The 288,358-nt window shown below is 41.8% G+C and overlaps 5 protein-coding genes across 8 annotated transcripts; 3 read left to right on the forward strand and 2 right to left on the reverse strand.

The window, feature by feature from the left end:
• The first annotated feature begins 688 nt into the window (after positions 1-688).
• Positions 689-12,307, forward strand: ATP6AP2 (ATPase H+ transporting accessory protein 2). The gene is made up of 9 exons (XM_082279467.1): positions 689-796; positions 3,041-3,171; positions 5,454-5,576; positions 6,958-7,053; positions 7,247-7,384; positions 7,700-7,753; positions 9,132-9,281; positions 10,321-10,437; positions 11,250-12,307. Exons 1-9 carry the CDS (start codon positions 718-720, stop codon positions 11,442-11,444), a joined length of 1,083 nt encoding a protein of 360 aa, XP_082135593.1. The 5' UTR covers positions 689-717; the 3' UTR covers positions 11,445-12,307.
• Positions 12,308-26,146: 13,839 nt separating this feature from the next.
• Positions 26,147-61,782, reverse strand: MED14 (mediator complex subunit 14). Of its 2 annotated transcripts, XM_082278069.1 has the most exons (31): positions 61,441-61,782; positions 60,081-60,107; positions 54,972-55,077; positions 54,203-54,376; positions 53,650-53,779; positions 51,793-51,921; positions 51,317-51,424; positions 50,319-50,451; positions 49,627-49,777; positions 46,996-47,107; positions 46,248-46,373; positions 45,327-45,405; positions 43,587-43,746; positions 43,014-43,208; positions 42,316-42,450; positions 41,809-41,885; positions 40,121-40,281; positions 39,696-39,842; positions 39,519-39,610; positions 38,175-38,327; positions 37,694-37,963; positions 36,332-36,487; positions 35,690-35,801; positions 34,939-35,070; positions 33,701-33,883; positions 32,797-33,032; positions 31,958-32,137; positions 31,652-31,759; positions 31,090-31,215; positions 30,293-30,482; positions 26,147-26,728 (listed from the first exon to the last, which is right to left on the reverse strand). In XM_082278069.1, exons 1-31 carry the CDS (start codon positions 61,614-61,616, stop codon positions 26,655-26,657), a joined length of 4,338 nt encoding a protein of 1,445 aa, XP_082134195.1. In that variant the 5' UTR covers positions 61,617-61,782; the 3' UTR covers positions 26,147-26,654. The 2 variants fall into 2 exon arrangements, with proteins under 2 accessions (XP_082134195.1, XP_082134196.1); XM_082278070.1 differs by lacking the exon at positions 33,701-33,883.
• Positions 61,783-115,003: 53,221 nt separating this feature from the next.
• On the forward strand, positions 115,004-216,374 carry USP9X (ubiquitin specific peptidase 9 X-linked). Of its 3 annotated transcripts, none has more exons than XM_082277900.1 (45): positions 115,004-115,323; positions 137,065-137,318; positions 140,946-141,091; positions 141,392-141,471; positions 145,412-145,524; positions 145,839-146,057; positions 147,270-147,385; positions 147,627-147,878; positions 147,956-148,094; positions 149,658-149,810; positions 153,579-153,683; positions 155,203-155,409; positions 156,186-156,322; positions 161,471-161,604; positions 166,223-166,310; positions 167,909-168,251; positions 169,656-169,751; positions 171,688-171,899; positions 173,388-173,628; positions 173,838-173,987; positions 174,087-174,207; positions 174,673-174,803; positions 175,064-175,342; positions 178,361-178,486; positions 180,661-180,786; positions 183,479-183,645; positions 186,951-187,059; positions 187,654-187,800; positions 187,922-188,068; positions 188,852-189,074; positions 191,411-191,631; positions 192,032-192,222; positions 192,648-192,821; positions 194,732-194,873; positions 195,050-195,800; positions 196,319-196,442; positions 197,658-197,883; positions 198,977-199,106; positions 200,748-200,933; positions 202,595-202,815; positions 203,864-203,952; positions 206,295-206,451; positions 206,852-207,064; positions 207,507-207,602; positions 209,031-216,374. In XM_082277900.1, exons 2-45 carry the CDS (start codon positions 137,223-137,225, stop codon positions 209,163-209,165), a joined length of 7,659 nt encoding a protein of 2,552 aa, XP_082134026.1. In that variant the 5' UTR covers positions 115,004-115,323; positions 137,065-137,222; the 3' UTR covers positions 209,166-216,374. The 3 variants fall into 3 exon arrangements, with proteins under 3 accessions (XP_082134026.1, XP_082134027.1, XP_082134028.1); XM_082277901.1 differs by having other exon boundaries at positions 188,852-189,059; XM_082277902.1 differs by lacking the exon at positions 178,361-178,486.
• A 4,718-nt stretch (positions 216,375-221,092) lies between these two features.
• Positions 221,093-224,939, reverse strand: RPL8 (ribosomal protein L8). Its single transcript, XM_082277374.1, has 6 exons — positions 224,827-224,939; positions 224,519-224,662; positions 222,868-223,009; positions 222,466-222,684; positions 221,556-221,671; positions 221,093-221,292 (listed from the first exon to the last, which is right to left on the reverse strand). Exons 2-6 carry the CDS (start codon positions 224,654-224,656, stop codon positions 221,134-221,136), a joined length of 774 nt encoding a protein of 257 aa, XP_082133500.1. The 5' UTR covers positions 224,657-224,662; positions 224,827-224,939; the 3' UTR covers positions 221,093-221,133.
• Positions 224,940-251,218: 26,279 nt separating this feature from the next.
• On the forward strand, positions 251,219-266,344 carry DDX3X (DEAD-box helicase 3 X-linked). The gene is made up of 17 exons (XM_082278356.1): positions 251,219-251,371; positions 253,503-253,560; positions 254,552-254,602; positions 259,225-259,348; positions 260,517-260,657; positions 260,745-260,844; positions 261,379-261,514; positions 261,877-261,962; positions 262,605-262,703; positions 262,778-262,938; positions 263,116-263,260; positions 263,384-263,528; positions 263,849-264,030; positions 264,121-264,238; positions 264,658-264,814; positions 265,628-265,755; positions 266,082-266,344. Exons 1-17 carry the CDS (start codon positions 251,327-251,329, stop codon positions 266,162-266,164), a joined length of 1,959 nt encoding a protein of 652 aa, XP_082134482.1. The 5' UTR covers positions 251,219-251,326; the 3' UTR covers positions 266,165-266,344.
• The last annotated feature ends 22,014 nt before the right edge of the window (positions 266,345-288,358 follow it).

Genomic DNA, 288,358 nt, shown 5'->3' on the forward strand with positions numbered 1-288,358 from the left:
ACGTGCACCACCTGCCTGTTCCTGCCTGTTCCTATTACTGGCAGGGACAGCTGAAGTGAGATGAGCATGGCTGCGGCAGTCACTGCACGTGTTACTATGGATGTTCCCAACAAAATTTAAGGAGGAAACCACTGAAGGCAGAGGCAGGGGCAGGGGCATGGGCATGGTCAAGGAAGAAGACGAGGACGGGAACGATGAGAAGCACTGCTCCAGCCCCTCACGGCCCCACACCCACAGACGCACAGAGGCCCTCGCCACACGGGTGCCGAGGGGGTGGAGCCGGCGCCTCGTACTCTGAATGGTGCATCCAGCTGTCAATCAAAACTTCGCCCCGCCCATCAATGCCAAACTGACTAGCATGGGCGGGGCAAAGACCGACGCTTCGCGCTCCGATTGGCTGAATCAGCTGTCAGTTGGCTCCGCCTCCTCGCCGCTCCCCCCCGGGTTTACAGTGCGGGGAGGAAAATGGTGCAGCGGCCTCCGGAGATCTGATTGGCCAAACGGGAACACCACTCAAATAAAGACTCCGCCCCCGGCGGGACAGCTGACCGCTCAGCCCCGTGACAGGGACGGCCCTGCGCCGGCGATTGGTCAGCTCTGCCTAGTTCCGCCTACCTGGGCTGAATACCACCCGCCGATTGGCTGTGGCGGCTGTCCGTCAGCTGGTGGGCGGGGCGCTCAGGGTGCCTGTCCGGCGGCGCGGCCCGGCGGCGGCTCATGGCGGCCATGGCACGGCGCGGCGGGGCCTGCCGGGCCCTGGGGCTGGCGGCGCTGGTGGCAGCGGCCTGTGTCGCCGGTGAGTGAGCGGGGTCGGGCCGTCGCGGGGCAGCGCCGAGGGAACCGGGAAGAGCCGCCGGGCCGCTGCACGGGGAGATTGCGGGAGAGGGGCCGGGCCGCAGCGCTGGGGAGGGGGCCCGGTGAGGGGGGAAGGTGAGGGGAGCTGTCTTTGCCCCTGTGTGGCAGGTGCAGGACCGGCGGGGGGGGATTGGGGCCTGTCATTGTGCTGCAGCTCCCCGCCCCCACCTCCTCCCATCCACCCCCAGAGACGGTGCTCGAACCCTTTTATCCTGTCCCTTTCAATCCAAGGGCTGGTTTGTGTTAAATTACAAATTTCTGTAATTTTATTGTTTAAATTCGTTATCTAAAGTTATTTTTATAATTATATCATTAAACTATTATATAAATTTAGATAATATATTGTATATTTTCTATAATGCAGGGTAGGAATTTTTAAACTATTTCCTAGGCAATGAAGAGAATCTGCTGGTGTTCGCAACTTCAGATTCAGTTTTAATCATTGAAATCTTGAACAAGTGTAGTGAGGGAAATTTAATTGTAAGGGGTTAATTCTCTGATTTAACCCGCCTGAGCAATCTTGCCTTAAGTAAGCTAGTTTGACCTAAATGATGTGTGACTGTGTTACAGCCTTGTGGAGAGCAGCATGTGGAACCCTCTGGATTTGTAGCCATTTTGTAAATTCTTAAAGAAGTTGTTCTGGAAACATGTCCGCCCTTCAAAAATGTGGGTTGATCCACCATTAAAATTGGTAGCAGGCCACCCAAGGAACACATCAATTTAAATTAAAAAATGCTTGAATCTGCTCCATGTACCTTGGTTGGTTTGGCCTCTTTCCTTCCTTTTGTCCCCCCTCCCCAAGCTGCATCTCAGAACTTTGTCCTTTGGTGTGTTTATCATAACATAGCTCAGATTTACTGTCAACATTTGTATGCATGATCATGACCCAGGCTTTGAAACAGCATCTTCAAGGTCACATTAGTTAAAGTAATGTTAGGGAAGTTTTTAGCTGCCCAACACATCAGTTTACTGTTGCACTGTTTTTGTAAATAGCCTTTGGATTTGTAGATGCCCTGGAAAACTATTGTATATCACTGCTTGGATTGGTAACCAATTTTCAGTGATCATATGAATAATTGCTTTTATTTTCTTTAGACAGTTACTTTATTCATGTAATTTTGAAGTGTGCAGTCAGACTTGTATAATTAGAACTTGAACATAGAGGCCTGCAAATTTTTATTACTCTGATACTTGATTTTGTTGTATCAAATCAGTTTTCTAGTGGAAACCCACTCAGATTGCTCATTGGGGAGTATATGCCTGAAATTTTGCACTGTGCATGTTATTGTTTATATACACCAAAGAAGTTTTAAAATTTATTTATATAAATTTTGATGTACACAGTTTTGCAGCTGTGCCTAAGTGACTTATTTAAGATAGGAAGTCAGGTTGAAACAAGCCCTTCTCTCATTTCTGTGGAATCCTTTCTAACCTTATTACACAGTAAATTACTGTCATCATAAACCAGTTCAGAAATATGCATTTAGTCAACTTTGCTACTCAAGGTAATGGGGAAAAGAGTGAAGGGGGATCCCAGATGAGTGAAAACCTGGCATGAGAAGTGTTGCAGATTGTGGCTCCACACAATCAGCTCAGGTCCAGCGCTGCATCCAAGGAAGACAAACATCTCCCAGTGTCTTGAGGTGGAGGAGGCAGACCAGGGACACCAGAGCTGTTCTGCAGGAGCCAGGCTGTCCTGGCAGTGCCTGGTTTAAGCCAGCACTGACAAATTCCACTGGACTTCCTGGCTCTGGGCTCAGTGGCCCTGGCTGTTGCTTGCATGAACAGAGGTGTTGAGCCAAGCAGTCCTGGAAGCAGACAGAGCTGTGCTGGTGCATTGTGAGCTTAACAGGATTTTGGAGTCTGCCTGGCTCCACTGAGAGTTCATTTTACCTGGTCTGAACTGTAACACTACTTGCAGCTTGTTACACTGTGTTGTGCTGTTGTTTGAATAATTGTCCTGCTTTTGTTAATAAGGATCTGTTCATTCTTAGACATTGATGTATAGAAACCTTATTTTGTATTCCAGAGCATTAAAATGATCTGTTCTCACTCCTGGCTTTGCATAAACTGATATGCATGAGAGAGAGGAAGAAGGAATGAAGGCTCAAATATGCTCTTTTCCCATGTTATGTAAAGGAAAAGATTGCAGGAGCTCTGACAGCTTTCTATGTCTGTTTTTTAGGTGTATGTGGTGGTGAATTCAGTATCTTACGATCACCTCAGTCAGTTGTTTTCCGAGATGGAAGTTGGCCGATTCCTGGTGAGCGGATCCCAGATGTTGCTGCGTTGACCATGGGCTTTTCTGTTGAAGAAGTACGTTCCAGGTCTTGATTGTGAAACACCTCTAAAGCTACAGACTTGCTCACTCAACATGCAAATCTTCCTGTCATGTGCTGGAATATATAAAATATTGCCCTGTTTCTCTTGAGGAATGCATGACTTGTCAGAGGTGGTTTCCAAGATAGAGCCATGTGGGTCATATGAGTAGCCAGAGGCTGTGCTAGCTGGCTCATTTGAGTCACCAGCTGTAGAAGGAAGCCTGCAGAGACTTTCCAGTGCTGTTCCTCAGTTCTTCTGAGACCCAGCTGCATGCTGTATCCCCTCCATCCATGATCACAAACTGAGAATCTGTGGAACCACTGTCACTTCTTGCACACAAGCTCTCTGTAGGGCTCTGCTCCTGAGTACTCTGAAGATTGTGAGAAATGGCTTGGCAAGGCAGGCATTTTTTCAGGTCAGCAAGCCTGTCTGCTGAGCAGAGTTAGAACAAGTAGGTTGGTTACTTAGGAAGTAGTCCAAAACCTTGGAAACATGATTTGTCCTAGTGTGTCTCCACAGTAGGTATTTGAATACAACTTTAGCAATGTTTCAAGTGGGGCACGTGAGCAGGAGCCCTTGTATTGATTCCATCTTGCCCACTGAATTTTTTTGCTGGGCTTCAGCAGGGATGAGTGGCTGTTGAAGCAGTAGATTAAAGTCTAATAGCCAGATATCTTTGGCAGTGTCTGTGTGCAGCCAGATACTGAAATCTGCAGGCTGAGGCATTCTCACAGTGCTGGTGAGGGCAGCCAGTTCTCATTTCTTCCATACATCAGCTAGGGAAGAGATCTGATAAGGCTGGTTTGAATGCAAGGCTGTTTAGCCTTTGTTTTGGAATTTGAAAATACCATGCTGTCAACTAATTCTGCTTTTTTGTAATCAAACTAGTAACAAACTTGTATGAGTAGTACGACTAAGGAGTAAATTTTGGTCATTTTAGCAAGAAAATCCAATGTATTGAATGGTATTGTGTGTGTTGCATATAAAGACACCCAGAAAAATAGTGGGGTTTGACCTGATCTGTCCATTTGGCATCCTGGTCATCCTGAGATATATCAGTTATCATGGAAAAAAGTGTTTCAGTACTCACTCTGTGCCTTTGCCACAGCTTGGGATTCATTTGTTGTGATGGGTCTGTAGCATCCTTTAGAAATATTTCTCTATTAATATTAATTCAATCCTGGAAGCAGGCAGGGAAGGAAATGTTTGAATGATTATTCAGTTCAGCCCTGGAACTGAGAGTTACTGAAAGCTGTCCCTAAGGCAGAGATCAATGGCAGCTTCCAGCCCTGGTATGGAGAGTACTGCGGGGCCCAGGCACTCCTTTTGCAGCTCACCTCAAAGCTGTAGTCTAGGAACATAAACTAACATAAACTAACTAGTCCAGGAACATAAACAGTGCAGCAAGGCTGCTGTAGAGAATTTAGAATTCTTAATGCATTACATTGGGAATTCTCATAAAGCGTTATTCAATATTCCTCCCTTGGTAAAGGAAAACAAAACCAAACCCCATTTTTGTCCCTGATGATGCTTTAAAAGGTTTTTCCTTTGTTTCTGTGAGGTGATACAACTCATAATGTCAATGACATTTAATTCTAAAACGCAGTTAAATTGGCTTTCAAAAAAAAGGGGCAGTTACGTCATTTACACACATGGGGAAATCTGTTTGCCTCTATTCCAGACAGATGAATTTGTATTTTGTGCCTGAATAAACCTGTCAGGTAGCCACTGTGCTCTTACTCATTTGTAATTGTAGTAAGCTACTAAGAAATCTTTTTGTATTTCTGTGCAAATTTGTATATTTTAGTTTAGTTGCCCGTTGTTGTGATTGACACTTCCCTCTCTTCCCCTTCCTTTCCACCCCGTTTCTTTCTTGTACTGAGAATGTCAAGATGTTAGTGGGTTTTTTAAGTTCAGCTTTCACTTACTAAATACAGACTGAAGTATTTATAATTTAATTATGGGAAATAACTCTTTATGTGTCCGTTATATATAATGTTTTCTTAGTAGACTTTGCTATGAAGTTACTGGCAGATTTTAAACTTAACTGTTCCTTCATGGTTGACTTGAGGTACTACTCAAGATGAAAGCAGTCTAGTATTAACTTACTTCCCCATGAAATTTCCAATAGGCTGTCCTGCACAGAGGCATTAACAGGATAAGTTGTTTTGCTGTAATAACTAATATTTATTAAAAACAAACAATAAGTTTGTTTTGCTGGGAAGAACTCTTTTCTTTGCCTGTGAAGTACAACTTATTTTGCTATTTTGTACTAGGACCTCCCCTGGCCTGGGCTGGCAGTGGGTGATCTGTTTCACCGACCACGAGCCACTGTACTGGTGACAGTGAAGGGTGTGGACAAGTTGCCTGTGAAAGGGTTTTCCTACCCCATTGAGAATGTGAGTATCCACATTTGGAACTGTCCTGTGGTTCCTGGGGCTCCTGTGGTCTAATGGCAAGTACATGGTTCTCTGCTGTAGCCCCTAATGTTCACTTATTTCCTACTTCACCTGAAGTTTGCATATCTCCTAAAATGATGGATCAGGTTGTGTAGATCAAATACGTAGTCAGGGTTCTGTACAAGGTAGGAGGCTTTTGAGATCACCTAGGGCTTCCTGAGTTGAGTTCAGTAACTTGTTTGACCAAAGCATGTTCTCCTTGAAAGACAGCTAATTTTAATGTTTGTACCAATCCACTTCTTCTCATGTTAACTTAATATTTCAAAATCAGAATTGTTGTGTTTTTTGCTTCAGCTGAGTATGTGATAACATTTTATATGGTGTTGATTTTTGGATGTACTGTATTGCCCTCTAAGTGGTCTTTTGAGTTTTCCTCAAGTACTTGACTGAAATACACCACTTAGAGACAATGTTCCATTATACTGTATCAAGAAGAAATCAACAGATGTTACATTTACCTGTCTCTGTCTTTGCTAGGGCTTCTCAGGCTTGTTACAGCAACACAGAATCCTTTAGGTTGTAAGGGAGCTCTGGAAATCATCTCATCCAACACCCTGCTCAAGCAGGATCAGCCAGAGCAGGCTGACCAGCACTGTGTTCAGTCAGGATATGAGCATCTCCACAAATGGACCTCTGGGCAACCCCTCCATGACCTCTGGGCAACCCCTGCCACTGTTGGACTACCCTTGGAGCAAAAAACTTTGTTCTTGTGTTAAGTTAAAATTTCCTGGGTTTAAATTTTTGCCATTGCCTCTTCTGTCATAGGACACTTTAAGTAGAGAACGAAAATGTGCCATTCTGCTTCTTTTTCTGATAAAACCCACAAATAACTGCTTACAAACAGTTCTGTTAGCTTGCCAGTAATGGCACTATACTGTGCTAGCATTTCTTCTATTTTTAGTAGGTTTTTTTATGTGTCTTTTTTTCGTTTCAGCAGTTTGTCTTTCTGCTGGTATATTTTCACCCATCAGTTTTCTGTGGTTCATAACTTTCCATTTGCAGCGAGATTGCTTCCCCTTGTGCATAGCTTCTATATTTGTTGGTCTTGTTTTACTGATAAACAAGGCTATACTCAAAGCGTAAATAAGCCTCTTAATTCACAGTCATGGTCCCTTGGAGTTCTTAAGAATATGTTGTGTCTGCCACATACACAAATAAAATCTGTTCATAGATAACACAGGTGATGGGGGTTTTTGCACGTAGGTTCCTGTTATTTATTACCACTTTGGAAATGTGCATACCCTTTACTTTTCCAGACTTTTTTAGTTAAGATCAGTAGCCCCTGTTTAACCCAAAACTCAAACTAGACTTTGTCTTCCAGGCTGTTCCTTTCAGTCTGGACAGTGTTGCAAATGCCATCCATACTCTGTTCTCTGAGGAGACGCCGGTGGTGCTGCAGCTGGCCCCCAGTGAGGAAGTGAGTATTGCTTCACTCCCAGTTCCACGTGTTACAGAGAGTGAAACCTCTTTCCATTTGTGTGGCTGGAGCAAACCCAGTTGATCCCGTGAAATTCTGGATTGGAGATTGCAAGCATGAGTGGTTGTTAATGTGTGACTGGAGAAACTGAGCAGGAGCCTCTGCTGTCAGTGACCAGTGGCTGTTCCTGCAGAGGGTGTACATGGTGGGCAAGGCCAATGCCGTGTTTGAGGATCTCTCTGTCACGCTGCGCCAGCTGCGGAACCGTCTCTTCCAGGACAACTCCATCCTCAGCTCCCTCCCTCTCAACTCCCTCAGCAGGAACAACGAGGTAAAAAATCATCCATCAGTGGGAATGTCTACGGGGTTTTTTTCTAATATTCTTAGTTAGCTTGTGCTTTTCTCATTTTCTCACTCTTTCTTCCCTCTTTCTTTGCCTAAGAGAGCCCACTCCTAATTTTTTCTAACTGAATTAATAGAGTTCAAACTGTTTTTTCTAAGTAACTTTATTGAAAGAGTTCTTTTTTTCTAGCGTGTTCTGATGTTGTAGCAGACAACTGTTATAAAATACTGGCAACAAAACAAGGCTTCCCTAACTTGGGTTTCATCAAAGAAAATACCTGTCTCTTTCTGCCTCTTCCCCCAGGTTGACTTGCTTTTTCTGTCAGAACTTCAAGTCCTGCATGATATTGCAAGCCTGGTAAGGTTTTTTGAAACATTTTCCCCTGTCTTGTGTCACAAACTTCAGAGACCTTTAAAGGCAGAGAAGCCATAGCCAGGATGCTTGGCAACCAGTGATACATATTCTAGTGTGCCATCAGCTGGTTCCATCAGTTTAAATAATGCATTCTTTTTATATCAGCCCCATCACTGCAATTGTGAATGAGAACCTTAATAATTTATGGTTTTCTTTTGTATTGTGTTTGGTCAGAACGGGGAGATCTGAGCTGCTGTTTCTCCATAGCCAAAGACACGGGAAATACTCAGTGAAGAATTTGCTGGGGCTTTCTTTCTTGCCTTACTTGTGAAGTATAATAGTAGTTAAGAACATATTCTTTGCCCTGTCCACCATTTTACTTCAAAATACCATTTTATCTGAAAAGACTGGAGTGACTTTTGTACCATGAATAGTGATGGTGGTAGAAATGCTCCAATGGTAGGGCGAGCTTTTAATTCTGAGGATCTTTTTACAAAGAAGCTGCTGTCTTTTTCCTGTGGTTTAGGGTTTGTTTTAGTGGGTCAGTGGTGTGTGGATCTTTGTTTCGTTTTGGTTTGTTTTTTTCTGTGAGTCCTTTAAGCTGCAGCCCTTAACTACTGAAGTAGGAGTCGTGGAAAAACTGAAAAATTCACATTAGGTGAAGGGGTAGTGGAGAGAAATGGGGCTCTTGAGAAAATGGGGTAGAACAACTTGGTTTTGTCTTGCAGGCTAGAAAGGCTGCAGGTTAAGTAGTTGGGAAGATGGTATTAAATTCCTTGTGTTCAGAGACTGTTGTCTTGTGCAGGCAAATATCAGTGCTGCATCTTCTCACCTGTAGAAATGCAAGAATGTCACTACTCTCCTTTGAGATATTTTGCATTGTATTGGTTGGATTTTCTGACAATTGGATGATACTCCTCAAATAGATTACTTTTGTACATGGGCAACAGCAAGGTAGAAGTTGCAACCTACTGAGCTTTGCAAGGGCCAGCTTCTGACAAGGAAACGCTGCTATCTTAAGTCTTATAGTTACGTGTTTTTGTTGTCTCTGAGTTTTATTTTCATGGCAGTTACGGAAGAAGGATTCTGATGTCAATAAGTATGTTATTTCTTTTTAGTCCAGCTCTCTATTATGTGTATGTAACTTCATGTTAGGAACAGATGCTATGTACTGATCGTCTGCTTTCTTCTGTAGAATTAAAAAAAGAAACAGTTACAGACATCTTCTAAGTTGGCAAGAATTCCATTTCCTAATTAATATGGAACACGATGGTAGAAAGTGAGGCTGGATTAGTCCAAGTAAATTGATTTTTGTGCAATGTGTTTTTAAAGTAACCTGTGTATGAATTAATTTCTTCCTGCCCTCAATGGTGTGCCAAAGCTGTCTCGACACAAGCACTTAGCCAAAGATCACTCTCCAGACCTGTATTCCCTGGAGCTGTCTGGTTTGGAAGAGGTTGGAAAACGATATGGGGAAGACTCTCAGCAGTTCAAGGATGCCTCTCAAATTCTTGTAGACTCTTTGCAAAAGGTACATTTTCTACCTAATGAACAAAACTCACGGTACTACTAAGAAAATAATTTTTGTGTTAACTGCAAAGGAGTGCGATATCACTTCATTAGTGATCGCTTGTCTCATGCTTGTTTTTGTTGTTGTTTGGTTTTTAAAATGCAGTTGTTTAGTTATAAAATTGAATGTTAAAATTTGCCTCTCTGGAAAGTGTTGGCATGATTCTACAATGTGTTTAGATATTTTGCATGAAGGAGTAGAGGTGTATTGAAACCATATATCAACATGATTTGATACATTTGTTTTTCTTAAACAAACACCTTGCCTTTGAACCCACCAGAATGTCTCACAAAAAGAGGCTCTTAGAAATGCAGAAATATCTTTATCTCAGGGTGCAGTGGTTAGTTTACCCTTGCCCACAAAGCTATGTAAATTTAAATTTCTAAGACTTTAAAATAACTGCTGCTCATCCATCAGTGAGTGCAAGAAAGTAATTCTTCAGCAGGTCTTACATAATCATTATTTAAATTTTTATTAAGATCGGTCACTTTTGAGAGTTTCCAAAGCTTGATGAAAAAGTGCAAAAACATCAGTTTGTTAAGCCAAATACTTGTTTTCTCTAAGCACTGCTCTTTGGCCTCTTTGACCTTAAGTAAATATATTTAAATATTAGACATATTAGCATTTAGACCAGATTAAAACATTCAGATTCATAGATTCTTAGTGGAAGTTTGAGAACCTAAATATTTTGTTGGAGCTGACAGACATGCAATTAGGAAATGATGTGGGGATGTGCCTTTTGTAAAAGGGATAAAAGAGTAAGTTTCAGCCCAGAAAGCAGGCATAAGCTACAGTCTGCTGAACAGTGATTGGGGGTTTGAAAGACCAGGTGAAAGTTGGCACTTTCTTAGTGAAATTCTAAAATAGTGTTAACTTTTGTAGCTTCTCATAATTAGTCTTGAAGCTGCCGTCTTATGTTTTAGGACATCTTGCAAACAAAACTCTGCTTAATTCCTGGCTACAGTCTAGGCTTTTAATTAAACCACCTTTTCTTTTCCAGTTTGCAGATGAGATGTTTAATCTGTATAGTGGGAATGCAGTAGTAGAAGTGGTGGCTGTGAAGGAGTTTAACTCTCCCCTCTCAAGGAAGACTCGGTCCATTCTCCAGGCTTCACAGGTAGTAGAGCCACATTTTTCTACATCTCATTTATTAAACGTGATCCAAATTGTATCAGTTCACCTGAGTGTAGCTTTTTTTTAAGTACTAGCATACTGATTATGACTTAGATGTGGGTGCAGCTTACTTACTTGTCTTGATCTTCACTTAATCATCCAGTAACTTCACTTGAGGAGGGCTCTGGAGGTTATCCAGTCCAACCTACTGCTCAAAGCAGGACTAATGTAGGAGCTAGATCAGGTTGCTCCAGCCAAGTTCTTAAAAAGTCCATCCCTGGAAGTCCCACAGCCTCTCTTGCTCCAAATCATTAACCACTTTCATGGTAAAAACTTTACCCCTTATGCCTTGTTAGAATTTGCCTTTCTGTGTTACCTCCCAGAGCATGCAAAGCCTGCCTCCCAGCTGTGGGAATACATGTTTTCCTTGGCTTGCTGGCTGGACACCAGACACAGTCCAGGGTGCAGTTGCCCTGTGGCATTCCAGAGGCACACTGCTGGCTCCTATTCCCCTTGTCCACCAGGAGCTCCAGTCCCTCTCTGCAGCTGCCCAGCTGCTCAGTCCCCAGCCTGTGCTGTCACCAGGGTTGTTCTGCCCCAGGTTCAGCACTTTGAATTTCATTTTCCTGTCAACCTCTTCTTTTGGATTCCACTGATGCCACTCACATAATCACTTCTTTGCATTCTGTGCCCTTGCATCAGATTTGTCTAGACAAAAATGCATCTTTCCTATTTAGGTTGCTCACACTTTGGATGGACTCTAAATGTTTGGTGTGCAAGCTCACTTTAAAGTAATAAATATTTTCTTTATTGCAGCCTAAAAAAGAAAATCCATATAACCTTGCCTATCCATATAACTACGACTACTCTGTAATCTTCAACATTGTTCTGTGGATGATGATAGGGCTGGCTTTGGCTGTGATAGTTATCTCCTACAACCTCTGGAACATGGATCCTGGCTATGACAGCATTATTTATAGGATGACAAATCAGAAGATAAGAATGGATTGAACTGCACTGTATTTCAGCACAGGAAGATGATGAAGAGCAAGGTCTCCTTTAACCTGTGTGGAAAACAAATATTCTGACATGGTTAATTGTGGAAGTTTTTTAAAGGTGTATTTATTTCTAAGTATTTTTTCCCCCTCTCAAGACTATTTTAAATGTTAGTAGTAGCACCAGATGGGATTTAGAAGTTGAAATTTGCTTGCTTAAAAAAACCAAAGCAACACTCCCTAGAGTAATTGTTATTAAAGTGATATCATTCCATTTTTTTATCATGTAACATGAGTTTTTGAAATGCCCTGTACTGCCTGTGCCTGTGCAAACCAGATGAATTGAAATTACAATAGCAAGATGTTGTTTGAAACTTCTACACTGGAAGATTAAAAATTATAGCTAAATTGTTGTGTTGTATATTATGAACCAGCTGTATATGTTTGATGTAAATATTTATAATGGTTCTATGTAACTTCAGAGAGGATAGTAAATATTCTTCAGTAAAATACTAAATATAGAAATACTTCTATCAGCCTAGGACTCTAGTAGCACAAATGGCATTTTGATCTCATGTTGATGGCTCAGAAGGATCCTTTGCCCAGAACTTTATTGATTGGGAGGTGAATAACTGGTGTGGCTGATCTGTGCAGCGCAGTCTGTAAATCCTGAAGTGGCCCCAGTCTGGTCACGGTCTAACGTCACGTACAGTTGAAAGTTCCTATTATGATGCTTCATATTCCTTCCATTTGTGTTGATGTTATTAGAAAAAAAAATCAGTTCTTTTTGATGATAAGAGTGGACCAACAATTGATTTAAGTATACCTGGATTATAGTTCTGCTTCACCCATTCAATAAAACAAAGAACAGTTGTTCTGGAATCAGTTTATTCCTTTGTAGACGTAGCTACTTCTGTTTAGGATTTGTTCAGCTGACCAGGGCACGTGTGGCAGCATCTGATGTGTGACAGTGGCCCTAAGCCTGCAGCAGTTTAGTTTTCATTACCCTTCAAAAGAAAGATTGTCTTGTGTGGATTTTCCTAAACCAGATAGTGGGTGTAGTTAAAACAAGTGGTTGATCTCTGGCTTGGGTCTTTTTTAGAGCTACCTCCTTCTTAGAAACTCAATTGCTCTTGTGGTAAAAGATTTTCCAGACTACAGCAACATGAATGGAAACTACTTTTTTTATCATCTTGTCCTCTAATGTGCTTAACTTTCCCTACTGTTAAGAGATAATTGTTCCACTTCCAGAAAAGACGTTCTCCCTGAATTAGTCTAGTTTACTGGGAGTGTCTGAATTGGTGGCATTGAAGTTGTTCATGTCTTGGAGATCCTGGACAGTGATTCAGGCTGAATTGAGCAAATTGCATGTTTGCCTGAGTCCAAGAAATCCAGTTCAGTATATGTTACAATGACTTGAAATTACTTCTAATGGCATTTAAAGTTAATCTGGATGATTGATCTCAGTAGATAGAAAGGAAGAGTTGCACTGGCAGTTCCTCTGACAGGACTGTAATTATTGAACATTCTGTAACACACCATGACAGAGTAGTCAAGGGAGGGCTCTCAGCTAGGTGTGAGAAGTAGGACACAGTGATTATGTCAATGATTATGATTAGATTTATTGCTAATACAATGTGTAAATATTGCCAGTGCAGTATCTAAATAAGAATTCTGTCATCTGTAACAGTGGATTCAGAGGCTTGATCAGATTAGCAGTCCACTTCAGATACTGGTACAGTTTCACAGGAGCTAGTTGTTTAAAGGGACTGTGTAATTAATGGTAAGTATTTAACAGCTGTATTTTAGTCAGTCTGAAGTTGGCAGTGTAGAATTTGTTCAAATGCAGGACCTGCCATTGAGATAGTCTCTGCCTGTCAGCTCTCTCCCAGCTGCCTGTGTAGGCTCTAATTTTACTCTTTAAAGCTGGTCTTAGAGTACTTTGAAGGGCGAATTGCAATTCCCACTCCTCCTGTTAGTACCACATTTGTTCCTTCTCATGGCTGTACTGGTACTAAAGATGCTTTTGAGCACGGTCGTGTGTGCTGTGTCTTAAATACCAAATGCTTTGTGCAGCACAGACTGCATTCTGAACCACTCCAGAGCCCCTGTACTTTAGTTTGAGTTAGGAAAGCCAGACATACTTTATTATACAACAATATTGGTCCATAACTGCTAATCAAACAGGCAACTACAACTCTGATCACTGAGCCAGGAATAGCCTTTTTATACTTAGAATTAAGTTGATTAGAATGAAAGTGCCATCAACACCACCAGCTCTGCTCTTGATTGTTCTCTTAAAATCACCCCAAGAATATAAATTGTAAAAAGGTTTATGTGATATGGCAGAAATCACAGGTTTTGTGTACAGAGCTATGAGGAAAGCAGCAAAACTTTCAGGTGAAGTTCTGTGAAGGAAGACAACAGTGAGAAGCCAAGGCAGGAAGGGGATGCAAGGAAAATAACAGTTGGTATTGGTATCGTGTGTGCTCAAAGTGAGAAGGGCAGGAGGGTTGTGTTGCAATATTTGGTAGCAAGCAGCTTTCACTGGGCTGGAATAGGCTCCACAGAGGGCTTAGGATGCAACTGCTGCAGGAGTAGTGATCTGATCGCCAAAGAGAGTTTTCCCTTGGGGAACTTGGCTTCTGGCACAAAGGGTGAGGTGTATTTGATTGGGTCTTCTTCAGACCTTGGTCTTATATTGCCCAGATTTGGCTTGGGGAAGACCTTAAATGTCCTCAAGAGGTGCTGATATCTCTGAAGGAAGGAATTCTGAGTCAGAATTGAAGACTGAGCTTTGCTTTTGATACTTAGGTTGAAAAGAGAAAATAAGCCATAAATTAAAGGGTTCTTTTAAGAGTCAGAATACTGCTTTTCTCTAGGTAATGCTCTAAAGTCTAAAACTGGCAGAGGGAGGTATAATCAGCCTTCATGCCTGCCTCAACTTTCCAGACTTCTCTGTGGCAGGAATGGCAACTTTCAGAGTTCTTGCAGCTGTAGCAACACACAGGCAAGGGAAGCCTAAAGCAGATCTGAAATGTGTAAATGTTACATCTAAAAAAAGGAAGTGGAAATGAAGAAACCACATTGAAATGCAAATGTTGAGCAACCTGGCAAGTGATTGCTGGGATTTATAGGTCACCCTTCACGGATCTAAGAAGCACACTGCCAGAGTCTAGGTAAGGAGATAAGCATCTCTCTCAAAACAAAACAAAAACCCTCCAAAACAATGACATTTTGAATCCTATACTGACAATTTTTGGCTGTGGTTAAATTGGTGCTTTGAGCTAAAAGTCACAAATGTTCTCTAGAAATTTTTTCTTTTCTCTCGAGGGTTTGGGACTCTCCTGCATTTTTTATTTTCCCCTCTGCAGGCCCTGAACCATATTCTTAGGGATTTTCATCTTTGTAGAAGTGGAGAGAGCATTTCCACATAAGTATTGCAGGACAGAAAAGGAGCCAGGTCAAGGAAGACCGAAGTGAAACTGTTGGATTTCAAATCTGTCAGAACAGAAGAAACTGGAAAAAATGGGGAACCCAGAATTTATTTCCTGTCCTGTTGTGCCACTAATGCAGAGCATTGCTGTGCAGGAACTGAACTGTAAAGGGCTCCTACAGCTCATGGTGTGAAATCACCACCCTGGTGTTTCTGCCCAGACTTGTGCAATGTGTCCTGCCTGCCCAGGGCTGAGGGACAGGGGACAGAAAGCCCAGGTGGCCACGTTCCTTTCAGATAAACAGAAACTGATGGATGGCACAAAGCCAAGCATCTGAACATCTGCTCCAGTGTGCTCTCCGACCTGAACTGCTGGAAAAGCAGCTGCTACAGATGGTGTCTGTGTGTGGCAGGCAGGAGATGGGGCTGTCTAAAACCAGGAAATGCACGGGACTTCCAATGCTCTGGAAGTGTAGAGATTCTCCTGGATGTCGATAACAATTACCAGGAATTATTTCCTAGAATAGATCAAAAAGGCATGTACTGCATCTGTAGTCTGTAGTGGTCGAGGACAGCACCTAGAATATAAATCCCATCCTTAAACAGGGACTTGCCCTGCTAGTGTGCTTTCAGAGTTCAAAGAGATTCCTCTGTTGCTGAAGGATGGATTCACACTAAGGGACCCTGGCAATCAAATTTAGTATTGTTGATGTCACCCAACATCAACAAAAATACATAGCTCAGTTCTTGGCATGAATACACATCATAAAATGTTTAAAATGTTTCATAAGGGGAACAAAATTGATGGCTGCACAAAATTACAAAGGCAGTAGAATTCCACTTAATTAGGCTCCAGTGTGTGAATTTGTGATGGCAAATTTACATGTCCTTAATCTAGTGAGCATATGCTTTTCATTAGGCTGTGGGCATAGAAGCAGTGGCTGAGATAAATAAATTCACTGTATTTTAGCTGGTAGCTGATGGCCAGCACTGTGAAGTCATGGACTTCAGTGCTGTCAGTCTACTCACCTGATCAACTCCGTATTTTAAATACTTCTTTACAATGCCATGGTCCAAGTACCCATACAATTGATATGAAAAAAAGTCTGCTGCAGTACCTGAGCGATCAGGTTTGGAACCCTGGAGAGCTAAATGGGAGCTCCAACCACACCCTATGGCAGGTGTTTAATCAAAATCTTGACTGTGCTACAGCATCAGCTTGGAAAGAAAAAGCCAGCTCTCAACTATTTCTGTCCCTTTTAGTCTCTGCTGTAGCAAAAAAAAAAAAAAAAAAAAAAAAGAGAAAGAACTCCCGTAAAAACAGCTGTACCAATTATTTCACGTGGGCCCATCCCAACTTTTCTGCAGGCTGGCAGAGCCAAGAAGAGGCAGCTACATTCTGCTACATGGCAGAGCTGTGAAGCCCAGAGCAGCTCTGACTCCTTTGGAGCCAGGTGAGCCTGAACCACCTCTGCCCCACTGGTGAAGGTGCAGTTCTGCCCTCTGGAAACCTCCAGGGAGCTGTGCCCTAGGTTGTGATGGATTCCTTGGGAGCAGGGAGGCTCTGCCCTATGGCTGAATGGGGTCATTTTCCCCAGGGAAGCAGTTCACCCAATGGTAGCAGTTCTGGATAACCTGACAGGAAAACATGCTAGAAATAGGAAGTGCAATCAGCTGTCAATCATGAGGAGAAGCAGATGGGGTGAGGAGGCTTAACTGGAAAAAGCACAAACTAAGATAAGCTTTCTCTGTGTATGAAATAATTTTGATCTCCTTCCTGCCTGTTTGCATGCACACACACAGTGTTATGTTGGTCTTCACAAATGAAACCTTGGGAGTTGTTTTCTCCCCCAATTAAAAACAGTACTTTTAATAGAAAGTGAAATTATTTTTAAGTTCTTTCCATATTTTAAAGGGGATTTTTTAAAAAATGTATGCTAAATAACTTGCAAAAATGAGGATTTGTAAACTCAGAAGATGAGTAGGAACACATCCACCTAAAAAAAGATGTCCAGGAAAAACATCTTCAGGAGAACTGTGCCCATACCACTATCATCCCACAGGCAATGCTGACCCGAAGCTGTCTTTGACGTGTGTTACTTCTGGAGAAAAAACAAAATAAGCCATCAAAAATAAGCACAAGTGAATTAGGAAAATAAGCAGGACACAAATAGCACTGTCCATAATGGCCCCAGTGCCACCCTGCAGCACAGGGGTCACTTTCATTTTGCCTCTGTCCTTTAACTACCGTGTTTTATCCAAGGGAATGGAAGAGTCAGCAATAAAGGGGATACAGAGGGAGTCAGAGGGGCTGACTCCTCAAACTTTCCCAGGGCCCAAACAGCAGTGCAAAGCCTGAAACTTTAGGAAGTGGTTTCAGGGCAGTGCTCCCTCCAAGTCTGCCTCCCCAGCCATCCCAGGGCAGAGCTGGAGTCTCCTGTGCTACTGGCGAGGGGTAACTGCCAGGCAAACCATTCCATCCCGGGAACGTGCTCAGGAAAGCAGCCTCTTACATGTCACAACTGGAGTCATGATCTTGTCATGAGATCAGCTTCCTGCCCAGACTGGAGCAGCACAACCAACCAGTCTGCATTTTACTTCCTCCTCTGCTCCCTTTTTCCCTTTCTTTTTTTTTTTTTTTTTTAATTTTTTACTCTTTTTGTTTTGGTTTTGTTTCTTTGGTTTTTTTCCCATTAACCCAGAGGTTCCCAGGAATTCACCAGCACAGGAATCACATTTATTTCTTCTTTCCACCCTGTGTTTGGCCACTTTTATACCACAGACCTGGTTCTTTAAAAATTCTACAGCTGCTGAAATACTCAGATTGTTGGCAGTGGTGAAACAAGTCCTGCTTGCCACCATTTCCAGCACTGTGTAGGAATAATTGGTTACTGTAGCCTAAATTAACTATTTGGCAGAGGGGAAAAAAAATCCAAAGAGCAGAAGTCTTTAAATACTGACAAATTCCTTTACGCATTTCCCTGTAACATGCAACTTAATTTTAGCTGGAAAATAAACACATTTGAATTCTTAAGTCCTTTTTTTTTTTTCTCCTTAAGCTCTTCCTCTCTGGTCTTGAAATTCGGCTTTGGTCATGTTTCTGTTTTCAAAGCATTGTAGCCTCTGCATTCCAGTCCTTCAAAAAGTTCTCTATAATCTGCATCTCTTGCAAGCATTGGAGTAGCACAAATGGACAAGACTGTTCTGATGGAATTAAGTACGTAGGACATTACTCCTCAGGACATCCCTCCCTCAGGAGGACACGTGAATGAATTCTGCAGGGCTGGGCTGTTCCTGCACAGCTCAGGTGATCTTCATTTCACCAGCTTTAAGCTGCCCTCTGCCACTCCCTGAACCAGGCTGAGCCTGCATTGGCAACATGGGACACCCTGGCAAAGATTTGGGATGGGATGGAGACCGTTATATTTATTTGTTTGTTTGTTTGTTTGAATGCCTGTGCAATTCAGATGGGGAGGAAAATTTGGGAAAGCAAAGAGAATCAGAGTGAGATTTTGGTGTCTTTCCTTAAAAATGAAGGTATGGGAAGCACTGAAGGAAAACGATGATACAGGAAGGACCTTCTGGCTCCCTCTCGGTTGCAGGTAGGATGTCTCAGCACCAGGGTTGGGAGGGAGGCCGTGGGGAAAGAGGGAAGAAGCAGCCAGGGACTGTCCCTCTCTCCAGCCCTCTGAAGGACACTGGGCACCTCTGGGCCAGTCTCTGCTGCCCTCCTCCCTCTGCTCCCTCCACTCTTCCTTAACTGTAAGATCAATCTTTGAAAGAGCTGTGGCTGCGTGGATTCTGTTGTTGTTCTTTGTGCCAAAGAAAGAAGAAAAGTGCTTCTAAAATTACAACTTAAGAGCAACTGCCTGACTCTGGTCCTAAGTCTGCCCAAAGGGACTGAAACAAGATGGGAAAAGGGCAGTTTTTTCCTTGGATTCTTACAAATATCACCTCATGCTCACAGATTTCCATGGCTGTCTTAATCTTTGTAGTGCACCACAAAGCCCAGAGCAGTAAGGATCTCCCAGAGCCTCCCTCCCTGGGGATACTGGGAGGACTTGGGAGTTCAGGCAAGAGCACATAATTAAGACAGAGCCTGCCAAGTTTATAAGCAGCATTTTGCAGCAGATTTGCCTGTAATGGATCTGGGTTTGGAGACACAGGAGGGCACTGCCAGTCCCACATTTCTCATGGGATACCAAGCAGAACCCCTTGTTTTATTTTTCTTTTTATAGGTGCATGAGTGGTGGCACCTTCTGCAATGCACACAGTGAATCTTGTGTCTCCCTCCCAAATCCCTTTGGCCATGAGGAAGAAGAAACTCTCATTTCTGAGGAAGACAGCAGTTCACTGAGGTCTCCAATCCCCCAGGGAGAAGGGAAGAGCTGCAGCAGTGCCCATGCAGGGCCATGACTGTGCTGTGCTCAGCTCTGGCACTGCTGCCCACAAACACCCTTCACAGTGTGGGGCTGCACAGTGCTGGGTGATGTGAAAGCAAAGAGGACTCTTGGGAAATGCTCTGGTCAGGGTCACTCTATGACTTTCTGCTGATGTCAGTAGTCCTAAAAGTTAAAAGGATGAAGGAGAGCTGCTGTGCTCCACCAAACTGGCCCAAAAACTTTCACCTGCCCACAAGCCAAGTGAATCTGCACAACAAAACCCACATGGCTGATGGGTCACCTCGGGCCTCAGCAACTCTGCAGTCACCACCATGCATGCCACTGGGGTTAGAAATAAATGGAACAACCTGGAATAATCCTCTCCCAGGATGCCCAGGATGTGCTATTTGCATGCTGCAAACAACAGTGTGTTTGAATAAAAGGTTGATTCCTTCAGCATTATCCCTGAGAATCTTCAGAAATCTTTCCCTGTTTGAGCAGCTGACTCTTGGGTAAGAGTTGCACATGGATGGTACCATGCTGTGCCAAGCTGTGCAGCGAGCAAGAGGCAGGAGGTGTGTAGGCAAACTCTGGGCTTTTTAAGGCACCCATCTGCAACAAAACAAAGCAGAAAAACAAATGCAAAAGTGTGTAGAGAAAAGCAACTTACAAACCTGATTCCAGGGCTACCAAGTGTGTTTTCAAATCTAAGATAAATTCAAGTTGACTGTGACCAGCTATGGATGGATCTGGGCACCTAGAGCATAGAAAAGAATTAAGTTATTTCTAAAGATCCCTGGTCCCTGTCTGTGAGATACCATGAAAGGAAAGGCATTATCCAGCTCAACAGTTGCTCCCAAGGTAAATTCCAGCCCACAGAAATGAAAAGGCATCTATTGTTTCCAAACATCCAGAACTACCCTGAATGTGCATATTATACCTGTACATTCAGCATGGAGCTTTGTGAAAGGGAGGGACTGTGCCTGCACTGCAAAGTGAGAGGGACAGGACCCAGTCTGGGCCATTGGGACACACATCCCTGACTGACTCACAGCCAAACACTTCCACACCCACGCCGAGCCGGTTCAGCTTGCAGGGATCTCACTGGAGCAGTCCCACATAACCCACACAGAGCCAGGGATCTTGCTCTCCTGCAGCTTCTGCACAGCAAGCCTGAGTCCCCCACCTGGCCCACTTTAGCAGAGGAAAACACACTCAGAGCCCCCTTCAGAGACTCCTGCCAAGCAGAAAATTTAACAGTGGGACCAGTGCAGGTGCCAAGAGTCACCTGGCAAAAGCCAAGGTCTGAATTTGGGTTCCCAGCCGACTCCTGCCTGGCTGCTGGAGCTATGTGATGGAGGAGAACACAAGGGGTGTTTCTGCACGGCAGCAGCTGCTGGGAGGGTGCTGCTGGGAGAGCCACTCAGCAGCTTCTGGTGTGGTGTCCTGACACCTTAACCAAGAGCTGACCTGGAAAACTTGAACTCTGAGTGCAGAGCAGGTGGAAAGGGTAGAGCTGGGTTCAAACACAGGTTAGGTCTCAGCTTGGAGCTGGCAGCTCTCCTGTGGGCACTGAGGTGAAAGCCAAGCAGGATTGAGCTGGGCTCAACCAGCTGCTTCAGTGTGGGGGGAGGATGTCTCAGTAGTATTTGAAGTTACACTTCAGTTCTCACACAGTACTGTCATCAAAATAGCTATTTTCACATAAAATCCCTAGTTATCAGTCAGCTTTGCAGGTTGTCCAAGCAGTTAAGGCATGCATCCATTTTTCCTTGTTTTTTCCTCAAGATCATTGGTGGCACATGTAAGCAAACACCTCTTTTCTTTGCCTTGTCCTTGTCCTCCTTTTGATGGGAGGACAGAGCACAGATGTAAATAAACAAGATGTATCTGTCCTGCTGGGTGATGTTTACACAGATCAGCAAGTCAAAGTGTTGGCTCTCATTTCACAGCACCAGTGTGTGATGACCCCAGTGTCAGGTTGTGGAGTAGCTTCTGTGGGGGCACATTCCCGGTGTACAACGTGGCTTTCCCAGCTGTGTGTGGAAACCATGACAAGTTCCTACAACATCTCAGGACTTCACAAGCAGAGGCCTCATAAGTATAAGGGGGAGAGGAGAGGCTGGAGGCAGCCCTGCAGAAAGGGACTGGGGGGGAGTTGTGTTGCTCCAGCAGCCGGGAGGGCAGAGCCCATCCTGGGGTGCACCAGACACGGCACGGCCAGGTGTCAGCAGGGATTATCCCACTGCACTCTTCTGCTGGGCCCTTCCGTTTAACACGGATGTTGAAATCCTTGAATGTGTCCAGAGGAGGGCAACAAAGTTGGTGAAAAGGCTGGAAGGAGCGTCCTGCGAGGAGTGGTTGAGGACTCTGGGTTTGTCTCCTTTGGAGAAGAGGAGGCTGAGAGGTGACCTCATTGCTCCTTGCAGCTTCCTGAGGAGGGGAAGAGGAGAGGGAGGTGCTGAGCTCTTCTCCCTGGGATCCAGGGACAGGATGCATGGGAATGGTTCAAACCTGCTTTGTCAGGAGACATTTCGACTGGACATTAGGAAGCATTTCTTTACTGAGAGGATGGTCAAACACTGGAATAGGCTTGCTGGAGAGGTGGCCGATGGCCCAAGCCTGTCAGTGTTTAAGAGGCATTTGGACTATGCCCTTAACGTGATTTAAATTTTGGTCAGCCCTGAATTGCTCAGGCAGTTGAACTAAGTGATCCTTGTAGGTCCTCTCCAACTGAAATAGTCCTATCCTATCCTATCCTATCCTATCCTATCCTATCCTATCCTATCCTATCCTCTGTAACCTCGAGCAGCAAGGTGGGAGCTCACGTGCAGAGCAGCACCAGAGGCACCACCACAGCTCCCAGCCCTGTGCCAGGCTGGCTCTGTCCCTGCTTTTTGGGATCGACATTGCAGAGATCTGTGCCAAAAGCACAGCGGGGCCCAGGCTGGCCTGCAGCCCCTCAGCCGCCCCCTCCCTCCTTCTGCTGCAAAATCAGCTCCAAAGGACAGGAGTGCTTTTCTCTGTCTCTTTTAAATGCTGCTTTGCCAGCTTGCCAGCTGCTTTCAACACCGTACTCGTCACGGAGGAAGCCTCAAAAATAAAGATGCAGAAAGGAGGGTGTGCTGCTGAGGGAGCAGCATCCAGGGCAGCAGACAGGGCCAGCAGCACCAGGAGGGCTCTGGGCAGGCTGCTGGGGGCTGGTCCTGGCCTGCGGGTCACGGGGGGCTGCAGATGAGAGATGGGGGTTCCCTGCTCGCACACACCATGGCAATGTGGAGATTCGAGTGCTTCACGGCCGCGGGCAGATTTCCCGAGGGTAGGGTAGGACTGCTCGTTTGCTCTGGATCAGCTGCAGCGACGCTGAGAGGGATTAGACACCCATGAGGGAGGCACATCCCCAGGGGCGGCAGAGGAGAAGGAGGGGACCCCTTCTTGCCTGAACCCCCGGAGTCCTGGGAGCTGCCTGCCCTAACACAGGGCAGGGATGACAGCAAACCCCTTCCCACCCCGGAACATTCACACCCTCGTTTTTTGTAGTTTCTGACAAGCTCCCTCTTTAGCCGCTGCTCTCCAGGAGTCGCAGGTGAAACTCCCGGTGCTCCGGTAGCTGGAGCCTCAGTGACGGCCTCCCAAAGGCACGGGTGGAGGTGGGGCATCACCGGAGCAGTAAAACCAGTCCATGACAGGGCTGAACACGATGCTTCCCCCGCTGTGGGACCCTATCCCGCATAGCAGGGACACGTTTTCCCAGCACTTGCTGATGCCGGTCGCTCCTGGCTGTGTGCAGCAGCTCTCCAGCCAAGTGTGAGGGAACAGCCCTGCCCCAGGGGCTCTGCCTCCACCGCCTCCGGAGGCCCCTCCGAACCTTTTCTAGGGCAGGAACTGAAGCTGCTCAGGCTGGAGCTGCCGGAGCCTCCGGCATCCGTGCTGCTCCGCACAGCGACCACCCAGCCTGGGCGCAGCCCTTCCCCGCTCCGCATCCCTTATCTCCCGGAGCAGCGGCCGGACGCTTCCTGCCGCTCCCTCCATGCGGGGTCATTTCCCAAAGAATTAATTACTGCTCTGGAGGAACGTGAGGAGCTGGGAGTACGCGGGGGAGCGTCACGCAGTGAGGGGTCAGCTCAGCACCTGCTTCCCGGACGTGCGATGCTCCCGGAGCCAAAGTTCAGCCTTAAAAACATTCTCCAAAATAATGATCCACCCGCTGAGCAGCGAACCCCCGGCGGCTGCTGGAGCACCTCCCGAAAAGCGTCGCATATTTGAAGTCAGCGTGATTTAACCTAAATGTGAAAGTCTCAATTACATCGCTATTATGGGGTTACACAGAGTCACAGCTCTGTAATTACAGCCTCGATGCTACATATGGTTAATACATTTCAGTTACACGTTAATTTATTGAAATACATTCTTACCTTAAAAAACCTCTGAAATTCTGTGGTAGATGGAAAATTTGGGCCAGGGGAACAACTATTACCACCTGAGCTGAAATGGCCAGTGTAGCACAACTTCTGAAGTGACACCTTTGACAGACTAATCATAAATCTGATTAACATGACCCAGATACTCTCCTAGTAGTCTGTTTCTCACAAAGAAGATTTTGCTTTAGAATGCCTGCAAACCAGAGTAACTTTCTACTGACAGATGAAACTGAGCACATGCTTAAAGACAAACTGCAGCTCATAAAGAAAAACAGCTTCAGGTTTTATGGAGCTTTGTTTTGTCTCACCAGTTTATCATCAGAGCTTGTTTCCCTGCAGCCTTTGTAAACTCAGTTAAAACATCTGCAGACTCAAAGGCACCGGCAGAACACTCAAACGTGGAAAGATAACAAAGAATTAAAACTTAATTTCAAACCAACCCCCCCCCCCAGAACCTCACCTTGATTCTGCTCCTTGTCTGAATATTTGCAGGGCTTGAAAAAGCCTCTTCCCTGTTTTCTATCTTGAGGAAACCTTCAGCAGGATCAGCATTTGTTATCTGGAAAGCCACAGTCTATGGCTGCCATTGGGAACGGCTTTTTGGACACCTAAAACGTGTTCCCATTTGATGCTGGCTAACATTTCTAAGCCAGAGCTGTGCATCAGCTCAGAACAACTATTTTTCCTCTGTATAATTCAATTCCCTCATCCTTGTTCCACAGGTGGGTTGATCAGAAATTTAGAAAGCTCCAGAAAACCTGCAGGATGTGGAGTCACAGAAGCACTTTCAGCAAAATAAATGGACAAAGAAATCTGCCATAAGGAAGAAATCTACAAATAGTCCCAATGCAGCAGGTGCTCACATCATCTGGCTGCCAGAAAAAGGGACTGAACACATGGAAAATGAAACTTAAAACTGAAGTTGTAAATACACATGAAAAAGAAAACTTAAAACTGCAGTTGTAAAGTCACAGTCATTGCTTTGAAAGGAACAAGTGTCTCTGGTGAGTGGGAAATGCTTCTTTTTACTAGCAGTGTTTTCCTTAAGAATTTGATTATTTAGGAGAAATGTTTAGAATGTGGTGTATGTTATGAGTGCTGTGTATAATATAAAACAAAATTCAACCATCCCATCATCTGGGATTTGGAATGTCAGTCCATAACCATCTGTCAGTAGTTTCATATTTTCTCTGACCTGTGGGAGGCCTCTCCCCTTCCTTTCACTTCCAAGTGCTGAAGCTTGGCCCTCACCACACTCAACATCTCCTGCCCCTTCCCACAAAGGGCAGCAGGTACTTCTCACATATCAGGAAGCTGATTTTAGGCATGGGAATGCTCCCACCTTGAAACCAGAGCAGTGACCAGTGCAACAGCCAGTCTTTTTCAGACATCCTTGTATCACCTCTCAATTTTAAAACATCGGTTTAGTTGTAAAACAGCAGAAATGTGGGCTCTTTCCAACTGAGCAGCAGCAGCAGCAGCATTTAAAAACTGCAGGTTTTCACTCCAGGGGATGGGTTTAGTTTTTCAGAAGGAGAAGCTGTATAACCATCTGTTAGATACACGTGGGTGAGAGCCGCAGTGATACAGAACCCACACTCAAACCACAGGTTCAAGGCTGAAATCTGAGGTGGGCACCAACCAAAAGGTGATCTCTAATGGCAAGAGCTTCAGAGAAAAGCACTGTGACAGTCATAAGGGCAATGGGCAGCCTTGAAGACAGGCTGGAATACATTCACTAAAAGATATTTAAAATTAGTTCCAAATGTCCTTCAGCTGAGCAGGGAGCTGCCAGAGCTCTGCAAAGAGAAGGAGGAAGCATAGCTGAAAATCACTATTGTAGGAAGTCTGGAAACCAACTTGAACTCTATAGAAATTTGAGAATACTGATCCAGGAGGACAAATGGCTAAATGACAGATAACTCCTAAGGATGAACATTTTATTCAATTACAAGAGCCTTCAGTCATTCCTGACAAAGTTATCTACATACATCCAATTCAGGAAGTTAAATGTGAGGTTGTTTCTTTTTTGGATCAGCCTCTCCAATTTTGTGGTATGCAGGTCCAGCTCCTACCTTACCTGCCTCTACAACAAGACAAATCCGTAATAACAGACTCCATGACAGATGACAAAAAGTTCTTTCTTCCACTAAACTTTGCTTTTGGGACAGAAAAGATGTAGTTCCTGGTATAAGAAATGAAGAACCATTTTAAGTAAGTACTGGTTATGTTTACAACCAGGAAAATGAACAAACTCTGTTCTACTCTGACTTTGGACAAATTGAATCCACAGGATAAATAAACAAAGGTTTGTTTGGGTTTTTAAGTTAGCAGCACGTGTGTGCGTGTATAACCAAGATCACAAAAAGAGATAGTGCAGTAAGTGTGAACACAAGAGAGCTGACCAGTGGCTACAGGGGAGAGGAAAAACGTTTAAGATGATACAACATCCAGTACAAGATTTTTTAATCCAGTTTATTAAATATTGCTTTTTGGGGACATGTTTACAACAAGCCCAAATAAATTGTTTAAGGATTCAAAGCAGTCATATTAAAATACAGCTTCAATATAAAGTTTGTCACAGTTTTACAGTATTCAAAAATGACAGACCTGCCTTAAAAAAAGACTATTACACCAAAACATAAGAAAAACAGAAAAACAAACAAGTTTGGCATTTTCATAATCTTTATAGTATAAAACAGAATATTAAATCTATTACCAGCAAGCTGATACTTCAATCTATTACCTAGTCTGAAGTGTCTCCCATTAAAACACACTATACAACAGCACTATACAAAAGTCGTGGTGATACTCATGTGATGAAAGTGCATCCCTGAAAGTTTGCCAGTTTATAGTTAGCTCTTAGAAAAAAAGGTAAAATTAAAACGTCCTCTTTTAACCGAAGGCTTTATTTTAATTTTTTTTTTAATTTTTTTTTTTTTTTTTTTTGCTGTTTTGTCTCACTTTCAGCCTTCTTTTAAAAGTGTCTAGGGACGCCCCCCAGGGGGCAGCGTAAGATTAACCATCAAATCACGAACGGCTGCAAATATTGTGCATTCACCTGGAACAGGGAAAAGAGACAGGTTAGCACCGCGCCCCGGACAGCCCTTCCTCGCTCTGGAGCAGGGAAAAGAGACAGGTTAGCCCCACACCCCACAGCCCTTCCTCACTGTGCCCCCCTGAGCCCCCCAGGGCAGAGCCGAGGGTGCAGACACGCGGCGGCCGAGACTCCCAAAACCCAGCGACCTCCAGGGACGTTGGGATTTGTGGGAGTTACCAGCTGAAGCAGCTCCAGCTTTCCCAGCAGGACTGCTCTTGTTGGTGATGGAATTGCAAGTAGCTCTTAATTTTTAATTGCTTTTGAATGTCAGATTGAATCTATGCTAGAATTGATTGCCCATGGACTGTGGTCCGAATTTTTTCAGTATGTTATTAATTAAGAGCACTACATCTTACAAAGAAAATAACCCAACTTTTTCAAGTTTTATTTCTATCGATTACAAGCAGAAACTAAAGATTTTGAAAAACTCAAAATGACTTCAAGTCTGAAACAGCTGATAGATGTTTTCTGTCCTAAGCTTAGTCTTGGAAACATTTCTAATTCCAAGACTGAGCAACAGTCAGGAATCTGTTTCTTTCAACCAAATTGCTCTGGCTCTACCCTTGACATCTAAACTGCAAAATAAAATACAGAGCAGGTGGACTTCTGTTTCCAACAGCTGAGATTCAATACTGAGGAAAAACCAGCCACAGCTACCTCAAGTTTTAAATACCAGCACTTGTTGACAAAACCACATATATTCTGAATAGCTTAAAGAAGTTAAAACCAGCAGAAGTGAAAGGGTTAAATAAGAACAACAAAAGATGAAGTAACAGGCAGCTGTGATTTTCATCTACTGTTTCCTGGTAAAGAGAATACAATTAATAGCCACTGTTGTAACCTGGTCATTGTGGGCTGAATTTTTCCTGCATATTTCATGGAATGTCAATTAGAAGACATTGCATTTTGCTGCTGAAGGAGCAACAGTGTGACCAAAGAGATAAGCACAGAGCCTGTTGGGATGCATTAATCTTAACTGCCAGACTAGGGATTCCCAAGATTATTTTGGGCAAGTCATTATCATATCAAAGCTACCAATCTGGGCTAAATACCATCCACTGCATCACTGAAAATCAGACACTGAAAAATGTTTAGTTGTGAAGTGCTTTAAGAATCATCATGAGTCCCTTGAGCTCCTCCCTAAGGGTCACCTCCAGCATCCATAGGGACTTTAATTTCCTTACCAGATTTATGTCCACTACACACTGTAGGTTTTGGAATTACAGCTCAAGTTTAAACTTACTATTCCAGGGCATTGATTTCTTCTCAGTTCATACAAGTATTTCCCCAAAGTAAAGTATTTTCTCCCACTGAGGCATAGGTAAAGTGGTCTTAGAAAGACAATGTGTACTCACAATGAGTCAACATTTTACTGTTAAACACAGCAGAATGTGTTTGCCCACAGATCTGAAAAGAAAACTCTTTCAAAAGAACTTACTTTTCAGGCACTACCATTTTATTAAGAGGAAAATTAAGCTGAATACAAAATACTTTCTCACAAAGAGAGAAAGGTAAAAAAGATACAGCCAGAACGAGGCAACACTAATTCCAGGTTACAACGACAGTGCCAGTAACATCATCTGTGCACGATGGGAGGCCCTGGTCCTTCCTGACTCAAACAGTGAAAAATTCCCTTAACCAGGCAAATTGCAGTTAGTGCAGCAGAGAGCTAACAGGCAGGAAAATCAGGAAAATCCTGGGTACAGCACAGGAGCAGCAGAAGAGAAAGGAGCATCAAACGAGAAAGGACACACATCTGGGATCTCCCATGTACTGCTGTTATAGAGAAGTCTCCCAGCTATCTACTTTCATCTGTTGGCTCTCCTATCACCTTTCAATGGTGAAAAAAAGAAGGTATTCTTGTTCTCTTTGATCAGATATAATAATGTATGTTTTGACAATAAGAACAGAGGGAATTGCATTTCAAGTGTCTTCAGGAAGATCCTACTTTGGCTAGGTAGTGGTGGAAATAAATAAATTCATACAGACTCATTCTTTCTTTTGGAAATCAGAGGAAGGACTACTAGAAACTTCCTCTGCTCAGCCAGTTACATTCTCCTTTGCCTGGATAAAGTTCTGCTTGTGGCTCCAATGCTTTTCCTATGCTTTTTTTCTGCCTGTCTGTACTTTGCTCCCTGTATTGATTCGAAAACTGCTTCAAAACTTGCACGACAAACAAAAATTGTCTGTTCTGATCTATCTCGTGAACATCAGAAAACATCTCACCTGGCATCACCAGAGCAGCTTTGACAGTTACTTGCTCTGCTGTGGTATTTTGTGGAGGGTTTACTTTAAAACACAACTCAGTGCAATAACAAACAGCAAAGCAAGAACCTACCCTTCCCCACACCAGAGGAACTCTGTGGGGAAGCACCTTCCAAAAGCAACACCTGAAGTTTAGTTAATGTATTTTGAAACAGAAATGCTATACAAACAACAGCTCTCTGCCACATACAGAACTCCTACAGGGAACTCCACATGCCCTCAAGGCTATTTTCTCTCCTATTTACCTACACTATTACTACATGTTAAACAGAAAATGCATATTAATTTAAATCCCATCACAAGTTTCAGAAATGTATGCATACCCACACCAATTTAAGGTAAACACTGCTCATGTTCTAGCAATTGAAATAATCCATCAAGCATAGTTAAAATTACTGCATAACAACGAGATGAATAATTATACAAAAGAGAAGTAAGAGTCAACCTCTGGATTCACAACTTCAATCTATTCACTGGGTTACTGGAAAAATTTTGTTCTTCGTCAGAACTGAAAGTTATTGTTCTTCTGAGCCATCTGTGTATTAGGACCCCAAACCACTGCTTACAGACAACATGCTGCCCAAAGAACCTGCTACTGTTCTTCAATGTTTTAAATACTAAAAAAATAACAAAAAAGGCATGACAAACAAGAGGGAAAGCAAAGCACAACGCTGCTCACGGTGCACTACCTACAGGCCAATGAACACTCAGAACAACCTAGCTCAAACACTTCACAGCACGTCTGGTCGACAGAACTGTATGCACCTCTGCTAGTGGACACACTGACAAAGGAGTATACAACCACTGCAATTACTTTTTAATCATTCACAGCACGTGGACAAGTTCTGACAACTATTTTAACATCCCTTTATATTCTACTGCTAAGCTGAGTAACTTCATAATTAACCATGAAAACTGACACTTGGCGATAGTATATTTCTTGTGACTCATTCTGGGCCCATTTGTCAAAAAGTGTGACTCTTACTGAACAGCAAGAGCTGGGCCAACAAGAGGTGGGTGCATCCTATCACTCGGGCAGAACAGCAAAACCCAGCCTGAATCATCAGTGCAACCTTCTGCTGTGTTGCCAGTACTTCCTATTAAGTTATGTATTGCCTGTCACATCAGGAGTTTGTAATCACTAAAGAAGTAAGATAGAAACCAAGAAGAATTCAGACTTAAGAGAGGTTTAGTGTTACACTGGAGATTTGTCACAGATGTCTGGGTGAAGAGAATATATCTACTGGACATGTACAGTACCTGGTCGTGGTGAATTCAGTTCAGCAAACCTCTTTAGAATATTGCTAACCATCATTGGAGCAGCAACAGAAGAGTTCTGCTGCCTGGGAATGTCAGCCTGTTGCGTTGTACCCGAAGCCATATCATAAATAATTGGGACAATAATACTAACAGCTTCCTGTGGGACTGTTGTTTTCTGTGTTAGCTGGAGCTGTGGGAGAAAAACCCAAAAACTGTGTTAAATTAAAGGATCTTGTACTTCAGTGCAACCTCTGACACAGTTAAACACTCCAGGCCTACAGACAGCATGTACATCCACCCCCGTTTTCAGACATCAATTCTGTAACAGAGAAATTATCAATCAGGTGGAGACTGTTTTCTTCTCAAAAGCACCCCACAATAAGCACTGCCTCGGGCACAACACCAGTGTAGATTTGTTCTGAACATCTCATCCCTGCTCTCCTCTCCCAGCACCACTAATGTGCACGTCACTCAGTCTAGGTGGTTAGTGCCTCAAACAACAAAACACCCACAAGTTGAGCACTTGAAGATGCAGCCCAGAGGGAGCTGAACTTCAGATCTTGTCAACATCTCTCCAAGAACACAAAACACGAGGAGTTGCTGTGTTTTAGTAAGAAGGAGAGTAGGAATATGAAACAAACTTATTACAAGAGATCCATGCAAATCCAGGATTCCAAACAGTACAAAACTTTTAGCTATTACAGCTGTCAGGTACAGTGGCTTATGTTTTGCTACAAACCCGTGATGATCTCTGAGATATGCAGGGTTAGAATTTTAAAACAGATAGCTCTACTTACAAAAAACAACATTTTGGATTTCAGAACAACAGCAGGTGTTCCTGGAGGCGCAATTGGTGGAGCACTGGGAGGGATTGTTAAACAAAACTGCACGTTCCATTTCAGCTGACTTGCCTGGTCAGGGAACTGTTCAGAGAGAGCAGCACAGAGAACAGCACAGGTCTCATGTCAGTGACATACACAGCTATGAAACAGGGAAGCATCACAAAGTAGAATGTGTCTCTTTACCTAAACCTGCAGATGTTGCCAGGTTTAGAGAAATACGAGTAACTCCGAAAGAAATGAGCACAACAATACAGTCAGAAAGACTGCAGCCAGCCTATGCATGTGCCTGTTGTGCAGTAACATGTATGCAGTTCTTTAAAATCATCAGTTTAAATGAGAAATTTTGGGAGTTTCCAGGAGAGCTGGTAGTAAACCAAAAACTTCTCCAGTAACATTAAATAACTTATGTATAGATTTAGAGTAATTTGTGTGTTTGTAGATAAAGATACAACAGCTTTTTTTCAAAAATATAACAACCAAAGTTGGGTGAACTAAATAAATAGAACAGTGGACTTACCAGCTCCAGTTTCATGATGTGCACGCAGTCCCTGAGGATGTGCGTGGGAGCCCCTAGTAACTTTGTGAAGGCTATCAGGGTGTTTGCTTTAAAAGGTGGTCCTGCAACCTAAAGAAAGACACTATTTAGTAGTGCCTATTTAGATAATAAATATATCATTTAATACGCAACCAGCATGCACAGCTGTCAATTTTATATTTTGCAGCTCTTACACATGCCAATGAAAGCCAGCAGGACCACTCAAAACAACACCAGAGATTAAAAGCAATGCACAAAAATGTAAACATTCTTGATTTCAGTACATACCCTCGTTTCAAAGAACTTCTCCAAAACCTGTAACTCCTCTGATTTCCACTGTCCTGTATTTTCAGGTGTGACTTTCAGCTGCAAGGTCTGGTTGGTTTTGGGATTGAGAGCAACCCTGCATTTCAGTGCCTCTGTCTTAAACATAATGACACCTGGTTCATTGGAGTTTATTAACTGTAGCTGCATAAAAAGAAGATTCACAGTCAATTAGTCATTCATTAAATAGCATGAACACACAGATATACACACACACACACACACTCTCACTCCCTCCCCAAAGCATAGCAATCAACCTCTCTTTCCAGAAAGAAACACAAGATATTTTAATACAGGTGAAATTACATTGAGAATTAAGTTTATGCCAGATTTGGCTTCTTTCTCTGTCACTGAATCCATGCCACAGAAGTGAAGAGGCACATTTGTCTGTCCCAAGCCCTAAAGTAACATTCCTGACCTAGTAGTTACCATTAACTAGTAACTCACTTCTCTGGCAATCTTGCCAAGTACTGGCATCCACAGTAACCCCGTGGCTGTTCTAGTAAACTCCCAATGCACATGACAAACCCATGGAACCCACAGCATCTGAAAGTCTGGTCCTAGACTTACTATCTTAACAGTTACCAAATTTCACCTGACCAAACAGGTTTTCCACATCTAATTTGCATGGAAAGGAAGTGGAACTAAATGATTTCTCTAAATTTTGACACTTTAGGTGGCAAAAATCAGAAGTACAGCACAAGTCTAACAGCAAACAGTTATTTTATTTGAAGGATTTCAGTTTGTGCCTGACTTGAAAGACATGGAGCAGTCACATACCCACAGGCCCACTTAAATCATACCGTTTCCTGTTGTATGATCCTCTGAAGATGCCTCCTCATAATCACTGATCCGAGGAATCGCTCGAGAGGGGAGCACAGATAGCTGCCAGCTAGTCCTGGCACAAGCCCAGGGGTAGGAGAGGGCAAGAGCAGAATATTCAAGGCACTGTGGGTGAGGATTGTAGGAATGGATGCAGCCCAAGAGCGCTGAGGTAGTTTCCGAGGTGGAGGCATGCTTGTTGGCATGGCTTGGGAACCTGTGGGGACACAAGGACTTGCAGTAAGGGAGGATTTACACTGAAACAAGATACATGTTCACTTTGTCACTATTCATCAGTAAGTCCTCTGGGCCAAAGCTTAATCCTTCTTATTTAAGAATTTGCCTGCCTAGTGATAGGCATCAGACAGACAAAGAATTAGTTTTGACCCTGCACCCATGCAAAGAGTCTCAGTAACATTAAAACACCCCTCCCTTTTCCTCTTTCTGCAGCATGCCAGCAGACAGGAGGTTTGCACAACAAACTCAATGGGACGTAAAGATGGCTAAATCAGTCGTGCAAGAGCAGCATTACAAATCTATGATGTGAAAAGTTAGTATTTGGGTTGGCAAATGTGCCTATCATTGCTTTCACTCTGAAGACTTTTCTCTTAGTCACGGAGTTCAATAGTTTCAGACTGATTTCTGCACTGCAACAAGAGTTATCATCAATCCTGCTGACATTTATGCTGTATGCTTTAGCTCATTTATACCAATTTGTTACTGAAGATTTGAACTAGGACAGAATAAAGGCTTAATTTCCTTGGATATTTTACTGCACAAGGGCAGTAAGGACTGTTAGACCAACACAAGAACTACCAAAAGGAACACAACTGGAAATGTCAAACATGGGTGTTTCACAGTTATAACACTGATAAAGAAGCCTACTTGTTCCAGCTCGTGGGGAATGAGAGGCATCAGGGACAGGTGAATGAAGGGAAGGGTTGGCTGGTGACATTCCAGGCATCCGTGCTGCTGGTGATGGACCAGAGACCTGGGGAGATCCTGGCCAATTCCCTGCACGCTGACTGGGTGACATCATGGTGTATGGTGAGCTTGGGTCTATGGTACCTACAGATGTTACAAGACCATTATTATTTCTTTAAAAAGTAAAAGGCTTTCTAATAGAGAAATCTAAAAGAGGCTTACCAAAATCTGTAAAGCATGAAAGTGCCTGCAAGCTTTTAGACTACTTTTTACAACCATATAAAACACACCAAGTGGGGGCAGAGAGGAAAAATCAAAATACGGATTTCAAGGGTTTCCAGGTTGTATTTTTAAAAAAGTAAAATTGAATGTTCAGAAAAATTGTCATATTCAACAAGTAACAGGTTCTAAACTAAAAGGAGCTCTTGCCTACAGATTTGGACTTCTACTACTCCTTAGCAAATGGAAGCCTCAGCCAGACAGTTCTTTATCTATTCAGTATCTTAGTTTTCTCTGCAAAAGTATCTCTGCTGTACAGACTGATCAGAATGAGCTCCTTGAACCCTCTGTGGCACATCTCTCTCACTGCATTCATCTCAACAATCAAACTGATGTATGAAAATTACCATCTGAACTGTTCATTTGTTGTCATCTATACAACAGTTTCCAATACACTGTGATTACACAAAGGATTGTTTTGGCAGCTTTCCAAAAAAACCAACCGAATTAATAAAGGAAACAACCAAAAGGCATGTTGCTCACATACAGATATGTCAAACCAGGCAGACTTTGACAACATTTTCAAAGTGCAAGTATCTGAATTTCTAACCTGTACCTGCTATTTTTCCAGGAAATGTAAGCAGTGAAAATCCACTAACCAATCTAACAAAAGAAAATGCTCATTAAAAGCTGCAGCCACTGTTCTGCTACAAGACCACATTGAATTTCCCCACATTAGTAAGCAGAAAGGAGTGACTGAGAGTCAATTTTTAACACGTTAGGAACGCCTCAACATGCCATGCAGCTACTTTTGACTACTGTTAACAGTTAACACTCACATATATGAAAACAGCTACTTGAGCCAATTGCAAAACATGAATTTTTCTCAGTTAACTTAGGTCTGCTCTGGAAGACTTAATTTCAAGAAGCAAATCTGACCTCCCTGTCCCTACATATACACCTGCCAGTAAAGAACTCACCATGTGGGCTGGCAAAGTTAGCTGTTTGTCCCATTGTGATTCCAAGAGAGGAAGGTGAAGGAGTTGGACCAAAGGATGCTGGTGATGGTGCTCTTAAAGCCCCGCTAGGTGAGCTTGCAGCATGCAAATTTCCTGATCAAAGACATCACATCACTTGACATACACAATTCTGTTCTAACTTTTTGTATCAACTGCTCCCTTCAGGGAAACAGCAAACAAGATTCAAGAGAATTTGTTTTTGCACTCGAAGGCTTTATTTTGTACATGCATGACTGTTATATTTTTCAGGTTGATTTGCGACACAAACGAAAAACTTCCCATGATATTTGGCTTGAAGAATGGCATTTCTCCCCTGCTCAGCCCTTCCCAAATTTAAATATTTTCAGCTGTTGTTCTACAACAGCTGGGAGCAGAAAGCAGAGCTTTGGTGATGAAAAGCTTTTCTGAAGAAGCAAGTATTGAAAATTACCAGGTTTTTGTCTTAGCAAGTTATAAACTGTAAGAATGAAAACAGTCCCAAATATTACATAGCTAAAGATGGCAGTTTTACTTAATGTTTTGGGTTTTTTTATCTTCAAAATGTACTTTCCAAAACACACATGGTAGGACTTTCTTTTTTTCTCCACAATGTAAGGTGCATTCTCTTGGCTAACCTGGGGCTAAACACACCTCAAATAATAGAAAAAACATGCATGCACGAAGACCTATTTTTCTAGGACAGGATCAGCTCCCAGCTTCCCAGCCATCCTACCTGGTGACTGCGTGTGCATCATGGACGGGGAGGGTGTCACTGTGTTGTGGTAGGAGGTGGGTGGTGAGGTGAGAGGATATGCTCCCGAGGCTCCTGCCTGTTTTGCAAACGGCTGAAATTGTCAACACAGGACAATGAAAATTTTTGATCATTTTGTACTAAAATAGAAGTTAAGTATGTGCAGAATACTAATGAGGGTTTGCTCTTACAGGTTCATCCACACAGTTGTTTGGTTTTCTATATTATTTTGTTCAGTGCTCACTGTTTTTTTCAGTTTCTTCTAAAGACATAATACCTCTGTACCTCACACCTTTTATCTGCCACCCTGTAACAGCAACACCTCCTGACTCTCCCTCCCATCTTTTATCTTTAACAGTTGTTTTCCCTCCCTCAGTCCTTTGCTTCTAGGCAGCAAGTCTCATGTGACCTTCCAAAGCTGCTGTTCATACGCTATGGGCTATTTACACTGGAATGAGAAATGGCAAAATAAATTAATACGTTTTGCCCGAAGGGGAATTCTGCAGCAGAGTGGGTTTATAGCCTCCTTTTCCATTTTGCTACTGCTAATCCCTTTAGAACATGAAGTTCTTAGAAATCTACTGTTGTGGAAGACAATAAACATTTATTTTGCCTGAAGGGTACCTGTTGTTGTGGTTGCTGTGGCGGCTGCTGGGGTTGGAGCTGTGATATCAAAGAATCCATCATGTCTCCTCCAATAGGAGAAGGTGGGTTATCATCTTCATTTACAGATCGTCTCCGTGCATCCTGATTGCTGTCCACAAACATGTTCAGGAATGTCTGTGGAAAAAGCAGTTTTGTTAGCAATTGGCCCATTTAAATTTTACTACACAAAAGAAGGCAGTATTTGCTGAGCTGTAACACTACCTCTATCAGCTACAGCACACAGGTCTCGGGAACAAAATACTGGTGGGCATTCATTAATTACAGTATAATTAGTCTGCAAAATATATCAATTCATAAACAGAGATACCTGGCTCTATAACAAGAAGTATCTCCAGTAAATTGAAATACCAACATTTTTCTTGTCTCCTTAAAGATAAGGAAAAGTCTACGTTTGGAAATACCTGTTCCAGAACAACTTATCAGTATCCAGAACCTACAGGGCTGCTTGTACACCTACAACTGCCCTGTTTGGTTAAGAATATCTGGGTCACCTCCTCCACAGAACTCTCTTGTACCCAGAGGAGCCTGACAACTTTCTTGAATTAATTCCTCCTGTACCTTCCCATTTTCATTCTCTTCTACTACCTTACACTGGTATCTACAATCTCCTTCTTATTTCCATTAGTCTTTCATTCAGCATTTGTGAAAGAGGCAGATGTTCAGGATTAGTTAAATGCAATGCCAGAGGATCAATATCCAGCTGCAACTGTCAGAAAAAAAAAATTAGCAAATCAACTTGTTTCTCAAAGGATGCATTTTTCCAGTATTTCAGTGTAACTAGCACTGGTACAAGCTGCCCTCAGATATTCTGTCAATGTGCACAGATTCATTTTTCAGGAAGAGTGAACCAGCACTGCATTTAGAACCAAAGCCATAGGCTCCTGCCACACACTGATGAGAACTATTTTAAAGGGAAGTTTCTATCTAGAATCATCTGACATGGAGCATTGTCCCACCTGCAACTTGTGAGCACTGTACTGCCGCACAACACAGTTTTTGAGGAGCAGTTGCTGCTTATCCTGAAGCAGACATCTAGCCTAGTCACAAAGCTTCAAGCAAGTTTCAACAAAAGGATGCCTGAATACACAGATAAGAAAAAAACCCCTAGCACTTGATGTTACATCTTAAAAAGGAAATTTTTTAATTCAAACTAATTAACAGATCTACCGATAAATCAAAAACTTCCTTCTACGCTCAGAATTTTGGAAGGACCACAGCTCTCCACAAAGAAAACCTTCACCAAGCTCTTCACATCACATTCATACTCCCAGGTTAGAAGCTCATTTATTATCAGCCTGCCAGAAAACATGGGGTGGTCACCTTTAGCCCAGGCGCGGGGTAGAAGCCCTCCACGATCTTGCTGTTGTCGAAGAGGCTGTAGGCGCCGTCGCGAATGGCCACCACGCCGCGGCTGCGGCAGTAGATGTCGATGCAGTACATGTTCCTGAAGGCCAGCCTGATGTGCGTGGGGGACTGGGGCAGGATGGAGAAGCACTGGTAGGCAGTGTTGGTGCGTTGGGTCAGTCCCAGCATGGGCACGGTTGGGAGTTTGTTGATGGCGTTTAATGGAGCCTGAGTGTCAAACAAAACCTGGGAGAGGGCGGATATTGAGAGGTCAGGTAGCTTATCCAAACGGAAAGGTCAGGGAAAATGGGGAATAGCAGGGAAAATTAGATGCCTTCCGGCAATGAGATCCATAAACAACTGTAACACCCATGTAATTTTGAAGAGAACAGTTTAATCAGAATTCAGCTCCCAAGTGTCTTGCAATTTTCTTGAGAGAAGTTTTTTAGAACATTACCTGTAACAACTGCACCACGTTTGGCGTTTTATTGAACATCTCCTGGAGCTGGTGCAGAATTGTGTTGTGACAGTTACTGCAACCTGAGTTTGGGCCAACAGTTCCCAGTGAAATGTGGAACTTCTGGAGGATGGAGTTCCACTGAATGCTGATCTGCAATGTCACAAACATAAAATGGTCTTGGAAGCTAGAACAAGTAGGTTGTAATAACAAGGTTGTAACAAGAGATTATAACAAGAAAGTTGGTCTGATTTAATTTTTTCCCCCATTTTTCATCAAACCTCAACGGATTCCTAATTCACCTTCCTCAAAAGCTGCTGAGGTTGTGAAGAAAAAAAAAAGCACTGTCAGCTTTAACACCCACTTAGCTGCCTGGATTGTTGGCAACTACAGAACTGGGCAATTATATCAGCAAGTCAACCAAAAAGCAAAAGAGTCTTTTATGCCAAAGGTGAGAGAGAGAAAAGTAAACTCAAGAGATTCACGCCGTGGAAAACTGATTAATGAGTTCTGGAGGTGGACTGGTTTTCTTAAGTTACATTACACAAAAATGAGAACTGGATATGTTAATATGTAAGGAAGTTAAATGCAAAATCCATACTGCTGCTGGGGCTACTTACATATATATAACATACATATGTATATATGTATACAAATATATACACACACATACACTTCCCAATAAAATGCACATAAAAATACTCTTAAAAATTCAGCTTAGAAAAATGAACACAAAAGCATTCCAGGAAGCAAATTTCAAATTTATCAGCTGCTTTGCATCAGTTGCACACAAAAACTATATTCTAAATCTGAAATAAACATGCACTCACTTCCTCCTCTACCTTGCACTTAAGGCAAAGGTGTGAGCAAGTACTCAGTTATTTAAGTAATTAGTAAGTTGTAAATTCAAATACTACAGAGAAAGCTAGAGTTCTGAACAAGAAAACAACACTGCTACAAAATAATTAAGGACCACCCCATTCGAAAGCACAGCACTGCATTTAAAACTCTGTTAAGAGTACTCTCTTTTAAGGCAGAATTAGGCACTCAGCTGAACACATATCTGTATACCCCAGTACAGCAGTGACCAGCAACAACACTTACACAAAGTTTTTCAGAAACATGCTGCTATACCAGCTTTCATCAGTCAGAAGCACACAACTGTCAAAAATTCTGAACTTCTAGGAACCCAGCAAATCAGCAATGCAGCACCCTCTGTCTTTTCTACATTCATCTATATTAATTCCACTAAAAAGAGAACTTCTGTAGTAAAATTCTGAGAAGTCTAAGCCTACCCATTCTGTTTTCAATCATACATTTAAAGTCCATTTAGGAATTACTTACTGAGCTCCCCTTGGTAGTTCCATAACAAAGAATAAGTTTTCTGTAGTTGTAGATCCGAACTTCTGAAAAAATGTTTAAGTGGTTGGGGATGTCTGTGAAGAGGGGAGGGAAGAGAGTGAGAAAATCACAGTAATCTGTAAGTCCACCACTTTGACAAAAAGAAGGTGATTTCTGTACCTGGTAGGGATCGTGCAAACTCCAGGACACACTCGTACAGCCGAGCAATACTGTTCCAGTCATTAAGGAACATCTCGACCACCTTGCGACCTCCAACTGGTTCAGACAACTGGTTTTCATACGTCAGGTAAACGTGACGGGTTGGTCCTGCAGTGTGAGGAGATGGCAAATACTGATCAACCCAGTGGTTCCTGAGCTGTGGTTTACACACTATGAGTGAACTGTGGCAAGTGACCAGAAAGGACATTGAAGTAACAAAAATGCATCAACTCAGCAGTCAGAATTTTGATTAAGGTACACTGTGGTTTATTAGCAATCTCAGGAGCAGACAGCTGTCCAGTTACACCAAGACATGAAAACTACTGCAATTGACAATGTAAACTACAAAGAAACAAAATTTACCAGTGTTCCTCAATGAAACTTGCCTTGCTCCCTGGATGAAGTGCTGTTCAGTGGGCAGTTTGCAAACACCAGCTCGGCCACCCACGTGCGATTATTTCTACCTTGTAGTCGGAAAGTGCAATCAAGAAGAGATCGGTCCAGAGCCTTCTGTGTTTCCTCGTTTACACCTTTACAGGGAGGAATTCTATACATGACAAAAAACAGAAGTGCCATTACACACAGTACAGTTCCACAAGTAACAACAGCGCCTTTTAATATTTCCTGAAGGACTCCCAAGTCTGGACATGAAAGAATGAACTAATCAACAGCAGAGGCAGCTGGACTGCACAGTGAGATAACCTATTCCTCCTCAAGGACTGTAGTAAGTGTGTCACAAAAGCACTCTGAGCTAAGATCAATTTTTATATGGATTCAACACCTGCAAATTACAGACTATTAAAGGATCTGCTGAATTGTCCCTATCTCCTGGTGAACTAAGAGCTCACCAATATAAAGCTCCTATAAAGAGAAATAAGACAAAAAAGATGAGAATAAGGAAGTTCTGTGGCAATCTGAATTCATTTGCCTTATAGAACAAGCTTGCTCTACATGCAATGAACAACCTGGCAGTTCCCTTAGTACTCACTAATTTATTCGTATCCCAATGTGTGAATCGAGCTCAAGGGACAGACTAAATAAAGCTTAAGTAAAAACATGCCAAACTCTTTTTCAAATTCCTTGAGGATCTAGCCAGAAATTTCCTGTTCCACCCTTAACTTCAGCTCACAAGTTCCCTGCTCATATGCAAAGTTAAAAAGGTAGGGCCCGATGCATTTAGAGACTGGTGCCTTTATGTCACTGTACATTTCTGCAGCATAAAAGGAGTTATGAAGATTTTACTCTAGGACGTGTCTTTGGGGTTTGTCGTTTTTTGCTTTAAACTGATTTGCTGCAGGTCCAGTTAGTGGCTGGTTGTGGCTGGCATTTCTCAGGGTTAGCACAGAGGCCACCACTATTGGCCTCCTATTAACAATTTCAATATAACTATTTCAATAGCCTATATGTTACAAAAGAATAGAAAATTTGCAGATGATGCCAAACTGAAGCGAGCACTTAACATGTTGGAGGTCAGGGCTGCCCTTCAGAGAGATCACAGATGGCTGGAGAAATAAGTTAACAGGAACCTTATGAAGTTCCATGAAAACAATTGCAAAGTCCTGCACTTGGGCCTAAATAACCTATTAAATTACTGTATGATTCTCAGATATTTCCTCTACAATCTCTTTACCATGCAATTGTCTTTTCTGGGATTCCTGGCATTTTCCTCTGCAGTTTCACATAATTGTCAAATAGCATATGGAGTATGTAGGCCTCTGATCTGATCTAAAACGGCATGTTCATGAATCATCATCACATCTTCCTTAGCACTGCCTGGATTTAAGGATTGAGAACTGTCAAACTGCTTTCAGAGCCCCTTGGTTTAGGCTAATGAAGGAAGCAAATTGTAGTTGGCTCTTTGTCTACTCTTATTTTCCTCTTTCTCTAGCACTGCTTCACATACAAGTGCAAGACACACAATATAAACACCCCTCCAAAAAAAAGGAAAAATAACCCCAAAACAAAAATCTTACCCCTGTCCTGATATTCTTATTGTTACTCTCCAAACAAGCCTTTTTTTTTCTCTCAAGTGTACGTACAATAATAAAACGGAACATAGAGAATATCCACTTACTTTAATAAACGTATTGCATGGCTGAAGCCATCTCCTTCTACTTGTACTCCCTGGTGAGGAATGTCCATATTGGATAACTAGGAATGAACAAGAAAAATGTTATTCCAAGCAAAAAGTCAAGCAAAAAGCTTCAAAAATTTTCAAGGACTTTTTTTTTTCCCCTGAGGGTGACAGATGTTTCATGTCCTCAAGCACTGGAAAGCCAAAAAACGGTCTGCTCCAATCTGGTATAAAGTTGTCTCCCAACCCTTCCCACAAGTGCATCTTTCAACCTCATTTTCCCTTTTCCCTCAACTTTTCAAGCTTTTTGCAGTGCTTGGTATTAAGAGAAGCAGCTCTAACAAGACTAGAGCAACACAGTGTAGAAGACTGAGTCACCCAGGCTCAGCTGGCTGGGCAACTTCAGAGTGAGCACATGACCACGAGTTTGCTGAACACTCACATCTAGACACCAGAATCAGAAGTAGGGGAGGGGAAGAAGGAAACAAAATATTTTTTAATACCTACCTCTATCCGAAGCCCTATAAATGGCATATTTGTATCACACATGGCTACAATATGAGCTAGCACTTTATTGAAGGCACACATTTCTCCCGACCGTTTTGGTTTCTTGGGTTCTATGGAACATGGATCTCCAGATAACTAGAATTTATAAAATAAAGACAAATGTACTTGCATATTTGGAGTAAACACTTCAAAGAGATGTCAGAGAATAATCTAATTCATCAAAGTGTTAAATGAATCACACCCTGAGCACAAACTCCTGAAAGGATCCACTTCAGGGCAAAAGCAATTCAGTTGAAGACTGCCTTTAAAACAGTACTTGAATATCACTAAGCCACGTCAGCCTGGTCCCAAGAAGTAACTCTTATCAGCCCCTGCAAGTCTTTCAAAGTCTACACATGGTGCAAAGCGTATCTCACAGATACCAGCACCCTGCATATCCAATATATACACACTCCTCTGCACAGAGCTCTGCCTTGGCTCGGGAGAGCAGTGGAGAAGGCCTGGCATGCATTGAAGGACAACTGTTACAAAACAGTTTCCCAGCATCTCCCTAGGGAAGCAGTCCAGAGAACTCATACAAGTAAGATGCCAGCCATACAAACCCTGGAAACATGGCTACTAAAACTGGAATTGATGCTCAGAATCTGTGTTGAGCTTTCATGCACTGTAACCACCCCAATGGCTTTTGGAACATGTACCTTGCGCTTGACACCACTTTTCATTTGTTTGCCACTTTTTGTGTCCAGTACCAACTCTTCAATGTTTGGTTTGAACTGCTGTAGTAAAAGTGCAGTGGCAGGGCTGTCATCTCCTTCAGCATAGCTCACAGACAGAAAATGGTACTTGTACTCTAGTTCTGTGGGGTTGCCAGGAACATCAAACATCTCTACAACCTATATGTAAACAAAACAACAAATTGAGAAGATTCTCAAGCTAAGATTAAGTCTAACTCAGTTCCTATCCTCTCCCTTTCAAAGGACAGATATTAGTCTTTTCCAACGTATTAATACTGTGGCTAGGAAAGGGATCCAAGAAGAGAAGAAGACCAAACCTTTCAGGAAAACAGAGAATGGGAAGGTTGCTGAGTAATAAAGCTGTATGTACCCTCTCCTGTATGAGCCTGAGTGCTTAACAAACCCACAGGAGGGAGAGGAGAGAATCAAGCATTACATCATCACCTGGTTCCTAATGTTAAGAGTTAACAGTACCACAAACTGCCTGGGATATCCATGACAGGGAGCAAAAGACAGAAGCATTTTTCAGTTACTTACAATGTAGTACTGGGGAAGGCGAGTGAGTTTGATGAACAGTTTGTGTTTGGAAAGGTTTCCCACTGGATGGCTGGCATAATTAGCTAGCTGAAGAGTTTCACTGCTCACTGTAGGCAGATGTTTTATAGACTGTTTGCAGCGCTGCTGTCCAAGCCAGAACCTTGCATGGAAATAAAGGTATTAGTACCCTGAGTCTGGTTTACAGGATTCTAATATACTGCTGTGTAGAGCATTAGTGTCAAATTAAGAGTCAGTCATATTCTAAGCCAACATCTATGACTGCAGTACAAGTTAAATAAAGAAAAATCACATAGAAAATTTCATTACTTTGTATTTTCTTATCACTATCTTTACATCTTGTCTTCAGCTTAACAGACAGGTGTTAATTCAAGAAGAAAAGCCCTGAAATTATTTGCTGAATAAATTTTTATATGCTACAATATGAAATTACAACATAAAACAAAGAAGGGAAACATTAAAAAAACATGCAGATTGCAGTTATTTGACAATCTGGAATCTTCAATTACGTTTTGGTATAGAAAGGAAAATCTTTGTTCCCATATGCTGGTAAGCAATACAGTAAAAAGAGTCACTGAAGCTGAATGTCACTGTGGGTTATGTTATAAACAAACTCATTCACCTTAGTAAGTTTGGAGATGAAGAGCTACATGAGAGACACCAAATTTCGTTTCATGATTGGAATTAAACTTTGTCCTACTCCAATGGATTTTGGCCATAGTGGCAAGGCCAGGAAGACTAGCAAGGCTTGAAAGGGGCTCAGAAATGCATGGGTTGCGTATTTAGTCAAACTTCCACTGACAATAGCAGAGGAAAGTGTGGGTGCTCAGCATCTCTCCATCACAACACACCATATTTATTCTCACAGATACATGTCAGATACAGCTGTCCTAAAAGACATTTTGTGGACTGCTGAGCTTCCTCAGAAACTGCAGCACTACCCAAGCCATTATCTCAAGTACATTATTTATAACAAAGGGAAGTTGATTAGTTTCTCCAGGGTGCCAGTGCTTCATGCATCATCAAGCTTCTTTTAGAAGCTGAACTCCTCAAATAGAGATTTCACCCTGCAATTAAGTCAGAGCACTGGGAATTTCCAAAACGACAGAGCAGGTGGAACTCAGTTCTCATGCAGATGCAAACTGTGTTTGTATTATTTGCTACAACCTCTTATGGAAGCCAAATGTATCTCATGCTTAAATCTCAGGGCTTTATGGAAGGAAGATTAGAGGCTTAAACCAGCAAGGGCTGAAGTGCTAGAAGATAAACACGTTTTAAATCATCCTAGGCCACTTCCTGGTTTTTCCTCTGTATTGTGAGAAGGGAGATAATTTTTGTTGAGAAACAAGACAGAGTTCAGCTGTAGAAACAGTGGAAAAAAGGATATAGAAGATGAACATGAACAGAAAAGGAGATTCTCAGGAAGCAAGTGGTCTGCTACTGACTTCAAGTGAAAAGACTTCATGCAAAGTGTGCACATAGCAATGCATGAGGCTACATGTAAGGAGGAAAACTAAAGCAGGGCTATGGAACAAAGTCCAAATAAAACCAGACTTTCCTTGACTGCTTAGAGGAGATAACAAATACTCAAAGTTGCTTACAACAGTGAGAAAGTGTAACCCCTACTGTGGTAAAACACAAAGCCATGCAAGTGTGATCATCCAGAATACAAATGTAGTAACTCATTCCATGCAAACTAAGTGAACTGTTCAAGTCACTTACTTGAGCTGCTGGAGCCAAGGAATGATTCGCTTCATATCATCATTAACAGATTTCTCTATGTCATCGAGTGTCAGTTGATCTGCAAGAACATCAGATGAGTGAATGGTCTTAGCACCAATCCTTCAAACAAAACTTCAAACTTTCATTGAAAGTGTCTCATCTAATTAATCTCAGAATCATGGAACAGCCTGGGTTTGGGCTTCAAAGGGGACCTTGAAAGATCATCTGGTCCAGCCTTTTGTGGAAAAGGGAGCATAGATGAGACTATCTAATCCCCTGTCCAACAGCATCTTGAACATATCCAGTGGTGGAGACTCCATCAAAACTCTCAGGGGGTTGTGCTATGGATTGTTTGATTTCGAGATGAAACTTCTCCTGGTGCAACTTGTAATTGTTGCCCCTTGTTTTTTCCACATGGCTTACTGTGAAGAGAGAGATTAAGGTACCAACAGATGATACATAATGCTTGTAAGACCACAGCAGGATATTATTAACCAAATAAACTAAAAGAACTTTCTTTCTTCTCTTAAGCTCTGTGAAACCTGAAGTTAAGACTTGAACAGTAGTAACTCCAGATGTATAAGGTCCCATAATATAATTCTCACTGAGGTCCACGTGAAATGACCTCATCCATTAACAGCACAAGCCACGAATCATGAGTCATAAAGAATATGCATTGCATTGACCCCAAAAATAATTACTCTGTTGCCCTCTTAAAATAATCTTAACTGAACTGTGGCACTTAAGCAAAAAGATCCTCTTTTCTATTTCTCAAACTCCAATACCTAGATGAGGACCCAAGTGTGGGGATCATTTGCTCACAAAACTTTGCAGACCTGACAGAACTGCTCCCACAAAATCACCCCACAGCGCAGGATTCTTGCAAGGTATTAAATACCTCCTGATTTTGTGCCTACTTACCAACACCATACAGCATCAGCTGGAACATTCCAGAGTGGAGATCAACAAATACATGCAGGCACTCTGATCGACCACATGGTTCCAAAATCGGAATTACAAGAGTTGGGAGAGCCGTCTCAATGAACGCTAAACAAAAAATGATGTTAATAATTTCACAAAAAGTCAAGCTTATATTAAAACTTACCCAATTATAATAAAAAACCTGTATGTTTTTAGAGAAACAAACCCTACTTGCACATTATTACAGTGTTAACATAAAGAGAAAACTGAACATAAGAATTTGTCTGTGAAAACAGTGACAAATCAATGAGAAAAGGCAGACCAAATTTGAAGATTCTTAATCCTTGAATATCTTTCAACTCACTGCTTCACAATTGTAAGATCGATCTAAATCCCAAAAGTTTCAACAGCAGTTTAAGGAAAATCTCATCCAAAACTAGTTCAACACAGTGAAAGATTTGCTTTCAATTCTGAACAGAAACAAGTTTTACAGTAGGCAACTTTTAACCCTTCAACCCAGACTACAATGTTCTACCATCTTCACCTCTTACACTGCATTCAGATGTATGGGCATTTCACCATTCTCAATGCAGAATAAGTCAAAGCTAAGTTTTGTTAATTCTAAACACATTTCCCTTTTTTTTTTTTAACTTTAAATTAATGAAAACAAGAAACATTAAGAGAAAAGGAAACCATTCCTAGACACAAATGGAAATGAACTAGAAAAACTTCAGCAGAAAACACATACAGTTGTCATTAACATTGTAGCTCTTAAGAATGGCTTTCAGCTCCTGGAGTTTTTGATGAGATCTTGCATGGACACTGTCTATTAGGAGCTTTTCTATTGATAGGTGGTCAATCTGTGAAAAAGAAATGTACTCAAGTAAGCTCGTATTTGATGTGTAGACTTTCTGCATTAGCACACTGAAACAAAGGTACTTAATAAAACAATCACGTCAGAAATAATTTTCTTAGAACTGTGGTGAGACACATGGACTATTAACTTGAGTATTTGGATCACTACAAAATACAACAAGCTACCATAAGATCCTGTGCAGCAGGCAGTGGGAGAGGTTTTAAGCTAAGGTTAGAAGATGTAAAAGAAGTTTCACAAAGTATGCTGATACCACCCCCTGTGCAGACCTACTTGTCCTGGATCAAGTTTGGTCCATTTTCAGCTTAGTGGCTTTTTTTTTCCCCTCCATTGGTGAGTAGCTTAAGCTAAAGAAAGAAGACCCCAAAGAAAAAACACCCCAAAGCAACACTTCATTAGGATAGGGTTGCCTCTACACAAACATACATGCAGCTGTAACATGAAATCCAGCAAGTCCTGCTAACAGGGTAACAAGGCAGTGACAGGCACTGAGTATGAGCAACCCTACTGAACCCAGAAGTATCTAGGGGCTTGCATCTACATTCTGTTGCACCACCAGTGCTGAAGCTCATGCCACCACTTATATTCACTGTAACCTACTTGTGCAATCTAAATTAAAGCATTTGCATTTACATTCATTCACATTACAGTCGCATTATTTACATACTTTGCATAAGCAAAGCTCCAGATTACTGCGAAACCTTTTTTCTAGGTAACCACACAGTGCTTTGAATACTGTTTGAGCTGAAGTAAACTCAAATTTTATTCCAGCATAAGACATAAATGCAGAAGAGGTTCATACAGCACAGAATTATACTATATACAGTGCATACCTCTGCATTCCAGAATGACCTTCCCCTAAAGACAAGCTTTCCAAGACAAGGCCTTAAAAACAAAGTCTTTATCCATCCACAAGAGCATTTCAACTCAGCAGCTGCAATGGGTTAAATCTTCCTCTCTAAGAAGCGACTACATCCAATTTTCAGTAGGTTAATGCAAACAACGTTCTCAGACAAACATGTTTGTTTGTGCCACTGTTTTATACAGTACCTTAAACAAACAGAAACCCAGTGTGCCATCTACGTCATTACAGCTGAGATCATTATTCAAACACTAAAACAGCATTGTATTTACCACAGCTGATAATTTTTTTAAGCTCAGAGCAAGTCCTTATAAAGGGAGGTCAGCTTTAACTTTGATGAATCTCAAATTTACAGTGGCCTCATATCTTAACCTACAGGCTGCAGACTCGATTCAGTGATCTTAGACTCTGTCACCTCCAGCGGACCTTCAGCAGATGTTGTAGATAAAGAGCATTTGTTTGGATTTACACATAAATACAGCATCTTCACTAATTCAACTCTATATTTAGTAGCCTAAATATGCTAATTTAGGCTATTAAATAAGAAAATGTAGTATATATTTACTATCTTGATAATAGAATTTCTGCTCTAAAAGTAGAGTAGAAGGCTACCATGCTTCACTAGGTTTCCCACATCCCTCTGTAGCTGAAACATTGGTAGTTCTTATAATTCACCATGTAGACTTTTCTGTCAGCACTGGTAACATGATGGGCCAAGAGGCTGAAATACGAAGTATGTACAGGAGGTGAAGGCTACCATCAGTAGAAAGTTCTGTGATGCAGGTGAAAGATCTGAGCTGGAAAGCTTTTCCCTGTGGAAAAACTGTACTAGAAGTGTGAAGACTACACCATTCACTCCAGTAGCTAACTCTCCTAAACCCAAACACTGAAAGAAATAAAGACAAACAGATGTCCTGATATATTACAGCCACATTTGCTGAGGGACTTACAGAGGATTTATTACAACACCCAGAATGCAGTTTTCCTTAAATATCTTTAACCAAGATCTAGAATTATCACCAGTGAAGCATGATCCAAGTAGGAACTTGACTGTAGTTACTCATTTTGGATCATTGCAACAATCCCACCTTTAAAATACAGGAATTTGAACATTCAAATAGGCCACATGATATGATCTGGTTAGCAATAATGTAAAACTAAGCCTCACTTAACACTTGTAACAAGCAAACCACCTGAGTTCTTCAGCACAAGATTTCCAAATCATAACATAAGATTTTCTAAAGTGGATAGCACTGCTGGGTAGCCAACTCCAGTGACAAGGGGAAGCTGATTTTCGAGGAGCTCCAAGACAGGAAAGGGAAGAATGGTCTCTCTATTTCAAACCAAACCTTAATAATAACTGATATTTTGCTGTTATTTCCCCCCAGCCTCAGCATTCTGTCTCACAAGCGGTATATAATGCACTGCGAAGTAGGTGCAATTTTTAAGATGAAGTCAAGGCCAATAATTTGTAAGAACAATTTGAGGTCCCCACATAAACACTACACAACCTAGAGTAACTACTCACTAGAAGTCTTAGAAACAGCTCTTTAAATAGAATCAAAGTGGAACAAACTGACAGTGTAAAGCACTTGAGTTTTCGATTTACAAAATCAGGTGCCTCCTGAAAAGCAAACCTTTACCTTCATGGCTCTTTCCATCAGTTTGGAATCACAGGCTGGCAGTGGAGGCTCATGAGATATTTGTAAGGGTTTTGAGACATCAGTTTCATCAATTTTTATAGTGACCTTATGGACAGATGCAGTCCCTGTTTTCCTGCCAAGTACCTGTTGACTTAAAACAAATGGAATAATTAAACCATGCAACTGGAAGAACAGAAAATATGTTTTTCAGTAGCTAAACCTTGATTCTGTGTGTTCTGGTTAAAAACACTGCGTCAACTGAACTGAAAAAGGCATTTGTTTTAGATCACATTTTAAAGCAGAACTGTTGGTTAACTGTAACTACACGAATTTTAGATGACTGCAAACTCAACACAGTCAGAAGTGTACTTGGATTGCTTTTTAAAATTTTATCTAGTGCGAGTCAAGCAATAAATATAGTAAAAGTCTGACAGAGATCTAATTAATTTTTAGATATCTCTGTAAATATAAACTAATTTATAACTGTATCCACTCCTCTTCTGTACATTAGAGTGCAACCCTTACTTCTTTACAAATCAAGCAACACATGTAGGTACTTAATTAAAGGAATTTAGGAGTCTCACATCAAAAAGAAAGTACAATTCTGAAAATTATGGCTCAAGCTTGGTAAATATAATCCCTCCTTTTATTTCATTTATTGTTTGTTAACGATCTTTTTGAAATGAACTTACTTCCAAACAGAGAGTGAGAGACACTTCCCTGCATGGTACCTCTCCACTTGCACAAGGTCGCCCCAGCGCTCTCGGATCAGCATTAGTGTTTGTGAATGCAAGACTTCCAGCTGAAGAGCCAGGCAGAAGGAGTCTAATGCATGGAGCTAAGAAAATGTAAGATGTCCAGACAGTCTGTACACTACATAAACCTGTTTCTGTACACTACATCAATCCATTTGTCACCTATGTCAGACAAGATGCTGTCTGAAAACACACTAATGTCCTAATCCAGAGATAAACACATATAAACAGCACCAAATATTTCTCAAAGGGGGTTTTTTTGTGGTTTTCTAAACTCTAAACTAGGACAGGCTGTTAAACAAGAGTCGCAACAGCCTTGTTTTACAGATTTCTAGTTGTCATCATCTTTAACGGAAAAGATGATTACTAACAAAGAAATTCCACTCACCCTATAGTTACCACTAACCCCATCTCCCACCTTCACCCTAAAACAACATGACTCTTTTGCAGAAACAGTTTCACTGAAATCCATTTCACACTGTCAAGCAATCTGCCCTTTGCAAGTGGAAAATCACTGCACATCCTGCATCTCTTCTCATTATTCACACAGACACAATAGACTTAACATACCCTCATCAACAGCACTTTACTGCAGTTCTGGGTAGCAAGAACTGTCGGCTCCCAGAACTTCCAAGTCAGCTCTGTATTTCATCTCCAAAATTAGCTGCTGCAGCTGCACTGACTTACCACACAACCTGCTGCCTTGAATACCTCACCTTCACCTTTGCTGATTTAGTGTGTAGAATTAAATTTGACATGCAGGCACCTGAGAATTACTGCTTCCAAGGCCATCATTTACTTCAAGGCGACCATAACTTCATGCCCAGACATTTCCCCCAAGCTTAACAGGGAATCCATCCTTCTTGACTTCCAGCTACTAAGAAGAGCGAGGCTACATTAAACACCTCATTCAGAAGCCCCTTTCAGAAGGATACGCAAGCAGTTGTACATGTCCTGAAGTGGCTTTTCATCAGCAAACAGCCGGGACTGGACCAACTGATGGATGAAGTTGATCTGCATGCTGTGAACCAGGGCTCGACCATCTTTTGCAAATGAAAAGTAAGTCATATTAGACATCAGAAAACTAGGTATTTAAAATAATTCAGTAAATTAATAAATTAAAAATGAAAAAGATACAGCTGTACCGAGCAATTTCCATACCAGGTTTTATAACAAAACAACAAAATCCTTGGTTTACTCTGGAAATTTCAGTCATTCTACTAAACTGTCACTGTATAGCATTGTTAAGGTATTAAAACCTTGTAAAGCAAGGTCAAAACAGGACAAGTATATATAACTTAATTCTCTTAAGTTGTGATATGCAGAAAACCCAGTATAAACAAGACTTATACAGCGTCAGAGATGAACATCATGTTAAAAACAAAGCGTAAAGGTTTAATTTTTTTCTTACCACCAGTTTCCTTGTCTTCAACCAAAATTTCCAGCTTGAGAAGGCGCCAGGGGATGTCAGGGTCATCACCCATCACTGTCAAGGTGGCCTCAAACTCACCCTCAACTCGGAACTTCACACGGCCATTGGCTAAGGAAGACAAAAATGTTTTATTTCACTCAGTCTCCTAAGATGCCTCAAAATAACAGTGTGGTAGCTCCTGGCACTCATAATGGATTGCTTCCCTACCATTTCTGCTCTGTTGCTTATGTTTCTGTGCAACTCTGAAGATTTTACAGTCTGCAACAGACCCAATGTCAATAAGCAGCACAGCCAGATGTACAAACTGTCCTGAAGTTAACTTGTTAAATCTGATAATTTGTTAACACTTGTGCTTCTGTAATACAGAGTAACACTAAGCTGACTACCAGCCTGACAAACAAAACATCTGGCTGAAATATTCCTATTCTTTGCTACTATCAACAATGAATACTTTCAGCAATATTCAAATGACATTCAGAACATGGATCTCAGCCCAGGCTGAAATCCAGCCCTGAAAACACATCTCCCTGCAAAGGATTTATTTAATATTAGAATATTATAAATCCATTTTCATGTGAGGAAGATAATCTTCTGCAGAATTTATATATACACAACAAACAAAGCTTATGCACACTATTTATCTAATTGATATGTACATCCTCACACCTCTGTGAACACTGCTATCTGTTTCAAGAATTGGGAGCAAGGACTAAAACTATGCAAGCAAGGTCATAAAGGAATGAGAGGCAGAGCAAACAAGTAAGTACAAGTCCTTACTCTAACCTGCAGGTCAACCTTCTTCTCAATCATTTAACAAACTATGTCCTACGCCTTTACAATTAAAGACATATAGAAATATTCCTGCAAAAATTTTAACCTTTTAACTCAGGAAGTTTCATTTTCAAGAGCACCCCAGACATCCTCTTAAAACAAACCACACTCTAAAATAGAAAATAATAGTCATTGAAACGTTTAGCTAACTGAAAACTCTCAAGACTCAGACATACTATCCATATTATCCATATATCATTCATATATACTTCCACTAGACAAAAATACCTCTAATACTGACACTGCAAGCACTCACACAGGGACTACAGAAAACCTGCACTGAGATTCTTTAGAAACATTTCTGATCTAGGTCTGTAGGGAATGGTTTACAAATGGCTAACCTTGTCTTGGTTAAAAGCATGGACTAGGTCCATTCCCACCCCATTCTCTGTGATTCTGCAATAACCTAGTCCAGTTCATAACCATCTTTCCTCTTAAAAAAGGTTATTTTAATGTTTACCACTACTTGGGCTAAACGAAAACAGATCTCAAAACAGCTTAAGAGATCTGGCACTGCAGTGAGCCACTGAACAAAAGGCGTGCATAAATATGAACAAATTCTGTGCCTGAACAGAAGTATCAAAACAGCTTTAAAAGCAACATTAGAGTGACTTGTTTAAACTCAAGTTCAAACAGTTTCTGCAGAAAGACCTAACAGCTTTACTAAGTTGCATTTTAAAAACAAATTAAGATGAAGTAGTCCAAAGACCATTTTGCAAAACATTTGCTGAACGAGTAAGACACTGTCTAAAACCTTTTGGCACCACCTGCACAGGATTTCCTCTTGAAAGTCAATATTACAGCAATATTATCAGTGCCCTCATTTTTCAAACGGGGGGAAAAAAACACATCTTTTGATGTCATACAGAGACAGGATCCTAGTCTTAATAGACGAAGCATCCTTAATGGTCTCAAGCTATCATTTAGCTTTGCTTTAGCATTAAAACAACAATTTGAAATCAGCCTGCAAAAACGTATCCTTCAAAAAGTAATCCCAGTTCTTACCAACTGTAAGATTTGCCAGCTGTGGAGGAAGATCCGTAGTCACGAGTCGATGCCGAAGAATCTGGTTTAGCTGATGAAGTGTGGTTTGCTTCTCACTCTTTGTTATTGGGTCAGGAGGGATTATTTTATCCTGTTATAATAAACACAAGCAAGTCTACGCATCTCGAACACTTTAAACAGATTGACAGCAGCCATTGTGAAAACCAACCAGACCAGACGTCTGAAAATATAAATACTACAGGTCACTGCCCAGTGAAGTTTTCTATCTCACACTCAGATTTGCTTTCCAGCTGATTACATTTTACCCAAGACTGACCACTGAAAAAAATCACTAAATTTGACAGAACTAAATAAATGGAGGGAACATTCTACTGGGAAAGCGTAACTTGTTCAAACAGGAAGTGTTCTGCATGAGAAACTGACACTGCAGAGACTTGGCTCTAGGCCTGTACTGAGCTACAGTTCCATCTGCACACAGACAATTAGTTTGATTACTGTGCATTTGATGCTGTACAGGGGATTCCCACACCCCCCAGACACAGCAGTTATTTACCCTAATGCAGGTGGGCAGCCGAGGGTAGGATCCAGTTGTCAGAACATCAATTGCATATGGGATGGCAAAGCTGGGCAGCCGAGCATGAACCAAAGCATCTCGAGCCAGCGATGCCAGACGATCAGCAGTATCCACAAACAGGATGGCCTGCTGATCTAAGAAACTTGATATCATCTGTAAAGGACAAGGAGTAGGAAAAAAACGCAATTTAAAAAAATGCACAAATCAATGGCCCTTTATAGTCAGTTTATCTGTCACTTCCAATTCAAGTACATTTACAAAACAAAGAAAGAATGAATATTCTGGCCACTTCTTACATTCACATGCAAGGACACCTAAAATCCACATGCCATTCCTGGTGCTGTGGGGGATCTGTGCAGCCTCACAGCTCTTTATCTGCTGATTGCTACTGGAATGCAACCATACTTGTTTGTAATCAGTAGGGGCTTGTTTTTCTGCAACATTCTGGACTTTATTCTTATTTATCCAAGATCAGGATGAAAGTGATAATAAGAACTAACACACTCAGATCACCATCTTCCCTGTCCTGTTATCTCAACCCAAAGCATTCCTGAAACTATGTGCAGACAAGCCTTTCATTTTATGTCACTGATGAGTTTTTGGGAACATGAACTGTTAAAAAACAAGATTATACAATCTCTAAACAGGAATATTTTTTTCAAATTTCTGTAGTAAAAAGAAGTCAGGGTGCAGCAATATCCCATATCCCTCAGAGACTGTTTCATGCCAGACTCTGTCTCTAACTTACCGCACACTTTTCCACCTTCCCAGCATTATTAGCCCACTTGACCAAGGCTAACAAACGAACAAACAGCTGACGAGTGCGACTTGCAAACTGCACTATCTCTATTTTCCTGCAAAAAAAAGTAAATGTACATTAAGCCAGTGCTCAGATATATAATAAAGCTGTAATTTAACTGTGTGCCAATTAAAAAAGAAAAAGAGCTGTAATGATAACTTCTAATTGTGTTAATACAGGCATAAGTAATATGTAGGTTGTTTGATTAAGAGCATGGGGGGAAAAAAGCTCTGTTGTGAATACCTAACAATATACATGGATTCTAACAAATCATGTCTGTCTGGGGAAACAAAAAGCATATTCATAGGAATTAATCACTGACTGTAAGAGAAACAATTCCATCATGAACTCAACTAAATTATCTTTACAGCTTTTACAGGATTTCCTCAAGGCTTAAGATTAAGTTTAAAGGAGGCAACACACCCAAGGATTACAGGACCTGACAGTAACATTACACTTACATTCACTATAAATAAACAGACAAACAAACAAACAAATAAGGTACTAAACAAAATACATTCTAGCATTTTTACATCATCTTTACATAGTATGTTACAATATGGAAATAGGGGGGTGGTGGGGAAGACCACAAAAACCCCACCCTGTAACTTTCCTTTCCATTCCTGCCTTGCAAAGAAATGGAAATAAGGACTTAGTGACTCCCAGTATTCCTCCCACCATTCTTCGTATTAGATAGTCAAAATGAAGGAGCATATGTCTGCATGTCTTCAGAGTTAATTTTTGTAAAAGAGAACGCAATACAAGCATAGGCAGATTTTCATGCTTTATTACAGATCTACACTGTAGATGCATCAGACGAGACACAAAGATCTACAGTGTAGATCTGTAATACCATACAATCTGAAATACCACTTCATCAACTGTTTATAGAGGTTTTCCTCCCTTTCTGTGGGTTCAATTTACTAATTTCACTACGGTTTTCTACTTAGTTTGGAAAAAACCCCGAACCTAAGCTGTTTTCCTAATAAGGTTTTCTAAAGTAACAGAAGCGTTTGGACAAAAAGAACATTAATTAGTGCATAAGACACTGGCTTCTAACAAACAGAAGCTGCACCTCCTGATCCCAATCTGTAAAACACAAACTCATAACACAGAAAGAGCCTGATTCTGCTGAGAGTGTTGGTGTAATGAGGTTAACTTTTCTGGGCAAGTAAAGCATAATCTGCTTGTAGCAGATGAACATGTAAGGCCAGAAGCACAACTAATACCATCTGTTCCTGTTTCTTCCATTACATACTGTGAACCTCATCCAAGAACTTGGGCATTAGGCCAATAATTTCTCCGTGTTCTAGAGCAAATGTTTTGGAATGGCATTCAGCCTGATATTAAGATTTCAAGCGGTGGACAAGCTGCTGTACGTACACACTGCCCTAACAGTAACCACACTACAGAAACAAGATGTTGAGAATTTTGAAAGATTCAGAAAAACTTTATGAGATTTGAAAGATGACTATAGTGAGACCTTAGAAAGCCAGCAATCTCTCGGACAAACTCCACACAGAAGTTGCTAAAATCCAGTAGTTATGTCAAACATCTACGGTGAAAGCCGCATGATAGCAGGAAAAATTCAAATTGATGTTCTGTGACTAAAAATAAATTAAAAAAACAGCCCCCCAAAGGCACAACGATTTAATAATGAAAATGACTGACAAATCTAGACAGAGTATTCCAGTAACTATTCCATTAATACCACTTAAATGAAGTTATAGAAGACTTGTTACTTCGATTTGACAGAACCCTGCTTCCAGAAGCACCACCATCATCCCTCAATGACAACTGCATTGGGAATCGACTTCTCTAATAAAACATAAAGGCCTTAAAATTTGCTGCATTGTCTTTCATTATAGGTACATGACCTTATTCTGGGCTACACAAAAATAAATATTCAACGAAGATGAAACTTCAGGAAAGAGTTTATTTACAAAACAAGAAACAAAAATTAAAAATCTTTCTAACAACCATGTTGCTCAGTGCATTTTTTACCCCTGGTCTTCACTGCTAAGTTTGGATCTCAGGTTTTGGGTTCTTCAGACTAATTAATGGCTGAGTCTGGGGGAGTGAAGCATTAGCTACAGTAGAATTAAATCAAGTTAAGGACCACTTCAGCGAGCTTGACATACAAAAGTCCATAGGAGTGGACGGGTTGCCTTTCAAGGATTCTGAGGGAGCTGATCCATGCCACTGTAAAGTTGCTCTCTACCATTTTCAAAACCCACAATGATGAAAGGTCTTGATGACAGCAAAAAGACAAACACCATGTCCTTCTTCAAGAAGGCAAAGGAGGAGCTAGGGACCTATAGGTCAGTTGGCCTAAGTTCAGTTAAGAAAAAAATTCACAGGACAAATCTTTCTTTAAGTTATGTCCAGATAAATACCAAGCAAGCATGAAATTAGCCTGGAAACTACCAGCAGAAATTTGCCAAGGGCAAACCACCTCTGATCAACAAATTGCCTTCCACAGGATGAACTGCTATGTGATCAAGGGGAGATCAGAAGATGGATTTACATTTGCAGGAAACATGTGACATACAAGGATGGGCTGAGGAAGCTGAGTTTGCTCCTGCTTAAGAAGAAAAGGCTGTGGCAAGATCCTACTGCTATCTTCAAATATCTAGAGGGTATTGTAGGGAAGATGGAACTGGACTCTTTTCAGAAGTGCAGAAGGCCAAGGTACAACAGCTACAAACTAAACCAGTGAAAAACTAGTTAGACATGAGGAAAACAAAGAAACACAGCAATGTGGTCAAAGACTGAAGTAGGTTACCCAGAAAAAGATAATGATACTGTGCAAAAACCAGTCTCCATTACCAAAAAGAAAGCCCCTGGATTTCCCCAGCAACTCAGCACAACTAATTTTACGCCACAGCACTAATGTTTTTTTTTAATCCAACCACTTTATTGTAAGAGTTATTTATTCCTACAATTGACAACTAATAAATGACCCTGAAAAAAAAGGCACTGTATTATACTGCGATGCATAATTTCTCATCGGTTTTTCTTATCACAGCATCTTTTAAATAGGCACTGTAGTACAGAACTTATATTTTATGTGAACTTTATTAGAGGATAACACCATCACATCTTCACCAAAGTATATATGCCATGTCACTAGGCTCTAGCTCCCAGAAACAGAGGTTGAAGCCCAACTACTGAAGCCACTACAGTCTCAAAGCTCGAGAAAATATGGATAATTAAGCTACATTCCTACAGATGAGCTCTTCCAAGAGCTGGAAAGCCACTTCACCAAGAGGAGTTGTAAGCCAAAGTTAACAAGGATATTGTTTTGGGGTAACTTTATGATGTATCCCATATCGCTGTTCTATGCTCAGAAATTAATTTTTTGCCTTTTCTGTGCCTTTAATCTGAGCCTGAGAGGGGGGAGAGGAAAAAAAAAAACCTCAGCAAAACTTTCAAAGCAGTTTACAGCTTGTTTTCAAGGACACAGAGATAGAGACGGTTCCCTGCATCCAGCTGCAGCAGCAGAGCGGGAGCGGAGGGAAGCACCCGGCTTGCTTTCCAGCCAGCTTTCGGCCTTTTCCCCGGAGAGCTGGACTTTTGTTTTCCTGGGACTTTGACTTTTCCCTTCTTCTCTGCTGGACTGTTTCAGCATCAGAATACACTGGGAGGGCTTTCCACTGAGGCCTTGGCCCTGGAGGTGGGCCCACCCCGTCCCAGCTCTGAGGAGGAGGGGAGAGGCTACCTATGGAAGGACTCTGAAATTTTCCCAGGTTTTTCTCTCCACAGCGAGAGGTTCTATTATTATTTAGCATTATTACCCTTTTCCTGTGTGTTTGTTAAATAAATAGTTTTATCTCTTTCACTTTCCTTCCAGGAAAATTCATTTTTTCCCGAACCTGGTGGGGGAGGGCTGGTTGTAACCTGCCTTCTCTCAGAGGGTATTCTCCTCCAAATTTGTCCAAACTGGCACAGATGTGAACATTTAATTTCAAGACAATTTCAATCCAAGGACATTCTTTGTACATTGAAGGCTGTCTTATTTCATTTTCTCTGTAATCCATTAGGATTTAAGTTGCTGCCCCAGATCCATGTGCCTAACAAAGCAGAATCCAACTTTACCTAGAAATGCTAAGTATTGAGATGGGAAACCCCCCCCCCCCCATCAGTACAAGGGAGCTCTGGACCCAAGTTGGACATAATTTCCTCAGTAAATACTGTGATAATTAAAAACCCAAGCTAAACCAAATCAAAACCCACACTGTTTCTCTTAATAAAATACTATGCAGAAGGAAAAGGGGTACAAGTAATCATTCTAGGTTATGATTCCATGAAAATGGGATTAATTCCACATGTTATGAGAGTCTTGGAAGGTTTGAGATAACAATTAATGATCATCCTGGTACACAGAATTCTTTATTAAGATTCTTAGGAATATCATAGCTCCTATATCTCTCTAAAGACATTTGGGTCAATTAATACATCAACACAAAGGGAACAATATTCTGACAAGTTTCGTAACATTTATTAAGAGAAACAAAAAAGTAAATGGATTTTTTTCATCTCAGCAGGGTGCTGTTCTGGTCTCTTACATTTGCTCTCCATTAATTTCCACACTTCAAAACCAAATAGAACAGGAGCAGAAAACAGTGCCCAGGATAAGAAAGATCACGTAAAATGGAAAAATGCAGAAAAGAAGTTTTTACCTTGCTGTCCTTGTCCTGAACAAAACATTTCTCTATCACACTAACTAGAATACAGTTCCCTTTCACATCAGCTTTACTGTCAATTCATTGCTTCAAGATTCATGAAGAGAAAAATCTCCTTAACAGAGTTCACCTACTGTAACAGCAACAAAAAAAAGCCCAAAACAACTGTAAACCCAAACACCAACAAAACCCAATATTGTCACTGATGCTGAGAAAAAACTTGAAAATATGTAGTGACAGCAAGACAAAGCTTATTTTCTTGCATAAAATCTAAAATTACGTGAAAAAGATTTTATTTAAACAGCAGTATATTAACATCCTAAACAAGTTCCATATTTTAACATGCATTACAGATTTTCTTCTCATAACTCACCTTTCCATATCAGTCTTTCTTGGTAATCTATATGAAAGAAGAGGGGGGAAAAAAAATGTATTATATATTGTCCTATTACATTTCAGACAACTAGAAATTTAATTAGCAACCTTCAAGCACAGGAACTTCTACACAACTAGAAAGTATAGAAAAAATAGTACCATGGGTCACCTTTCACTACTCTGTACCAGGCAAACTGGAACTGGACAAATTGAGAAGTTTGATGAAGGGTACTGAAATCAATTACTCTACACACGCCATAAACACAAAGGACGGACTTCTTGACTGATATTCTGGAAATTTTTTCAAAGCAAACTAAAACTTAAAATTCCTTGTCCTGTCCAGACTTTGAATATTCTTTAACTCACGTCAGGCAAACTTCAATTTGCACCCTTACCAGACATGGTACTGTACAAGAGCTATACCTATTTCTTCCCATTTGTTCTGTACGTCGCTTGTTGAAACACACAGTTTCCCCACAAGAACCTCTACGGTTAAACAACGTTAAGAGGGAAACAGGTTTATTCAGAGTCCAAATGCTTTCTGGAAAGTTTTTCTTGGCCCAAAAACATTCCTTTGTTTTGCCACTTCAAACGCAACAACATCGGCATGGCAGATCATTAAGTAAACGTAAATAACTTATTTCCCCAAAATAATCAAACAGTATTTTTAAAACTACAGAGGCAAGTCAAGGAGTTGCAGCATCTGAAAATACCTCAGTTTCAGACATTCCAGTTTCACACATTTTGATATCAGTACCAGCACTACAGTTGGGGTTTTTCGGCAGTAACTTGGGGCCAAACTTAAGCATTTAAGCAGCCAATCGGCAGCTGCTTTCAGTTCTCACAATCATTTTCTCTGTTTATGACAGATCACTCAGCAGCTTTCGCTGTGCCCCTGGACACAGCCTGATGCAGAGACCAACCTGCCTGCACAGGCATCTCCCCGGACGGGAGAACGGGCAAGGGTACTTACAAGAGCAGGACAACGGGGAATGGGAAAGAGAGTAAGTTTAGATTAGGTATCAGGAAAAAATTCTTCCCTGTGAGGCACTGGCACAGGTTGCCCAGAGAAGCTGTGGGTGCTGCATCCCTGGAAGCGTTCAAGCCCAGGCTGGATGGGACTCTGAGCAATCTGGTCTAGCGGAAGGTGGCCCTGTCCATGGCAGGGGGTTGGAACACGATGATCTTTATGGTCCCCTCCAACCCAAACCATTTTTTGAATGGAAAAGCGCAACCACCTCCCCCCACTCCGGCCCCGGATGAGCTCCGGGACAGATCTCTGGCGAGGCCTCCGCATCCTCCCGGGATGCTGCGAGGCGGCACCGCCAGCTGGGCACGGAGAGATCTGCGGCACTCACAGGTCGGCCAGCACGGTGAGCTCAGCGTAGGTGCGGTGCAGGAGGAACTCGATGAGGGTGCTGAGGCGGTAGCCGGGGCTGGCGGCGGCTGTCACGGCGCCGGGGGCCGGCGGGGCCGGGGCTGACGCGGGGCCGGCCGGCACCAGCTGGGCGCTCTCCAGCTGCACCGGCGCCATGGCGGCGGCGGCACCTCGGCCCCGGGCAGGAGCCGCGCGGCAGCCCGGGAACGGCTCCCGGTGGCGCCGGCACCGTGCCCGGCTCGCCCCGCACGGAGGGAGCGGGGAAGGGGCGGCGGGAGCGGGGCGGCTCCGCAGCGCTCAGAGCCCGCCGGGCGCAGGGGCCGCCGCCATGATGGGGCACGGAACCGGAAGCGAACGGGGAACCTTTCCGGGAAGCGCGGGCGGGGCGGGGGCCGCGGGACGCGCACGGGATACAGGGACACACACAGGGACACCCACGGGATACAGGGACACCCACGGGATACAGGGACACACACAGGGACACCCACGGGATACTGGGACACACACAGGGACACACACGGGATACAGGGACACACACAGGGACACCCACGGGATACTGGGACACCCACGGGATACAGGGACACACACAGGGACACCCACGGGATACAGGGACACACACAGGGACACCCACGGGACACAGGGACACCCACGGGATACAGGGACACCCACGGGACACAGGGACACACACGGGATACAGGGACACCCACGGGATACAGGGACACACACAGGGACACACACGGGACACAGGGACACACACAGGGACACACACGGGACAGGGGATGGAGCTGCCATTGTGCCACGGGACCGCTGGATCCCGCGATGGGTCAGGCTGGAAGCGACCACAGCGCGCCATCTCGTCCCACCTCCCTGCTCAAGCAGGGCCATCCCAGAGCACATGGCACAGGATTGTGTCCAGACGGTTCTGGAATATCTCCAGTGAGGGGGGGCTCTACAGCTTCTCTGGACAATCTGTCCCAGTGCTCGGTCTCTGCATAGGAAAGAAATTCTTCCTTGTGTCCAGGGCATCAGTTTCTGCCGCTTGCCTCCTGTCCCACTGCTGGGCACCATGGAGCAGAGCCTGGTCCATCCTGTGCCCCCTCCCTGCAGACATTGACAGACAGGGATGAGATGCCCTCTCAGCTGCCTCTTCTCGAGGTCGAACAGGCCCTTCCTCAGAGAGATGCTCCAGTCCCTTCATCATCTTTGTCACCCTCCACTGAACCCACTCCAGGAGCTCCATGTCTCTCCTGTCCTGAGGAGCCCAGAACTGGGCACAGCACTCCAGGCAATCCTCACCAGTGCTGAGCAGAGGGGCAGAATCACATCCCAGCCCTTGTATCTGCCCATGTTACTGAAATCCAGGGTGAAGAAGAACCAGGTTATGGACTTGGCGCTTCAAAAGAGCCTTTGATGCGGCTCTTGGGGCTGTCAAGGAACAGCGGATTCTGTTGGGCACCAGGCTCGCCAATCCCTTCCTGATGACTTGGTGGAGCATTCGTGAGGGGTGTCGAGATGACAAGCACTAGCGGAACATCCTCCTTCGAGGTCATTGCTAAAGTGAGAAAAAGGAGCCATGAGCAGCAGAGCATCCAGTGGGATCAGGTGATAAACAGAAGACATTGGGAACTTTTTCATATTTCTATCTTACAGATCAACTGACACCCCTGAAGGGAGGGAGAGGGAAGGTCTGTAAACAGCTGAAGATTGATGTGTTGTGTACTGGTTACCAAAGGGGACTGTGTAAGGAAACTATAAATCCTGGGTGTTTTGTGTCATGATTCAGTCAAGTGTAAAATCATAAATTCTTGCTTTATGATTACAAAGAAATCCCCACAATAAACACAATAAATACCCAAACTCCTCCAGGTTTAATAAAAAGAAGGAAAGGTCCTATTTGTTTTGTGTGAAGTGCAGTCTTTTGAAAACATTTCCTCTTACTCATATCTTTCCAGCAAAATTAAATATTAAAGGAAACATTTTTCAACCTGAGAAGTGTGTAATCAATTTATTAATAATAACAACAACAACCTGTCCAGGTAGGAAGGGCAGTATTGCTGCAGCTGTGAGCCAGGTTTGTGGGCTGCTTCAGTCACAGTAAGATGAACCTTTGAGCTGGGGGTGGATTATGATTGTTGGCTGGGAAATTTTACTGCTAAAATCACTAAAATGTGTTTATACCTAACTTTTGGGGTTTTTTTAAGGTTAGTTGAGAGGGGTGTTTTTTTCCAATACAGATGAAAGAAGTATTTACTTTGTTCTGTTTATATACATTAATCTGTAAAGGATCTATAAAGGATAGAATGATAAATACTCTCTGGATCATATTGTGATATAAGTTATTGGCTTAATGTATTTGAAGTTCTTGTCTGCCCACTTCAAAGATGTTTTTTTCAAACGTATGAAAATTTTTTTTCACTCTGGATGCATGAATAAATGCAATGTGCTCATTTTATGGCCAGCTAGCTGCACTGTTGAAGAAAATACTGGCTTACATGCACAGGAACCTGATTAGGCTGTTTATAAGAACTATAACTTGGAAATACAGGATTTTAAATTGCTTTCCCCCCTTCTTCCCATCTCTTTTCTTCCGATTTAGTCCATAATAAAGTTCCCATTGATTTCACTGGCACAAACTCAGACTTTGTTGATGAAAAAGCAGGTGGGAAATTCTGATGCAGTTTAACTTTGCCCCTTTTAGAATCCTTCCTCAGAAAAGCTCTGGCCTTGGTGAATTTTTCAGCATTGTTTGGGGGGGGTGGACATCCTCAGCTTGTCTGCCTTTCTCTGCTCCTCTTGGAGAGAAGGTAATCAGTGCTGTGGCACAGACTGTGCTGAGCTCTCCTCTCACATGGCTGCATAGGAAAGAAACTCTTGATACTGTTTTCAAAGAAGGGAGGAGCAGTTACAGAAAAATGTCAAAAGCTCAAGGCTTAGGTTTGTGCACCCACAGCAATTGTGCTGTTGGAAGACTTGGCAAGATCAGTTGTTTTAACAGAAAGCTGGAGATAAGCGTTAGGAGTTCAAAAACAATTGACTGGCCTACTTGATAATAGTGAAAAAGAAATATTTAAGTTTCCTTCTTCTTGTTGCCTTTTTGTGGTTGGCAGTGCTACCATTCTCTGACACAAGTACTTCTAGGAAGGATGAGCATTGTGCCTAAATTCAAAACCCCACCTTGAAGGAGCTGGAAGTAGGTTCGAGAAATCTGTTGGGGTGGCAAAGGCAAAACTATGTGAGGGAGAAAGCTGGGTCAGTGGGGTTGCTGGAAAGAGTAACAGGACTTCTGGGGTAGAGAGGGCTCCCTGAAAAAGCTACTGTATTTTCAGTTGTGTTTATTCTCTTCATTCAGCAGGTTTCAATCTTCTGCCATTTAAACATGGTGATAAATTTTCTTGTAGCAGTGGGAAGAGAACAGGCCTGGTAAGTGTCGTGCAAGCATTGGCTCTGACCTCAGGCTTTCCTGCACGGGGACAGTCCCTCACACAGACACTCAGTGTGGCACTGGGGCCCTGTCCAGCTGAGTGACCTGATGTGCAGGCATGGCTGGTCCATACTTGGCTTGGAATGGCTTGGGTTGGAAGGGACCTTAAAGATCATCCAGTTCCGAGGCCTCTGCCATGGGCAGGGACACCTTCCACTAGAGCAGGTTGCTCAGAGCTCTATCCAGCTTGGTTTCGAATGCTTCCAGGGATGGGGCATCCACAGATTGTCTGGTCACCCTGTGCCAGTCCTCACAGCCTCACAGTAAAGTATCCATCTTTGGTCTGATGACCAGCTCTACCTGGCTCATCTTGTCATGGAGCATGGGCAGGGCCTTAGAGCCATAGGAGAAGCAGGATGTGGTAGGGATACAGGGGATCGGGGCGATGGCCCAGCATTGCAGCCAGTCTCTGAATCAGCCTGGCCAGCTCCTGCTGTGAGCAGTGTGTGCCTCGCTGCATGACGTGAGCATGGTGAAGGGTCTTGAGGGGAAGCCATGTGAGGAGCAGCTGAGGGCACTTGGTCTGCTCAGCCTGGAGGAGACTGAGGGAAGGCTTCACTGCAGTTACCACTTCCTGGTGAGGGGACAAGGAGAGGCAGGCACTGATCTCTTTTCTTTCATGACCAGTGACAGGACTTGAGGGAATGGCCTGAAGCTGTGTCAGGGGAGGTTTAGGTTGGATATCAGGAAAGCATTTTTCACCAAGAGACTGGTTGAGCACTGGAACAGGCTCCCCAGGGCAGTGGTCACAGCCCCAAGCCTGACAGAGCTCAGTAAGTGTTTGGACAATGCTCTCAGGCACAGGGTGTGACTCTTGGGGTGTCCTGTGCTGGGCTAGGAGTTGGACTCAATGATCCTGATGGGTGTCTTCCAACTCAGCTTATTCTATGATTCCATGATTCCATGATTCTAGTCATTGCACCCCTCTGTATGTAAAAAGCCCTACTGGGGAGCCCAGAAGCCTGACTTCAGGTAGGGATTTGTTGGTCAATCAAAACCTGTTGCTATTAACTGTGGAGCTGACAGGGTTATAGAGCTAATGGGAAGGAAGGACAGCAGGTGACTTTCTGTTTCCAGGGAAGTTAAACATTTACTGTTCCTTGGAACCCTGGGGCGAATGTTCAGTGGGAGGGAGGCAGACCATGTCATGCTCTCCAAGGCAGGCTCTGAGCTGTCCTGGGTTTGTGTCGCTTAGAGCTCGGTCATTCCATTTCTCTGTCAGGCTTTTTAATCAGAGAAATGTTTAATCACACAGGCACCTCCTGGACCTGACATTTAAGTATTTTTTTTAATAATAAAAAGTAATAGCATGCAAATATAGTGCAAAGATTTCTTGCTAATCATTTAATTCATACCGTGTTGCGATGTTTAGTAATATTATATCCAAATGCCTGTATAAATTATGAGTAATAAGAGTTTGATATCTTTCATTCTTCTCAGAACACATGAGAGAATCCACTGTAGTGTGGGAGAGTCCCACATATAATATCAGTAACTGGAGTGCTGCATATTATAAACTTATAGAGCTTACAATTCAATAAAAGTTAACATATGTATTTAAATTCTAAAGAGGTTCCATGTGTCACTATTAGATCAAACACATACCAATATCCAAAAAAGATTAGACTTTTCCACTGTAGCACTTGCATGAATATAAGACTTTTTCTAACATGTTATGCTGAAAGTCCAGTAGAAAAATATCAATGACCTTTTAATCACAAGTGATTTTATGTCCTGTATCATTATTAGTTTTTTAATTAAAAGTACTTTTAAAATGAATGAATTTGTTGACAGTCCAGTACTTCAAGCTATAAACCACTGGTTTGTGAATTGTACAGGGCTTACTGCACCTAAAATAGAGCATTCTTTGCAAAATTTTGTGTGTGTTAGAGGAAGAGGGTTTGTAGCTGGTTACTGCACGTGCTTTGCTTTTTTTCTGTTTATTAAAAGGGCCACAAAGGGAACCAATTAAGAAAGAAAAAGTCTCCAATTTATAAGCTTTAAAATTATAATTTTAAGTCTCCTTATTGATCTGCTTTGTCTGTGGGATTAAGTTTGACAACTATTTTTTTGAATGGTAGGAGACCTATAGTAACAGATTGAGAGTTCTCCGTCAGTCACTCTGGTTAGTGAGACAGAGAATCTCTTGTGTGGTGCACAGTAAAGTACACCCCAGTTCTAATTATGTGTTGTGAACAACTTAAGAAAAGCAACATTCTCCAAGTCATAAAATAGAATCTTTGATTTTACTTGAATTTACAAAAGTCCCCTTTCTTATTATAAGGCAAAATGGATTATTTTTTTAATACTTAACATAGCTGTATTACTCTGAGCTTCTTTTGGGGCTTGTTTACTAACAATGTTGATATCCAGTGTAAATTTGAAATGGATTTATCTTTGTCAGACTAGAACTAAAGCCAGCTAAAGGCCTTGCTATCCTCAAAATAATAATGTATTTTCATTATTATTGCAATTAAGTTAATAACAACTCAATTTACTGTTTTAACCATAGAAGCTGCATTTTTTCCTGTGCGTAAAGAAATGCTTTGTTCACAAGTAATTCTGCAATGGGAGCAAAACAGTGACATCCTTTCTGGACCCCACATCTTTGAAAAGCTAACAAAGGAGAAAGAGTCCCTGATCTGGCAATCTGGCACATGGGGGTAAAGTGATGAATTGCACTGTTCAGTCATTGACTTGAACAACTTGACAATACCCTCCAAACCTTGTGATTTCTCCCTGTCTAACCGTCCCTGGGTGTTACTCAGAATTTGAAAAAAATACATGTGTGCTGAAAAAATACAAAGCGAACCCTTATTTCAACATGAAAGCACTTTTGGCCAAAAGGATTTATCTGTGCAAACACCTAAAGAGATGGAGAGAATATCAGGGAAGTAGATGTGATTAGTCATACCCAGTGGGAGAAGGACTGCAGCTGTGAAGTATTCTGTCCTGACCTTAGAAGTAGACAGCTCGATTGTATTTAACTGCTGCTGGCTAATACATTCAGACAGTGCAAACTCTCACGCTCCTCTAAAGACAAAGGTGGGTACCAGAACATGCTTAATTGCAAACTCTTTGTAGATCTCAGCCGCAGTCACATTAGGTTTAAATGCTGACCCTCACTCTCAGAAGTAAGGACACACAGAATTGTGTCTGAGCTGCCATGCTCCACCCAGACTTTGGATGTGAAGGAAGTTTCTGGGCTAAGATGCTTTCCAAGAAACTTCCCTCTTGCACAGCTTCTAGATTGGGGTTGGTTTTTTTTTTTGCCCCAGAAGGGATAAACCAACATTTTTTTTGTAGCATTTAGTAACTTACCTAAACACTGCCTGTGTCACAAAGCTCCAAGATGCCAGCTCTGGCAAAGGGGAATGCCAGAACAGGTTTGGCTCCAGGCTAAAGAGGTGATTGTGTGTTTAGCTGTGTGACTGCAAACTTGGTTGACTTAGTGAACTCCAGCAACTACTCACTGTCCCTTAAAATTGAAGAGTACAGTGAAAAAACAGACTCATACCTGTAGCGGTGCAGGAATACTGGTCCTCTAGTGGATTATAGGATATTTTGCTTATGGGCAAGAGGAGCAGGTTGCTCTCAGATGCTATAGGGGCTTCCATGCAGGCAGAAATTCTGGTCAATGCCAGTTTTGGAAGTTCAGAAAATGAAGGCTGAGGGTGGAATTGCCTCTCTTCAAGGATTGTAGTTCACCTGGAAGCACCAACCTCTTACACCTAACTAAATACAGCCTGTTGTGCCAGAGGGACATGAAATGCTTTGCGTGGGGCTGGGCAGCACCTGGCCAAGGGTTATTTAGAGAGTTCTGTGGGGCACAGACCACATCCTGAGAATTGCGTGTAGCCCACAATTCATGCAGCTTAAGCGTGGAAGATTCCCAGCCCTACTGATTGCAGAGGTAATTAATAGCCTGTGGCTTGTTGCAGCGCTGTGCAAAATGCTAAAAATTGTCATCTTTCTGCACAGCTGTAGAATGCAGAAGACACAGTAGACTCTCAGTAAATCCTAGCAACATTTTATTTTCAGTTGGGGTTCAGCCAGGAAAGTTGTAGCCCCTTCTGTCTTTTGTTTGGTTGGTTTTTAGAAAATGATCTGGTCCTGAAAGTGGGCACTTTTTGTGAAAATGTGCTTTCACCAGAAAGCACAGCACTGCCCAATGGTGCCGTAGTGCAAACAAAACAAATTGTGTGGGGAAATGACTGAGATTCACCTCAGAACGTCCCTTACTGGAACAGATTCCTTCAGGCTTGAAAGCAGGATTGGCAAGAAGAGCAACAGCAAAGCGATCTCTCTCCCTCTAGTGCTTACAGACCCAGACTTCTCAGAGTATGACAGCTCAAAGGAAGACTGAGAGAGAGGAAAAAAAATTCTGTGTTTCTGCAATGCATTTAGAGCAAGCAAAAACGCATTCACAGCTAATTTTAAGCAGCCTTCAGAATGCAGTACAACACCTTATTAACTCATTTGTACCTAATCCTTGCATTCTGGTATTTTTAGAAGGCCTCATGCAATTCAGCAGTAGTTTCAGCCCATGCCTCCTTTGTAATGGATGACACCACTCTATTTCTCATTTTAATTTAGAATTGGCTTTCTGACAATAAGCCTTGCTCACATAACACATACTGATTTAACTAAATTAATTTAGAAATGGAATTAGATACACATGGACACTCTTCTTTCTCTCCCCCCTCTAAGGTGGCCTTCTCAATTTGGCTTAAGGGAGCCCTTTGTCTTAGTCTGGGCGGAACTGGTAAAGACCTGCCTCCACCACTTGCCTGTCTCATTTTCTGGAGCAGGAGGAGAGTTTGGTCTCATTTCCTATCTGAAACTGTAGGAGGGTAAAGTCACCTTTATAGACTAAGGGTGCTTTTCTTGGCCAGCTTTACAGTGCAAGAACCCCCACAAGCACTGGAGTGCAGCAATTTGCATGCATGGATTTTGTGGCTTTTGAAGACAGTGCCTCTTCCTTTGGTGGCTTATTATTTTTTGATCGTGTGGGAACTCAGGGTACAGCTATATCAAGTGTAAACAGTGCTATTTTGTCTGTGCCTGGTTTTATCCTGATCCAGTATCTCCCAGCCAGGAGGCTTAGGTTAGCTCTGGGCTGCCTCTAATGAGCTGCAAATGAAAACAAAGTCCTCTAGCCCATGGTTTCTCTCTGTTATGTATTATCTAATCAGGGCTCTCTGGAACAGGCCTTTGGAAACCTGTTCCCTGCACAAGCACATGAACTAGACTTATCAGTAGTTTGTGTTAAGGCTGCTGTGGAGCAGAGAGAAATACAGAGTGGATTTTTTTTTTCCCATAAATGTATAATATGTTTTCTTAAAAAGATGTACACAAAAAATCCTCCTTCTCTTTAGCATCTTGTAGAGCACTAGACAGAGGTACAGTACATAAAATACCAGTACATCAAGAGACAAGAACTGAACATTTTCTGGAATAAAACAAGGAATGGAAACTCAAACCAGTTCCTGTTCCTTTGACTTGCTAGAATGTAGATAAAACCCTTGAATTTCTGGGGATGGGTTTGCATTCATGGGAAAGCTGCTGAAAATCAGTGAAATAAATACATAAAAGCTGATTATTCTGCACCTTTCCGTGCATAGATCCTTTCATGCTGTACAAATAGTGTCCTTCTGCAGTGTGCCTTAATCTGTTTTGTGGAAGGCAAAAAGAGACCACATAGTCCTGGAGTGCAAAATGTCTGCTGCCAGAAGAGCTGGTCAGACCCTTTTCTCCATGCAAAGTTCTATCTTAATTGCAGTTAATCCAGTCAGAAAAGAGCAACAAATCTCTATGCACAAGAGGTATTTATCTGTCTAAAACGTGACAGGAAAACAATGAAGATTTCCCCAGAGAATGCTGAGTCTGAACTCCTGTCTGGAACTGTTCCTTCATTTCACCCCAAAGTTTCTCTGTTGAAGAGGATCCCAACTTAGGTTTGTATCATATCCCTTCCTTGTTTGTAACATTACATTGCATGAGGAAATTGTGTCCAGGGCTTCACTGTGCTGGCAAATTGTATCCTCACATCTTGGAGAGGGATGAGAAAGGACAAGTGAATGACACGGCAGGTGTTTATCAGCTCTGAGTATTTTACATGGGAGGACTCGGACTCTTCTCATGCTCTGAGCTTCTGGGTGCCCGAAGCAGCAGATGTGACTGGAGCCCCTATGCACATGCACACACACAGGCAGTGGAGGTGTCCGTCTGTGTTCACAGCACAGAGCAGCAGGGAGGGCTCAACGTGACCAGGGCTTTAATCTCTCCTGTGATAAGAGCCATAAATCACAATATTCAGAACATGCAGGAGAAGTAGCAAAGAGCACTGAAGATGGGGGATGTCATCCTCCCTGCCCACGTGAAGTAGAAAAGCCTGTCTTGTAGCCACAATAATTTCACTCATTAATCTGTTTAGTCCTTCCCTTCAGAGCACTGTTTCATTTTCAAACACAAAAACTTTTGAACTGTTTGTTTAAAATGTTTAATTCCCCTAAGCAGAGCAACCTGCAAATTGTATTTCTCCCATCTTGACTCCAATATCTCAATATATCAGAAGACTTTCCCGACTCTTATTTTTTTAAGGAGTAACCTGAGCCACCTTTGTCTCAGTGACTGATAATCTTCTACAGCCTAAAAATAACTGTTCTTAAAATGGGTCCATCTCTGAACAGTTGTGGTTTCCTTAGTGTAGGTGGTGTTGCAACAGGAAACCAACTTGCTACAGAACCAGAGTCACTATTTACACTAGTCCTGGACCATGGGTAGAAATTTTAACTCAGAAAAAAAAAAAAAAAAAAAAGAAAAGAAAAGAAAAGAAAGAAGTTAGAGAAATGAAGAAACTGTAGGATGCCAGACTAGTTTTGAATTGAGGCAGGAGAAATGCAATCGTGACTTGTCATGACTGATAGGAATGAAAGCTAACCAGGATACTGGTTAGACTACTGGGGGACTCTGATTCAAGGAGTCTTACAAAAAGACTCCTTAAAATTAGACTTACAAACAGATTGTTGCCAGGGCAGGCATCTACCACTTTAATATCTGTAGTTCCGACTGGATTTGTCTGCATGTGTTCTGAATGTAAAAAGTGATAATGAAGATAGGAAATGAAAATATTTCTCCTTAACCCATGAAGAGAGGCTGAGAGCCTTGTTGAAATAAAATATCTTCCACAGATTTTGCAATCAGAATAGAGATTACATTTTGAGAGCCTTGAAGGTCTCCACGTGGTATGTAACCCTTTGGAGTGCACACTCTGCCTGTGCTTCCATCACAGCCTGAGCAGGAAAGTCTGGGGCAGAACACATAACACCATGGGAGAAGCAGAAGTGACAAAAGCATTGCCAGAACATTGCTAGGAGAATGCTGAGATGCCACATGTGCATTCAAAAATTGCTTTTCTGCAAACAGAGAGGACACCTTTCTGTAATTGCTGGTTTGGTGCTCATGTCCACAGATCAAAAGAAAAGGAGCTCTCCTCCTGTTAGGTAAGGACTACTAATCTAAAGTGAGGGACATAGGGAGAAGTCCTCTTTGTTTTGGAAGAACAATGGGAGTTGGTTGTGCTCATTAACTAAAAAGTCTTGCTTTGGTATATTTTTTTTCCTTTGTGTAATCAGTGCTTTACAGATTTATGGAACATGAGATTATTTTCTTTGACCTCCAATATATCACAGAACGTTCAGTTTCACTGAACTAACCGTGTTGCTGAGCATAACAGGTTATGAACCTTGTGCTTGGCACAGTGTATCATGAAGAAAGTGCCCAGTCTTGGTCTGAAGGTATCAAAAAATGGAGCAGCCAAGGTTTCATTTCACTGTCACAGTTTGACTTTCACAGTTTGACAGCTGTGCTGCTCTTAGCTCCCCTTACGTGCTTCTCCACTAGACTCCATAACAGGGCAGGTTATAGTTGATACCTAATGGTTTTCAGTGTTTCATGTATTTGTGAAACTTCTGAGAGACAGAATTTCTTAGCAGTGTAGAGATGCTGTGCTTGAAGGGAGGCTCTATAACACTCTCAGGCTATGAATTGTGGTAGAACATGCCGGCTGAGCATAGAAGGGAAAGAAAATGAAATATAAATTCATTACTGCAGAGTCAGAACAGCAAGGATAAATTCTGTCTGTTTCCAGGCATCTACTTTATATTCTCAACTAAGGATACCATTAGTGGAGACAAACTGAGCTCTTTTGATCACTTTCTGCTGTGAAAAGGGTCAATACTCCTTGCTCTTCACACTCCCTCCTACATGATCCTGATTCGCCCTTGGGCTGACTTTCATATTCACTGAGCTGATGCAGCTCATTAACCCCTCAGAAAACTGTCTTTTTTTTTTTTTTTACTTCTCTGGATTTATTTTCTGTCAGTTCAATGAGCTGAATCAGCTCAGCGAAGGGTCAGGTAAGTGTCAAAAGTAAGGAAGCAAGGGTGGGAAACAGGTGGAATTAGGGAAAGGAAGAGGAAAAAGACAGGAAAAAGCACGCAAGGTAAAGGGACAAGACTGCTACTTTCAGTGACAGAAAGCCTTAAAATCAACTTATCATGTCTGATTATATCCTTGAGAAGGTGATTTCCCCGGAGTTCCTGTGGGTTCAGTGTAGAAAAGGGAGTTTCTTTAGAGGGTGGCTAAAAAGGAAATAAAGGGAAGTAATCTAGTTTAGACACATAGGTTAGGCAATGTAAATAGGCCTGTTCTTAACTGCAAAGACCCCTGTGATTAAAGCTTCAGAACCCAGTTAATGACTAAGTGCCAGGAAAACCAAAACAATGGTCTCTAAATGCAGAAGTAGCCTTCAGAGAACTCCAAAAGTCCTCAAGTGCAATCAGAAAGACCATGCAAGCCCAGGGAGCAGGGCATGAGCACCAGGTGAATTGGCTGTGTGAAGTCAGTGTCAAGCAAAGGCTGGTGAAGCTGATGTCACTTGGAATTTGCTCAGGCTCTGCCTGAGGAGAAAATCAGGAACAGTCCTCTAGCGTACATCTTGTTTTCAGCAGAGTTCCCCCTGCCATTCCCTGCATGCCACCAGCTCTCTCCTTAAATTTGTTTCTGTCTTGCTCTTTTTTCCCTTCCACCATTATTTGTAAAACTACAACTGAAAATGACCTACATAAATAAGTAAATTGAATGAATAAATCATGAGGGAGAGACTGAATGTATGAGTGTGTAGGTGGATGACACAGAGAACCAGGCTGGTGGGAGCAGCAGGAGCTATCAGTTCATTTGCTGTCAGCAGCAGAGCCCCAGGGAGGGTAAGGACATTAGGTGCCTGATTGTGCAAGGTGCCGAGTGCCTTCATCTTCCATCATTTTTGGAGATGATCAAAAGCGTTTCCAGACCTTGCCAGTAGAGGCTTCAAGGAAGGAAGAAGACAGAAGATTAAACCTGTGATTTTTATCCTTTGTTTTTCCAGTTTTCATATCCCTAAGGACTTTTTCCCCCATAATTAATCTTTCCATAATTACCTTTCATGGAGCCTTATAAAACAATCAATGGACCCTCAATGGCCTGTGCAACTGAGTTTCTGGCTTTCAGATGATGTGTCGCAGGAGAAACTTCCCTCTTGCAAGAGCAAGTCTGGAAGTGTAATTTCAGAGTTTATAGTGGTTGCATCATCTCAGGTATGACCTTTCCTCCATGGAAGACACTCGCTGAGCCACTGGCCCCTTGCCACATCACTGAACCCTGGGACTTTTCTGTATGGGAGCATGAGGGGAACTCTACAGTTGAGGTAGGATTTTGATGCTCTTTTGAGATTTGCCGCATCTCCCCCCAGTGATGAAACATGCCCATTATGCTGACAGCTGTGCTCTTCAGGATGAGGCATATACAGCTGGAATTCAGCTGATTGCAGAAAGGCATATGAATTATTAAATGGACAAATTTTGACCAAAAAAAAAAAAAAAAAAAGGTGGTTTAATTATCAGTGGTGTTTATAGTAAGTCCTTAGGGCTCCTGACCTTGCAGCAATCCTCCCTTTTTGTTTTCAAAGTAGTTCAAACCTTTGTGTGATATGTCCAGAGGATAAAGTTGTGTTATTTTATGAGGTAGATTGAGCAGCTTTTCAAAGAATGCTTGGAAATGTGTGTCCATACTTGTGGGTTTTGTGTATGTACAGTTTCATCTCACCTTTTCTAAAAACGTGGCTCTTTAGCACTCATCACAGGAGTCTAGGTATCCCTCATAAATTGTAAGTAGCTGGATTAGAACTACAGAAATTGTCTTGAATTTCCATTCAAAACGTGTGGCTTGTTCCTGTTCTCTCCTAAAAGTTTGCCCTGGCACAAACTTTGACCATTGGGAGTGTTGTGGGAGATCCAAATGACACGCAGTGCAGCCAGCCCTTAGGTACATTATGCACTCCCCTGAAGAGCACTGGAAAGGAAAATAGGATTTTTCAATTTTTTTTCAGTATTCAGGGCAGCAGCAGAATTGAGAATAGGATATAGAGGATGAGGTATTGTTGGCTGCTGTGCTTTTGAGAAGATGTGATGTTGTGAATGGATTTTCTCTTTAAACTTGGCAATCGTACATGCAGGACTAGGGAATTACAATAACAAAGTTCGGAATTCATAAATACACTTATAGCTCTGGTCGAGTGCAAATCCCTCAGGTGGTGAGGAAGGGGCACAGTGTGCCTATCAGTCACAGGTAGAACAGTCTCCACAGATTGCTCTACAGACATTGCTCATAATCAACCATTTATTCAGCTGCAAGATGCTGTTCACATATAAAGTAGGCCAGGATGTCACCTGACTGTGGTTGACAGCCAGTCCACTGACTGAGTCTAGAGCTTATTGCATATGTGTGAGTCCAAGGTTACCTAAGTTAACTCAAGCAGAAGGAGAAAATTAAAAGGGGTATTTGGGCAGTTGCACCAGAAAACTCATTATCATGAATCTGGGAACATCCAGAGTGACTTGTGAACATCCCTGCCAAGTCAAATGTTATTGTCCCCCATTCCTGCAGAAAATACTGCTCTCTGTAGGACCTGGTGGGTCAACATCACCGGCAAACTGCATGAGCTTCCTTTGTGCCAGGGCTGTGCAGGAGCATGGCCAGCCCTTCCAAGTGGCTTCAAGCCTGTGACTGTGGGCCATGGCCGGGACTGATGCAGGAGCTGTGCTCCTTGTTGCCCTGGAAATGCCACCACCTTTCTGGATCCTTCCTTGCTTTGGATGTCTTCTGTCCCTCCTCACAGCATAAAGTCTTGAAGCAACAGATGAGGAAGGGAGTCACGGCCATAGGCTGGTGTGGGCAGCCAGACAAGTGCTGCCCTGTTAGAGATTCTGCGCCTTATCTTCTGTTTGATCTCTTTTTCAGGTGGCTGAAAACAATAGAAATTAAGAGGTATTTACATGATGCAGAAGCCTCCATTCCATCTTCAGAGGGAACTGAGCCATACAAGTACACAAGGCCTCAGTGACAGTCAGTGGGCTGGGTCCTATAGAATGGAAGGTGGAATACAAAACACCATGCTTGGTGGGATTTCCAGGAGGATTTCGTTACTTAAGGTTCACACTGATTTAAGAGCAGGTGCCTAACTACATAAGCACATTTATAAACCTATCAAGTGTGCATTTGTATGCATAGGTATCTAAATATTTACTTTTGTGTGGCACTTAGTAAGTCTGAAATCAGTTTTTCTGTCCAGCTCCAGTGCAGAAGCCTGTACAGTCATGCAAACATGGCCCTGCCTCTCAGCAGGGGATATTAAGTCTGGACCAACTGGATCTAACTCAGACATTTGTCTTCTCAACCAGAACTGCACTTGGATGCTTTTAAAATTGCTCCCTTATTCAGCTAGAGCAAAAGAAGTGGTGTTAACTCACCACTCTGTCAGTGCCCTCCACCCCTTCGGGTAAGGATTGTCCCTGTTGAAGACAGCATCCATGGGAAACTACAGAGGTGGCTGCTCTCCACTCTTTTCCAGGTATACCATTGTCAACTTCCTTGTATATTTCTCAACATTTGAATCTAAAAAAGCTATTAAAAATCTTAAAAGGATCAGAGCTAACATTTATTTGCTATTTACACACCTCTTCCAAGTCAAATAACTCACAGTGCTTCATCCACCTTGCCTGATAGTCAGGACAGCATATGGAATAATGTGTGCTTCTCCCTTTCGCTTCCACTCTCTCCATCACTGCTGCAATCCAGGACCCAGAGCACTGTCCTGAATACAGATTTTCTTCTTCCTGCTCTGCTTATTTCCTTTAAGGCATTTTTTCCCCTCTTGTGGATTGACAGACTTATCAACACCAGCTATGATTCATTTAATATGTCTCACATAAGCCAGACAGGATCCTGCCCTGTTGCTCCATATTCTTTTCTCAGAAAGAAATGGTTTTAGCTGCAATTATTTGCATTGTCTGCTTCAATGTTTAGCAAATGCAATAGTTTGGTAGTCAGGTGTTGCTGTAACCTATTCTGAATGTTAAGTCTGTAAGCCAATTCTGCAGCTGTGTGCTTGGATTTTTGTTTTGTTTTTCTTCCTGGCTGTGATGAGACAATATCCCCAGGAAGCAGGGACACAGCAGCACCTCGGGCTGGATGTTGCACTCCCAGTCTCTCTGTTGGAGATGTGGAGGGGGATCCACATGCAGCCGGCCTGCAGAATTAATCCCAGATGCCAAATGTGGAGATCAGAATCACGCGGCAAGGCTTTGAATTTTTCATTTTTCATTCATTAAAAGGCAGTCAAAAAGGAAAAAAGCTCCATTCTCATCCTCCTAAGTGCAGTCACACTCACTCATATGCACACATACACGGTTGCCTTTCTAGTTAATACCAAGGGATGTAATGCCGCAGTAAACAGAGAACTGTACTAAATTACCTTGGATTATGGAGTATATTTTTATGGATCCAATTGCAAAAGCATCATGGCTATTTTTTTTTTTTGAGGTTTTAGTGTCTTGCAAAAATATCTCTTTTTTTTTTCTCTCTGTCCAATTTAAAATCTCCTCTGGCATTAGACAAAATGTTTCTCTTATTAGTCCCCATTGGCATAGTCCTAGTTTGCTGCAGATTCTCAGCTGGGTGTCCTGACTTTCCCCCTGAACATCATCATGCCCTCTTATTCTGAATGTGCTTATCTACCTGTAGGAATTCTCTCCTAGGCTACCACACCCTTACTGAGGGTATGACTCGAGGAGCAGCTATCCATGGGCAGCAGCATGCACAGGCACTCAGAGTCATCCCTTTAATCTGAGGTTACAGGCCACTTTCAAGTGCTGCTGGACAGAGTGCAGGCGAGACTGTCAGAGGTGCCAGCTGAATGCAAAGCAGTCACACAGATATCACCTCTTGGTGATAACAGCAGAAGAAAAAATGCTTTTATTCACTGTAAAGAACATGGCAAGGCATGCCCAACTCACTCACGGTCCTGGAATCAAATAGAGAAACAGAAAGACTTGCATCTCTCTCTCCTTGTTTATAAACCTGTCTGTAACACACTCCAGGGCTCCATGCTCCATTTCTGATAGATGTGCAAAAGCCTGCAGAGGGTAACTTTGTCCAGCTTCCAAGCTAACACAGAGCCATATCTGGGACATCCTGGGGGTTATGCTCTTGATAGTGGCACATCAAAATATGTGACATCAGAGGATTTCCTGCCTGCAGCTTCCCAAAATTTCTGAAAGGCTTTAATGGAAGATTGTACCTTTTTACAGAGTGTGTCACTGATAGAGAGCGGTGATGCTGTCACTCTTAGGGAAGTGATGGTGTTCCTGCTTCAACAACATGTTCACCTTGGTGTACGTGTACTGATTTAAGTTTATAAAACCATCTTAAAGAAATTCTCTCAGTGTATAACTGATATTGGAACATCAAGGACACAATCATCGTTCTGCTCATGTGGAAGGGAAATGTTAAAAAATAACCCTTCAGCCCATTCCTAGTATTTTCTGTTTATCATTCACCAAATGTACACATTTTTAATTGTGATACTTGCCTAAGATTTTTCTGAAGTGTTGGGTTTTGGGGTTTTTCTCCATTAGCCCTCTCTCTGCCATCAAGCAAACGACTTGGGAAAGTCCCCACAAGTCCCTTGGGAGCACTCCTTGAGCATTTGGAGTTACAGAGCAGCATTCACCTTTGGCAAGAGCTGTCTTTATCTTCAGGACAGCATGGGAAAGTGCATACAGGGCATTCTACTCCTTGCAGGTAGATATTTGTCCCTGTAAAAAAAAACATCCTCATGGCACAGGAAATCTGTCCCAGGAATCTTAGAACAGGCAAGTCCTTGAGCTATAGACTTCTAGAAACAGGGAAATGAGGGAATATATACTTGCCTTCTACTTCCAAACTCTTCTAGGCATCCTGGTTTTTCCATTATGGGATAGAGAGTTGTTGAGCTAGATAGACTACTGGTCTAACTGAGTGGGATATTTGTTATTAGAAGTGGTGGTATTTGTTATTTTGGGATATTTTTTATTAGAAGTGGTTAATGCTTGAAAGAACCAGGTGGTCAGAAAACCATTTTTCATGCATTTTTTGCATCTCCATTGGCTTCAGCCACAATGATGGGTCCCAGGTCAGAATCAAGCCAGTGGCTGAGAAGCGTTTTTTCAGTACAAGCAAGAATTTTCTGTTCTGTTCAAGTTGGTTGGGTCCACTGAATAGCCTCTGTAATCTATTTCAGCACTAAGAAGCAAGTATAAGGCACATATTGGGGATGACATGTTCTGTCATGGTCACAGGGCAGCAGATGGAAATGAAAATTGGTGAAATAAACAGTTAGGAGAAGGTGCTTGTCATATAACAAACAGAAGTGACTCATGCAATGCCCCCTTCCCCCTCCAGTCATTACATGAATCACCTCACCTGTGTCCAAGGAAAGGTCAAACCAATTTCTCAGTTCTTGGAAGGGTTTTCAATTTAAAAGTACTGCAGGATCATGACATTATTTAGTATGAAGAGTTGTATGAGCTCTTACTCAGTTTTAGCATGGGGTTACAGTACAATTCTATTAGAACTGTCTCGATTACACTGTGTGATAAACATACATCTTGACTAGCTCTCACTGCCAATGCAAATTTTCCTTTTCCAAACTCCTTTGGTGCTCTCTCTTGCTCTTCCTTGTTATTTTTAATTGTTTGGCTTAGAAATAAAGAGTGAGGAGATGGAGGAAACTACACTTTTGCTGGAGGAAGAAGCATAGCCTCATTTTAAGCGGGTGAGAATTTGGGATTAACAAAGAATTACTCTTTGTGGTTTCAAATGCAAACCCATCCCAGTTAGGCTAAGGGGGACATTCACTCTCTTTTTGCTTCTCCCTCACATTTGGGCTCTACTGCCCTGTTCCCTGTATTATTCAGAACCTAAAGGGAGAATAAGTGCTGCTCTGGAAAATTTTGACTTGTCAGAAGTGACGCAGTGTTGGTAGCAGGAAGGGTTCTTTCATCCCATGGCCTGGCTTTTCCATGACTCTCCTCCTGCTCCCAGCCCCATTTGTTTCCATATTACATGCTTGTTACCAGGAAGTGTACAGGAAGAAATTAATCCTAGTATGGATTTCTTTCAAGGCACATTTCTCTCATTCCCATTGTGGCTTGATCTTCTGTTAACTGTCATAAGAAAAAATCAGGCAGCTTGACATTTTTATTGTGTTCTCCACACAACAGGGTGGGTTAAATACAGATTCCCATATGTAATTTACCCAGCTAACTTATGTGGAAAATACCTGCTCTCTTGCCCTAGCTTGGATTTGAGTTTTACTGAGTTTCCTCAGCATAAAAACAAACCTCATTTCCAAATGAAGACATGCTTTTTCTCCTTCTGAAGTAGTTTGTCTTCCTACATAGATGTAATATGAAGGAACATATATATCCTTCTGCTGTTTCATTTTCCTCTTTTCAATTGTATGCTCAAAAAGTAGGGGGTGAATGGAAAGGAGATGTCCTTGCAAATCTGGTCACTGCCATTACCATACCTATCAAATGAATTACGGGGAAGCGAACCTTTTAACATATGATGTTTAAAGTCTGTACCTAGGATCATGTTTGACTTTTATAACAAAATCCACCTATTTCTGTCTGCATCTCATGCAAGACTGCGCCCATCCTGGAAAAATCAATTGAAGGGTTTCTGTGTTATGAAACATAGGCACTTCTTTTTTAATTATTGCACTCAGCTTAAGGCTATGCTCCTCTGTGGCTGGCTAACCTGGATCTGTTATAACTCCATTACAACTCAAAATTCAACAGCATTAGCAGTTTTCATCACACTGAATTGTTACTGGAATTGCTTGTGCTGAGTCTGAATCCAAATATAATGAAAGCAACTAAAATGTAGCTTTTCCTATTGGTTATTTAGCCTGAATACAAATTAATAAGGACACAATCCTCCATGTTTATGTTTTTAAAGAATTTATTTGCTTGTTTGGTAGGAGCCAGAAAGTGAGTTGAGGTGAATGAAGTGGAAAGAGCACTTTTGCTCAGTGAACTATAGTCTTGAGATTGAACAAAATCAGTTCAAAACAAAAGACAGTTTTACCAGAGAGGGTTTGCAGATGCCCATCAAAATGTCTGTACACAGACTGGCCCTGCAGCATGGGAGCACCAGAATGCACTGCCACAGGGGAGATCTGTGTGGGTATTTATACCGTGCTCATTGCCATGGTAACAGAAAGTCTTATGAAATGCAGACATTACATACAGAGGTGTTTGTGCTTTCCTGCCTCTCTCACACTCACTCTTTCCTTTCCCCCAACCCTGGGGCTTTTATGGATGCTTTTATAGCAAGGAGGCCCAGTGTCAGCCAACAACTTGCATGGACTCCCCAGACCTTGGGATCCCTGGGCTAGACTGGTCCAGTGCCTCCTGGAGTATGCCTTCAGCATTGGCTCCTCCAGTCCTGCAGTGATCCACCAGTCGCAGGTGCTCCCAAGCCCCTCAAGTGTGCCTGGCCACTTCAGGGAGTAGTGGGGGGGAAGTCCTTCAGCAATATCTGAAGGTTGTAGCTGTGGAAAAGGATTGCCAAGGCTTAACTCACAGCATGCCTCCTGCCTCCCCAGGGATGCAGGGAATGGCAGCCATGGGGTGGGAGGTCCTGAGCTCAGAGTTTGGTGGTGGGCTGTCTGCCAGGAGCTGAGAGTGGTTTCCAAGCTCTGGACCAGCACCCACTGTGGATCCCCTGTTGCTTACACAAAACACTTTCTCTTTAAGCAGCCACATGCCAGGATCATTCAAGATGGGAGCTCTTCCTCCTGTGGTCACATCTGGCACTGACTGTGTGAATTTTAGGTAGGTAGCAATCATGCTTTTGCACCTCCATACCTCACTGGCATGTCGTGCCACTTTTTTTCATCAATATCACTGTAATGTGCCTGGAACCTTATCAAATGAAATGAGTAGCAATCAAAGTATCCTAGCTGACTTCAAAAATAAATTAGTCTTCTTCTGCTTGTCTATAAAAGAGATCTACCCTAAGAGCTGAGTAATTGGTAAGCTCTGGCCCTCTTAAGCCCACATCTATATAATTTGCAAAGCTGGGTTTAACACGATGCTTCAAGTTAATATGCTGACACAATGTAATTTTCTAAAGAAAAAGGCTGACTACAGGTCTTCAGAAATTCTTAAAAATGTTCTGCTTAGTCTTATGGCAGTCTGTCATACTAGCCAAGAAAAATGCAAGACCAGGTTTTGGGTGGTTTTGAGCAGTTAAGTCAGGAGTACTGTGGAAGGAAAGGGAAGTTACCTCTTGCTTCCTGTGAACATCTTCTCCATGCTATAAAATATTGCTCACTCTCCTTAGCCAGATGAAGAATTTATAAATGGCAGGGAAATCAAGAATCCAGGAGACTCTGGAAGTGGGAATTTTGACATCTAAAGCAAATGAAACGGTGCATTTGAATTACAGTATATTATTGTTTTTATGAATTTGTTAGTCTTTTGATTTAGAAATGGTTGTATTGTTAACATAGTACTTCTTTTGCTGTAGCTACACACTTAAGTAGACATGATACAACATCCAAAATTGCTACCTAGAGATACGGTATTTTGTACACAGTATGATTTCTAATTGCTTGAATAATACTACACAATGGAATAGTTTTTTACTCAGTGAGAGCTGTTTCTCACTGCTTGAGATATAATAACCTCTTGGGAAGTCATGGAGCTGCAAGCTGTAATGATCTATGTAGAGCATTTTTGCTCAGTCTCTATTCTTAAAAATTCTCAGCATTCACTAAAAAATGAATCAGGAGAAACTGGTAAAATAAGTTGCAGAAACAGAATGAGATGGCTCTTCAGAATTATATATAGAAGGCTTTTTAAACGCCCACATCCCCTATATTAAAAACAGTGATTCAGAAAATCAGCCAGTGGATTCCTGAACCAAAGTATTGTGTGAGATTTTTGCAGTCCACGTTTAAAGAGATGCATTGTTTACAAGAATGAAATGGGTATTACAAGGCACTTTTGCAGTACAGCTGTCTTGTAGTGTAGTCTCTTTACTTGGATGAGATGATGCTGATTTTAATTTACCAGTTTAATTTGCTATATTCATCTATGCATTTATAAAAACAAATTTTCTTCTCAGAAATATGTATGAAACAAGTCAGTCAGAAATGTACATGGTAATATTAAATAATCAAAACAGAGTGAGCCTGAAAAGAGTAGCAAAGTCACATATCTGATGCCTACAGCAAAGAACTGGAGTTGGGAAGATATTGTGGTTAAACCTACCTGCAAGTCAAGTATCTGCCATCCAAATCCAGAATCCCCTTTTTGAAAGGATGAAAGGGGCTGACTGCAGCCCAAACTCCCTGCATCACTCTTCCAATCCTCCTTAAAGGTGAGGGACCACTGCAAATATTTTGGTTTGTCAGTCAAACCACAGTGGCAAATGTTAGTTAAACTCCCTGTCACAATATGTGGAATTGAGATGAAGGGGAGGTTCCCAAAATGATGCCACCTACTCCCCTGGCATGGGATGTTCCAAGGCTGGGGAGGTGCCTTGGGACCTCAGTGCCAGGGACTCAGCTGGCATCAGGACCTGGTACAGGGGCAGCAGCTGCCCTGGACCCACCTCCTAGCAAGGTTTAGGATGCAGTCCAGAATAGGAGCTGTAATGTTATTTAGAAAGCTGCACCTTTTCTTATGAAAGCATTCTCACTTCTTACCAAGCAGTGAGATAGATCAGAGTAAGAAGTCTCCTGCTGCAATACATGGAAAACCATAATGAACTGGAGACTCATCAGGGGAGACCCACAGGCCCAGGCCAGGAGCTGGGCTGCAGCTGCTGTTTGCACAAGGAGCAAGGGAATTGCGTGTCCTTTCCCTTTCCTTCCTCCTCATTCACGGCAGGCTGAGAGCTGCTGGTCCAGTACAAGTAACCTCGATGGTCGCTCTGCAGGTTCCATAGGCACTCCCATAGACTGGAAGCTAAGGCAGTGCTGAATGCAAGCTGATACATTGTGAATGGTCATGTGCCCTGAAACAATTTTATATTGGTGTGTATTGATGAGCCTACATCTATTTTGTCATGAAGTTCTTAGTGTTATTCACCCACCTGCCTGGGAGTGTGAGCCCAGACTGCAAAACCCCGAGCAGACTGACAGCTGGGCACCAAGGGTGGGGACTCTGCTTTCCCAGATGGAGAAGCTGCTGTGCAAGCGCTGCCAGCCCTGACAGCAGCTGCCCAGGAGGAGGCGAGAATTCCCCAGATGGACGGCTCCTTGCTCAAACCCTGCTCAAAAAACACCAAAGAGAGGAACTACCTACTGCAGAAACCCTCCTCCTCCACCGGAGAAAACAGCCTATGACCTTCTTGAATGCCCTTGCCCAGCTGAGTGTTTGATTTTTGTGCTGAATTTTATTCTAAACTCAGTATGGAGCAGCACTGATGGTGGCTGTTCTTGTTATATAGGCATGTGAGTAGACTGAAAGCTGAGTAATAATTCTAAAAAAGATACACCCTAAGGACTTTTTAGGCTTTAGGGGTACCTAGTGGGACTGAAGAACTGTAGCTATATATTTCCTTCCTGGCCCCTCTGCTAGAAGAGCACTGGAGGAATTTTCTAAAATATCAGTCAGCGTTTCACCCACTGCCATCTATGATCTTTTTCTGGACAGAATAAATAGTGGGAAGGGCTTTTTTGGATGGAAATTAAGATTAGCTCTAGTACTTCAGAGAAACAACAAGCCTTTGCTTCCTTTCCAGTGTTAGCAAGGAAGAGAGGTCTGCTGTACAGGGTATGACCTAAGTAAAAGTAGCTGTCATATAGGATAAAAGTTAAGAATAAGGTACATATTCACAATACCTCTGTGTGCTTTTTCAGACTAGAAATCAGTGCTGTGCCATCTTCTGCACTGATGTGGAGATCAGGCTTTGCTGGACACTGATACAAAGGGAGAAACTGTAGCACAAGGGCAATTACTGGCAGAGTTCCCATGGACGTTAAGGAAAGGCAGGACTCACACCGAAGGAATTTGAAGCAGTCAGTTTCATTTCGAGTGTGGCCTCTTGTGGGCTATTTCTCCGCTGCTTTTCAAAACTAAGCTGGTGATTGCAGAAAGGATTGTCCTGCATGCCTTCATTCCAGAGGAATTTATTCCAGAATAAAGCCACCCCACCAGGCATTAGCAAGACAAGGCTTCCTGCTCAGTCCCCTTCTAGCCTGTCGGGCCTGTGCTGGAGTAGCCTACTTTTAAAGGAAGCGGGAGACCCAGCCAGGGATTGACTTCTGCAAGGAACTGCCAGCAAATGGAACAGCAGCTCAGCCAGCATGGCCCAGTGAAAGCAGCTCAGGTAGGATTTGAGGTGGTCATCTGTGTATGAGCAGTCCAGGGCAATTTCAGGAAGCAATGGGCTAAGTCCACACTGGTGACAAAGACAATGAGACAAAGATGGGGAGTTTTATTCTGTTGCTGTCACTTGGGGAATTAGAGCCCTCGGAGGTGGCACCAGGAAGAAATGAAGCATCAGCCCTCAAAGAAGGCTGTGTTTGAGGCGAAGGAGAGTCCCCTAATAAATCTCTCACTGTCTCTCTCAGATTGTGACAGTCTGTCACAAGTCTGCAACACTTTTCTCTAGAACTCCACACAACCCAGAGCTGGAAAAACAGCACTTCCACAAAATGCACGAGTTCCTGCAAGTGACAGTTGCCTGATCCATCCTACGGGGAACACACCGGAGGGATCCCGCTGTGTGGGATTTGTGGGAAGGGTTGCCTTGAACACTGGGCTCTGGCTGTGGGAGCTGCCTGGTGTGGGGCATTGTGTGGGGTTGTATAATCCGAATGAAAGACCTTATTGTGATGGGTGCTGCTTATGGCATAGGAAATTGTTGTGAGATTTTCAGGCTGAAGTCTCCTGTTAACACTATCCCAGCACTGTGCTGTTTGGGCAGAGATTGTGCTGTGCTCCCTTAAAGAGCTTTTGGAAGACAGTCCAAGTGAAAGATGAAAAGGAAATGCTGGAAAGGAAAAAAGAAAAGATACCAGCATGTGGGTTGCAAAAGTAGAGGTGTGCTGGAACCCCCACCATCTTCTACTCTAGCCTTTCTACAGAGAAGCATTACATCCATTGAGCATAGCATTTTTCTTCCTTCTTACCCAGCAATTTTGCATTTAATGGTAAGTGCCTGAAGAATACTAATGCATATTTAAATTAGGAAAAAACCACATAGTTGATAAAGCCCAGTGTGGACAGACTGGAGCATTAGAGAAGAACCCAGGAGACTAAACATAAAAGATCAAGACCTGAATAGGACTAAAAATGGTTTAAACCTATATCTGGACTACCAAAATATCAACTGTCACGTTAGATCACTTTTCAGATATTTGGAAGCAATACAAAGTTTCCTCTGTTAGTTAATTACTCCCTTAACTGTCCACTACAGAGTTTCTTTCATTTCCTCTCCCAAACATCTGGCAGTAGATACTGCAGAAGCCCACAGTCAGCAGGATACGCAAGCAGGGGCCTAACTTTAGTTCATGAGTCATCCCCGTGGCTCCAGTGGGACAGTTCAGGTGGTTAAAGTTAAGCATGTACTTAAGTACTTTGCAGAAATGAAATGGATCTGTGCCAGAGGGAGGCTGCTGCCTAGGTGGGAACGGGTTGTTTGCGTGTCCTTAACCGTTTATGAAAGGGATTCGTATAAAACATAGCGAAAAGAGACCCCTCTGCTGCGAGAGCAATGATTCCTGATTTTTAAAAGTGGAGCCCTGTCAACCTTTACAGTCTCTCTCAGCCCTCCTGTTATTTGAAGCTGTTAGTTGGAAATGCTTTGATCAGGTTCAGCAGAGCAGGGAGTGATTGCTCACCCTCACCTTACCCCTGAGCCTGCAGGGCATGGAAAGACAACCCCTGCTCCAGGCACAGGATACCTGCTTTGTTACAAATGTTCTGCTTTTCTGGTAGCCACAGTTCAGCTGACGACCTAGAGCTGTGTTTGCAGGCAAAAATGTCACTCTGTGGAGTCACCATCCACAAGCAGAGGCACAGAACCAGAGCACTTCCTCTCCCCCATTCAAATGTTTGGTGGAGCTTAAGAAATCCTGATTTTTTAAAATTCCATTGGGAGCTCTTTTATCCAGGCCATGGTGAGCACATTCTCTGGAGCCCTGATCACCACAAGGCCTGCAATTAATTCTGCTCGGGCTGCAGTCCTGTCTCCACCACACCCTGAGTATTTGCCTTCCCCTGGCTCCAGTGCCACAAACCCAACCACTGGTGGTGGGTAGGGTGGGCTTTGGGCTTCGTGGGAGTAGAGTTCATGCAGAATACAAGACCTGTATTATTGCACCTATACAGGAGCTGTATGATGCTTCCAAATAATCCCTTTAATAAAATCAGATAGTGGTTTGTTTCAAAACTCTGTAAGGTTTCAAAACTCTGTAAGAGTATCTGTGTCACCAGTAATTCCTTTTTTTCTGAACATAAAAAATGAAAATCAACTTTTGCCAAATAGAGAGCAATTTTTCCTAAGCCCTAATATCTGCGTAGTATTTCTCCTTGCACATTTTTCCCAACCTGTCAGAATCGTAAGACTGAAAATTATAAAGCAAACAGCTTTGCTAGAAAATGTCAGGCAGCCACATATTTTTCAGAAGAACAGAGTCTACTTTATGCTGGGTAGCATTGTTTGAAATTGAGTTTTCAAGGTGCACAATTTTTCATTTCCAAGTCAAGGCTAATGGAAAAATTTCACTTCCAAAGGTAAGATATGGAGCAACTGAAAACAGGGATTTAGAAAAGAACTGCCATCTCAGCAATCATTTTGAACATTAGGATCATTTGACATTTTAAAACTGGTGGCGGTGATTCACTTATCAGAGGGACTTAACTAGGATTTGTGTATATGTCTTCCAAATACTAAGTGTAAATCATCAGTCTTCCATGACTCTGTTTTCTCCTTCGCAGGGTCTCTCTAAGCTCTCAGAGTTTCTCTCATCCTTTGAATCATCATGTGAAATGGACTTTAATATTTACTCCCCATCCAGCACTGAGTAAACTTTTCCTTCCTTCAGTAGTTTTAGTCTGTGCCTATGAAGCATGGAGGCAACTTCCTGGGATGGAGGAACCGAGCTCATGCCATGTGAAGGAGTCTCTACTCCTACTTGCCTCAGAGACTGAGGTCATGCACATGAAAGGCAGACTGTTGCAAATGAGTTAAGAAAATGAGCATGAAGGTCAGTAACAGCATTAGAGAAAACTACAGAAGAAAGTTTTGGGTTGACATCTTTAAGAGAAGTCAGCTCAGAGGACTTTTTTTTCATACAGTGCATGGGAAGGTTGCTTTGGCCAGATCCTGGGGAACAGATGCAGGGGAGCATTGTCACACACTAATGCCCTCCTGCTGCTAAGCAAATATCATGGCCTTTATTTAAATACACATGCATGATAAATCTTTGGTAAACATGAAAACTACCAACAGTTTCCTTGAAATTAAGAATATCTGAGTATTTCTCCATTGCAAGAAATTTTTAGTGCAGCAGCACTGCTCTACTTGAAGAGCCTTTTCCAGTCCTGCCACACAATGAATTCCCACCTTCCATTGAAACCCCTGCTAGAAAAGACTGAATTGCAGCCTGCTGTCCTGGGCTAGGGTGCTATCTGATTGAATTTCAAGGCAAGCAGAGGAAAAAATATGGGAGAGGAGCAGCATTGAAAGAGCACATGGAAATGACCTACCATGGCAAAGGAGAAGAGTGGAATCAAGAAACAAGGCCATTTTCTCCACAGGATCATCCTCTGCACCATTTAAATACACAGGCATTCCTTGCAGACATGCTTCCTGCTTGTTTTGACTACAGGAAATAAGGCAGCAGGGAATACAAAAGTGTCAGGCAAAAGGACCTTTGTCAAATTACAGCTTGTACAGCTGTCCCTGGAGCAAGAGTAGGCTGCCCAAAGAAGACTACAGAGGAGAAAAAGTTAGTATAGTAGAAGAAATTCTTCTTTCTGCTCCTAGCATATTGTTTCCCTTCCCATACCTTTCCCCAGACTCTTCTGTCCTGCTTTCATTCCTTAGAGTAACCTAAAAAAAGTTCTGGTAGCTTGACACTAATCTTGTCACCATTTCTTGTGCAACTGAGTAAAGAGTACAACCTGAGCAAGAAAGCTGAGCATCGTACAGCAGAGTCTGGAATTAGCCTTGTACATCCTGGATTTCCCCTCTTGTCCCCACCTTGTCCCCATTCAGGTGCTTCATACTGAATTTATCTATGGCTTGGTCTCACATGCTGCTGTCAATGAGCTTTTCTTTTTAGCAGTCATTTATCTATGATCCAACAGGCTCACAGACTTCATAAAACTTCTTTTAAAAAGCATTTTACTTTGCATTATCCAGTGATTGTTTAATAGCAGCCAAGATGTATTCTCTTGAAATGCATACCTGAGCTTGCACATCTATTGTATCTGCCACTTACAGAATCACAACAGTCTGCTGGATTACTGGTCCCTAAAGATGGAGTTTATCACTCCAAACACTTGAAAATGCTTCTAGAGAGCAAAGGCTTTTATCCAGGCCAATTACTTACCTAATGCAAAATTTTCTGAGGATCACTTTTATTTAGAGGTCAAGAAAAGAAAACTCGCTCAAAAAATTACTCTTAAATTGCCTCGTGTGAAAGGAATGCAAGTGTTTGATGCAGTAGTCATATTAATGGGCTTGGTAACTCTGTCTGGAACAGGAAAGGAATATAAACAAATTATTTCTTACAGTGTGGTTTGCTCTGTCTGAGAGGAAGTGAAACTGCAATGACACCATTTAACCCTTTCAGGATCAGGTATTAGCAGCCTGGTTTAAATGACAGCATTGTTTTGCATGTTTTCTCATTGAGGCAAAGGGATGTGCCCTCTCCTTAAAGAGAAGGGAGCTGTCAATGTATGCCTACCTCCTTTCAAAGATGTTACAGGAGGGCATGTTTTTTACAAAACCAAGTAAATGTTGTTATTCAATGGCCATCTGTGACCCCTCATTTAAATAAAACAGCAAACGAAGCAAAAATTTAAGGAGGGAGAAGAACTTGTTGTTAAACATCTATTTTACACTTCCATTAACATCTCAGACATATTAAGAGTAAATGTAATTTGAATAGATGCACACTGTTTCATAAGATCATGCAAGGGAAGTTAAGCAATCTGTGATGAAGTATGACTCGATGAGAAGTGTTTATGCCATTAATATGCTAAATAGCCCATCACCAGTAGCCCCAAAATGTGTGAGTTGAAATCAGAAGCCAAAACCTTTTGCTGAAAGAAATAAAATGTGCAGACATCAAGGTCAAGCACGACAGGTACCACTTCTGCTGCACAAAAGTCCAACCTGTGCACTCTGTGGACAAAACATCCCTGCTGCAGGTAAATGCACAAACCTTTGTGTCTCTCTGCCGCAGCAGAGATCCAGCCCCGGGAGGGAAGGAGTGCTGCCAGTGTTGCCAGTGTGACTGCACAAGGGGGTTCTTCTGGCAGCAGAGAGGCAGCTCTGCCTCTTTATACCCCCAGGAGATGGAGGTGTGTTGGCAGTTCCTCACAGCTGGCAAAACTCTGTAACAGCAGCCTGGGCTCCCACACTGAACAGTACAGTCTATTTCTGAGCAATTATTGCCTTGAGGGTTTACACAGCCCTAAATATAGATTGATGTTCAGGAGAAAAATCGAGTTGCATCTACCTTTGGCTTTAGAGGGAGCCAAATAACATTTTGCTAAACAAAACAATACATCTGAAGATGCTAATGGCAAAAAAAAAGCAAAACAACCTTCTTTACAGGTGTCAAGGCTTAGCTGCAAAAGGGCAGCTGTGTTGTCAGCATCACACTGCATAGAAATATCTGCCCCAGTCCAAAACAAAGCTGAATTTGTGGCAGTTTTCTTCTTCTTTCAACAGCTTTTTGTTTTCAGAGAATGGAATGCAGTTCCTTCTTTCATCACTACCATATTTCTATAATTCTTATCTGACATCCCTGGCTGTGTTTGACAAGAGCTCAGGTGCTGTCTGTCCAGCACACAGAGGCCTCAGCTCTTCAGGGCCACTCCTGCAGCTAATGGGACTCACCTGGTAATTGAACACTTCCTTTAAGGCTGCAGGGAATGCCAGCCTTGGATGGGAAGGCCATTGCTCTAACAGTGTGACAAAATGGAGCAGTGCCAGAAGGCCATGTCACCCGTCCCATGTGCTCACAGCGCCCGGCTCCGTGCTGGTGTAACTCCAGGTGTGGTTTGACATTACAGCAAAAAGCCTGTCTAACCACTTGCTGTAGCTGAAAACTCCCCCTCTGCTGTGCCCAGCACCTGCTTCCACCCTTCCTCCTCCTCATCCTCCTCCTTGCTGGCACTGGGAATTCTCCTGGGAGCCAGTTAAACTCACCCTTCAGAAGAAGGCATTTTCTTTCTCTCCTTTTGTCTCCCTGGTCTGGCTCAGAGCAGTATCTAAGGAGCGCTGGTGGGGAGGGCAGGAAGGCACAGATGAGGCCATAAGGATGGAAAAGGACAGGGAGTGTCCTGGCTGAACTTCCGGGGAAAGGTTTTCTGTCAAGGCTCAATACCTTCCGGTTGAAGCTTGCTCAGGACAAGTTACCTTACCTTGGGTGATAAGAAGTAACATGTTCAGTTACTTTATATTTACCTTGAACTTCTGCTTCTCAGCCTCCTAAAACATGAGAGCATTTCATTTGAGATGCTGCTTGTTCTTGTGCTAGATGTGCTTCCATCAAGCATGGGGAGCCTTCTTCTCTAAGGCAGAGATAAGAGGTATAGTTCAAAACCCTGAGACTGTTACCTGCTCATCTACTGCCTCTTCTGCTTCAGAGCTTGCACTGGCAGGAGACAGGGCCTTCAAACCTTGCCTAGGCTGTCACCTCAAAGTCCACCTGCCTCCAAAATGGCAATACAGTAGAGTCAACAGGTGAGCCATGAAGCAGCAGTGATCACCAGAACTTTCTTCAACCAAAATGAGTTGTGGTTTTCTGAGTGCCCTTAACACTAATTTACGAATCCATAACCTTTTCACATAACTGTCTCTTTATTACCATTTCTTCATTCTTGGCATTATAAAAGGAGATTAGTTTGATTATTTCATATAATTTGAAATGGTTACCAGTCTGTGGCCTCTTTTCATCTCCTGTTTCTTGTTTCTCCAACAATGGACCAGTACAGCAGCTGGTGAGAAAACTACATTAAAGAGCCTGAGCTTAGTTAAGTCAAGCCTAAGTCATAACCCAAGGATCTCAAACAAGGCTTCAACAAAAAGGCAAGTGTGGAAACAAAGACCATGCTGAGTTAGAAAAGCTTCTTTTGTCATGGTCATTTTCATGACCACCAGGATTTCTCTGCCCTGATCCAAAAAGACCAACACAAGGCCAGGGCTGGGTCCTTTTTCTTGCTAAATGAGATGTTCCCATTTATCTCGCAGCTACAGATATGATAAAGCCAGTTTGAAAGAGTTTTAACCAAAGTCATTTGCCAGTGCTTGGTTCTCTGGCAGCCCTGAGGAAAAGAGCACCTGTCCCTGCTCTGCTTCCCTGGAGCTGCTCTCTGCAGTGGTGGGGAGGCCCTCACAAGTCTCATCTCCCTCTGGAAGATGAGATGATCTAGGTCCTGCCCCTCATCCCAGGAGGTTCCTTTCAGGTCCCTCGTTGCCTGGCAGCAGCTTCTGATCACTCCTGAGCAACACATCCACATCCTTCTCAGGAGCAGTTGCCATCCTCAAATCCTCCAGGCTGTCCTGATTTTCCTATACCACTTATTAATGTTTATAATTGCAAAATAATTGGGCCTGCTGAGTTTGTAATGAAGGCACATTTTTAAATGCTGTAATCAAAGAACTTTCAATTGGATTAAGACTTTAGTGCCCTAGTGGTTTAATTACAGGCCGAGGTAAGCAAATAAGTTTTGGGTTTACTCCCATCTTTCAGATAGGCCACAGCAAAGTCTTTGTGCCCACTTGTTATCACTGAATGTCTGACAATAACTGAGGGTTGAACCCCAGTGGCCAGGACTCCTACGTGGCATCCCAGGCAGTGAGAGTCAGCCCCAGACAGGCTCAGCTCCCAGCATGAGACGCCACTAGATATACTTAGTCAACATGACAAATGCCAGTGGAGAATTCCTTAGGAGGAGGCATCATGTGAAATAAAAGGTTGATCTGAAGGGTGTACAGCTTGACAAATGCTGCAAGTCAGCACAGCCACTGAAAGGTGGTACCCTCCTCTCCCCTGGCTCCCAGCCATCATTCTCAGCCATGCTGCCTGCTCCCCTCTCTGGCAAAATAGGTTCTACATCCACATGGCAAAGTAGTGTCAGGAGGCTGATACAGTTAAAGGCAACCCTTTCTTCTTTCCTTTTTTCGCCTCAAGGAACTGCACAAATATTTACAATAGCATGGTGAAACAGGGAGCCCAGGGACAGGGACAAGATGCTGGTGGTGAGAGGAACCACTTAAGAGTGATGGGAGCATCAGAATCTGTCTGTTTAAATGTTGGTCACATTAAATCCTAAGGAGAAAGGTGAGAATGACTAAGTTTAAAGGTGGTTATTAAGCTTGAGTCCTATAAAGACAAATAATTATTTCTACGCTGCACCTCTAAAAAGGGCAATGTATTTCAACAGCATTAGAAAATGTGGTCTATCAAACAGGCTTCAAACAGTCCCTGGTGACAAACCTCCTAATCTGGGGCACGGTGAGACGTCGCGCTACAAAGAAGGTCTGAGCAATAAGCAAAACACATTGGGACTTCAGTTTCAGTTCTGCTTTGGCTCATTTGCAGCCCAGTCCTTTTCTAGTTGCAGTCTTTGAACTTCTCCCAAGCACACTCAGGGACTGGTTGGTAGGCAGGATGTGCCGCAGCTGCCAGAGAGATTAATTGGAAGAGAAGTGTAGATCAACACCATCAGCTGCACACACACACACGTATCAATTTAACTACTCCAATTTAGAAAAGATTGAGATAAATTGGTACAATCTTCTTTCTGGACAAGGTTAGAATGTAGATGCTTTCAGCTTGTCAGGTGCAAAACCAGACAAGCTGCAGCACCACCAGGAAAGGGAAAATACGTCTGGGGGTCTATACCAGTTATAAAAGTGTTATAACCAAATAGGTATAAAAATAGGTAGGGGCTGCCCATATTTTTGCAAAAATTACATCTACATACATCATACGAAGTTTAATTGTAGTTGATAGCATTTTTCTTGTGGCAAAGTGGTTGTTTTATTTTACTGTGAGGTGTTTTTTCCTCATCTCTCTGGGATGTGTCTGTTTTGATGCCCCATTGAAACCACTAAAAAGCTGTGAATTATTTTGGGATTACCAGGAGTTTACATTAAATGATAAACCTCAATGCAAAAAGAATTAAACAAATGCTAATCTGTAGTCACTGAACTTTGATTGTTATGTAATTCCCAAGGTTTCTTGGACATCCATATTACATTTACTTGGTTCGGAGGTAAGAGGTACAGACAGAAATTTATTATTTCAAAGAGAAAAAAACCAACAAATTGCCTTGACTAGGCTGAAGCATGCATGAAAGTATCTAAATGCAATTTATCTTCATTAGAAAGACTCAGCATTGAGACATGGGTTCTCTGCTGCTGGTCATACTGGTATTATTCCAGCTCCATTTTCAGATATTGATAATAATGATACTAAATTATATTTTATAATTATAACCATTATATTGTGCTTGTACAAATTTTATTTAACAGGTTAAAATTATAATCTAATCTTATTAGCAAATCATCATATTTGGTCTATCTTTGAAGGGGGCAAATGGAATAAAAGCTAAAAAGTGGGAGATTCGCTTGTCCAAAGGTAAATGTGTGGCCTTTTCAGAGAGAGGCCCTTTGGCTGCCTTTAGGCAGCACAGAGGTGGGTGCTGTGGTAATGACTGCCCTTAGTCTAGAGCAGCCCAAACAAACCTATTTTTCCACTTTTTACACTCCTAAATGTACACAGGGACACCACCCGATGTTTTATTTGCCCAGTAAATTTGAGCAGATATCAGACATTTGTCTTTCCAAGAAGAGAGAAAAACCAGAGTTTTGTCAAATGTGACTAAAAAAGGGGAATTATGAGGGAAACAGCTGCTCTGCCTGACCTCTGTAAGTGCTGCACAGGATCCATGAACACATTTAGGGGGAAAGGGAAAAGCAGCATTTGCTAAATTGATTTATTTGTGTTAGCTATGCCATATAAGCATCCCAGCAGTTATTCCCAGATTATTTCTCTTAACAGAGCGATGAGAGCTGCACCTCCCCTATGGTCCTGAACCACACCCATCACCGTCATCCAGGAGCCCCTGAGGGGATGTGGGGATGTTTCAACTCCCTCTACAGCTGCTGAAGGGTAAATTTAAATAAACTGTGTGCTTCCTCAGCACTAAATCCTCCTGCTCCGAGATGCTTGCAGACAAAATGAAGTGGTTTTTTCATGAAGTTAATGTCACTTTAAGGATTCATGTAAATCCTTCATGGGTTTTGCTTTCATTTTCAGTATGACTGAATTTTATGGTATAATCATATCAACTCTTCTACTTTAAATGCAGTCTTTCACCAGGGAATGGTTTCTACCACTATGCCTATAGTCAGTAAAAGCGAGGTTTTGCCCTCTGAGCTGCACAAAAAACGGCTAAAACACTTTACAGACTCTGTTTTCCTTTTCGCAGTATTTAGTTCCTCAGACAATAAGCAAATATATCACTCTTCTAGAGAGGAGTTTCATTTCCTTCTTATGTACATTACCTCAGGAATGATTAAACTTTGGGCTTAGTTTGCAACGTACAATTTCTGCTTCATCCAGCAGCTCTTGGCAGGTTGTTTTTGGGATTATGTGGCACAGAGTCAGTGCTGGCAGCACTGTCCATCCGTGAGGATGCCCCTGCCACATCCCATGGGGTGTGAGGAAGAAATGGCCTCCTTTGCCCTTCTCAGAAGGCTGTGGCAGGAAAGAGGGAGCAGGAAAGAGCTGTGGCAGGAAAGAGCCCCCCTGCTTTGGAAGAGCAAACAAGACATCAGCTGCTCCCTGAGGTCTCCCTGGGAAACGCACAGCTCATAGGAGCTCTGGATCTTGTGGTTCCTCTCCATGAATGTTGCCTAAAAATAGAGCTGAAATGTGACTGTTCAAGATACAGCCTTGTGGTAAACAAGGAAATTGAGCACATAGCCATGAAAGTTTTGCTTATTTTTCTATCATGGTCTGTAAACTGTTAAAACTGTAGCTTTTTATTCTAGGGTCAACTGCCAATAAGCTTAAGAAAACCTTCTGTTGTTCCACTGGTCCAGCTTGGTGCAGATCTCAGGGGCTCCTTGCATGTTTCCAAGCTTTTTTCCAGTAGGCACTTTGATTCAGTAAGCTTACAATGCAAATAAATGTTATTTGTAGACATATGCCAAGTAGTATAGACATTTACATTACGACTGCCTGAAACTGTCCATTATTCAGTTGCCTATTACTTGGGTAGACATTATCCAGACTTTACATCAGACTGAAAGTAGAAGCCATTTGCATGTGCATGCTGGACTCGTTCAGAGCTGCAGGGAACATCACACACTGGCCTTGCCACAGTGAACTGAGCCTCTCAGGGAAGACACAGACAAAATTGATGATACCTTTCCAGGCTTGCTTTGTCAAATACAGCCATGATTCTGAAATTACCAAGCTCTGGAGCATCCTGAGGGATCCTTTAGCTGAGATGGCATAATCTGGGTTGTTTCCATGCATGCCCATGGCTTTGCTTCCACACCTCAAGCTTTCCCAAGATATTTTGGAGAAAGGCTGCTTGGGGGGGCACTGCTGTTCAAGGCAGATTCTGGAGGGTCTGGCAGTAAGGAATCTAGAAAGCCTAATGCTCAACCTCCCTCCTTTCCCAGCTTCCTCTGGAGGTGCACAGCTCTGTGTTTCTCAGGATGCAGGAGTGGGAGGAGGGGTGAGACAGGGATGTGTGAGACAGCTGAACCCAGCTAAGAGAAAAGCTGCTGCCCTCCCTTGTTTGGAGATGTACACAAGCTGAACTTGCAGCCTTGCTTTAATGATGATTCCATATCCACTGTAAGCTGCCTTCCCACTTACCCACTATGTACTCTGGAAGTAGAATAGGCTCAAATGCAGTTACTTCATCACTCTTTATATCTGCTGTACACTCCCCCTTAGGCTCTACTTCTTGGGAGCTGGGATGCTTTATTTCACTCTATGTGGTCCTTAACCCCACAACTCACCTGGGCTCTGCCAAGCTCATGCAGGCAGATGGTCAGGAGGCCATGCAGAGGTTCTCAAGAGTGCATGGAATAAAGGCTCCAGAAACCTCATTTTTTGTCGCACCACTACAGTTGTTCACCATTATTGTGCAAGAAATGGCACCTCAGACTATCGACAGGACAAACTGTCAGCACTGTTAGAGGAGTAAATATGCTGGGCAGCAATGCTGCAAGGTAGAAGCCATAAACTGGGCTGCTTTCCTGCTCTAACACCAAAGCATCACAGACAGCCCAGAAAAGACAGAAAGAGGACAAAACCAAGAGCATGGAGACTTGAGCAATGAGGATTCAGCAATGTCTAGGTTAAAGGCTTGCAAAAGGTCACATAAGCCTTTAGAGACCAACTTGCACAAGTTTTTAGGGGGTCTGCATCCCATGTCTTGCTGTCCTGCCTCCTCTCAGCATGCCTGACATGTTTCCCATCTTTGTTCCCTCACCACCCCTCCCCTTACGGATATTTATCACTAGCCTAGTTCCTTCCCTAAAGAAGGGGTTAATTTCCTAAATCCTTCCATCATGCTCTTGGCTTCATCTGGTTTCTCCCACATTCTTGCTGTATCTCCTTCCAGCTTGGGAAGATGATGCCTGCACATTTGTCATGCAGCAGGAATGTCATCCAGTCCATGAATGTAGCCAGGAGGGCAACCTTTGTGGGTTTTTTCCCCCTGCAACTGACTGACCCTTCTTGTCACCAATTTCTCATGCTTTCATATAGCTCTAAAAAATCCTGTTTGAGTGTTACAATAGGGCACCACACCAGTCTGAGATGTTTCTTCTTTTCCTTTCAGAAATTTTATGGGTATTTTTCTTTAGTGTCTCACCTGGAAAAGGATCAAGGAACATAACCTTGAAATAAAGCCAAGCTAGCTACCACCCTAAACCTATGATATGGACAGCCAGCTTTACTTTACATTTTTTAAAACCATGGTGCTGAGTGCTGTAATGTTTACAGATGTATTTTTATTAAATTTACACCTACAGTTTTTGTGCAGTCAATCTCAGAATGACAAACACAGGCCTACTAAAAAGTCAGCTGAGAACTGCACAGAGGAACCAGGCTGGGATGGAAAGGATTTTGTTGTTGTTGCTGTTGTTAAGGATGGCATGAACGAGGGGAAGCAATGAATGCATTGTCTTTCATTGCCTTGGCAGGATAAGAGCTCTGGAGGAGCCCAGGCATGCCCAGTCCAGCAGAAGAGAAAAAAAGAGGGCTGCATATAACATTCTCTCCAGCATACAAAAGAGGAACAGAGACTCTAAGAAGATGCCACAGGGAAGGCAGAAGTAAACACAGAGACAGCTGGAGAGTTCCTGGAACAGGGGAGGAGTGGGAAGGCGTGAGGCTGGGAATTGACTGAATCCTCTGTGCAGTCACTCTGGTCTCAGCTTCTCCTCTCTTCTCCCTGGGGTGGACAGCAGGAAACTGGGTTATGCTCCCTCAACTTCTGGCTGCATGTGCACATGCTCAAGGAGAGACTGCAGCTAGACCAGGCAGAGAACATATGGGATGATACAATGTGGATAAATGGAAATTTTGCCCATTTTAAACTGTCAGGACAGAAGACAAGGTAGGAGCATGCAATGGGGTTAGATGTACTCCTGACTCTATAAAATAAATATGTCTTAAATGCCTCAGACCTAAAAACACAGCATTCTGAAAGCAAACTATCCCTTGTCCTCTTAAACAGGCACACCTTTCCAACACTGTCCCTCCCTTGGCACAGGGGGACAGAAGGACATCAGAAACTAAAGGTCCAGGGCAGCTGGAGTGAAGAAAGGGAAACCAAAGAGAGAAAAGGCATCTCCCAGTGAGCCACACGGAACAGAGGCAGAAGGGTGCAAGGGAAGGGGCAAGGAGGAGAACGGGAGATAAAGTTATGATGAATGGTGTGGTATTGTGTCATTGAAGGTCAGAGAAGAAAAGGACAAATGCAAAGAGAAGCCAGCAGGACTGGAGGAAGGGGAGAATATGCAGGAAGAATTGGGCAATGAGATCTCCTTGGAAAGATGAGTGGTGTTGGGATAGTGGCTCTCAGAGCCCTCTGGGAGGGATTTACAGCTCCATGACTTGCACTCTCATCCAGCAGCTGATGCTGCCTTGGATGTACAAACCTTTGTGTCCTGAGTAGTGACTATTTCTTCTAGGCATCAAAGAAGCTCAGAAGTTCTTGCTGCTCATGCTGAGGAGTTTGGCACTGGCAGGAGCTGCTGTCATGTGCATTTATAAAGGTCCCCACCCACAGCAGTACCCAAACATGCCAGGGGCTCCACTGAGCTGAGGCAGCCAGGTGCACACCTGCCTATGGTGTGTGATGTTCACTGCTAACAATTCTGTAGCTCATTTGAGACAGCCCCTGCCCATTCTGCTGTACACTGTGTACTGAGGAGAAAGCTCCCAGCACACCCATTTAATTCACATTTGTAACGGGAGATTATAATTTTCAAATATTTATCAAGAACTATCAAGAGCCATGCCAGAAATTATTTGTACATAAGAAGCACTTATAAAGTGCAGGAGAATGCCTGGAAAAGCTGAGGTTTAGATTGCAAATACTGTGGTATCATGACAGCTTTTCACTGAGAGTTGCAGCATGTGCGTTTGCACTTCTATTATAAAACCTTATTCAGCTGCTGAAGGGGCTAAAGCCATTCTTAGGTTCTCTAAAAGATCTTTTTAATTCTCAGCTCTCCCAGTGGGAGGCTGGAGGCCAGCTATTCTTTCCACTTGAAGAGTAGGTACCTACAATTCTTGACAAGCAAAGTTCTTTGTAGGCAGACAAAAGCAGGCTAAAAGCAAAGATGCCTGTTAGGAGTATTTCACTACATACAGAAACTGAGAATTGTTGGTTCTTATCCCAACCTGTCACCCCTTTTTTACAATATGCTGAAGATGGTTATTCTTGAAGAAAAGACCTTTTTCATAAGCAAAAAAAATCATACTTATATTGCTCAGAACAGAGAATATTAAATATCACTAATAAAATTATTCAGCAAAAGTCCAATAATGTGTTTAAGTGCTCACCTATGAAAATTTAAAATATTCATTCATTTATGTGTCAGTGGATGAAAAGTAGATCCTCTAGAACAAGTTATAACAATCTTTCCCCTGCTTTTTGTCAGTCATGTTCTCAGAAATGTCCTGGATGTGGCTGATGGATGTGATGGGCAGCGTGATCCTGATGCAGAACCCAAACCTTTGTCCTCCAGATTGTACCCAAGAATTCACATCTGACAGATCAAAGCAGGTGAACTCCTGAAAAGCCAGAGACTTAGCTCAGCCATCATTGCAGTGCTGAGCTTCCTACAAAAACTTCTGAAACGTCCAGCCTCCAAACAGAATAAAAATATTCAATAAAGCATCTGAAAACTGCCATTCTAAGTCTCTAATACAAGCACTACTCACCTCTAAATACATCTGATTTTGTTTTTGTAGGCAGTTTGTTCCTCGGTGCCTAATTCCTCTCAGGAGACTTAGTTGCCTAAATCAATATTTACTGCAATGATTCAGTAAAACTGCTAAATAAGACATGTTACAGAAACACATCATCTTAATATTTTATTTTAAAAAACATCAATTCTAAGAACTGGGATGCGTGAAATATAAGCCTGGAATTATCCACACTAATTTTTGTTCACTAGATAAAGTTTACTTCCATAAACAAATGCCTGTAAAGCAAGACACTATTTTTATCATCCCTTTAAATCATGTTAGATTAACAGATTAGGAATCATGCACCACTTGTCAGATAATAATATGGGGTTTAGGTTAGAATAAAAAGAGGACTAATAGCACCAACCTTATCCACATGATATATTCCTTATGCCACCAGCTCTCCACTACCTAGAACAGCCTGAGCCCGACACTATAGACAGGAAAACCCAGTGGCAGAACTATTGCAGACTCAAGAGTCACTCTGGCATCTCTGTAGCACATTCCAGTTTTTGCAAATGCTCATGAGTCGAGCTGGCTCCTCACAGATAAGATATGAAAACAGTGACACAGTCTACTCATGGCTGAATAATCTTCCCACAGGCTTTGGGGACTGAACAATCTTAGCAGTCAGACTCTCAGAAATTCAATTTGCTAAGTCTTAGACAATGTTCTTGATATGGTATCCTCCTTGTTAACACAGAAGAAAGAAATGAACCCTTTCTTTTCTAGTATTTTTTCTTTATTTTGCTGCTTTTCCCAATGGAACATTTTAAACCAGCCTTTAAGGATGAGAAACAGCTTCATGTATAGAACAGCCTTCCTAGAGGCAATTAATGAATCCAGAGAGTGATTTTAAAAAAAAATTGTAACTATTATTTGAGTTTGATTTCATGATCTGTCTGTTGTACATATGTTGAAGAAAATTTGAATTTTTGTTTAAACTGGAATGCACTCCTAACACAGCATAAAATATTAAAGATTTATATTTTCATAATACTATTCCCCTTTCCAAGCCAGATCCCACCTGTCAAGACAACTTCTTAGATCTTTCAAATGTTCACCCCCTTTCAAACCACGATTCTTAGAGACTGCTAGTCCTGCTCCAGCATGCAGAGGCAATGAGCTGCTGTCTTCTTGTTGTAGTGTGCAGTTTGTGCAATAACTGGGGAAATTAAGGCAATTTGATTTCCTGTGTGTTTGTGTCCTCCTCTCTCACTGAGATAAACTCAGGCAGGTTGTCCCCTGGTTTACACATCCTCTCCTAAAGAGACTCCCCAGGGACTGCCAGCTGGGCACTGGGACTGGTGGTGCCTCAAGCTTGGCGTGGTGACAACTTGCTCCTGCCTCCCAGCAGGATGCTGAGCTGGACACTCTCTTCTACCCAGTTATTTGTACCTGCAGGAGCAAGAGATCTTCCTGATCCCAAAATACAAGACACCCCTAACTGCTCCTTTTCACATAATAAAGTAACACCTTAATGAAAATCTTAATTACTCATGCTTTTCTTTCATCTTTTCCTATGTTAGTAAGAGTCAAAGAAATTTTAGAACAAATTACTACTTTTTTGTTTGTTTGTTTGTTCTTCAGTTCCTCCCTAGTACCAAACATTTTGATCTTTTATGTTTTAAGAGATGCAATTTTATCATCTGCAAATCCATCACATTATGCTTTTTTAATGCTTTCATTGATAAAATAAAATAAAATTAAATTAAACAAAATAAAATAAAATAAAATACATTTCCTTTTATGATCTTGGAATGAATTCTCCAGGACAAAGAAAAATGAAACAAACCTTCTTGCTGGTTGCTTTAGAGAGATTTACTTTTTGCATTTGTTACTTATTTCTCCTGCATTATCTCAGTTCTTATTGGGAATATGAACTTTTTTCATGTTACATACTGTTCTTATAAGTTCTATAAGTTGACAAAAATACAGCAGGAGTGAAGCTGGTGGTTTTAAGCAAACCCCTTTGTTTTACTTTCACTCTTAAGCAGAAATAGCTCTTTAAAGTAGTAAGTTTCATTTTAAAGAGACACTCTTTATGTGAGGAGTTCCAGTTGGTGATACACTTCTGACCATTGCATACCTTGCCTAGTAATGTGTGCAGAAAATCATAAAGGTGTAACATTCCACAGAGGAGGAGCTTTTACTTGGAAAGATAGACAGACCTGTCCATCCTTGCCTTCAAACCATTCTCCAGTCCCACCAAGTGTGTGAGCAGAACAAAACTCAGTCTAAAGTAAACCAATCACATCTAGACTGAACCCAGTCAAACAATGTGAAACTCAGCAACTCTTGCCCATCACCACAGCAGAGGAAATACCAACTACAGCAGAACAATCCTGGATCCTATCCCTGAGTGTCCAAGAACGTGATATGCTTCCTCCAGTGCATGACTGCAAGAAAGTTAAGTAAATAACCATTGTGACTCAGGAAGAATTCACACAAAATGCCCATAGGGGAAGAAACACCTACTTGGCAGTCAGTGGCTGTTTCTCAAAAGGGTCATTTCATCCTAATCCTCAGTCTGGACCCTGAGGGGAAACCTTCTGAGGATAAGCCTAGTAACTATGGACTCATCTATACTCTGCACAATCCCAGAAATAAGAGGCTTGACAGAGGCATATTTTTGACATTTTATAAACTCTCTTGTCCACTGCTAATTTCTCCCTGCTGTACAGGTTATAGAGTACAAGTCTCTCTCTTTTACTGCCCCAGGAGGAAGTAAACCTGACATTTCTCCTCCTCTCATGTATCCTCCTCTCTCCTGCAGTGAGGAGCCCCATTCTCCACAGGGACCCATCACCTGAACTATTAAGCAGCACAACTAACCCAAATAATCAAATTGGTACATACCCAGCTAAGCTCTGAGCCATCATCCCCCATTCATCTTTATCTTACTGACTCAGAGAATCATGGAATAGTTTGTGTTGGAAGGAGTCTTTAAAGATCACCCAGTCCAACCCACAGATCTTTGAAATCTCTTGCTTTTTATTTCAGAACAATGGCTTTGTGTGTCTGAGATCATCTCTCAATTCTTCAACTATGAGAGCATGTTAGAAAATTATTCCCTCTTCCTACAAGCCTCATAGCTGCAGCAAAATAATCCACACTATCTGATGTTCCACAATCAATATATCTATGCCTTGTTAAGGTGCTAGAAAAGCCGTACTAAATTTTATAATTATTTCTTAGTTTTTAATTAAGCATGAACAATTTGTCCATCACTTAACAATACATTGCATACACATGTATGACAGGGAGGGACTGAAGGCTGTGTGGTTTTTTTCACATTTAGTCCTGTGTGAACAGCTGTGTAGTTGTACCACTGCATTAAATACTTCTATATATTTATTTAATACTTCTAATAAAATTGACACTGATAGCTCATATTTTGATTACCATAGGATAGGTCTTTTAACTGTAATTTGCCTGTGTTGAATACATAACCCATTTTTGCTGTACAAAACCCGCAGAATTTACAGATTATTTCATCTTGCAGTGCTAGGGATCTCTGTGAAGTTAAAGTTCTCTGCATACATGGAAGGAATGGCAAGTCAAAGCTAATTAATGCAATGAGAATCTGGGAGGAGAAGTTGCTTCCTGTCTTTGAAATTTTCTACATCTTGGGTGAGCTGATCAGGCAGTGAGTGCTTTGTGACAAGCTGCAATGCGGATGATACACTTTCATTTGCAATGTGTTTTAAGTGATATTTCCACACTAAGATGCAGTTGTTCCCTAAGTGAATGTGTGGTGTTTACTTAGGCAAGAATAATACTCTTTTTTTGTGTGTGTGTGCAAGACTGTTGGCTTTAAAATTTTGCATTCATAGAAGCTGAGTAATGCACTTAATGGTAAGTAATTTCTTTCCCTTTACTGTCCAGTAGGGTTTAGTGAGAGAAACTTCCTTAAGAGATGTGTCAGAACAGAGGAAAATATGCTGGTGTATTACAGCTATGTGGGAAACAGTTATGTAGGTAATTGTAATATTTATTAAGCTTCAGATTTCATATAAGCCACAACTTTTATCTTGAATTTTTCTTTAATCAGATAAAGAAATAAGGGACTTAGCAAGAATAACAGAGCTTTCTAGCATGTTCAAAATTCAGCATGTTTTGTCCTGATATATGAAATTGGAGATATTCCAAACAATATTCATTGAAAACCAGCAACTTTTTCTTACTTCAAATTTTTGTATCCAGCCAATATGAGTGTAAATATCATTAATCAGAAATTTAGATGGTCTTTCCTGAACACAAGAAAGGGAAATGAGGAAGGCAACAATGCATTTCTTCCTGTTTCTCTGCTTCTGTTGCCATCTCTCTGTATAACATGAAGACAACATGAAGTCTGTAAATGTGCTCCAAGTTAACTTCAGTAGTGTTAAAATACCAATCTTCAACTTCTCATCTCTCTTTTTGGTCTCTTTTTGAGATTAAATAGTGAGGAAACAATATTCCTTCCAAAAAATAAAGAACAGAGCTTGAGAAAACTCTTTTCCAGAGGGTTTTGAATTAATCAGGTGCTTATCCCAGATAGTAAGATAGTCTGACATGACTTAAAATACTTGATACTAAATTTTGCCATTGAGGGCATCTGTATAACTTTGAAAGATTATCTTTGCACACTATTAAAGATATGAAAAAACTGATCAACCACATGTAGAAATTGAAAAAAATCCCAGGCATGATCTTGATGAATTCTTCGTATGTATGAGACTGAGCCAGTCTGTAATTTATTTGTTCTTGCAAGCACCATCAGCATCTAAATTCAGCACTCTTAGGGCAACTCCAAGATCTACACCTGAAAAATATGTGCACTGTAGTAAGTCCCACATTCCCTGAGTCCACTTGAAAATTTTAAAGCAATTCTTTGAAGAATAAATTTGTGTGGCTCCAAAGAACAATTTGGACACAAAATTTTCAATCGACACATCAAGCAATGGTTGTCTTGTAATTTCTACTCTCTGATAAAATGAATTAAGCCTTTCAAGGAGGGAAATGAGCAATAGTGAAGTCGAGCAGTGAGGATCTTCATGTGCAGGACAGACACTCACTTGGAAGATCAGCCAGAAGAACAGCTGACCAAAGCTGGAATCACACAAATGTCCACGAACACTAAGCAAAGGGCATAAATGTGGTTCAATCAAACAGCTGCTTGCTATTAGAATGAGGCTTTTCAAGTACTATGTAGGTAATACTTGGACACTGTAGCCCATTGTTTAGGATAAGTTAAAGAAACCATTCCTGGAAAGAATTGTTTGTGGTCGGTCTCCCATTATCGCATGTCCTTTCCCACCCCATTTTTCTCTCTCATTGGCTGCTGTGGCACCTCATCTACGTCTGGTAAAACAGATAAATGGTTGTCATCAAGCCACTACATGCAGCACCCATTGTATCTGCTCCCTGAGCACTTCTGATGCTCTGGGCAGCACGTTTCTCTTCCTGTGGCCCAGGCAGTTTGTGACCCACTTGCTGTCTCTGTGCTGCTTGAGGGAAACTGTGGTGGGTTGACCCTGGCTGGGTGCCAGGTGCCCACCAAAGCCACTCTGTCACTCCCCTCCTCAGCTGGATGGGGAGAGAAAATACACCAGAAGGTTCATGTGTGAGATGAGGACAGGGAGAGATCAGTCACCAATTACTGTCACAGACAAAACAGGCTCAACTTCAGGAAATTACTTTAATTTATCACCAATCAAATCAGGGTAGGGTAATGAGAAATAAACCCAAATAAAAAGCATTTTTCCCCACCCCTCCCTTCTTCCTGGGCTCAGCTTCACTCCTGATCTTCTCTACCTCCTCCCCTAAGCAGCACAGAGGGACGGAAAATGGGGACTCTGGTCAGTTCACTGGAGATTGTCTCTACCACTTCTTTCTCCTCAGGGGGAGGACTCCTCAAACTCTTCCCTGCTCCAACACGGGTTCTTCCTGTGCAGTTCTTCATGAACTGCTCTGGTGTGCGACCCTCCCTCAGGGTGCAGTCCTCTGGGAACAGACTGCTCCAACTTGGGTCCCCCATGGGGTCACAAGTCCTGCCAGCAAACCTGCTCCAGCATGGACTCCCCTCTCCATGGGGCCACAGCTCCTGCCAGGAGCCTGCTCCAGTGCAGCTTCCTATGGGGTCCCAGCCTCCTCTGGGTATCCACCTGCTCCAACATGGGGTCCTCCATGAGCTGCAGGTGGATCTCTGTATCCCTGTGCCCTCCATGCAGGGGAATCTCCCTGTGCCCTCTCCATGGCTGCAGGGGAATCTCGGGTCCAGCACCTGGAGCAGCTCCTGCCCTTCCATCTTCACTGACCTCGGTGTCTGCAGGGCCGTTGCTCTCACATATCCTCACTCCTCTCTTTGGCTGCTGTTGAACAACAGGTTTTTCTCCCTTTCTTAAGTTATCCCAGAGGTGCTCCCATCATCGCTGATGGGCTCAGCCCTGGCCAGCTGCTCTGTCTCGGAGCTGGCTGGTGTTGGCTCCATAGGACACAGGGGAAGCTTGCATCAGCTCCTCACAGAAGCCACCCCTGTAGCCCCTCAGTACCAAACCTGGCCACACAAACCCAACACAGGGTTCCTGCTGGCTAAGTGGGCCATTGCTCATCTTGCTTGCAGCTGCAAACTCACTTCTGGGCAGACACCCCACTTGATGAGAACCCAAATTTCATATCACTGGACACAGCCAGGCTGAAAGTTATGTAGCCATTCACTTTTTCTCTGCAGCTACTGAAGAAAGAAAAGCACCTCTGGAGGGCAAAGGTGGAATGGGGCAAGCTGTGCTCAGGGAATGCTGCCTTTTGCCATGGTCTGCCCAGGGATGCCAGGGAGCTACGTCTGACACGGTGCCCCATTTGTAGGTGGCTACAAACCAGCGAGATGCACCCAGCTGAAATGAGTATTATTTAACATGTTAGGAACCTCACTCTCCTTTGAAATAGAGACAGACTTATGATGGATTTAGCTCACTAAGTAGAGGCTAGAGCTGTGCAGTTGGACACAGTCTTTCAGCCATATGGTTTTGATACTCGTAACATTCCTCAAATTAAGGTTCAAGGAAAACTTCAAAGTCTACTATTACTTGGTGAAATTAATACTATTAGTGGCATTGATCTGTGGACTTCAGTTGGATTCTCCACCTGAGAAGAATAAGGAATTAGTCTTTTGTAATGATGTATAGTCACAAATTAAAATCCTTAAGAGCTGCTGGCAATTTGGTCCATCTTATTCAGAGGGGAATAAAAAAAAGAAGAGCACAAAATATGGATTACTTCATATTTTTTCTGTCATTTCAGAAAATAAAGGAATAATTACCTTGTCTCTGGGAAGTTAAAACACATTATTTTTTCCATTTTTGTTTTATTTTATATTTTTGTTAAAGATGTTAAGATTTTCTGTTATAGATTTAAAAAACCAGAAGTACGTCTAACCATGCCTTACTACATGTGCATGCAAAAGTACAAACACAAGGAAAAAGCAAATAATTAAAGGGATGTTATGATATGAAATTTGATTCTCATTTTAACCTAGGAAATAACCAGCAATAAGTTTAAAAGCAGAACAACTCCAGAACTATAGTAGTTTAGACTTCAAAAAGAAAATTAACTTGTAGATATCAGATTTGTCCATTTGGTCTCAATTTGTAACTGAGAGCAGTGCAAACTACAGAAGTAGTGACAAGTCAATTGGACTTCTAAAGAGCATTTTGCTTCTTATTCAAAGACAGTCAAACCACAGAAATAAACCACTGTTTACAGCATAAACTTCAGCTTTTGTCTGTTGATGTTATTTCCACATATTTAGATTCTGAATTATATTTACCTTCTCAAAATAATGGGATAGAAAAAAATAAATGGAAAAGAACTAGTGTGCTGAGAAAAAGCAGATTGCCTCTGGATGATAAAGGATCTACTTAAATATTGTTTCAGTAGACCAACTGATATGTCTAGTAAAAACAGACAAGCTTTGATGCATACAAGCCTGTTTTCAGATCTAATAAAAGATATTGCCCCTCTTTACAAGTTCTGGCTTGCTTACTGCCTTATACCATTCTGGCTACAAAGACAGAGCTATTGCTCAAACATTATTACTACTGTGAACCTTCCAGCTGAAATAACACTACTGCAGCAAAAATCCTACTATGAGTTCTTCACATTTATCCAATGTACTTTAATGTAATCTCTCAGAAAGGCTGCAGGGCTACATAAAATACAGCGTGGCATGCAGTTAATTTGCATTGTGTTCTGAAGTGACCTGTCACAAAGAGATAATGGAATAGCAGTAGCAGTTATCAAAATTCAGTCTTTACAAATCATCCATGTAAACTGACATTTGTTTACTGTACCCCTTCATCAAATGAGAAATAATGGGGTTTTTTTGACAATGGGAATTGTTCTTGCAGGTGACTGGCAATAAAATATAGATAGTTGAGAAAAACTTCTGAACAAAGAAAAAAAGGGAAGAACGGAGTGAAAACCCATCACTAAAGGTTCCAAAATCCTACTAGTCTGCATGCTACTCTATGAAATCCCTCTTTAGACTGAAAAAAGAAAATCTTTAGTCACATGAAAGAAAAAAACCCTGGCTTTACAAAATTGCAAACTTCCTTTCTGCAAATATTTTTAGATTTAAGCCTTTCTCAGAAGCTATTTTTAAAGCTCAGATAAAACCATTGATACAAGATCTGAAATGGATCTCTGTTTTAGTTCAAATCATGTTAGCATGTTTGTTTCAAATTTGTAGTTTACTCTTAAATAATGCTTTCCTATTGTTCCTGATCACACCTTTTTTTTCTTTTTCCATTCCAAAAGTGTAGTGATAACCCTTCTATCAGACTACCCTGTTCTGAAGTTTTGAAACTTCTCATGGTTTTTTAATGACACTGGTTTCACGTGATCCCATTGCCTGCCTGTGCCTCTGCCTATCACTTGCCCTTGATCCTTTCAGCCAATTTCAGTAAACCCTGAATGAGGAAAAAGGGCTTTCAAAGAGATACTAACTCCTACAAAATTTTAGGAAGACTGCTAGCAAGAGGAGGAAGAAAAGCCAAAGAAATACCCACTGTTGGAAAGGGAAGTACAACTCAGTTATTATTCCTCCTGCTTGCTATAAGCTAATTAAGATCCTGACTAGCCCAGCATATTCAACATAAACCAGGCACTCCAGCACATGAGAGTTGTAATTCAGGGTTGGAGGAAGATCAGGGTTGGAAGGGTGTAGGATGCTCAGCCTTGGGAAAACCAGCTGCTGCTGTTCTGCTGTGCCCATAGCAACGCTCGTGTTTACAAACCCTACTGAGGAGAAAATGGCCATCGTATAACGTGTGATGGATGGGGTTTGTGCACAACAGGCTCCCTCAAATCCCTACCCATGCAATGACAAACACTCTGTGTGCAGAGAGGCATGCAGAAAAACTGAGGAAATTGCAGTAGTTCACAAATCTACAGAATTTCTTGCTTTTTTTTTGGACAATGTCCTCATCTAGCATATTTAGGAACAACATGGACAAGTTTTAAGAACAGTTTCCCTTCTTCCCTCACTCTATTCTTAAGGCTGGAAGGAAGTCAAACTTCTTCAAGGTTCATGTGGATGAAGAGGACCATATGGTTGTCAAATCAATTTTTTGAACTCTGTCCAAGTCCTACAAGACGGATGCTTTTCACATGGACACCACATGGTTTATCTGAGGACAGTTCAGCTAGGAATGAACTAGACAGGAAAAATATTTTGAATTTCTCCCTCTCCAAAAGATAGACGAGATACTCTTTTAGGCCTGTAAACAGACTTTTTGACAAATGGTCTCTGCAACATCTTCTGGCCATTTGGTAGGCACAGTGAGAATTTCTATTTGTGCTGTTCATTTAACCCATATGTGCACAACTAAATGAATAACATGAAAATGCCACACCATGTTTCTCTTATCACAAGAATTGCTCTTAATCAGATACCATCCTTTCCTCAATGTGAGAGACCACAGGTCCACACAAAATCTTTTTCTTATAAAATTTCTGTGATTTCTACCTAAGCAACCATTCCCTTGTACCTGTAAATATGGAGCATAAACTTACAGAGATTTAACTGCTTCTATGAGTCTTTCAAGAGTGACATTATGCCCACTCCAACATCACTGCTAGTATCTCTTACAGTCAGAAAACAGAAGTTGAAAGATGGAAAGTTACCACTATGAAGAGGAGTCTTATACTGATGTGAGGAATGGTAATTAAAGCAGTCACCTCAGGAGAAACTAAAATGAAATGTTTGTACTCGACCTTTATTTGCAGCAGAAAAGAGATAGAGCATCACTCCAGAAGAGTATTTGTAACTTTTTGGTATGTCATTATCATGGGAATTTTCCCCCTAATTTTAAATATTAATTTATATGTAGGGTAAGTACTGCCACACAACCTGTTGTTTCCTGAGCATTGGTGGACAGTGTGTGATGCAGCATCCAAGGGGCTGAACCAGGAGAAAAAAATGATCTTTTGTGGGGCTGTGGAAAAATTCTGCTTTCTCTCACCTGTTATTCCTCCTTTTGCTACCCCACTGCAAAGCTCCACAGCTTTACTCTGCATCAGCAGCGTTATAAGTTTCATTTTTGTCTACTCATAGAGCAGTGCAGCGTCAACCAGAGTTTAAGAACTGGGGATAAACACACCCATTAACAGAAATTTTCTATATTCTGAGTAATTCCCTCACCAGAATGTTTTGTTTTTCATTTTCAGCTAGTTCACCACTGGTTTCACTTTTTGTTTAATGGGCTGGCTGCAGTGCTGGAGCAGGGAAGCCTGCAGGGAAATGTTTCCCTTCCCCACATTTTCACACTGAATTAAAGATGTCAGAAAAGCATTTCTAATCGTACCAACAATTTCTAGTCATACCAACAGATGTGTACAGCGGGGAATTAACCAGAATTCTGTCACAGTTCTCTGTGTGGATGCTTACTTTGGAGCACTTAGTGAGATTTGTGAATGCTTACTGACTTCTGTCTCCACCTCAGGGGCGTTCTTTAATCAGCAATTTATCTCACTTGTATCCTTTTGTTTCCACAGCTGCTGCACAAAGACAAACCAGTAACGTTTGCTTGCAGCGTTGGGGTGTGTGAACCTTTTCAGGCAGAAGAGTGTAGCACAAGGTGAGCCACAGCAATGCCCCCTCAGAACAGCAGAAGCCTGAGCAAAGAGGGGCTGGCATGGATTCTTGTTTGGGGGAGCAGGAAGAATTCCCCAGCCAGAAGTCAGTGTGCAATTCGCTGGTTCAGGAACCACACAGTGCCATTGCAGACCCAGTATCTTCTTTTATTTGGTGCCATAAATAGCTGTGTGCTTCAGCCTATTGTGACCTTTGATTAGCATGGCTTCAAGCAACTGCTGGTCTGTCGAGGCACTCCAGAATACACCCTTAAACCAGGCAGGAGGTCAAATATAAACACCATTAGTTTTGGGCTTTTTTCCCATGCAAATGCAAGATTCCTCTAGTATTGCTGTGCTCCTGCAAAATGTACATAAAGAAGAATCTAAAAACCTGAAAAATACCACCAAAGGTCCCAGGGAGTTGAAGGTGAATCGGTTCTTCACCTGTTCCAAGCCTAAAGTTTCAATTAAAAAAACCAAAGCTTCCACTCTTTCTCTTGGCTGAAGGAATGCTTCTTCACAAGAGGGAATACTTGCCACAAGTTGTACCACCATTGTTTCCACAACTATTGTTCATATCTTTTTCTTGTTGTTGTAGACTGTTACGTGAACTGACAGTCAATTTCTTGGTGGACAGTTGCCCACATTATAAAAATCCACTGATGTGTTACTCTTGGGCTCTGCCAAAAAAAGCCACGGTAGTTAGAAGGAACACAGTATTTGGCCTGTCATTAAAACAAAGGTCTACTTAACAATAAAAAGAAACGACCATCAACAAACACAGCAGCTTATTTTTAAAGATAAGTGTCAAAATATAGACAACTACAATTGTTTGAGGGGTCCGTAGGTTATCATAAACAGTGAAGGGCTTGAGGGAGAATACTGTGGTGGGGCAAGGGAAGGTAAAAGCATTATAGGTGCAGTAATTTAAAATGCTTTCCCTGGTAAACCAACTGGATAAATGGGAAATAGGAGGAAAAGCTGAAAGTAGTTGATAAGGGACAAAAAAGGAAGCCACAATAACATGCCCAGAAGCATGAAAATCAGGGAGATGAAAGGGCTGTTTTGATATGATTACATGTATTTCTAACCCAAACACGAAAGGCTTACACTTGCAGACTTTCACCATGGTTATGGCTTGTTTTTATTGTTGACGAAAACGCACATAAAGCTATTCCTTCAGTAAACAAACTGTTGCATTTGTACAGTGATGAAGCAGCTGCATCCCTTGTTTTGTTTACTGAGTGGCTAACGCAGAAAAGTACTTCAGATTTCCTTCCCAAATAATACCATCTAATGATCAGCAAAAAAAATTAGTAACTCTGCTAAATTAGGAAATATCAGAAGTTATCACCACTTGGTTTTGAGCTCTAGCTTTTTACTGAAAAACACCCACCCAGTTCCAATGTTGTTCCAACTCCTGCAACGAGCAATCGTTCTTTTAGTCTTTTGTCGCTGCATGGTCCAAAACATAAAACATTTTGCACAAGAGTTATGGTTGTTGGCCTGAGCCTCTTGAGCAAATTTCAACCCATGGAGCCTAAATTCCTCCTGTGTTTTCAGCTCAGTACCGTATCTTTCATTTCCTTCTCCAAAATTCTTGAATGATGTTGTTAAAATAATACTGTGACCTTGGACTACGGACTAACAAAACTTTAAACACCACTTCAGGTACTCCTGAAGTCCGAGTTCCCCATATCTGCCAAACTTCTGTCCTTCCACAACGCATCCTTCCCCGTTTTTTCAGGTTTTAAATCCAGGTTTAAACTCCTCCGAGTCACTACACAAAGCACGTACACAGACTGGGGTTCTACTGATCTCACGCTGTGCCCAAGTAAATGCAGATGTATCAAAAAAAGGAAAAAGAACCAAAGAACCACAGAATACTGAGAGTTGGAAGGGACCCATCGAGACCATCGCGTCCAGCTCCTGGCTCTGCGCAGGGCACGCCAGGAGTCACCGCACGTGCCTGAGCGCCTTGTCCAAACGCATCCCCAGCTCCGCCAGGCTCCGTGCTGGGACCGCTGCCCTGGGCAGCCTGTAAGAGGAACAAAAGCTCCGTCTGGCTTCTAAAAAGCGCCGATGTCCCCGAACCGGGCGCCAGTTCTGCTGGCCGTGAGGGACGGAGCCGCCGGCGCCCGCACCCCCGGGGTCCCATCCCGCCCCCGACCCGGTCCCATCCCGCTCCCGTCCCCAGCGCGGCGGGAGGCGGCCTCGCTGACGTCATCATCGTCACCGTCCTGACGTCATCATCCGGGCCCCCGCGCGCGCCCGGCGGCGCGGGCCACAATGGAGAGCGCGCGCGCGCCCAACCGACGCGAAACAGGCCCCGCGCGCGCCCGCGCGCCGCCGGCCGTGTGTGTGTCTGTGCGTGTGTGTCCCCCCACAGTCCTTGTCCATCCCCTCACCGCCGCCCCCGCCCCGCACACCGACACACAGGGGAGCCGGCCGTGAGCGGCAGCCCCGGGCGGGCACACGGGCAGCGCATCACCGCCGCGCTCGGGTGGCCGAACCGCCGCCGCCGCCGCGCTGGGCCGGGCGCGGAAGGCGCTGCCGGCGCCGCCATCTTGCCCACGGGGCCCCGCCAGACGCGGCTGCGCCGCCGCCGCCGGGAGCGCGAGGAGCCGCCGCCGCCGCCTCCCTCCGCGCTGCCTCCCCGGCACCGCCGAGCCCTGAGCGCGGAGCTCCCGCCGCCCGGCCCGGCCACCCCCGCCCGGCCGAGCCCCGGGCGCGCGTCCGCCCACCCCCCCCCCCCCCCCGCGTGCGCCCGGTGCCCGGACGGGGCGGAGCGGAGCGCGCAGGCCCCGGCCCAGCCCCAGCCCGAGCCCAGGCAGGGCCGCCGCCGCCGCCGCCGGGCAGCAGCTGGTGACGCAGGAAAAACGCCCCAGAGAGAGAGAAGCGCTCAGGGCCGGCACCCGGAGCGCGGGCAGCGGCGCCGGATTTGCCCTCCCGCTTCCCGCCGCAGCGCAACCGAGTGGGAACCGGGGAAAGCGGAGCCGCCCCCTCAGAGCCGCGGCCTGGCATGAGACCGTGCCCCGCCGGCCGCCGGGCATGAGGCAGCGCCCAGGAGGGCTCTGGGCCGCCGCAGCAGCCGCCGCGGGACGAGGGGAAGCGGTGCGGGGGTGAGTGCGGAGCGGTGCCCGGGCGGGGCCGGGCAGCTGTTTGTGCTCCCCGGGGATGGGGCTCCGCGGGCCGGGGCGCGGCGGGGGGGAAGGACGGAGCTCCCCGGGACCCGCGGGGCGTAAGGCGGCGGCAGCGCCTCCTTCGCAGCCCCGGCGTGTCGGCCCCGCACCGCCGTGTTTTGGAGGGCGAGGGAAAATGGCTGACGGCTCCTCATCCCTGGCTGCCGGCGGGGGGGAGCGCCCGGCGCCCACGGGGGGCTCTGACCGCCCCGCCGGGGCCCCTCTGGCCGGCCCCCTCCGCTGAGGAGGGCCCGGTGCGTCCCCACAGCGCTGCACCGGCATCGCCTCCCCTGGTTCTCGCTTCCCTTCTGCCCGAACGCCATTACTGAGGTGGAGTGATTGGGGCCGCGTAGGCCCGGGCGACGCCTGGAAATCAGGCCCTGCCGAGGCGCTTTCCCGACGGTCTCAATGAAATCCACCAGCACCAGCTCGTTCACGCCCGCTGTAAACACTGTTAACACGTAGGCCACTCCTCTGGCCTCGGCTTCCAGCGGCCCGGCTTCCATGTACGAAAAACGTTGGAGGCATTTCATCTAATTCCTCTAGTTCACCGCGCTGCTTCTCCTCGGAGTTGTGTCTTAGGGCTTGTCTGTAGCGATTTATTTTAGGCAGTACAGCCCTCTCCCCTTGCCCGACGTGTGCGGCAGGGGTAGTTGCGTGTAGTTTGGCCGTAGATACTCTCTGTTATTGTCTTCGAGAAAACGGGATTTCAGCAGTTGGATGGGTTGTTGGGGTTTTTGTGTGTTAGTTACCACCGTGTTAACATGTGCCGTCCCACTTCGTGCAGCTTTGTTTGTATACAGTGGGAGTAGCTTTTGAAAATTATTTGTTTTGTTAAGTGATTTTTTTTCTTGTAGAAGCATCCAAAAATGTTGGGGTAGTTTTTAAGATGCCATATTTCATTTTCAGGTTGCTCTTTCAGAAGTCCAGTTAGGTATTTTGAAGATTTGCAGTAGCTTGCAACTGTACAGGAAAAAAAGAACCTTTCAGAAAAGAGTTGTTCTAATTAAATGTTCAAGGGACTCCCAGGCTCACTGCAGACATATTGTGTCTGTCTCAGCTGTCTTCATGTTATCAGTACGACTCGGTTTATACTCACAGTTCTGCAGTTGTGTTCATATAACTGGACGTTTGTGTCAGTCCAAAGACCCTCTGAAGTCGCAGGCTCAAAGCCAGCACAAGGCCTGCTTTTGCTGACCTACTTGCAGAACTGGGGCCTGTATTTTTATAAAAAGTTGTTGAATTGGGATACTATTATGCATTCTTCAGTATACTTGTGGCAACACTTGCTATGACAGGCAGACCACGTAACCTGTGTTTTTCAGCAGCTTCTCAGATGAATGATAAATTGGTGGTAAAATTGTTACGTTTAGGAAGGGCTATTGATGGGTGTTTGGGGGATTGACCTTTATTGATTGTGAAATTGAAACAGTGTGCCTAGTAAGAAAGATTTAGGGGTGACTGAAAGCTGTAGGCAGCTAACTTTATTATTCATATTATACTTGGAATTTTTTTTTTCATATTTTACTTGAGAAATTGTTAGGCCTCCCCACTGAAAATGTTGCTGATCAAGTTGCATATTTATTTCAGCAAAACCCAAGTCATACATGAGGGAGTTGGGGTTTTTTTTTGTTTTGTTTTCTAAAATAATGCTTTTGATTCTTGGAGTTGAAATAATGTTTATTCTTTAAACCAGCAAACTACAGTAGCTAATACCAAGAACATGTATTGATTATTCTGTTGCAATACCCTGGGCAACAGTGATGCTTAATGATAGCTGTGTACAGAACCCAAAAACATAATCATAAACCTGCAGTGGAAGAAACTCAAATTATCAGCATGTTTTTGGGGAGGGAATTAACCAGAAATAAATGTAAGATTGTACCATAGTAACTTTTCCCTCTCCAGTGGGTCTTGTACTTTACTTTTGTGTAGTTTGTCTTCAGGATGTTACGTTTGGGAAGCTTTTGTCTTAATCTTGCCTGGCTGCTGCTTCATGTCTTGCAGAATTTGCCCTTGTGGCAATTCCTCTGCCCATGGAATTGACAGGAAGACTACATCTGGAGGTGGTAATCAATAAAGACAGTGGTAGCAAAACTGTTTTCTGTCTCTGTGGAACACTGTCACCCTTACATAAACGTTTATATTCCCCACATTGTGGTGCATTTGTACTCAGAAACAGACCAGTGCAACTACTCTGTGTTCTAAAGGCACATGTTTATGTTTATGCGTTTTATTAATATTATGAAATTCATAGTTGAGACACTCAAAATAAACTAAAATAGTGATTAGTGTCTGTTTTGTAAAATTAAATAGATGTCTAAGAAATAAAGGTACCTTTAATACCTTTGTTCCAAGACATCTTATATTTGAAATTAAAATTAGTTTAGGACCTTCCAGTATGAATACAGTCTTGGGTAGGAATGGATAGGAATTAATTTATTTATTATTTTGAACAATTCATTTTTAAATGGCTTTGAAGTTCAGTTTCTGTCAGGCGTGTATTGAAAGTATATTAAATTCCATGGAAAGTATTTCTGCCCTTCCTGCTCTGTTTTAGACAAGTTCAGAACTTATTTCAGATATTTTAATGGAAAGTACTTTTGTGTTGGGCAATACTCTGAGTGTAGAAATATATCTATATATATGTATATAAATATATATGTACATGCGTGTGTATATATTTACTCACTTTTTTTTTTAAGAAATACTGTTTTATCTGTTCTAAGAGATCAACAATAAGTATATTTTGAAAACATTTGGATCAGGATAGCCTCATTCGTGAAGTAGATGAATTAAAGGCATCCCTTACTGTTTTTGACTTAAATCAGGATTTTTTTTGAAGACAGTCCTAACCCTTCAAAACCCCTGAAGCTGTAGCACTTACTTTAATTCTTTCTCTTATAATCACAAGAGCCTTGCTTATCCAGCACTTGCAGAGACCACTGTGAAGTGGTTATCTGAAGATGTAAGAAGCTTCGCTGGATTTTTCGTTCCTTTGAAAAGTTGTAAATGTGAAGGCTTTTGTGTCCTGTAGACAGTTGTTTCCTGGATGGTAGCATTAATCGTAATCTGAACACGTGGACATGGTTTCTCTTGTGCAGGTATCTTAAGTTTTTCTTACATGGATGTGTCTTCCCTTCAACCTCTGTGTAGCTGCACCCAGTTTTATTATCTGGATCACCCCTGTTTAAAATCAGAATTCTAAATTTAAAGCTGTACTTCAAGGTGTGTTTTGGGAACACAGCTTGGTAATGTCTGTCTTGCATTGTAGTCCTTGTCTTTTGCAAAGCTGGCAATGTTGTGTGCTGTTCCTATAGACTTGTCTTATATCACACATGATATCTGTGATCTGTAAACACACAACATTATTTTTTACATTACTAAACGTTGTTCTGGTATTCCATAGCAGAGGTGAAGGAGGGAAAGGTCTTCTATAAGCATGTACTTGCATGCAGTGAGACTTGAATTTTTCTACCTGGGAAGTTTGAGCTACTTCAGATTCACGTGTTAGAAAAACACAGTGACTTTTTACCATGTATTAAATCTAGGTTTTGTTCTGTTACTAATGTAGGAATGTCTGAAAGTTCTCCCACTGTTATTATGAAACTGTAATTCATTGTAAGTTCCCTTTTTGGAACAGTTATGTTGTATTGGATGGCTTTCGTATGCTTCAGGCTAGAACATGACTTGAGAATGGTTAACAGAGGTTTCTCCTGCCCTTGGTGATTTAGGTATTTGGTTAGAGTCTTCAGTAGATAGGCAGGGCAGAAAGCTGTTCTGTCATGACTTTGCATCCTCAAAATGTCAACTGCTGCCTTTCTGATACATTACAGTGTCCACCTGAGCCCATCAGTGCATTGAGCACATTCTGTAGATCTGGGTTGGTAAAGTAATTTAAAATGAGGTGTTGGTAACCTTACAGGAGAGCTGTTAATAACTGTCTGCACTGTAGAGGATAGGAGGAAAGTAAGTAAGGTCTTAGAGTAGCCAGTTGTGACTTAATATGAAATCTTTTTGCTTCTCTTTTGGTTTTTGTGGTTTTTTTCTTAAGGGAGCTTGACAGCACAACCAATTTCTTTTGCATTTTCTGTTGTGAATTTTCTAGTATTGGCTTTGTTTTATAAGAAGCCATTAGCTATTCATTTTATTTGCGAGTTGAATTCAGTCTGCTTATTATCAAGGCTTTTTGTTTGCCAGTTGTTGATGTGTTTTCAAATAAAAATTATAATGCTGGGCATGAAAACCACTGGGACACAGGTATGTTCCCAAGCTTGCTTTTTAAAAGAACATTGTTGATGTATAGTTTTCTTAAAGGATTAGTTATTATTCACTATGAGAATGATTACTTGCTTTTGGTTAACCATGTGTTAGTACACACAAGAAAAAAAAAGAGATGCATGAAATGAGATCCATGGCATGTTGGTTTAAGATCTAGGTGTATTTTGAACGCCGCTGTTATCAACTCTTTTTCATGAAGTCAAATTGAAGACTGTTTTAGAAGTAATGGATAGCTATCAGAAATGTAACTGTGGGAAGCTTTTATTTGTAGCATCCTTGATCTACTTGCAAAATCACTATGTAACCCTGTTTAGTAATTTAGTTTTCCTTACACATGTAGCTGCCAACAGAAAAATACGATTTTCCTGCATGTAGATCTTTGCATGAACATCTCAGCATATCCTACTGTTTGGTAGTTAGCATTTAGCTGTGGATTCAGTCAGAAGAGGGGAATTCCACATTGCATCATTCCTTAGATATGTGCTTTTTTTCCAAATTCCGTTTTTAAGCTGAGACTCGAGACTGTGTTGAAGGCAAGACATCCTTGTTACATGAGTTTCCTCATGTCCTCTCTGCTATAAATTGCAAAAGACTTTTTTTTTTAACAGAAGTGTTCAAATGACTGCTTCAAAGTAATGAAAAGTATGCAGAGAGAATTTCAGGGCTGTCTTTTCATTAAGCTTTCATGTAAAATACCCAAAACTCAAGTAATAGAAAATTGTCCCTAGAAGACCCTTTAAGACAAGTAGCACTTTTTTGTAACAATTGAATGGCAACACGGAATGACAGAAAAATGGATGTTCCAAATTCCATAGAGTTCAATCCTTAAGTCATTTAATTGCTGCTTAACCTTTTCTCGAGCTTCAGCAGGACTGGGTATGGGAGGAGGAAAAGGTTTGATTTTGTGTTAGGGTGGTCTTAGCTGTAACAGCATGATATGGTGAAAGAAGGAAGAAAAGATTTTTCTTACTCAATGCACTTCTAAACAATCAGCAGTGATGTGCATCAATTATGATCTCTCTGTTACCAGAGAGGCTTTTTTGGTTGGAGGGGAGTGTGCTTGGTGACACTGTGGTGTGGGATAGTGGGGACAGGCCCATGTTGGCTGTGGGTGGAACTTCAGTTTTCTTGTCCAGAAATAAATTTGACAGTGAGGGGAGGAAAAGTCTCTTTTTTAATATAAGATGAGAATGAACATTGTTGTCAAAACATGCTGGCATCTTGGTAAATGAGCCTTGAGTCATCTGTGGTTTTTGTTTTTCTGTTGTTTTAGCAATAGAATACTTCAGTGTGTTTTTTAGTAAATTTCAACAGGACAAGTCCATGAATTTGAAAGTTAAATAAGAAAGATGTATCCATTTAACTTAATTTTTACGTGAATAGGTTGGTGAAAGACTACAATTTTGATAAACTAAAACCTTAAACTATAGTTTAAACTAAATTTTAGACTTTGTAGATCTCTGATTTAGAAATAGAATGTTAATTGTTTGATGATTTCTGATGTTTCCTTTTAATGTGTTTTCCTGAATTCTTTAGCTGTGAGGATTCCTTTTTTTTTTTTTTTTTTTGTTTTTTTTTGTTTTAATCTTCAATTGTGACAAATTCTCTGGAGCTTGAAGCTATAACTCAAGTGACTGGTTCTACAGTTTCAGGCTCCAGTTTTGCACAGCCCTCCATATGTCTTGACCTGTCCTTCAGACAGTGTTTTATTAGCCACAGTGGGACCTTAAAATCCCATGTGCTTTTCCTTGAATGCTTATAATGGTGGGTGTGCACACACTCATGCAGTGGGACTTTTTCTAGGATGATGTACTGCCTTTTTTCCCTAGGTGAAGTGGTAATGTCAGATCTGTAAAGTGCCTGATAGCTCTCTTGCTGTGTTGGGATGTCTTCATGATAGTTTTGGTAATTAGGCTGGAATACAACCTGAAAATGCTTCCAGTTTGTGTTCTTGTAGCAGTTCAGCCAGGTTGCTGTGGGTGACAGTTTGTTACACGTCTAGTGAAGATGTAGCTGAAAATGTTAATTCCCCTTGTGCCATTTGGGAAGCCATTTTTTTTTTCCCTTTCCTTCCATGTATAGGAGTGGGAAAATGAGGGGTTTTTTTTGCTTGGTTTTTTGAATATGGGGATGGATGCAGCAAGGTGAGTTCAGTGGTACTGAAACCTTGCTGTAACCTAATGTGTTTTCAGCCATGAAAAAACCCCAATCAGTCCCAGCCTCTGGTTAGCAGGTGTCTGGCTGGAATTTTCTACGTACCTGCACCACTCTGAGATTTTTTGACTAGATGAAGGAAGGTTTGGTAATTCATCCTGTCATGAATGTTCCTTTTATTTTCTATCACTTTCCTGATAATGATATGAATATTTAGGACCAGCAGAACTCTGGATATGCTGGTCCTAAATATTGCCTGGAGGCAGCTGGAGGAGGATAGTGGTTAGTTTAGTTTCATTGTTGGTAACTAGGGGCTGATACAAGAGTTTATTTGGAGGTTCCAGTGCACTGTGTTGGTTGATCCTTACATGGTACTTCAGAAGATCATCTTTTTCTGAAGTTGAAATTGTACCTCTACTCAATGCATTGTTTGTTTATATGTGTCACACTTACTCAGGTACAAGTATCACACTGAAGGCTGAGGTGTTGTGCAGGTTATGGGCGTTATCTAGGCCAGCAGTGAATAACTCAACAGTTGAGAGCAGAGAATCAAAATCTCTCCTGCTTCATGCTTTCAAGTATGTGCTTACACCGTGCTACACCTGAAATACAGTTTGAGGATTTGGCTGTGTTGATGAGTCATTGCAGTTCTTTGTGGGTGTGAAAATACAATAAATAAGTAGTAGGTCACACTTAAAATGAAGACTAACCCTTTAGTTCTACTTTAAGTTAGCCTGACAGCAAAATTTGCTTTAAATGTGAGTTTATCATCGTGTGTCATTTAAGTTCTGAATTGCAGCTGTCCACTAGAATTCTTTATTCCATGTGTTTGACATAATCATTTTCTCTAGTGTGTTTGATCAATTTAAATTCTTGTCTTAGAACTTCGTTCCAGAAATGGAGAGGAGGGGGAGAAGCCTGAGCAACCATGTTGACATTTAAACAGTTCAGTTGTAACAATTTTCCTTTGATAGGAATTGTGAAGGCATTACTTTGGGGATACATTTCTGTAGGTATAAAAAACTTTGCCTCTTACACAGGCTGTGGAAGTGTTTGTTTTCTCTTAAGATACTTTCATGATTTTTTTGGTGATTTTCTCATAATAAAAAAAATTTGTTAACATTTTTGTAGTTTGCTCCTACTTGCCTGCTTGGTTGCGTGTTAGTAATCTGCTTTCAAGGAGAGTTGTCTTGTCTGTACTGAATAGCTAATGTTCTGTTTCCCCAGAGTTGGTGATGCTGGGTATATACTTTGGAGACACTTTCTCAGCTAGAAACAACTTTACAAACAACAGCTTGTCACAGGGTGCATATAATCAGTTGGGTTTTTTCTTTGCCTTGCTGCATTTGTAGATATGAGATTGATGTTTGAGGTGCCTTGTTCTTGCGCAGGTTCTTGATAAATGGAAGTGGAAAGTTTGTTTTTTCCATACTATTTCATCAAGACATGGGATTTGTATTTCAGGGTGGATTTCTCAACAGAACTAAAAGCTTATTTTTAAAAGTGCCTCTATTATTAGTTTTTTAGTCAAATTGTCAGATGGCTCAGTGAAGTTGCTTTAAAATTGTGTGTGGTTAAAAACAAATGATGTAAAGAGTCTTGAGAAAAGATTGAGGATCATGGTCTGTTATATTTTACCATTTAGGGTTATGGTAATGGATCCTGTGATCCAACCTGGCATCGAAAACTTCCAAGAATGCGACATCCACAACCCTGGGCAACCTGTTTGAGTGTTTCACCACCTTAACAGTAAAGATTTTTTTCCTAACAGCTCATCTAAACCTGTCCCCTTTCAGCTTAAAGCCATTCCCCCTTGTCCTGTCTCTACATGCCCTTGTCATAAGTCCCTGCAGCTTCTTTCTAAGTCCACTTTATGTATGGGAAGGTGCTCTAAGGTCTGCCTAGAGCCTTCTCTCCTCTGGGCTGAACAACCCCGGTTCTTTCAGCCTGTCTTCATGGCAGAGTTGCTCTGGCCCTCTGGTCCTTTTCCTGATCTCCTCTGGACCTGCTCCAGCAGGTCCATATCTTTCTTGTGCTGGGGACCTCAGGGCTGGACACAGCACTGTGGGTGGGATGTCACCAGAGCAGAGTAGGTGAACAGAATCCCCTCCTTCACCTGCTGCCCACACAGCTTTGAATGCAGCCCACGACATGTTTGGCTTTCTGGGCTGTGAGTACACATTGCCTGGGTCATGTTGAGCTTCTTGTCCCCCAACACACCCAACTCCTTGTCCTCAGAGCTGGTCATTTCATCCTTCACCTGGCCTGTTCTTGTGTTTGGGATTGCTCTGAACCATGTGTAGGACCTTGCACTAGGTCTTGAACTTCAGGTTCCTCTGAGTTTACATAAACATGGAAAATGGAGAAAGTGGAGAATGAAGCTTGTCATTAAACTAGTGTTTCCCCCACACCCCCCATTTAATTAGGAACTATTACTCCCATTGGATCCTTGACTCATTCAGTCAGATAGATTGGATTGTCATTCAGTATTTTATCTTTGGAATTCTTTCTGTAAGTGCACGTGTGACATCAGTCTAAATACTGAGTAGAATTATTCCTCTGTTAATACGCTTGATAGGTTCTTTAGGTTCTTTCCATTCTCATCCTGTACGTTACCCAAACATAATCAAAAAGCTTGCGTTGTCTTTTGTGTTGTTGATGAAGAACTGAGACACAGAGGCTGTAAACTTCAAACCTACCTCTTGTCATAACTTTTCAGTGGGTTTTTGTTAGATAGTCAGGTGTTACACAGTTTTGTTGGCTTAAGTTGCTGTTGCACGTCCTCACTCTTCCTCAGTTTTCTCTTTCTCTCAATACCCAGAAGAATGAGAGGAGGATGAAAAGGTTAATCTGAAGAAGACCTGTGTGTTTTCCAGCAATGTTTATGAACAAGACACAGAATTAACTTTTTGGTAGTTCTATATAGCTGCCTTGTAAGCCAGAGATTTCCCTTTTATTTCTGAAGTTATATTTCTTTCCTTATAAAACTTAATTTAACTTCTGTGACAAATAAGGAACGGACAATTTTTCTTCCTGGTGCCTCAGTTGATTACTGTTTACCCAGGGGACTCAGTTTGATGGAAATGAAATTACAGTGGAAACCAAATTACTCTGAAAATTCCAATTAGGTAGGAGAAAAATGACAAATTGAGCCCTTGACAAATACAGAGAGCATGTTGTGTCTGTCTCTCATGCAGACTCAAAATTTTGTTAAATGAAAACTTGTGAAAAAGTCACAAGATGCTGACTGTCACAGTGCATGCAGCTGTTGTATTCAGCTACTCATGCTCTGTCATCTCTAGCTCCATTTTTTTTAACCTGAGTTTCCAGGTAATGTTTGAATTGTAGAGTTTTGCTTACAGTTTTATAACTCTGGCCTTTTTTTTTTTTTTTCGGTCATCAGAAGTAAAATTTTTGCCACCTTTCTGTGTTTTGCAGCTTCTGTATTACTTGCTGTAGCTTTAAGTTGTCTGCTTGTAGTGAGATTATTCAAAGTATTACTGCCAAATAATTTTCCTGACTCATTGCGATCTGCTAAGTATTTCACTGGCTTTATCATAATTTCCAGGACAGTTTGTTGTCTTCACTTTCTGAGGCTTCTTGCACTTGGCATTATTTGCTGTGGCTGCTTAATATTTCTTTCATGACTGAACTTGTGCTGTTGGTGAACTGACATTCCTGGCATTTATCATCTACTAAAAAGCTTTTTCTGTGTGCGTTTTCCTGTGATATCCATTATGCTTGGGAAAAATTTTGGTCTTTCTGACTTCGCTATGTTGTAAAGATTCATTTGTGCTATAATGTATGTGAACCTTGGTTATATATTAGTTAAATATGTGCTAATTGTAATGATCTGTATTGTTTGCTTCCCTTTCCCTGCTCTTCTAGGGTGTATTTCATGTGAGATTTGCAGTGATGCTGAAAGAGTTGGTTCTATTCGTGGTTATGTGTTCTTCCTGTTTCTCCTGCCATTGTTAGTGTTCATATGGCATGTGATGCAGCTGAAAACTAAAATGATTTTATTCCTCCAGTTACTTTTCAGCCAGATTGGCTTCTTGGTCTGGCTGGTGATGTGGTGATGCAAGGGCTAATTCCATAGTGGTGAAAAAGTGGTTAGGATGGAAGCCAGCAGGATCACCATCCTTCCCTTCTTGTCAGGAGAGTTCCCTGATTTCAAGTAGACTTAGAGGCTTTACATTGAGCTAAGGCTTGTTCACATGCAGAAGTACAGTGAGACTTACTTTCTAAATGTATCAGGCTACAATACTTATACTGATGGATGAGATTGCTGTTTCACACTGAGATTCCAACAATAGAAGCAGTAGAGATCCACACACACGCACTGTGGTGGCAAAACCACCTTATTAGAGTTCTGTCACTCTCACGTGGTGCTGATTTAAGCACTATTCCTGAGAAGAACAGGTCCAATGTTCATCTTGTGTCTCCTGGCCTGTTAGTAGGTTCAGCTGAGAAGTGGGATCTTTGTTGTCTGTTTTGTGACTGAAGGGAGGGCTCTTTAGCAAGGGGGCTTATGGGTTTAGCAGTTTATGGGATTATTTCAGTGCAGGGAGAACAGCAGTAGTGTGTGTTGTGGATTTTTTTATTTTGTGTATGGTGGGTTGTGGTTTTTTTGAATGACTTTCTGGTTTTCAGATAGCTGCAACAGAGTTCTTAAACCCATCCTCAGTCCTTAGGATGTGGTAGTAGTCGATTGTTTCCTCCTGCATTTCTCAGTAAAGAAGGTTATGACGTGCCTTTTGATAGGCTTTATGGATCCAGGAATAGTGTGTTTCTGGTACAGTGGTGGCATTTCTTGGTTCTGTGGGGGGGAGTGGATATAGTAGAAATAATTCTTCTGTTTCCAGCCCTGCTTTGTTCTAGGGGCTTCTTGTTCCTTTCCAACCTCCTCTGCTATTTATCTTTTTGCTTTTATATTAAACCTCAGCCTTCACTGAGTTGGCAGAATGAACATAAAGACAAAAGACAAAACTTCTGTTCTGTTGCCACTTCTTGCTTCCCTGTAGAGAGACCAAGATTTTTAAGGGGAGTTGTTACACAAGTTCTCTGGAGCAGGTAGCTAGTTTTCAGGGATTTCTGGAGCAGTCTGCTTAGGAGGATGGGCTTGTATGAATTGGGTTGGAATGGAGCATGTTTAAGGCAGACAATATTAAAAGAAATTAGCTATCATCTTGTAGCACCTCTAGGGAGCTTGTGCAAGCTTGATTTTTCAGACAAGTATCTTCTTACTGAAATGGTTGTGAGGCAGAAGAAAATGTCAAAATGTTTACTTGCAGTTATCTGGCGTGGAACAGTACAAAATCGCCAGCCTGAGTAGGCAGTTGATATGTTGAAACTAGTTGGAAGTTTGGCTGAGTTTGTTAAACAGTTGTGAAGGAGCTTATTGAAACATGAATTTTAATGCTGGTATCACTTTCTTCTGTATTAGAGACATTTAAATGATACTTGACAATGTTGATGGTAGAGTTTGGGTTCCTGTGCTTAGTTTGAGCTGATTGAACATTACATGAAAAGCAGAGCTAAAAAAAAAAGTGAAATTAAAACTAGTACAGTAATGGGAATGCTTGCATTTCAAAATATCTAGGTATTTCACAAAGTCATTTTTGTCACGATTCAAGAATGTAATCTGCTTCCAGCTTAATATCTCTGTTAGGTGCTGTATCATGCTTTAATTATTTACAATTAACAAGCAGGAAGTTGGGTTGGTTTTATACTTTGTGTGAAAATTTCCATAATGTGTTGATAATGCCACAGAATATTAGATATAAAGACTACTACTAATTAATAATTAATTTTCTTTAGTGCAGTGTTTAACATAGTTTAGAGAAGCCATTAAGTTTTTGATAGGGAACATGAAGGGAGCCAGAGGGGCTGAGCCTGATTTTTGCAGGCCAGTTTTAAACTCCACTTTTCTACTGGAATCCTTACAGTCCAGTTGCAGTATTGGCTTCAGGTGCTGCACGCTACAGTGACACATCAGGGGCGTGTAGGTAACATGTAAAAATAACGTTGTAGTAACATCCGTAATTCACTGGCTGAATGACTTTAGCTAACATTTCAAATATTTATAGTCCTGAGTTTTGCAAAGCCTTAAGTGCAGTATATATACTATAAATAAGGCCATGTTTTAAAGCTGCAAGTGGGACAAATCTGCAAGATGCCATTATCCTTCCTTTCAGGTACTTGAGAAAGAATGAAGGTAGCAAAAGCCATTCAGCACTTACCAGTGGCCTGGTAGAATGCATGAACCTCATCAGAAATCACAGAAGCCACAATGTGTTTGTGTATCTCAGGAAGAAACCAAGGCTAGGGATGCCATTGAACATCAGTGAGGATTTGGACCTCAGTATGGTTCGGCACCATCTTCCAAGGATAAAATGTTGAAGGGTTATTTCCTTTTTTACCGTCAGTTCCTCTCCTTCCTTCCATAGGAAGAATTGAAGTTGTAAACAGCATCAAATGGCTCTAGTACCTCAGAGGGAGTGTTTTGATTTAAACTTTCCTAGTTAACTTTTTTAGATTTTTGTCTGCACTTAGTATTATCTGTAATCCTGAGGCAGTTGGACTAGATGATCGTTGGAGGTCTCTTGCAGATGAACAAAATAATTCTATTCCTCAATATTCCTGTAACTGGAGGAGGAAGAAGATACCTCATAGTTTTATCTTCATCAGTCCTGCCTATGAAATTGTGTTTAAAAAAACCCTGAGATTTCTTCCTGAGGCCTGCAGCAAAAGAAGAAAACAACATCTAAGGAAATTTCAGAGGTTTATTTTCTGTTTATCCTCTGCTAGAGTTAGGGTACAAAAGTTCTTAACAGTTATTAAGGGTTTGAGCCCCACTCATGAAAAGAAGTGAGATACTCTGTGGTTGTTTTTTGGAATTTACAAAACCCATATTCTTTAGTTAAAAGTAGGACCTGACTTAGACATTGTAGACTCTAATGCAACCTAAAATAACAATAAAACCTTCCTGCATAAATTGCAGAACCGAAGTTTGGGATGTGTGCTATCAGTGGCTTCACCACTACTCTCACAATATTTCATACAAACCTCAACATTTTTACCAAGTTAAAGGTCCAAGGATTTGGTCATGAAGAAAGGAGCCTTGAACACTGGTGCCGTTGCCCAGGGTTGGGCATTTACAACCTCCCTGGGTAACGTGTTCCAGTGTCTCACCATCCTCAAACTAAAAAATTTTCCCTAATATTTAACCTGAATTTCCCCTCTTTCAGTTCATGCCTATTACTCCTTTTCCTGTCACTAGCATTCCTGTTGAAGAGTTGCTCTCCAGTTTCCCTGCAAGCCCCCTTCAGATACTGGAAAGTTGCTGTGAGGTCTCCACTCAACCTTCTCTTCTCCAGGCCGAACAGCCCCAACTTTCTCAGCCTGTCTTCATTAGGGAGATGCTCCAATGCTCTTACCAGCTTTGTGGCCTCCTCTGGACTTGCTCCAACAGTTCCATACCCTTGTATCGGGGACACCAGAACTGTACACAGCACTCCCAAGTGGGGTCTCACCAGAGCAGAGTAGAGGAGGAGAATCAAAAGATGTTAGAGACTACCTGAATTTCTGTACTGCATTTTAACATGCTTGTCTGATTAAATTTACAGGAAAAAAAATAAAGGTTTAAAAAAAATGAATCTTTAGTGAGCGAAACCAGAATTATTAGCATGATTTTAACAAGTAGGAACATATTCCTAGCCAAACCCTTCACCTAGCAATTCACAATTTCATACTATTAATATTTTACCAATTACACAGATAAACCCATAAAATTACTAATAAATCTTGCACATGGTACCCAAACTAATGGGGTGGCAGTGAGAACACATCACAGAGTAATGTGGGGTATCTGGTAAGCTTGGCACAACAAAATGTGCGCTAACACAGCCAAGTGTCAGGTCATTTACCTAGGAAAAGGGGCATACTGAAAACTTTGTATATATTGGTGAACATGACAAAAAGCACAGTTACTTTACAAAAGCAACTGCCAGTGAACACCACAATTGTATGTTTGCAGCAAGAGTAACTCTCAGCACTTCTAATAGAAACATATCATTTTGGTCACAGAACTGATAAGAAACTTGTGAATTACAGACTTTTACATCTAGAAAAAAAGTAAGTAGCCAAAAAGTTAACCCTCCTCACAAATTAGCTACCCCAGTGAGATGAGAACGCAGTGGGATGAATCAAATATCTGAGCCCATTATAGAACATGAGAGACCATCCATTGCCAAGGCAGCCTCGCTGTTCTGGGGTTTGCAACTATTTGTCTACTCCCTTGCAGTTAGGGAATAAAGATGTCCTTTTAAAGATTGCTGCTTCTATTCTCTTTGACTTTTGGGCTTGTCAAACAAGAAAAAGAACTGAGAAATCAGCAGACAGCAACACAATCTGTACTTTTAACTGGCACTTTTTCTTTCAAAAAAATCAGAACTGCCAGTCAGGCACACAAACAAAATCAGGAAGAGCAGGGAGAACCTACCTTTTCCTCCAGCTTTTTAGAAGAGGTACACCATTTCCTAGACATGACATAGTATCTCCTCCTTAGTTCTGAAGCCCCAAATTATAAATACAGGAAGGCATGATTTCGTGCTAGGAACTTTTAAGCTGTAGACTTCAAGAACAGAACCAATACATCTAAAATGTGTGTTTTGCAGGTCTTATAGCTTGTGATGCAATAAAACATTTCTTGACTGCTTGAATTAGTGCACAGAGCTAAGAAAAGCAGCTGATACCACTACCATCTATATATATAGATACACTTTCAATTAAAAGTAGTGTACATACAGAGAAACCATCTTTAAACATAACTCCTAAAGCACAAATGATAAAGAGTAACATACTCAGTAAAAGTGTTCTGTGTACCAAGTGAAAAGGGAGGATGCTGAATGCATTCCCAGAACACTGGGAATGTTTTGTGCACAAGTGTATTGGATGGTGAACTTCGCACCATAGCTTGCAGAGGTGTAATTGGATGAATTTTGAATTGGATGAATTGGATGAAGTAAGGTAGTTCTTTGATGTAAAGTGTTTCCTTTCTTATTTAAGTCTTTCGGGAAGTTATTCCATGTGGAAACATCTCTGCTGTGAGGACACACTGAGAGGGTTGGGGCTGTTCAGCCTGAAGAAGAGAAGGCTGTAGGGAGACCACAGAACCCCTTCTAGTGTTGAGAGGGAGCTTGCAGGAAAGCTGGAGGGGGACTTACAGCAAGGGCATGTAGTGATAGGACAAGGAGAATGGCTTTAAACTGAGAGTAGGCTTAGATTAGATGTTAAGAAGAAATGATTTCCTGTCGTGAAGGACTGGCACAGGTTGCCCAGAGAAGTTGTGGATGCCCCATCCCTGGAAGTGTTCAAGGCCAGGTTGGATCAAAGGAGCAAGCTGGTCTAGTGGAAGGTGTCCCTTCTATGGCAGGGGGTTGGAACTGGATGATCACTGCGATCCGTTCCAACCCAAACCATTTTGAGATGCTATAAAACAAGAAGTTAGTATGTTTTGAGTATGTCAGCTTTGTTGCCTTGATGTGCAGAGCCAAATACTGTTGTAAGCCTTGGCTTGAATACAGTTTGTTCTGATCATAATTTCTTGGGCTCCCAGTTTGGAAGTTCACTTTCTATGCTCTTACTCTTGCTTAAACTCATGTGAGTGCTGCATGTAGGAGCATCTTGTACGAGGTGAAGTTGGGTACTGTTAAGTAGATGTTGAGACTAAGCTTAGTCTCAACACCAAGTTTTGAAATTAAGGAGAAAAGAATCCTCAAAGAACTGAAGTATGTTTCAGAGCAATCTCCCTTTATTTTGTTGTATGAATTTGAGGGCAAATAGAATTATATGTTTACATAGATGTTCTCAGTGTTCCAGAAACTTTTGCTCCCAGTTGTCTTAATTTCAGGTATATGATGTAGAATGATGACTGAAAAAAGTTACTTGAAGCAACATATTTTTCAGAGAGAATAGTTTTAGTTTGTAACCATTACAGTTACTCAAATTGTGTCTTGTACTGTGATGTTAAGACATTTATTGCTTTGAACTAATGTTGGAACCTGATGCAGTTGACTAAGTCTCATATACACTCATTTGTTTAGGAGAATAAGGAATTCAAAGGGGTTTTTTTTTTGTAATATGTGCTATTTGAGATAACATTTTCTGATTGCTGCTTATCAGGTATTTTTTAAATGTTGAAAGATACTTCTTGCTCTACTGAATAGTAGCTTAATGACAGGTTTTGCATTAATCATTGAATGCATGTCACTCTCAGTGCATGTCAGTGTTAATGAGCAAAATGCTGCGACCTCCAGTTCTCTATTCTGATTATGTTAATAATTTCCTCCTTTCTGAAAGATACAAGGCACAGGGAGGAAAGAAAATGGAAAATGTGTGGGGGTGTGTATAGATTGTAACTACTGAATTAGGTCAGTGTTACAGATTTGGGGGAGGTGTTTCTAGTTGAGAAATCCTTCTGGTTGAAATAAAGGAATGGGGTAGAAGTCTAGAATTTTTAAACTAGAATCATATCATAATCCTTGTGATGATTCAGTACTTACTGAGGTTTTAAGAATGCAGTTCCTAGAATCCTGTATGAAACAAATCAGTGATACCTTTCAGCCCCGAATTTGTGTTGCTGCTGTTAAGCCTTTTTGCAGTACAACGCTTGTGATGAAGGAGCAGCACATCTGTGAGCTCCCATTTCATGGGAACATCATTCTGTAAATAAATTGCTTTATGGTTGTTAGAAAGCTCTGTTGTTACATGTTAAGCAGACTCTTAACTCTGGCATTCATTGTTACGACATGGCAAAGTAGATTTTGTGACATATGTCGTCACTTGTATATGACCAGAATACTTTAGTTAAAGGAAAAATAGGTCTGTCCCCCTAGATAGGGCTTAAGTAATGCTCATGAATAATAAAGTGTATTTTGAGGTCTGCCTCGTGTCATCTGGCACCTTGCATTTGCTTTTTGCTGAGACTCTGTATTATAAGTAACTAATTTAGGGAAAAGGGCTGTATGTATTGGGGTATTTCAGTTACTTTTGAAGAGGAGACTTGGAGAAACTCAAATGAAGGCCGTTCGAGAAGTCAGCTGTATTAGAAAATCGTTTTTGTTCCTTTATCATTATATGGTAACATGCCTTTGTGTTTGCTGTGACATGTTATCCTGTAACAGACTATTGTGTACATATTTGCTTCTTACTTACCACTTATCTAGGAACCTACCTCTGAGTTTTTTCCCCCCTGACTTTTGAAAAGGTTCTTGATTTCTCCCCAAAACAAAATTAACCTATTCTGCCACATAGCCATGAGGTTGCAGACTGTGGAAGCTGAGGTGAAGTTCAGGTGTGCAGCTGTAATGGGTGGTTGAGCCTGGAAGCAGAGACCGCTCCCTCCTGGAGGCCAGTGCCGTGCCTGGTGTCCTCCATCTGGGCAGCTGGGGCTCTGTTGGAATGCTGCTCCCACTGGATGGTGCCTTCTAAAGGGGGCCATATGGAGTCAAAAAGTCTATAGTTGCCTTTTTCTGGTGCTGCTGAAATTCCAAGGAGTCAGGTGGAGCAAAAGCTGGCTTTCATGTACAATTTGTTGGTGGATCAGGGTGACGTAAGGAGATGGCAAAAACATGGCAAATAGGAATTTTTTCAGTTGGCTTCAAAAGCAAATATTAGTGGGATTCATTTGACTCAGTCTTCATAGCCTCATACACTGCTTGATTAGCAGTCACTTAACAGGGATCTATCTGCACCTTGACAATGTGTCCATTCAAAGCTTTGGATAAAGGTGATGATTTTTTTTTAATGTGGCTTGCTCCTGGGATGGGGCAGCCCTGGATGTATGGACAGACTGGGGAATGAGATGCTGGAAGGCAGTGCTGCAGAAAGGGACCTGGGAGTCCTGGTCAATGGTGTGATTCCTGGGGATGGTTCTGTGCAGGGCCAGGAGTGGAACTTGATGATCCTTGTGGGGCCCTTCCAGTTCAGTGTATTTTGTGATAGTGTGCTGAATCCAAAATCAGAAATAGTAGAAATGAGATGTATATAAAAACTAACATAGAGTATCCATTAGAATTCAGCTGGATACAGGTAATTTGAATTGTTTATATTGGGCTGTCTGTACACTTAAAACCAATTATGTCACTGCATCAGTTTACATTTGTTTATAAATTATCAAATTAATTATAAATAGGTATAAAGGCTATTCTTGAGCTGAGCCAAACTGTACCTTGGTGCATTGTAACTCTAAAAAATTGAAATTGAATAGTCTGAATTAAAGAAGTGATGGGAATTCAAAATTTCATGGTTAATTAGTTCTAGAGAGACTAAAGCAGTGGTGTGTTCTCCGTGGGCTTGCAGTTTGCTGTTTTCTCTGAAACATAAATGGTAAATGAATGACTGAAAACAGGACTGGTAAACCACTTCCTTCTAATACTGTTTAAATTGCATGAATTGGATAATGATTGCATTTACAAAAGTATGTTTGTATATTCTGTAATTAAAAGGAAAATACCTGAACAAGAATATCCCTGCAACTGAGAACATGCAGATACTACAAGAAGCAGTCAGATGATTTATTGGAGATGGAGTGGTTTTAGTTAGCTGCAGCATAACTTGAAGTTACTATTGTCTGTCTGAGGACATCACACAAATTTGGAGGGAGAGGCGATGAACTCACTTAAGAAGTTTGCCTTGTCTAATGCACATGGCTAAGACAAGTGAAACTGTGGAAGCCCTGCAATACGCTTTCCTGGGAATGTAATTTAAGTAATATGCATAGAGAATCACGATTAGACTCTTAAGCAAACAATCCCTAAATAAGAGGAAGAAAAAACCAGATTAGTCCTTCATGTAAATGTTTTGTATTTACTAGTATCTACAAAATTCATAATATTTTTCTTAGATTTTGTTTCGTTTTGTGAATTTGCAAGATTTTGAGTAGGTTGGCTATTTCAGTATTAGCTTTCTTGTATCTCCTGGTTAAATCGTGTTACTTGCCTTGAGCAGAATGGAATTTACAAGAATGCTTTGCCCACATCCTTCAGCTAAGCACAGAAACAAAATCTGAGGGTAAATTCACACTAATGTCAGTCAGTGTGATAGGAGAGCTGCAGTTTGTCCTGGCTTCCTGGCTGGCATTAGGGTGATACTCTCTGGCCTTGCAGTGCTCCACTTCAGATAATTAAAGAAACTGAAAAATAATCAGTTTTTTTACATTTGGTGGGGTTTTGTTGTTGTTTCCTTTGGTACTCTGAACCAGCTCACTTCATGATAAGTCAGCCCAAAGCATTAGAGTACGGAAGAGATGAGATCAAGCAGCTTGTCCTTGGTGTCAGCTATTGTGGAACTGCAGCTGCCGGTGGACACTTCTGCCTGCAGTTTAAGCCAGCCTGGACCAGGATTGCTGTTGAAATGAGCTGTTTTACCCCTTCCCTGCTTCTATGCTACCTCACTCCTTGTGCCAGCACAAGTTTTTTATGTGGCTGTTTCGTGAACCAGCCCTGTTAAGGAAGAATAGTGGCGATTAAAGAAGGTTCATTGTGGTGGTGATGGTGGTTGGCTTAGGGCTGCAGAAGAGTGCTGTGTACGTTGGCAGCAGTTTGATTTCACTGGTACCTCGGAATCTCCATCAGGTAGTGCAGGGGAACTGACTGCATTGAACTGCAGTAGACTGCAGTGTGTGTATGTGTATATATATGTGGCAGGACACTTACTCTTGCTAGTACTTTCTACTTAGTGATCTTTATAAACATCAGTAAAAACCAAATATTCAGCAGGGCATTTAAAAAACCCACAAATTAAATACCAAATATATTAATTTTAAAAATTGCATTTCAAAAATCAGTGTCTTCCTAAAGAAAGTTTTGAGTTGGTAATGCATTTTTTCTGGACTTAGGCTTACTAAGCCCTATGAATATGAATTATGAAAGCTACAGATGGATTGCAGTTGAGTGTTTTGAAACAATACAGTTTTATTCAAAAGCGAACATTATTTTAGTGACATTATTAAAGATCTCCAAGTTTGTTGGTACTGTTAATATTGGAGACTGGGCAGAGGAGTTGGAGTGTATTCAGTCATTTTTTATTGTATATGTAATGCTGTGCAAATTCACACAATATGAGAAAAGATTTTAAAGTGTCTTGGAGGAAGATAACAGCATTGAAACTTAACTTGAGATGAGACATCATAATAAAACACTTAGGAATATGCATAGTGTTACAACAGAGATTTCACTCCAGTTGTTAACTTGAGGTTTTGGTGATTGGATCAGGAACACAGCACTGCCAAATGCATCTTGCTGGAAGCTCATACAGCTCTTTCTATCACCTTACTTGTCTTTTTAACTTTCTGAGAACTGTTTTTCTTTTATGTGGTGCTTGGAAGTCTGAGTTGCTCTGGGAAATTACGTTTCAGCTTCTGTGGTTATACAGTGCTTGGTGGTATTGAGTGGAATTGCTGTTTTAACTTAATGCAACTGTTTTTGTCTGTATATGATACAGTGAAGTTGAAACACAGTGAATATTGAACTGTTGGTATACCATTACAATTTCAACAAATCTGATGTCACAATTTTCTTCATATAATCTGCTAAACCACTTTTTGGGGGTGGGATCGGCTTCATAGTGGGGCCAAAAGGCCAGTGGACCCAGGCTTTCATAGGCACGTGCTGGATAAAGGGAATACGGATCAAATTCCCTGGGGGAATACTGATGTGCTAATAGTTTGGCTGCAGGGTCTCTGTTAGCCTCAGCTGAGATAGAATCAGTCTCTTAACTCTGTCTGACATCTGCAGTTAAGACAGTGTCAGGTGGAGAGTATTGGAAAAGATTACAAATTTGGCTTTTTAGGCTCTTAATCAGGTCATTACTACATAGACCTTGAGCAGCACCATGAATTCAGATGGAGAATTTACTGTGGCAATTCAGACACAAAAGAGTCAGAGTAAACCACTGCATGCATTTATTCTGAACACAGAGTAAATAGCCACCCATTTTGGATGTGTGTCAGTTTCTCAATGGTATAAAGATGATTATAAGTGTAATTTTTACTTAGAACATTAAAATCATGGTAAATATTTCAAATGTGATGTGGTCAGTTGTATTCAATAAAATGAAACACTAAGTATAATATAGAAGATTCTCTGTAGCAGTGTATTTGTTTCTGTAATGTTCTTTTCCCAGTGTGGATTGTGTTTCCATGCATGTATTAATACAGGATACTGTCTTTTTATTCCCCGCCAGGTTATGCAATGGTCTCTGCAAGATGTTATGTTCTTGAGTTGGAGCTTTTTAAGGCAAGCATATGCTGGTACTTCAACTTTACTAAGTGGACTATAATTTCTTCTCTTACATCAACTACATAAGCAGACAAAATTGCAAAGATCTGCCCTGTGTCGAGTATGACAGCCACGACTCGTGGCTCTCCGGTAGGAGGGAATGATAGCCAGGGCCAGGCTCCTGATGGACAGTCCCAGCCTCCCCTCCAGCAGAATCAGGTATGGTATTAACAATCAGTTCATCTAAAAATAAAGGAATTTGTTCTGTAAGAAGTAGTGTTCCTGAATTATTTGAATTTGTGTCTTTGTGGAGATCTCTAGTTAAGTTAGACATTTTTGTGTGTGTGTCTGGAAGTACAACAATATTTTGAGGGTTGAAGGCAATGCTGTTGGCAAAGTAAATGTGGTTGGAGAGCACTGCATAGCAAAAAATGCTCCCTTTTCAGGCAGTGGCATAATTCTTTCAAGCATACCTATTTTGGATAAGAAGCCTTCTTGGAATAATACCAGAAGCTTCCTCAAAACCACATTGTAGACTTACCTGCCACAGATCGGTAAAACTGTGCTACATCTGTGAGTTCGGTTTCTGCTCAGTTCTGCAAAAGCACTTCTTGGATATAACAGCTTACCCAGGTATCAGCTCTTTCAGAGCAGCTGTGTCTGGGTCTCAGTTCATTGTACTAGACTTCCTGAACAGCTTCACATGTTTCTTGCTTTCAGAAGACAAGCAAAAGCTTTCATATACTACATCACGGTGTAATGATTCTTTTTTGTTGGGGGGAAAAAATACCAGAGAAAATGCTTTTAAACAATACCATTTAAAGCCAAAACCATTTAAGAGAAGAGCCACACTTTGTCATTTAGTTCAGTATGAAGATGGTATTTTTTTAATACTAGAAGGTTTAGTGATTGCTCCTTCCTGAGAATGAGCTGTACTTTGAAATGTGTGGTGGGCTGACCCTGAACTGCCAAGGAAGTCTCCACTGTCGCAGACTCCCATTGCGTCAGTGGGATGGGGAAGAGAATTGGAAGAAAAAAGTGAGAAGCTGTTTGGGCTGAGATAAATGCAGTTTAATAAATGAAGGGGTAGGGGGAAACAAGTGATGCAAGTGCCATCACTCACTACCAGCTGATGGATGCCCAACTACTTCCCAAGGAACAGCTGCCTTGGGAAAAATACCCCCGTTGTTTTATTGCCAAGTGTGATGCTCTGTGGCATGGAGTATCTTTTGGGTCATTTCAGGTCAGCTCTCCCGGCTGTGTCCCCTCCCAGCCTCTTGCCCTGTTAACTGCTGGGGGCAAAGTGAGAATCACAGGATGGGTAAGGTTCTAAGGGACAGCTGGTGATCATCTAATGCAGTTTCCCTGCTCAAGCAGGGTTCCCTAGACCACCTTAATGAGGATTGTGATCAGACAATCTCCAGAGAAGGAGACTCCACAATCTCTCAGGGCAATCAGTTCCAGTGCTTAATCAGCCTCACTGTTAAGTTCTTCCTCATGTTCAAGTGGAACTTCTGTGTTTCAGTTTTTGCTCATTGTCTCTTGCCTGTTGCTGGGCATCGCCAGGCAGAGCCTGGTCCATCCTCTTGACACCTCCCTGCAGATGTTGATGAGGTCCTCTCTAAGCCATCTTCAGGTTAAACAGGCCCAGCTCCCTCAGCCTTTCCTCAGTGAGATGCTCCAGTTCCTTCATCATCTTTGCCACTCTCTGCTGGACCTGCTCCAGGAGTTCCATGTCTCTCCTGTACTTATGAGCCCCAAACTGGACACAGCACTCCAGGTGATCCTCACCAGGGCTGAGCAGAGCAGCAGGATCACGTCCCTGACCTGCTGGCGGTGCTCTTCCTAATGCATCCCAGGATCCCATTGGCCACTTGGCCACAGGGACACGGTGCTGGCTCAGGGACAGCTCATTGTCCACCAGGACCCCCAGGTCCTTCTCCCTAGAGCTGTTTCCCAGCAGGTCAGCCCCAGCCCATCCTGGTGCCTGGGGTTGTTTTTCCCCATGCAGGACCCTGCATTTGCCTTTGCTGGATTTCAGGAGGTTCTCTGCCCATCTCTCCCTCCTGTCGAGGTCCTTCTGAAGGGCTGCACGGCTCTCTGGAGTGTTGGCCCCTCCTCCCAGCCTTGTGTTACCAGAGAACTCGCTGAGGAGGCATCTGCCCCTCACCCAGGTCATTGATGAATAAGGTAAACAGTGCTGGGCCCAGTGTTGAACCTTGGGGGACAGCACTGGTGACAGGCCTCCAGCTGGACCCTGTGCCCCTGATTACCAACCTCTGAGATCTGCCATTCAGCCAGTTCTCAATCCACCTCACTGTCCACTCATCCCATCCACACTCCTGAGTTTGTGAATGAGGATGCTGTGAGAGTGTGTCAGAGCCCTGCTGAAATCAAGGCAGACAACATCCCCTGCTCTCCCCTCATCCATCCAGGTAGTTCTTTCGGACTACTGAACTTGTTTCATCGTAGAAGGTAATCAGGGTGGCCAAGCATGACTTACCTTCAGTGAATCCATGCTGACCTCTCCTGATCATCATGTTGTCTTCCATGTGAGTGGAGGTGGCCTCCAGAGTGAGCTGTTCTATCACCTTTCCAGGGGTTGAAGTGAGGCTGACTGTCCAGTAGTTCTCTGGGTCCTCCTTTTGCCCTTATTGAAGACTGGGGTGACATTTGCTTTCTTCCAGCCCTCAGGCACCTCTCCTGCCTCACTATGGTTCCAGCACTTCTCTCAGCACTTGTGGGTGCATCCCACCAGGGCCTGTGGATATGAAGTTTAATTACATGGTCTCTACCCAGTCTTCCCAACCAAAAGAAACTTCCTTCCTCTAGATCTCCTCCCCAGTCTCCTGGCTGAAGCAGCAACAGGACCACATTTTCCCATGCATTTATTTTGGTTGTGATGTATTTGAAGAAGCCCTTGTTGTTAGCCTTGACATCCTTAGCCAGGTTTAATTCCAGGTGAGCCTTGGCCTTCCTCACTGCATTTCTTCGTACTCTGACAACATCCCAGGTGGCTTTTCCTTGCTTCCAGCTCATGGTATCTCCTGCCTATGTCTGAGTTTTGACAGGAGTTACCAAAGAGAAAAACAGGCCTTGAATCTGTGCCTGTTAACCAACAGATAAAACACTGCTGTGTTACCAGTGCTGTTTTGGTCACAAATCCAAAACCCAGCACCCTACAGGCTGCTGTGAAGAAAATAACACTCCTTCCCAAGCAGATTTGGTACAGCAGGTGAAAAACGTTCTTGAGGTTTCGTCTTCCTAAGTCTTGCTCTTCCAATTTGAGCCATTATTATTGTCAGTTCATACTATTTCTGTTAATGAATAATAAGTGGCATCTGAAAAATGTGTTGTGTTTTGCATGTCCCATCAAAATGGATTTAACAATCATGTTCTTCAAGGTTGATTAGTAGATGGTTATAGTAGTAGGTCACTCATTTTTAACAAACTCTTTAAGAAGATGTTTTCCATGATTGTTTTCCTCTGTGCTTTTGTTGAAAACTATGTCTCTAATAATCAACTTCTCTGGACAAGATTTGTAAAAACTGGAGCTTCAGTGTATTTTTTTCACAGTCTGGAACATGTTCTGCCGACAGTAGAAGCTATTACCAAAAAAACCCCACTTCCCTTGCTGGGAAAGTAGCTTGATTTTTAAACTGCCAACATAGAAAGAATATAGCACATTTTATGCTCTGTTTTTTGTTAATAAATCTGAAATCAAATTATTTTATATTGATATGTACTTGAGATGATTCTTTGGCATACATTAGGAAGGAAAAATGCCAAAACAAGTGGCACACAAGTACAGGCAGTATTTAAAGTATTTTTCCATCCCAATTTTAGACTTCTTCACCTGATTCTTCCAATGAGAACTCCCCAGCTACCCCGCCTGATGAGCAGGGCCAAGCTGATGCTCCACCCCAGCTTGAAGATGAGGAGCCTGCATTTCCACACACAGACCTGGCAAAGTTGGATGACATGATCAACAGGTATTTTCACACTTTTGACAAGGTGTAGATGATTTGTGCAAATATCTTGATAGTGGAATCAGAATTTTTGTATCTTTGTTTCACTGGACTTCTTGAAATGCTTTTTTTGTTGGGTTAAAGTTGTAAAGAGAAAGAGGCTTCAAGCAGAATGAGTTTTTGTTTGGGTTGGTCAGTGTAATACTCACCAGGGCATTTAAAAATCTGTTTCCTGAGCCTATATTAAAAGCATTACAATGGGGCAAGAGTTCTTGATTTTTCAGAAGCACAACTGAAATTGGGTTTGTTTGTTTCTGAATATAGGCCTCGATGGGTTGTTCCTGTATTGCCGAAGGGGGAATTAGAAGTTCTTCTAGAAGCTGCTATTGACCTAAGTAAAAAAGGTAAGCTGGAAGACATTTCATTATTAGATTGGTGTGTAAAACTTGTTCTTCTTCTTTAGAATCCCTGGTGAAGGCTTAAAAATTGTTAATAATTTCTGTTATAGCCCTGGTTTTGAAGATTGTGTCAGAGTGCTATGCCAAATCTTCACAGATAAGAACCTTAAAAAAGCCATTAATGTAGTTAGAAATAGGTGCCTTAGCCCGAGTAGGGAAGTCGAATAAGCTCACAGACATAAAAATCCTGTCATTCCTGTCATACCTGTTTTCTGTATTCACTTTGATATCAGACCTAGTGGGTTTGGTCTTTATAGCAGATGCTAAAACTCAAAGAATTCTATTTGTTCTTAACTAAGTTTCTAGTCTAGTTTTCAAATGTCTTGCCATAAATTTTTCTTCAGATTTGCACACATATACTTCTAAGAGTATCAGAGAAAAGTTAGCATTTTAAGCAGCATGGCTTAGACTAATAGTCCTACCAGTGCTTGCTGTGTCTGACTTGGGAGTAGGAGGGTTCCCTATCAGGACTGTGTATGTGTTTGTTAATTTGTACTGGTCAGATTGACAAGTTTGTCATCTGTTCTGGAAAGTTCTGTTCTCCTGGGAGGTTCCTTGTGCTTGAGTAATAGCGGAAGTTACATCAAAATAATTTTTTTGGATATCTGCACTTACGAGCTCGTTGTGTTTCAAATATAGTGTCATACAAAGTGCCTGCTCTTTCTTCTGCATAGGTGCTGGCCCAGGACGATTTCATTTCCATGTTAATAAATGTTATTCTTAGGCAGCTTTAAGACTAAAAAGGTGATTGTGGTCCTGATATTCTGGGTTATCTTGATTGTTAAGTGTTTTTTGCTTTGGAGCACTCTGTGGAGAACCAAAAGTTAGGGTGCAACCTTGTGATCTGGCATAGGATAATGATACACTGTTGCCAACACTGATTTATCAGCTGTAGTTGTGCTTGGAATTGGTGGCTTTGTGTGTAGCTTGGTCTGGCAGGAATCCTCAGGCAAGTGTAGGATGTTGAAGGGATCACATCTGTTCTGAAGCAAAAAAAAAGCCAGCTTTTCAAAAGAAAATGTAGCCACCTTTGTGTCTGCATTGTTGGAACAGTGCAGTAAAAAGGAATTATCTGCTTGTGATTTGTGAGAGAGGAGATGTATGTTCTGCCAGCTGTTAAGTCATCTTTAAAAAACCCCAAAAAACCCAAAACCTAAAAGCTGTCAATGCAGTGAAGCAATAAGAGCAGAATGAGATTTTTAGCTACTCCTGACATCAATGTACTTCCCCAAAGCATCAGGCTTAGTTGAAAGTTCCCCCCCCAAAAAGCTTATTTTTCCTCTTGAAGTTGTGAAAAACAGTGGAAATGTATTTGTATGCTTTTGCACTTTGATTTTTAAGTTGGTGGTGTGCAATTCTGAAAAGTACTTCTGCGTTGCTACTTAATTGTGTTTCCTCCTACCCTCTAGATGAATTCCCATGTGTGTATGCAAGGATTATTGAATAAGGAGAAAACAAGGAAAGCTCTTATAAGTTGTTGTTTAGTGTGTTACCTTTACAGCTACATCCTAGTTTTCGGGGGTCTTTTTGCAACTTGAAGTTACATGATGGCTACCATGGTTCTTTTTAAATAACTTCCAGTTCCCAGGGAATATGATAGGGTGTAACTTGGTGTAACTGACACTGTTTTGGTAGATCAGAGCTTGGCAGACACTGTTTGAGAGTGGGGTATATATAGAGAAGTAATAGAAATGGTTCTGTTGTGTACATTTCTTAATAGATTAAACTGTGCTCCATTATGTCAGTAACATCCAGAATTGGACTCCTTGCTACCTGTCTATGGGAATTTTTCATATTCTGACAAGATCTGTTTCCAAAAGGAGGAACTGAAAGGATAAATTGAAAAATAACCAGCTTTTGAACTGCATAAACTCTGTATTTCTCACTGTATCTTATTTAAATTGTGAAGCAACAAAACCTAGAAAGACCCCTCTACATGTTTTTGTCAAGCACCATTTTCTTGTGATGAGGGCTCTTAAATAGCTTTTATTCCTGACATGGCCAATGGCTATCAGCAGTCTGGAGTGACTGCAGGGTAATGGCTTCTTTGTGACCCTCGCTATAAAATGAGAGTGGTATTTGCATCATCTTTAAATCTTTTCAGGGACTACAATTGAAAGGGACATAACTGAACTAATTGAAGGTACATATGAGAACGAAGTGTCAGCATTACCACCTTCAAGTGAAAGGAGCAAATTTGACAGAGTAGTGTGAATCCTGTTAGACTGTGACTTGCATTATTCTTTGTTAAACAATGAGCCATGCAACTATCAACAGATAGTCTGGAGTTACTTGCTAATAGAAGAAAACCTATTTGAAAAATAGCATTTAATAGCTAGACTGATGTTTATCTTCACAATAATTCTTTAATACTTATGGAGTATTTTCAGTAATGAGATTTGCTCCAGAAATAAGTGTCATAGTGAATTGGATGCTATAAATTTCGAAGATAAAAAAATGGTTTATTTTAGGGTTTTGGTTTTTTTATAGGCAAGAATATTCTCCAGTCTTTATTTCAAAAGGATTTTATTGCTCCTAATATTTACACTTAGTTTTTAACATGCTGCCAGAACTTTCCAATGTAACACACACAAGCAAGATACAAGGCAACTTTGGAATTTATACCTTACTTAAACTGAAATGAGATTTCACTACACAATATAAACCTTCAGACTCGATCCCAAATCTGTGTTTTTGATGAATTGCACAGAGTGGGAAAGAGAGGTAGGCCCTAGTGACAAAAAAAATTAAATTTGTATGTGCATGGGCACATATGCATCCAAAAGTTAGGCAGCCCAGTAATGGGAGTTGTTTCCAGTACCCTCAAAGACCATCTCCATTTCTCTCAAGATGATTTGTCTGCATTTCTATGGGACCACTACTGAGTTCCTTACTGAAGCTGTATCTTCTGCATTTTTTTGAAATGGTTATTTTTACCCCTCTTCACTCACTTCCAAAAAAGAATGGAAGATAAAGATTGTATTTGTTGTTATTTTTGCTAGTGTATCTATCAAAGCCTGTTGTAAACATGGGGGGAAAAATGCAATCCAGATCACACATTTTTAAAAACAATTCAAAAATTGTGTAAAGGAGTGTAATTTTTTGAGATGGCTTTACTAGAATATTAATCCATCAAGTTTTTTGTCCATTTAAGCTTATGTAAGTTTGTTTTCATCCAAGACTTGTTTAAAATCAATTCTGAAACTTTAAACAAAATACCTTTGAAGTCCAAATGTTGTGATTTAACCCCAGCCAGCAACTAAGGACCACACAGCTCAGTGCCCCTCTGCTGTGATGGGGGAGAGAATCAGAAGGGCATAAGTTAAAAAACTCATGGGTTGGGATAAAGACAGTTGAACAGGTAAAGCAAAAGCCTTGTGTGCCAGCAGAGCAAACCAAGGAATTCATGCACCGCTTCCCATGGGCAGGCAGGTGTTCAGCCATCCCCAGGACAGCAGGGCTCCATCACATGGTGGCTTGGGGAGACAAACAACTTCACTTCAAATATCTCCCTCTTCCTTCTTTCCCCAGCTCTATAGGGTGATCATGACACCATATGGTCTGGGATACCCCTGTGGTTCTTTGGGCTCAGCTATCCTGACTGTGTCCCCTCCCAAATCGTTGTGCACCCCCAGCTTACTTCCTGGCAGGGTGGTGTGAGAAGCAGGAAAACCTCGGATCTGTGAGCGCTGCTCAGCAGTAAAAAAAACCATCCCTGTGTTAACCAACACTGTTTCCAGCCCAAATCAAAACACAGCCCTGTATGAGCTACTGAGAGGAAACCAACACCAGCACACCAAATCTGCTTTCAGCATTTAAAATGTTCATGTAACAACTAATGAAATTCCATGTCTAATACTTTGTTGTTCTTTCTTATTTTAAATAGGCCTTGATGTCAAAAGTGAAGCATGCCAGCGATTTTTTCGAGATGGGTTAACAATATCCTTCACAAAAATCCTTACAGACGAGGCAGTGAGCGGCTGGAAGTTTGAGATTCATGTGAGTTTTTAAAGTTGTGTTTCTGAAGAGCATAGTTATTTAAAGAAGGAAGGAGTCTGCCTTTGTGATTAGGGGGAGACTGTAAAAGCTGGATCTAATCTTTGAAACTCAGTAGTGAGCTGTGAGAAAACTCTTGTATACATGGATCTGGATGGGCAGTGGGGAAACACCTTTCTGTCATTTTTTCACTTTATTGCCTGCAGTGTTTTGGAAGGAAATAGAACATGAGAGATGATTTGAGGAGGACTGGAACCATATATGTTCTGAGTCTGTCCCCTGCCATGTTCTTACTTGTTTGTTTTCTTTCTTAACAGAGATGTATTATTAACAACACTCATCGACTAGTGGAACTCTGTGTGGCCAAGCTGTCCCAAGATTGGTTTCCCCTTCTTGAACTTCTTGCCATGGCCTTAAATCCTCACTGCAAATTCCATCTATACAATGGTACTCGTCCCTCAGAAACAGTTCCTGCAGGAGTCCAGCTCGCTGAAGATGAACTTTATGCCCGTCCTCCTGACCCACGATCACCAAAGGTATGAAAACCTTTTCAGACCTGTGTATTTTATTCTGTGCAGTGTTACATAATGACACAGGAGCTGTAGAGAAGTGTTTTTAGAGCATGGAGAAAAAGCCCTCTTCATTCTCTCTATCACTGAGGTGTTCTGCTGCTTATGACTCCTGATTAGAGACTCCTGCTTAGACTCCTGATTTCCCCTGGCTTAGAAGGGGAAATGTACATTCCCCTTTCTAACTCTTCCTGTCTTTGGTCCACTATCAGACTGTGTCATGTGTTTCTGTGGTAAGCTGGCACAACTCTGTTGGAATGCCATTCCTACTGTGTTAATTGGCTTGCTTGCATTTGCCAGTTGATGGATTTACCTTCTCACTTAACATGATTTTGTAGGCGACACATTTTGAGGAGGGGATTATGTGATAAAGTAGGAATTTTCTCTTCCTTACAGTTTCCAATGGTTGAAGAGATGTTTATAATTGGACATGAGATACTACTGTCAGTGTGGTTTTTTTGGTGGGTTTGGTTTGGTTCTGGGGGGATGTTGAAGGTTTGGTTTTGGTTTTTTGTTTGTTTGGGTTTTTTTGTTGTTTGTTTTTGTAGTTGTGGTTTCTTGGGCTTTTGGTTTTGTTGTTGTTTTATTTTTTTAACTGGAAGTGAAGATTAGTAATCCATTCTGGTTCTTGAGTCTGAAGTTTTCAGAATTGATCTCCAGATAATATTGATAAGACTTCAGGAGCTAACTGAATTATATATATACATATTTTAGTTTTTTTATATTTTCTTTTTCTTTAGTAGAACTGCTGACTATTGACTTAAAAGAACTAAAGGTAAAAAAAGGGCTCCCCTTCCAATGCTAGTTGTGTTTAGAAGAATGTTACTTTGCATTCTTAATGTTTTTATATTTGGCATTATTGCATCCAGAGCAAAGAAAAAATACCAGAACTGTCAGACTTTCTGTAATAATATAGCAGCCAAAGCTGGACCTAAATTATAGTCAATTTTATTCCTATATGTTTGATAAATTTCTTTGAGTAGCTCATATACAGCACCGGCTCTTTGACATGATAACAGAAGAGATCTTGTTGCCTGTTTCTGAGCATTTCCTTAAAACTGAGTATGTAAGCTATTGTGTAAAGACTTTTTAAAAGCAAATTTTGTTATTAACAGGTACTTGAAAATATTTCTAGATGGTACATTGTAAATATCAGAAAATAACTTTGCTTTATTGCAGGGTTGGCTAGTAGATCTTATCAACAAGTTTGGCACATTAAATGGATTTCAGATCTTGCATGATCGATTCATGAGTGGATCAGCATTGAATGTTCAGATCATTGCAGCTCTCATCAAGTAAGTTTTTTTTCTAAATAATGATTTATGCATTTGGAAAAGTTGGACTCAGTATAAAATACTATGTTAGCAGAAAGCTTGGACTGTCATTGAAGCACTTCCTTTCACTGCATCTCTTAGCTGGTTGTGTCTGCCTTCACCATTTCATGTGCTTCTAAGTAGATATGAGTTTCTTGAATTAATTACACCTTATTATATGCATGTCTACTGATTATGACACCCTTTTTTCTTTCTTTTTTAGGCCATTTGGACAATGTTTTGAATTTTTAACATTACATACAGTGAAGAAATACTTCCTTCCAATTATAGAAATGGTTCCACAGTTTTTAGAAAATTTAACAGATGATGAACTGAAAAAAGAAGCAAAGAATGAAGCCAAAAATGATGCTCTGTCAATGATAATCAAATCTCTAAAGAACTTAGCTTCAAGAGTTCCAGGACAAGAAGAAACTGTAAAAAATTTAGAAATATTTAGGTTAAAAATGATACTTAGGTAAGATGCTACTCCTAATATAATATGCCACTGGTGACATTTTTTTCCACACTTCTTACATTCAGTTTTTCTCACAGGTTGTTACAAATTTCCTCTTTCAATGGTAAAATGAATGCACTAAATGAAGTTAACAAAGTAATATCCAGTGTGTCATACTACACTCATCGACATGGTAATCCTGAAGAGGAAGAGTGGCTCACAGCTGAAAGAATGGCAGTAAGTGCTCCTTTTCAGTGAAGTTCATTGCATAGATTTTGTTTCTCCTTAGTACTCTAACTGGAGAAGTAGCTCTATATTGTGGATCCAGCACACACTGTCTATTTTCATATAGTGTTAGAAACATTAGGTATCATGTAGTGGTAATAAAGCATTTTAATAGTAGCCTTTCTGTGAAAAAATGCTGTATTTGTGTCAAAGCTGCTGTTGAGAATTACTTTTCAGTGCTGCTGAAAACATGACTCAAAAATGGATCCTTGAGTAGTGCAGGTTTTATGTAGTGTTTTAAAAAACCCAGAGAAACCTAGATAAAACAAGTCTGATTCATTTGCAACTTCAGTGCCACAGTAACTAGAAATTTAATGGTCATTTAAATAAGGATTTAGTCTGGGTTTTGCGCTTCAGCTTTTTCTGACAAGAGTTCTAAGTGTCCACTCTGCTTCTCACATTTCAGAAACTGAAAGCTTTGGTACAGAAAGTTCTAGATACCACATTTTTGTTTTAATATTTTTGTATTTTGAATACTGTTTCTTGAATGTATGTATAGGGAACTATGAAAATGAGCAATTATAAAATTAAAATAAGAACTATTTTCTCTTAATCTTTGTGAAATCTCATTGTGTTAAGTGATTTTTACATTGTTCTGCCCTATCTTTCTGACTGGCCACCTGTTGTGAAGTTTGTAATACAAAAGGACATCTGACAAGAAAGAATAACTGCAGTTTTGACATTTTAAAGCAATAGGAGGAAATAGGTCTCTTTTTTACATGTTCCCTACAGTTTGGCATCTCATACAAGGCCTGTGTTTTTAGTTGAAAACTTCTAGATTTCATTATTTCATGAGACCAGCTTGAATATTGTAAGTCTAATCAAGGACATAGTTGGAAATTATGATGCTGTGGATGTTTGTTTTCTCTTTTAGTGCTCAGAGCACATCCTGCTTTGCTTCACTTGGAACAAAGCGGTCTGACCGTGTCTGTGACACCACTGAGAAAATTGCATCTCCTTAAATATGGCTTGAATATTTGCCTCTGATTCAGTTAGAAGCATTTCAAAACCCCTATAAGTGGCAGTACTTAAATAATCTAATCTTCTTTATATTTCAGTCCTTGCTTAGGTCCTTTTTATGGGATATGCAGTAGGTGTACCGGCAAAGTTAGAATTGTCTTAAACAACTTGGTTTTGATACTTAATGACTGTGAATTGGAAGATAAAAATTTTGTTTCTTGAATAGAAGAGTTAACTCTTCTTCACATTGGCTTCTTATGTTTGAAATTGTTTGAAAATTTTTATGCTCTGAGTTCATGATTTTAATATGCCTGAAAAAAAATTCCCCCTAAGATATTACAGTGAAGAGGATTCCAGTAATAATCCAATAATATATTGGATTATTTTAAATGGTGATTTTTTTTTTTGAGAGGAAATTAAAGTTAGAGATAAAAACTTTCCTCTTGTGCTTCATCTTTTTTCATCTGTAACAGGTTAGATTTTTGTTTTGTAGTTTAAATATTAATGATGGCGCCTGAATAATTTGAGATGGCACTACTTTCTTTTTATATTCAGGAATGGATCCAGCAGAACAACATTTTATCAATTGTATTAAGAGATAGTCTTCATCAACCTCAATATGTAGAAAAACTAGAGAAAATCCTCCGGTTTGTCATCAAAGAGAAAGCTCTCACTTTGCAGGATCTTGACAACATTTGGGCTGCACAGGTAAATAATTCAGCTGCTTTTCTGCTGCTGCACAGGAGGCATCTCCTTGTATGTCATGTTTAGAAGAGAGCCTGGGCTGCTTCTGCTCTGTGTTAGACAAAGCTAAAGAAAAAATTTAGATGAAATGGTGTTCCTCTTTGGAGTCCTGGAGCTCAAAATTGTCATCTCAAATGTCTCCAGTGGAAGCTACATGTATATGTAAAGCCTAAGGGAACAGTTGAGAACACGGTGCAGAGATGATAATTTTTAAGTATTAAGGGACCTTCAACACTGAGCAAAGACATGATATGTGATAGCATAGTGTTTTAAAATGCATTAAGAAATATGTGTTGGTGGTCTCTGAGCTCCCCACAGTTGTGTAAGTTTTTCCTGGGCAGAGTGTGATTAGTAGGACTTATAATAATGGCTGTTCCAGAAATTGTTTAACTGCAAGTTCTTTCCTTTGTGTTGCAAGAATTACATTTGAAAAATTACAAATTGTGCAATATTGACTTTTTTACTTACATGACTGTAGGGGCTGGGCTTCCTAGTTGTGGGCTGCATGAGTTTAACACACAGAATGGGCAGCTGGAGAGACGAAATCATTAAGAATTACTGAGTATATAGCAAATAAAAAAAAATTAGGATAGAAACATAAGTAATGGGTAGTGAAACTCTGATTGTACAAGTCCTCAGGCCAGTCTTTCAAGTGTGGGAAGGCTAACTTCCCAAGACAGGGAGGGAGGGCTGTATGGGTTTGGTCAGGGATAGAGTTTAATTTCTTCATAGTAGCTTCTGTAGTAACTATGTTATCTCAACCTATGGGTTTTCTCACTTTCTCCGGCCTGACTCTCTTCCCCCATCCCACTGTGGCGTGGAGAGTGAGTGAGCAGCTCTGTGGTGCTCAGTTGCCAGCTGGGTTATAGCAGGGCAAGGGCTAATAGGGGTTTGGGTAACACAGTTTACATGTGTTCATGCTGTTCTGAGACTGTAACAGTTTTGCTTTAGTGCACTTATCTTCAGGTTACATTTAAAACACTTGGGCCTGCAGGTGATGTAGGGGAGGGTTGACTTGAGATCTCTGGTGTTGTAAATAACTTTATCATGCCCAGACTTCAATTCCAGCGTGGCAGTAACTGCACAGACTGAAAATCAATACAGTTTTTTCTTATTATCCCAAAGTCCTGTTAAGAAAATTTCATCATGTAGCACAGCAATACACTTGAATATTACTTGAAATAAGGTCTGGAATCATACTGTTGGTTTTCAGCTTGTGGTCTGTAGATCTTTCCAGACTGCAAGATACCTGGGGGTGGGGGGGGAAGATCTTGAGAGGTCAGTTTGCTGTTAGTAGGCTTATTTTACCTATTTTAGAGCCTCACTTTTAATAGGAGGATTAAAAAGTCTGAAATTTGCGGGGAAAAAGTATTCCAAGCAATTACCTTGCTCCTAGTGCTTGGAAATAGGATATATGGATAAGCTAGAGTAAGTCAAACTTTCTACCCTTCCAGAAAAATGTGAATATGTGTCCAACCCTTAAAAAATGGGTCCACCCCAACAGTTGAAAAAAAAATTAGGCATAAATAGGAGTAATTTCAGAAGAAATGTTCCATGTTCTTAAATACCCAACTTGCTCTGCTCACTTCTTACGCTTTCAAGTAGGTGGCTACTGCACTGCTCCTGCTGTAGTTTTGTCCTGTATTTTTTTTGTGTGAAAGTAACTTATTCAGGTAGATGGTTTCACTGTGGCTTTAACCATGGGACTATAATGGACTAAAAATTGAAAATACCAAAATCTGCTAATACAGAATGATTTTCACCTACTTCACTACTCCCTGTGTATAGTAGTTTTTAGAAGTTCTTATTAAATGACTGCTCCTAAGAGCAGCTGGGGCATGAAATTCGGTAGTGAGGAGTTGATTTACTGTGTAGTTTTATATAACAGGCTATTTTAGCTCAGCTTCAGTGCAGCAGTGGGGAGGTTTTGCTTTCAGGCTCGAGCACTTGTGTTTCTGCCTGGGTTTAGAGGGTGAGCATGCACCTAAGACTCTTAGTATTACTAAAGGTAATGTAATCATTCTGCTTTTGCCTTTAGAAGATGACCTAAGTTTTAATTTTCTGAAGTGTTTTCATGCCTTACAAAGCCAGTGCTCACAATATAGGGGTGTATTTGATTCAAAGAATAATGTTGGAAGTCTCTAAATGCAAGCATTAAGTTGCAACCTCTGGAGTTGCAGGGAAAGATCCAGCTGTACAAGATGCAAAATGGCAGAGGTTGAGGTCTCATGACTTACGTTCTGGGGTATTTAATTGGTACTTTACAGGCATTTCCCTGTTTCCACACAGCAAGCTGGCAGGTCACACACCAGGTTCCTTACCTCCTCCCACTGTCTGGTTCTGCTTCCCCAGACTCTTCAGTGCTTAAGGGCTTCCCTGTATCTCTTAAAAACCTCCCAAACCAAGGTTGTTTTATACTTTATTCTTGCTCTTCTTGCTCTCCCCAGGAGCTGGCCATACTTCTCCTTTTATTTGTTATCTTATAGATACTCTTTCTGCCCTGCATACTCTCAGTTTTTCTTTCTCTCCAGGAAGTGGTTTGGTAAGAGGAAAAAAATGACATTATGTTTTCCAAAGTCAAGTGGAAAAGGGGTTTAGTAATTCCTTCTCTTGCAATCTGACCCATAATGTGAAACAAACATTACTACTTAAAACGACTTTTTTTTAAACAAAAATTTATGGCACCCTATAAAGAATTTAAGGCACAGCATGTAACAAAGCTATTAGTCTGATTTTGGTTTTTAGTTTTGGTTTTAAATTACTTATGGAAGTTTTTAGTAGGAATTGAATTTCAAAAGTGCTTATACATGTATTTTTAATAGTGTACAAGATTAATTACATCAGAATATGTATTCTAGGTATATGTTTTGCTTTTTTTGTTTCTCACTTAGAGAAAAGTTTTCTGCAGTAAATCAGCTATTGATACGCATAGTCCCAATTTTTTGGTTTTGAGTGCAGATGTAAAGTACAGGATGTGTTTTCCAGCCTGGGCAGAAAATTTTCTTCATGCTCGGAGTTATATGGAACTAACTTTTCCTCCCTTATTGTCTTCCTCCCTAAATGTCAAAATTGGGATGTACACAAACTCTCAGTTAAAACTGTGTCTAATATAAAACTCAGCATCTTGTTCTTAGTTGTTTCATTGCTGGGTTTGTAAGTTTAAAAGCTGCTGGATTTCAAAACGTTGTCTGGTAACAAGTTGTTTGTAATAGAAGGCTTTAGTTGTCTGTGAATCCGCTAACACAAAGGAAGTACTTCAGCCTGAGAAATTGTGGAAATACTAAAAATTGGTTTACACCTTAAAACACCTCAGTGAAATTCAGAAGTGGATTTTGAGTAATTTCTTATTAAAAAACCCCAAACCATAAAAACCCACACGAAACATTAAAATACCAGTTTGTAAGTTACAATATTTTAGATTTTATTGTCAGCTATCCCAGCTTGATTTTGTAGCAGGAACAAAAAAATAAATATTTTGATGCTGCAGTATTTATGTTCTAAATAAATACTTGTGTGCTGACACACACAAAGCACACTTAAATACTTACACTTAAAAAGAAAATCTAAATATTTTGAATTGCCAGTGAAGTATTCAGTGTGCTGTGCTGCTCCCACAGCATCAGATTTTCAGCTGGCCACCTCTAACAGTCTTCCTGTAAAAATGATGTAGAATGTCTTGCTGCTTGACTTAATATGAATTGTTGGTGGATTCTTATTTTTTCTTCCTGACAGGCAGGAAAACATGAAGCCATTGTAAAAAATGTACATGATCTCCTCGCAAAATTAGCTTGGGATTTCTCTCCTGAACAGCTTGATCACCTGTTTGATTGTTTTAAGGTAATTACATGTTTTGACTGTATTCAGGAAATGGGCTGTGAGGAAGTGTGTAAATCTGTGGCTTTTTCAGTCTTACTTTCTACTTCTTTTAGATTTGCTCAGTGTCTCTGTGTTAAAAGACTTCTTAATGTGTAGCAACAGTCTGTAATACTTAGTTCTAGAAAGGCTGTTCTTTAATGAGCGCTCCTTGCGAGATTTTCTGTTTACTTCCTGTCTAAAACAAAGGCTGCTTAAGTTTGTTTAGTAGTAGACAGTTTTGTTTTCTGGTTTGAACACTTCAGGATAATGCAGGTCTGTTGAAGCCTGTAGTATTAAAGTTACATTTAGCAATGCCAGGAATATAGAATTTTCCAAATAAAATAAGTTATTTATCTTAAATACCTTTTTGCGTTTGTTCCAAATTAAGAAGTGTTGGTGATTTAGTAAATTATGTTTTTTCTCCTGGCACTAGAGTAGGTTTTGTCAGGTTTACTGGGCAGTGCTACTTTTGATGTTTTAAGTAGAGGAGATCAAGGACTTCCGTTCCCTGCTCCCCCAACTTCCTCTTTATCATGTAATAACTTCTCTCTGTTTAGCTTACATACGAAATGAAACAGTCTCAGGAAGATAAAGTTGAATGTTTATAAACACATAGTGATTTGTTTGAAATGACAAAGCAACTAGTTTCTGAAAGTTTATGTTACTCACTGGCTTTTATGTATAGCATTTAACATTTGCAGCTTCCAATAGTGGTGCTCTCTGGCTTGTTCCACTGTTTCACTTTTAGGACATGGTCTGCTCTACTAGAAAATGCAAGCCAGCTTTGTAGACTCTTGTTTTCTTTTTCTAGATAAATGCATTATAGTCATATTTTGGTTTACATGGTTTTGCTTTGTTTTGTGTGGTCCTGCAGTTTGGTGAACGTAGGTCTAACGTTCTGTAGTTCAGATACTGAGCGTAGTGCTCATAAATTCTGTGTTTAAACTGCTGTGTCTGACCTTGAGAGTTGAATATGAAGTGATGTTATCTTGAATATATATTTCCTATATTGCTATATAGGAAAAGGTTAATTTAATGCAGGTGACTTGTTTCAGTCAGATTCAGAGGCATGAGTGATACTAAAGTTTTACTTATGTAGTGGTTATAAGTTACTTAAGAAATAATTTTAAGTGTAAGCACCAGAGTTTTATGAAAGCTTTTGAAAGAAACAGCTGAGTCCAGTCTGATTGTTGGTGAAATTGTCAGTGGTAATAATGTTAACTTTTACAAGCCCATCTGTGATCTTTGAAACAAAGAGCCATCTTTTTTAAGCCTCAAGTTGAATATGCTGTAGTTGTAAATACTAGAAGAGCTCTTCAGTTGTGTCTGGCTTATGTATTGCTCTAATTTGCTCTTTATTATTAATGACAGGAATTAATGTGGAAGTAAGTTCTTTATGTAGTTGCATCACTTCATTGTTGCATTGTTTGTTAACAGTGCAGGTTATGTGTGGAATTTTTAAAAAAAGACTCCTATAATATTTTTTAAAATATTGTTGTAGGCAAGTTGGACGAATGCAAGTAAGAAACAGCGTGAGAAACTGCTTGAGTTAATTCGTCGCCTTGCAGAGGATGACAAGGATGGTGTGATGGCACACAAGGTGCTGAATCTTCTATGGAATTTGGCTCACAGTGATGATGTGCCAGTTGATATCATGGACCAGGCTCTTAGTGCCCATATTAAAATCTTAGATTACAGCTGTTCACAGGTGAGTAATCCAGTATGAAATCAGTCATGGAGTTTCCTTCCATTCCCCACGAAAACTTCAAGGTATTGGGTAATTTAACAAAAGTGTTACTTACATAAATTTGTACGGTTCTACCAACATCCTGGTACTTTTGAAATGTTACAGGACACAGTGACATACTGTAACTAGCACACCGGAAGAATTGGAAAAGAACCCTACCAAAATAAATAGGGAGAAAGGAAAAGCAGCGCCTCCCGCCCTTTGCTTTTTCCCAAACTCAATCATGTTAGTTTGTTTCAGTGGGTTTTGTTGAGTTTTTTTGTGCCAGTAAGTCCTTATCTATCTTGTACAATTTTAGAAAGGACCTAGCAAGATCCTTTTCAGATATTGGACATTCTCCTTCCCCACCCAAACTTCTGTGGAAGGCTGCCAGAGTAGTAATTTGTTATGGTTTGAAATGAATCCATTTTCCATCTTGTTAAGTCAAGAAACAGTTTCTCATTGTTTCTTGATATTTTATAACAGAGAGTAGAAATAAATGAAAGAAGAGAGAGCAAATTATTTAAACACTTCTTAAATAAGTACTGAGTGCTTGAGTGCAGGGAGTTTTTAACACCCTGGTAGCTTCTTTCAGCATGTAGTGCTGCTGCTCAGATGCTTGTTATGCTTTTATGCTTCAGAACTCAGGTGATCCAGTATTTGTTTGACTTTGTATGTTCTGTGTTGGAAACAAAGAAAGGGAATTCTGATAGCACTGCAGTATACTTGATTTTGATTATAAACTGCTGTTCTTTAAGGATCGAGATACACAAAAGATCCAGTGGATAGATCGTTTTATAGAAGAACTTCGCACAAATGACAAATGGGTCATTCCTGCACTGAAACAAATTAGAGAAATTTGCAGTTTGTTTGGTGAAGCACCACAGAACTTGAGGTAAGAATGGAATTCAGATAAAATTTTGTCTGTTAAAAGTTGGATGGGTTGGAATGATGCAAATGTAAGGTTTTTTTTACAAGAGGTCAGGAAACTAGGTAAAATTGTAACCTGCGTTGGAAGATGTTCTTTAGTTTCTTTTAGTGTGTTTAAATGATCTCCAAAAATTCAGACACCTAAGTTCAGTAAGAGAGTGTTAACTACTTCTTTGAACATGCTTTTAATAATTTTTATAACAGTAGTCTAGTAGAAAATCTGAGTTTCTTTTTCAGTTATTCATGGACTTCCCTGCCTAACAATGGAATTAGCTTACAAAGCATAAATACGTTTTACGTGCATATATGGCTGTATGCATGCACGTATGCACACAAACACACCCCCCCATCCTTGTTCTTTGATGATAAATTCTTGCAGGTCATCTAGTTCATATGCTTGAAATCAAAGGTGACTTTGTAGTCTGGGAGAATTTCTCTAGTGATTTTCTCTCCTGAACGGAATAGATTAGAAGTGTGTGGAATTTCTTTTATTGGGGTGAAGGGTTTTGTTTGTTTTGTGGGGGGTTCATTTGATGTTTGTTTTTAAAAGGAAGAAATAATGAGAAGTCATTATCAGTTTGGACTTGTTAAAGTATACATGATTATTTTAATTATTTTAAATGTCTTCTTAGTAAGAAATAGCTGAGACTGAGCCCCTAACAGTATTTGTATCCATGTCAGAATTTTTACAAACTCCTGAAAAATATTGTTGGCTTATCAGTGTTGCACAATTGCTTTGTTTTAATTCTTCTAAGCAGATAAAGTATTCAAATCAGTGTTGCTGTTACAGTCAGCTCACAAGAAGGATCAAATCAGGGAAAGCTGAGGAAAAGAAGCCACAGTTTGCACAACACTGTCTTCTTACTGATACCATTTTCAGGAGCTGTGATAAAACATTCCTGGCTTTTGGAGTTTTCTTTATTCATTTAGTTTGCAACATACTTCTCAAAATTTCAGTATATTTTAATCCTTTACAGTTTTACATTAATGATTGATTGAGGTTTATCCAACAAGGTCACAAAGTTACTTGCTAATTCGCAGAAAAATCTGTTTTCTGTGTCTTGGAATCCTTAACCTTTTTCATGCTGTAAGATCCAGGCAAATCAAGCTACCTGGTTATTCAAGTTGAATGCTTTTAGCACAGTGCCTTAACAAAGATGCTTTGCTTTAAGTAATTACTGAAGCAGAGCTCATTCAAGGCACTGATTTAGGTTTCTGCTCTGAAGTAATCTTGGGAGGAACCAAACTTCTTTTGATTGTGGAAGTGTAGGTTTCCCATATGGTCTGTATACAGTTAGATGGCTTGAATGTCTCTCCTCTTTTTTTGTCTGACCATCTCTTCCTCAGATTTCAGGGCAGTCTGCATTGCAGTACGTAATAGCACCTCATTTTTTATGCAGAATTTGAAAACAAATATGGCAGGAAAGTAAACTTGGAATTGGAAGTTTTAATCAAGTAACTTAAAAAGGCTTCCTCCTGTGGAGAACCCTTTGTTAGCAAGATAACTGTTGAGGGAGTTGTTTTAGTCAGGTGGTATTACTGCCCAGGTGACTGGGAAACCTGCTGAGTGAAAACATCATTTTGAAATTAGTGACTTTCCAGTCTCTGAATTTTCTCATAACTCTTATTATTGTGTTGATACAATTTGGAAACTGCAATGCATGCATACAATACCTCTTACTGTCAGCTTACCTTATCTGACTAAAAACTTTAATTTCTACCATCCTTCTAGAATTTGGAGTGAAAATAGGTCCAAACCGATGTTTGTGACAATTGCCTCAAAAACATGTCACAGAGCACATATTCTTTAAGGTACTCTTCTGAGGTGGGTCAGCTGATTGGCACTGGCAATGGAAAGTTCAGTCCAGATCAGCAAATGCTGCTGATTCTTGGCAAAAATATGTATAAATTATCTTCTGCCATTGGCACTGTAGAAATTCTTTTGAGGGGGAGGTTTTAATTGTTGCTAGTTATTCATGCAGTTGAACAAAGTGATGAATTGGTTATACAATTGCTGTGGCAAAATTTAGCTCCCTGACCACAAAGAAATGCTACATGTCAGGAACTTCAGCTTAACCAGAATTGCAAACAGACAATAATATTTATGTAAGTACAAGGACTCTTATGGGTGCAAGGATGGTTATTAATACTTAGGAATAGTCAACTTCATTACTCAAAATACTGACCTTTAGTTTACAGATAATGAATCATCTTAATTCTGTCTGTGTTGGATGGTAGAGCCTCCTGTAGACCAATATCAAATGCTTAAGTTTGGCCTGTACCTACCTGAGTAGGACAAGATCAGTCTCTTAAATGACTTGCCCAGAAGAATTAACTGATCACTGAGAATTCAGGGGTTTCATTAGTGTTTTAAGGCAACAACGATGCTTCAAGTCGCTTTTTAGCCGAAGTAGTAGAATTTGTGGGGATTGGTCGCTGCGATTTGGATTGTTAATCCAAATAATCTGCACTCTTTTAGTGGTACATAGCATTTATTCAGGTAGCACAACTGTCATCTTCAAAAGCTGAGTTACATGTGTAGTATTATACTGGGTGAGTTATATGTGCAGATAAATAATTCTTTTTAATCCATTTAAATTCAGTTGTTTGGAATTTTGCCTTTGCCAGTTTACCAGTGTTTTTCTAACAAATAAGCATTCTAGCTATGTCCTTTTTCATAATCCAGAATACTTTGTTATCCCTTTCAAAATGCTATTTTTTCTTTTTATACATTGACTTTTGGTATACATTTAGAATAAACACAATGAAAATATGAGTTTTGGTGTTAACTTAATTTTTGAAGCTCCTCAGTTTCTGCACATTAGTGAGTGTCTAGTAACCAATGTGTAATAATTTTAACAGTTAAATGATTGTGTCCCAATGGCAACATCATATTAGTCTAACCTTAGATGCTTAAAGAAAATTTCAGTTGCATGTAGACTTTGCCTTAATACTAGAAAACATCAGATCAACTTTTTTTTCCTGTGCTTAAAGACAATCATTTTGCCTTTAAGCCCATCCTAGCAGTGGATCAAAACAACATCGGAAGCGTTGCTCACGATCACTGTTATAACTCATAGCTCATAACTCTAGTTATTTCAGTTATTAAGCTTTTAGAAGTCGTTGCTAACCAAGATGAATCTGTGTGCAAATGTACTGTTTGTGCACATGATTGAGAAAGGAGAGAAGTAAAAAATACCTAGCACAAAACATTGTAGCCTTCTGCTGATAAAGCTTTGGTTTTGCTGTACTGTGTGAGATTGATACAAATGCATAATATTGTGAATATAAATACATGCTCCAGTGTCTTTGATTCCACAAAACACTCCATCTTGGTTCTGTTTGTGCCTTTAGTTGTTTGATAATACGTACTTCCCAAATAATCAGTGTTCTTATTTACCGTTACCCTTTGTGAATGCAGTTCTCTGTCTACAGGTAACATCTTGGGTAGCCACTAAAATAGACATCCAGTCTTTTGCTAGATTTGCTGCAGTTTTATTCTGAGTAAGGAGGTTGGTGGAGATGGAATGAAACATAATTAGAAAGTTTCTAAAGTGAAAACAGAGAATGTTCTGAATATATGAAGTCCTATATGTTTTCTTTTTTCATGCTTCCATCCATTTTGTTTTCTCTCTGACAAATATCTGGGTATTTGGGTGTTTTTAACACTATTTGTGTTTGAAGTGCCCCTTTCAGACCATTTTAGAAAATTCTGCATGTTATGAAATTTAATCTTCTGAAACCCACAGTGCTTAGCAGGCCAAATTCTGTTGGTTGCAGATAACAAAGTTATTGCAGAGTGTTGATGGGTTCTGTCTTTTAAACCCAGATGGACACTGATCTTTGGCCAATGAATCAATTTATCTGTTGCTGTTACATCTATAGTGAAATGAGGTTATCAGCTGCAGATCACTGTCAGCTGATGCTGGAACTGGGATTTCTTGCCTTCCCCACTGTTCTCTAAAGCTGTGGCAGTGCTGCGGAGTGCTGTAGGCCACGTGGTATGGAGTCCCTGCTTCCCAGGAAGGATGGGAATTCCTGCTTGTAATCCATTCAGCTAATTCTGAGGTCGACTTTTTTAAGTATTGGAGGAAAGGAGAACAATCCTGAAATTAAATTTTTCTTTCTTTAGGGCAGGCTATGGGATCAGCTGAGTGGCAGTGAAGAATGCTGCTCTTCCCCCTGACACCCCCTTGTTTTCTTTTTTTCTCACTTTACCGTAGAAGAGCAGCACTTGTTTGCCTGGTTTATGCAGTCAAGATCATTGCTCTGATCCACAGCTACAGCAGTTGAGACATTTTGAGAGTGTTCTGCAGAGGTGATAAGTCCCCAAGCTCTAGAATTTGATAGTGTTCTTGGCATGTGGGTCTTGGACACAAGTTCTGTGTTTTCTTTTGCAGTTTACTTTTGTCATCTGAATATTTCTAGTGTTGTTTAAGAGCAGCGTTTTTGGTCAGGTCTTGATAATAACTTAGTCTGATTACTTATTTGTGATATTTCCTTTCTTGAACTTCTCTGGGGTTTTTTAGGTTGTATGCTGTGTGTAACAGCTTTTTTTGCTTGTACCAACATTTTTTCACATAGTTATTGTTAGAAAAAAATAAATTCTGTTTTTAGTTTTTTTAAGTACTGAAATAATTAGTGTGATTATTGGCTAGTGTACTTTCACTATGGTCTTGAGTTTTACTTGGTGTTTTAATGTTAAATATAGAAAAGAATATCAGATGGCTGTGGAAGAAACCACGGTTATGTGTATTGTAGTTACACTGTAGTTGAGGGTCTCTACTGTTCATTTTGGGCAGGTATTTATTTATCTTCTGTCTTGCTGCAGATACTCTCCCTCCAGCACACTGAGCTGCTCACATTGCTTTGATGTTTTCCATACATATTGTAACTGTGTAATCCTCATAAATTAGCTGCTTTTAGTAACTGGTAGGAACTGTTGATATGTCAGAAGATAGAAAAATATTGTCAGAAACTTAATCTGTGTTCTGTTCGAGATGTTGTAGGAAAATTTGGATCTTGCATCAAAGATGGGTTTCTGAAATTGATTTCTGAGCTATTTGGTGCAGAGCTTCTTTCTTTTCCTCTAACACTTTTATTTTAATTTCAGTCAAACTCAGCGAAGTCCCCACGTGTTTTACCGACATGACTTAATCAATCAACTTCAGCACAATCACGCCCTAGTTACACTGGTTGCAGAAAACCTCTCTGCCTATATGGAAAGCATGAGGCAGTATGCTAAAGGTGAGTTTTAACATCAAAGTTGCTTCATGGAGTGTATGAGAACTCCAGTCAAAAATGGAGCTAGAAGCAAATTTCCATAATAAAATAATTATTAAGTTTATTTGTTTAATTTTCAAGCATCTGTGGGGTTAATAGCCTTTGTGGTGACTGATTGGGTAAGAAAAGCTTAAAATACTTATTTTTTCTTTTTTATAATTGAAAATGTGTGTTTTGCAGCAGAATATGAGAACGTGGCAGCCATTGTTTATCTGTGGATTGATAAAAATTATCTTGCCCTACTTAGACTAGGGTAGTTATTTCTGTGGAAAGTCCTGGTAGTAAAACTTCTGGTTTTGAATTTTGAAGGCTTTTTAGAGAAGTTTTTATCACCTCAGTTTGCAGCCAGTATTTGGAATTTGTCATGGAGAAGGACTTCAAACCACAGGGATACCATTTCTTTTTCCCATGTGACTCCCACTTCTGTTCAGGCTTTCTCACTGCGTTTGTTATTAGCAGCACTTGGGCAGCACATTGTGTTAGTATTTTTATATGTTTAGGCTAAATCCAGCCCTTTGCTGATGACTTTACCCTCTTACTCTGGATTAACTTTAAACTACTGGGATAGAAACATGGTAAGTGAAGGAGAATGGTGGACCATCCTTACACTGGACCACAGTTCTTTAAATATAAAATTTAGCCTACAGAAGTGAAAGGAGGAAATTGACACACCTTCTTTCCCACCACTGACTTTACTGACTGGAACTAGGGACTGTTCTACCCTGGCCTCATAACAGCCTGCCAACCTCTCTGTTGCATCTCAAAAATGACACAGTGTGTTCTGGAGGGATTCAATGTAGGTCGCTCAGAGAGAGCAGGATATTTGCATGTTGGAAAGCTTGTATCGGCCAGTGCACGGGAAAGTTGCCTTTTGGAATTTGTGTGTGTTGGAGTATTAAATATATGTATTCTACATAAAAGATACCCAAAATACATCCTTGAGGACTCGTGTGAATAGTGCTGCTCTGTGAAGATGGTCATTTCAGCAAGGTGTAGGTCAGTGACAATAATATTCAGTTAAATTCAGATACTGCAGCTGTATTTCTCTGTTCAGGAATACATGGTGGGGGGTTACTCGAATGTAAGTTCCTTAACTAGTGATAGTGTTGCACTAATTAATGTTAAAATAATACCAAATTGTTGATCTGTTCTCAAACTATACTGTCTTAGGCTTTGTCTTCACTGAAAGATGGAATAGAACAAGTCTTACGTCATGTAACTTCTGTAATCTCTTGGAGTGCTCTTTAAGTTTGCTAAAATGATGCAGAAATGAAATTTTAATTGTACTGAACATTACTTTTTAACTATATTGATGGTGTATAATCTATGATTCTATTCTTCTTTCTCTTGGGCTTTGGCCAGCTGTGAAATCTGGGGTTTGACCTCAGGGTTAGGAAGGAAACAGAATCAACAGCTGTATTCTAATGCAGTGCTGTCTTAGCATACACATACTACCAGTATAGGAACTGTTTGTCGTTAATTTTGATTATTTTTTAGCTCTCAAGCCAAAAGGTCATTTTTGAAAACATTGTTTACCTATCAAATTGCTGAGGGCAGAAGAATTAGGCTGATGTCTTGAATAATTCTTTTCTTTTGCCAAAAACCCACATCCCATTGCCCTGCCCCTCCCCAACTCTAGTAACTCAGTTAAGCAGTAATACAAACATCTTCAGTGCAAAGGAATTACAAGTGTGTAAAGGGTTTTAAATTTAATCTAATTACAAAGCAATTAAATTGCTCTTTCTTCATATGAAGCTACTGCAGAACTTCTCATTTGTATCAAGAGTACAAAAACAGATTAATAATAGTGTGGGGTTTTTTATTAGGTGCTTTATTACATTATTAAGGGCAACCAGGAAATATTCCTCATGTTCCAGATATTGTGCTAAGACTATAATCCACAGTTCTTATGCACCAGCTCTTTAATTTTCAGTTTTATATACTAAACAGAGCAGAACATAGGGTACTGTGAAATTTTGTCTTCTATGCCTTCATGGAGGGGGAGAAAATATGCCAAGGGGCCATATAAGTGAAAGGGGATAAATGAAAGGAGAAGAAAGAAGATTATGCATGTGAGGACAGAAAGATCTGGAAGCTGTAGATTTAAGCTTGGCTGGAGAAGGTGAATGAGACAGAGGGAGAAATTTCAAGGCAAATACCCAAACAGCACAGGTCAAACAAATGCTATAGAAATAAAAAATCCTGTTGTCCACAGATATTCTTGGCAGTTAACCTTGCAATTACTATGTAATTTGGGTATTTTTAAATTATTACTGAATTTGCCATATTTTTGTTTCCCTTGAAGTCTTCCCTAGTTGCGTTCAGTGATGGAGAGCAGTGTTCCTATTCTCCTGCATTACTGCATTACTCACTAATGCATAGTGTTTTCTGGGATACTCCCCTTTATATGTTTGCCTTCTTGAGGTTGAAGAGAATCCTAATCAATGTTTCTGAATTTTTTCCCATGCTCTATGATTTGGCCTTCTACTAAACTCATCCTTTCCTCCAGCTCTGCAAAATCCTCCATGACATGAGACAACTGCTCTTGCATTTTGTAGTTCTGAAGGAGGTCACAGTTTCATATTTTTGATGATTTATCAAAGACCATTTGAAAATTTTAGAAGATTGCTATCAATTCTCCTTTATCTTCTGTTTTTCTGAAGCCTTAAAAAGTCCAAAGTGTTAATGAAATGTAGTTATTTGTAGAAATTGTGCCATATAATAGTCTATGTGTGTTTATCATTAATTATACTTATATGTTCAACCAGTTGTTCTCTGCTCCAGTATGTAAAAAGAATTTTTAAGGAGATCATGCTTTGACTTGATGTGGGATGCACAGAGTAGAAAATAAATCTGGGAGATGTAGAAAGAACGTGATCTAGAAAATATTTAGGAAAGTGGAATTTTTCTGGAGTTCAGAGTTTTTCAGATTTCTGAAGTACCTCCACACTGCCTTTGTGCAGCTGCCTGGCTTTGAATACTTGAGTTTGCCTGTCATTGCCTCTATTGATGTTGTGTCTGTGAATTAAACTCCAGTCAGGAAGAAAAAGCAGAGATGGTCCCCACAGTGAAAATAAATGAACACCACCACCTCCCCCTCAACAAATCAAAATCAAACAAAAAACCCACCCAGAACACCCAACACTTCAAGTTTTATTTTCTCTGCAATATGCTTATCTACCCTAATTGGTTTTTTCTGCTGGAGCCACAGCATATTTTACTGGTTTTCTACTTCTAATTCTTAAAGAATTTTTTTTTTCAGATACTTTTATATTATTTCTTCAGATTTTTTTTTTCACATTTCTCCTTTCGCTAATTGCCCATTTACGATTACTTCATGATGGTTATAATTCAAAATTTTTAAGGATTTCTGATGAACATAATGTCTCCAGTTTTGCAGACATCAGTTAACTACTGGTCTTCTGTTTCCCCTGTTACTTGATTTTTAAGTTAATGTACCTTTTACACTTGGATATAGAGAGCAGGATTTATGACAATTATTTTTCTCTTTATTTTGAAACACTGATGCACTTTCATGTTCCCCTCTCCCTGATGTAATAGGAGGTACTGATTTTCAGCTCTGAAGATAAATTTTAGTATTAGTCCTGTAATGAGATAGTCTACCATGACTGGGTCACCTTAGTTAAAGGCAATCTGTATGCCTTTGCAAATTAGAAATACAGCTTTAATTAGTTCATAATGGAGCTGTCATAATGAATATGTGTGATGATGAAATACTGCTAGTACAGATGAAGGTAATGCAAGTGCAGATCTAGATTGTATCTTTTTAATTAAATCTAAACAACAAAACAGCTAACCAAACCCCAAGCAAAACCACACCAAAACCATGTTCCTATAAACAAAATTGCCGGTTTTGAAGAAAATACTGAGATTTGACAAAATGTAGGTAAAAGTTTGACTTCTTGCCTTGCTTTCAAGTTACTTCTTCCATTTCAAGCTTTTCAGTATTACAGGTATTTGGGGCTTATATTTGGAAACTTGCAGTATATAAAGTTGTCTTATACTTTCTTCATCTGAGTGTTGTTGTGTACATAACTGTGTATAAAGGTGGTAGGGAAATGGAGTCATGATTTCCTCTGGAGAGGAAAAAAGCCTAAAAAATAGAAAAACGAAATTTGGGAAAAGATGCTGTGTGACAAAACTGAAGCATCGTCAGCAAAAAAGCACTGGATAATTGAGTTATATGCGTGGTATGCTTCTGTTTTCAACTGACTTCTGACTTTGAACTGACAACTTGAAATTAAGAAAAATTGATTTGATTTAGTAGAGTGCAAGTTCTTAATTGTTCAGTAACACTTTCATTATACTGAACAATAAGCACATGTATCTGCACATAATTGTTTGTTGATTTGATTATAGACCTCAGTAGTCTTTGCCTGTGCTCAGCTTAGGAGGAGGCATTAACTGGTAGCTGACTGCTGAAAACTCTTTTCATATACCTCACTGAAAATGTACTGGGTTTGGATTATATTCAGAGTAACAAGTCTTCAAGTACATCCTATCTTCTGGAGTTAGCATCACTTTTCTGAATGCCTTGTCTAATAAAACTTTTGATTTGCAGAGCATGGTGAATATGATCCTCAAACTGTGAGACCAGGAAGCCGATACAGTCACGTGCAGGAAGTACAGGAGCGACTTAACTTCTTACGGTGAGTTTGAGCTTGGACATCGTTTAACTTCTGTAAGAATACTTCTCATACTTTTTAAAACAAGAAACCCTTTGCATTTCTTTCTCTTCTATAGCTGTAATTTGTTTTGTTAACTCTTCCAAAACTCAGATGCAAATATACACTGAATGTTTTTGGTTTGGTTTGGGTTTTTTTTCTGGAGGGCTTTTATGCTACTGTTGGAATATTCAAGTAAAGTTTATTAGGACCTTTGGAATTCAAGGTTCTGATTCTGCACTTTGACTTGTATGGCTTTTTTCCTGTCTGTGTGCAGAACCTTACTGACTTGAATACAGTGTGCACTGGATCAAGTTACATTCCTATTTGGGTAACTTAGTTTAAAATTTAAAGTATTTCAAGTGGGGATATGGCCATGTGTCCTTGCTTGTATCACACCAGATTTAAATCCATGATCATAAACTGACATATACTTTTGTCAGTCACTAATGTTTTGTTGGCAGCAACTGAGCCCTAGAAAGAAAGTGCAATAAAAAAATTATTTGGATTATTTTGGCCAGCTCCTGTTTGAATAAAATAAGAAAACAAAGGATCTCTGCTCAGCATAGAGCTGCAGAATGTTGGTGCTTTTTAGGATAAGTCTCTCTCAGCTTTTTCCTGCTTGGTTTTAACCTTTTTTTAGAGGAGTAAAAATACTTGAACCGTCAAGTTCTGAACTATTTTTTCCTTGTTTGCTAATGGAGATGTTCTTTTACTTTTTAAAATTTAACAAGAATTTTCATTAATTAAGCTAAAGTGTTAACTGTTTAATGAAATTATACAATAGCATATGGATAGCACACTTAATTTATCACTCCTGCATGTTAAGAATTGTAACTTCTTTAGACTTAAGTTCGCTATTTGTTAATGTACAGAAATTTATGAAGTCCCACAGATGTCTAATGTAGAATATGTATGTAGCAATTTCTGAAAAGCAGTGCTGTAGCTTAGTCCCTGATTTCTTCCACATAAAAAAAATTTTGAATCAGAAAAATTATTTTAAAGAACTTTATCATTTGTTCCTCCTGAAACATTCTTAGTGTTAGCTCTCAGAATTGAAGTTCTTAATAATTGTTTCATAATAATTGAACACAAATGAAAAACTTGCTTAAGTAAAAGGAAAAATTTCCAGTTCATTGACTTCTGCTTCTGGCTGTGCTCCATGGCATTGATACCTTTTTTGCAATTTTGCTAAAGCAAGTGCTAAACCATAGTGAGTGATTGCAAAATTAATTTATTCTCATATGTTGTCACCTGACTTTTAAACTAAATAGTTTACACTAGGAAATGTACATTTCTTTGTATATAAAATGTAAACAATGCTTGGTAGTTTTGTATAAGGCACTTTTTTTACTGAATTGTGTTCTTTTTTTGTTTAGAATACAAGTTCTTGATCCATTCAAACTTACTAAGAAATCATGGTGCTAATTATGAGTGGACTGATGATATAAATAAAGTTTTCATACTTGTGATATATACATGTATAATGTGCATATCCATCTTTGTGCCTGTACTTTTTACTGAATTGTAACTCTGGATGTCTATTAGACAGTGCTGTTAATTGTCTCTTTGTTTTGCTCAAGATTTTTATTGAAGGATGGTCAGCTGTGGCTCTGTGCCCCTCAGGCGAAGCAAATATGGAAGTGTTTAGCTGAAAATGCGGTTTATCTTTGTGATCGCGAAGCCTGTTTTAAATGGTATTCCAAACTAATGGGGGATGAACCAGACTTAGACCCTGACATTAATAAGGACTTCTTTGAAAATAATGTGCTTCAGCTGGATCCTTCCCTATTAACAGAAAATGGAATGAAATGTTTTGAACGTTTCTTCAAAGCTGTGAACTGTCGAGAAGGAAAGCTAGTAGCAAAGAGACGAGCCTATATGATGGATGATCTGGAATTAATAGGACTAGACTACCTTTGGAGGGTGAGTTAATTGAAGGAAGCATCTGAAAGGTTAACTGCTAAGTCTGTTTTTAGGAATGTGTAATTTATTAGTAATGGACTGAAATTACAAAAATCTACTGCTTCAAACTAAATGCATGGCTTTTGACTCCACTGTCTTCCCAGCAAGTATGCAAGTTGGTAACTTTGCAGACTGATGTTTAACGGAAAGTTATTTGAAACATAAGTATATTTATGTATGCACATGAAATTAAAAATTTGCCTTTACTGTTGAAGAAGAAAAGGTCCTTCCGGGTGAATTATCTGTAGATTTATCTTTTTGTCCACATGCACATTATAATTAAACTTTGTTTCATGCACTTCATAAGATATTTCAGGGCATTCCTTCCAATGTGGTAAACTGGAGTGATTCTAGATCAGACCAAGTGATTGCTGGTCTGATTCTTCTTCTTATAACCACAACCTTTTGGCTAAACATGGTGGTTTTCTAGGATCTGTGGATTCCATATAACCACCGATTCTTTATATATGAAATCTTCCTTTTCAGTCGGAAGGTTGAAGCTTTCTGAAGTTTGCCAGATCTATTGGTGAAAAACATCAGTATCTAAACTGTAGCTTAATTTTTTCAGACTTTTTCTAGTTCTCAAGAGCTACATTAAGCCCACAGTGGTGCACTGTGACATGATTATCATGGCTGTGTGTTTGTAAAATGTATAGAGCAGCAGTCTTCAGTAATTTTGGTTGTGGCTTGTTGAAGGGTTAGGTATTTTAATCCTGGTGATAATAGTTAAAACCAAAGCAGACCCTAGTTTTTATACAAATAAGTTCACACAGTGTTTGTGAACAGAGTCCCTGTAGAATGTTAGCATGTTCTAGTTTTGGGAATCAACTTACTCTAATCAGCATGACAAAACTCAGGAAGTTTCAGCTCAGTACCCTGCAAGGGTTGTCTGTAAAACCTGCTGTCAGACCTAGTGACTAGTAATTAAAATTTAGATTCTCAGATTAGAAGCAGAATTCATTTGCTTGTCTCCCTTCCACCTCTTCACAGCCATTTAAATACTTGAAAATTCTGTATGGTGATGCAAATTGTTGAAGCATCTGAAGAAGTTGTTTTCTTACTCTCTGAAACAAGAGAAAATTTGGAATATTATGTGAACATGAATATATAAAAACTACTCTTACTATTTATAAAACATCTTTTTTGCCAATTCTGAACTTCAAAATCAGTTAATTTTTGCTCATTTAATCATCTTAAGTGTAAGTTGTATTGATTCTATTTTGTTACTAAGCATTTTAATCCCTTTTACCTCATAAGATAATTAGAAATACTATTGTGTTGAGATACTTACGTAGTAGTTTTGGTTTTCCTTTTTATACCAGCAAGTTTTAAGATAAACTAATGCTTTTTTTAAAATTTTGCTAGGTTGTGATTCAGGGAAATGATGACATTGCAAACAGAGCAATAGACCTTCTTAAAGAGATCTATACTAATCTTGGCCCAAGGTTACAAGTTAATCAGGTAAGAAAAAGCAACAAGAAATCTGGAATATAATAGAAAAATAGTCTTAAAAATCAGTTTGGTGCTATTTTTATCATTGAAAGATTTGAAAACAGAAAATAGTTTCCATGTTTTGGAGGGTGAGTACAGCCATCAGATTCTGGGCAGATGCAGAACTAAAGTTTTTTCTCGTATTTGCGGACTGAACTCTCATTAATTTTTCATAGTAAGTTCATCTGCTGTATTTGCGCCTTCTGCTCAGAAAACAGTTAATGCCATGTGAGGAAAGCCATTTGTTGCACTTTGAGTTGTGGCACTTACTCATACTGGTATGTTCAGTGGCTGGGTCTGTGGGGTGTTGTCACAAGCTAACATCATCTCTTTTTTCTGTCGTGTCCCTTACAAAGGGTCACTGAGTTTCCATGTAATGGTCAAGCTGAAGTCTAGCAAATCAGATGTTATCTCCCTGCATTAATATTTGCTGGGAGCTGTGGTTCAGTGGACAGGGAAGAGATACTGGGTTTCTGTAAGGTATGGGGAAGGGATGTCATCCACAGGGTCCTTGACAGGCTGAGAAGTGGGCCTTTGAGAACCTTGTGAAGTTCAACAAAGCCCAGTGCAAGGTCCTGCAGCTGGGTTGGGACAATCCCTGGCACAAATACAGGCTGGGAAATTAACAGATTGAGAGCAGCCCTGCAGAGAAAGACTTAAGGTTATTGGTTGACATGAAGCCCAACATGCACTGGCAGCCCAGAAGGCCACCTGTTTCCTGGGCTCCATCAGCAGCGTGGACAGCAGGTCCAGGAAAGGGATTCTGCCCCTCTTCTCTGCTCTGGTGAGACCCCACCTGCAGTGCTGCATCCAACTTTGGGGTCCCCAACACAGGAAGGATATGGACCTACTGGAGCGAGTCCAGAGGAGGCCATGAGAATAATCAAGAGGCTGAAGCACTTCTGCTGTGTGGACATGGAGAAGACTTTGAGGAGACCATAGAGCAGTCTTCCAGTACTTAAAGGGGCCTGCAAGAAAGCTGGAGAGGGACTTTTGGCAAAGGCATGTAGTGACAGGACAAGGGGAAAGCTTTAAACTGAAAGAGGGTAGATTTCAATTGGGTATTAGGAAGAAATTATTCCTATGAGGGTGTTGTGTCACTGGCGCGGGTTGCGAAAGAAGCTGTGGGTGTCCCACCGCTGGAAGTGTTCAAGGCCAGGTTGGATGGGACTCTGAGCAGCCTGGTCTAGTGGAAGGTGTCCTTGCCCATGGCATGGAGGTTGGAACTGGATGAGCTTTAAGGCCCCTTCCAACCCAAACCATTCTGTAATTATGTGACTGCACAAATTTAGTGGAGGAATATTGTCCTTTAGACAATCTCCAGTTGATAACTTGCCAGGTGTATTTCTTAAAATTCCAATATTCTACTTGTCTTCAAAAACACTTTCATAATCTTCAGAGCTGCCAGTCTGCCAGATCCAGCACAGCTGCTCTAGGTGGTGAATTTACAGCCATTCAAGCTGTATCTTACTGCAGTGGCAGATGGCTGGAGGCTTCTGTCTTGCTGTAGGTCTGGGCTTACTAAGCACGCTTCGATCTGTCCATCTGCCCATGCTTAGCTCTGACACTTGCAGAAGTGTTGGATTTACATGCACACAAGAATTCTTTAACATAGTCTGAGGAAAAGAGAAAGTGAAAGTCCTGTTTAGTGTTCTCTGTCCAAACTTTCTCTTTTTCCATTTACTTACAGTATGGTTACAGCTGCTGATGTGAGATTATTGAATTGCACACTAAATTACAACTATTTATTGATGGGTGTTGCTGGAATAAAACAGCTTTATTGAGCTTTTTTAAACTTACCTATTTTGGTTTGGGTTTTTTTTTTTTCTTCTACCATTCAGTTATCCTTCTGAAAAACTGGATTTTAATATGTCTTGTAATTGCACCACTTTCTTCATGTAATTAGGTAGTGATTCATGAAGACTTCATTCAGTCCTGTTTTGATCGTCTAAAAGCCTCCTATGATACTTTATGTGTGTTGGATGGAGATAAAGACAGTATCAATTGTGCAAGACAAGAAGCAATAAGGATGGTGAGAGTGTTGACTGTTTTAAGAGAGTATATAAATGAATGTGACAGTGATTACCACGAAGAGAGAACTATTCTACCTATGTCAAGGTATGTGTGGAAAAGCAGTATTGTGATTTTGATTTCTGTTAAACTAAAATAGTATTAGTATCTTCGGGATTTTTACATTCTAAACGGTTTCTATGCAGGAAATGGTTTTACTGTGTTTCAGAATTCCATTTTCTTTGCTAATATGTGAAACCCTATTTTAAAAAAAAATATTTTGAAAGATCAGGCAAATACAGGTATATATGGAAGGGACAGCAGACCTAAGAATAAACTTGGTGGTTTTTTCTATAACAAGCACAATGTACCTTGAGGTTCAGTTGTTTTGCATATAGTTCTTTATCTCAGATAATTACTTAAAAGCAGTACTGTTCTTTACATTAGCGTGGGCAAAACTTTTTTGTTTTTCATGGTCTTACTATACAAAAACATGTTGTAAATGTATATATTCACCTTCCAGAATTGTTTACAGAGGTCATAATCGTACTTTGCAAGATTAAATTTTTAATTATCTCTAAGTGAAATATTCTGTAAGTTCCTCATAATAAAGGGTAGAAGAGAACTATGCTTTAAAATATATTTATTTTCTGTATACCTTCACTACTCTTATACTTGTCCTTGAGTGAAAACTTAAATCCTATCTCTCTCTATGGATTTATGATGCAGCTAACATATTTTTAAACATGGTGGATGTTTCTCGTCCACTTACTTTAAATGCACTTTTTGTCAAAAAAATTTAAGCAATTGTGGGTTTTTTATGGTGTGTCAGTAATATGCAGTGTTCCTACAGCTTTTTTTATTGTATATATTGATTGATTAGTCCTAATGAAGTTCTCTTGTTGATTGTGGGTACATCTTTTTTTATATGGGCTGCTTATTTGATTAGACTAATCTTTCACAGGCCTAGTTAGCAAGGAGCTTTATGAGGAATTTTTGCCTTTTGTTGCATGGGATTAGTTTGTTGGGCTTATCTGGGCACATCTTTCCTAATGAGCTCCCTGCCATTGTGGGGAGTGTGATCACTGCTAATGTGAAACCGTTTCTTCCTTTTTTGACCACTTAAAAAAATTTTTTAAAGGGTTGTGATTATAAAACCTGGAATTCTGATATAAAACTTGTAACAGCTTTTGACAGAGGGTATTAAGGCTTGGTGACCTGATGGCTTTTCCTGATTTTGGTGTATTTAAAGCTGAGTTGCTTTGCTAAAGGAGCAAAGCATTGCCAGTCTGATTAAGCTTTGTGTGCACATTTTTATCAGGAAGTTACAAGACAGAGAAAAGATCTAAAATTTTATAAGAGTTCCTAAGCAGACTGTAAATTTGACGATATGAGTAATGCATTTGTTCTGAGTGTGGCTTCTTGAAAGATTCTGTGGATATTGTTGCCATAGTTGCTGGAGCTTTCACAAATCTTAACACTGGAAGATACCATGTAAAGATTTGATGTTGAAATACCTGCAACAAAAATTGCAGCAGGGAAAAGAATTTATTTAATGAGGCCAAAAGTAACTTTTGCTGGTTTGTTTATTTTCAGAGCTTTCCGTGGTAAACATATCACACTTGTAGTTCGTTTTCCAAACCAAGGCCGGCAGGTGGAAGATTTGGATATTTGGTCTCACACAAATGACACAATTGGCCAAGTGCGGCGTTGCATCCTCAATCGCATTAAAGCCAACAGTGCACACACAAAAGTAGAGCTGTTCATTGGGGGTGAGCTGGTAGACCCTGCAGATGACAGAAAATTAATTGGGCAGCTGAATCTCAAAGATAAAACGGTAAGTGTTGCAGGCTGGCTATTTACATCAATTCAGATATTGTTTCCTTTTTATAAATGCTTGAAAAATACCATGCATGGGATCATTTATTTTTATGAAATAGTTCCATTTTTCCTCCTTATATTATGCCATTAACATTGTATCAGATGCTTATTTGGTAAAGAATCTTAATTTTTCCAGAGTATTAAAACTATGATTGTGTTTTTCAGCTAATTACAGCTAAGCTTACACAGATAAATTCTAATATGCCCTCAAGTCCAGATAGTTCTTCTGACTCTTCAACTGGTTCTCCGGGCAACCATGGCAATCACTACAGTGATGGTCCAAATCCAGAAGTTGAAAGCTGTTTGCCTGGAGTGGTAAGCATTTTCTGAAATTAACAGTTCAAGCATGTTTTTTCTTACACTTTGTATTTGGCTGACAATTTTTATGGTTTTTTTAAATTTGCTTATTTTAAGATCATGTCACTGCATCCTCGATACATCTCTTTTCTTTGGCAAGTTGCAGACTTGGGCAGTAGTCTAAATATGCCACCTCTTAGAGATGGAGCTCGTGTTCTTATGAAGCTCATGCCACCAGGTAAAACTTTATCCTGTTCTTTATCTTGTAATATCCTGTATAATAATTTCTCACCTGATATATAAAAATGAAGATAGGGGAGTATTTTCTACTTTATGGTAATTTATTGGTACTGTAATTCATTACTGTTATCCTGATTAGGACTGTAAAAGATTTCCCAAGTAATTATTTCTTGTCTGCTCTATAAAGTTGCGTAGTTTGCAGTTGGTACTGGGGTTCAGTGCCACAGTGCAGTGAAAATGGGGAGAAGCATTGTATTTTAAAGCGGTTTTGTAGCACTGCTTTAATGGGATCAGTTTTGATGGTAATAGTCATTGCAGAACACTTCATAGTCGATTTTGTCTGTAATTTTTTGCAACTATTCTGATACACTTAAAATTTTTCAGATATATAATTGTAAATAGTACTGACTTGTGGTGGAGTAGTTTTGCTGCAAAATGCTTATAAGTTGTGTTTTTATTGCAGATAACACTACAGTCGAGAAATTAAGAGCAATTTGTTTAGATCATGCAAAGCTTGGGGAAAGCAGCCTTAGTCCATCCCTAGATTCTCTATTCTTTGGTCCTTCTGCCTCACAAGTGCTGTACCTAACAGAGGTTTGTGATGCTTTGCCTGTTCTTTAAAAATTGTCAGTTCTCTCTGTGGCAATCCTCTCTGTAACATTATGGAAGCCTAAGATCAAATTCTGGTTTGAAATTAACAATTGAAAATACTTAACAATTTACTGGAATAAACATATGTATGGCCAGTGCTGTCAAAGCATTGCATATGTAGTATTGCTACAAATTCTCGTGTTAAGTCATCTATATCCAAGCTGGTGCATTTCCATTAGTTAACTCTGTATTTTGTTCTACAGGTAGTTTATGCCTTGTTAATGCCTGCCAGTGCACCTCTGGGAGAAGATGCCAGTGATTTCCAATACAACTTCTTGAAAAGTGGTGGTTTGCCTCTTGTGTTGAGCATGCTGACCAGAAATAACTTCCTGCCAAATGCAGATATGGAAACTCGAAGGGGTGCCTACCTTAACGCTCTAAAAATAGCCAAATTATTGCTAACAGCAATTGGATATGGCCATGTTCGAGCTGTGGCAGAAGCTTGTCAGCCAGTTGTGGAAGGCACAAGTACAATTTCACCGGTAATATAAGTCTTCCTTGCAGCAAATAGCAATGTGCTCCGTGTTTTATAACGTCTGCAGTAACATCTCTTTACTTTTCATTGACACTCTATTCTTTGAGTGCGTTGCATGTCAAGAGCTCAAAGTACTTTCAGATAATGTTGTCTTCCAATTCTAAAAAAGAGATCAACTTACTAAACAAAGCCTATTTCTTGGTGACTGTAAAATGTTAGGTGTGAGATGTACTTGCTCTGTATATGATTTTCAATGGTTTGCATGATTGTTAGTGCGGGTAACTTCTCATTTTTAATTATATTTATCTTTCTGGACAAAATGTCCAGCACACAGCAGGATAAACGCATCATGTGGTGGGTGAGCAGCTGGTTCACAGGTCAGGCACAAGGGGTTATAGTGAAGGGCAGGGAGGCCCTGAAGAGAAACCTCAACAAATGAGAGGACTGGGCAATTACCAACCATATGAGGTTCAACAAGGGCTAGTGCCAGATTCTGCACCTGGGATGGGGCAACCCTGGATATGTGGACAGACTGAGGAATTCGGTGCTGGAAAACAGTGTCACAGAAAGGGACCTGGTGTCCTGGTTGATGCCCAGTTGAATATGAGTCAGCAGTGCCCTGGCAGCCAGGAGGGACATCCGTGTCCTGAGGGGCATCAGGCACAGCATCACCAGCTGGGCAAGGGAGGGGATTGTCCTGCTCTGCTCTGCTCTGCTCTGCTCTGCTCTGCTCTGCTCTGCACTGGGGGTGGCTCACCTCTATTGCTGGGGGCAGTTTTGAACACCACAATATAAGAAAGATATGAAGCTCTTAGAGAGCATGTAAGGGAGGGCAACGAAGATGGTGAAGGGCCTTGAGGGGAAGCTGTGTGAGGACCAGCTGAGGGCACTTGGTCTGTTCAGCCTGGAGGAGGCTGAGGGGAGACCTCACTGCAGTTAACAATTTCCTGGTGAGGGGAAGAGGAAGGGCAGGCACTGATCTCTTCTCTGTGGTGACAGTGACAGGACCCAAGGGAATGGCCTGAGGTTGTGTTGGGGGAGGTTAGAAAAAAGTTCTTCCCCCAGAGGGTGGCTGGACATGGAACAGGCTCCCCAGGGCAGTGGTCACAGCACCAGGAAGTGTTTGGACAGTACTCTCAGGCACATGGTGTGACTCCTGGGGATGGTTCTGTGCAGGGCCCGGAGTTGGACTGGATGATCCTTGTGAGTCCCTTCCAGCTCAGCATATTCTGTGATAAATGTGAATCCCCCATTTGTGAGTTTCCATCCCAAGTAGTTTCTTGATCTATCAACCTGTACTCAGTAATACACAGAGTGCCCCACTTCAGAGCCCTTTGTTCCACAATATTGACTAAGATCCATCTCTGAAACAGAGAAGTACATTCCCCTTAAACATCAAAAATAAATACCTGTGCTGGTTAGCTGCATCTATTGGAAGATATATAATTAATTCTTTTTCAAGTAAATCATAACTCTTAATGATTACAAAGAAGTGAAGATCCCTTTTTATGTCTCATGTTACAGTATAATAGGAGTATTTTAAGGCAGACATGTTTGCCACCCTGTATTTCATCTATTTTAAATGAGTAAATTTTACTGCCCTGCTTTCTTACAACACTTACGTAAAGTGCATCAGACATAACATCACTTGAGTCTTGAAGTATTGTTTGAAACAGACTTAGGCTGACCTCTTCGGAAGAGGCAACATTTGTCCACAATTGCTGACTTTCAGTATTTAGAGTTGCAAACATCTGATTTAATAATAACGGATTTGTTGGAAAAAAAAATTCTTGTTGCCACCATCATCCTCTTTGAAGGACTTTGGTATTTTTTATTCCCCTGGGATACAGGTGAGATTTGTTAAAACCTTTCATTTCTCTTACCTAAAGCATAAGCCCCAAAGCATAGCTTTCTCTCTTGGCTTTCCATCAGTATTTAAGAAGAGGAGGCAGCCAAGGTTATGTGTCTGTATCTTTCAGTTATTGGTCTTTTGCTGTCAGTAATACCTTTAAAATTTTTACTTTCTTCCTTATTTTCATAGAAGGTTTAATTAATAATGTTGTTAAATACAGTGTTACGGTGCACAGAACCTGATTTGCCTCATATAGTGCTGTTGATCAGCTCCAGTAGCGTCCAATAGCTGATTGACTGTGGAAACTCTGTTAGTCTTCAGTGGAGGTTCTGTAACTTTGCTCCCTGAATCAAGTGTCATAGTGAAGCTGACAAAACAAGGGATGTGACCAGCACCAGACCTTACACAGCAACCTCACAGTGTCTTTTGGGCAGCATTTGAGATGGGCTTTTTGAATGAACTGGTACAGGAAAATGAAGAAACTCTTTTGTTTTAACTTGAAACCACAGCAAACCATCTTTTGTTTGTCTGTGACAAGGAAACAACCATTTCAGATTTGAACTGTCAAAACTATGAAGCTCTGGCAGACTAAGGAGAGAGGGATCTATGCTCAAACCAATACAGAAAAGATAAAAACTTGTCTTGCTGTTTCTGTTTTGAAACTGTTATCGAAAACAGGAGGGATAATTCCGAACAGAATTCTTCAAGAGTAAACTAACTCAAATGCTTAAAATGTACTTCAGTATAATAAAAACTTCAGCCATGTTCTGTCTGGACACTATTATCTAGTCCAGAGGGAGGCCCAGTGTATTGCCAAACCCTTTCTTTCCCACATCAACTGAAAGGGAAGAAGGCATTGTAACAGAAAAAAATTCTGTTTACTTGAAATAATCTGATCAATAAACAAGCCCCCAGACCTAGTAAGTTTGGTGCAAGTGCCTTTCCTCTTAACTGCTTATACTCTGTGATCCTACACTGCAGCATAGTGTCTTCAGATGTGATGGTATCTGTTTGAAAATGAGAAGGTTTGTTTCTGTTGGCATTTGCACTAAGTAGTTTTCCTTCCAACATCTTACCTACTTCTACCAAGTCTTTCCTAGCTACTTTAGATCTTCATATCTTCTTGCTTTTTTTTCTCATGTAAAAGTAAGTATGAGAAATACTTTCTTCCAGATAAACCAGGCTACGCATGACCAGGCAGTGGTGCTACAAAATGCCCTACAAAACATTCCTAATCCAACTTCAGAATGCATGCTGAGAAATGTAGCAATACGTCTTGCACAGCAAATATCTGATGAGGTTGGTGAATTCCTTTCTGTATCACCTTTTTTTCCTTATAGCATCTTTTCTATATTTTTAATCCTTAAATTTAATGCTCTGTAAGACACGGATTTTCCTTTTAAAATGTCGTGAAATGTTTTAGGTAATCTTCATATGAAAGAGAAAACTCTCAAATCATTGCCAGTGTATCTTTATATATTGAAGGTACATTAATGATTCAAATGAAAACCTCAGTAAGGCTAAAGAATGTGCTTTGCAAACGTAGTGGTCTTATCTGTGTGGTGTGGCCAAAACTCATTTGGATCTGGAATCATGAGTCATGAAATGAATCATGAACACATTAGTGAATTCGGCTGAATGCAGCAGGAGCTAAAATCACAACTGCTTGAACTTCCTCTTCCATGTGCATCAGGATCCCTCAGTTTCCAGAGTGGAAGCCATAAATATAGGTTTTCTGTACCATATAGCATATCTGCAAAACTATCTCCAAAATGTTTCTGAGGTGTCTAGATAGAAGATATTATTGTATTATCATCCTGGTGTTGACAAGTGCACTGTCTCTTGAGAACCAAGGACAATGTCTAAAGAAAGCACAATGTGCTGCACTGCAGGACTGAGCCATCTGCCTTCTGTCAGTGGTGGTTTTGCATCCATAGGTGTAAAATCAGCCAATTGAACTCTGATTTAATTAAATTTCTTCCATAGAAGAAATGTCTTTTGAGGTGAGATGTGAGGAAAGGTTTTTGAATTCTGCCTTTGTCTTTCTTAGAGGCCTGCTAATAAATACATACTATTTTTCTTTCACCAAGCACATCAAAGCAAACAAAATCTGAATGTCTTTAACAGTATTGCTGTCAAAGTTTTGTCTGTAGTTTTCTGAAATTATGAATACTGCTGTAGATCTAAATTTCTTACATAATTGTAGTTTGCCTTTGAAAGGTTTTTTTTTTTTCCTTTTCATGTTTTGATGGTCAAAACCACTTTTCAACAGATCTCACAATTTAAAAAAAATTAATCTGACATAGTTTCCATAGGCCAGAGAGAAGACTTTAGCACACAGAGGAATCTTACACCTTTTTAAAAAATGTTGGTACTTAAAGTTTGAAACTACAATGAGATAAAAAAAACCCCATTATTTTTCTTGTGGCACTGTTGCTGTAAGGTTGCTTTGCTTGTAATAAAGATAAAATGTCTTTTATTTTTCTTCCAACTACTGTTGAAGTCCATATCAGTACAAGAATGCACATTGTTCAGGTTTCCTGATGCAGATACCTCACTGGCTCAGCTTCTTAAAGTCCCGTTTTTTTATTGTCTGAGCTTTAGAAAAATGAAACTTGAAATCCTTGGGAACTGTCTGCCATCTGCTTTTAGAGATTACCTATTTTTTGGACATTCTATTTTGAATATAGACTTCAGATAAGTTTTGTATTTTTTTTGAAAGTTGATGTGAACTATAAAGAACAGTAGTTGTAGTATGTTTTTGTAATGTGTGTTTATCAGTAGAAACCATTGGATGTTAACTCAGACCATGCACAAAACACTGAAGAGGGACTCTGCATTCATAAGATACATGAGCTGTGTTCTTACTCATGTTCAAACCTCTGTATCTTGGACATGAAGCAATCCCTTTATATAATGATCACATACTTGATAAGCATCCGTTTGTCAAGCTGGCTATCAGCTAGCACAGCATGGGGAGAAACCCTAAAATAAGTTCAACTTTTTACATTGCTTAGGAGGCTGGCTGCCTTCCAGATGAATGCTTGGCGGTTTCTTGGGTTTTTTTCCTAAATAAAGAAGATTTTAGCATTGAAGTTGGTAGTTTCTGCTAAGCCTTAGAATCAGAGTTTACATTGCTTAAGAGGCTGGCTGCCTTCCAGATGAATGCTTCGCAGTTTCTTGGGTTTTTTTCCTAAATAAAGAAGGTTTTATCATGAAGTTGGTAGTTTCTGCTAAGCCTTAGAATCAGAGTTGCATACATCCTACTTTAAAAACTGAAATTTTACATGAGTGAAGTATAATTACTCTTCAAGATATGTCACCTGTTTTCTATTTAAGGAAAAATTCTTTGTTTTAACATTTTAAATCCTAAATTTTATATGAAATACATTTGTGGGAAATTAGAGTCCATTGTAGTGTTATTTGCAGCTGCATTTTAATGTTGCTTTAGTTAATTTCTCTTTTTTTTTCAGGCTTCAAAATACATCCCTGACATCTGTGTTATCAGGGCAGTACAAAAAATTGTTTGGGCATCAGGTTGTGGGTCAGTTCAGCTGGTTTTCAGCTCAAATGAGGAAATTAGTAAAATCTATGAAAAGGTAAGAATTCCTGAATAACTACTTTTCTTGTATAACTGTTTGTTTGTGTACCAAAGGGAATGTTGACCTGGTCAGGCTTACAGTGTGATGAGCTTTTAGGTGGATACAGTGTTGTATTTCACAATCTAGTACATGTCATTTTCGTAACACAGCTTAATTTTCTATTCCAAATTCCTTTTCTCGGTAACTGTTGAACTGTAACTTGAATCTGGTGTCAGTTCAAAAATGCACCAGTTCTGTAACTGCTGTAACATGTTTTCAGCCCAGTTAGTTCTGCATTTAAATAAGGAATAAGCATTTCCTGCAATGCTAATTTGTCCAGTCTTTAAACTTAAAAGGTCTGTTCTACAGAAGTGATTCAAGGCATATGTGCAGCCTAGAATGAGAAAGAATAGCAAAGTGATGTGAGAAGCATTGGAAAAAACCATATAATTGCTAATTCTGTATAGCTTTTTTTCTTTTAATAATGGCTTCACATGTGGTTTACACAAATAGTTTGGAGTTGGGAGTTTTATATCAGTACATTATCACACACCTTGTGTTTAAGTAGTGTTGCTTACAGTTACAGGAAATAATAATCTGTATTTTGACAGTGATTTTAAAAAAGCATCTTCCTTTTTTTGTCTTACAAAATCAGGTTTAGTACTCATCAATACTTGCCTGAGAGTAAAAGGAAAAGGAATATGTAGGGAGGCTTAATTCTTGGTGTATTCGCTGTTGTGCTTGAATGATCAATTGAAAGGATATTTACTTCAGCAAAATGCAACACCTCTCCATTAGCTTTCATAGTGTTTTAATGGCATCTGCTTCTATTGCTGTGAGCATGACTTCTTCATGAAATAAAGTTGGGATTGAGGGTTTTTTTAGCTGATATTTGCATATAAAACATGGTTTAGTTCATGTGACAGTCCAGGCACGCAAAGATAAGTGCTTGTATCTATACATAGGATGCTTTAAGAGCAGTAGTGCACTATAGAAAATATACCTAAAAGAGAGCATGCCTAAATGTACTTTTTAAACTTTTTTCTGGGTAATATTTGTACATTTTAGTTCTGTAAAAATACTTTAAAATAATTGGAGTTTTAAAAAAGGTGAAATTTAGGCTGTGCATTATCAGTCATCCTTCAAAGAATTCTGTGGGTTTTTTGTTGTTTTTTTTTTTTTTATTCTTACTGACACCTGTATGGACATTTGTAATAAATGGCAGCTGCATTTGGTTTATACTGTGCAAAAGGAAAATAAAATTTGAAGGGGAAAAATTGGAAATTCAAAAGAGGAAGGAATTGCAGAAATAAGCAGGGAAAATAAAGTACTCTTTGTTAATATAACATTAAAAGAGAGGAAAGTATTCTAGAAACAGAGGAATATTGTGGAAGAAAAGACACAGTTTAAGAGAACTGTATCTGGTTATAGATGAGAGGAAATAATTTTATGATGGCTTTACAAAGATTAAATATAATGATGTACTGACCCCCCAGCTCTGGGTGCCTGAGTGCAGCGAAGTACTTCATTGAGTATAAAATGTACTTTGCCTTTCTCCTGGATCCCTGCAGCTGGGCAGAAATAACTTCCCTTTCTAACCAGGGCTTCAGTGCAGAGCAGGTGCAGTTCTGGACTTGTTGAAGGCATTCTGCGTTTGCTTTCTGATCTTGAGTTGTGTCAGAACTGCCACATCCTCCTGCTGCAGTGCAGTGACTGCCTCTGATTTTTCAGTTGTTGTGCATGGACAAAATAGTGTTTGTTGCCAGAGTGAGGCATATTTTGGCCTGTTGACAATTAATTCTCTCCTCTGCGTTGTAATCCCTTCTTTCTGCCTAATTAATCTTGATACCTTTCCACATATAAAACAAATATTAAATGCCTCTAGTTAATGTTGCAAACCTGCACTCATGATTTATAAATGATGAATTGAGACCTGCTCGCATTCAGTTTCTTCAGAACTTCATGAAGGTAATTACTTCTAGATGGAGGAGAGGGCTTGCCTCTCCTTTTATTTTGAAAAAATGTACCAAAATCAACTCAATTGATTCAGGTGTTTAGTTGAAGAAGTAACCTAAGCACCAATTAGCAGTAATATTATTTTCTGTTTCAAAAATCACCACAGCAGCTGTGTTTAAAACTTAAACAGCTCTTTCATGTTTCTGAAAAATAGCAAAGTGATTAATAAATCCTAGCAGTATTAAAAAGCTTTTTGGTCAAATAAATTGTGAGTGTCAAAGCCTTGTAAAACTGGATTGATGAATTATACAGCACTGTGCCTTTCTCTGTTTGAGTAGTAAGAGTTTTCCAAGCTTTAACCTCCATGTTTTGACTCGTAAAGAAAAACAAAGCAAAAAAAAATCCCAAACAAAAAAAAACCCCCAGATGCAAACCAACAAAAACTCCCAACAGTACTAACTGATGTAATTGTTGCCTACAAGCTTCCTATTTAACTTCTGTCTCCGTAAATTCACGCTTGGAATCCTGCTTTGAGAAGCACAGTTCTGGAAGTTCGAGTCATCCCACATAGTGCTTTGGCTTGGATCTGAGTGGAGTGCGTAAATACTTGGCACTGATAATCACTTAGTATCACTAAGTCACTAATCACAAAGCTGTGGTTTGTGTTTGTTTTTAGCGATATACCTTGGAGCCAGTTGGGTTTCTTGGGATTGTTTGCTGTACCCACTTTGTGCGCTCTTGTTTGTTTTCACAGACAAATGCAGGAAATGAACCAGACATGGAAGATGAACAAGTTTGCTGTGAAGCACTGGAGGTGATGACCCTGTGTTTTGCTTTGATTCCAACGGCACTGGATGCACTCAGTAAAGAGAAGGCATGGCAGACGTTTATCATTGATTTACTATTGCACTGTCACAGCAAGTAAGTTTTGGTGTTGTTTTTTTATTTTCTTTTTTGTATCACATCTATTATTTGACAATTCAAAATGAGTATAAAGCCTAAATGCAGAGCAGTGGCTTCAGCCCATCTGAAGTTGTCACGTGAAGCACTGGGGTGGATGTTTTCAGAAACCATCCAGGTGGAAAGTTGTTACATGTTATTAAACTTGGTTGCCGGTGCTTTATCTGTGACTAAAGAGTTAATTTTAATTTACTGTTGTTTCATGAATATTCCAACTTTTCATTGCGAGAGATCAGAAATTAGTAGTGTCTTCAGCCTTTTGGTACGTTTTAAAGGGATTCGGAATGTGGTGCTCTCAGATGAATGTGGTCAGAATTTGAGCACTGTGTTTTGGGATTTTTGACTTTTCTAGATAAACAGGTTGAAAAGTCTTACATTTAGGAATATTTGCCGTAACGAAAGGATCAATGGTATCGTCAGAGCATCTCGTTACAGTGAACTCTTTGCACACACTGGTGAAACTGTGGAAGGTTACCAGAAATACCTCAAGCTTTATTGGTTTGCAGCCTGTGGAATAGGGTATTGAATTTTCAGTTTCACTGAAGCTTGCTTGTATCACGCATTGTATGGAAAAATAATTTATATTGTCAGTACCAGAAACTAGCTCTGAGCTCTTTTCTCTCATATGCCTGTAAAACTTGTGATATGTATGATAATGTCACTTAGAATGGTGCAGCTGTTCATTTTTACATGATAGAATAGCATAAACATAAGTAGAAACAGAAGACTGCTTTGTAAATGAAGATGGTGAAGTTGAACTAAGGTGCTGAAAAGTTCCTCTTCTGGATTAATGTGGAAACAAATCACTGTTTGTAATGCAGAGAAGGTTTAGCAAATACCAGACAGAACTGAGTATCCTTCCATGACAATTGTTCTCTAATCTCCTACATTCAGTCAGAGAACAATGTGAGCAAAAATATGCATGTGAGAAAATATTTTTGGTGCACCATAAAAGACAAGGAAGATGATCAAGTTCAGATCTCACAAATAGGATCTTTCTAGAAAAGATCAGATGGATTGTTTGTTTTTCAGAGTTTGAGATTGGGACTTCTGTTTCCTCAGAGCATAACCATGCTACCTCTAAATTGAGAAACAGAATGCAAAATTAATACTAAATGCTAGGGCAGTTTTTTTCCCCTCCAAGATAATTGATTTTGTAGTGGTGTCCCCTGAGTGCAAGATAATTGATTTTGTAATGGTGTCTCCTTAGTTAAGAGGAGATAGCTGAACAGCTAATCCTAAATAATCCTGGAACCCAGAAGTATTTTGCTGATTTCTGTAAAGTGTTTGGTGGCCACATGTATGTGGCCCAAATAAATAAAAATTTTTGTGCTGGTGTAAAGCAATGGCACTTATACCCACTGAAGAGACTGTTGTCTGTTAACTATACAGAAACCTGTGACCTGGAGCAGTCAATAGGGCAGGATTCAGGTTGGCAGCTCTAAGGGAGGTGCTTGACCTCCAGCTGTTCCACCTGCTGAGTGCAAATTCATCATGCAGCTCATGTCCTGTGTGCCAGCTCTGTGCTGTCATCACGTGTCTAAAACAGCACAAGATGCCTGTGCTTAGGCAGCTGCATCCCTCTCATGATTCCTTAAGAGCTCTTAGATTGTTATAGCTTCACAAAAATATAATACTGTGTTCAAACATTGCATGCTCCTCAGAAACATAACAGTGTGAGGCACGTGTTCGCTTGGTTGCATTTCTCACATTAGGAAAATACCACCTGTATCTATTTCATTCTGCCTTTAAATGCACAGACTTGAGGAGTGTCTGTGTGATGTGTCCCAAGCAGCTGATGGATTGTATCTTAAAATAACTTTCTGTGAGATGTTCTACAAAAATGTCAGCTCAGCAGTCAGACCCCATAAAATGTCAATTATTGTTAAGAACAAAACAGACCAGCCCCGCCGCACGGTCTGCTGCAACTCAGAGCAGAGTAGGAGAACTTGCAAAGATCAGAGAAGGGTGACAAGGGAGATCAAAGCTCTGCAATGACTTCCATCTGAGGAACAGCTGAATAGCTGGGGGCACTTCATATTGGAGGAGAGATGAATGGTGGGAGGAGAATACCACAGAGACCCTTAAAATCAGAAGTAGCAAAGGGAGAACAAAGGAAGAACTGTGTTTCTTTGTGTAAGACCTTCTTGAGCATAACACTTAAGCAGTGCAACCCTTCGGTTTGGAAATGGTTTGAGGGGTTCTTTTGTGAACTTGTCCAGTGAGGGCTGTGAAATACTGCTCTTGGTAGTCTTCCTGAACCACGGATTGTTAGAAGCTGAGAGAACATTCTGGAGAAGTGTCACTGCATGATTCCTTCTTCTTGTGCGCTTTCCTTTGTGCATGGTACCAGAGATGGGGTGCTCAGCCAGGTGCATCTTTGCTCTGACCTCAAGGTCATCCTTATGTGGTTTTGAAACCACAGTTAACCACACATGAAAAAACTCTGAAGGGAATAGGATTCTTTGGTGTGCTTTCCACCCTGACTCCATGGACACAAAACAAAGACAGCCACATCAAGCAGACTGCAAAACTCAGTTTTTCATATGCTGAGATACGTTGATAAAATCGTTCATTCAGCATTCATTTGTAGTCTCTTCCCACACAAACAGAGTTGTTCCTAACAGTTTTTACAAGGCATACTGCTCAGACAATCCTACTACTTAAAAGAACAGGATTTGGGATTTGCCTTAAGTAATTTTTTTTTTACTGAACTTTATCCATTCCCGCATTGCTCCAGTGATTAGATTAGATTCTGAGGTGAAAAATTTCCTTTAATTATAGCCACTTGAATTTTCAGGAGGGTCATCATCTCTCACATCTTACTAATGATAAATTTTGATGACTTCAAAATTACTCAGCAAACTGCTGCAGCGACACATAAAAGCAGTTTTACTGGAATAGTTCTCATTTGTCTTACCAGGTACAACTGGTGCTTGATTAGAAAAAAAATGATTTGGGATTGCAAATGGTTGTGTTATGCAATATTTGCTGGCAGTTGCGAAGGTGTAGTGGTGTTAGGTGTTTCTAAGTTTCTTTTTCTTTAAATATTTGATTTGTGGAACAGGTTTTGTAATATAATTAATGCATCTGAAATTTCACTGCAAGGAGAAACAATATGATGGGTAGTGAATAATTAAACTATTCTCGTTTCTTACATTACTTTCAGTTTTAGAAAATGGCATTAAGCAGATAAACACAAATTTAATTAATGTCCTGTTTGGATAGGGAGATTGAATTTAATGTTTCTATTAAATTATTTCCAGAACCGTTCGTCAGATGGCACAGGAACAATTCTTTTTAATGGCTACCAGGTGTTGCATGGGACAGAGACCTCTCCTTTTCTTCATTACCCTGCTGTTTACTGTTCTAGGGGTAAGTTTTCAGAGATAAAGTCTTCAGTATGGGAGTGTCTGTAAAAAGTAATAGGGCAAAATACCTGCAAGAAAAGACGAATTGGTATTAACAACAGTCACTAAAATATAGATTCCTTCTGACCTACAGGCAAGCAGCACAGATGATTTCCATTTGAGCTAGATCAGGGGAAGAGGGACTCTTGTATTTTCTGATAAGAACATGAACAAGAGGCTTTAATGTCTGCATTTGATCTTTGGTGATTGCTAACCTTTAAGTAAAAACATTAGCAGCTTAGAGAGATACCTACAGTTAGTGCCTTCTCCTACTGGTCCTGCCAGGGCTTTTCAGTTCCCCATGCTCATGCCTCTCTTGAATGTTTGATTTTAAGTTTTGATTTGGTTTTCTTTCTCCCATTCAGGTATAGAAATTGCTACTAAAATAGTTGAGAAGTCATTCATTAACAGCTAAATACTATTGTAAACTTCTAAAAGGTTAAAAATCACCTTACACTTGTTTTCTTTTATATTTATTGCCAGATTTAGGGGAAATATGTTGGTGTTGCACTGTAAGTAGAAGCGTGTATAAATTCTCATTTGCTTTTGGCTTACACAGAGCACTGCAAGAGAGAGAGCTAAGCATTCTGGAGACTACTTCACCCTCTTAAGACATCTTCTTAACTATGCTTACAACAGTAATATTAATGTACCCAATGCTGAAGTTCTTCTCAATAATGAAATTGACTGGCTTAAGAGGATTAGGGTAAGTTTTAGGATCAGTTTATTCCTGATAATTAGGTTTTTGCTGCTTTATTGTAAAGTACAGTTCTGAGCTTGGTAAATATTTGCTGTTTGGAGTATCCTAACTTTCTCTTAAATGGCAGGATGAAGTAAAAAGAACAGGGGAGACAGGTGTTGAAGAAACTATCTTAGAGGGTCACCTTGGAGTAACAAAAGAGTTGTTAGCATTCCAGACACCTGAGAAGAAATACCATATTGGTTGTGAAAAAGGAGGTGCTAATCTCATTAAAGTAAGTTCAAGTTTTTTGACCTATGGAGGGGAATTTTTGTCTTTGTGAGGTTTTAGGGGTTTTTTTGGGGGGTGGATGTTTGGGGGGTTTTTGTTGTTTGTTTTTACCTGTAAATAAGTCAAAAGAAGCTTCACATCTTGTGGTCTGTATCCATAAATATACTTTAATTGGAGTTTAATGTTTTCTTCAAAAATAATTTTTAAAATTCCATGTTTCATTCATAAAGTGTATTTAACATTCTCATTCTTACTGTATTCCAGTATTTGACAAACATCACACAGAGATAGTGAGCTAGATACAGGGTAGTCCTGTACAGGACTGCTTTCCTTCATTACCCCTGTAATGTCTTTCCCGCACACGTTCTTAATTAGTGCTGTTAATGCTTAGGGCAGGTTTGAACAAATGCATCACCACATCTGAGCATCTCTTTAATCAGACTTGTTTTGTTTGTACCTCTGATATTATAGAACAGGAGTGTTGGTTTTTCAGCACTAATTGATAAAGACCTTTGTAGATAATACTGGTTTTGCAAAAGTAATTTTTTATCAATCAAGAACAGTACAGATTTTTTTTAACTTTGAGTGGGGAGGTGGTTTGCAGGGAACCACTTTAGAATGGAGTTCTTCTGTTCTAAATTTAAAAGCTCATTGTGGTGTTGGTCTCAATTTTTACTTTGTTTTTAAGTACCCCTCTGGTTCTCAGACATTCATTTATGTAATAGCCCTTACTCTGTTGTAAAATAATTTCCATGGTAACAGGTGATTTATTGTCTTTTTTTTTCAGGAGTTGATAGATGATTTCATCTTTCCAGCATCCAATGTTTATCTACAATACATGAGAAATGGAGAATTGCCTGCTGAGCAGGCCATACCAGTCTGTAGTTCACCAGCTACTATTAATGCTGGCTTTGAGCTCCTAGTTGCACTAGCAGTTGGATGTGTGCGAAATCTCAAACAGATAGTAGACACGTTGACTGAAATGTATTACATAGGTACAGCAATCACTAGTATGTAATACTTTTAATTATCTATTTTCTACTCTTTAATGTATATGTCATGTATAGGTTTTGTTTATATTATCCAGTGAACCAAATGCTGGGTTTTTTAGTTCATGGTTTGTTTGTGGCTGCTTTTAATGTTGGAAAATCAGGCTGTCAAAATCTAGAAGAGTTTGCCAGTGTAGCCTTTGTTTTTCTTTATGCAGTGAATGTACCGACTTGCATTCCAAGGCACCATCCAAATTCCAGCCCCAGTCACTTGCACAGCCTGACCCTTCCTATCTCAGTCTCTGACTACTCCCCTTTGTCCATACCAGCTCCCAGGAACCTCATTCTATCTGTATCTTCTACTTCTGTCTCATCATTTCAGGCTCTTCCTAACCAATCCCAGAGCCTCACCAGGTATCTTCAGCTTAGTTTTAGTGCCAGTCTCTTGATCGCTCACCTGATTTGTCATCATTGTCCACACACAGGCACAGGTCCACTGTTCTGTTTCTCTTTTTAGTTCTGAACTCATTCTCTGCTTGTCATAGTCCTTTTTCAGGCTCCATTTTGGCCTTGTCTCTGCACAGCTCTGCACTGAAAGAGCTTCCTCCCTCTCAGTGGAGGAAGATTGTAGTGATTGCAGTCTGTTAGTGCTTCAAAACCCAATAGTCAAGTGAAACTTGGGCTAATTTTCAAAAGGATGGCAAAAGGCTCATCTTTAGCATAGATTGTTGTTATCACTAAAATCATGTAAGACTTTTTTAAAAATGAACAAGCAGGAGCATATTTTCTCCAGCTCTATATGGTATAGCAAAAATGTTTTGCTGTAATACTAGCAGGGAAAGGGAAGATAGAAAAAAACCACCACCACCAACCAAACAAAATCCAAACACCATCAAACCAAGAAAACCCAAGCTTATATGGTGAGAAAGGCAGGGAGAGTTGGAGTTGTTCAGCCTGGAGAAGAGAAGCCTCTGGGGGTACCTTATTGTGACCTTCATTACTTAAACATGGCTTATAAAAAAGATGGAGGAAAACTTTTGTACCAGGGTCTGTAGTTATAGAGGACAAGAGGCAATGATTTTAAACTGAGAGTAGATTTAGACTGGACACAAGGAAGAAGTTCTTCACTATGAGAATGCTGAACAGGTTGCCCCATTGTGGATTCCCCATCCCTGGGAGTATTCAAGGCCAGGTTGGATGGGGTCCTGAGCAATCTGGTCTAGTGGAAGATGTCCTGACCCATGGGAGGGGGGTTGGACTGGATGATCTTTAAAGGTCCTTCCAACCCAAACCATTGTGTGATTTAACAGAAGGTTTAAACTCATAGCATTTACCAAAACCATAAGCAATTAAAAATAGTATCCCAAGGTGGGAGTCGTCCACTACCTCTCCAAATGGCAGTGCTACTTGCTTGAATGGTGCTATCAATGAGTCGTTTGAGGTTTTTCAATCTTCTTTTGTTTGGTTCCATCTCAGATGAATAAATTAAAAGGATAGCTTTATGGTTTTCCCCTCTGCCTCATCCTTTGTTCTTCACTCTTTTTTTCTACTGGGAAATAGTGTATTTCTTATCACCTCACATTTAGAATGATTTCATGGCATTTCGTTCCACTCAAGTATTTGATAAGCACAGTAGAACACCAGATCTCTGTGGTATGTCAGACAGAAGAGAGAGCACATGTATGAACTGTGCATGCTCTGTGATTCATGTACCAAGTCTGCTTGTAAATATGCATGCTCTCTTATATCAGAACTTTTTGTGTTAAAACTGCAGAACAGCAGCTTAGCATAGGAAACCTGTGATTGTAAATGTTCTTGAAGAGATGTCAGGAAACCTGAGAGAGAAGACTCAGGAGGAAAAAATATATATCAAGTTATATAGATAGCATTTGCTAAAATTGTTTCCCATCCTGGCAAGTAGAAGTGGGGCTTAAGTGAAATAATGTAAATTTTTTAAGGATTATAAATTTTTGAGAGTATTATAATTTTTGAAAGGCTTATAAACTGGTTATATATTCTGTATTCATTCAGCTGAATTGTTCAGCTAAGAAACTTGCTGGTATTGAGGAAAGACTTCTGTTTCACATATAAATAGACTAAATTTTTGTCTGGCCACCTCTTTAGTTATGCAGTAGAAGAAAATGTTATAGCATTAAGATTACAGATAGAACTGTCCTTCATAGAAGTTGGGTTAATTTTAGCAATTAAGTTTTCTGATGGAACATTGTTTTTTATTAAATTACAGTGTGATAACAGACTAATAATAATTTTATGCAACTGCCCTTTGTACTGTATGAATGTCCTCTTTATTTTATAACAAAACAGTTCTTTGACCACATTCTGCTGTTTTCTCTTAGCCTGTGAAGCGCTCACAGAATGGGAATATCTGCCACCTGTTGGGCCTCGACCGCCAAAGGGATTTGTGGGACTGAAAAATGCTGGTGCCACTTGTTACATGAATTCTGTCATTCAGCAGCTGTACATGATTCCAGCCATCAGGAACGGGATTCTTGCAATTGAAGGCACGGGCAGTGATGTAGATGATGATATGTCTGGGGATGAAAAGCAGGACAACGAGGTAAATTTAATTAGATAGAATTACCTAATCTTTAAATTGTAATTTATTTTTTTTTATGAAAAGGTCATAATAAATTTCTGTTGCCAATCAATTACTTTGATTTCCACTGATATCCATGGGGAAAATAGGATAATCTTTCATACTTGAATAGGGTCACTGTCAGAGGGGCACTTGAGAAGATCCAGGTGGCAGTGTTTCCAGAATTCCTCCTTGTGGTTTTGTACTGGAGAGCACTGCACCTTATTTCTGCCGCCACGACTCTGTTAATGCAAACAAAGACAGTATTTGGGTTTTCAGCTGAGAGTGTGAAACACCTTAGATTGTCAAATTAAACAAAGGATGCAACTGTGGGACAGCTACATATGAAAGTGAATTGCACAAATTTTCTTCTGCTTTTCAGAGCAATGTTGACCCACGAGATGATGTGTTTGGTTATCCACATCAGTATGAAGACAAACCAGCACTGAGCAAAACTGAAGACAGAAAAGAATACAATATTGGTGTTTTGAGGCATCTCCAAGTAATTTTTGGCCATTTAGCAGCTTCCAGGCTACAGTACTATGTACCAAGAGGATTTTGGAAACAGTTTAGGTAAGTAGAAAATTGAGAATTGATGTTTGTTCACTGGACCACTAAGTACGACAAAACTAATCATAGTAGAATGGCAATGATGTAAAGTGTAAGTTAGCAGAAGCTGTGCAACTTTATATGCTTTTTCACCATTCTGTAGAAGTCTATTAATACATTTAGGTTTACAGCAGGATGGTTATTTTGAATTTTAGCAGTTTTTGATAGTGAGACACTGAATTAAGTATGAAGTTATACACAAGACCATGTTTTTATACTTACCAGAAAGTGTCGGGGAAAGAACAACAGGGCACATAGTACATCAAAAACCAGTAGTTTGGCTCTTTAAGGAGGAGGGATTAGTAGCTTGAATAATTTTTTTTTTTTCTAAAAGAAATTATTGGTGAACAAAACAAAAAATATTTGACAAAATGTGCTTTCATTTTCAGACTTTGGGGTGAACCTGTAAATCTACGTGAACAACACGATGCTTTAGAATTTTTTAATTCCTTGGTGGACAGCTTAGATGAAGCTTTAAAAGCTTTGGGCCATCCAGCAATGTTAAGTAAAGTTTTAGGAGGGTCCTTTGCTGATCAGAAGATTTGTCAAGGATGCCCACATCGGTAAGTGTTGAAGATTTTAATCCTTTGTACAGAAGAACAACCCATGTTTGTATCCCTATAAAAGTAATTAGAGTCTAAGAGTGGGTTTTTTAAGGGAATAGATTTTGCTACCTTATTTTTTTCTGCAGATGAACATTCGTTTGTCTACAGGCACTTAATCATTATTGCTTCTACTTACAGATTGTATGTGAAGCATTGTGTATTGATCAAGGCAGGAAAGAAAAAGCTTTTTCATGTTAAAAGTGAAAACAATTATAGGGGCCAAATGCAATGTAGAAAATTTTAATACCTGACCAAAAATTGTTTCTGTCTTTGGTTTTCCATAGTGTGTGTTTAGAGCTGAGCCAAGTAGGAATCTTGAGTTCCAGTGAGTAAAACTGTTCATACTCACTATGAACATACTCACATACTCACTTACTTAACCTCTAATTAAGGAGAGTGGTGTAGGAGGTTCATCTTTGTCTTAAGGTTCCTGCTGTATTTGTAGTTAGCTTTAAATGTGAATACTGAAACTCAGCTTTGTAGAAGGTGTGTAAGAAACCATCCATGCCAAATCAGACTGCAGGTCTGTAGCTCACTGTTTTGATGATGGTTGTTAATGAAGGAATAGAACTGGGCATTGTAAAGTTGTAATTCCCTAGACTTTTTAATCTATCTCTCTTTTTGAGATGGATGGTTAAAATTGCATGCAAAATTCAGGATGGCCTAATGATCAACTTAGGCTTTTTTACATCTGGCTTTGTTTTATTATTGTATTTAATTTCTGTCACTATCAGTTGGCCTTCGTACTGTTCAGATCATGCGTGATTCTTTAACAATACAGATCTCTGTATATTGCCATTGCAAATACTCTTTATTTTGAAAGCTGACCATTTCCTTTAGCCTTCAGTTAGCAATTAAAAGACAGGGAAAAATGATACAAAAGGATTTTATTGAGGTAATCTTTCAACTTCAATTGAGCTAATGTATGAATAAGAAGAATTTGTAAAGTGAACATCTTAGGTTTTGTGGGTTACAATGAGTGACTAGAAGTGCATTGAAATACTGCAAGGTAAAATGATAGCACTGATTTTACTTTATATGCAATGGGTAATTAAATGGCAGATGCAGAGGAGAAGCAACATGAATTACCATTCATTCCTGATATTATGTACTATCCTGAAGTTTTTTCTGTGTTTTTGGAGCTCTACTGGATTTGCGTAGTTATGCTTACTAATAAAAATGTTACCCTGATTGTAGTTTAGGGAGGAGAAAACTCATGGTAACTAAACTGTGGATTTGTATATGGCAAATTAACAGCCTTTCTATATTTTGTAAGTTATTTAATGGATGAATGAATATTGCTGTTGGTTGAAGTGTTTCTAAATATTTATTTATTCAGTCTTTGAAGGCTTGATTGCATATCAGGAAAACAAGCCCTTCAGGGTTACACTGGAATAGATGCAGCTTTTTAAATTTATTTATCACTTCTTTATCTTTAAAAACAAAAAGTTGTTTCCAGGATGTATCAACTGGTTGTCTCTCAAGCATTGCTGGTTTATTGCTAGAGATTTGTTTGTGGATTATATTTAGAACACAGTGTGAAAGCCAGTCATAAACATGCAAAAATATTTTATAAAGATGGTGGTTCAGAGATTTTTACATAGAAAATAAAAAGACTTTTTGTTTGGTTTTTTGCTGAATTGGCATCTGTTTTGAACTGTTGTCTTTAGGTGTGATACAGTATTTGTGTTTATCAGTCTAATTCCTGACCATAAAAATGTGGTGTGCAGCTACTGTAATGTAACTGTAGGAAAACTGCAATAAAAAAGAGTTCAGTTCTTGTACTGCTTACACACTGTAGCACCTGTAAAACATAAGAAGTTGAACATGTTCCTACCTTTCTCATACATTTACCTATTCATTCCTAGGTATGAATGTGAGGAATCCTTCACAACTCTGAATGTAGATATAAGGAATCACCAAAACCTTCTCGATTCCTTGGAACAGTACGTCAAAGGAGATTTATTGGAAGGTGCAAATGCATATCATTGTGAAAAATGCAACAAAAAGGTAATGCTTCCTTATATATGAAATTTGTGTGCAACTGTGATGTTACAGCTGTACTATGTTCAGCCTTAGTTCATGTTCAGGGAAGAAAAGTCATAATTTCATTACTCAGTTTGGTATTTGGTGAGAGTAAATGAATGGAAATTTGAGAGCTGGTAACTGTTCACGTCCTTTTTTAGGTGGACACAGTGAAACGCTTATTGATTAAGAAGTTGCCTCCGGTTCTTGCAATCCAGTTGAAACGATTTGATTATGACTGGGAAAGGGAATGTGCAATCAAATTCAATGATTATTTTGAATTTCCACGAGAACTGGACATGGAACCTTACACGGTGGCAGGTGTTGCAAAATTGGAAGGGGATGATGTGAATCCTGAAAATCAGATAATACAAAATGAGCAGTCAGAAAATGAACACTCTGGGAGCACGAAGTACAGACTTGTGGGTGTACTTGTGCACAGCGGCCAGGCCAGCGGTGGACATTACTACTCTTACATTATCCAGAGGAATGGTGGAGATGGTGAGAAGAATCGGTGGTACAAATTTGATGATGGAGATGTGACAGAGTGTAAAATGGATGACGATGAAGAAATGAAAAACCAGTGTTTTGGGGGAGAGTACATGGGCGAAGTGTTTGACCACATGATGAAGCGAATGTCCTACAGGCGCCAGAAGAGGTGGTGGAATGCTTACATTCTTTTTTATGAACGCATGGACACGATAGACAAAGACAATGAACTAATAAAATATATTTCAGAAATCGCTATCACCACTAAACCCCACCAGATTAAAATGCCCTCAGCCATTGAGCGAAGCGTGCGGAAGCAGAACGTGCAGTTCATGCACAATCGGATGCAGTACAGCCTGGAATATTTCCAGTTCATAAAGAAGTTGCTTACTTGTAATAGTGTCTACCTAAATCCTCCTCCAGGTTAGTATGGTAGTGTGATAATTATGGATTCATTTCTTGCAAGAAGAATTTTGGTTTGTGTGGCCAAGGATTTATCTAGCCAGTGAAAATTTGGTGTGTCCTGCTTTGAATACTCTTGTCCTTGTGGACTTTTGCAGTTAGACACCTGCTGTTCAGTTGTTCATCAGTGATAAACTTGCCAGCATATTTAGCACAAAATACTTTGATAAACTATCAGCTATTACTCAGTTGCTGTACTAAATCAAGTTAAAATGCTCAAGTTTGAGGGCTCTTTTGTTGAAAACAGTTCTCAAAGGTGAGATGCTGAATTTGTAAAAGTCAGACATATGTTAGCCTCCAGGTACCTGTATTAAAGCTTACATTTTCAAATGATACATTATAGAAGCTAGAGGCTATTTTGATCCAGTTTCTTCTAAAATTGGGACACCATGTCAGACAAAACAGTAATCTGAAATCAGTTAAATTATTAAAAGTTGCTTTTACTTTGTCTACATGTGAGTATTCTGATTTTTCTTTAGGCCAAGATCATCTGTTGCCTGAAGCAGAAGAAATAACTATGATTAGTATTCAGCTTGCTGCTAGATTTCTCTTCACCACAGGATTTCATACAAAGAAAATAGTCCGTGGCCCTGCTAGTGATTGGTATTTTGTCTTTTAACAATAATTACAATTTTGGAAGTTTGATGTCTCTTAAAAGATCCCATTTAGATACATGGTGAAGGTGCACATGAAAAGGGGGAAAATTTGAGTAGAAGATACTGGGAAGAATTTGAGCCTTAAAATATCCTGCTGATCTGAACAGCTTCAAATTTAATTTTCCAACAGAGCTTAAATGTGTCTTTTTGTCTGTCTTTTAAAAAGAATGAAAGAATGGAAGCTGTCACTAGCACAGAACTAACAGGTTATGTTTTCTGACAAATTCAGAATGGTTTTTACATTGTTTGAATTGTTCTTAACAAAGCTCTTTACAGCCCATTGTTGCAGCGTATATTTGTATTCTGTTTGTGAAACATGTATATAGTGTCTGAGACACTGTTGGCAGGGTATTTTATGTACATTGCTACAGGGCCTGTAATTCAAATCCACACTGTGACAAACAGTCCTATCTTAAGGACCTTAAGCTGGGTTATTCTCTGCTGGGGAAAGGAGTGTGCCTTACTACTGGTCAAATTGGAGAGAAAATCTGGTATTCATGGCTGGTAGTTTACCAGCTAGTTACTAGTAAGTAGTTGTGTAATACATGGCAAATTTGTACCCCCAGTAGCAACTTCCAGAGTAGCTTAAGTTACTCCTTTTATTTTAAGAGATCAAAAAGAGTTGAGCTATTCCTGCTGGAAGGACAGAGTAATGCAAGACTCTCTCTGAAACATATTTTAGTCTTTGGGTATTGGTTTTTCATTTTGTGGGGTTTTTTAAGATCTGTAAATGGGACTATAAATTCTTGTTAGGTTACATATTTAATTATGTGTTGTATACACAGCTTATGAAATCCACCTGTGTTCTCTGCTGCTCACCCTCTTCCCCAGTTGCAGTACAGAGAGAATGGTGGCTGCAAAATAGGACCTGCTTTGAGGAGTAGTTTAGGGGGTGTAATGCTGTCTTAATTCTTACAGGTGATAGAAGTAAAATGCTACAGTTAAGTGTTAGGTTTTTAATTGAGGGTTATCTTCCATTTGTGATTTCTCATAAGAGTATCACTATAAGAACTACAAATTATCTGATTAGAATCATTTTGTGAACAAAAATGTTTGCGGATCACCTGTAACACATATTTTCTTCAAACTCTGCAAAAGTACATGTCTGCCAGAATTCACTAATGTCTGCATTTGGTCATAATGGTGTCATCTCCTGTTTCAGGTATGATGCCCTGTGCATCCTGCTCCGTCACAGCAAGAATGTACGCTTTTGGTTTGCACACAACGTCCTTTTTAATGTTTCAAACCGCTTCTCTGAGTATCTCCTGGAATGCCCCAGTGCAGAAGTGAGGGGTGCATTTGCAAAACTTATAGTATTTATTGCACATTTTTCATTGCAAGACGGACCATGTCAATCACCTTTTGCCTCTCCTGGACCTTCCAGTCAGGTATTTAATTTTCTAACGAAAAGCTTTTGAAACTTACTCTTTCTTCATCATAAGCATTTAGTGTGAAGTAAGCTCTGGAGTAGATGCATCAGTGTTGGCTGGAAAGCTGTACAGCCCATTTTGCACTACAAAACAGGATATAACTCAACCAGTTAGTGAGAGAGTTGCTGTCAGAGGGCTTCAGTTTCCCCTCATTTGTAAATCTCTGTGAAGGCTCAGTGGGAGCTTTGAGTAGGGAGTGTGAAACCTGCAAAATAAAACCAGTGGCTATTTTAGTGGAGTAATGTGTAGGGAAGTGAACCCTTGTTTTTATTTAGAACTTCAAAACAAACAAACAAGCCCCCACAAACAAGCTAACACTAACCTGAAAATCTGCAGGAGTTCAGTAAGTTTTAATCCCATGTATCTTGCAACAGTGAAATTGTCAAAAATTGTAACTTGGTGTAGGAGTAGACAGTGAATTGCCTGATTTTACACACCTAGAACTGACAAAAAAAAAGCCTATATCTTACTGTAATACTTGTGATAACAATGGCTTTGTTTGGACTCTATTAAAAAAGGTAACCTTTTCAAGCCTTTGCTTTGTCATATTTTTAATGTCTGCAGTGAGGCACTTTTTGCTTACATGGTTTCACTCACCTTCTCAGAATGTTTCCATTACAGTGTCTGGCAAAAGAATTTGTGTAAAATTAAAGTTAACACAGGCTTAGGAAGTGTTTTGTATCACAAGGTATTTGAGATACACCTGTAGAGGTAATTTGGTTTTCTTAGTCTATGAAGTTAACAATGGAATTGCATGTGTGTTTCTTGAGTATTTAGGCCTGTCTGCTATTGGAAAAAAAAGCCCAGTTAGAAGTTTCTATAGCTGCCTAATTTCTTGGATTTACATGGTATTGAGTGATGGGAGTCTTACTCCCTGTCTGTCTTTTTCTCTGTGTGAGACACAGAAGACTAACCAGCTGCTGGTACTTCAGAGCTTGTATGAATCCCATACCTTTTAACCAGTTCTGTTCTCTATCATAGTAAAAAGTATAAACTAAATAAAGATATGATAGGTTCAGTCACTAACAGTAGAATTTTTTTCTTTCTGTAGGCTTACGATAACTTAAGTTTAAGTGATCACTTACTGAGGGCGGTACTAAATCTTCTAAGAAGGGAAGTATCCGAACACGGGCGCCACTTGCAGCAGTATTTCAATCTGTTTGTGATGTATGCCAATCTAGGTAAGCAAATTGCTTTAACTGATGAAACTATAATAAACTGAGGCTTTATTAATGATCCAGTTGCAGAGGTAACAGCAGGAGAATCCAGTTTTCCATCCTTAGGCAGATTGTTATCATTACATGTCTTATAAATGCTCTCTAGCATCTGTGTTCCTCCTCTTTGGAGTTTGGGGCTTCAGTCTCCCTATCATCCTTGGAAGATAAACATGAGAAGCTTGAAGCAGTAAGACAGTGTCCTGCTGATAGAGGGTGGGGGTGAAATTTTGTAAAATATTTGACCATTGCTGTTTATCAGCTCATGCAGGAAGTAGACAATTTTAAAGGAATTTAATTTCCTGTCTCTAAAATTAATCTAGACGATTGTGTTAATTTAATTACACCTGTAATGTCTGTTGTTTTCATATACTTTGCCTACCAAAGTATTATCTGTCTGGCAGGTTTCTGCCATGACCCCCAGAGTAGAATTAATGTTATTGCAGAAAAGAGAGATGCAATTCTTCTGCTCCAACTTCTCTTTTCTTCTTCATTAGCTTTTCATAGTCAGTGCAGTTCAGGCCTCTGAGTAGGAGAGCACTCAGAGACTAGATAGGAAAATACAATTTTATTTGTGGGTCTGATCATTGTCACAATCTACCCTGCAGAGATAAACCTGGAAATACTAATACAGTAAGCTGTTGTCCTTGTCTTACTACTGTTACCTGAAGGCTTCTGTATGGATGTAGAGTTCATTCATCAAAAACCACAATAGCATCATTCCTGCATTCTGTGAAAAAGATTAAATTGTCTGACATTTTGAGAAATCAAATAGTAAACTGTTCACATCAAAGCAAGTGAGAGATCAGTTCTACACAGGATGCAACTACAAAACTATCTAGCATAATCAGAAAAAATGCCATAAAAAAGGCACTTACACTTCTTCTTATCAGAAAGATGGAAGGTAAGGTCCAGTTGTGTTTCAGAATAAGAAAAGACTTGGAAATGTATGAAAAATTATTACTTTTAATCAAAATAAGAAACACAATGCAAGAAGGGACATAGTGAATTTCCTGGTAAGTACTTGTGTATTATGTGCAAGGTATTCTTGCAGTAAAACCAGGTGTAGGTTTGGATTTTTTGGTTGGTTGGGATTTTGGAGGTTTTCTTACTGATTTTGTAATGTAATTTGCATTTATTACATTGTATGCCACAGTTAGAAATGTCTTAAGTTTGTAATTGATGTATCTAGGACATGATAGAAAAATAACAAAATACACTGGGGGGGGGGGGGGGGGGGATGTTTTTCCTATCCTGGGCCTCACAACAAAAGGATTAATTCATTGTCCAAGAGACTTCTCTGAGGCTTTGCTGTTAGCACAGATGTTACTTGTGGGTTGCTTAAGTGCTAATGAGCACTGTGAAGAAAAGAAACTGTAGTAATATACAACTCCCCTTCAGTGTGATTTTTCAGCTGTATATAGTTTTGTTGTGCATCTTTATTGATTTGGTTATTTTTCCCCAGAAAGTATAAATGAGGCTTTAATAGAAGTAAAAAGTTGCAAGTCATGTAAACTCTTGTTATTTTACTTTTTAAAAAGTCTAAAAATAATGTATTTTCAGTGCCAGAAACAAGATTTTTTTTTTTCCCCTCCCTGCCCCATAAAGGTGTAGCAGAGAAGACACAACTTCTGAAACTAAATGTTCCTGCAACCTTCATGCTGGTGGCTCTGGATGAAGGTCCAGGCCCTCCAATTAAATACCAGTATGCTGAGCTGGGGAAGCTGTACACTGTTGTGTCACAACTGATCCGCTGTTGCAATGTCTCATCACGGATGCAGTCTTCTATCAATGGTACAGTAAATTTTAAGTTTGCTTTAGATCCATTGACTATATCAGTAAACGTCTTTTTGTGCATGTTTAGCAATTATTTATAAAGTGGATTAGCTGGAAAAATGTTTTGCTTTTATGTGTAGCAGCATCTTTGATTTAAAGACACAAATCTGTTTGCCAGAAGCAAAAGTGATTTGTTATACTAAAAAGACCAAGACAGAAATCTGTTCTGTATTTTATGCTGCTTGGCTTATTCCTTAAAAATACTGGGAAATATTTTGTAAAGTAGGAGGTTGCTCATTACAAAGTAGTAATACTTTTAGAATAGTTTAAGCCCATTCTAAAGAGCTGTCCAAAGATGTTTTTATCCTGAGTAGGCGATAAAAAAATAGACTACAGAAATAATATGTACAGGAAAACCACCATAGCAGGTTTTGAGATAACTAATAGTGCTTACCACTGAAGAGATGTTGCATTGTTTTAGGTAGCTCTTGATTATGATTTGGTGCTCATTTAAACTCAAGACAGCAAACAGAAGCCAGCGCTTCAATTTATAAAAGATAAAGAATCAGCTGGAAATTGATTAACCAGAGTGTAAAGCATTAACATTTCCAGTAGCTGAATAGAGTGGAGTTATTTTTGAGAAATGGTGGCAGAATATTGGGCCATGTGGACTTTATAGCCTGTATCTGTACACGTTCCGCTAAGCATATTTTAGAAAACCTAATTAGAAATCTGTAGAGAAGCTATTTAATGGCAAACTCATTACAGCTTGATGTGTCAGGCTATAAAGTCAATAGGCTAGACTATGCTATAGTGAGATTAATGAACTGAAAATTTTACTGTGCTGTAATAAGCTTCAGAATCATGTGGCAATTTTGCTTGGGGTTTTTTCCAGTGCATTACTTGAAGCTTAAACTGAAAAGATATTCTACCTGTGAAAAATAGTTGTATATTCACTGTAGTCATAATATTGTACTAAAAAAGATTACTTGTATGAACTTTACTTTGAATACTAATTATGATTACTATTTGCATAATAAAGTTATTTTTTGCTTCAGCTTACGAAGCTGCAAAAGTTCTCCCTTGGACTTCTGGGCATCTTCAAACAATAACTCAAAACACTGCTAAATTTAGAAACATCAAGAGCAAATCAGCATTCTTTCGCTACACAAAATGAAGCTGACTAAAAAGATATATTAATTACAAAAGTGTATTTATTCTTTACATTCCAGAGATTCAGATGGGACCGTTTTAACATAGATATTCCTCTGAACACTTTTGCACTGTCTTGTGAAGTAAACAGACACTTAAAATGTGACTTGGGCTGTGTTACACAAGCAGTGAAATAGATAAATTTGGGCGATAAGAGGATTTCTCTGAGGAATCTCAGTGATTTCTCCGCTTGCATATGAACATGTCTCCAGCTGTTCTGCTTTGATTGTCACTGCATAATCTTATCAGAGAGGGAGAAGTAGCTCTCTCAGGTAGCAAGTGTCAAGCTTCACAAACATAAAAATCAGTTATTTCATACCATTTTTTTTTCAAAGAAAGCTGTTAAGGGAGTGTTTGTGTTTTTTCTCCACCTATGTTTTTTGATAAGTTACACCAGTTTGTATTTTGAAGTGTCTACACTAAAAGTACTTCAGCACTTTTTAATCTCTAACAACTGTTTGTTCCAGGTAATCCCCCACTTGCCAACCCTTACGGTGATCCTAATTTATCTCAGCCTATAATGGCACTTCAGCAGAACGTAGCAGACATTCTGTTTGTGAGAACTAGTTATGTAAAGAAAATTATTGAAGATTGCAGCAACTCTGAGGAGACCATCAAGTTGCTTCGTTTCTGCTGTTGGGAGAATCCTCAATTCTCTTCCACAGTCCTCAGTGAACTACTTTGGCAGGTAAAAGTAAAAAGCTACGAGAAAGATGGGATTAAAAATGTGTATGATTCTGCATTTATATGTAAGAATGTTGTATTAAATACTGCACAGGTGCTTGATATATAAACTTTCCTCGAGATGGCATCCTCTGTCAGTCTTTACAGTCTTGGGTCTGTGCATCACATTGGAGTACTGCAGGAAGTGCTTTATGAGTTTAGGGAAGCAATCAACCTTTAACAAGTCAGGAATGATGTGTTAAGTGTGGAGAGTAGACCGAGGTGGTGGTTGTGTATTTCAACAGCATCTGTTAAAGCTTTCTGTCATTATCCATAAAAGAGATTCATAGATGGCATGGGAAGTTGAAATAATTTCCTAAAAACTCCCTTGTATTTATGTCAAGTATGTTCGTAAGTTTCTTTTTACAAGTCTGCAGAACATATTTGGCTTCAGACCCAGCAAATAATCTTTGATACTGTCTTATAGTTCCATTGTAATCTCTGTAAGGTCAGTTACACTTTTCCACTGCAAATAAAATTTTTTACTTCTGTTAGCCCATCTTTATATTTGCACATTTATTTTCATGTAACATCACGTTTTTCTGTGTCCCTTTGTTTGACACTTGAAAGGATCATAAAAATCACTTTACTGATATTTTGCTAGCCATGTATCTTACATTTTAGAATAACCTTTGAAGATAACCTGTGAACATTGCCTAAAAGCAATACCAGTGCATAATGCCATTTTGTAATTTTGCTTTTCTGAAGGTATTTTTTAAGGTACTTTATTCAGCATGTCGTGCTTGGGGCTTCAGATGTGGGGCTTCCCTGTGTCACAAAGTCATAAAGAAACATTTTGGCTTTTACATAACCTACTATATTTCCAAACAAAACAAAATTGCAACCCGCAAAATTCCTGACACAACCAACACTTTCTAGAAAATAAGTATTGTAGCTTGAAATACCCTTTGAATTAGAGTAGACTTCAAATGAATTGTGTACTTGTATTTCACTGTGTAAGCTGCATGCCTCAAGGAATGCTTTCTTATGTTTTCTGCATTTTCACTTTTTAGGTTGCATATTCATATACATACGAGCTTCGACCTTATTTGGATCTGCTTCTGCAAATCCTGTTAATTGAGGACTCTTGGCAAACTCACAGGTCAGTATTTACCTGTCTTTTTATAGTTCAGTATTGTTCTGTGCAGATTGTTTTTCCAGTGGTTCTGTTGCTAATCCTTTCAACTGATCCTTCGATCTTTACATAGGTTTGTTTTAAATAGGTATTAAATCAAAATTCACATATAAAGCATTTTTTCATGGTTTTATCTGAAGTTCTGAGATAAGTACAATTTTTCACCTTCCTTACTATTGAGAAATTTGTTAAAAAGCCAGGACTTCTCACATACAAGAGAATGTGCTGTTTAGGTTAACATCAGTGGTCTCCCTGTGAGATGCTCAGATTGATTCTTAGAAACATCCCCTTCAGGTGGGTCAGTGGCAGCCTGGGCTTGCTCAGGAGCACATCAGTTGTAGGAGTGGTACCAAGACATGCATAAAGTGTGGCAGAAAAGTTTATTTCACACATAAGTATTCTCTGTATGATCACATTTCAAGAGAATTGTAACTTCAGCATATTACACATTAATTCAGTTTAAAACCTAATTTTTGTATGTCTACAAAATAAAGCTTTTGAAAGTTATCAATTTTTCAGAAGTTTTTTATAGAAGTAGTAGGTGAGATAACACAAATGTCACCAATATGCTACCTGTCAGTGTTCCAGAATGTCACTGTTTCATAATAAGCAGTTATAGGTAGTATGGCATTTACTGAATCATTTCCAACTGTGTCTCATAGGACATTTCAAATACTTTAAGTGAGAGCACACTTGTTGGGTATGTGCACTCCTGTCCTTAGCTGTGGAAGCAGGCTGCTTTTTTAGGATGTTACCAATTGCCTGGCCTTATTTTAGGAGGGACTCAAAGGAGATGGTGGTCTGGCTTAACCACACTCCAAAACATGGTGACTGAGTTATAGAGATTTCTTAATTTTCTTTATGGGAATTGCTATGCATAAATAATGCAGTAATCTTATATTTTCTTCTGCATAAACAAATAATTCCATAAAATAAGTCCACAGAATGTTGGAGGATGGGCATAATTTAATAGAAATGAAGTAAAATAATGGATTTTTAGGGTTGAACTGCTGGTGAGAAATCATGGAAGTGGTTGTTGGGGATAATGCTCTATTTGGAATAACAGGGTATGAAGGAGGTGGAATGTTGTGATATGGCTTCCCTGGAGAAGTACATCACTCCATGTTCCATTGCAGTGTCAGGAGTAGCACTGCTGTATGGAATTGTGTTAGGCTTCTGCAGAGGGTATTAAATGGCCAGCTCCAGTCATCCACTGACTTCTTGCTGCCACTTCTGGCTGTAGCTTGAAGTACTTGTCTCTGCCCTGTTCTTGGTTTTGCTGTGATCATCAGAGAGTTTTAATGATCTTTGTCTTTAAAAAACAAACAAACAAAACCCCACCAAACAGTGAAATTGTCCATGGTAAATGGTGTCCCATAACTCCTGGGAAACAAGCCTGATCTGACCTTGGGCAGTGTGCATCCCTTGGGGCAGCTTGTCTTCTGGTACTGCAGGATCCACTGCTGTTGGCCCTTGGCTTCAGACCCACTCTCTTAAACTTCTCTTGATTTGACAAATTCAAGTGCCAAGTTTGGATGGTACAAGTACCATTAAATTAAATTAACTGAAGTAAAGCTCATCACTGCTTTACAGATGGAGCCTGGGCTGACTGCTGCCAGGGCTATGAGGAAAGAGGGCAGTTACTTTCCCTGTCATGAGTGTAGCTCTTTGAGACATCAGTATAATTTCTGTGCCCCCTCTGACTTTTTTTCAAAGCCAAAAGTATGTCAGTTCTGGGTTTTTGCACAGTTTCAGGGTAGTAATTAATTCCTCTGTCCTGTTCAAGAGCAGAAAGCACAGAAACTGGGCTTAGTTCTAGGGAATGCCCAACTCCCTTATTCCCATGCACAAGTATGTACCATTCATTCCCCTTCAGAGGAGCTGCCTGTAAAGGGTGTCTTTGAGAAGCATAACCGAGTGTAAGTAATCATTCTGTTGTGGATTTAAGTGTTCCAATTCTGTAAGGACCTACTGGGTTAACAGGGCTGGTCTGTAAATGCAGTAGATACTTCAGTAATAAAAATGAAACTGTTAAAGTTGATTACTGTGACTAGAATTAATCATACTTAGATTTTTTATATATCTTGTTCAGTTATATTTTTAGCATGTTTGGTAATATTTGATCTAAGTTATATATATGAGACATGCCAGGTTAATTTTCTGATTTTAAAAAAACATCTTGACTAGCACCAGAAGTCAGAACATCAACTGTCCCTTTTATAATTACATTGTATATAGAGCCTTAATTCAAATCCTAAAACTCTTTAATGCTTAAAGTTTTGTCGTTGTTTTGGTTTGTTTTTTTCTAGGATTCACAATGCACTTAAGGGAATCCCGGATGACAGGGATGGACTCTTCGACACCATTCAGCGCTCGAAGAATCATTATCAGAAAAGAGCTTACCAGTGTATAAAGTGCATGGTAGCTCTCTTCAGCAACTGCCCTGTAGCTTACCAGATCCTTCAGGTGATACATTTTAGTCTGTTTCTTGCTGCTTTTCTCCCAGTTCTATGTTTAAAAAAAACCAAAACCAAACCCCACTATTCTATAGTTTTTAACACCTTGATTAAATTACACCTTCCAGGTAGAACTCATTTGAACCTCCTGTATCAAAAGGTCATTATATGGGGTTGAAAGCAGTTTGGTTAAATTCACACTCATTTGCAGCTGTGATGCAGCTGCAACTCTGCAGACTTCATTTCAAATTTGAAGTTTTCTTTGGGGAAAAAAGAAACAGCAGCTCTTTTAAACAGCAGCTGATAGGTTGGTGGTCTTTTCTCTGACAGCTGATGTATAGGAAAGGAAAAATACTTCTGTTTTCAACAATAGAGGAAATAATTGTGAATTGTTCATATTCCATCTGCAGAGCAATGGCGATTTGAAGAGAAAATGGACCTGGGCAGTGGAATGGCTTGGAGACGAGCTGGAGCGTAGACCGTACACTGGCAATCCCCAATACACCTACAATAATTGGTCTCCACCAATACAGAGCAATGAAACATCAAATGGCTACTTCCTAGAGAGGTCACACAGTGCTAGAATGACTCTTGCAAAGGCTTGTGAACTCTGCCCAGAGGAGGTAAAGAATTAATTTGACTTCCAATTTAAAAATAGAGTCAAGTGCTCCTGTAAATAATTAGCCTTAGCAACAGTCTCCACTCATTAAAGAGATAAAACATTTCATAAGTATTTTATAAATATGGATTTATATTTTTATTTTTCAGTTTTTATTACTGTTCCCATAGGCATCTGTCACTTACAGAATTAGCAGTATAGAATTGAAATTGACCCTTTAAAGTAGATTGAACGGGTGTATATTTCCAGTAATACATTGATAGAGGAAATTTTTATTCAGTACAGTACAAGCTGTAGGTGACAGAGTGGGGTGGATATTTTTCTCTAAATGTCTAAAACATGACTGGCATGTCTGAAACAATCACTTCCACATAGGATTGGTTCTGGCTAGAGTAATTGTAATATGTTTTACCAAAGTAGATTAAATGGGTTTTTTCAAACTTTAGGAACCAGATGATCCTGATGCCCCAGATGAACACGAGTCTTCTCCACCTGAAGATGCCCCTCTGTATCCCCATTCACCTGGTTCCCAGTATCAACAGGTAAAAGCTCTGAGTTAAACTATTTATTCAGAGTTTCAGGTTTGCTTTTTCTAGCATTTATGGTGACCTAAATTATAGCACTTAGCCAGAAGCATGTTATTGTCAAATACCATATTTGGAGGAATAAAGGTACACCTCCATTTCACCAGGAGCAGTTTCACCATCAGAGCTTCAGGTGAGAATTTTAACAGATTAGGGATTAATCATCCACAGAAAGAGCAGAGAGATTGATGCTATCACAGCCTAGTGCATACTGAATTGGATTCTGTTGTATCTACTGGTATTGATAATATTTTGTGAGTTGCTTTCTTGTTTTCAAGTGTAAGATCAAGTCTCAAGGCCTGAATTTGGATAACTGGAAGGCTTTTGGAAAAAAGCAGATGGCTTTGTTGCCATGTAACTCGTGCTATAAACACTGATCTCTAAATCTTAAATACATATGAAATCCAGATTGGGTTTTTTTATGTTAAATGGCTGTTTTGTTAATGCTTTCTAGTGGAAAGCCAGATCTGGAAGAAATCATAACTAGGATCTTCTTACTGAATTGACTAAATTATTAGATCCCTCACTTAGTTGCCATTTTTTGTTCCAATTCATTTTGTATATTCCAAATCTGCTAATTTAATTTCCTTTCCTGCCCAAATCCATTTTCCCCTCCATCTTGCTTTCCTTACTTGATGTTCTCAGCAGAGCAGTTGGTAAGTCATGCAGATTTTCCCACTCCTTCCTGAACTCCCGAGCTCAGACACATTCCGTAACCTCACCATTGCCTTTGTCATGTGTTCACTTTCCTGCAAGAGATGGCATTTCTCACTAACACACACACAATCCTCATACTCTTAGTTCCTCCACAAATTCTGCAAAAAAGTAGATAAATGAGGTGTTTTCGTTTGCCAGATCTGTGTGTGACTTTTTAAATTGGGGCAGAGCATTTGCAGAAAACTGCTGGTCTAGATTTCATTCAGTTCTGTAACAGTGAGGTTTCCCCTTTAAAAATTAAAGTATGCTGCATAAACACACGTTTGCTTTTTCCATTGTTTTAGGGAAAAAAATCAAGCTGGTTGAATCTGTTAATAAAATGTGTGCACGGTTTAATGTGACAGCACATAGGCAACTTCTCTTGGTCTCCTTTTTTCCTTTCTTGCTACTTTTGCTTTGCATGTAACTGTGATTCAAAAGATGAGACTACTGTTTCAACTGATCCTTTAATCTTTACAAGTTGAAAGTTTGTTTCCCTTGTGCGTAAATTGGCAAGGTAAGTGAAAGGTGTGAATCAGAGAACCAGCTGGGATGTGTGTTCATAGGGATGAAGGTACATGAGAAGTTGGTGTCCTTGAGGATACTTTGCAGTGGTCTGAGTGGAAAGGGGGAAAGCAGGAGGCAGCCCACAGGTTTAAATCCCTTTGAAATGTGTGTGCTTTTTTGCAGAATAACCACGTGCATGGACAGCCATATACGGGCCCGGCAGCACATCATATGAACAACCCTCAGCGAACTGGCCAACGAGCACAAGAAAACTACGAAGGCAGTGAAGAAGTTTCCCCGCCTCAGACAAAAGATTAGTGAAATGCACATAATCAATTAACTTGCTCCATCAAGACTGTGCACCCAGGCCTTACAGTCCAACCTTTCTCTGTGTCTGGCTAATATTTAAAACTAGAAAAACTATTCCTAATCAACATGGAGTGGAGAGTCTATTCACTGTCTTATCTGCAGAAAATTGCTGTCAATATATAACCCGCCTGCAGTGGAAAGTGTATAGTGTTTTGTAATAAATGGCCTGATGCTAATGTGTAAATGGCAAAGGTGTATATAGTATATTAATGTTTGACTGTTAATTCTTGAGCAAGAAGCATTTTTTTTGTCTTGATGAGACTCACAGATCTACAAAAACAAAAAAATAATTTCTTGATATATCTGCTGCGCTCTGCAACCAGTGTTGCCTGCCTCATGGCAGTTGGATCAACTCCTTTACGAAAAAGCCTATCCATGTCAACCACAAAAATAGTTTCATGTTAATTCTTTGCCACTGGAGTCGATTTTACTATGAGCAACATAATGGCTGGTAACCTTTTAATTATTTGGTTGATGTGGAAAATTGGTGATGTAACATTGTTTCTAGATCTTTTTTCATTGCCTTTTTCATTCTGGTATTAGGTTAATCACTTTGAAGCTATAGTTATGCTGTAACATTTAGCATGGCTTCACACCAAGTTAGTGTAGCCAATGAGGGGAAAAAAAAATAAAAACAAACGTGACAGCAGTTGTCCCAATGTGACAACTGTATTGCTCAGAACTTTTTCTTCTTACACCTAGACTATAAAATGGGGAGGGAAAATGTGACAAACAAGTGGTTTTCAGTTTCACATATGTTCCTCACATCTGATGTTTGACAGTTCTCTCTCTGGGTGGGATAAAGAACACTTAGTTTTCAGTAATAGGAATTTAAAAGATTTAAAACAAATATGCAAAAATTTGCTATGCCAGGATGCCTGGAGCATAATAGACTGTATTTGGTGTGCTTGTTTTGTTTCTTTGGTAGAGCTTATTAGATAAACTTCTAACACTTTCCTTCTACTGCATCCCAGTGAAGTGGAAGTCAACAAAATCACAGAGTACTTGTGAGTGCCACTGCACCAAGTTAACTTGCTGGTTTTCTGCTCGTTCACAGTTCTACTTGAAAGCGAGAATTGTCTTAGCTCTTTATCCATTATACAGAAAATCTTAACATTAGAAGCAGGGTTTAAATATAAAAGAAACTACTGGTTAGTCAAATACAATTCTGAGGTATCTCTATTCCAGAATAAACATTTGTTTAAAGACTTAAAGAAACACATCAGTAAATACTGTATTTAAATGAAAATTGGTAACTTGAATGTGTGTAATTTTTTTGGAACCTGTCTAAAAACCAAATACCCCTGCAAAACAGATACAGCCCACCCTATACTATTTAAATATTTTGCTGTTTTATTTTATAGAAATTATTTTGCTGAATTCACAAATAGAATTTGATTTAAGAAGAATGTTTTGTCCTGTGGTGTGTGTTGTTTTTTGGGGTTTTGTTTTTTAATGGACTGCACAGGAAGGTGAATTCTGTGCAGTGGCACTATGCTGAATTCTGGAACAACAGTCACATTGAGATTCTGTGCACAAAAAAAAAATTGGCCCTTAAGAATAAAATAATCAGGACAATTACACTGTAAAAGTTTCTTAATGTGATTTATCTTGTACTTTTTGTATGTTTTTATATATACATATATATATTTAAGAGCACAAGCTTGATGGTGTTTTTTACAAATGAGTTGATAGAAACAAAGCTGCTTATCAAATTAAAGGTCTGTAGTTTTGAAATGAACAATGGAAAATTCAGTCCAAGTGCATTCTTAGGCATTTAGTGTAACAAGGGAGGGACACAGAAGATTTTTGAATATGCTGTGTAGCAATGATCACTTTTATGCTTCCATGTTTTTCCTAGTGCTCAAGTTAATTCAGATTTTTTTCATAGTTTTTTAGTAATACCATTTTACCTGGATTTAGTAAATTTGGATAACGTGTTCCCATTTATGTTTGGGGATGCTTGTTGGAGGTTTTAACTAAAAAAATTCTACCCTGAGTTCTCAAGTTGAAATATTTATTTGGACCAGTAATTGTTACAAGCTATCTCAGAGGCAATTATTACGTATTTTGTACTATATAGGTAAAATATATAATGTGCTAGTTCAGCCTTGCCAAATGTGTTTGCTTTTAATAGTGCAATGATTGTAGAGACATGTCAAACCTGTGACACTTTAACCTGTGGCTTTCTCCAGCCATACCCACCCCTGCCCCAGAACTGGGAATGGCTGCAGTGGCAGTTGTTTTCCAGGCCGCAAATTGAGGATATTGTGCATCTTTGTGACATGAAGAAGGATAAACCCATATTGTTTGTTGCAGCTGTTGCTTTTTAAACAGGTAGCTCCAGTGTAAGGTGCAATGTTTTCTTCACTCTGGGCAAAACCATTTTGAATTGTACTTCTTAACAAATATTGTACAAGCAAAAAGTTTGATATGCACGTTTCTGTCGCAGCATTTTGGCAGGTGACTTTCAGGCGATGCACCTGGCAATACCTCGTTGGTGATGGCACACTTTAAAGCAGTAGCCCTCAAAGTGCCTAAAGATTTAATTCCCCCATCACTGATTTCAGTCCTGTTTTCTGTTTAGAACAGTTTCTAAGGAATCTCTGGTCTTCCATAAAATGAGCCAATAAATAGTAAAGCAATTCCTCATGTTCCTGGCGATGTAACGTGGAATACATAGAAACTGAAAATCCATAGGTGATGTTGAGTCGGGGTTAGCGTGTAGTTTGACCTTGGGGGAAATCCATAACCTTACTGAGCAGAATTTCTCCCTCTTGTACATTTGGATTGTGGTTGTTTAGTGACTAAAATAAGCTTTTAACACTTGCTGCTGTCAGTGTTAAAAATAGTACAGCCATATATGAAAAGACTTCAGTCACTGTTTGTGTATCAGTAAATGTACTATGTTTTGGTCACGGAGTTGGTCACCTGCACCTGTGTTACCCCTTTGACAAGAAGGAGATGGCTCAGGGTTCAGTCATAGCTTGTTTATCCTGCAGGACCTGAACTTGTGGGGATGGACAAGCAGAACAGGACTCTGCTTGACTCGGAATTTTTCACATTATTTTCCCTGCTGACTACCAGCTCTGAAAATTTGAGTTCTCTGTTTTTCAAGTTTGCGTATCTTGCTGAAATCAAGCCAGAAAGAAATTAAATTCCCCAATGACTTCTTTTTCTTCTGAGTGAAACTTTAGACAACATGAGAGATTTGTGTTATCATATTTGCTGTTAAGCCTTCTCAGCCACTCTGTTGTGCCTAGCTTGTGTGTTTTAGCATATGTATCATGAAAAAGCACTTACGGTTCCAAAACTTCCTGTATATTTCCTGAGATCCAGGAGAGAATGAGATTAGCCATTCTGCCAAAGCTAAAATGGGCAAAAATTGGCTGCTGTAGCAATTTACTTCATTTTTGGTTTCAATAAATTTTGTCTACCTCTTAAGTCTTTTGCCAGAAATGAATAGGCTGATAAACTGTGTCAGGGCAAAGTGGCTCCATGTTTTTGTTGGCATGAGTTCCAGTTACTGGGCATTGCAGGGAAGCTTTCAGTGCAATGGATTTAACTAAAAATGAAAGCTAAAGACTGACTTTATGAATTAGAGGAAGAAGTGGCATGTTAGGAAATTTGCAGAGTAACCAATTAAGCGTTTAAATATCTTAGTTAAACCTGGTTAGCCCACACTTTCAAATCCACATTGAAAGCAAATTCTTCTCCCCTGTGATGAAAGGCACACCTTAATTTTTGGTAGGGTTAGATGCTGATGCCAACCTCACATTTCTTAGGGCAGGTGTGGGAGTTTCCCCATTTGTGGCTCTGCTCCAGCACAGCATAATCAGGACAAACAGTAGTTTTGGCTCCCTGTCTTTCCATGCTCTCCATCATGTTCATGACACCACTTTCTCACAGCCATGAGGTCTTGGGAATAAAGTCTGCACCTGCCTTGCCTAGAGCCAGGCAAACGAGGTGTTCTGGGAGCAGTAGGAAGTGTCTTGTACAAACTCTGTGCTGCACAGTGGTGCTTCAGTGGCAGAAAGCCAAGTGAAAGGATCCCAGCTGCTTCCTGCGGCAGGATTCCTGCTCCCCTTGCAGGTGGTCTGAGGAACATGACACCAAACCACTCTTAGAACTCAGTGCATTTTCTCCGGGCTGGCAGCTGGGATCAGAGTAATTTCTGTGTGCCCTCTGTGCCATTCCAGGGTGTCCCTGTCCCTGCCTTCCAGTGGTCTTTGGGGATTGCCGTGTCAGCACAGTCACTTGGCTGAGACTTGCCCTCCATTCCAGACTGGAGGAAGGGCTTTAACCCAACCCGAGCACTGTCACTTTTCACACTGTGGGACTTCCTACGGTTTGTACCGTAAATTTCCTTTTATTTCTACGGTATAAAAGTCTCCCCTGGGCTGTTTTAAAGTGTCCAGTAACCATACCTGTGTCTTTTTTTACAAGAGGAAGTGCACAGCCCCACCCCTGCAGTGTCTGTTAGGGCAGGCTGTCCCTGGAAGTGTGTTGACAGAGATTCCAGCCATTAAATTCAGACATCCTCGTCCTGCGCTCTGATTTTCTAGTGCAAGTTGTGGTGGGTCCATGGATTTTGGCAGCATTTGCACGAGTTCAGTTGATTTCAGCACTGTAAGAGTGGAAGTTGGTGACGTGTGGTGGGGATCAAGCCAGCTCAGTCAGCAGGTGGCACAGAAGACAGCTCTTGTTTGCAGACAAATCAAAACAAGCACGGGGGAACCAGATTCTGAAGGAGGAAAACACTCCTGAATAAGGGCTAACTTCTCACCAGATTTTTAAATACTCAACTCTGTACTTTTTAGCTTTAGAACTTCTTGAAGCCACTTTTTGATAATAAAACTGACCTACAGGCTGTTTCCTTGGAAGAATTTAATATAGCCTTAAATCACATCAGCACAATTCTGAAATGACAGGGTCATTGTTCACTGGTCAAAATAATGTGCAAAAAAATGTCTTCTACTAGTTTTTAACCATGAGAAAACCTTGAGTAATGAAAACAAGAGGAAAAAGGTTCTATGACTTCACCCACAATCTGACCATAGAAAAACATCCAATACAGGAAAATAAGATCATCCCCTTCTCTGTTTCTGTAGTATTTAAAATGTCTGATAATTTTCTTTCTTAATTTGCCACTGCTATTCCAGGGAGTTGGTGTATTTTGCCCAAAGTGGTGTGAGCTGCACAATCTGCAGCTTCTGTGTGGGTTTGCAGTGACGTCCCCTTTAGTCTGTACCAGAGCAAAATCCTTAAATGTTTGTTTTTCCCCCATAAGCCATTCCCCAATCCACATTTCTGTTGTGGTGATGTGCTGTTCATGTTTTCAAACAATGCCCAGGGCTGGATGAATGCTTTCCAAGTGTGGTTTCACCTGAGCCATTAAGTGAGCAGTTCTGTTCCTTTGCTGTAGTAATACCTCTGTAGGTGCAGCTTTTAAAGGTATTGGCCTTTTTTTGTAGCTTTATTTATTGAAATGCTGCTCAGTTCTTGTCCCTCACTCTTAAATTCCTGTCCATCATTTCTTGTGATTCTTTCTTACAGAGTTTTTCACTCTGGATTGCAAGGATCATTTTTATAGTCAATATTTTTGTATTTTCTTGGAATCAAATCCCTTCACTTTCCATGATGGTTGTTTACCTCCTGTTTTTACCTACACCTGCCGTCTTGCTGTTTGCTACTGCAAGAAAACCCCCCAAAACCCCCCATGTTTGCCAGGCAGTCTGGAGCTTTTCACAGTGCAGTAGCAGCAGCCACAGCCTTGACCAGGTGGGCTTCGTCATCTCTTAAATCTTCTCATCATTTAAATGGGATAGGAGAGTTTTGTGCTACTGATGGCAGTCTGGAATTCTAATAGCTTGTAGATTATTGGGTTTCATTGGTTGCTTGTTGTTTGGGGTATTTTTTCCCTTCATTTTCTATCTTGAACCATTATTCTACAGGTGAATAAAAACAGTAGGTTTTGCTGGAATCTACTCTGGAAAAGAAGGCTGATTGAAAACTTGGACACTTAATATACTTGATTGTATTTAAATATCTGGTAGGTGCTTTAAAGTCCTTGAAAGATCTTCTGGAAGGAAATTCCAAAGCTTAGAAATGTGAAGATTAGTTCTTAGGACTTACTGATAACTCACCAATTTTATCTGCCTGCCCTGTGAGTGACTAAGGACTGGTGAAATAGCAGAAATGAGAATATTTTGCTGAAGGGAGAGGTTATGCTGTGTGAAATCCCTGGGGAACTGGAAATGGGCTTTGCCTGGCCCCACACACCCCTCTGGCAGCAGCTCGTGAGCCTTCCCGGTGTGACCTGTCCTGACCCACAGGGGCCTCCCTGGGCACCAGGAACTGTTCCGAGCAGGAACTTCAGACTAAGTAGCATGTAAAGCATTTTCTATTCCTCTTCTTCTCTAAGATCTGTACCGAGTCTAATCCTCTGAGCAAATACAGACAGGGAGTGGGCTGAGCGAGGGCCTTCGCAAGCTGCTTCTGTGAATACTTTCTACCTCTTGTCGTTCATTGCCGGCGGCTCCGCCGGGAGCGGCTCCGGCCGTGTGAGAGCTGCCCTGGGCCGGGCCGAGGTGCACAAATTCCTGGTGGGGCTGTTTGCTGGGCAGGCGCGGGCACTCCCCGCCTCCCTGGGGATAAATGGAAGCGTTCGAGGTACCTATGTTTGCATCCAAGTGAAGGAACTGGCGTTTCTCAGGCGGCTCCGCGAGGACTCACAAACACTTTCTCAGCCTCTCGTGCTGCCTCCTGCGTGAAGCAGCATCAAATCCTCTCACAATTAATGTTCAAATAACGCAGCAACCGCAGGAAGGGACTTGGTTTTCCAGCTGTGTCAGTGAGGGTTTAGAAAGGGAGAGATGTGGGAATGTGAAAAGCCAGGATTCTGCAGATCAACCCAGGTGTTTATCTAGAACAAAAAAATGTTACTGATTGCTACTGTGGTTGTGTGTAAGACTGAAATGATGAAAGAGAACTGTAACCCTCCCACTCCGAGTCTGAGAGAGACCTGGCATTGGCTTTCTGAACACTTCTGCAACCTGAACCAAAAACCTGCTGTGGGAATGTAGACTTACCATAGAGCTGTGGAAGAAAACTTCAATCGTGTCACTTCTCTCGGTCTTCAGAGCAGTCAACATGGTTTTGATGTAGGTTTTAGATTATGTATATATAAATCTGATTGAAGTACCAACAGCAAACCATAAATAAAATGTGGACTTAATTGAAGAACGGGCTAGTGGAGGCCTCTTGTGTTGAATTTATTAAAATACAATATAATGAAGTTGTTGGAGGAGACTCGTTCTGATGAAGACAGGGAAATAAAGCTGGGGCGTCCTCCAGTTGAGCCAGGTTTGCTGCTGCCTTTGCACCTCCTGTAGCACCCACAGAGCAGCTGCAGTGGCTGGAAACGGGCTGGGACTGCTCCTGGCATCACCTCCTGCCTGTGAGGGTCAGAGGCTCTGGGAGTGGCAGCTGCCTCTCGGAGTGAGTGGCTGCCTGCTCCAGGGACAGGTGTCCTGTCACATTCCAGGCCAAGAGGAGCTGCTGCAGCTGTTGGGAAGCTGCTGTGACCCCTGTGCCTGCCACGTGCCCCTTGCTTTGCTCTGCCACAGCAAGGCCCATCACCCAAAGGAATGTGAGGTGGGTGTAATGGAGAGCTGCTGGAAACCTCTGGTTCCCCAAATTTGCTCTTGAAGATACACAAATGAAAGTGGAAAACAGTGGCAAATTGCTGGGAATTTGTGATACTAACATTAAATTTAAAAAAGTTTTAGAAGACATCATGGAAGCAGGTGACACAAGAGGTTCCACCTTGGCATGAGGAAGAACTTCTTTACAGTGAAGGTGGCAGAGCTCTGGAACAGCTGCCCAGGGAGGGTGTGGAGTCTCCCTCTCTGGAGACATTCCAAACCCACCTGGACGTGTCCTTGTGTCACTGCTCCAGGTGACCCTGCCTTGGCAGGGGGTTGGACTGGGTGATCTCCAGAGGTCCCTCCAACCCAGACAATTCTGTAGCACCTGAGTTTATCCTTGGTCAGTTCAGTTGATGTCGCCCATCTGAGTGGACATGAGTGTGAATTCTCTGGACATCGACATGTTGGCAAAACATGAGACTTCAGGATACACTTTGGATGTATCCCAGCAGATCATTGCCAGGTGGGGGGGTGCTGTAAACTGGGAGAAGAAAGCTTTCGAAGAAAACAGCAAAAATGTAAAACAACTCCCACGAATGTTTCTGTTCTCACATTTCTGAGAATTTGTTAATGTCACAGGACAAAAAAAGCCATTTTTTAATTTAACTTCTGTGGAGGCTGTAATGATTTATTGATCACCCAACTCCCTGAAACCTTTTAGAATTTGGGCTCCTATGGTTTTTACATTAGCTGAAAATACAGCCCAAAGCATTTCCCTTGGATTTGATAGATACTTACCTGGTAACTTCAGCATAACAGCCAGGATCATTTTCTTGCTCCTGGAGTTTATTTCCCTCTCATCTTTTTGTGGAAACTCCCCAGAGGGTTTTGCTCTGGCCTCTTTCTACCTCACACTGTTTCCTTGCATCTCCCTCTGCAGTTCCTCCCTGCCTGCTCCAGTGTGTAGCACGTTGTGGATCCTCCTGCTCCCCCGTTCTGCTTTCTCAAGGCTGGGCAGTCAGGATGGGAGATGGAGCCCTGGGAAGCCCTGGGCCAGTGACCTCTCTGGGTGAAGTCCTGCTTCTCCTGTGGCTGGCTCAGTGCAAGGTTGAATTGTTTGGTCCGTGCAGCAGCTACGGAGGTGCTGGAAGGGGACAGTGATGTTAATGAGGGCTCTGTTACTGTGAAGGAATTTGTGATGCCTGTCGATGTTTAGGTAGCACTTGGTGCTCAACACACCCTTTAAAAAGTATAAAGAAAATGCTGTTTGGCCTTTCAGTAGATGGAAATTTGAAGCCCTTCTAAAGGAAGACTTTAGTGCTTCTCTGGTACGTATATATTTTTTTTAATTTATTTTTTTCTTTTAGCAAAAAAAGGCTTATACTGGAAATAACCTCTGAGAACTCTGCAGGAACACTTAACACCTTTCTTTAAAAGTTTGCTTCATTTCAAGATTTCTGACGTCCTTGTAACTGTGCTAATCTTTATGTGAGGGGATTTAATAACAATAATGATAATTATTATTATCATAATTATTAGAATTATTATTATATTACTAACAAGCATGGCTGTAGCTTTTTAAGTTTGACTGTATCTATAGTATCTCATGTCTTCTGTGCAGTATTAGGCTTGGGAACTGAGATGCTTCTCCATGAAGTGAAGTATCCTGGATATGAGCCATATAAGCAAATCAACTGGGTATTCTGTCATGCTGCTAAAACAGTCAGTTTGAGCAGGAGGTTGCTGATTATGATACACAATTAAAGCATAATTACAACACGTTACTCCCACAGCAGGGTGGTTGGAACTAGATGATCTTTAAGGTCCCTTCAACCCCAAACCATCTTATGCTTCCATACAATGAGTTGTGGGGCAGCAGAAGTGCAAGGCCACAGAAGGAACCCCGTGCTTTCTATTGAATGTGGTTTGCTTCATTTACATTTGTGCTTTTGTGTTGGAGCTGCCTCAGTCGAGCCAGGACACTCGCCCACCTCACAGCCAGGTTTGTGCTTTCCTGTGGTCAGCAGCCCCTCAGCTCCTGCTCCTCTGCAGTGTCCCTGTCCTGTTTAATTTCTGATTTCTCAGTGCAGATTCAGAGGGAGCCTCTGCCCTGCTCAGCTGAACCTCCTGCTTGATGCTCGGCCCACACAGAGGACAGGGACTGGCTTAACTTCAGCCCCATTTTTGTTTTCTGTTCACTGCTTTCACAGAGCCTCCCAGCCTGAAGTTAAGCTTGTTAGGAACAACACTTGTATATTTTTATTTTTTTATTCTTATTGCATTGTTAGTTGTCTTAACTTCCCCTGTCAGGTAAACTGCTGGAGTTCATCTCTATTCTACAGCTTAAATTAGACCTTCGGTTCGGAAAATGTATTTCAGTTTACTTAAATTTTTCATTCAAGGTTGGTTTCTTTAGAGCCTCTCATTTTTATTCGCTTTATCTTACTCCCTCTTCCCTCATATTTTTCAGATTTTTAGCACTGGAGGTGTTGGGGCTGGAGGAGCATTTTGCCCCTGGAGAATGTTTGTCTTGTGGTCATTTGCCAGTATCACTGCGGCTTTTTAAGTTCCGTGTTCATGTTGGTAACAGGAGACTGTACTGGAACAGTAATTGCAACTGGAGTTTGGTGAAGGGAGAAGAATCTTTGAAAGCCTCATACTACTGTGTGAATTTAGAGACTTCTGGCATTGCATTCTGTATGTTTGCATTAAATGTGTTTGTAGCTGCATTAAGCACTGTAATATGGCATTTATTTATTTGTAGTAATTTGTATTAATTATTCCCTACTCACAGGCTTGGTGCACTGACCCTGTGGCTGCGAACACCTGTGGGCACTGTCAGCACCTGGAACAGCAGCAGAGGCAGCCAAGGGTCAGTAACCATCTCCCCCTTCCCGAGAAAACAGATGGGGTCAACAGACCCAAATGCCGCTGGAAACTGTCAGAGACTGAAATACATGACAGAAACCATCTTTTTTAGGTGCAAACTGTTGTGGAACGTCAGCTGCTCTTCTGAGGGTGTTTGGGAGGAGTGTTACACTTTGGTCCCTGTCGGGGAGCACAGAAGAGCTTCTGACCTCATGATAAAAACAGATGTGAACTTCAGACTTTGCTGGAATTCAAGCAACAGGAACAGAAGCAAAACTTGCCACTGCTTTGCTTTGTGTCTCCCCAATGGGATCTGATGCCTTTCCTCAAGGTGTGGTTTGGGTTTCTTAAAGCACCTTTCCCTCCCCAGACACACACAGCCAGCTGCAGTACTGGTTTTGTGGGTGGGTGTAGAAACAACTTTTCCTGCTTTGCATTCCACTGGATTCCCATCAATGGAAGTCATACCCATCCATGGAAGTCTGGCCCTTGGCACAGACTCCTCCAGCACAGCCAGAGCTGCTGCAGATCCACAGGAGCCCTGGCTTTGCAAGTGCTCAAATGCAAAGCTGAGCCCCATCTGCTTTCATCGATTTTTCCCTCCAAAGGCCAGTTCAGAAAAGCTGTAAAGAAAGCCATTTTCCACTAAACCCCATGACTTTTCTCTCATCCCTCTACAAAATGTTGGCTTTTCACAGGACAGCTGTTCGTATGAGAACACAGCTTCCTAGTGGACATGAGTGCTATTGCCCACGTTACTGCAGCACCCTGGAATATCCCATCATGACCAACCTACAAAGCAGAGATTTTTGAAGCTGCTTGCCCTTCCATAACACAGATGAGTAGAGGGGGCAGTCTGTGTGATACCTCAAATTTCTGAGGCACCTTTCATTTGGTTGGAACCTGACAGTTCCAAAAGGAAGCCCAAACCTTGCAGTGAGAGCAGCTGAAGTACTTCGTAAGTTCTACAACTTTCAAGCTTATCCCCCAAAAGATAAAAATGGAAAATCACTGTTAGAGGTTATGAACTTAGAAAACTGAGCATCCTTTCAGCCTGATTCCCAAATTAACCAGGTGACCAAGGGATTCCTTGATAGGTTTATCCTGCTTTGTCAGGCCTCAGCTTCCACACAACCAGGCCAACATGAACACCACACCAGGGCACAAGAGCTGCCACACCAGTGTTACCCCAGCCTGCAGGAAGGACCAGCTTACAGACTGCGAGTGCTGGCTCAGAGGATCCCTGCTCTTCAAGGCAAGGGGAAAAAAACCCCGATCTCCACTCACAACTTCCTGTGTTGAACATTATCCCAGTTTTCTCCCCACTGCAGCGGCAGATACCACGACCTTCACACGAGCTCTGTTGTACAAATTTATTGTGTGGCGCCCAGGGTGGGAGCTCAGTTCTCCTTCTCCTGCACAGTCTTTGTGCCCCGCAGCCGCCCCGTGCGGCGCGCGGCGATGAGCCCGACCTTGCGTCCCGCGGGAGCGTCCCTGCGGATGGTCGAGGGCTTCCCGATGTGCTGGTGGTTGCCTCCTCCGAAGGGATGCTCCACAGGCTGGGCAGGAGGAAAGCAAGACAGCAATGTAACCACAGGAACTGATACTCAACAGAGTAAACTGATTTGAGAGGAAAAATGAGTAACTGCTTCACTTTTTACGTGGTGCAGCAACTATCAAGTGCTGCTAATTTACCCTCTGGCTGCACATTTATCTGGGAAGGTTTCCTCCCAGGTATGTGCCACGCTTGTCCCCATATCCCACAAATCCTTTCTGAGCTGTCAGAAGGGACAGGGGCGACCCCAATCACAAAGAGACTCACGTTCATGGCCACACCACGGACACGTGGCCAGCAGTTCCTCTTGGCCTTGTACTTGTGGTAGGCACGGCCGGCCTTCAGGATGGGCTTGTCAATACGGCCTCCACCAGCCACGATTCCTGCAGGGAATGGCAGGAATGGTGACACCCACAGAGCACAGGAGTACAAAGGAAAGCCAACACCAACAGTGAGACCAGAGCTGAGCTACAGCCTTCCTTTCGATCCACACACACAGGATTGAGCTTAACACTTTCTCAAGCGCTGCCAGTTTTACTACTACAATTACCTGGGTAATATCAGATTTTTCAACTGAAGTATGAATTGAAAGAGCTCACAGGAGTGTGAAGAACTTTGAGGACCTACTTGCTTCATGATTTACTGAGTGAACTTTACTGGAATAACGCACCAGATTACTCACTTTGGTGTCCTCCATGCAAAGGCAGGTGAGTGTCACCAGCAGCCACCTCAGCTGCCAGTCAGGTGCACAACAAACCTGGTACAGCCTCTGCTTCTTGGCAGGGGTTTTGTCATTCCCTGTCAGACCTCCCCACCCACCTGACACCACCACCAGGCTCCCTCAGTGTACTGAAGGCAGGAAATCAAAATGGCATTTTCCATGTTAAGTCCTTCTCCAAGGACTGCAGATTTTACAGGCTGAGCAATTCCACTACAGCCTGAGGACAAGGAGCATCTACTTTTCTGTCCTCTCACTAAGTCAAATCACCTCCAAACTTAGGTTATCAACACCTAAAAGTAATGCAAGTGGGAAATACAAGTCAGGCACCTGAGCAGAGGCTGTCCTGGTGTGTAACCCCAAGGCCAGCCTGCACATGACACTACTTTCAAGATGGTTATTAAAACTGGGGCCCTGTTTGGAAAATTCAGTGACAAGTCCACAGTGATTGCTGCTTACCCACAACAGCCCTGTTTGCAGAAGAAATGACTTTCTTGGAGCCGGAAGGCAGCTTCACTCTGGTTTTCTTGGTTTCGGGGTTGTGGGAGATGACGGTGGCGTAGTTCCCAGAGGCACGCGCCAGCTTCCCGCGGTCACCGGGCTTCTCCTCCAGGCAGCACACGATGGTGCCCTCGGGCATGGTGCCCACGGGCAGGACATTCCCAATGTTCAGCTGAGCTGCAAAGAGCAAGGAGAGCAGCCACAGCTTCACTCGGGCCCTGGGCCGGGGTTACAGCCCTACTGCACCTGGGACGGCGGCACCACAGACCCTGTGGCAGCAGGGTCCTGCACTCCAGCACCCCGAACTCCAGGTGCTGGGACACCCAGTGCCCAGCCCAGCCCAGCCCAGCCCAGCCCCACCTTTCTTGCCGCAGTACACGAACTGCCCGGTGTGGATGCCCTCGGCGGCGATGAACAGCTCCGTGCGCTTCTTGAAGCGGTACGGGTCACGGAAGGCGATCTTGGCCAGCGGGGCGCCCCGGCCGGGGTCGTGGATGATGTCCTGTGGGAATGCAGAGCTGCTTTAGGGCTGGACACAGCCTCTGCCAGGGGTTCTGCAGGAATCCAAGAGCTAGGAGAACTGGGGATGGTTACTCTGGGCTGATTCTCACCAGGACACTTCTCAGGGGGATCTGGGTTTCCCCCAGCGTGAGCGAGCTGAAGATTCCCCTTTGTAAGAATACAAGCTCCAGTACCTACATCACATCCCATCAGGGAAAAAATCTTCCCTGTGAGGGTGGTGAGGCACTGGCACAGGTTACCCAGAGAAGCTGTGGAAGCCCCATCCCTGGAAGTGTTCACAGCCAGGCTGAACAGGGCTTTGAGCAACCTGGTCACATGGAAGGTGTTGAACTGCATGAGCTTTAAGGTCCCTTCCAACCCAAATCAATCACTGATCACAAAATAATGCCTGGTTAAGTGTGCTGCTTGTAGCTAATCCTGTCTGAACAGTCTCACTCCTGACATTCTGCAGGTATCCATTTCTCCATTCAAAGAAATCCACTTTCACTTTCCCAACCACCTTTGGGCAGAGACGGAGCTGGGCACAGGCAGTGACTTCTCTGTGTGTTTCCTTGGGATTGAGGCATTTCTAACCTTCTGAAATCAGGTACAACAAAGTTACAGAAGCCCCTACATAAGGAACACAGACTTGTTGTTTCTTTTACACTTGGAGAAACATGTCCATTCTGTTCCTGAAGCATTCTGAGACTAAAATACCCAACCGTGTATTTACAGACTACAGACAAGTGACTGTGACACATCTCTAAGATCTGTCTATTTTCTAGGACAGCTCATAAGCTGTTGGTGTCCACTGCTGATGTTTTTCAACCCTGTTGGCCAAATCCCCTATGTATTACCCAAGTTCAAGTCAAATCTTGCTACCTACTTTTTATCATCAACTCAGCTATGGTGAGGGTGAAGAAAATCCTCTCTACAATGTGAACATGACCGTGCTGTAAAATGCTGAAGGGCTGCTCCGAGCATCCAACCACTGGCACTGTTTGCATTCTGAAGTCCCTGACACCCAAAAAAGTACCTGCAGCACCCCTGAACCACCGTATCATACCCCAAATGCAGGAACTGCCTTGCCCCCACTGCTCAAGACTAAAATGATGACTATCACTTGGCATTTTCAAAGATCTGATTTTTTTTTTTTTTTTAATATGCACTCAACTACATGGGAAACTGCCCAGCCACGTTTCCCAAAGTACAGGGAATTCTTAGGCAACATAAAACCACGCAGGTACGGCTACACTTAGCAAAGCTCCACCAGAAAATCCAACTGCTAGCTAAAGGTGCCCTCTCTGTTGAGACGTTCTCACAAACCTTAAGAAGTTTAACTTTCCAAGGGATATGATTTATTTAAGAGCAGAGAAACCTAAATAAGGAACAGACGAGATACGGGACAGCCGAAGGGCTTTGGGCACTGCTGGCAGCCCAGGAGGGTCGGGAACCCCAGGGACGAGGTGCCGAACGTCCCCCCCGAGCAAGCACCCGGAGCCGCCCGTACCTTGACGATGCCCTTGATGTACCCGTGCCGCTCGGCGAAGTCCACGGCGCGGAGCTTGGCCGGGCCCTTCCTGTGCTTCACGTGGGCGCGGAACACGGAGCCCGCGCCTTTCCTCTGCCCGCGGATGACGCGACCCATGGCGCCCTGCGGGGACACGGGGACGGCTCAGCGACACCGGGGACACGCTCAGCGACAGCCGCGGCACCCCGGCCCTGCCCCGTCCCCGCCCTGCCCCTTCCCGCGGCCGCCGGGGCGCGGATGGCGGCGGATCGGGATCGGGATCGGGACCGCGGCCTCCCCGCTCCTACCTCGCTCCGGCCTGCCCCGGAAAGAAGGAAGCGCTGACGTCACCGGCGCGCCGAGGCTCTTCCGGCACAGTGACGTCACGCGGGAAGGGGCGGGGCCCCGCGGTGCCCGCCCATCTCCTTCGGGCCCCAGCCCGGGACACCGGGAGAGCGCCGGGAATGCGGGAGAGCCCCGGGAATGCGGGAGAGCCGCGGGACACCGGGAGAGCCCCGGGAATGCGGGAGAGCCCCGGGACACCGGGAGAGCGCCGGGAATGCGGGAGAGCGCCGGGAATGCGGGAGAGCCCCGGGAATGCGAGGGCACGGCCGGGAACGGGGGCAGAGGGGCAGCGTGCACAGCCAAGTTCCTGGGAGCTGGTATGGACAAAGGGGAGTAGTCAGAGACTGAGATAGGAAGGGTCAGGCTGTGCAAGTGACTGGGGCTGGAATTTGGATGGTGCCTTGGAATGCAAGTTGGTACATTCACTGCATAAAGAAAAACAAAGGCTACACTGGCAAACTCTTCTAGATTTTGACAGCCTGATTTTCCAACATTAAAAGCAGCCACAAACAAACCCCAGTCTGAAACACCCAGCATCTGGTTCAGTGGATAATAGAAACAAAACCTATGCATTTTAGATAGATAGATAGATAGATAGATAGATAGATATGTAGAAAATAGATAATTATAAATATTATATAGTAGTGATTGCTGTCTCCGTGGCCGCGTGATCCCACGAGAAACCCCGCGGGGAACGGGGCTGTTTTACCCTCGCCCCAGACCCGCAGGTCCCGGTCCAGGCGGGAGCCGGGGCAGTGCCCGTCCCTGGACAGTGCCCATTCCTGGACAGTGCCCGTCCCGGGCAGTGCCCCCCCGGTGTCCCAGGACTGCTTCTCTGTGTCTCCAAACACTGCTTGACACACTCCGAGGGGCCAGGGAGGAAATGGGGCAGAGAGGGGCTCCGAGTTCACGGCTCTGCTTCTCCGGGGCTTTCTTTGCACAATCACAGATTGGATTATGGTGGGAAAAGACCTCTGAGATCATCGAGTCCATCTTATGACCAAACACCACTGTGTCAACCAGACCTTGGCACTGAGTGCCATGTCCAGGCTTTCCTTAAACACCTCCAGGGACGGTGACTGCACCACCTCCCTGGGCATCCCATTCCAATATCTAATCATGCCTTCTGTGAAGAAATCCTTCCTAATGTCCAACCTAAACCTCTCCTGGAGCAGCTTTATGTCCTGTCCTCCTGTCACTGGTTACCTGGGAGAAGAGACAAACCCTCACCTGACTATGTCCTCCTGTCAGGGAGTTGTGGAGAGCAGTAAGGTCACCCCTGAGCCTCCTTTTCTCCAGGCTAAACCCCCCCAACTCCCTCAGCCTCTCCTCACAGGACTCGTGCTCCAGACCCTTCCCCAGCTCTGCTGCCCTTCTCTGGCCTCAGTCCTGCCCCTCAATGTCCCTCCTGAATTGAGAGGCCCAGAACTGGACACGGCACTCAAGGTGAGTGTGGTCTCACCACTGCCCAGTACAGGGGGAGAGGCATTTAGTTTAAACCCCCTGGGGACTGACAGCCTGTTGTTTTGGGATCTCACATAAACAACCAGAGACCCTGAGCCAAAAACTGCCATGCCAAATCCCTTCCTAATTAGCTGGACCAAAGATGCAGTTTGCAGGGTGAGGCTCCAGCCATCACAGATACAGCTGGATCTGTAATAATCAGACTGTATTGTGCAGTTTTAAGAGCTGTAATTTTTGGGTGAAGAAGTAACTGAAGATAAAACCCCTGCAGTTGCTTTAAGCTGCATTTGCCAGATTTTAATCAATATTAATTAGGGCATAATTGAGAGATACAGCAAAGCAGAGGTAATCGTCTCAGTGTTCCTAATCAACTTGCACTACACCCTGGAAGGGGAAATGAAAAGTGCCTTAACTTCTTTAACAGTGCACCAGGTTTTCTGCATCAGAAGCCACTCTTCCAGAACAGGTCACTGCTGATGACCCAATTCACTGAAGATGGACTATTTAACTTTATTTGACTCACTGGAAATGAGGAAAAGTTCATCAGACCCACACATGCCATTGCTCCTCACCTTCAGCTGAAGGACCTACGCATCCACCATGTCTTGGTAGGTGAGCTTTCCCACCACAGCCTTCCCAGGACTAGTGGAATTCACCCTCTGGTAAGATGCAACAACCCTTGATGCCAAGGGCTCTGAGCCGGGATCCTTGTCGGATTCAGCCCGCACAGGTAAAGGGATTAGCACGACCAGGAGTCCACCCTGCCCATCTGCTGGAGGTCACCGTCCCTCACACACACAGTGTGACAGCTGCTCAGCCTGGGCCCCACGTGACAGCTCAGTGCAGGGTGGCAAACTGCCACTTACTTTGGTTTACACTGAGTTTATGTTCACGCCGAGTGGGAACATCTCGAGACTTTGATTTATGGTTCCTGTGGCAGCAGGAGTCTGGTTAGTTTTTGCTACTAAATCTGACAAGAGACAGATCTCTAAGGAACTACCTGAATTTCCAAATAATGCCCATAAACCCAGCAAATGACATTGGTAATTTCATGTTCTTTCATGTTCTTAGTAAGGACTTGGGAATCAATTCATAAGAAATAGTTGTGTAATGATTTCCTACACTCACTGGTTTTATTATCCTGTATCAACTATACTTTGTTTTCATTTTATTGTTATTTAATTCATGGTGCAGTCTTCACACTGCTGTCATCATCTGTGAAGCTTCTTGGTTCTGTCATAGGCTTGGCCAGCTGCCTCCCTGCCCAGGTACTGCTGCAACACAGCAGGGTAAGGCTGGAACTGGGATCATCCTTAGCTGTTCATCCCTGTCAGTTTTTTGGGTGTCCTAAATATGGTTAGAAATGTCTGTTCCATAAGGGTCTGAAGAGTTCTGAGTTCACCATCACCACATCAGAGGCTGTTTCAGCCTTTCCTCCCAGCAGTGCTGAGTGGTTGTCACCTATTTGTGTCACCACAGGCTGTGTTTATGCACACCTCAGGATCAGAGCATGCTGCTGCCCAGGACTCCAGTGCTGGTATCATCCCAGCTGACTCTTAAGTATTTTTCCATCAGAGAAAACCAGGAGGAGGCTGGGAATAGTATGCATCTAGGTCTCTATGCACTCAAGGTTCCTTAGGATGCACACATGGATGCAAAACCCTGAAAGCCTCCAAGTATTCTAGACTTGATGGCATTTAGAAATCAGAGAAGACATGCAAGTAGGTAACAGAACTTCATTAATGATGATGTAATTTTATAATTGATTTCTTCTTTTTTAAGAGACAACATTAGTTAACACTTTCATAACAACATTGTATTACCTGGCCCATCCAAGCACAGAGTGAGCTCAAAATAAGGTTAATTATTTACTTTAGCTGTGCCTTCAAAATTCATGGATCCAAAGAAATGCAAGCAAGTGGTTTACATTGGATGGCAATTTAAAAATACTGCCCAGGTTTGTCAGAACAGTGTGGCTGTGGGTTGTGCCCTAAGAATCTCAGTGACAAGGAAATACAAGTGTTGAACACTACCAGTGGTCTTTAGTCTCTTAAACATTGAGGAGTGGAGGTGGTGCTGTGGTTTGAAAAGAGGCTGCCATTCCCTGGGCTGATGTTGTCTCCCAGATCTGATCTGTGGGATATTTCTCAGTGTGAGGAGGAGGTGGCAGTGCCAGAGCAGGACAAGCCCATGCTGGGTGAGCCATGGGGTACTGATGGCAGAACAAAAGCATCTCCCAGCAACACAGGTATTTCCTGGCACTGCCTGCCATCTGCACTGCTGTGCAGCAGCTGCTCTCGTGCAGCTTTGAGCCCTGAGATTTTTGCCTTCAGGACATCCTCTCTCACAGTTGTATCCTGCTTTTGGCAGGAATAGAGTTAATTTTCTTCCCAGTAGCTGGTACAGTGCTGTGTTTTGGATTCAGTATGAGAACAACTTTGACAGCAACAACTAAAAGATCAGTGTGTTAAGTAGTGCTTACTCTAAATCCAGGACTTTTCAGTGCCTCATGCTTGGCCAGTGAGGAGCTGTGAGGGAGCATGGCCAGGACAGCTGATCCAAGCTGGCCAAAGGGATATTCCATACCATAGAGTGTCATTCCCAGTATATGAACTGCGGGGAGCTGGCCAGGAGGGGCCGACCACTGCTCAGGGACAGGCTGGGCAGTGTCAGCAGGTGGTGAGCTGTACTGTCACTTGTCTGTCGTGGGGTTTACTTCTATCTCTTTTTCCTATTATTATGATTATTATTACAATTATTATTTACTTTATTTCAACAATGGAACTGTTCTTATCTCAATCCATGAGTTTTACCTTTTTTCAATTCCCCTCCCCATCCCACAGAAGCGGGAGGTGGGCGAGTGAGCGAGCAGCTGCAGGTACTTAGTTGCCATCTGGGATTAAACAACAAGAAGCTGCTTTGCTGTAAGACATTACAGCTGTTACCAGTCTCGCTGCCTCTCTGCCAGGAGTTACAGCCTGTGAGAAGAGGAGCAGAGGCAGGGCCACTGTGCTGGAATTCTCTGGCCAAAGCCTATTTTTCTACCAGTACTCAGGCTGCACTGGAGCTGGGGGAATTTGCTTATTTCTCTGAGGGTTCTCCAAGCCTGGAGCAAGCACAGGATTGTCTGGATAACCCAGACACATCCTGCACATGTGCACAGATCAGGGGTCTGGGGCTCTCAGGAAGCCTTGGCCTCACATGCCTCCCAGGCACAGGAATCCGGATGGAAGTCTGATGGTGCTAGGCAAAATAGGGTGTGCTTCCAAAGCATGGCTGCAGCACATCACAGCCTGAGATTTTGGCAGCAGCTTCATCCTTTGGCTAATTCAACTACAACACTGAGCTGAGCTGGCTGAGTCATGGCCCCACATCCTGATTCCAGGGCATCAACACTCAGCAGCGGGGAGGTACCCGCACTGCTGGGCAAGGCCAGGTCTTCTATGTCCACAGCTACTTCCATGGGACTGTGGCTGCTGGAGCCAATCCTCACACATCTCCCCTGGCTGGCAAATTTGCTGGGATAATAGAGAAAGGATAAAAACTACTCCCCCGATTCTGGAAGGGCTTTGGCAGAGCCGTGGGTGCACTGCTGCAAATGCACGGTGGGAACAAGTCAAGGGTGTGTTGCCTTAATTAATTCTTTCATGACAGTCACAAGCTAATTTGCTGAAGGTTAATTGCACTGTAAATAGCAAAAGGGGTGGTGTTCTGCTTGCAACAGATGGCAGCCACCAAGAAATTTTGATGAGACTGCTGTTTGGAAAGGGGGAAGAAACAGCAAGGTTTCTCCAGGACCCTGCCTTGAGAGGGAACTGAGAAGGGAAGCCCTTACCTCTGTGCATCTTTTGAAAGGGAAGGAAATAAAGGATGGCTATAAGAGTCATACGAGTGTTTTCTCTCTGGGAATGGTATGCTACAAAAAAAAATAATCCTGACCTCCTTTAGATGGGCACTTACCCCTATTTATGGTCTTACTGACCTCTCAGGGGCTTTGCCTGGGATTAGGAACTGACATGTGGACTCCAGCCAAGCTGCAGCGTCAGAGTTCCAGTCTGCAAAAATAACACACCTGCTAATCCCAGCAAACACCCTCGGGGAGATCCTATTACTGCTGCTCCAGAGCAGGGCACAGGGGAGTCACCTGCTGCCACTGAGGCAAGGGAAGGGCCATACACAGGAGCTACTGTACAGACTGCTAAAGGGGCAAAGCCTCGTTTCCTGCTCTGCATCCAGAAAAACTCCTTGGACTCCAAGGAAAGGTCCTGGGCCTGCAGCATCCTGTATCTAAAAGCAAAGGAGCCCTTTGTGAGGATGCCCTCGCAGCAGCCCCCCCATACCACCCTCAGCATCTTGGCAGGGCAAAGGCCACTTGTCTGCATTTGACACTCCTGGCTTTCCAGAGAGAAAAATCCCTCTCCAGAGACACCACAGGCCTCCATTCCACTGACTGCTTCCAAAATAAATATCTTTGCTCTGTCCAGAGGAGAGGAATTTCTCCTGAAAGGATCAGCTTCTGTTTGCTGCCTTGAAATAAAGTTTCCTTTGACTGTACAAGTTCCCTAGCCTGTCTCATTCCTAAACCCCAGAGGGAGTTCCAGGGAAATTACTTGAGCTTTCCCTTCTGCTCTTGCATGAAGCACATGAGGTCCCTGACCACGACAACCACTCCATCATAATTGCAGCTCTCCTCTAAACCTTCCCTGTAAATACAGCACGGGGTGACCTGGAAGGAAACCATGCTCTTTACAGGGTTTCCTCTGCTTGCAGATTGTAATTTGCAAGGCAAGAATTTAGGCAGAAGAGCCTTGCCAAGTCCCCAGTCTGCACGCTCAGGTTGTGTTCACTGTTGAGTTATTGTTTTCATGCATCTGCACAGGAGAAAGAGCCGGCACCCCCTGCCTTTGGTAATACCCCCGGAATTCCCTGGGCTTGCAGAGGTGTGGCAAAGACATTGCCCGGGGGCACAAGGGACCCCGGCTGTGCCAGGGCAGGATTTATCACAGAAGCACGGGATAAAATCGGAACAGTGTGCAGAGGGAAAAAGCCAATTAGGTGGCTCTGCCTTCGCCCCTGCAAGGGAGCTGCCTCCTGCGCAGCCCAGGCTCTCCAGCAGGGAATGGCTTCGCAGGCGTTTCCTGTTATTCGCCGGCTAATGACAGTCTGGGTTCCTCGGGAGAGGGGAGACCCGGAGCCGCAGAGGTGGAAAATCCCAATCAAAACAAAGCAATTTGCACTTCACAGACGGGTTTAGCACTGCTCATTAATTAGGTTCTGGTGACCTCTAGAGGCCCTGAGCCCAAAGCACCTGATTTCTGCGGATCTTTCCTGAAACAATGAGCACGAGAATTCTGCTTTATTTTAGTTTCAAACCAAGATTCATTTTAGCCTTAGCGACCAAGGCACTGAGGAACAGTAATTGATTATTATTCTTTTCTTGTTATTCTTTTCCTCCCACTAAACGTGGTAATAATAATTCCCTGTGCGCAGCAACCTCAAAGCCTGCACAGTATCTGTGGTAGGTATTCACATTTTAAAAGAAATTTGCTTTGTGCATCGTCAGTAAGAGAGGAACTACTTCTTTCCCTTATCTCAAACGATATATTATTCTAATCACTGATCCTGGAAAAACTGCCCACCTCTCTGGTGAGATAATCCCGTTGCTTATAAGTATCTAAATTGTGTGGGTTTAAGATCCAGGTGTTAGGGGTGACTTAAAGAGTCTTTGCAGAACACAGCCTTTGTGCACAGGTCCTTGCAAGGCAGAGCTCAAACCCTGTGCTGGTCGTCTCAGAGTATGATCTTTTCTGAAAAATTATTCTCAGCTGTAAACAGGGAAAAAAATAACAATCCACGAGATTCAGGGCCAAGCAACACTATATGTAGGAAAATTACCTTCTGCCTGTATTGTAAATCAACAATAAAATTGCCTTCAGGGAAGAGTGATGCAAGAAAATGGGTAAGAAAATAAGTGGTTTTTTACTTATACATCTGGATCAGCTTATTTTTTTCTTAATGAAATAAACAACAGGGGCAGCTGATGGAGAAGGGGAGAAATCCACTGAGCCAATTTTCTGTCCTCTTGAACAGCTGAGATACAAGATTGGAACCATACCAAGGAACTAAGAGAACTGGAAGGAGAGATGGAAGAGAAGTGAGACCCTGGCCAGAGAGGCATTGGGGAGTTAACTGAGAGAAGGCTAAAAGCCATGGAGAAGCTTAGCAAGAAACAGATAGAAAAGCTGGAGGAGGTGAAACATATCTGCAGCAACGCACAGCTCATAAAACTCTTTAGCAAACTTGCAGGGATGTGTGGGAGACCTCCTAAAGATTTCTAATTTAGGAGCACCCAGCTGTACTTCCAGATTTAGTTATTAGTTGCTTTTCCTACGCAACACCCCCCCAAAAAAACCAAAAAGTTTTTCTCTTTGCATTTCCTAATGGACCTCCTTCCAACACTTTAATGGCAACATTTGTTTGGTGACAACATTACTGGAGGCTACAGCCAGGGCAGTTTGTGCATCCATCTTAGAAACCAAACACAACAGCACAGGATTCTCTCTTGCTTCATAGATGTGACCCACAGAAGAGGGAAAAAGTATATGTTTTGCTATTATTTTGTTGTTGTTGTTTTTTTCTCATGGCATAATGATGGATAAGCTTTTCGAAAAAAAAGAAAATTTAATTATTTTCTTGGGGGGTGTTTTCTTTTTCATATTCCCTTGCTTTGTTCTTCTCCTTTGCTGTGAAGGCAATAGAGCTAAAGGGATTTCATGCCTCAAAACAGAAAGGAATCCTGAGCTACTGAGGGGAATTAAAAATGGAGGAAGGGAGAAAGGTTTAAAAAAGGATTTTAAAAGAATTTTTATTCAGACTGTGTAAAAACTCTTCTGAGATTGATTGAATCAAAACTCCTGTGAAACACATGGGAGAAAAGCTCAATTTGTTAAAGATCTGCATTCTCCTCTATCTTCTAAGTGCAGCCTACAAAACTAATTTGATTTTGTTGGTCCTCTGAGAAGTCCTTCAGCAAGAGAAGGCTGGGAGGGATGGGGAACCTCTCTTTTTTGATATTTGTGAGATAAAAAGAAACCCAAGCTCTAAGGCCACTTGCATAAGCTTTGTAAAGCTCTCTGAATTAAAAAAGAAAAAGCATTTCTTTTGTAGTTACCAAGAAATGCTGGCACCATATAGTGCACAAGCATGTTTAATTTACACGGGTTTGTTGGCTGGATACTTTTGATCAATAGTATCACAGTGCTAATCAGAAAATGACTGATTCTTTTCATGTGGACTTTTTCTGAGTACTTTTCATGTGGACTTTTTCTGAGTAAAACTTTTGAACTTTTCTAATCTCTTAACTGAAAATGAGGACAAAATACTGCTCCTGCCTTGTCTCCAAATACTGGTTTTCCTTCTTTTTTTTCAGAGATAAGAGAAAGAATAAAAGGAAAGAGGTGAGAAAGAAAACAAACATAAAATGGGAAAATAGAGAAGTAAAATTCCTCCTCCCTCCAAGTAACTGTCAGGGCTTCTTTCATTTAATGTGCCATTACATTTAGGATTTCCATTTCCAAATGGGAAAAAAATGCGACTGACTCCAAATACAAGAACAATGCTTGGGGGCAGGCCTAAAGTGAGCAATAAATCAGAGCAGAAAATGTTTTGCTTGGGGAACACATCACGATTAGATCATAAATAATCCTCTTTTCTTCTATATGCAACGTAAAATGAACACAGCTATGAGCACAGGCACATGTTGGTGCACAGACACGTTTGCTTGTGCACACACAGAGGACTCAGCCCCGTTTCCCCAGGGCAGTTCTGTGACAGCATGAGAGGTGAAAGGTTATGGCAGAGGGGTCGATTAAATGGTGTCAGCTGAAAACCCCATTAAATCAGAGCAGCAGAGCCAGGCATGCAGGGAGCATGTCACCAGGAGGAAGCAACCCCTGGGCCAGCAGGAAACTCTGTGTATCAGTCCCTGCAATAAAATACTGCTTATTTCTTAGTAATCATAGTCACAAAATACTTGTTTCTCTGTGGCAGGATCACACAATGGAGGGTGGCCTTAAACTGGAGCTGTGCTGAGAGAGAGGCTTGCCAGGGTATGTCTTCCCAATTCCCAACCCAGTCTCAAGTATAAGGTTTATTTTCTCCATTTTGGGCCCTGGTGCCAGCCTTGCAGTTTGTCCTCCCAATACGCATGGTGGTACTAATTGTTATTATTGTTATTATGCCTTGTCCATCTGAACATTTCCTTAGTAATTTTTAGCACCAGAAATGAAAGGGTTTTTTTCCCTTAAAGACTCCTGAGGAAAGGTAGCTTCAGTGCCTCCAGGGATGCTTCTAAAATTCAGCGAAGGTGGACCTGGGGTGACACACACAAGTGGGAGCAGTGCTGGGACAACTGCTTTCCTACCAGTCCTGAGGAACTTTCCAAGATTAAAACAACTCAATTCAAAGCAAGTCTGAGGTATTTAGAGGGATCCTGTGTGGGCCAAAGCTCTTTTGCAGGGAAAAAAGCAAATCCATCTACCTTCCAGCAGAACTTGCTGGGATCTGTGTGGCAATTTCCTTCCTCTTAGATCTATCAGTGAATTTTTCCATGACAGGGATAATCCAAGCTAATCACTTCCATTTGACCCAGTTTAATCACCACCTTCCCAAAATGGAGTTAATAGGCACTTAATGCTAAACAAGTGAGGAGGATGGTTCATGAAAGAACTTGGAAAATCATTCTACTGTTCCTAACACACTCCCTTTTTTTTTTTTTTTGTTTTAATTCGTTACCCAGAGTTGGTAACTTCTGAGGCCTAAACCACAATACATCTTGAGCTCACTAAGCTAAAAATACTGACTCACCAATCACAGCATACTAATGAATCCTCCACAGGAAAACGAATCTGTCATTTCCCTTCCCACAGGAACACTCACAAGTGGTTAAATCTCTAAAGATTCTGGACACCCTCTCCGCCTGTGCCATTGTACACTGAGCTCTTGATTCAGGTACTGGAGGCACATACCTCCTTTCTTTCAAGAATTAGTTTTTGGCGTATTATTCCACGTCTGTCATTCTGCAGCAGCACTAATTTTAATTTTGCTTTGAAAGTATGACAGTATTCATAGAGTCTCTGCTTTTGAGATGGTTCTGGTTTTATTCCTTTAGATGCATGTCAGGGAGCAGTGGGAGCAGGGTACTCTGCATGGCAGATGGGCAGTGCCCTTCCTGCCACAGTCCAGAGCCAGGCATGGCACTCCCAGGCCAGCAGGTGCTGGGATGGGGGTCCCAGATTGGGCTCCTAAGGGCTATTATGCACTCAGGTCCCTGCAAAATCCCAGCAGGACAGCAGTGTTGTCCTAATTAATGCTGAAAACTGCTTGTAGGTGTAGACTATTCTATGTTCTCACAAATTCACTTTTGTCATGTCCTCTTGAAATCTCCTGTAAGCAGATTTTCTTTTCCCTTCCATTGCTGCTTATTTTTTATTTAATTGCTTGTTTGGTTAGAGTTCAAATATGGATCTTTGAAATTGTCTTCACTGCCTGGAAAAAATCTCACCTCCAGTGGTTGGGGCCCTGGTGGACTTATACAGCAACAATCTCAATTGGCTGTAGTCTTCTCATCTCTCACTGATGACACCTTCACCCTCTCTGCCTTCAACACCAAGCTCACCTGTGGTTCTTCCACTGGGTAAAGGACCTTGGGATCATCTGCAAGAGTGCATTTGCTCTGTCCAGCCTTGAAATGGGTACCTGCAGTGAGTGAGATCTGGTGTTCACACAGACATCCAACCAGGAGGACTTCCCTCATGCCCCAGCCAGAGGCAGGAATCACACAAGTGCTGGTAGTCTTCAGTCTTCCTATTGAGTAATTCCTGGCTTCCTGCTACTGAAAACATGTCATTCATGGCAATGTGGTGGTTTAAGGCAGAGTCTCAAATAGCAGATGTTTATCTTATCACTCCAAGACCTCTTGTGTAATACTCCTGTCTTCCCCCAGGCCAGTGAGAGTGAGGATGAAGGCTTCAGGGGCAGCTCCAGGACTTGTGCTGGCAGTGCATTCTTTCTGGGGGCCCATTGTCAAGGAATGGGAAACAGTGGAGTTGCAGGCTCTGACTGATGTCTATCCTGAAAAATGATTATTTAATAAACAAACAAACAAACAAGGCATGATATCCCCACAAGCATTGTTAGCAGGGAAGTGGGTTGCTTGCAGAGCCTCACTGCCATCTAGCATGTGAGGTTGGTCTATATTTAGTCCTTTGAAACATTCTAGATAAGAATTCTCTTGATGTGAACTGAAACCTTTGACCACCACAAAATACACAGCAAGGCTCCGTGTCCCCGCTTCCTCCCTGTTGCTGCAATACAGCCCTCATACTTTGTGATTGAATCATCAGGTTCCCAGTGCTAACACCCAGTCTCCAGTAGCATTACCACACAGGAGGGAAACAGAACACGTGTTGGTTAAAACCTGACAAAGCAACACTTGGATTTAGGTCATGCACAGCAAACAGGAGTTACTTGTGCGCTGTACTTGGCTCCCGTTCAAACCCAGAGCGTGATGAATTCACACCAGCCCAGACATGCAAAGCAGCATCTACCTCTCCCTTTTCCACAGAGATTTCTGCTCAGACAGTACCTTCAGCTCCTCATGGCTGTGCCCCCACAGCTACCCCACCAAGGCTGCCTGGCTGCTGCACTCTGGTGAGCAGGCACACTTGTGCTGTGAGCACAAGCTACAGAATTCACTGCTCTGCAGCCTGCAGCCCCTCACTCGGCCATCTGCCCTCGGCTCTGCCACAGCTGTGGCACAAAGCAGGCAGCAGACAGTGCTCCAGCTCCAGCTGCACATCCCAAAGTGCCCAGATTGTCCAGCTTGGCCTCCTGCACGACTGTGACCAAGAATGCCTCTGCTGGACCTCACCCCTTCTGATGGACTATCAGGACTCAGAGCATTCAGCTTTCATTTGAAGATGCTTAATTCACCTTTCACCCTGATGGCCTTTTAGACTTTGTTTCTCACCTCACTGTTCCTTTGTCCCTTCCCATTTTCCCCTGGCTGCTGTCAGTTCCGGGTGGTAGAAGCAGACTTTAATTTCTATTCCAGAATTGGCAGAGGCTTTTAACCCTGGATTTGCAGAGGCTTCAGTTTCTAGTACCTTCACTCCTTGTTCACTGGTTGTTGGAGTTGAATTTTGTCCTTTCTTGTCTTTTGGCCCACGTCAAGGCCCCTTAGTGCAGCTTACTTAGCATTAATGAAGTTATAGACAAATAGTATCAATCTTTCAATTAATATAAGTGTTATTATTCCACAATAAATGAATGGTTACACATTTATAGGGATTATGTTTACTTATATTTTATAGTCAAAATAGAGAATTACACATATCACACATAAAATATGATTAATTTAGCCATAAAGGATTTCTTGGCTTTGCCGATTCCTGATGGAAAAGAGATTAAATCAGGCTGAGACTGTAGTAACCTCACCTACAAATTTAAGACTGACTTGATGGTAGGAGATTATATAGATACTGGTTTTTATGGGATCACTTGGGATTAGGTAGCATCTTGAAAATATTGTCAGGCTGTACCAGAAACCAATTTAGCACAGCTCTATTTGTTCTTCAGCTTTTACTCAAAGTTTAACTTGTATACACCTCAATCTTGAAATGGTTTTAAATGTTTCTTTTATAAACATAGGAGAGCAAGGCACAGTCAGCCGCAGAATAACTTCTCTGAGACACATCCTGAGTGCTGGGACTCCTGAGCAGCTTCCAGGCTGTTCTGAAGGGAAACACACAGCTCCTCTCTACAACACACATCCCCCTTGGCCACTCCACCTGTGTGGTCTGGAAGGCCAAGATCACAGAATGCAATGGCTCTGGTCTTCCCAATTTTTCCCTGTTCAGTGCTTTAAAACAGTTAAATAGTGGGAGTTTCCTTCACATTCCTAATTCTATGTTGGTTCTCATATGCTTGGGCATCTCCTCCTTAGCAGCCGGAGTAAGTTCCCAGCCCTGGCATTTCCAGTACATGTCTGGAATTCTGTAATGGAGCCGTGAATTTGGACCCTAATGGTCCTTGTATGCTGCAATTGTTGATTTGGAATCACTTCTTGCCTCTTATCCCTAAATTGTGTATTTGGATAAAAATTAAGAATCCTGGTGGATATTTTTAGTGCAGGTTCCAGGGACTTTGGCTTTTCCTTACATGTTTAGATGGGGGACTCGGAGTTCTTCATTAGGCAGTGCATTGTTTGTATGGTTGCCATACATTAAAGGAGCTGGAATAACACTGGCGCAATATCCAGTTTCACCCAAATGAGGTTGTTGAGCAGGATCCAAAAGGCAAACACAGTATTTAAACAGAAACAAAGCCTTCGATTTATTTCATTATTGACTAAGTGCTGCCATGGTGCTCAGTGCTACATAAACATCCCGTGCCCCGGGTTATTAATACTACCAGGCACAAGCAGGTTCAAGGCTCAAAACACCTTACATGAAATATTCCCAGGACGAGGGCTTTAAGGACAGGTTAAAAGGACAAGGTACCCGTAGAGGAATCCTGTTAATGAAATTTCAGGCTTCAAAAACAGCTGTGTTTTCCAATAAGAAAAAATTCCCATTTGAGGACCCAGCTCTCCACCCATCCTATATAACTACCCCTCACTGACTATTGCTGTAACACAGTTCTGCCCTGTTGAGTGTGTGAGTGATGCCAGTCTGGCCTTTTCTTTGTGTGATAAGGAACATCCACCCCTCCAACAAATATGGAGAACTAGTAGGAGATCAGATTTTGGGGCTTACACTGCATAATGATCCCATAATTAGGGAGAATTAGAAGGTTTTGTTCTTCAGACTGCACAGCTCTGGAAATGCTGGGGAGTCACTGCAGGGTCCCCAACATGTGTCACCAGTGGGTGGGCAGTAAAATGGAAAACGTTGTTCTGGAGGAAAGGACTGTTAAAGCACATGCCTTTAACTCTCATAGAAGGACTAAAGGAGACAAGCTATTTAGAGGCACCCCATCAGAAGAAAAAGGAGTATTTTACTTAAAGATAACCTAAATGCATTTTAAATTCTTGTGAAAGGCTGGGGAAATTTTTCTTAAACATATCAGGTTGAAATAACCCCAGAGGTATACAATTCCTTGACAAAACCATCAATATTAAGAAAATTGTGTTGCATGCTTAGGTCAGTGAAGATTACATCTTATGTAGGGCCACTTAAAAGACAGAGCTCTCACAAGAATTACAAATTATTCGGGGCTCATGAAAATCATCCTGGTTTTAATTACGACTTTAAAGAGAAATCCACAAAGTTGTAAGTTCTGCTGGCATGGGAAGCAATCATTATAAATCTGGACAAGGGATCACACAGAAATTGTAAGTAATGACTGTGAGAGATTTCAGTACTAGCTATTTTTGTCTTTAGAAATGTTTTTCATTTCAGAAAGTCATTAGCACTTGTGCTCAGCCAAAACTTGCTCATAAGACTAAGCAGGATTTCTTAACATAAACTGTCCTTAAAAGGACACTATCAGCTTCCAACTAGTCAGGCTTTGAGAAGAATTTTAAAGATGTTTCAGTACATGAATCCCTGGGGTGATGCCTGTTCTTTTAGCACAGTATTTTACCTTTTTTTTTTTTTTTCTGGTGCTTTACCTTGTCCTTTTGCAGCATCAAAGTCACCACATAAGTTCAGGGAACCAGAAAACAGGGAGGTGAAACTGAGAGCCTGGAAAGCACTGTAAAAGCTGAAAACAAACCAGAGGAGCTAAACAAAGAACTGAAGAGATGTATCTCCTTTTATTAATTTTCAGTTCCAGATATTGTTTGGAAAAGAGACATAAAAATGTTAGGTAGTGATGTCCCTGTATTTTAAAGTTTAATTACAGACAATAATGCAATAAAAAAGTAGAAAGATGGACAAAATTTAAATTCTCTTCTGATATTAAGATGACTTTGAAAAAAATATTTTTAAAAAGATAAAAATTCAGCCAAAGGAAGAGTTCAGCATATGGCAGAATAGTCATAGAATAGAGTTCCTCTATCCTGGCACTTTAAACCAGAAGTTTGTATGTAAATCATGATCCAATGTCATGATGGAGGTGACAGTTCAGTGGGTACTGAGGAGCAAACTGGGAGAGAAGTCCCTCAGATCATCAGGTAAGAGTTATACAACTCTTTAATGCATTATTTTATTATATTACATTTGTGTCAGCAGCCCTATCCTGCCAGTGGGATTTGTATAGCTGGGTCCTTCCTCTTGCTGGGACCCTAAATGACAGCAACAGGAATCTTTCAGTAAAGCTGGCACTACGAGGCTGGGACCTGAGCTGGAGGAACAAGGAAGAGTTGAACAGGATGGAAAGTTCTCTAAAGCTAAAGCTCTAGAGTTTAAACCACACTGCTTCTGCCAGGTTTATCTCAGTACTACTCATATAATTAGTACCACTCATGAAAAAACCCTCTTGACTTTCTGATTCTAGCTATACTGTCATTTGGCCTGGAGTGTGACAAGGGTAACTCTGTGTTTATGCAGCTTTTGGTCATGACTTCTTGGGAAGTTATTTGCAAGGATGGAAAAGCCCTAACTCTTCCTGCTTGTTGGAATAGTCTAGATGCCAGAAATTTTGTGACTGATTAGACAGAAACTTGTACAACTGGACCTGTACAGTAAGAAGCATCAACTATTACCATGTTCTGATAAATGGGAATTCACACCATTAAAATACCAGCCAAGAATCAGTTCCTATGAGAGTGGAAGGCAGAGCTGGGTGAAGAGGTAGAACTGCTGACAGTGGGATGGATACATCTGCCACATAATCCTTTCCCTTCTCCTGACCCCTTTTTAGCAACTCCCCTGTCAGATTCCAAACACTGTTGCCCTTCTGAAATGAACCTGGATCCAACTGAAACCTTTGTTTGGGCTTTTCTTACCTTCTGCATTGGCTTGAGAAGGGCTGCAAGGAGAGCCCTAAGAAACAGCCACAGTGAGCCGTGCCCAGTCAGCACCAGCTTTACTTCAGATGAAGAGGTTTGGAGCTGGTAATCCACATCATCCATGCAAAATGAATTAATGCATAAATGAGCATGCATATGAGCCTATCATTATAGGCTCCTACCACGTAACTTCAGCTGCTGGTGAACAACCAGCAGGCAAAAGCCCCGTTGGAGGTGCTGTGTCTCCTGTTGACTCAGCAGGATGACAAATCTCCTCACTGGTGCCTACAGCCAGCCTGGCCATGCTCCCCCTCCCACTGTGCCAATCCCTCCCTAGGCAGTTTTCCATATACAGCAGGCAACTCACATGCTACATACACATCACTCCTGGTGTCTGCTGCTATCCCAGAGATAATTGCAAAATAGTTATTTGGAATGGCAGAGCTTCTTCAAAAGACAGCCTGTTAAATCTTGGGATACAACCTTCTTTCTCCTTTGCTTCCTTCTTTCCATTTTTCTTCTCAGCTGCTCTTGTTGTCCAGCATTTGGCACTGCTGTAAAAGTTCTGCCAGAGGGTTTAAAAAAATAAGATAACCCTCCACTGTGTTTCATATAGGGTCCATTCATGAAGACCAGAACTCTCTATCCTGCAACAGCAAAGAGTTAATATCCCTGAGATATTCTACTGTTCTACATCTGTAAAAAAGAAGGCAAAGCAAACCTAAAGGAATTCAGTATGGAAAACATATTCCAGCTTCAATGACACACTGGGGTTTTGTTTAGGTTTCTTTATTACAGTGAGTCACAATATGTAAACTTCACATGCAGTTACTGAAGTCATGTGTCTGCCTTATTTTAGCTTCGAAAACAGCAGCAATGCCAACATCCTTTGCTGCCTTTGAGATTTGACAAGTCCTGAAAACCAACAATGTTATGGTCCCTTCGTAAGCACTGAGTTGCTTTGTCTAGAAAATAAAGGGGATGATTCTCCAGGCGAGCCTTCTCCACTTCAGGCGTTCCTTTTAAGACCCTGGAATTGGTAATGCTGGCTGGACTCTGCTGCTGTCAGCAATGGAGGGTTCCCTGTTTGGGGTGCTCTGACAAAAGGATGTCTCATTCTCTGTCTCTCCTGCCTCAAGAAGAAGTGAGCCACACACAGGTGAAATCAGCAGTGCTCCTAGTGCTGGAAGTTCCAGTGCTACATTCATTGCCAGAGTTGTTCCAATCAGAAGTCCAGTTAGGGTGAGTGGAGTCCAAAACCAACTCCCCACCCCTCTCCTCACCTTTCAGCTAGGCCCTGCAGAAGGCTTAAACTAAGCAGAGATTTCCACTGTTCCCATTCCCCAGGTGAGTCTCGTGCAGTGCAGCTCTCCAGTCCCGTTCACAGGGAGCCAGCAGATTCCCCTGGCTCAGTGAGTGCAGTGCCCGTTCTCGCAGGTATAAAAGAGCAGCATGCAGTCATCTATATAAAGAATGTTCTTCAGATGGGTTATGTATAAACTGCCTGATGGCAAGGGTATCAAATGAAGGTCGAACATCAGAGACCTTTAGGCCATCACGAAATATGACTCATGGATTAGTTAACTGCCTGTCAGATTTTCCATTATGAAATTTAACCAAAGCCCATATCTGCACAGCAGCAACACCTGTAGAAGTGCAAACAAACAAGTGGTTATATATACACTTGAACTGAAATGGGTCAGCAGATGTGCTATGGCACTGAGAGAACCTTTTTCCTTATTAATGAACTATTAGCTAAGGAAGAAAAATGAGAGAAGGGGAGAAAATGCTGTGGGAGTAAAAAACATTGTTTTGAAGTTCATATTTGTAAAAGAATCTGCAAGATAAATCTTTACAGTTCAACTGTATCAGATGAATCAACACTGAAATTCCACTCTGCAGAGTATCATTATTTTAGCCATGATGGGTATCTGTGCTTCTAATCCAAGCATTTGCTTTTCCAATTCCACATGGTGGCATGAGCGGAAGTGAAAAAGCAACTATTCCTGTTCTGGAAAATGACTATTTAGACACTAAACTAAAAAAGAAGGATTTAATACATTTTATTTCTGAAAATCAGTGAAAAGATTCAGCCATTTGGTGAAAGACCCTCATAGTTCTCTCACCTGGCTGTTTGGAGGTGGCTGTAAATTCAGAAAGGCAGTAGATGTGCTCTGAAGGTTCACCACAGGAAGTGAGGCTTTTCACCTGTGTGTCACTGGTTTGACTCCACAGGTGAGACTCAGCTCACCTAATTTTAGATGTCTACAGTGTCTATCAATACATTTGAGCCTGTTGCCCTGTAGGCAATTTAAAAGTATGTCTTATCTGATCTTTTTAAAATATCTACCTCAGGATGAGATGATTCATGACCTAAGAGTGACTTGTTCTCTGCTGTGGCTGTATCAGGGGCCTGAGGTGACTGGCTTGGCTGGAGAGCCTTCCATGTGGCCAGAGATGAACCCTGCCTCAATGCTCTGCCCCCACAAGGCTGGTAATTTATGTGAAATGAGCTAGTTAACACTGCTCCTTGCTATTGCACTGGTTTGTCCATATCACAAAGCCACCACCACATCTGGCACAAATGAATGCCAGCAGGCTGAAATAGCCTAGAGGCTACTGATTAAAGAGGAAACCTGAACCACATAGATGGATTTCATAATTACATCCTATTCTTGCCTCTAGAGATGTTCCAGATCACAAGTTAGGTATGGAGTTCTCACTTCTCCTACCACTGTGGCATCTAATCTGTGAAGTCTCCATTTCCATGCCTGTCAGTCCAGCTCATTTCATAAACACTACATTCATTTAAACGTTAACCTGCTGCTCTACAAGAAGTTCAGAAGACATAAACTGTAAGGCACAATGAAAAACAATTCTCAAGAAGCAAAGTCTGAGGAGGGGCAAAATAGCAGCACATAAATATATAAAAAGCAACTGCAAAGAGGAAGGAAATAAACTACTCTTCCTGTTTACTATGGAGACTTAAGTTACTCCACAGTGAGGTGACACACAACAAGCTGTGCAGCCACACAGCAGCATTGTTCCAGCTTTTAGACAATGGGGAAGCCACCAGGAGCTGTTGTCTCACAGACAGGCAGCAGCAGCTCCTACCTCACTGCAGGCACTGAGCTGCCTGCCTTGGAAAGGGGTGGGAGAGTTACAGCTCCACCGTGTTCGTGGGAGTCTGAAAGGAGCCGGGAGCCCTTGGCTCACTAAGCAGCTTTTCAGCCTCAGCATGAAGCAGGGGTTCCTTCCTCACAGCTCAGGAGCAGTGGCTGTGGTAATGTGACAGCATCCTGGGGCCCTGCCCCTTAGGAGAAGCCAGTCAGGGTTGGGAGCCCTCCCCCAGTTTGGGGATGCAGTTGGTGTTCTGGAGATCCAGTCTGATGAGCATCCACCCAGAGTGGATGGCTATATTTAGTCTTAAGGCAGTGTGATGGATTAGATGTCTCCGAAACCCTTTATCTTTAATGATTTAAGTGGAAAGGTTGCAATATGCACACTGAAGCCTGAGCTAAGCCTCTTACAATGGAGTGGGCCAGAGCTCCAGCTGTGCTGACCAAAGCCAGAAAGAGGGACAGGGTGGCCTTTGAAGGACCCAACTAGAAAAAGAGAATCTTTTCTCCTGACAGTAAATTTTTTATGGTTCTTTCTCTGCTGCCACCTGAAAGATTATGCTTCTGGTGCTCCTATTTACTATTCCTTGTTCCTCTGTAGGAAATACTGCTCCAACATGGTATAAACAAGGTAGAAAACATTACGAGACATGGGGATGAGGGGGGAAAGGGAAGAAAGTGATTTAGTTTAAAATAAAAACTGAAACCAAACAGGTCTCACTCAGCCATATTCATATTCTCACACTCATAAGAGCAGCCACCAGGCACCAGGCCAGCATCTTTAAGCCATCTATCAAAAAGTCCAGGCAACATGAAGTTTGTGCTCAGGTAATAGGTGCAGGATCTGTGTGATGCCATAGAGAACACAAAGGGATGCCAGCTCTGAAGTCCTGGGTTATTCTCGAATTGGTGACTATGCACAGGGTTTGGGTGTCTTTTTGTATCTCTTTGGAACTGTCAGAATCTCCACCTGCCTCAGCTCTGGCAGTCATCAGAACTCATCACGTTTTCTCCAGGTCTGAGTGCCCTGAGAGACAGCAGGTCAATGCCCTGGGGTCTCAATGACCTACTAACCTGCTGACATTAACTCAGGCCATCAACCTTTGTATTACAAGTCCCTACACTGCTCCCATTCTCTTGCTGGTGATCTTTCCCCTGCCAAGTGACAAAATCAACACAGAATCAACACTACAGCAACAGTGAGAGAAATAGGAAGGTGGACCTTCTTCCCCCTTTCTCCTGAAGACCAGTGTTGGATTTGATTCATAGGATTTGGCCATTTAGTTCCTGGCAGGGCTGTGGGGAGCTGGGGGTGTCCTCAGGACCCTGACAATCCCACAGGCATTTTTGAGCTGTCAGAGTCACCCTCTCACTTAATAAGGAGAAACACTGCACATTCCTCAGATGGCTGAGGCCACTCTCTTAACCCAAGCACTCCTGACAGCTGCACCACGTTGCACAACCACCATCTGCAAAGGTCAGACCTTGCCAGGTGCTCACAGCTGAAGTCAAACCCCTGCACACCAGAAGGGAGAGCATTGGCAAGTGGTACTTGCTCAGTGACCCTTTGGAGGGCTTTCAAAGAAGACTCTAATATTACATTTATGTTACATAAGATAAAAGTTACACTTGGTATTTAGAAATGGTAATTAGAAAAGGCATACAGAAACCAAAATGAGAAACATTAGTGCCTTCTTCAAAGTATAATTCTGATGCTGATTAATATAGGAGCCATCTTGACTAGGTGCCTATTTTGATTTAGGCAATTATAAGCTTAGCAGTTCAAACCAGTTGGCAATGAGAATGTGAATCCAAGATTTACTGACATGCCTATTTCCTTTCTTTTTGTTGCAGTAAGTCTCTCTTCTTTTGTCTTCATCTTCTGTTCATTTGGGCTTACCTACAAGAGAAAGGCACACTCACGGAATTACAATATGCTTGTAAACCAATAGTTAACTCCAGGCATTCATTCAAAGAGGGGCAGTAGATGGATACTCATGACTTTGCCCTATTGAACAACATCATACTGTATTTTTTTTTGGCAAAGGGCTCAATTTTTAATACCTGCATGAACAGAGTGGAAGGCAATACCTTGCACAGAGGCAGCAGTCCCTGCTTCTGTCCTGTGAGTGCTGTGGATTGGGCTGTCCAGGTAGGAAAAAGGCTGCAGTGGGCAAGAGCTGCTCCACAGCCCGAGCCAGGGCAGCGACAGCAGCAGTCAGCTGGTGTTGTGCTACCTCTGTCCAGCAGATTGTGGCTCCTGCAGAGGTCAGGACCATGCTCCCAGCCTTTCTTCCCATTAGGAGGTTACAGTCTGCAGAAGGAGCTGCTGGACTGTCTTCGTTCTGGTGTAGGAAAACTTACTGCTTTACAAGTTCTTCCTGTTCCTAATTGACCTGATTTAACCTGAAATAAACCATTTGTATTCCTGCAGAGGACTATCAGGGAGTCCACATGGCTTTTGCCCAGGTTTAACATCATTTCTTTAAAGCAAACTGCAAATTAATAGTAGTGTAACTTTCCTGTGCAGGCAAGCCCTTAATCTAATTGGAACATGGAAAACAGCATTTGGGAAGACAAAGCAGTGCATAAACTTGGGGAGTGAGAGAGAGAGAGAGGAGCAATATAATTTGGAATACAGTGGGGATGATGGAGAAATCTGAATGCAGAGAGAAAAAAATGATTAAGGTTTTAAAAATCCAAGCTAGCAAGGAATCTAGGGATATGAAAAAATAGAGCCCAACTCAGAAATTTTCAATGTTCAGAGAATTGCCACATTCTCTCCATTCATTCTTCTACTTGGGACAACAACCCTTGTAATTTTAGTCAAAAACCACTCTCCCTTCCACCCCCTAAAACTTTGAGTCCACATTCATGGACTCATTCTTTCCCGTGTCTGTCCACACAGACAGAAGAAATAAGAACAAAACTATGCTTCTACTTCCTCAGTTCCCACAGAAGCCTGTGATTATTTGATCTTGTCACTAAACCATTAGAGAAAATAAAAATAGGACTTCATTAAAGAAAGAAAAAACAAAGAGAGAGAGAGAGAGAGAAGCCTTTGAGTGCTGCCTCAGATAAGGACTAGTGTATGTCTGAAGTGACTAAATCTCTTCTGTGTATCCCTGTTCTAGAGTCACAGCTTATAAAACTTCCCGATTCTGTCTCCCCTTTCAGCTAAGAATCTCTGCTTTCTGCAAACAGTCTTTTGCGGTTTTTCAGGACAAGATGAGAATTTCTTTGAAGCTTGAAAAAAACCTCCAGGCATCTCTTCAGAGAACACCATGAATCTGCTCTTCACCAAGCCCTCTCCAATCAGCTGTGTGCATTCTATCTACCGGTCTGGGAACACGGAGAGACAAGGGAAGGGGAGCCAGCAAGGCTTGGGTGGCAACATGCTGGCCAAAGCACAGAGCAGCTCTTAATCAGACAGCCTTTTAATTCTTCACGTGAGTTAAAGGCATTATGTACTAAGATTGAGGACAGAGGTGTACTCAGCAAAGGCAGTGAGAGAATGAAATGTTGCAGCATAGGGGAGTATTTTGTAAATATTCAAATGCTGTCCAGGCACAGTTTAATAATCACTGGCAATACTAGTGAGAGAAACCCCTGTCTTCAGTGCAGTGGCTCTGCCCTGCACACTGAGTTAGGGCACACGTGTGGTGGGAAATGTTCACTAAATTGAAGAAAAACATTGACTACAACCCAGTATCCCACAGGCATTTATCTGGGCAGAGAGCTGATGCAGGCAGGGTTTTTTCTACCCCTACAGAGTTATTTTAAATTCAGATCAGTTCCTTCATTGACTGCACAGGCTGGCATCACTAACAGCTATGCACTGGTCCAAAGAGTTTTGTAACTGCTGCTGTAGGGAAATGCAGACTTTCTAGAGAAGGGTTTACCAACAGTAACATCAGTGGTGGCATGTGGCTCTTCTTTCCATGTTATTCCTCCAAACAAGTAAGATCCTGCCTTTTGATGCCTAAAAATGTCCACAGAAATGTGGAAATTATGCTGTTAAAGACCAATCTCTGATACTCACTGTTGACTAAAGACTGTTTCCAAATCCCTTTGCTAATTTGTGGCTGGACAACATTAAATTTATATTTTGATTGCCCTGCCATCTTACAATATGAAAGACTCACAGAAATATGGTATGGGGTCCTAGCCTCATAGGCAACTGTGTAGAACAAGAAACAAGACTTCAGTACTGCAACTTGAGAATTACATCCATGGTAGGATTTATTTTTTATCACACTCTGGATGTCTGAGCTGCTTTACCATTGATAAAACACCTCCTTTCCTTAGAAGTGAGTCCATAGTTGTGTACAATGAGAAATCTGCTTGTTAAGATGGTCAGTAGCATATGACCTGTTGATAGTTTCAAAACAGAAAAGGAAACTTGTGTACACAAGGTCAGTGTCTGCCAGCATTGGGTAAAAACACTACAGAAGTCAGACACAACTTCATAAACACACTGACTTCACAACACACATACACGGCTTGGTGGGTGGGTGATATTGGCTTCCTAGGAGGGCAACCTCCTCAAGACTCAGCTGCATTTCTGGCTGTTTTGGGGCTATCAGTGTAGCCTTTCAGAACACCTCCCAGATGGGGCTTTGCAGGTGAAGGAATACCAAACCTGGGAATTTGTTAGAATTAAAGAACTGAGTGTCCAAGCACCCGGCAGTGTCAGGTGTTGAGGAGTTTTGGTTGAGCCCATTGGCAAAAACTTGCTGAGTTTAAAGTGAGCAGGGTTTTTGAGGACTCTGGTGTTGACTCAAGTGCTCATGAGCTGCTCAGCTTCCTCCAGGGAATTGCGTCTGAGTCAGCTGTGGGAGAACTAAAAGTGAAACTGAGAATAGTCCTGCCTAGCGCAGATGGCAACTCAGAGGGAAAACTGACTTCCCCAGGAATTGACTTCCCTGACTGCAGGATCAGGGTTTAAATTGCTGTGATACTCCTAAAACTTGCACATGATTAATTAATTGTGAGTTAACTTGCGAATGATTAATTAATGTAATTTTCTAGTGCATATGAATTATCACAAGCAACGCCCTTGTTTGTAAAACGCTGCAGACATTGCAGGGATGTAAACTCGGAAGTATCTCTAGGCTCGGTTGGGAGTGATTCAAAACACTGCATAATTGTTTAGAATTTAGAATTGTCTGCGAAGTTTTAAGAAGAAAAGGAATTAAAAGTATTATTTGAAACTTGCTTTCAAAAAAACCAAAGTTTGGGCCTACGTCCAGTAACAGCTTCTTAAAAAATACAGAAACTTTTTCTTTTAACTGTCTGGCAGCCTCAACAAAGACACCTGCAAGTTTTTAAATTATAAATAGGTGCACCTGGGGAAGAAATACAAGCACAAATCTTTAACTCTGGAGCTGTAGCTGGCTGGAGAAGTATTATGGAAGGTGAAAGCAGAGGACTGGTAAATGTTTTGAGACCAGAGCATCACAGAATTGACTAGTTTGTCTGTGAGGAGTATGTGTTGCTCATTCAAGGACACGTTTGTGGATGTTTAAATCTTGTAGGGCTTAATTTCTGCCATGGGAGGACCTTGGTTCTAGAGCTCCAATTTTAAGGGCAGGAAAAACCTAGGCAGAGATGGGCTGTTTAATGTGTGAGTACTGTGGAAAAGTTCTGTCTTGTTTTTAAATCTAATGGTGAATCATCTTTCTGGAGAATGGATCTTCCTTGTGGTTTTCTTCTTGGAAGAGGCAGGAGCCTGAGGAAGAGGGAAATGGAGGAATAATTGCTATGTGTGGGTCAAGAACCCCGTGTCCTTTTCCCCGTGACTTCACAGCCCCAGCCGTGTCCTGATCCCGTAAGCACATTCGTCAGTACTTTTACTGACCCAAATTCGAGGAAGCAGCTTTAGTATTCTCTGTGCCAGGAGGCTGAGATACAAGGGAATGGGGTTATTTATATGTATTTTTATAATGACAGATAGTTTAATGCTTACTATTTGATGCTTACAGGCTAAAAGTCCTGCTGAATCCAAGGTGGGACTATTTGTGGATGTAAAGAGATCGATGGCAAAACTGACACTACAGAGGAAATAGTGGAAGTCCTTTGGCACGTCAGTATGTTTGATGGCTAAGGATCTTAGAGAAAGAGCTAATGAATATGTGCAGTGACTAGTGCAGCCCACCAGCACTGCTCAGGGGTAAGCGCCTCACAGCCAAGTGCCGCTGGGTAGCGGCACAGGGGATGGTCTGAGCCCTGCAGAGCCGCAGGTTGGCATGTCCGGGCCTGCGCTAGAGGCAGTTATGGCAGGGAGGCCGGTGTGTTCTGGGTGCAGCAGCCCCTCCTCCCCTCAGCGCCGCGCCGCCATTACGCGCTGCGCCACTGCCCGCCGAGGGGGGAGCGACAAGATGGCGGCACCGCCCGCCCACGTGACCCAGGCCCCGCCTCCTTCTAGAGGCGTCTCGGCCGCGCGCGCGCGGGGCGCTCTCGCGAGGGCGGCGAACAAAAGGAGAGCGCGGCGCAGCCTGTGTGCTGTGGCTGGGATCGTGATCTCGCGAGAACTCGGGGCCGCTCTCGTCCCGAGCAGAGCCGGGCGGGAGCGGGGGGAGGGGAAACCTCGCGGTACCGCCGGAGACTCCGCGCGGGCCCGGCGCTCCAAAGTCTCGCGACACCTCCGGGAGCGCTTCCCTCATCGGCTGTTGAGCTGCGCGGAGTTCTCGCGATAGCGCCGGGAAGGGAGGGCGGGGGGGCGGTCGCGTGCGCGCTGAGGTCAGCGCGCGCTGCCGGGCGCGCGGGGGGCGGGGCCTATATAAAGGACGGGCCCGCGGCGGGGGGGGCTCAGTCAGGGCAGCGATTCGTGGCGGAACCAGCGGCACCCACGGCAGCGACCTCCCGGCCCAGCGGATCCCCATTTCTCGAGGCGGAGCGGGACGAGCCCGAGACCTATCTCTCGTTATGAGTCATGTGGCGGTGGAAAATGCCCTCAGTCTAGACCAGCAGGTGAGGGACGAGAAGCGGAAAGGCCGCTCCGTTACCCGGAGGAGGCGCGCGGCGGAGGCTCTTGGGGCAGGGAGGGCGGGAGGGATGGTTGGGAATTGTCGCGTGGGGCTTCGCTTCTCGCTTCCCGGCGATTGTGTCGCAATTCCCCTCGCGGTAACCCCCACCTCCCCCCCTACGCGGCCTGTTGAAGCGCACTCGGTCGTTGCGCACTTAACGCCGTGCGGCGGCCCCGCGCCGCGCCGGGCCCCCCCCGTGGGGTTGCGTTGTCCCCGCGGCCGGGGCGGCGTTGCGGGGCCGCCGGTGCCGCCCGGCCCGGCCCCGGCCCCGGCCCTGCTCGGGCCCCGCGGCCCCCGCGCCGCGCTCGGACCCGCTTTGTGTGGGAGCGCCGGGAGCGGCAGCGGCCCCCGGTGGCCGCAGCGGGAACTGCGGCGGGAGCTGGGGGGGGGGGAAGGAGGAGGAGGAGGAAGGGGCGGTCAATGGCCGCCATTGTGCGGGGCGGGGGAAGGGGACACACACACACGACACGGCGCTTTGTGTGACGCCCCTTCCCTGGGGAGGCGGTGCTGGTGGCCGCCTTTGTTCGGGCTCCGGTGCTGCCGGGCTCCGGTGACGCAGTTGGGCCTGGATTCGTGTTGGTCCGCACCATTTATTATTATTTTCTTCCTTTTCATCCCTGCATCCCCCCCGCCTCCCTCCCCGCGCTGGGCGGGATCGATGGTTATCTAACTCTCGGGGAAGGCGGCGGGGGCAGGAAGAGCCCCATCTGCTGCAGCGGGACCGTGGCCGGGCAGCCCTCGGCCGCTGCGGCGAAGTAGGTCATGGAGACGGTCCTTCCCTCTCCCTTCTCCCCCGCCACCCCCCCGCGCCACACGTGACGGGCGCCGGCAGCCGGATTAGCTGCTCCTGCTGCGCCGGGAATCCAGCCCGCAGTGCCGCACTGAGATGGCGCCGGGGCTGCGCCACCGATGCCCGAGGCAGCGCCTGGGAAGTGTTGTCCCCACCGTGGGGATCCACTGCGAGAAGATTCATCTCTCGCTTCTTGTTACTTGTGGAGAGCCGCCTTGACCTAGTAGAGAGCCTTTGTTTTTGTTGGCTACTAAAATAAGAACCATTCTTGAGCCCTGCGTTGATGCTTCGATCAACTGAAGAGATGACATTTTAAGTGGTAGCTTTAAAGAGGATGTTATGAGGTCAGCCGTGGGAAAATTCTTAAAGAATTGAATGTCTTTAAGTGGCAGCACAGGCAGCTGAGCGCAGAAAAGGACAGTGCATTGGGGTCTTTGTTTTGGATTAATTCAGGTCATGTTGGAAGACATTTCTGTGCAGTATATTACATAAAACTGATTTGTATTTAAACATGCCTTATTTTTCCGATACAAGTTTGTAATCCGGCCATGCAGGCAAACAACTGTGATAAGTTGGTTCTTAAGTCTTATCGATTTCCCACTGCTTTCTGCTGAAATGAGTTCATATTGTGTTTGGCTTAAAAGCTGTGAGCGACACAGCAGCACTGCGTGAACTGAACATCTTTTGGAAGACTTTACTGGGAGACTGAGGGCTATAGACGTTTTTGAAAAACAAACAAAAAAGTCATATTTGCTGAAGTAATTGTCAGAAGACATCGCCTAATATTTTGTGAGCAGTAATGGCCTCAAACATGAAGGCTAATGTCTTAGTAGTGTTAATGCAGTTAGTAAATATCTCAAGTCTCTGCAAGCAAAGTGCTCAGCTTAAATTGTATAACTTGTGCTGAAGTCTCTGTAGCAAAAAAAAAATTGCCACTGACCCAGAGCCGGATGCATTTTAGCGCATTGAAATTCAGTCTATTTAAAACGGTTCTTCAACCTGCATGTAGTGCAAAGCAGAAGTCTGTGGTAGTGATTTGGTGGGTGTGAGATACTCTGCTGGCCTTGCTGCCCGTGTGGGTGCGTGTTTATTGGTGGGTATAAAAACATTGGAGATGATACAACGTGAGTAACAATACGAGACCTAGCTTGGCACGATGTAAAAAAATTTTTTTGCTGCAGTAGCTTGTTAGAACGTTCTTTGTTTCTGATGAATGAAAAGGGATTTTTGTATCTTTGCATAAATTCATGGTAAAACATGTTGATACTTGATTTTTTTCTTCTAGTTTTCTGGTCTAGACTTGAATTCTTCAGACTCTCAGAGTGAAGGAAGCTCTACAAGCAGTAAGTACATGCAAATTCTCAAGCTTACAAACACACAGTTTTAGAAATTGGGGGTTTGCAGCTGTGAAAAGCAATTTCTAAAGCCAAAATATACCGAGGCTGATGAGGAAATAGAGGAGGTTGCCAGTTAAGCTTGCTTTGAAAACACTGTGAGCTTTAGATAGAACTACTTAATTTTGTAGTGGTACTGTATGTGTGTACATTTCTGAAGCACTTAATTAGCTTGAGAGAACTTAAGTGTTCCAGTTCTGTCCCAGATTTTAGTTGCCCCTCATCTGAGGCCACTGGTTTAGTAGTAATGTGGTGATTTGTCTTCCTAAAACATCCAGGTAGAGTGCTAATGTTAACTCTTCTGATCTCAATTCATTGCATAGAAAGTGATATGCAAGGTTTAAGTATGTTAAGAGGGGGGAATCTTCCTGGAATTCCCATTCAGCTTGTGGCTGGTATGTTCTCATTCACTTGGCTTTAGCAGACAGATGTTTCTGGATTGTAAATGAGGAATGCTATTCAGAGGCAATTAGGTGTGGCTTCTGGTTTGATCAAAGCTGAATGGATGGGGATGGGTGAATTTAAGGGGAGGGAAAAGTGCTGGTAGTAATACTGTGAGTGCCAGTACTTGAATGTCACAGTAAGTATCTTGAGCTGCTCAAGTATCTGGCACCAGCTTAAGCCTTAATGGGTTCTAAGAAGACAGGCTTTTGTTGTGGACACTGAAACACCCATAAATGGGTGGGTGATTCGGTCAGAGGAACACAAGACATCTGTGCCTTAAACCAGCTGCCTAAAAGGGTATGCAAGAACTTTAATCTTCAACTGAGAGTGTGCTAGCAAGTGCTGTATTAAAGGATTCTTGTTTAAAAATGCTGCAAGAGGCCTTAAAGCTTGAGGGAGACGTTTTTAGTAAGCAGAAGCTGTTGCTGACGAGATGAACATTTCAAGATGTGCTGACACCACGGGCCTGTAACACTACCTTTCTTTTGTCCTTTAGAAGGCCGATACATTCCTCCTCACTTGCGGAACAGGGAAGCTTCAAAACAGGGTATGTATCCCAAACACAGTGGCAACACTTAACAGGTTCTTGAATCTCTAGGAGCAGACTGCAGAGGCTCTGACAGTACTGCTGAAGGCTATTACGCAGACTCCTTGAGTGTCCCGTGCAAAACATGGCAACTTCATCTGCTTTTAATGCACTGTTCTAGATCCCTTCACCAACTTATATCCGAAGCTCAAGTTCAGTATCCAACTGACAAAATACCTTCTGTGTCTCTGTAACAATTAACTGTGGCTGAAGCAGGATGGTCTCCCATCTTAACTTGCTATGTGATCGTGAGCGTTGGTCTGAATTGATTTCGTGGGTACTAGTTTTTCTGCGAGGGACTCTGATGTGAAACTTGGAGCAATCAGTTGTTTAGCATGAACAAATGGCACAGTTTCACTTTGTAAATGCATATTTTACACAAATAGATGTTGTCCTTGTTCAGCTTCCTGCAGTTTTATGGAAGTCCCTGGGAGTACTTGCAGAAGGAAATGCAGGCGGTTGGTGAAGCAAAGATGAAGTACATGACCTATTTTGGTCACGTGTTTACACAGGGGTTTTCGCTGAGAAATGGCCCTTCCATCTTCCATTTGAATATCTAAACAACATAATCCAGAAGAAAAGTTTCTTGGAACACTTCAGCGAAGTAAATCATGACCTTGCTGTGTAGGATCCCAAGGGGGCAGGTGCTGCAGCACAGTGTTGTCATGTCTGGTGACTTGGGTGGATATGAGAGAAACATTTTCCCTAACACCTATTGAAATATACCAGAATGCAGCAGCTAAAACACTTCCTGCAGTGCTACAATATAAAGAATTGGAGTTTTGTGGCATGGGAGGACTTGGATCTCATCTGTTTCTAAAGCAGTAAACTTCCACAGATTCTTTTCAATACTGCAGGAGGATGACTTGTATTATGAGTGGGTGGGAGGGCAATACTGAAATAAATGCTAATGTGTCTCAGAGTGCTTCTGGAGCTATGTCACTTTAAATCTGACTAGATGAAAAATGCTATATTCTAGTCTTAAGCCATTTGAAAAAGGATCAGTCTGGTTTTTGCCTTGCCTTTGTATGTGTCCAAGCTAGTGAGTTTGCTAGGTGTTCAGGATTTGGTTGTTTTTTTTTTTTTAATTATGTAAAAGAAGTATGGTCTGAAGCACCAAGTGATGAACAGCATGGTACCAGAGGTGAATGTTTTCGCAAAAGGGGAGGGATTGGTTGGCAGCCAGTTCAGTGCTCTTGTTCCCCAGTCACACTGACCTCGAATATGAGCAGTCTTACAAGAAACTGACTTGCTGAATCTCAGGAATGTGCAGGTTTCTTAAAAGCAGGAAACAGCTTTAACGTGGTTGTGAACTTTGCTGTTCGTAGATTTCTTCTTCTTGTGTGGTGTTTTGTGGATAATAGATGCAGTAACCTCGAGTTCTGTTATGACCTATTATGTATAGGACTGTCATTGTACTTCCTGGTGTGCTAGATCAGAGTTCAGACATGGCAGTGTCAGTGATTACGTGAGGCTTTTCTGAGGACTTAAACTTCACCTTGCAAAAAGGTGAATAGGTCATGAGACTGTAATCTGATGTGTGTGGCTTGTTCATTTAGTAGAACTTTGGCTGCCAATTTTCCTTGGTAAACCTAATGTTCAAAAACTGCCTTTAAATCTGGTTGAATGCTGTACCGCTGGCCTCATCCTGGTTTCCTGTGACAAGGTTCATAATTGCTGAATGGAAAAGCTCCAGTTCCAGTTCAGGACCCTGCTGGAAGCAAAAGGGCATCATGAGTTTTGGCTTGTAAAACTGAGCTACCTTGTAGGATGATTTGAAGTCTCTTCTACAGTTGTACTTTGATTTAAGTGATGTTTACTTCTGTTTGCACTAAATCAGTGATTTCTTTGGCTGCATTGAAACTGTTCTGAAATTTGGCTGCTCTTTGGAATTTTTAACAACAGATTTTTCAAAGCTTAGACATGGGGGAGCAACCTTGGGTGGTAGTGTTTGACCACACAACAAACTCTTGATACAGCCTTACAAGTGTAGTGACCTGATTAAAAAAACGCTTCCATTTACCTCCAGATCTGTCCCACTGATACTAATCAGTTTGCTTTGTAAATGGGGGAGTAAGGCAGTACAGAATTGCAGGAAATAACAGCAGGCATAAAAATAATGTCCTTGTGTTACTTAATGGCAGTTCTGTTTCTCAGCTGTGGGAGCTCAGTATGCAGGGCTGTCAGCCTGAACTGTCCTGCTTCCATGACCTCTAAAGCTTGTTGTCATGTCAGTTTCTTGTTAAACTTCCTGGAAGCAGCTCCTTGATACTTAAAATGCAGCCTGATCTATAGTAGATCAAAAAGTAAATACTAAGAACTGACTTTAAAGGTCTTATCCACGCTAAAGGAATCAGTGATTTTATTGCTCCCATCTTTAAAAAATGGATTATTGCTGCTGCATGTGGCAGGTTTTCAAGTGAGCTGGCAGTGATTTGTGTTAGTGTTACGAAGTATGAATTAAAACACTGGTTGAGGGAGGTGCATTGACAGCTGTAATGCTGTTCATAGGTGTAAGAACTACAGAACTGTTCTGGAAGTTGATTGGCTTAGTGAATTCTTATCCATGCAGTGAGAAAGACATTCTGGATGGAATCTCTGTAGGTTTTTACTTGAAAAAAACCAAAAGCTGTGACATTTTAAGGAATTTCCTGGTAGTCCTTGCACAGTCTTGTAATCATTCTCTTCACTTAAAAGAAGTTGATCCTATGGGCTGTTACAGGTTTTCTCGGGGCATTTACTTCAGTTTTAATTTGCCATTTGATGTCTGAAATCCCAGCTATTAATGCCAGTCATTTACGTAGAATTGACTTGTATGGCCTGGACCTGTGTTCTGTGCTGATCCACAAATAAAAGTCAGAGCAGGAATGCCAGGCTGGAAGGTGAATTGGTGAAGCAGGATGTGTACTCCTCTATTTGGTGTCAAAGTTGCTGTGACATCTTAAAATTATGGCAAGGTACCAGCTTCAGAAATGAATGCAGTAATGAACTAGGTGAATAAGGTTACTATGTAGGCTATTTGGAGTACAAAATTGTGATTCTTTGACCACCTCAAGCTTGGTAGAAGATCTTAAGTATAGTATATAAGTACTATATATATATCTATATCAGCTCAGGTTTTTCACTATTAAGAAACTCCATCTGTATCCCTGAAGATGGCTCTGTCAGTACCACTGCTGCTAGATCTCTTGGCAGGATGACATATCCCAATAGCTGTAGTGTGGCCTGAAAGTTACTCATAATAAAATCTGTATTTAGATGTCTTTTAAAGAAGCTAAAATAACTTTCTCGAGGTTAGTATCTTTAAAGTTGCTTCTTAAAGCACTTTGGAGGTCTCGAAGTACATTCCTTTATCTTATGTGCTGAAAAACTTCATTGATGGATTATTTTTGCTGTCTGTTTCAGTTAAACAGACAAAGGAGTTACAGTTACCACACTAGTTTTTAAAGTTCCCTTGTGACCAGTACATTTCTGGATTCTGGGTAATAGAATTTCTTAATGAAAAAAATCAGAGGCAAGGTGAATAGCACTCTTTTAGAGAACATCTAAAAAGGTAGGGTAATTCTGGTAGCAAAGCCTTTTTCAGAAACTGGGCCTAGAACAGCCCCTTTCTTTGGAATGAGTTTGTTTGGTGGTTGCTTTTATTGTCTGATGAATAGTTCTTGACGGGTTTTGTGCTATGGAACTGGCAAAGCATGCTCACAAGAGTGACATAATTTGTTTATCTGTTCCAGTATTTAACTTATTCTCTGCTGGAATCCCATAGCTGTGATTGAAAACGTTACACAAACTTGGAAGAGGTTGAACCTCTGAAATACAGTTTGTAATTTCTTAGTCCAGTACCAGAGCAGTGTTTAATGCTTCTTGTTTCTGCTACCTCACAGGCCCTGGTAGAAGAATAAAAGTGAGGTTTTTTTACTCAGTGGTATTGGCAAACTGAGGTACTTTGTGTTTGTTTGAGTTAACATATGTAAGTAGGCACTTATTGTAGGCAGGGGTAAAAGTGCTGTGGAAAAATTCAGTGTGGTTAATTTGTTGTGAAGACTTGCATATACCTTCTTTGTGTATGGTACTGTTAGTTTGTTTAGTCTGTGTAGATCACACTGCTTTGTGTACTTGCTGTATGATAAAATGTTTTATCTTCTGTTTGGATTTCTGATACCATTTATTGATCTCTGAGAGACCTTGTTAACCTCCAAAAATTAAATGTGTAGTCAGGGATTTGTATTGGAGAGATGACGTAGATGAGGCTTGGCAAGACTTAGCATCTTAATGTTTCTTCTGATACCCATCTTTCCAGGGTAGGCAGTTGAAATACTTGCACTATAAGGCCAAGTGCATGTTTTTAGACAAATCCCCAAACATGCTTGTACATGCAAGGAGGAACTTTAGTTCTGATAGGTGGTGAGAAATGCTCAGTCCCTTGTTGAGTAAGTCTTCATTCATTCACCTTCATGCATTTTTCATTCATGAAGGAATTCAGTCCCATAGACCTTCCAGTGAAGACTTCCTGGACAGAACTTGTTTTTTCTTGTAAAAGCCTGGATTGTGTAATGTATGGCTGAAATCCCTTTCTCTGCTAGGTTTCGATAGTGGTGGCTGGAGTTCCAGAAGAGACAAGGATGCTTACAGCAGCTTCGGTGCGCGGTCCGACCGCGACGCGAAATCCAGCTTCTTCGACCGTGGAACCGGATCGAGAGGAGGGAGGCAAGTACTTGTTTGTCTGGGTGGTGCACATGAAGTCTGCCTCAGCTCTAGCATTGCGCTTGTAATCTTGATGGTAAAATTAGAGTTCCAGGTGTGAACAACATGAGGTAGGAGGAGTCTTGGAGGGGAGGAGAGAGGGAGAGAACCTTGCCTTTAAAGCTCCATGATTTCAAGGATGGGCAACTTGCATGTGTTGAAAAGTGTGCAGTGTAGTCTGCCACCAGCCAGTCACTGCAGCTGTAGTGACTGGCTGACTTCAGCATTCACCAGAGAAGTGCTAGGTGGGTGGCTACTTCCAGGAGAACCATGAAGAGCTGTTGGGAGCACACAAAATACATCAAAATCGATTTTTTTTATTTCAACTTTTTTTTCTTGTTTAAAAAGTGTAGTTAATAAAACTGGGTGAGACTCTTGCAGGTTCTCTGCCTTCCTTACTTGATCAGTCTTACACACATCATGCGTTGTATGCACAAGTGTGGTGAGAGTGACCTTTACCGACTAGTAAAGCTGACCTAGTCCTGTATCCAGACTTTTCTCAAACATGATTTACCAGGCCAAAAACTAAGCAGTGGAGGTAAGGACTTCTTCCACCTTCTTTCCAAGTCAGTAATACAGGTGAGCTCCCTCTTTATGAAATAATTATGTGACATAATGGAGGTACTTGGTCACACGTGCAGTGGGGGAATAAAGGAACAAATTGGAGCACTGGAGGGTTTTGTCTGGATGTGGGAGACCTGTGTAGAATGAGGCAGAGGAAGGGGTGGGGGGCATACTAAATAATGCTGCTTAGGAGGTTTAAACAGAGCTCACTACAAAGAAGTGGCAAAGACTGAGCAACTTGGATTGCAGCTCCACTGGCAGGTGACTGTTATGCTTAATCAAATAAAACTGGTGATACAGAGTTCACTGTGCTAAGCTAAACTGAGCTCTGAAATCATGACAAACTCTCCTGTCTGACACAGAAAAATGTGACCTGGTCTGGTGGCCAGGACTAATTTCTGTTCTTACATCAAGAAGCAAGTGTAGATAACCTGCTGGTTTTGAATTGTTCCACAGCTGTGTATGTAATACACAGAGCATACGCTACTGCGTTGTTACAGCTTTGATTCTGCACGTCAGAACCCCCTGTTGCCTGGGAAGGGTGGTCTGATTCTCTTGCTGTATTTAGATACGAAGAGCGTGGCAGAGGAGGGGACTATGACCGGAGTGGCTTCGGCAGATTTGACCGTGGTGGGAACAGCCGCTGGTGTGACAAATCAGATGAGGATGACTGGTCAAAGCCTCTACCCCCCAGTGAACGCCTGGAACAGTGAGTCATGGGGATAGTATCGATTCATGGGGGGAGGGTCATTTGATAATTTTTGTGATTAAAAATATTTTTATCTTCTGCTTTTAGGGAACTTTTTTCAGGAAGCAATACTGGCATTAACTTTGAGAAATATGATGATATTCCTGTTGAAGCAACAGGCAGCAACTGTCCTCCACATATTGAAAGTGTAAGGTTTTTTAAAAATCTATTTTGCTATGCATCTGATAGTGGCTGTTCTGTAAGTGAAACTTGATGTCTTGCTGTCTGTAGTGTAGGGAAGAAAGGAAACAGTCTTCCTACAGCTAAGCTGTTTTGCTGAGGGGGTTTGTATATGATGAACTAAGACAGGGAAGAAATTGTGTAAGCTTTTTCAATGAACACTCATCGCTTACTTTTTAACTGTAACTTGTCCTTAAACAGTGAACCTGTGAAGAAATTCTTTAAAGGTGCTGATCTGCAGCAACTGCTGAAGCATAGGCAATGTTAGGCTAAGCATAGTGTGTGTGCTAGTGTAGTCTGCACTACAGGCTTGGCTGGCTTTGTAAGAATGGCTTACAAGACTGGACTAAGTATCTGTGTGACTCTGTAAACTCCTTAGGCTAGTTCTGTATGAAGAGCTGAAACAAGAGCTGCTTTATAAATGACTTTTTAAACTGAATGTTGTGTTACCTGGTGGTTGAAGGGGAGGATTCTGATCTTATTTCTTTTAAATATCTTACAGTTCAGTGATGTTGACATGGGAGAAATTATAATGGGAAACATTGAACTCACACGCTACACCCGTCCTACTCCAGTACAGAAACATGCAATACCTATTATTAAAGAAAAGAGAGACTTAATGGCCTGTGCTCAGACAGGTAAGTTAATAACTCTTTGCTGCTTAGTCTCAGTAGAAGTGGGGTCTTAAATTACTGCAAGTAAGAGGTCTGTACAGTAGTAGAACCCCTTGCGCAGAGTGAAATAGTTGCAGTGTTAGAAGCTAATTAGCTTTAGTCTTGCATCTGCTTTAGATGTGACTTAACTAGATTTATGGTGTTTGTCCCAAGAGACATGTTCATGTCTTTAACCACATTCCCTTCAGGATTTTGAGGTGCTGAGAGTGCTTCAGTGCCACAAGTAGCATCCATATACCAGTGCAGGTGTTACTGGGAATGTGCTGATACAGGATTAGTGTGTAGTTGATAGCAACTCTTAGTAATACTGACTTGTGTTCTACTAGGGTCTGGGAAGACAGCTGCATTTCTTCTACCGATACTGAGCCAGATATATGCAGATGGCCCTGGTGATGCCTTGAGAGCAATGAAGGCAAGTATTCAGATATCCAGTCCTGGAAAAGCGATGACCAATGTCATGGGTTTGGGGTTTTTTCCTTCCCCACGTGAGCTGATGTCTGCTGCTGAACACAATAGGTGGTTTTAAATGTCATCATTTTGGGTATGAAAGGCAAGTGTCTCAATTTCTAGAAGGCTTCAGGTGTTTCCCTTAAAAAATCCAGGCCATGGATTAGATTTTTCCGTACCTGAGAAGTTGTATGCATAACTGTCCGGTTTTTTTAATGAGTGGTTTTGTTGTTGCGTAAGCTTAAAAGACACTTCCCTTGCTACAAAAAGTACTTGGGTACTTGGTCACACATCTATGTTGTAGGAATTTCAGAACAGGAAGTAACTGGTTCTATGGCTGTTACTTCTCCACTGCTGAGGTTTGGGATCGCAACGCTTGTTGTAGAGACCAGGATTGTGCAGCTGTTGGCCATAGTAAGCCATGGCTGAACCTTGGGTACTGTAATAGGGCTGTCATCAGAGACACTGCTCAAACTGGCTCTCAACCGTGCTTTGTCTTCCTTGTTAAGACAAACATGGTGACCTGTCTTAAACATTGCCTATAGTACCTTTTTTCTTTCCTCTTGTGTTTGGGATGCTCATGCCAAGGTTTTTTTTTTCCCTTCAGGAGAATGGGAGGTATGGGCGCCGTAAGCAATATCCAATCTCACTGGTCTTGGCTCCCACTAGAGAACTGGCTGTGCAGATCTATGAGGAAGCCAGAAAGGTATATCTAACAGTTTATTATTGTAACATCGCTCAAGTAGAATTTTCCTTGGTGCTGACTTACTCTGTTTACAGTTTGCATACCGCTCCAGAGTTCGCCCCTGTGTTGTATATGGTGGTGCAGACATTGGCCAGCAGATCCGTGACTTAGAACGTGGATGTCACTTGCTTGTAGCAACTCCAGGACGACTGGTTGATATGATGGAGAGGGGAAAGATTGGACTGGATTTCTGCAAGTATGTAAAGTGCTGCTTGTCTGTGTTCAAATGACTTACAGCGGGATGTAGTTAAGGAGCTCAGGTTGTAGCTTTTGGACTGTCTAAACACCTGGATGAGAACTTATAACCCAGTGCAGGCACCAGAGCACAGCTTACAGAAAAATGTTCTGAAGAAGGTTTTTTACTACTGTTTAGGTACTTAGTCCTTGATGAAGCTGACAGAATGCTTGACATGGGGTTTGAACCTCAAATTCGTCGAATTGTTGAACAAGATACTATGCCACCAAAAGGGGTTCGTCACACCATGATGTTCAGTGCTACTTTCCCCAAGGAAATCCAGGTACTTTACAAGAGTTTAAATACTTGAAAAGCTCATAAGGCCAAAGAAGTTTTATCTTGGGAAGAACGAAAAATATATGATCTGATTTTGATTTTTTTTTTTTTTTTTGCCTCCCCTTTTTAGATGCTTGCTCGTGACTTCCTTGATGAATACATCTTTCTGGCTGTTGGCAGAGTAGGTTCTACGTCTGAGAACATTACACAGAAAGTAGTGTGGGTGGAAGAGCCAGACAAACGATCGTTCCTGCTTGACCTGCTAAATGCCACAGGTAAAGAACAGCTGCAGATAAGCAAATGAGGCAAAGTTCAGAATAGGCAAATCTAATGACTCAAGCAATAAGAACTTCTATTGATTAGGTGAATGAAAGGGTATTTTGTTAACATGCAGTGAATGTATTGCACTGGCTAAATGCCAGTATCAAGTTAATGTAAGCACGTCTGTTAATAAAAAAGAGGGGGAGGGAGGCCTCCAGTGATGTTACTTGAGAATAAATGGGCAGAGAATTGAAGCTGCCAGTTTCCAGGGGGTGGAGCCTGTATTTGTCTGTGCAGCTTTTCTTCTGCTAACCTGGGCTTTAATTCTTACTAGGTAAAGATTCCTTGACTTTGGTGTTCGTGGAAACTAAAAAAGGGGCAGATGCTCTCGAAGACTTCCTGTACCATGAAGGCTATGCCTGTACAAGTATCCACGGAGATCGCTCCCAGAGGGACAGAGAGGAAGCACTGCACCAGTTCCGCTCTGGCAAGAGCCCCATTCTTGTTGCCACAGCAGTAAGTGAAATCTGTAAAACTCGAGCATGTGAGCCTATTTCTTGGCCTGTGGAGTTTTACTAAGATTTGATTTAATCCTTTAACCACTAGGTAGCAGCAAGAGGACTGGATATCTCAAACGTAAAGCATGTCATAAACTTTGACTTGCCAAGTGACATTGAGGAGTACGTACATCGTATTGGTCGTACGGGCCGTGTAGGAAACCTCGGTAAGTATGACCTAGGGTTTTCACAGACAGCACTTCATACCTAAGTTGACAAGTGCAGTCGTATTGGCTGAGTAATACATTTCAAATAAGTACTTGAAAGAAGCCTGTGAGGTGCTTTCTGTGACCAAAAGCTGGTCACTGCTGTCTAGCCACTGTGGAAAGAAGCTACCAGTTCCTTTGGGTAATGTTCTTGGTGCCATTAAAAGACTCACTTGTCACCTGTAAGCCTGGTGTCTTCTGTGTCTGTCAGTAAACATGGATTTGTGGCCAGCTGTGGTGGAGTAATGGTCTCCAACAGCTTTCTCTTAAATAAGTTGTAGTGTTCTCAGGATTGGCTGTAAGGAACTGGAGTGCGGAATGGGTTTAAGTGCTGTAGTGTACTTGGATTGTGTGTAGCTAAAACTGAGTATCTGCTTCAGGTCTTGCCACTTCATTCTTCAACGAGAGGAACATAAACATCACAAAAGACTTGCTTGATCTCCTTGTGGAGGCTAAGCAAGAAGTACCATCTTGGCTGGAGAACATGGCTTATGAACAGCATCACAAAGGAGGAGGCAGCCGTGGGCGATCTAAGAGGTAAGAGGCACTGCTTTGGCTAGAGGTGTAAATTCAGTCCATTGAGACAGTTCTGTGACTTATCTGTCTGAAAATACAGTTAGAGGAGGATGAGTGCGGCATAAACTGAGTTTGGTGGGTTCAAAGGTGACAGCTGGATGTCTGTCTGGTGTTGTTTTATCTATTCATAAGGCAGTTAACACATAAGATCTCTTTCCTCTCAAGCAAGCAACTACAGCTGAGGTAGAATGATGTTAGCAAAAACCATTTAAGAACTGTAAAAGCAGCTATAAAACACAGAAATGCGTACCTACCTTCCTGTGCCAAAAGTGTACCTTAAGCCTCTATTTTGGTGTTTAGAAGAAGGTAATGCAATGCCTCCTGACAAAGAGAGAAGAGAGAATGCAGGTGTGAGGCCGCTTGTAAAACAATTCTGTGGTAGAATCCTAAAACACTGTAATAGAAACCTTTGTTTACTGGCTTACCAGGGGTAGGATGAGAGAACCCTTCCTCTTAAAGTAGTTAAGATGATCCAAACACATTGGGTTTGGTGTGAGTTTTTTGTTATCTTAGCAGCATGCTTGTAAAATACTCACTTGTACAGCATGAGAGAAGGTCATAAATGCATCAGTTAAACAGTAAGGGTTGGAAATCTTGTGGAGGCAGAGATTTCACTGAATCAAATCTTTCCAGGTAGCCTTGGGATGCTTATAAAGTGTGCTCACCTAAGTGCTGGCTGTTGGCCAGCCAGAGTCCAAGTACATGAACCTCAATGTGTGCAGTGCTTAAAATGCTGCTTGCTTCACTCCAGTGTTTGTGTCTTGCCTTCTGCAGCAGTCGGTTCAGTGGAGGCTTCGGTGCCAGGGATTACCGGACGAGCAGCGGCTTCGGCAGCAGCAGCTCCAGCAGCAGCCGGTCGACCAGCAGCCGCAGCGGCGGGAGCGGCAGCAGAGGCTTCGGAGGTGAGAGGGGCTGGCCAGGCACTGCTGCCAAGCACAAAACCACACCTAAAATACTTGCTGGGGTAAAACTTGATGTAATGTTTAAATATGAGATTATCTGGTGTTTGTCGTGCAAAGTCTCAGTATCCTGCTTGGATCTAGGCCAGTGCAAGTTACCTGACTGATGGTTTGACATGACCTATCTTTCCAGTATTAGTTTAATGTGCATTTGACAGTTCTGCTGGGTGGGGTTCTTCAATAGCCAACAGATACCTGGGCTATTTGGTTGTTGTGAAGCTGCAAATCTTTAGAGTTAATTAAGCATCACTTTCTCTTGCCTTTCATAGGTGGTGGTTATGGAGGCTTCTACAACAGTGATGGATATGGAGGAAACTATAACTCCCAGGGGGTGGACTGGTGGGGCAACTGATCTGCTTGCAGCAGATACCCCACCAAACAAGCTAATATGGAAACCACATGTAACTTAGCCAGACTATACCTTGTGTAGCTTCAAGAACTCGCAGTACATTACCAGCTGTGATTCTCCACTGAAATTTTTTTTAAGGGAGCTCAAGGTCACAAGATGGAAATAAAGGAACAAGTAGCCCTATCTCGAAGGTGGTTTTGAAGACTCTTATTGCTGTAGTCAGGATTAACTCCCCTCCCACCCATCCCCACCCAGAAACTGCATTTATAATTTTGTGACTGAGGATCATTTGTTTGTTAATGTACTGTGCCTTTAACTTTAGACAACTTTTATTTTGATGTCCTGTTGGCTCAGTAATGCTCAAGATATCAATTGTTTTGACAAAATAAAAATTACTGAACTTGGGCTAAAATCAAACCTTGGCACACAGGTGTGATACAACTTAAACAGGAATCACTGATTCATCCATAATATTACAAAGAAAAACTTATGCGGTAGCCTGCATTAGGGCTTTTGGTATCTGCAGATTTGAAAAATAAAACATCTTGAAGCATATCAATGCAATTAGTTTCTAATGTGGCAAAACTGTACTAAGTTAAAGTTCTGATTTGCTCACTCTATCCTGGATAGGTACTTAGAACCTGATAGCCTTTAATAAGCCATTCCAGTCATGATGAGATGATGTATGGATACATGCATACATTAAAAGCACTGTTTTTGAAGTTAATGCAAGTAAATACAGCAATTCCTTTTTCAATATAATAGGCAGATCATTAATGTGAGCTAGCCAAATGTGGGCAGAACATTACAGGGAACGTTTAAAGGTCTGATAACTTGAAATAGTTTTTAGGAGAATTCATCTATTTAGACTTTTTAAAAATGCCTGCCATATGAAATTGAAATGGTAGAATGGCTGACCATGGCAGTGATTGGTCCTCCCTAAGGGCCTGACTGAATTTTTGGTCTAATAACGCATGCTAGTGTTGATGTTTTTTGGTCAAGAGGGTATGAACAGGAAGAATTATGCAGCAGGCTTTATTTTAATGCAGATTCACATTACTCTGTTCAAGCTGCGTGGAGATGTTAAACTGGCTTACTGTAGACTTTGTAAAATGGCTCCAGAAGAGTAACAAACAAACCTGAGATCACAGAGGTTGGAAATGTACATAAACTGCACAAGGTTTCAATTCTGCTATTAAAGTGCAGTTTTAGTCAGTTTTAGTTGCATAGGTTTCCATTGTATTTATAGTCTGTTATGCTAAATCTGGCCAAAGATAAGTATTGTCCACCAGAAAAATGCCTCTGCCACTTGGAATTTCTGTGCTAACTTTGCGGCCAGAGCATTTAACAACTAATCTACAGTGGCATAGGAAAATGGCAAAAATCTCCTAAAGTGCAATAGAATTTTTCAAGTGTATTGTGCCTTGTTCTAAAACTTTTATTAAGTAGGTGCACTTGACAGTATTGAGGTCATTTGTTATGGTGCTATTTCAAGTCTAGGTTTAGGCCCTTGTACATTTTGCCCATAACTTTTTACAAAATACTTCTTTTATTGCACATTCAGAGAATTTTATATATGTCTTGTGTGCGTGTCCTTAACTTCCAATCTTATTTTGTCTCTTGGAGATTGAACGCAGCTTGTTTAAGGAGAAGGAAATAGATTCTAAAACTTATTTGGGACCATGGGAATGATAGCTGGGAAGAAAACTATTTGCACACGACAGATTTCTAGATACTTTTTGCTGCTAGTTTTGTGTAATATTTATTGAACATTTTTGACAAATATTTATTTTTGTAAGCCTAAAAGTGATTCTTTGAAAGTTTAAAGAAACTTGACCAAAAGACAGTACAAAAACACTGGCACTTGAATGTTGAATGTCACCGTATGCGTGAAATTATATATTTCGGGGTAGTGTGAGCTTTTAATGTTTAAGTCATATTAAACTCTTAAGTCAAATTAAGCAGACCCGGCATTGGCAGTATAGCCATAACTTTCTGATAGTAAAACAAAAATTGGCAACTTAAAATTAAACATGCCAAGGTTTTGATACACTTGTCTTAAGATATTTATGAAACACTTCTAAACACTGATGTGAAGTGTCCAGATTCTCAGATGTTTGTTGCGTGAGTTTTGTTTAGTTGTGTGTTTTTTTTTTTTCAGTGAATGTCTGGCACATTGCAATCCTCAAACATGTGGTTATCTTTGTTGTATTGGCATAATCAGTGACTTGTGCATTTTAGCAAGTTTTATCAGCCAGCAATATTTTCAGTTCAGATAACAAGGATTCAAACCAATATGCAAGAATGGATTTAAACTTGCTGAATGTGAAAATTCAACTTCAAGTCACTGTAGGTTTAGAATTGCTTATTGTATTAGTTTAGATGCTAGCACTGCATGTGCTGTGCATATTCTTGATTTTATTAAAATAAAAAAGTTGAACTGCACAGTCTATTCATTTGTGAAGCGTCACTCCTGGTTTATGAGCTCTGTAGCCCCAGCAGTCTCATTCACGTGCAGCTCTGGAAGCAGGTGACTCTAGTGTGGCACATGTCAGTGTGGTGACCCATGGCAGCCAGGCTCAGGGCTGTAGCTGAAAGAACCTAAAATGGCCTGTGCCCCACAGTGCGGGGTTACTGTGCAAGGGTCCTAGCGGTGGTGCCAGCAAAGCTGAGGTGGGACAGACGAGGAGAGAACCACCTTGGTTGGTTCATTAGGGGAACCAAGTTTGGCTGTAACAACCTAATTAAACCTTGTGACTGTAGGCTTAATTCCTCAGCCCCTGATTGCTAAGGATTTCATCTCACAGTTGTCCCTCTGAATTTCACAGGAGTGCCTTGTAGAGAGCTTCAAGTTTTGACATCATACCTGTTTATTGTTGCTAGGTATTGAAAAGCTGAAGGGAGGTGAAGTATTGGAATATCCAGGGGAACAGAGTAGAAGGACTAGATTCAGGTGTTTCCCGTTAAAGTGAGATAAAATTGCTTCATTTGAGAGAAGGTGATTTAGAGAGAACCTGGGTTTTGAGTTCAGTGCTGAAATAACTCTAGAAACTTGTGATTTCCTGGTGAGTAAGGAAGAGGGTGGGGATCCCTGGGACCCTCTGATCCCTAAAAGTGTGATGCAGGTGAATGGCGTGGGGTAAAGACTGGTAAAGGTGTGATGTGCACCTGCAATCCTGGATCCTTACAGGAAATCTGCACCACCAAACCAGTACTGTGTATGGGCCTTGGAGAGCAATGGAAAGGAGGAATGACCATGATAGATTGCCAGAGCATTTGCCTTGAGCACACTAACTGTGGACCACACTAAATTTACCTGCTTTAGACTTGCATTAATTATCAACCTCATCATGCAGGGCTTTGTGTGTCATGCAATGTCCCTGGATGTGCAACGTGCACTTCAGTATCTTCCAAAGGCAGTTTTACCTCCCCTGTGTATCTGCAGAAATGCTAGGAGATGGATATGCCAAGGGAAGTGTTCACTGTGGAGCTGGCCTGTGGGATCTGGAACTCCCAGCTTGGAGTGTAAGGTTTGCACTTGGTGCATTAGCTTAGGTTTGTCCCTGCAAAGTGTGCAGGAGTGGCAGAGGAGTCTTTGGCAGCCAAACCCACCCGAGCACAGGGCTGTGAGCAACACTGCACTGGGGCTTGCAAAGGTGGTGGAAGGGTTAATGTAAGGCAGTATTGGGCACAAAGTGAATGAAAATCAAAGGAGGAAGTCTGGTCCTTGGGAAGATTGTTCCTACAGGCTGGAGGAAGCCATTTACCTCTGGAGATGGAAGTTAGGCTGGGGAAATGGCAGGGAGGAGGAGCCTTGGGACACCAGAGGGACTGGGGTAAGAGAACCACAGAGCGTGTTCCCATAGAGGTGGAAGTTTGTACTTCAGTAGTTCTTGGTATACTGGGCAGCCCACAGTAAATGAGAAAAGACTTGGGAAGAGGTGGAAAAGGCATCCTAAATTGTAAAGAAAAGGGCTGTGAAGTTAAATGGTAAAAGTTATTCTTGATTTGTCTTTGTGAAGCTTTTTTGTGTGAGGCTTTCAAAACGTGCAGTAAAGTCAGTCTTTGGGCAATAAATGTTTGCATATGCCAACAGTGGCAGAGGTTATGGCAGGAAGGTTGTAGTAAAGTCTGCTCTTGGTTTGCCAATGAGGTCATTGTGACCTGTGCAGATAAGCAGAGGTCTTGAAACAGCATCTGTTTTACTGTGATGACAGGGGTGGGAGTGACTTGGATTGATGTCTTAGTGTGGAGTTCTTCATAAGAAGTGGACAGAGCCATGGCATTACCAGAGAGCCTTGGTTACTGTTTGGTGCAAGGATTGAGTACAGGAAAGGCAGCTTGTACAAGCAGGATGCTGCTGAGGCTGTGGCAGCTGAAAGTTGCCCTATAAACCTCGTTAAAGCTGTGTGTCTGTAGCTTTCTGAGTTCCTGAATCCTCACCCAGTGTAGTGCTTACTGTTGCTCATATTGATCAATGTGTTCATGAAAACAGCCTGCAGTCAGTTATGACAGGCCATACTGAGTTACAAATCCTAGGTGTTAGTGCTCGTTCTTAGGTGGAGGGGAGCAAAGGACGAGTGGAGTTTCACTCCTGCTGTGCTGTGAGCTCTTCCACTTCAATGAACCTGGCTGGAGCTGTTGCACCAGCACTCAAACCAACCCCACAGATCGTAAGTGGATCATTTTTGAGGGGAAGATTGCCAAGGCTGTTGAGGTGACAGTTTCATGCTGCATTTTCTATCTTGCTTACCACTTTGTGTCAGAAAACAGCAGTACAGATCCTGTCTGGTTCTGTCAACCCCTTGGTTGGTGGCCTTGTGCATAACACTGCTCATGGGTAGATGTGTAAGTAGTCCCAGGAAGTGGGAAGTGGTTTGTGTAATTATCCTGTGCTCACAGAAAGATGACACTTAACAAGCTGAAGTCACCTGCTGGTGGTTAATGAGGCAGGCCTGGAGCAGAGCCAAGACTAGGAAAAGTGTAAGTGGTGGGAGGGCCTTTGCTGATGCACCATGAGGAGTTCCTGTACTGCTATCCTTAACTCTTTCCTGGGATTATTTAGGGAAGGTCTGGAAAAGCTGTCAGTGCTATGGATCTACAAGTCTGGGCTGTCCATTTAGGATAAGGAAATTCTGCTGTATATTTAGTAATTATAGGGGCACTGCATCTCCTCAGAGAGTTTTTGTAAACAGTTGAAATTCTGCTCTAAACTGCATCCTGCCAAGGGTAGGGTTTGCTGTTTGTCCTGCCACTTCAGGGAAAATTCACTATCATCTGATTTGTGTGCAAAAAATACTGCTGCTAAAGGAATTGCATGGTTCAAATAAACATTCAGTGTGTTCAGAGCACAGATTACACAACGCTGAGCCTGATTAATGATCTGTGCAGGTTTCAATACAGTGGCAGCATCAAATTATGTATTTGGTGTGACGAAAGCTTTGTTCCCACTGGCCTTTCATGCAAACTAGAGTTTGTCATCAAGGGTCATAGGACTACAGGCTTAGCAGGGAAGGCAAAGTCTGGAGCAGGTGTTGGCAGTCCGTGCTTAGATATTCGGTGCAGAAAATGCAACTGTTGCTTCAAGGAGGGCCCTGATTACCAGGGTTTTTCAGTGGCTAAAGAGTTTGTCTAATCTCCTTCAGTTGATGACTCAGTGGGAAAGAAGTAGTAGTGATAAATTTGAAAAGGAAGCAGAATAAAAGGTTTGGCAAAGATACAGAGCATCTGCTCCCAGCTGTGCTGCTGCTCTGGGTTACCTGGGGTCAGTCACATCCTCATGCTGCAACTGCTCTCTTTGTCTCTTGCTCATCCTGTCAGTGTAAAGACATCAACTTTTTCAATCAGCAATTGCAGCACCAGTATCTAGTCTCATCTGTCATCTCACCTGGGACTTCTAGGTTCTACTTGAAACCAGTAATTTGCAGGTAGATTCAGCTTAAAAAATGACAGCCCAGTAAGAGCATGGGATACCTCGGCATATTCTTTGATTATTCTACTATAACGAGAGAGAAATAAGATTTCTGATAGCATTTCTCAAATATTTACCCTTGTTCTTTCTAACCCAACTTCCGTTGTTTTTTGGGGTTTTTTTTGGTACACACTTGTTTCTTCTTGCAGTCAAAACAAGCATTGCTTCTGATGGCACTTGAGATCTCAGAGGCTCATGTGACTGAAAGTGTTTCTTGTGCAGCAGGGGAAACAATTGCTCAGGGTTATTTACAAAGAAGGAACAGCCAGAAATTAAGTGGACTGGGAATCTTAATGGAAGCTGTTTGTTAAATACCACTTGTGTACTGAGCTTAGTCAGAGATTAGATGCAGGTTAAGGGAAGTGTTCTCTGAAGAAATATAAAAACATTGGAGAGCTGAGAACTGGCTTGTGGAAACAGTCCCACGTTGCTGATCTTTTCCAGCTCTCTCTGTTTATGCATGAAGAAGATATGCCCGGGACTCTCTGGGTGAAAAGACTGTATTTAATTATGTTATTTAAGTTGTGAGTCTACAAACATAGCAGGATCATGTACTTGAAAGCTTGCCTGAATTTTCTAACTATATCACTGGTCCAAGAAAGGATGCATCCTCTTCTCACAGCTCCTTAAACAGCTGAGAAATCTGGTAATTAGGCTACTGTTAAATCACAGTGTGCTTTATGAAAAATTCCTCCAGGGACTCAAGAACTTGTCTATTTTATGTGGATAAATTAAAATGATGGGCTCATTGCAACCACTGGTGCTTCTGCAGAACTTCTCAGGAGTAAATCTCAGCGAAGTTTTAAGCAGGAAGTCAGCCTTGCCAGGAAATGGGGAGACAGAGCAGCCAAGCAAGAGGCCGGTGGCCGAGTTAGAGTGGAAGCCCAGCTCTCCTCTGAGCGAGTGACCCCGTGTTGGCTCTGGCAGCACAAACATCAGCTTCCTCTCAGGATGACCTGGGGATCTGGGAGTGGCTGAGGCTCCTGGTCGTAGCATGGGAACTGCCACAAAGCCTGTGGCCACTGCCCTTAACTTGAGACTCATTATCCTTCAGTAGGAAGTCCTGGGAATCAGAGTTCCCCAGGCAGGATGAGCCTTGTGGTGGTCACCAGGGTTTTAGGAGGTTTTCTGCTACTGCTCTTTGGTCTTTGGTTTAGCACCAGAGCGATTTACCTTTGCTTCACTTGCTGTAAAACTCTCTGAGGTCTTAACTCTGAGGTTCTTAAAGGAGTTAATTGTGACTTTGAAATGCCCTTGACAGGAGCCCCGCAGAGACTGGAGTCTGTGAGAGCATCCCCAAAACTCGTAGCAAATAGAGTTGAACCTTGCAGTGCCCTGCTGAATTTTCTGGCCTGGGCTGTGCTGTAGGGTTATGAATGTCTTAACAAGCTGTAAGCCTCAGGACATCTCTGGCTGTTGATGTATGCTCAAAGAATGTCTGCCTGATAACAGCTGTCATGTCTCTAGGGCTTTGTTAACACAGTGGAGACTCGCTCTGGGATGCACCAGAGGTCAAATCATGCTTTTCAGTTTGGATACTGGAGTCTCCCTCCCATGTCAGGAAACGGCCATACTACTCTGACCTGTGCTTTTAATATTATGGGCACAGCTTTTGGTTTAGAAGTCCAGTCATCTTTCTTAACTGAAGCCCACGTGGACAGGCTGTAGACACCACATATAGGTTCATCCCTACTTCAGTTTCAGTTCTTGTGCTGAAGGCATTGGATGGGAGGTAGAATGGAAACCTCTGAGAGCAGTTTAGGTTAAGACTTACCAAGAATTACATGAATTAATTATAAATTAGGTTTAGGGACAAGAAATGTGTTTCCACATGAATGGTTCAATTGCAAACCCAAAGTCTTTTTTTGTGGTGCAGTCAACCTTGGCTGTTGGAGTGGTTTTCTGTTTGCAGTCACCAGATTCTCTGTGATTAGAGATTGCTGCTGTGCTGGGTTTTGCATCCATCAGTGTGTAGGCAGGGTGTTACATTGCCAGCCATGGAGCTGGGGACCACCAGCCATTCACTGCTGTGTGTTTGTGCTATTTGTCCCACTGGCTTGAAACCATTCTGTTTTCCTTCTGTCTTCCCTGACTCTCTCTACTAAGCCCACAAACTTACACTTTCCTCTGAGTCCCAAAGACCTGCCCTCATCCTTCTGAACCAGGTAACCCTTCCTTTTTTCCCAAACTCTGTCCACCATCTGCAACCTCTGCTTGATTTGGGTAATTTCAGAGATCCCCCTGCTTTCTCAAAAGTCACAAATTTTTCATACTGTTGTTTCCCTCGATGTTCCTGCTCCCACAGGCCTCCTTCTAGAGGAACAGTTTGCAGGGCTGCTTAGGCAGCATCTGATAAGTAATAGCTGCAGATATATGGCTGTGCAAGGCTTTTCTCAGCAGAATTGTTACTGTAGGTTATTTAAACATAGCTCTGCTGGGTCATGGAATTCTTTCAGCCCAGAGCAGTAGCTGGCAGAACTGTAAATGGATATGGCTGTCAAATTTGCATGTAGTTCTCAAAAACTGCTTTATGAACTAATTGGTATTTGAATTCTCATCAGTTCAGGAGAAGATACAGCTGCATAGGTTTTTTTACTATTATTTTATCAATAGCATAAAAATAACAAGAATGCAGTGACTGATAAACCTCCAAAAGGAGGAAAAGGCTACTTTATATTTACATTTTATATTTAATTTTGTTTACCAGAGCATGCTGTGTTATTAAAATTAGACCTGGATGAAATGTTTTTCCTTTTCCATGGAATCTTTCAACTTCAAAATTAAAATTTTTCCTCCCTGCCAATACAGATCAAAATAGCATGTCTTTGATGTAACATAAAGTCTGGGTTGTTTGATAGCTTTGGGCTTTGTTGAACTGCTTCCTTTATTAAAAATTGCAGGAAAATGGTTTTAGTTTCTAAATCCAATTCTCAAAACATACTCTTTTAAAGAATTGGTATTTTGACAATTCTGAATCAGTTTTCACAATGGCCCCGCCTTATAAATGTTTTCTGAAGTATCAGCATTTTCTACCAGCCACAGAACAGTTTTGTTGAACAGCTGCTGTCCAGCTCTGTGGTCACTTCATACCAGTGTGTGACACCATTTTCTTTGTCACAGCATGACTCAACTTCTGTAGTGCCTGTCACCCGTTCAGCCTTGGGTGCTGCAGGTTCAGGGCTCCTGTGTGGGTGCCACCTGACAAGAAAAACCTTATTTTAGCTGCTTCACTCCAGTGAGCAGCAGGGACACTTGTTTTGCCTTGCTATTCACTGTACTATTTTATATTTTCATTTTACAGAGTTAGCACCAATTTAAAAAAGTACAGCCTCAGCAGCCTAAGTATCAGTATGTGGATTGTAAAATATATCTGATTTATAGCCCCATCCTGGTGTCAGAAATGTAGAGAAATTGCCTATTGGATTTTCAAGAGCAAAAGTGGACCTTTAAGCTTTGGGTTAATTTGTCTCCTTCTGTGCACTGTGCAAGGCTGATTCTGCTGAGGCCAACACTGGTGTTACATCATCTCAATTAATGCTCTTGAAAAGCACTTTTCCAAGCTCAGAAGAGACAGTTGAGGCAGTATTTCCAAAGCATCCTGGCTCTTGCTATACCTTCACCACTGTATTCTTGAAGGGAGTTTCCTGCAGATGCTGAGTGGGAGGAAATCTCGGCAGCACAACTCTGCCAACACCGTGCCCCACAACCCAGCATGGGCAGAACGGGACGAAAAGAGCGCTGCCAAGGGTGGGCACAAGGGAGACTTTCATTAGGGAGAGTGGGGCAGGAGAGGCTTTCAGCAGCCAGGCAAAGGCATCAGTGTCAAACTCGGGGGTTTTGTTGGTTTTCACACAACAAAAAGTTTCCCATTCCCTCAGTGCTGCAGAGTGATGCTGTTTGCACACGAAGCAACAATTGCAAAGAGTTACGTGAACAGCCCTGCACATCATTTCATGCAATAAAGAACCCTGTTAATGCCCCTTGCGGGCACTGGGCTTTGGCTACCAATGGGCCCGGCTTTCTCCCCCAGACAAGAAAGATCACAGAATCTTTGTGTCCAGGAGGTCGAGACCTTCTCACCTGGCTTGTGGCAGAATTACAAAGCCCAGTGAATAAAATTGCCACGCTGCCCCTCAATACCAAGTGAGCATTGCATGAAGGCACCCCTTAATGTGACCCATGGGGGCCTGGGATCAGCCTTCACATCCCTGTGGGAACAGCTACGAGACCTTTTCCCCCACCCCAGCTTCCCAGTGAAGGGTGAATGCAAGCTGCCCTTCTCCTCCTGCTCCCTCCTCTCCTGAGGATGTCAAAGTCACCAGGAGGAGAAAGCCCCTTCCATGTTCCATTGTGTCTGCAGCCCGCAACATCCATTCAAAACTAAGTACTTTCTGAAAACCATGCTGCATGACTGTTGTTATCAGGAGGATGTTTGTGATGAAGGGAGGAAATTGTATTTGGATAGTAAATAAAAGTCTCAGAATTTTTGATTTCTGTCCCATTCCTTTTCAGTAGGCTCCACTTTGGTCTTCAGAGTGCCACCTTCTCACCTTACTGCTCTCTGTGTTCTCCTTTCTCTTCAGCATTTCTCTGCCTGCTCTGTTTCTTTTCTGTTTCTTTCCTTGTGTCTGTCTGTACCTGTGGCAGCTCCAGCCAAAGACCCTCACCACATCATTTTTCCCAGTCCATGTGCTAAAACCACCCTTGATTAAGTTATGAAGGCTGCTCATGAAATGTCATTGTAAGATCTTGCTCCGCTTGGGTTTTGGCCCATTCAGAGCTTTGCCTTAAAGGGCAGGAACATCTTTTCCTTGCTGGAAACTGGAATTCCAGACCACTGCACAGTGTGCCATAGATCACAGAAAGGAATTCCCAAGGCTCCCAGGGTGCTGTTTCTGCTGTGCCTCCCAAGGGAGCTGTGCAGGTGACATGTGACAAGTGGGACCATGAAAACCTCATGAGGTTCAGCAAGGCCAAGTGCCAAGTTCTGCAGCTGGGTTGAATCCCTGAGTCCTGGATTCATCTGGCTCTTGCTGTACCTTCACCACTGTTTTCTTGAAAGGAAGGTCTCCTGCTGATGCTGAGTGGGAAGAAATTTTGCAGCTCTCACCACTCCTGATGTGGTGTTCCTGGTGGGCAGCTGAGGATGATCCTTCCTCTGCTGTGTCATGGCACTTGTCTGAAGGAGGGGACTTTCTCAAGCCTTGAAGGCAGCAGGTGCTCAGTCATGGGGTTGGTTCTGGCTACTCTAAATGAGGTTTGCAGTGGGTCTGACACCAGCTGGGGAGAGGCAGCTCAGCCTTGCTGTGGAAATTGCAGCGTAGGCTTTGCCCTCTGACGTCAAAAGCAGAGTGGGAATGAGCTCAAAGCTTTGGATCTTCCTGCTTACAGTCACGGGACAGATCCCAGGCTGTGTTCCGATCCGTGTACCGTGGGGGGCTGGCTGAAAGCAGCGGGGACGTTCATGGGGGAGGGAGGAGGGATGGCAGCTGTGTGTGCTGGCGCTGGTGCAGGCTGGCTGCTGACGCTTGCAGGCTGGCAGAAGGATGTGCTTGATCAGCTTTGTGGGTAGAGAAAATGTCCTGGATCAGTTCGTGCTGGCAAGAGACGAAGTGAGAAAAATACTGAGACTGAAGGGGTGGAAGTGAGTCTTTCCCTGGATTTCTGTGCAGAGCCTTCCAGAGTCCCCCCTGCTCACAAGGTACATACCACCTTTTTCTTTTGAACATCACTGAACTGATCCTCTCAATACAGAAATTATCTGTTTCCTTCTCATTGTGGGGGTTATTTAGCCATTCAATTTGTGAGTGGCTGGTGTTATCCTTTATTCCCATTATCCCCCCGAAATTGAAATTTGTGTTTCCTCGGGTTGGGAGATGAGGAAAACCTTGTGGCTCTGGGGTGACACCTCCCACCCGGCCTGATTTAACCTGGGGTGCTGCTCTCAGAATTAGTCTGGAGTGGGTTGTACTTCTCCTTTTCTTCCAGCAGAAAGTTCCCACTATGGTTCTGCTAGAATCACTAAGAAGTCCTTGCAGTTCTGGCCTGGAATAGTGCTGGGCATGGGAGAACAAGCAAAGCAGCAGCTAAAATGAATGTGTTGATGGGTTTGATTTCTGTTGTTCCTGTACATTGTGTCACCAGTGACTTTCAGAGCACATTTTCAAGTATGCTGGGAATCTTACCTGTAGGGAAATATTACAGTGTTAATAAAGGAGCAGGCAGGAAAGAAGCATGTTCAGGTTCTTGCAGATCAAACAGGGAAAGAAGCAGCTAGGGAGTGAGGAAATAGTGATTTCAGTACAGTAGAGAAGGATGTCAGGCTTGGCAGGGTGATTGGTGAGGAGCAAGAATGGAGTGCATTAGTGTCAGGACATTCCTTCCCATGTCACCTCAAGTTTCCATGGCCCAGCTGGTGCAGGATGCATGTTTGCATTGTGAAGTGCCAGTAAACCAGGCTAGAGAGGAGCCAGGCTTCTCCTAGCTGACTTAGTGTAAAACTGTCCTTTACACTAAAAATCCCAGAGACAGTGCTCAAGCCTTTCATGTGACTAGAAATGTATTAAATTTCTAACACAGTATAGCCAATAGGGAGCTTAATTTATGCTTCAATTTTTAACATTAATCTTTAATTTAGCCCAGTGCCTCTTCATCTAGCTCAGAGCTCAGCATCTCCTGACTGCTGTTTTGATCAAAGGTGCAATTCTTCAAGGGCTGTAGCCCCTCACACTCTGCAGTCACACACAGCAGATGGTTACCCAGGGGAGCAGAGACAGACCTGTCTGCTCAGATTGCTCAGTCTGTTCAAAATTGACAACTTGTGGATGGGAGAGTGGATGTTCTATTAGTTTTGGAGCTGGGCTCTTAAACAGTGCTGGAGTCCTTCCTTTTTAACTGAGGATAATTCAGTTTGAATTGGACAAGGATCTTGCACATTCAAATACAACCTTCCACTCTTCCCTTCCAGCTTATCTGTTTTGGTGCACAGTCATGTCACGTGTATTGCAGCTGCTGATGTGCTCCCATGTGTTCCAGTGGACTGAAGCAATTTCAGGAGAAATCTGAGGCCCCAGACCACACAGGGGTGCAAGGCAGAGGACTGCCCAGGTCCCAGGCTCCAAACTTCTTCCATCTGTTTCATTGTCTCTCACTTACCTTGTTCCCAGGTGCTTTGGTTTTAACACCACAGAACTCCTGCATAACTCTTTCTTGGACTGTCTTTTTATACCTCGTCCCACTTGGTCAGCTATGAGATACGTCTCTTTTCCATTATTTACCTCCTTTGCCCAAATGGGATCATAGAAAGGTTAGGGTTCGGTGGGACCCTAAAGATCACTCAGTTCCAACCTCCCTGCTGTGGGCCAGGAACCTTCCACTAGACCAGTTTGCTCAGAGCCCCATCCAGCCTGGCCTTGAGCACTGCCAGGGGTAGGAAGTGCACCTCTCTGGGATCATCCCTCTGGAAGGTGACCGTGTACCTGCCAGCCACTCCTTGCAATGGACACATGGGATAGCAGGAAACCTGGGGAAACTTGTAGGGAAACCAGAACACAGTTCCAGGACATCTGTGTGATGCCACGAAGATTTTTTGCCTTTTCTTTTATACCCCTGTTATAACTTGTTTACAACTTCTGTATTCTTAGTGCTTTTTGCCTACATTCTTGGACTTGTTTGTCAAGCTAAGAGACTAAACATTTTGGAAGCTTCATAGCTAGGGATCAGTGTGCCCCAGACCCCAAGGTCCTCTCCAGAACACATTCTGTAAACCAAGATAGAACCATCCAGGGGAAGGTTCCTTGGGGAGGGGGGCTCACTTGAGCCTCTCATTGGGGAATCTTTGATAGATGTGCTAATTAGTAAAACCTATAATATATACCAGATCTTTTGGGGGGTGCATTTCGGTGCACATGACCTGGACGTGTGCACCTAAGGATCCTTAAAATAAATACCAAGGTAAAATCCCTTTTCCCCTTCTAACTGTGTATGACTCTTGATTTTAAGACCAGGAAAAGGCATCATGTGATGTCCTGCAGCTTTTTTCTCTATGTTTGTAGAGCATCTAGGGAAGTGGCATCTTCTCTGAATTGCTGTGCAAATCCATAGGATGAGTCATGGGAGCAGGGAGGTTTAACTCTGTAATTCAGACAGTGATGCTAATGAGAGCTTCTTAGAGAGGTCATTTCATAGTGGTCTCTTAGGTCGTCTTCTCTTCTGGTCTCCCCAGTGTGTCACCTGTGAGCTGTGAGAGTGTGGCTGGCAAACTGTAATCAGATGTTACAGACCTCAGCTGGTGAGATTCCTGTCTGGGGGAATAAACAAGCAGTGTTTTACGCTTTGCTGTAGGAAATTCAGGGATTAGCTAAGGCTGGATTTTAAACCTCCTCCATAAACAGACTCCAGCTGCAGCTGTCCTGGGATCTGAACCCTCTTGCTCCAAGCTGTAGTGCCAAATTAGAAACAGGCTTTTTCCTGGGCAGGCTTTGTCCTGAGACGATCTCTCGGTTTGTGAATGTGTTCTGACTTGGCAAAAACCCAGTTGTTTAAAATAGTCATTGAGCCAGCTGTGAACCTGCACACACCCATGGTGCAATGAGTGACCAGAGGAGCCACCAGTGGCCTCTGCAGAGTCACAGCCAGTGCTAGTGTCAGGGCTCACATCTCCAGCCCAGGCCATTCAGGAACACCTTGCCCCTCATCTGTCACAGCTGAGAGAGGGAGGTGCAGCTTCTTCCAGGAGATGAAAGACAAAAAGCAAAGGAAATAAAATCCATCAGCAGCCTGGAAATGCCTTGCAGTGTTTGCATTGCAGTCTTCTATGTGCAAGGCTAAAATAGGACACATCTATATCTAGCTTAATAGGGGCAGAGTCCTCCAGTGACCTTCCTAGACTGTAAACCTCAGACTGGATCATGGTGTCTATTCACAGGTATAGAATCAAATGTTTGGGCCAAAAGGCTTGTTGCCAATTTGCTGTGCAGGCCATTTGATTAAATCTCAATATATGACTTTCCCTTTGATGGAAGAGAAAGGCCAGCCCTTACAACAAACCCCATGTAGTGTATTTATGGCAGCACAAGTTAGGCAGACAAATAACAGTATTGGGAGGAAATTTCTGTAAGCTGCTTAGTGGCTACAATAGCCAGTGCTGAATTACATCTGTCATTTGTCCAAGTGGAGTCTCTGCTGTGCCCCCCTTTACCTCATACACAGCACTACAGATACTGTGCCAGGATGGCTGGGTGCTAATGATGCCCCTTCTCTTATTTAGAGATGACTATCTGCAACTTTCACTTGTCCTTTCATGTCAGTCCCAGGTGAAAGCACTGAGTTTTCCAGGCTTATCAGTGGATTAAAGCTGGCAAAAAAGTGAAAAAACCCAATCATTTCTTCTTAGCTAGCTTATGATAGATAAAGGACCTCTGAAGTATTTCTATTTCTCCCCAAGTAGGGAACATCAAATAGACTGTTTCCTGCTTTTCCTCTCAGAAGAATATGGCATGGGAGGTCTCAGAAGTATTAAATTGTTTTTACTTAATCAAAAAGACAAGAGTCTTGGAGCCTTAATAGAGATATATTTTCTTCTCAACACTTCTCAAACGTTTGAGCTACATCAGATTTAATGATACAGGAGTTTTAAAGAGGCTGAATAAATCACTACTTTTGCTTTTCCTCAAGTGACATGCTAGTGATAAAGCTTCTGTTAGAGACCTGGTAGACCTTTCAGGAAAAAAGCAGCATTAAACCCAGACTGAATTTACTGTGTTTAAAACACAGCAGTGGAAAAACATGCCTCAATTACATAAATGTTACTGTCCAGCACAAAAATGTCAAATGTGCATGAGGTTCTTGGAGACCTTGGTTATATTCAGTAAAATATATTCAGTTACTAGTGGTAACTTGGAAGACACTTAGGAGCAGGGAAGAGAATGAGGGATCACTAAACAGAAAGCTGACAAGGGGTGCAGCTGTGCAAGCATGGCTTGGCTGGCTGGAGCTGCAGCATTAAGGCTCTGGTAGGTCACAGCACAATTTGTTCTTTCTGATTTACGAGTCCCACACTTTGAGTGTGTCCTGCCTTTGCTGTGTTAATAGCTTCAAGTGCCCAAGAGGGTGTGCATATCTTATCAGGCATCAGTGTATCACGAGTGTCAATCATCAGCACTCTGTGCACACACTGCTGCATTCTCACCTGCTCAAAAAGGCTTTTGCTTTGCAAAATGCAGAGCCAGGGCTGTGTCACTGCCTTCTGAACTGGACCCCAAAGAGAGTAGTTAGTAACTAGAAAGGACACAAGAGGGTCTCACTTGCTGTGTGCAGTTAGATCAAGCTTGTGGTGGATTGCCACGTGAACATTGCACCCTGTATTTCCAGCACAGCTCAGCTCAGGTGCTGCTAAGCCATGGAGAAGGAAAATAAATAAAGCAATATGCTTGCATGTACTGCTAATACATCACATCCCGTTTATTGCATGCAACTCCTCCCACCCTATTAATAAAACGTCCCTCAGGTTTCAAAGTGGAAAACTCAGCAGCTGCTGATGCAAAATGACAAGAGCAGAGTGATGGTGCTTTATACCACGCACAGATCAGGTCTGGAAGCTTTATTTACGTGCCACAAAGCTGTTTGCACAAGGCCTTACCCACTGTGGCGCATGAGAAATCTGGTGGTGAAACAATTCAGTTGTGGTACAAAATTAAAAAGCCTTCTGAAGACTTAAGGCATTAAGTGCTCTTTGTGTGCTGCTGTATTACATTTGTAAAATACCCAAGCCTGGCTCTAATGGGCTGTAAACGAACTCTTGGTGAAAAATATATCAAAATAAAGCTACAGGCAGCCTAGGAGAATGCCTTCCAAGTTCCTCATAAAGACTTCATACCAATTAGCAAAGCCAGTCCCAGAGAGCACATAACAGGCTTTTTACACTAGGCCTTGCAGATGCTGGGATGTTACTTTATTTTTTACAATACCAGTATTTACACCAACTACGGGCTTTAGTGAAAAGAAATGCAAGATTTTCTGTGAGAGCAAGGAAACAGTATCATTTACAAGGGAAGATAAACAAAATTGCTACTACCAGGAAAATGGGAAGTCAGAGCTGTGTGGGCTGAATTCTGTCCTTATTTGGCTTTGGGGAATTATGTGATTTTATTCTATGACTCAGAGTTGTTTTTACAGCATTTGCGTCACCCAGAGAAGTTGAATCTGCATAAGACCCAGCCTGTTCCAGGAGGGAATATTTTGTTCTGTAATGTGAACTGGCTAGTGGGCACTGACAGATTTCATGTTTTGCTTTATTATTATTATTATTATTATTGTTGTTGTTGTTGTTGTTGTTTTTGTTATTCAGGCATATACTGCAAGATGTCTCAGAGCTATCAGTTTGTGTTAATGCAGCAAGTATACGCAGTATCAGGGAAAATCCTAATACTTGGAGAATCATTTTACAAATCAGCAGCAGTGAATTCCATTTGCTTTCAGTTTGCCTCCATTGACCTCTGCCCACATGTGGAAAAACACAGCCTGTCTATGACGTGGATAATGTAACTTCCCTGCTTGGTTCCACATGGATCTCTCACCATATTATTTCACTTGCTGAGCCTCACCCATTATAGGTGCCACAAATTAGTCACTGCCCTGAAGTGTAAATGCTTGTGTTTTTCCATCCAGGAGGGTGGTTAGAGAATTTGGCACGTAATGCTGCAAGGAGTTGGCAGAACTGAAAGTAGGTGAGCTCAGACACAGGTCTGAAGAATGCAGCAAATCCAAGCAAATCCAAATTTAGGGCTCTGGAGGCTGGATCACAAGTGCTGCAGCCCTGTGATACAAAGTGCTGATCCGATACTGGCTCACTCTGCTTGTTCAGATGTGTTCGAGTGTTTCTGAGAAGTTATTTTTGTGCTGGCAGGCTTTGTGAGAGATCAGGTGGTGTCTGCCCATGCGGCTCTGCCTTTCTGCAAGGCTGGAGATCATTTCTCTTCCTGCAGCTGGCACAGAGCTGTCATTAAAAGTATGACACTGACATAAACACTGCTCTGGCTAATTAGACTGCAGTGAGGTTGTAAGCCCGTACCCATGGGCGTCTTGGCAGCTGTGGAGGAGCCTCAACCCCCCATCCATTGCTCAGGACCAAGGAACAGCTTGGGCTTAGCTGAAATCCAAAGCAAAAGAGTTTGTTTTCTTGTTCCCAAGGGCGGGACACTCACCTTTCACCCCCCTCTTTGCTGGAGGGCGCTGGCACTGGACTTTGACTCCAGTTCACTGTGTTGCTGGTTTGCACCAAGCTTGTGCATGAGGGTGCGTCGTGCTCCTGAGAGCCATTTCTGTAAAGCAGACTTCCTTCTCTCTCACCTACTAATTTTTAAAATATTTTTTTTAAGCAGTGTTTTGCTAGTGGTCTGCTTTGGGCTTTTGCTTTTTGGTTGCTCAGGTTTTGTCAGACAAAAGGGTGAGGCTCATCAAGCTGCAAGCATCTCTGCAGCCTGGGAGAGGGAGCACTGCAGTAATCTCCTGCTCTCTGTCTCTCCCCTTCTGTCCAGAGGAGAAGAAAATGAAGCCTGACATGATTATCAGATATCTCATTAACTGAATCCCATCAGAAGTGGTCACCCCACAAATTCTTGGTGATTTAATTCCCTCATTTAATTAATTCCTCCCCTAGAAATTATTAGCTCACTTTAGAGACAAATTACCTGTTAATTTTCTATCTGATAATTAGTGCTCTCCTAGGCCCTAGTTAAGCTTTCTTGCCTTATGTCAGATTTGATCAAAAGGAGACACCTGAGCCTTTTGATTTGTGTTTCTGTTAATGTTAATATTTCCCCTTTTATGTGTGGAACACAGGCTAAGGCAGGGGTCTGACAATGCCCACGGGACCTCCTGGAGAGATGGTTCCCTCCCCACTTCTGCTGGGGACTTTGCATGTGCCTGGGAGAGACAAAAGACGAAAAACCCACCCCAAAAATAACTACAGTGCAAGACTGTGACCTTTGCAGCTTCAGCTCTGCTGGTGCCCGAAGTCGCTGAGCGTTGATTTTTTATCTGCCTGAGTGTGGGGCACGGAGCCAGGGGCAGTGGCCTCCAGAGGAGCTGCAACGTGAGGGCCACGTGTGAGGGCTTTCACGGTGGATGGGGGAATTTTCTTGGGCTCTGGTCTCTGCTCCTGAGGCTGCTGCTGTATTTTATCTACAGATTTGTTCCGTGCAAAGTGCAGAAGCTGCCCAGGAAACAGAAGGCGATGCTTCCCCCCCATCCCCCCCGGAAGTGTTTGCAAATCCCATCTCCTCTTTCACTTTGTGTTTCTGCCAGAAGCTGCTGGCATTATTTATTCATTTTGCTGCACAGTGTCATGGTTTCAACAGGAGGGGGGGATAGTCCCCTTTTGATCCGTGCTGGCCCATAGCTACTGTTGGTGGGGCACTTCTTTAGGGGAGGTGGTGGGGTGGGTTTGGCTCTCCTGAAGCTTGGGGCTGCTGCTCTTGGGGGCTGCTGCTCTTGGGGGCTGCGGCTCATGAGGCAAGCACTGAAAAAGCTGCTGGTTGTCCATCCTGTGGTGGACATCGCTGATGTTAAGGGTTTGCTGTGCTGCACAGTTTGTCCTTGCATGCTCCCAGGGCAGTGGTGGAAAGGCTCGGTTCAGGCTGGCGTGGGACAGAGCTCAGAGCACCTGCTGGGGAGTGTGCAGGGCTGGGCTCCCTGCAGGAAATCAGGGCTGTGAGCAGTGTCCCAGCGACACCTGACAGAGCCTGCTTGGACTGGGCTGGTTGGTCATGCACAGGCACGATAGACGAAAGGCAAACACCCAGCAGACTTTGTCATGGAAAGGTGATAGGCACGTTCCAGGCTTGAATAAATAAAATGTTTAGATCTCCTTCAGGTGCTGCCTAGGTCTCACAAAACACTTCTGATCAAACATTCAGGCCCAGAGTCTCAGCAGTGTTTCTGCATCCGTGCTGCTGACATTCCCTGGCATACACTTAATCCTCTTTAGGTCTCTCAAGTGTGAACAGAACCACCCAAACACAGGTGCTGCTGCCTGGCACAGCCCCAGAGCTGCAGGGGTGGGTCTCAGGCAAGGTGTGTCCAGATCTGGGCTTTGCTGGCACAAGCCAACCTCTCTGTACCGTGTCAGTACCCTGGTTGCTCCTCCTGTTCCCCAGGGGATGCTGCTGCCCACCGAGTTGTGAGGGCCCTGTGTGTGCTCCTCTTCTCCACACCCTGAGCTGAGGCTGATGCTGCAGCCCTTCAGCTGGGGACTCTCAAGCAATACACAGCCAGCTTGTAGCACCGGTAGGATTCCCCAGACTCGATGGGATGCTCTGTCAAGGCACCCACTGAGCATCTACCCCAGATAATAGTCTGAGAGCGTCCCAGCTTGGTGCTTTCATTCATTGCTTCCACAGTCTGCTCTTTATTTTACAAATTTTAAACTGCACCAATTGCAGCCCCAAGCAGTGAGGTTTCCCTATCGAAGGGAAGCATTTCTGTGACACTGGTGAGTCCATTGCTCTGGTGAGAGAGAGACTGTAGAGGCTATCACCAAGTGCACCTGAGTGGCTGCTGTGAATACTCAGAATGCCAAGGAGGGACAGGATGTTTTGGATGCCCCAGAGGTGCTGCCCTATGTGGCTGAGCTCCTCCTTCCCCCTCCCACACTCTCATGTACCAAACGTGTCTCCCCTGCACAGCCCAGTAAGTGTCAGAGAAGTGTGAAAGTGCTGCTGAAATAAAAGGGAAATAGTAACTGTAGTGAGAAATTCTGGGTGGAAGACAGGTTTTTTGAGGGCTGTGGTATGTTGCAGAGCCCCAGTGTGATTTATTTTTAATGCTGAATGTCTGGCCCTCCATCATATTTCCCACACGTGTTGTTTGCCCCCTCATTTATTTGTTGTTTCCCACCATACAAGGAGGGCAGATACTTTATACCCTCTAACTCAAATTGGGCACGGTAGCTCCAGCAGCTTGTTGCAACACACTCATGGCTAAAGCCCAGCTGTTGTGGCACAGCTTCTCTGACAAGAGCACAGAGGGTTTCCCCCACCTGCCTGCAACCCAACACAACCTGCATCCCTGGATGCAACCCAGAAATGGTTAAGGGATGAGCAGGCTGCAGTGCTGCTGCTATCAAGCTCGCAGTGATGCCTTTTCCTGGTCTTAAAATCAAGAGGCATACACAGTTAGAAGGGGAAAAGAGATTTTACCTTGGTATTTATTTTTAAGGATCCTTAGGTGTACACGTCCAGGTCATATGCATCGAGATGTACCCCACCGAGTCTTTCCCCGTGTCTCTGTGTCTCTCCTCATCCCCCCCAACATTGGGTATAACATTATAGGTTTTACTAATTAGCATATCTGTCAAAGATTCCCCAATGAGAGGCTCAAGTGAGCCCCCCTCCCCAAAGAACCTTCCCCTGGATGGTTCTATCTTGGTTTACAGAATGTGTTCTGGAGAGGACCTTGGGGTCTGGGGCACACTGATCCCTGGCTACGAAGCTTCTAAAATGTTTAGTCTCTTAGCTTGACAAACAAGTCCAAGAATGTAGGCAAAAAGCACTAGGAATACAGAAGTTGTAAAAGGTATAACAGGGGTATAAAAGAAAAGGCAAAAATCTTCATGGCATCAGCAGGAGTGGAGCTTTCTCTTCCATTGCCAGTTGCTAGGTTTGGGACCCAGCGCTGATCCTATCCAGGAGTGGAGTACTTGCCCTGCTGCAGAGGAGCTGCATCCTCTGCCACCATCAATTCGACGTCTCAGAAAAAGGTGCTGAGCTCCTTCTCCCTCAGCTAATGAGGTCTTCTGCAGCTGGCAGGAAACAGAGCCTTTTTCCTGAGCAGAAGTGCTGTACTTCTGTGATCCATAAATACACCCCAGTGTGGGGGATCTGCTGTCTTTGCCATGTCATGGCTGTGGGGGCTTTTTTTGGCGATGCCCAGGGTTGGTATGGAGGAGGTGTCAGCAGCCCATAAAAGCACAGGCAGGGAACGAGTGGGAAGCAGAATATGTGGGTGTAAATGTGAGCTTATCTCCTGCAGTGGCTGTTCCCCTCCCACCCCCAAGCTCTGCTAGCTTTGATCATCTTAGACCCGTGCAAGAACTCCGCATACATCAGGTGTGGTATGTTTGAGTAGCTGCACTACTGAGCTGGAGGATCTAAACCCCTTGCAGATGGACTTTGTGGAGCTAGCAGATGGCTGCTGATGGCCACAGCTCCTGACCCCAGGGCAGTTCC

Source organism: Coloeus monedula, assembly GCF_965178545.1.
Source record: "Coloeus monedula genome assembly, chromosome: 3".
NCBI lineage: Eukaryota > Metazoa > Chordata > Aves > Passeriformes > Corvidae > Coloeus > Coloeus monedula.

Coding starts and splice junctions, on each gene's coding strand:
- ATP6AP2 (XM_082279467.1), top strand. CDS start 718: ATGGCGGCCATGGCACGGCGCGGCGGGGCCTGCCGGGCCCTGGGGCTG. Junction 797..3,040: donor GGCAGCGGCCTGTGTCGCCG/GTGAGTGAGCGG, acceptor TCTGTTTTTTAG/GTGTATGTGGTGGTGAATTC. Junction 3,172..5,453: donor TGGGCTTTTCTGTTGAAGAA/GTACGTTCCAGG, acceptor ATTTTGTACTAG/GACCTCCCCTGGCCTGGGCT.
- MED14 (XM_082278069.1), bottom strand. CDS start 61,616: ATGGCGCCGGTGCAGCTGGAGAGCGCCCAGCTGGTGCCGGCCGGCCCC. Junction 39,843..40,120: donor CACTTCATCCAGGGAGCAAG/GCAAGTTTCATT, acceptor CTCACACTGCAG/GACCAACCCGTCACGTTTAC. Junction 26,729..30,292: donor ACTGAATTCACCACGACCAG/GTACTGTACATG, acceptor TCCCTGTTCCAG/GTGAATGCACAATATTTGCA.
- USP9X (XM_082277900.1), top strand. CDS start 137,223: ATGACAGCCACGACTCGTGGCTCTCCGGTAGGAGGGAATGATAGCCAG. Junction 141,092..141,391: donor TTGGATGACATGATCAACAG/GTATTTTCACAC, acceptor TTCTGAATATAG/GCCTCGATGGGTTGTTCCTG. Junction 147,386..147,626: donor ATCATTGCAGCTCTCATCAA/GTAAGTTTTTTT, acceptor TTTCTTTTTTAG/GCCATTTGGACAATGTTTTG.
- RPL8 (XM_082277374.1), bottom strand. CDS start 224,656: ATGGGTCGCGTCATCCGCGGGCAGAGGAAAGGCGCGGGCTCCGTGTTC. Junction 223,010..224,518: donor ACATCAAGGGCATCGTCAAG/GTACGGGCGGCT, acceptor GCATTCCCACAG/GACATCATCCACGACCCCGG. Junction 222,685..222,867: donor CGTGTACTGCGGCAAGAAAG/GTGGGGCTGGGC, acceptor TGCTCTTTGCAG/CTCAGCTGAACATTGGGAAT.
- DDX3X (XM_082278356.1), top strand. CDS start 251,327: ATGAGTCATGTGGCGGTGGAAAATGCCCTCAGTCTAGACCAGCAG. Junction 263,261..263,383: donor CTTTCCCCAAGGAAATCCAG/GTACTTTACAAG, acceptor TCCCCTTTTTAG/ATGCTTGCTCGTGACTTCCT. Junction 264,239..264,657: donor GGGCCGTGTAGGAAACCTCG/GTAAGTATGACC, acceptor TATCTGCTTCAG/GTCTTGCCACTTCATTCTTC.